General features: G+C 40.3%; 31 protein-coding genes, 1 long non-coding RNA gene and 1 pseudogene across 86 annotated transcripts; 21 read left to right on the top strand and 12 right to left on the bottom strand.

The window, feature by feature from the left end:
- The first annotated feature begins 10,677 nt into the window (after positions 1-10,677).
- LOC108106241 lies at positions 10,678-11,538 on the top strand (annotated as a pseudogene).
- Positions 11,539-12,208: 670 nt separating this feature from the next.
- Positions 12,209-13,292, bottom strand: LOC108106743 (peroxiredoxin-6-like). The gene is made up of 4 exons (XM_017213980.2): positions 13,078-13,292; positions 12,640-13,014; positions 12,502-12,577; positions 12,209-12,440 (listed from the first exon to the last, which is right to left on the bottom strand). The coding sequence occupies exons 1-4, from the start codon at positions 13,158-13,160 to the stop codon at positions 12,312-12,314; spliced, it is 663 nt and encodes a 220-aa protein (XP_017069469.1). The 5' UTR covers positions 13,161-13,292; the 3' UTR covers positions 12,209-12,311.
- Positions 13,293-21,537: 8,245 nt separating this feature from the next.
- On the top strand, positions 21,538-115,274 carry LOC108106474 (potassium channel subfamily T member 2). 6 transcript variants are annotated; one of them, XM_017213550.2, is made up of 29 exons: positions 40,600-40,667; positions 47,338-47,949; positions 96,851-96,930; positions 97,364-97,463; positions 97,531-97,729; positions 97,794-97,868; positions 97,927-98,010; positions 98,069-98,163; positions 98,227-98,410; positions 99,945-100,208; positions 100,297-100,475; positions 100,636-100,776; positions 101,828-101,977; positions 102,080-102,339; positions 103,321-103,626; positions 105,087-105,392; positions 105,586-105,736; positions 106,160-106,714; positions 107,375-107,480; positions 107,543-107,758; positions 107,814-107,977; positions 108,047-108,158; positions 108,232-108,417; positions 108,482-108,688; positions 110,916-111,092; positions 111,517-111,722; positions 111,851-112,208; positions 113,089-113,277; positions 113,331-115,274. In XM_017213550.2, exons 2-29 carry the CDS (start codon positions 47,669-47,671, stop codon positions 113,616-113,618), a joined length of 5,619 nt encoding a protein of 1,872 aa, XP_017069039.1. In that variant the 5' UTR covers positions 40,600-40,667; positions 47,338-47,668; the 3' UTR covers positions 113,619-115,274. The 6 variants fall into 6 exon arrangements, with proteins under 6 accessions (XP_017069041.1, XP_017069040.1, XP_017069038.1 ...); XM_017213547.2 differs by lacking the exon at positions 106,160-106,714 and having other exon boundaries at positions 40,607-40,667; positions 108,482-108,613; XM_017213552.2 differs by lacking the exons at positions 40,600-40,667; positions 47,338-47,949; positions 103,321-103,626; positions 106,160-106,714 and adding an exon at positions 21,538-21,891 and having other exon boundaries at positions 111,851-112,087; positions 112,163-112,208.
- On the top strand, positions 22,797-23,321 carry LOC108106212. The gene is made up of 2 exons (XM_017213136.2): positions 22,797-22,814; positions 22,869-23,321. The coding sequence occupies exons 1-2, from the start codon at positions 22,797-22,799 to the stop codon at positions 23,319-23,321; spliced, it is 471 nt and encodes a 156-aa protein (XP_017068625.2).
- On the top strand, positions 23,485-24,090 carry LOC108106213. Its single transcript, XM_017213137.1, has 2 exons — positions 23,485-23,559; positions 23,614-24,090. The coding sequence occupies exons 1-2, from the start codon at positions 23,485-23,487 to the stop codon at positions 24,088-24,090; spliced, it is 552 nt and encodes a 183-aa protein (XP_017068626.1).
- Positions 24,391-25,126, top strand: LOC108106214. Its single transcript, XM_017213139.1, has 2 exons — positions 24,391-24,462; positions 24,524-25,126. The coding sequence occupies exons 1-2, from the start codon at positions 24,391-24,393 to the stop codon at positions 24,995-24,997; spliced, it is 546 nt and encodes a 181-aa protein (XP_017068628.1). The 3' UTR covers positions 24,998-25,126.
- Positions 25,148-25,762, top strand: LOC108106478. Its single transcript, XM_017213556.1, is given in 1 exon segment — positions 25,148-25,762. A coding segment is annotated over 1 exon segment (615 nt).
- On the top strand, positions 26,198-26,692 carry LOC108106215 (the record flags this gene model as incomplete). The annotated part of the gene is made up of 1 exon (XM_017213140.1): positions 26,198-26,692. A coding segment is annotated over one exon (495 nt), but the record flags the coding sequence as incomplete, so codon positions are not given.
- Positions 27,042-27,549, top strand: LOC108106479. Its single transcript, XM_017213557.1, has one exon. The coding sequence runs from the start codon at positions 27,079-27,081 to the stop codon at positions 27,547-27,549; it is 471 nt and encodes a 156-aa protein (XP_017069046.1). The 5' UTR covers positions 27,042-27,078.
- LOC108106216 lies at positions 56,822-60,917 on the top strand. The gene is made up of 3 exons (XM_017213141.2): positions 56,822-58,585; positions 59,653-60,800; positions 60,914-60,917. The coding sequence occupies exons 1-3, from the start codon at positions 56,822-56,824 to the stop codon at positions 60,915-60,917; spliced, it is 2,916 nt and encodes a 971-aa protein (XP_017068630.2).
- LOC108106477 lies at positions 73,586-75,213 on the bottom strand. Its single transcript, XM_017213555.1, is given in 2 exon segments — positions 73,586-73,744; positions 73,949-75,213. Coding segments are annotated over 2 exon segments (1,086 nt in total). The 5' UTR covers positions 74,876-75,213.
- On the bottom strand, positions 75,826-76,907 carry LOC108106486. Its single transcript, XM_041819892.1, has one exon. The coding sequence runs from the start codon at positions 76,738-76,740 to the stop codon at positions 76,375-76,377; it is 366 nt and encodes a 121-aa protein (XP_041675826.1). The 5' UTR covers positions 76,741-76,907; the 3' UTR covers positions 75,826-76,374.
- LOC108106485 (uncharacterized protein DDB_G0286423) lies at positions 79,728-80,432 on the top strand. Its single transcript, XM_017213563.2, has 2 exons — positions 79,728-80,140; positions 80,201-80,432. The coding sequence occupies exon 1, from the start codon at positions 79,845-79,847 to the stop codon at positions 80,064-80,066; it is 222 nt and encodes a 73-aa protein (XP_017069052.1). The 5' UTR covers positions 79,728-79,844; the 3' UTR covers positions 80,067-80,140; positions 80,201-80,432.
- On the top strand, positions 80,857-81,344 carry LOC108106484. Of its 2 annotated transcripts, none has more exons than XM_017213562.2 (2): positions 80,857-81,173; positions 81,226-81,341. In XM_017213562.2, exon 1 carries the CDS (start codon positions 80,960-80,962, stop codon positions 81,095-81,097), a length of 138 nt encoding a protein of 45 aa, XP_017069051.1. In that variant the 5' UTR covers positions 80,857-80,959; the 3' UTR covers positions 81,098-81,173; positions 81,226-81,341. The 2 variants fall into 2 exon arrangements, with proteins under 2 accessions (XP_017069051.1, XP_017069050.1); XM_017213561.2 differs by having other exon boundaries at positions 80,858-81,173; positions 81,229-81,344.
- On the top strand, positions 81,441-81,951 carry LOC108106482. Its single transcript, XM_017213560.2, has one exon. It carries the CDS (start codon positions 81,441-81,443, stop codon positions 81,642-81,644), a length of 204 nt encoding a protein of 67 aa, XP_017069049.1. The 3' UTR covers positions 81,645-81,951.
- On the bottom strand, positions 82,332-83,251 carry LOC108106480 (beta-mannosyltransferase 4). Its single transcript, XM_017213558.2, has 2 exons — positions 82,624-83,251; positions 82,332-82,561 (listed from the first exon to the last, which is right to left on the bottom strand). The coding sequence occupies exon 1, from the start codon at positions 83,112-83,114 to the stop codon at positions 82,746-82,748; it is 369 nt and encodes a 122-aa protein (XP_017069047.1). The 5' UTR covers positions 83,115-83,251; the 3' UTR covers positions 82,332-82,561; positions 82,624-82,745.
- LOC108106487 lies at positions 83,555-84,985 on the top strand. Of its 2 annotated transcripts, XR_001772398.2 has the most exons (5): positions 83,555-83,688; positions 83,747-83,867; positions 83,935-84,510; positions 84,575-84,745; positions 84,803-84,985. It is a non-coding gene; the product is annotated as an uncharacterized LOC108106487 (long non-coding RNA). The 2 variants fall into 2 exon arrangements; XR_001772397.2 differs by having other exon boundaries at positions 83,935-84,745.
- Positions 115,275-115,385: 111 nt separating the features above from the next.
- Positions 115,386-123,022, bottom strand: LOC108106476 (nidogen). Its single transcript, XM_017213554.2, has 12 exons — positions 122,387-123,022; positions 120,220-120,699; positions 119,393-120,154; positions 118,654-119,337; positions 118,241-118,511; positions 118,028-118,173; positions 117,553-117,962; positions 117,266-117,423; positions 116,470-116,724; positions 116,239-116,413; positions 115,889-116,173; positions 115,386-115,829 (listed from the first exon to the last, which is right to left on the bottom strand). Exons 1-12 carry the CDS (start codon positions 122,615-122,617, stop codon positions 115,574-115,576), a joined length of 4,113 nt encoding a protein of 1,370 aa, XP_017069043.1. The 5' UTR covers positions 122,618-123,022; the 3' UTR covers positions 115,386-115,573.
- On the top strand, positions 116,756-117,258 carry LOC108106481. Its single transcript, XM_017213559.1, has 2 exons — positions 116,756-116,850; positions 116,911-117,258. The coding sequence occupies exon 2, from the start codon at positions 116,913-116,915 to the stop codon at positions 117,216-117,218; it is 306 nt and encodes a 101-aa protein (XP_017069048.1). The 5' UTR covers positions 116,756-116,850; positions 116,911-116,912; the 3' UTR covers positions 117,219-117,258.
- Positions 123,023-124,113: 1,091 nt separating the features above from the next.
- On the top strand, positions 124,114-125,604 carry LOC108106263. The gene is made up of 4 exons (XM_017213229.1): positions 124,114-124,836; positions 124,926-125,039; positions 125,091-125,247; positions 125,302-125,604. Exons 1-4 carry the CDS (start codon positions 124,705-124,707, stop codon positions 125,511-125,513), a joined length of 615 nt encoding a protein of 204 aa, XP_017068718.1. The 5' UTR covers positions 124,114-124,704; the 3' UTR covers positions 125,514-125,604.
- LOC108106262 (cell growth-regulating nucleolar protein) lies at positions 125,537-126,576 on the bottom strand. Its single transcript, XM_017213228.2, has one exon. It carries the CDS (start codon positions 126,447-126,449, stop codon positions 125,601-125,603), a length of 849 nt encoding a protein of 282 aa, XP_017068717.1. The 5' UTR covers positions 126,450-126,576; the 3' UTR covers positions 125,537-125,600.
- A 250-nt stretch (positions 126,577-126,826) lies between these two features.
- Positions 126,827-129,600, top strand: LOC108106525 (ribonuclease Z, mitochondrial). Its single transcript, XM_017213651.1, has 2 exons — positions 126,827-128,170; positions 128,231-129,600. Exons 1-2 carry the CDS (start codon positions 126,946-126,948, stop codon positions 129,304-129,306), a joined length of 2,301 nt encoding a protein of 766 aa, XP_017069140.1. The 5' UTR covers positions 126,827-126,945; the 3' UTR covers positions 129,307-129,600.
- Positions 129,601-168,354, bottom strand: LOC108106523 (sorbin and SH3 domain-containing protein 1). Of its 32 annotated transcripts, XM_041819886.1 has the most exons (19): positions 148,867-149,021; positions 148,601-148,669; positions 143,783-144,160; positions 143,241-143,339; positions 142,912-143,051; positions 142,753-142,825; positions 142,508-142,540; positions 141,918-142,071; positions 141,735-141,855; positions 141,362-141,394; positions 140,878-140,930; positions 140,637-140,815; positions 136,433-140,260; positions 136,105-136,203; positions 131,573-131,906; positions 131,408-131,522; positions 130,877-131,083; positions 130,581-130,813; positions 129,601-130,519 (listed from the first exon to the last, which is right to left on the bottom strand). In XM_041819886.1, the coding sequence occupies exons 1-19, from the start codon at positions 148,874-148,876 to the stop codon at positions 130,351-130,353; spliced, it is 6,327 nt and encodes a 2,108-aa protein (XP_041675820.1). In that variant the 5' UTR covers positions 148,877-149,021; the 3' UTR covers positions 129,601-130,350. The 32 variants fall into 32 exon arrangements, with proteins under 32 accessions (XP_041675820.1, XP_041675809.1, XP_041675822.1 ...); XM_041819875.1 differs by lacking the exons at positions 143,241-143,339; positions 143,783-144,160; positions 148,601-148,669; positions 148,867-149,021 and adding exons at positions 149,610-149,819; positions 152,181-154,910; positions 155,205-158,266; XM_041819888.1 differs by lacking the exon at positions 136,433-140,260 and having other exon boundaries at positions 131,573-131,879; positions 148,867-149,011.
- Positions 168,137-172,377, bottom strand: LOC108104874. Of its 2 annotated transcripts, none has more exons than XM_017211203.2 (4): positions 172,140-172,377; positions 169,719-169,881; positions 169,254-169,560; positions 168,137-169,198 (listed from the first exon to the last, which is right to left on the bottom strand). In XM_017211203.2, exons 1-4 carry the CDS (start codon positions 172,239-172,241, stop codon positions 168,376-168,378), a joined length of 1,395 nt encoding a protein of 464 aa, XP_017066692.1. In that variant the 5' UTR covers positions 172,242-172,377; the 3' UTR covers positions 168,137-168,375. The 2 variants fall into 2 exon arrangements, with proteins under 2 accessions (XP_017066692.1, XP_017066691.1); XM_017211202.1 differs by lacking the exon at positions 172,140-172,377 and adding an exon at positions 169,960-171,166.
- A 4,097-nt stretch (positions 172,378-176,474) lies between these two features.
- LOC108104883 (keratin, type I cytoskeletal 9) lies at positions 176,475-181,010 on the bottom strand. 6 transcript variants are annotated; one of them, XM_017211210.2, is made up of 5 exons: positions 180,816-181,010; positions 178,120-178,606; positions 177,927-178,038; positions 177,127-177,546; positions 176,475-176,899 (listed from the first exon to the last, which is right to left on the bottom strand). In XM_017211210.2, exons 1-5 carry the CDS (start codon positions 180,831-180,833, stop codon positions 176,686-176,688), a joined length of 1,251 nt encoding a protein of 416 aa, XP_017066699.1. In that variant the 5' UTR covers positions 180,834-181,010; the 3' UTR covers positions 176,475-176,685. The 6 variants fall into 6 exon arrangements, with proteins under 6 accessions (XP_017066699.1, XP_017066700.1, XP_017066704.1 ...); XM_017211211.2 differs by having other exon boundaries at positions 177,969-178,038; XM_017211212.2 differs by having other exon boundaries at positions 176,774-176,925.
- Positions 181,011-182,152: 1,142 nt separating this feature from the next.
- Positions 182,153-188,515, bottom strand: LOC108104828 (chondroitin sulfate N-acetylgalactosaminyltransferase 1). Its single transcript, XM_017211124.2, has 5 exons — positions 188,405-188,515; positions 183,677-184,740; positions 183,485-183,621; positions 183,115-183,417; positions 182,153-183,055 (listed from the first exon to the last, which is right to left on the bottom strand). The coding sequence occupies exons 2-5, from the start codon at positions 184,713-184,715 to the stop codon at positions 182,912-182,914; spliced, it is 1,623 nt and encodes a 540-aa protein (XP_017066613.1). The 5' UTR covers positions 184,716-184,740; positions 188,405-188,515; the 3' UTR covers positions 182,153-182,911.
- On the top strand, positions 185,229-188,411 carry LOC108104832 (synaptobrevin). 3 transcript variants are annotated; one of them, XR_001772319.2, is made up of 5 exons: positions 185,229-185,365; positions 185,667-185,723; positions 186,508-186,845; positions 187,154-187,381; positions 188,020-188,411. XR_001772319.2 is itself a non-coding variant. In XM_017211129.2 (4 exons), exons 2-4 carry the CDS (start codon positions 185,677-185,679, stop codon positions 188,088-188,090), a joined length of 456 nt encoding a protein of 151 aa, XP_017066618.1. In that variant the 5' UTR covers positions 185,229-185,365; positions 185,667-185,676; the 3' UTR covers positions 188,091-188,411. The 3 variants fall into 3 exon arrangements, 2 of the variants coding, with proteins under 2 accessions (XP_017066618.1, XP_017066620.1); XM_017211129.2 differs by lacking the exon at positions 187,154-187,381; XM_017211131.2 differs by lacking the exon at positions 187,154-187,381 and having other exon boundaries at positions 185,230-185,365; positions 186,580-186,845.
- Positions 188,516-188,697: 182 nt separating the features above from the next.
- Positions 188,698-189,977, bottom strand: LOC108104830. Of its 2 annotated transcripts, none has more exons than XM_017211127.2 (6): positions 189,870-189,977; positions 189,599-189,790; positions 189,396-189,546; positions 189,197-189,343; positions 189,009-189,146; positions 188,698-188,916 (listed from the first exon to the last, which is right to left on the bottom strand). In XM_017211127.2, exons 2-6 carry the CDS (start codon positions 189,706-189,708, stop codon positions 188,698-188,700), a joined length of 765 nt encoding a protein of 254 aa, XP_017066616.1. In that variant the 5' UTR covers positions 189,709-189,790; positions 189,870-189,977. The 2 variants fall into 2 exon arrangements, with proteins under 2 accessions (XP_017066616.1, XP_017066617.1); XM_017211128.2 differs by having other exon boundaries at positions 189,599-189,765; positions 189,870-189,951.
- A 340-nt stretch (positions 189,978-190,317) lies between these two features.
- LOC108104829 lies at positions 190,318-191,445 on the top strand. 2 transcript variants are annotated; one of them, XM_017211125.1, is made up of 5 exons: positions 190,318-190,468; positions 190,523-190,667; positions 190,724-190,849; positions 190,903-191,052; positions 191,110-191,445. In XM_017211125.1, the coding sequence occupies exons 1-5, from the start codon at positions 190,341-190,343 to the stop codon at positions 191,401-191,403; spliced, it is 843 nt and encodes a 280-aa protein (XP_017066614.1). In that variant the 5' UTR covers positions 190,318-190,340; the 3' UTR covers positions 191,404-191,445. The 2 variants fall into 2 exon arrangements, with proteins under 2 accessions (XP_017066614.1, XP_017066615.1); XM_017211126.1 differs by lacking the exon at positions 190,318-190,468 and having other exon boundaries at positions 190,579-190,667; positions 190,743-190,849.
- Positions 191,446-191,452: 7 nt separating this feature from the next.
- Positions 191,453-200,374, bottom strand: LOC108104827 (histidine decarboxylase). Of its 5 annotated transcripts, none has more exons than XM_017211121.2 (9): positions 198,728-200,374; positions 196,050-196,307; positions 195,036-195,614; positions 194,706-194,815; positions 194,503-194,556; positions 193,676-194,369; positions 193,123-193,268; positions 192,838-193,066; positions 191,453-192,666 (listed from the first exon to the last, which is right to left on the bottom strand). In XM_017211121.2, exons 2-9 carry the CDS (start codon positions 196,075-196,077, stop codon positions 191,954-191,956), a joined length of 2,553 nt encoding a protein of 850 aa, XP_017066610.1. In that variant the 5' UTR covers positions 196,078-196,307; positions 198,728-200,374; the 3' UTR covers positions 191,453-191,953. The 5 variants fall into 5 exon arrangements, with proteins under 5 accessions (XP_017066610.1, XP_017066606.1, XP_017066605.1 ...); XM_017211117.2 differs by lacking the exon at positions 198,728-200,374 and adding an exon at positions 197,293-197,328; XM_017211116.2 differs by lacking the exon at positions 198,728-200,374 and adding an exon at positions 196,541-196,554.
- A 983-nt stretch (positions 200,375-201,357) lies between these two features.
- Positions 201,358-204,137, top strand: LOC108104800 (putative uncharacterized protein DDB_G0282129). Its single transcript, XM_017211073.2, has one exon. The coding sequence runs from the start codon at positions 203,164-203,166 to the stop codon at positions 203,509-203,511; it is 348 nt and encodes a 115-aa protein (XP_017066562.1). The 5' UTR covers positions 201,358-203,163; the 3' UTR covers positions 203,512-204,137.
- LOC108104799 (probable nuclear hormone receptor HR3) lies at positions 204,089-232,527 on the top strand. 3 transcript variants are annotated; one of them, XM_017211071.2, is made up of 9 exons: positions 204,089-205,431; positions 228,029-228,256; positions 228,427-228,595; positions 228,790-228,953; positions 229,018-229,121; positions 229,185-229,331; positions 229,392-229,635; positions 229,694-229,844; positions 229,931-232,527. In XM_017211071.2, the coding sequence occupies exons 1-9, from the start codon at positions 204,675-204,677 to the stop codon at positions 230,049-230,051; spliced, it is 2,085 nt and encodes a 694-aa protein (XP_017066560.1). In that variant the 5' UTR covers positions 204,089-204,674; the 3' UTR covers positions 230,052-232,527. The 3 variants fall into 3 exon arrangements, with proteins under 3 accessions (XP_017066560.1, XP_017066559.1, XP_017066561.1); XM_017211070.2 differs by having other exon boundaries at positions 204,090-205,431; positions 228,784-228,953; XM_017211072.2 differs by lacking the exon at positions 204,089-205,431 and adding an exon at positions 214,798-215,147 and having other exon boundaries at positions 228,784-228,953.
- LOC121530571 (GATA zinc finger domain-containing protein 15) lies at positions 213,686-214,700 on the top strand. Its single transcript, XM_041819920.1, has one exon. It carries the CDS (start codon positions 213,784-213,786, stop codon positions 214,150-214,152), a length of 369 nt encoding a protein of 122 aa, XP_041675854.1. The 5' UTR covers positions 213,686-213,783; the 3' UTR covers positions 214,153-214,700.
- Positions 232,528-240,400: the final 7,873 nt, after the last annotated feature.

Genomic DNA, 240,400 nt, shown 5'->3' with positions numbered 1-240,400 from the left:
AGCACCTGAAAAGGTGCGAAAATGCAAAGCTTTTCCTTTTGTTTTCTGCCCGTGTTTCGCACTTTTCCTGGGGCTTCCGTTTGACGCTGCTGTTGTGGTCGCTGCCACAATATTTACGGCACTCTCGAGTGCCTTTATTTCCGCATGAATCATTCCCAGTTTCAGTTCAGACCCCAGGTTCCCGCTCCACAGCCTGCCCACAACGCGTATAAATTCTTGGCTTTCTTTTCCTTTTGCAGTTGCTACACTGCAAAGAAAAACGTTACAGTCGGTCAAAGGACAGGTGTTAAAGAACTTCCTTCTATTTCAAAATCTGGGTTGTTGTTAATCGATCTAAATTTTAAGCAATAAGTCTTAAAGAAAGAGAAGTATTATTGAACCCGTAAGATTGTAACTACCCCAATATTTTTCCCAGTGTCATAGATGTACTTTGGCTTTTTCATGCTGTCTGCCTGTCGGATTTTTTATGAGCTCGCCCCATGTCGACAGGACCATCATAGACATTTTTTCGGGCCGTCCATTCTGGAATGAAATTCCAGGAATTTTACGGCCGCTTTGCCTGTTGAATATGTCATCAGATGGCGGTGGCAAGGCCTGATCCTGTTCCATCAGCTGCCAGACACAACAGAACAGAACGTAACACCCCGTCGGTAATTATGATAAATGCGTTCTTAATAAACTCCGTTGGTGGGCACGGCTGGCGTTAAAGACCTCAACGGAGTCTCCGACGGGCTTAATGCATTTCCTTTCTTTCCATCATCAACGCATTGTGGCACCTGGACTAATGGCGCTACCTGTCTCCCTGTCTTGGCCATTAGCAGAAAATGCTGTTGCACATTGATCGACCCGACAACGTTGTTTTCCCAGTCCTTAAGGTGGACTTTAGCTGCACATCCCCGGCTGTTCACCAATCCCTCCGAAAGTCTGTCACTCAGTTAGTCAGTATGGCGAAAGCCGTTGGTACGTGTTTATGGCCTGATTGCACTTGGCCCCCCACCACTCACCTGCTGATGTCATTAGTACGGGGAGTTGGGTGTTGAGAGTCAGGAGTGGCATGTGTGACCGAGGGGCGGGACAAGTCGTTACACTTGCTCTTTAGTTGCATTAATGGTTATTCAATCAACGTTTAGCGCAAATTGCCTATTAAAGCTGCCCTGAGCTGCCGCTCCCGCTCCTTTCCCGCTCCATCATGTAAATGTTTGCGTATTATGGCCATGTAATTTGATTAGCTGATAAATGAGGTAACGCTGCCAGCCCACGTGCAAGCAGCAACACCGGGTAATGTGGCCATGTTATGACTAGCTAATAAGGCATTCGCTTATTCCGCAAGTCTGGGATAGTTCCACCGAATTCCCTTAGCATCGTCAAACGATACTGTAGCATACATTTATGGACAACTTAAGTCGCTCTTTGTGCTCGGTCATTGCTGATATTGACGGGACTTGTAGGTATCTGTGTTAAGTAAATGCTTACAGCAACGAGAAAAAGCAATTAAATGATACTTCACCTTGAGCGGTTATATATAGCAGTGATGTTACTCGAAACTCTTTACCAACTGGGGAAGAACTATCTGGTAAATGTATTCTATAGGCAGTTTACATATTCTTTAAAACCAGAAACAAATGAAAATGAAGCCAATTATTACCATATTCCTGAAAGGCTTCCCTGTTAAAATTCTCATAAATTAAACCTAGTTAGTTAGTAAAATCAATCCCAACTACCATAATCCCCAGAAAACAAAGCTCGCGGTGCTCCAATGTTAATATTAAATTAGTAGTAATGACAGTCCCCGTCAATAACCACCATCCCAGCAAATCCCAGCAAATCAAAAGTTAATAGACGCAATGGAGTCTCTGTCATTTGCATTCAACCAAAAACTTGATTATCCGCGCGATTTACGTAGCGCAATTGTGGGCGGACAAGCAGTAAAGGAGGATTCAGAGCAGGAGAAGGCAGAGGGAACGGGCCAACTGTGTGCTTAATGAGCTCAGTGAAATGTGTGCTTAAAATTAACTTTTAGCCAACAAAACTCGTCGTCGTCGCTGCAAATTGTCGTCGTTGTCGTCGCTCGCTTTTGGCAGCTGTTGCTCAGCCAGACATGGTTCATGGCTCATAATTAGGCATTCAATTCGGCAAGCAGCTCCAGCAGCTAGGCTTCATCCGAGCTACCAGAATCGCAGAAGGGTTTCTCGGTTGCCCAGAACACAGGGCTGCTTTAATAATTAAGTCTCTTGAAAATCAAGACATCATGTCGGACAACAAAAGTCCCAGAGCAAACACAAGTAGGGAGGTGGGGAGTTGCCTTGGTAGTGGACGAGAATTTCGCCAGGGGCCTCCTTGGGCATGGCCAACTGGCAAATGTTGTCATCTGCCAGCCAACATCCTGCGAATGCAGTGCCGCTGAGAACATTTCGTGCCAGTAAAAAACTAATTTCTCGCTTTGCTGAGCATAATTTTATGCAATTGTTTTCTGATTCAATTCCAGAGTGAAAAGTGCCCTGGCAGACCCGCATGATGCGTGCCATTTGGCCGAGTGAATTTGCATTTCGGGTTTTGGGTCTCCGGGTGGCGGAAGCAATTGAATGCCAGCAACGTATCAGCAGTGCACAATTAATCGATTTTGGCATGGCTTTCAGTGCGCTTTCATGGGCATCTTGCTGCAATTAAAATTCTTATTATTTGCTGTCAGACGGGCGCCACATGGCGGATGCTTGATGTGCAATTTAGTCGTTAATCGCCTGATAATTGGATTAATTAATGACCAGGCGGTGGAACGCCATCAACAGGGTAAAGCCCAGCTAAACCCCACACCTATCGTGCACCACCACTTGCCACCTTGAGGTGGCAAGTTCAATGGCGTTCACCAGCGAGCCTTAATGGGTTCTTCGACTGGGGTAGAACCCTATCGAATCGTATCGCTTTGGGTGCATTGAACGCCGCAACATCTGCCATATCCGTTGGCATTGGGCAGGCAGCATGGAAAAAACGGAATTGGAAAACCGAAACCAATTTACATTTTGTTTACCTTTTCGCCTGCACACCTCTGTGGCTGCCTTCGACAGCAATGAGCCAGTATCCAGGTGGTTGTACCTGAGGATGGGTCTATGAAGTTGTTTTCAGGCAATAGATCGGCTAGGTAAGCTACTTTAGTATAGTCTACTCCTACAGTCAGTAAAAGAAAAACATTAAACACGAATTTGAGCAACCTTAACTAAGAGTTTGTTTTACTTAATATTACTATATCTTTACCTGTACAGTGATTGAGTTATGTTATCAACTTTGAATGTCATTTGGGCTTAATCCACTTATATCCGCTTTTCTCAAATACTTAAGTTTATGCCAAGCTTTATGTTAGCAATAAGTAATCCTGATTAATAACGTGTTAACTATGGTCCCTCGTATGTATATAATCCTTTTTGGAAATGTAATCTCAATGTAGTCTCTTACTTACTTCAAGTTACAGAGAACTTGATTAACTTGAATTAAATTAAAGTTACAGAAAATTTAAAGTTACCCCAACATAAGAACTTTAGGAATAACCACAACTGCGATTCAAAGAGAGGCAGTGATACAGAGTTATAAAACCTTTTAAGTGACATTAACAGCCCCTTAAAGAACAGAAATTTTCCAAATAAATCATTTTCCTTGCATATTTTTTACAAAGTAATCTTCTGGCTTCTGAAAAATATATTCATTGTACTTCTCTAAGGATGACGTACCTGCTACCCTACCTGTTTAAATATTTTCTAAACGTACTTGTTCCACCGCTAGCTTTCGGCCACCTTTCCTGCGTTTGACTGGCTGGAATTTATCGCTTAACTCGGAAGCTTGGGAATGGAATAGAAAAGGCGTTGAAACTGAGTGTGTAAGTTTTAATTTTATTTTCTCACTTCATTTGGAGGGTTTTGCTTTGGCTCCGCTTTGTTGGCCGACTACAGCACTTTACATACATTTGCATAAGCACTTCGGCAGTTTAAGCAAGCTGTCCGGGCGAGTTAATAAACGGGCTTTGCCCTTCTTGCTTGGCTGATTTCGGACGGAGGTTTCAGGACGTAACAGCTTCACCATTAAAGCCATCTCGTAGATGGTTGAACGTGGCCTGGTGCTTTTCTGGATTCTTTAGGTTTTATGGGACAGGAATCTGATTGCGGATTGCGCCCAGGTGTGACGGCGATGCCTGTCAGGCGGCTGATTATTTGTAGCTTATTGCGCTAATGCGACGTTTATCGCATGAAAATCGCATTAACATCATTTGGGAGACGTTGTTCCCGAACGTCCTTGGGCCTCCCAGCTGCCCCACCGCCAAGGATATTTGATTAGCCAGGGACCCAGCCTATAAACAAATACTGTGCAAATATCGCATTTGGCTGTGCTGTGTGTAGTGTGTGTGGGCTAGGCACTTTGTTTGCTTATTTAATCAAGGCAGGCCAGCGGCCATTAAATGTTCAAATATTGCCCAGGACTGCGAGTTGTTTGTCGACGGCAAATAAGAAGCCTGTCCAAGGTTAACCGGCTAGCAAGTATCTTTGACCCACTGGCAGCTCACTTATTCATAAATACTTTCTTAGTAGTCCGGCAAATAAGTTTGCATTATTTACGCCCCCTCGGAAAAGCTGATCAAGGGCGAAAGTTGCACGGATTTGAAAAGTGAGTGTTTGTGGAAAGAATATGCACAGCTATGTCTTTAATATTTATATTTTAAAGTTCTATAAACCTTTACGGGTTCAAATATTGTTGTAGAAATCATTCATTAACAAGTTCATAAATTTGCAACAATCATTACCTTAAAACATGCTCAGATTTCTGTTTTTATAATAAGAAACTCATTTCAAATCAGATATTTATAACAAAAACAAGAGGAAACGCTATAGTCGAGTGCCGCGACTATAAGATACCCGTTACTGTTTTACACAATTTTAAAATATTAATTTTGCTAGTGGAAATTCAAAAGGCGCCACCTATTGTCAGAGGAAGTATGTTGAGTATGCTTATAGTGACGTCACTGCCCATGTGGAGCCTTATAACCTTAATTTCTTCATAAATAGCGAAATAATGTTCCGATTTGAAAAATCTTTTGTAACTCGATAGATATTAACAGAAAAAAGTTACACAAGGTCAAACAAAGGCATTCATAATAATATTATAGACTCCACAGTTTTCCGCGGTTTGTGGGCGTTAGAGTGGGCGTGGCCGGATGCAACTTCGTGGCAAGTTGCAGACGCATCTCTTAAATACGTGTTCCTAAGCAAAATTGTGTAGCTTTTATAGTTTTCGAGATTTTTGCATTTTTGGTTTTTCGGGTTTTGTGGGCGTTAGAGTGGGCGTGGCGTGATCGGAAAAAAACAATTCGCATTGGGAGCATCATAGAAACATACATGCTTGATCCGAACTTTCTATCTCTTATAGTTACCGAGATATCAGCTTTTCTAGAAAATCCGAAAACCGTCTTTTGAGCCTTGTGGGCGTATGGGTGGGTGTGGCCGGATAGTAGTAGCACTATAAGATGCGCTGTCATCTAAAGATTATACTTTCTGAATTTCAACTTTCCATCTACAATAGTTCCTGAGATTTCAGCAATTTTAGTTTTTTGCGATTTGTGGGCGTTAGAGTGGGCGTGGCAGGATGCGGTAATAAACTTGCGCTGTCCCGGGACCTCAAGAATCTTCATGCTTAATCTCAGATTTGTATCTGCTATAGTTCCTGAGATCTCAGCGTTCATACGGACGGACGGACGGACGGACGGACGGACGGACGGACGGACGGACGGACGGACGGACGGACGGACGGACGGACGGACGGACGGACAGACGGACATGGCTCAATCGACTTCGTTATTGATCCTGATCAAGAATATATATACTTTATAGGGTCGCAAAGCTTCCTTCTATCTGTTACATACTTTTCAACGAATCTAGTATACCCTTTTACTCTACGAGTAACGGGTATAAAAACAGCAGTAACTCGTATTTGTCTAGATTGCCATCACATGTATGTAAAATTACATCGTAAGCTATTCCACTTTATTCGCACACATCCTTGTGTCGATTCTCAGGACATTTGGCAGGCTTTAGCCTCGGTATTAAAGTTTGGCCCCATTTGATTTTGTGGACTTTCAACGGCCGACGGCTTCATTTGCGCCTGGCCTTCGCATTCGTGCCTGGCCCACCGACAGTAATACTAGAACAACAGTGTCGTCTGGCTGGAACGGGAGCAATAATGGAAGTCTGTGCTACGTGCCGCCATCGGAGATAGCGTCCTGTGCGTGCCTCGAGGACCAGAAAAAAAAAAAACTACAGAAACTACAACAATGGGACCCTCTCGAACTGTCGCACTTGATGCGCTTTTGATAACTTGTTTGAGTTTGCTCTGAGCCGCGTGACATCTTTGTTGCTGTCAGCGGCCATGTTGCTATCACGTTGATAAATAGTTTCGCCGGGGAGCGAGTCGTCTTATTGCAGGGCGTTCTCACTACACCTTTCTCGTATTACAACAGCCCTTGAGTCGACTTAAATTAAAAAGCGTCCATCAACAATTTCCCTCAGTGGAGAATGCAAACCGGACTGCGCTGGATTGCCAAAGGCAACCTCGCTTTGAATACACATCTTTTTATTTTCCATCCAGGTGCTCGAATTCTCAGGCTCTGTCTGCCCCGCTAAAAGGGGGAGCTTTAAATTCTGCCCGCATTCAAAAACAAATAAAGCGGAAACATAAAAATTACGCCCCACAACAAGATTTTACACTCACGGTTAAAACCTCATCTTCAGAAATCTAGGGATTTTATTTCAAAGACGTCAAGGCGGAATATTTAAAGAAGTTTCTTCAATTTTAGTATTATTTGTAAAGGTTTTATCACTTATTTTTCAAACTTAAAACATAATCATAACAAGACTTACCTACTTCAGTTTCATAGTTTTTCCATTCAGCACTCCCTATAATAAAGTTTTCTTGAAAATGACAACCTATTTGAGAGATGTGGTAAAGTTTTTTTCCCTTTTTCAAGCCACTAATCCATCTTTATAGCGATTTAATTGGGCAGATTATCCTTATATTTTAGCCAATTGTTGGCAATTGAAGTTAATTTTCGTTGATTTCCGGGTACTTTAATGGCGTATTGGGTGTCAAGTGTATAACGAGCGCCCATCGATGTTTTCGGCGGGGATTTGTCCATAAATAATTCATCGAAACATGTAACAAAAGTGCGTCAAGTGGTGGCACTCACACCAGAGCCCAAGTATTGAATTACATGAGAGGGAGGAGGAGGAGGACGCGTCTGTCGCATTTTGCCAGAGTGGATGTCTATTTTTTATGGCACCCCAGGGAAATGACGTACTATGAATGCCGGTTTAATACACAAAACTTTGACAATATTGTCGAGCAGTTAACACGGATACACATACAATGACACAGACCATATCATACCCCATACCAACATCAGGAGCAACAGACTTGTGGCCAGACAAATGTGCGAATAAAATTGCTATTTTTGTGCCGCTTTCGTCTATTGTTAGCCAAGTTATTCAATCTCTACTCGCACACCCACACACACTTGGCCAGGAACGAATGGCAAATAAATGGTTGGTATATCAACAAATCGATCATTTTTCCGCAGTTAGGCCCAAATCATTGAGTGGCTGGAAGTCCGGCCAAGGGCTCCACCACATTAAGATTTAAAGCAAACAAATGCGGTGTGTATCCTTTGTGGCATGCGTCACTCCGAAAATGGCACACGCAAATAAAGTTAAGGGGCGGAAAAGTGGGGCGGAGAGCCAACCAAATTCATCAAGTGGCAGCCCATTCCGGTTCGTAAGCCATTCGTTTAGGAGGCTTAGTTACTCCAGGCCGTATTGATTTCGGCCATATTTCTTGGCTCCCAAAAGTAGGCAACAGTTGAGAAACAATCTCCTCGCCCATTGATTAATTACCGAACTTTCCTCCGACATTGGCATTTGCATTAGCAGCTCTTAAACTGAAATCAAAACACTCTGACCGACTGCTCAGGAAACAATATTTGTTTATGCGTAATAAATTTGAATAATAGTGATATATTTATGATTTACCATAAAGAATTCTCATCTGATTCTACAATGTATCTTTCAGCTTTACATAAGTTTTTCTTAAATCTAAACCACATAAAGACTTTTTATACTTATATATCAATTGTTTTCAGTGTCTGAGAGATAAATCTAAGACTCTTTTATGGCCTCACTTTCGCCCCTTTGTGTTTTCCTCGAATAAAAGCAGAGTACACAAATAAAATCCTTCGCTTTGCCCTCCTCGAACGGTTTTATTTAAGTTTCGCGCTCATTGTTTTTATTTGCTTTTAATAGGCGGGCGAGGGGTGTGTTTGGTATCCTCCCTTCGGTGGCGACTTTAGTGGCTGCCTGTGTTTGCTTTAACATTGAAAAAGTTTTTTCCACTGCTTTCTTCGCAGGCAGCGGCTCATAAAGCAAACTGGAGACCCACTCTTACTTTTTACTTCACCTGGGGTTTTTCCACCTCCCAAGTGCGAATGGGAGAGACGGAGTGGGAAAAGTCCGCAAAAGTTTTCCCAGCAACAAAAGGTCACTGAACAATTGACAAAGTCGGCGTGCTGTTGTCTCGGGGTTTGCCAAACGCCATTTAAAAAGTTTTACATAATAGTTGGCCCAGGATCTTGGCAAGTACCCTTAAAGGTAGAGATTTCTCCAGCGCCGAAACGATATTATCATCAAAATAAGTTGGATTTACAAGTCTAAAAACGTTGAGATACCTGCTAATCACTGTTCTTTTACAAAATGTCTATCTAAACACCAAGTAAGTAACCTTTTGTAACCTCCTCTGTCAATTTTTAGCTTAATAAATCTTTAGATTTTCTTACAATGAGTCTCTTTAAGATCTTTATCTATCTTTAGATTTCCATTCGTTGAATAGAAGGAAACAATATACCCATTATTCTGTACGAATAAAACATACATATGCAGTGACGACAACCCAAAGGCTTCCTTAGGTGCTCAAATCCAATCAATGAACGTTCAATTAAAAGTTTGCACTGAAGAACACTTCATTCATTAGCCCTAACTCTCCCATAAATGTTCATGAACACGACTTTTTATCGGGGATCCAACCATCGGGTTCCTCAGGTGAGAGTAGGACCACGATGGTTGGATCTGTGTTTATTTTTTTCAGACCTGATGGTAATTCTGAGAGATGCAACAAAACAATGACAGCGGTCCTGTTTTCGGGGGCCACGGAATATACCCCCTTTCTTGACCATTTTTTTGGCAACTCCCCGGGCACTGGATACTGCGTCTGAACCTCGTCACCTCATCATTTTCAAAAAATCTACTCACTTGTTATAACTCATTCAAAATTTTCTTACACAGAACATTAAAACATATAAATAATAACAAAAATAAAAAAAATAATAAATACTAAGATTGCCGAATTTCAAATCTGTCTTGAGCGCACTATTCTACCCGCTCGCTAGAAACCAGGGCTACACCGCGGTTGCGGTGCAACGGAACTAGTTCCCCAGGCCGTTTGGTCTGTTTTGGTTTTTGTACATGTTTATTTTAATTTTGGCAGTCCATAACAAACATTCAATTAGTTTAAGTTTAAAGATTTACGAGCGGATACTTTTGATCTGTAACGCCAGGGAAACTTGGCTAATATTTTATATTGATGGAAATTATTATACAGTTTTACATATTTATATTTCGTTTTTTTTGGATACTTTTTTCGCTGTTTTTATACCATATTGGTATTGGGTAAGATATTTCAAAATTATATTCAAAAATAAAATACGTTCCAATTAGTGTGACCAGTTCATGTTCATTTTCGTTATATTTTAGTGTGTTTCCATAACACTTGGTTCTGCTACGGCCACACCGCACTTTCAGTTCGTGCAACTTTTTGTACGCAAATAAAAACAAACATTCAATTTGATCTTAGCAAATTGATTATTGCAAACGCAGTGCCGTTTCAATTGCAACAGAAATAGCGTTGAAAATGTTGGCGAGTGAGGCGAGAAGTCTAAATGCAGACCTACGAGGTGGACCTGCGCGAACACATGGTTTTGGATGCCCTGATCAAGATTAAGAACGAGATGGATCCTACTCTTACCTTACGTCGTACCTGCCGCTAGGGCACCAACACGCTAGCTTGCATCAGCAAGATCGACATCACTGAAGGTGTATCCTTAGCCCCACATGTACGAGGTGTGTTCAAAAAGTAAGGTGACTCTTCAAATTTCGCGAATTTCAAATTTTTCGATTATCGATTTTTTTGTTTTGTTATATTGGTACACTCTTCCCTAACATCTGTACCAAGTTTCAATGGAACATCCTCTTTTGTTTGGTTGTGAGAGGCGTAAAGTTACAAGTTGTTTTGCGAGCTCGGCGATTTTTTGCTATCGAAAAATATGGATCAAAGGATTTGGATTTTTTGGCCAAAAACAACACCACAATAATGCCTCAGCCACCATATTCACCGGATTTGGCCCCATGTGACTTTTTCTTGTTCCCAAAACTGAAGATAATCGAAAAATTTGAAAAATTTGAAATTTGAAAAGTCACCTTACTTTTTGAACACACCTCGTATAACTTCTAAAAGGTTTCGATAATCGAAAAATTTGAAATTCGCGAAATTTGAAGAGTCACCTTACTTTTTGAACACACCTCGTACATATGTGGTGCGTGATTTGGTTCCGGAAATAAACAACGTTTGGGACTGACCATACCCAACTTCAAGGCCGACACCACCAAGGGACCCATCAGCTTCCACGAATGGCAGGGCAATTCGTAAGTTCCATTTATACTAAGTTTATCATACGATTCTCATTCTATTCTCCCTCTGATCCCCAGGTAGGTGGTGCTCTTCTCTCATCCCGCACTCCGTTGACGCACTCAACTCTCACGTTGACTGGGTAAACGACATCAAGAGCTACTGCCTGGACATTCCCGGGGACTTCCCCTACCCGATCATCGCTGACCCCACTCGGGACCTGGCCGTCAGTCTGGGCATGCTCGACGAGAAGTAAAAGAAGGACCCTAAGGTGGGTAAGACCATCAGAGCTTTGTTTATTATCAGCCCGGATCACAAGGTCCGTCTTTCCATGTTTTACCCCATGTCCACTGGTCGCAATGTCGAGTAAGTACCTCCTTAGAGACTAGCTAGTGATAATTCCTTCTAATGATTCTGTTATCTTACAGTGAGATCTTGAGGACCATCAAGGTGGTGGCCACTCCTGCTAATTGGACTGTAAGTACTTCTACTTACTAAATGCTATTGAATCCCTTAATTGATTGATCTTTCATTATAGCTTGGCACCAAGGTAATGATCCTGCCCACTGTCACCGATGAAGAGGCCCACAAGCCATTCCCCAAGGGATTCGACAAGGTGTCCATGCGATCTGGAGTGAACTACGTGCGCACCACTGAAAACTATTATCTTAAAGTATATCTTTTTTCAACTCGTTTTATCTGCATTTACATATTTACATCATTATCATGCTTTAAAGTACTGCACTATGCTAAAAAATAAAAAATGTTTTTATGAGAGCTTTATGAATTTTATTCTGAAGGCAAGTCAACGCAATAATTGTTGAGTCTCAAAACAAGAGATTAAGATAAGGGCTTTCATGCCTCGTACAAAGTAAAGTAAATTAAAAAGTATATTACAAGTTTAATGCAAATTTTTATCTGCGTAAAAAATTTATTATCTTTACATGCCTACCCATTAACTAAATGACTGAAAAGTGCATTGCATAATAATAATTATTCAGTTACAAGTATTCAATGTGCCTACTAATATAAGAAATTGTATATATTAAAAAAAAAGGGTAAACATATAAATGTAAATGTAATATACGTTATAATTTAGTTTATAATGAGAAGTTATTTCCCCAATTAGAAAATTACAAAACATTACGAATTATTTTCCTCACAAATTAGCCCCAATTGGTTTTCGATTTTCTGACTATAATGATAATGATCTCTATTATTAGGTAGCATGTCTTTAGATTATTAAATTTTTTAGTTTATTAAATGCATTGTTATTATTAAAAAATGTGTTTAATAAGATTTTTATCTATATTATTAACATATAATTTGTTAAAAAAATGCGTTTTTTTCGTGTGCTTCATGCAATAAAGAAAATCTATCACATTTCCTGTCAGTCGCGGATGAGCTAAACTGCTGCTACTGCTTAATAAGGAATGAATTGTGGTCGTTGTTTTTGGGGAAATAATATTTATTATATAATGTTATATACTAATTTATGGCACAAACATAAATGGGGAATTAAAGTTCAAAATAGAAATAGTTTTAAGTGTCTAGTAGTTCTCAGTGGTGCGCACGTAGTTCACTCCAGATGGCATGGAGACCTTGTCGAATCCCTTGGGGAACAGTTTGTGGGCCTCCTCATCGGTGACAGTGGGTAGGATCATAACCTTGGTGCCAGGCTATAATGAATGATCAATCAATTAAGGGATTCAATAGGATTTAGTAAGCAGAAATACTTACAGTCCAGTTAGCAGGAGTGGCCACCACCTTCAAACGATCAGTCAGCTGCAGAGAGTCGATGGTCCTCAAGATCTCACTGAAAGATCATAAAATCATTAGTTGGGATTATCACTAGCCAATCTCTAAAGAGGTACTTACTCAACATTGCGACCAGTGGACATGGGGTAGAACATGGAGAGACGGACCTTGTGATCCGGGCTGATGATGAACAAAGCTCGGATGGTCTTGCCCACCTCAGGGTCCTTTTTCTGCTCCTCGTCGAGCATGCCCAGACTGACGGCCAGGTCCCGAGTGGGATCGGCGATGATTGGGTAGGGGAAGTCCCCGGGAATGTCCAGGCAGTAGCTCTTGATGTCGTTTACCCAGTCAACGTGAGAGTTGAGTGCGTCCACGGAGTGTGCCAGGCACTTGGTGTTCCTCTTGGCGAATTCCGGCTGGTGCACCGCAATCCTGCCCAGTTCGGTTGTGCAAACGGGAGTAAAGTCGGCGGGGTGAGAGAAGAGCACCACCCACCTGGGGATCAGAGGGAGAACAGAATGAGAATCGTATAATAAACTTAGTATAAATGGAACTTACGAATTGCCCTGCCATTCGTGGAAGCTGATGGGTCCCTTTGTGGTGTCGGCCTTGAAGTTAGGTATGGTCTGTCCCAAACGCATCTTGATATATAGTTAGTTTAATAGTTAGTTTAATAGTTGTATATAGTTAGTTTAACACTTTAATAAAACTGGTTAGTTGCTCAGCTGTTGGCTGTTTGTAGCTCGCTCACTTGTTGCTTAATGAATACTGACTGCTAGAGCTAGCTGCCTTTTATACCCAGCTGAATCGGTGCGATCTGCGGGAGCGATAAAGGCAGGGAACGGGCACTACCTTATCGGGAGTGTTCATATATACATATATATAGTATATTCTACGTGAATAGATTAATAAACAATTCTAACCAGTAGAGAGGAACATGTTGTTGATGTTGTGAAAGGGGGCCTCGTGCAAGGCCTCTAAATACATATATGTTTATGACTTGACTGGGGCCTCTGAAAAACTTGTTTGGAACTTTGTGACGAAATGCTTCTAGAAATATTTTACAGAAAAGTACAGTTTGGCTTTTTGTCCAAGTGAATTAAATAATCCTAATATTACGAATTCCTTTAGGACTTGACTCTCAAACAGCTGATCTCCTCCAGCTGATAGCTTTACCGGCTCCAAGCATAAACAGAGAGTCAGAGAGCATTTAATTGTTTGATGGTGTTGGTTGTCAGTGGGGAATCACCAACACAAGCGAAGGTATGAGAACACCGATTGTTGGAAAGTGAGACCGAGAGAGCGCCGAACAGTTAAGTGGTGTTTGTGAGTGCCTGTAAAAAACAAATACTAATAACGATCCTACGGCTCTCCCGTTCACGTATACAAATCGAGCCTCCAAGAGAGAAGAGCGAAAGAATTTGTTCGACTGTGTGGGTGAATCCATGAGAAATTCCCACACATTTGCAGATTTTCTCTCAGTGGGTCACACGAATTGATCGATTTGGTTCGAGAGGTCTGATAAGAAGATCGCTAACTCAAAAACGAAACAGCAGTTCACAAGAATGGATCTTAGCTTGGAATTAGATCTGAAACTTGGATTATTATTAGCAATGGATATGAATATGAGTGTGCAACGTGTTTGAAAGTCATTTAAAGGGGAGTTCTAGCATTGACTGTGGTTTTCAATGTCAGGTACAAGTGCAGTCGCAATTTTCTCTGAAAAATCTTGCTTAATTCAAGGCGGAAAAACATTTGGTTGTACTACACATTTTTGTGGAAATTTTCCATTTGTGGTTGGTTATCACTATCCAGGCTGTTGTTATTTACAAAGTGGTTATTTATGGACAATAGGGACGTAAGAATTGGTGCTGTGAAGAGGGGGAGGCCTCGAACAAGTAAGTTAGAATTGCCAAACAGAGAGTGAAAAGATAGCGGAACAACAGGTAGAAGTATAGAGCGAACCGGGATTAATCGGAGCATCTAGATTATCGATAGGGTCGATGCATTGCAATGCAATCGAATATTTTAAAACTATGGCGCTGTTATCATTATGTGGTCAAATAATTATTACGATTATGATCAAACGGCACAAGCCAACTTCCAAATATTATCAATAAATACTTTAAAGTTGCAAATGATTTAATTATTTTTGTAATGAACATTATAAAAAGCAAGTTTAACTGTAATCGGTTTCCTAAAAGTATGCAATGATTTACTATAGCTATAGTTTTTTTTTTTTTTTTTTTTACTTATATTTACATTTTTATTTCGCCGGAATCGTTCAGGCATTTGAACATAACCGGGCGTTTATCAGGAAATTAGTTATGGTACTATGGGTGTACCTAGAGTATATGTACAAATATTTACAAAACTAAAATAAAACTATTTACAAAATATTACAAGTTTAAGAAATTAAGCGGGATGGCAAGTCGCTGGGGTGGAATCTACTAAGTCTTCTAGTAGATTGCGGGTCGGCAAGCCTGCTAGCCAGAGGATTTGGGTGACCTATTAGCCTGTCCGAGTATCGGCTGCTGTGTTGGTTTAAGAGATCGCCCACGGGAACAAGCCGTAAGTCGTTCTGGATGGCCTGGTTGGTTACGTACCACGGAAGCCCGGAAGCCCGTCTAGCAGCTCGTGCCTGAACTACCCTCAGCCTGTTTAGCTGGTGCTTAGACGCGGTGCCCCAAACTTGTATCGCATACGTCCAGGTTGGCGTGAGAATTGCATTTATTATCAGAACCTTTGTCGAAAGCTGGAGACTTTTCGCGCTCAGGAGCCAATCGAGCTTCTTAAGCTTGCGGTCGCACTTAGCTCTGATTGCCGTGATGTGGGTGTTCCATATGAGCCGCTGGTCTAGGTGTACACCCAAGTAGCACTGCGATGTGGCGTTCCGGATGATGTCACCGTTAAAATTTAAGACGATGTCGATCGTAAGCCTTAGTGTAAATGTTACGCTTGCCGACTTGCTGCAGTTTATGGCTATATTCCATTGCTTGGTCCAGCGCTCCATCGCACGCAGCCAGTCCTGAACTGCAGCCGAAGCCGTCAGCTGAGATATGTGGGACGCAAGCAACGCCGTGTCGTCACCATATGTAGCCAAAAGCATACGGGCGTCTGTAGTGGGCGACGGAACTGGCATGTCACTTGTGTACATGGTGTAAAGAAATGGACCAAGCACACTTCCTTGCGGCACTCCTGCGTGGATGTGAGCCAAGCTGGATCTTGCGTCCCTTACTGCTACTACAAAGGTTCGATCGGCAAGAAAGGACCTCAGGATGACGAAGTAGGGAGCAGGGAGAAGTTCCTTGATTTTATACAGGAGGCCCTCATGCCACACCTTATCAAAGGCTTGTTTGACATCCAGGAAGACGCCTACAGTGTGCAGTTTGTGCTCGAGTCCATGGGTGATGTGATTGACCAGGCGATGGACTTGTTCTGGACAGCCATGAGATTTTCTAAAGCCAAACTGATGTTGGGGTATATGGCCTTCTACTTGAGGTAGTTCTAAAAGACGACTGAGTAAACACCGCTCGAACACTTTCGATAGTGTAGACAATAAACTGATTGGACGGTAGGAATCAATTTGAGTCGGAGGCTTGTTTGGCTTAGGGATCATGATGATCCTGGCTTGCTTCCACTGCCTCGGAAAATGACCCAGGCTCAGCATGGCGTTGAAAATTTTTACCACTGCAAGCACTCCTTTGGGTGGAAGAGCCTTTGCCGCTCGAATATAGCTATAGTAAGATGAATTTGGTTAGGGATAGCATTTTATTTTGTAAGGTTTCCCCATTTTCACATCCCCGACTGTCAACAGAGCTTTCACTTGTAAAAGCTTATGCTTAATGCCAGCTTGCGAACAGCTGATTTTGATAAGCACCGCCTTCGCCCACGCCGCATGTTTTCCTTTCGTTCTTTTGCCTTCGTTCTTCCGCTTTGCATTTGGCTTTGCTTTTGCTTTCGTTTTGGCGCTCCGGTTCAGTTCAAATTTAGCGATGCGCGCGTGCGGTTGCTCAGCGGTCGAAAGAATAACGGTTAACGGTCTTCGAAATTGGATTTTATTTATTTGTCTTATCGCCTCAGTGTTTTTTTTGGGTCTAGGGACTTGACGATTCGGCGTATTCTCACATTCCCAACACATAAGTGCACACCTTTTTCGTCGTGGGTCGGCCGGGAAAAACTTTTTCCGCGTAAACTTTCCCACTTGTTTACCCATGTGGTTCATACGTGCGTGTGTGTGTGCTTGCCAACTAATCCCAACATGTGAGCCTGTGAACAAATCATCTTCAACACTTTATATTCCCACACCTCAAGTGATCTGATCGTTGAATCCAAAAAAGAAAAGTTTCTTGTTGCTCTGACCAGTTGTAATGGTAAATGCACTAACGGCCGTGACGATTTTTCTTTTTCGAAAGGGGGGCGAGGAAAAGTTGCGAACCAACCAACTGTCCTCATAAAATATGCCAAGACATTTACATCGCCAGAACCCAACTGCTTTAAGCCCTCTGGCACCCGCTGGCCATCAAAGTGTTAAAGTGCTATAAAAAAGGTACGAAAAAATACTCCCTCGACGGCCATTGAATAATGCATTCAATTACGAATGTCACCAAAATATATAAAAAAAAACAAACAAAAAAAACAGGAATTTATACACACGTGTTGTTAACATTCATATATTGTCCTGTTTATTTTGCCTGATGTCTGCCTTTTGGACTGACAATTAAAATTTTAAGGGCTCTTTTATAATTCATGCTAAAAGTAATTAAAGGGTTGTTAAAAATGTAAGTAATGCTTATGGTTAGGCAGGCAATTAAGCGTAAGAGTAATGCATTAAAATGTAATTAGGAATTATTAAAAAAAAAGGGAAGGAAATTGAAACATTTTTAAAGTTGCATGCTACATGAAAGGCTTCTTTAATGTCGAAGTTTTAGCTTATAAAATATACAAATTTAAAAATATTTAAAGGTTTTCAGTGAGCAAATTCCTCTTTAAATTATTAACCACAAACATAGGACCCAGATCTACTTTTCATATGAAATATCAAGGAAAGTAAAGTTGGAAGATATTTTCAAAAAAAATCATGAATTCTATTTCACTATTCAGTTATTAGTATATCATTAAAAAATACGATTTTAGGGATATTAAAATCATAAAAGTAATCCTTTAGTTGCTTAGTAATATATCCTTATAAGTATTTCACCTGTAAACCTACTCCGCGAGTCCCTAAAACCAACAAATATAATTAACAGCTTATCCGAGATAATTTTAGGGGCACAAAAGGTGACACAAACAGCGGGGAAATCGCTTTTAAATTGAAAGTCAGCTCAGGGCAACCGAAAACCAAAAAAAAAAGAAAGAAAGAAAAACGTTAGACAGATCAGACCGTCATAAGCCTTAAATATTTATAAAACGATTAAGCAAACTTTTTTGTATTTTATTTCGGGGTTTTTGGAGAAGCACCATTTGCACCCTCTTTGGCTGTACTTGGTTTTTGTATTTTATTTCGTTCAACCAGCACTTCATGAAATGTTAATTTTAATTAAGCGATGCTGCGCAGCTGAGAAAAGAAGTTGGAAAATAAAAACCGGGATTAAGGCGATGGGGAAAATGAAGAAAACAAAAAAAATTACAAACTGGAAAGTATATATGTGAGTGACAATGATGATAAAATAAAAACAAAAAATAAGTAAAAGAAAAACAATAAGTCAGCAGCGGTTGATGATGAGCAGGTGTGTGCGGAAATGCGGATTTCCTTCGTCGGAGAAAAGCGGGTCAAGTTTTTGTTATAAAATATTCCAAGTGTCACAAAAAAAAATAAACCAACGAAAATAATAATAACGAGTGGATGTGAAAAAACGGGGGTGCGGACATACCGCTTGGATGCGGCTTGTTTAGCAGCTCCGGGGTCCTTTAGTTAATACTTGTGCAACAGCAGCAGCAACAACAACAGTTAAAAGTTACAACAACAATAAAAGAAGAACACCAACAACAACTACAAAGACAACTGGTGACGACTTCTTGCGGGACATTGTATAGGCCAAAGAATAATAAAGACTTAGAAAAACAAAGACGGCAAGAAAAGCCTTCCCACCCCGCGCAGTGTTGTTGATGAGAAAGCTGAAAGTACACCTTAGGAAAATATATTTAAAAGAAACTTATTAGGAATTTTCGAGATTTCTTTTTGATTTCTTAAAACTTACAGATCACAAACTAGCCGCTCTTTAACTCTAATTCTGATAGGTTTCCAATTACTAAATCCAATGTTCCTTTTTAACAAGATTTATAGAAATAAAGTAGCTTATTAGTATTAATGTAGTTTAATTTTTTTAAACATTTATTTAAACAAAAAGTATACACAAACTATTTTTGCAAGTGCATAAAAGGAAAGGTTGGGGCCAACTGAACGGGACACGCGAGACCGAAAGGCTTAGTAGCACAGGTCTGGGCAATTATTGTTGATGAATACACCCACACAGACCGATATAAAATAGGGCTTCAGCGAGAACCTCTAACCCCAAACCCCAACCCCTTCTAGCGCACGCAAAGTGTAGCTTTTCTTTTTTGGAAAATAATGGAAAACGTCCGCCAGCCCCTTCCTGTGTGCATGGAAAACAATAATTTGTTATCTGTCCGCTCAGAGATCCTCTCACTGGTTTTTTGGGGGCCTATAAGAGCAGTCTATAAATCACAAAAAACCAAAAAATATATATAGAAATATACTAGCATAGTATATATCCATCTATGCGTAGGCTAGCAAATCGTTTTGTGTGCCGGCAAAAAGATAATTAAGACATTATGGCATATCTTGGCATGGACATATAACAATGGGAAGGCCTCGCTTAATGTGGTGGCATTTCATAAATAATGATTAGAAATTAAATGGGTTTCGTTACGGCGCAGGAAGCAGCTCCATTTACCACCAGAAACAAATTGCGAAACTAACGAGCCAAATGGGAGGAAATCAATATTAGATTAGATTATTTTCTGCTGTTAGTTATTTAAAAACATGTGTGTTTAGTTTGTTAAAATGTTGTTTTAGCAGAGAATTCTATTAATTTAAACTAGTTTGAGGATTAAAATATAGCATTGATAGCTGCTAAAGGCTGAATCAAAGCTTAATGTGGTGGAAATTCTGATTTTCCTTTTCATATATAAAACGGTTATTAATTTTTTATAACTATTTGTTAATGAAAAGTCTATTAGCTTAGTATCTTAATTTTTTATGAAAAAATGTGAATATTTGTTAGATTATTTCATGCCATGCGTATCCACAATAAGTTCATTAAATATTTTTTTTATGCATATTTATTTTATTAATTTAAAAGTTGTTTTTATGTACACAAAGCCTTGAAAATCAAATCATTTATTGATTAATAGACACAGAACACAGCATAATTTCGTTATAATATTTGCTTAGTAGGAAAAAGAGTAGAATAAGGCCAAAACGAATCTCTCCTGAAGATGTCTAGTGTTCCATTAATTTACGCCTGTGCAGACTAAAACTTTAATGCCGACAGAAAACTATAAATCTAATTGGAAAATTAATTTGCCAGCAAGCCGGAGAGCGATGAGGAGGTGGGGCAACTGCACAACCAACGACAGATGCTGTATACAAATTTGTTAATTTCGCCAGAGCGCTAATTTGCTGTAACTAATTAAAAAACACTTTGAGTGAAATATTTGCCAGTCGCATAAATATGCCAAATTGTGAAGAGAGAAGAATACAGAGAACAGAGAAAGAGAGAGAGACCAAATCTAATTAATGTGCGAAACAAACGGGCGGGAAATTTATTTAGAGCTTTTCCGTAAAGCAAAGGACACCTGGCCCCTGATTGTCCGCCCCCCCCACTCCCCACGCACTTCATTTTCATCCTGGCGGCAATAATTGCGTACATTTTTCACAAACAGACAACAACAAGTGGGGCACTTCAAGTACCTTCAAGTGCCGCCAATCTGCGTCCTGTGTGTATGTGTGTATGTTTTGTCCGTCTGAGGCATGATTTGATTCGGCTTTCTGAAGCATTCAGCATCTCTCTATCTATATATATATATATAGACTATATACTACTATATAGTAGAGTTTAGCTATGGGCTAGCTTTGTACCTTTCTCACTCATGTGTCTAACTGTCTGTTTGCTTATCTGTTTGTTTGTTTGTTCGTCCTTGGCGCTTGTTTGCGCGTGTTGTTTGAATTGAATTTGTTGCCCTTTGACGTGAATTGGATTGCTGACAGCTGGGATTTATGGGCCAAGCTGGAAAGGTTTTCAAAATGGCAAATCAATGCGGTCAAATCGCAAATGTGCAATAGAAATTACTTGCTATTTTTAAGTAGTAATGAAGAAGGGTTTCTTTTCGATTATTTTGGATGGCTTGGTAATCAAATTGTTGTTGGTTTAAGGTGTTGGTACAAATTACTTTAAAAGGATAAGATACAGTGAAATAGTTTAGTGTGCCTAAAAGTATGCTTTGAAAAATATGAATTAATTTTCCTTTGAGCTTTTAGCCTCCCAATTTAAGCACTTTTATAGATTGCTTTAAACCTTTTAATATACCTCTGACACGAATATAAATAGATATAATATTCAAGTAAAGGCACTTGTATTGTACTTTCCTTTATTGATTTTCATGTATTTCCATTTTCTGTGCATATTTCCAGTGTCATGTCCAAACTGAGATCGATACACCTGCACGCACCTGTCGCGCGACTGTTGTAATGCTAATAAATTCTCGGGTGCCATTGGTTTAATTAAAGAACCGTCAGAGCCGGACTCGCGCGGAGGGTCCTCAACGAGCCTGAAGTGGTGGACCAAGGACGGTAGGGCAAAGGTAAAGGGGGCATTGTTCGACCAGAAGGACACTCGCCAATCTGTGGACGCGCCTACGTTCGCCGCGGCCCAATCGGGCCACTGGCGGCTATCTGCTGACGGGCACAAGTGCGCCGCGTGACGATGAGTTCGTCGCAGGACGACGGAATCTCCAGGATCAGGGCAAGGATAAGGAGCAGCAGCAGCAGCAGCAGCAGCTGGGACGGCGGGGTTACGCAGCTGCCGATGAGTGTTTAATTAATGTGACGGACTTTAGTGATATTCATTTAAGTGACGGTGCTGGCGAGGCAGTGACCAAGACCATCACCGAGTTGAGAGTGCCGACTATAACGACCACAAACATCAGTAACAGCCACAGCAATAGCAACACGAACAACACTAGCAACAGCAACAGCAACAGCAGCAACATCAACAGCAACAGCAGCAACATCAACGGCAACAACAACAACAACAACAACAACAGCAACATGTCGCGCCTTATACAACCAAGATATCGCTTTCGGGATCTACTATTGGGCGATTTCTCATTCAACGATGACGGCGAAAGGTAAGTGAATTTTTGTCCATTACTTTGACATTGCGCATACGCCCCATTGGCCATTGCAGGAGTTACTATGCCAGCCAAAAATAGATTCCTAATTACACTCACCAACTGCAATTGGCAAAATGATTTTCTCCATGCTTAACTGGCGATCGATTAATCGATTTTCCCTACTCGATTGGATGGGGATAACGTGGATGTCCTGTCTTGTGAATTATTTACGTGAAGGTTTAAGCTCATTGCACTAATCGAAGTTCAAGAAAAAAAGGACAAGCGGTTGACACTTAAACAGGGGACAGGGGAATACTTGAAAAGGTCGAATAATTAACAGGGGAATGCTAGGAATAAAGATTTTTAATTACTTTCAGGAGTATATATATGTCATAAAATGGTAAATTCAATTTTAAAAATTGAAAGAAAAACAGTTCTAGTTTCATGAATAACACAATCACTGGCAGCGCTGTCACTTTTTTAACCTGTGTAGTTCCCCCTTCATGCAATTGTTTTACCAAAAAAAAATCGAGTATCTCACATGAGAACCTGTCTAAAAAGGAGAACCCCTAAAACCAATCAATATCCGCAGCTCTTGCCATTCTGTTTGAGTGCCAATTCAGTGCCACGAAAATTACAAAAATCCGAAAGTGGATTCACCGCAAAAGGAGTGGTTGCGAATAATTTGATTTAGCTTTTGTTTGATTTAATCCGTTAAAACAAAAAGCGAAAAACCATATCGCTATTTTACATACTCAGTGCTTTAATGAAATGATTGCGCTAATTGTTATGGGTTTTTAAACATTTATTTTTGTCAAACTGCGTTCCCCCAAAAACTAAGTTAATTTAGTTTTATTTCAATGATTGACCAGAGCATAGCTACTATATTTTTTGTGGGTCTTTGCCTGATTCCATTCGGAATGAATGCAAAAGAAAAGGTGGGTGCTATATTGGAAACCTTTAAAAAGTGAAAATTAAACATTTTTTTCAAGGAACACAAAGCAAAGGCCGTGTATTTAGGCATTGAACTATCCTACAACAAAACATATGTGGAATATTTCGGAATAGCTCCTGAAGATACGCATTTGCTAATGATTAACTCAACGAAAGTGGTGAAAAGTGTGTTCTTGGAGAGTCGCATTAGCAATATGGAAACCAATAGGACCATATATAATGTGAAAAACATAGCAATTTGTAGTTTCCTCAACAATCGATTGATGTCCAAATTGTATTCGGCGATTTATGATCAGTTTGTGGGCAATTCCAGTATCTTCAAGTGTCCAATTCAGCCTGGTGTATATTACCTGAGAAACGATGTGAGGGAACTTGATGTGCCTATGTTTCATCCACCTGGCAAGTTCAGTTTGACTGTACGAATCAAGGAATTAAAGGACGGACCTGTAGTTTTGCAAATTTTCTGGAAATATCGAGTTTTGCGTATATAAGTTATTGGAATTTAAATATACCAACAAATAAATTTTCCATTTCGGAACTAATATCAAACACGTTCCCCATTAATTCAGCTTTTAAATGTCACAATTATTAAACCATTAATGGGCTGAAGATCAAACTATGGTGGAAAATGCTTTTTGTTTGCTTAGTCTAAAAATGGTTTTCCACTTTGATGGATGTTTGTGGGCCATCCTGTGGATGGTGGCATTGGTTTCTGCAGCCAATCAGGAGGTAGTTATATGATATAATAACCAAAAGTATTTAACTTACTTGCATAACCCACAGCAGCCACCGGTTTTCAGGCGTGGAGGTTCTAATTTCATCATGGAATCCCTAGTTACCACTTGTGATAACAATTTTGTGGATTATTTTCGTAAAGTTCCGAATACAGTGGATATCTACACCTTCCGAGTGGTTAAGCTGGCTTCCAGATTTACCATCGATATAGCTGTAAGAGTCCTGAAAACCAAGAGAGTGATGTACAGGGTGAATAACCTAGATGGCTGTGAATTCCTAATGAATCCTCTGATGAATCGAGTTTTTGGATCTGTTTACAAAAGGCTAATCGTGAATGGGACTTTCTTTAGCTGTCCGATTAAGCCGGGTGTGTATTATCTAAGGAACGAGGGATCTGTGGCCATGTTGCCTAGTTTTCATCCACCTGGAAGATATCAAATCACCATGAGAGTAAGGATGCATGAGAGTCGTGCTCCCTTTGTGATGGAGATGCTGTGGATTTATAATGTTGTTCGTATTAAGTAAAGTTTGTTAATTAGTGTCAATTTTCTATAAAGAAGATAAATATTCTTGGCTTGACTTCTAATATAAAAAGTGTCTGTTTCATTATGATCCTAAATTTTGACCTTTTTCTCTCCTTTAAATTATTCTAAAACTTCATAAACAGACATTTAACCTGAAATCTAAATCACTGTGTCATCATGTATTTTTCCGATTCCTTTATTAAGTAATCTTCCACATGAATGATTGGGTTTGTGGTCAATTAATAGCTCATCAGTCGAAAGGTGGTCGGGAAAATGAAAACATTTAGCCAGTACTGGCTAAATGGCTTACAGCAGTGGTCTGGTTATCTCTCTTTGCCTGTTTTGCATACTGTCTGCCCTAGCAAAACGAGAGGTATGCAATGTTTTTATATACTAGCTAAATTTAAATTACATTGCTAAAGAAATTCCCACAGCTAAATGTTGTTAGAAAAGGCAATACAGAGTTCATCCTTGATTCCATAGAGACAAGAAGTGATCATGAGTTTGTGGAGTACTTTGAAAAGGTGCCAGACTCCAAGGTTCTTTACACTTACCGAGTGGTTAAGTTGACTTCTGCCTTTACTATTAATATTGTGATTAAAGCGCTAAAATCCCTGAGAATCATGTACAAAGTGGAGAACCTTAAGGGCTGCGAGTTTCTTAACAATCCCTGGATATACAAATTGTTTGGCGAAGCCTACAAGAATCTGGTGGTAAATGGCAGTTACCTTAAGTGCCCCATCAAGCCGAAGATTTACTTTCTAAAAGCCATGGGTGTTATGTACATGATTCCAAGAGTCAATCTACCTGGAAGATTTCAGCTGACAATGCATTTGAAAACACCAGAAAGTAGAAAGCCCTTCGTTATGGAAATGGTTTTAAAGTATACCATTGTGCGTATAAAATGAAGAGTTATTTGTTTATATTTGAGTTATTTAATGACATAATAAGTTATTTTTAAAGTAAATGTTTGTAAATGATAAAACGTTTAGTCAATTAAAAGCTCATCGGTTGAGTTTTGGTTTTGGAAATGAAGTCATAAAGTCATTTGTGATTCCATGGCTTTCAGTGATGGTTCTCTTTTTTACCTCTGGCTGTTTATTATTTTGCCTGCAACAGCTAAAGAGAAGGTAATTGAAGTTTTAAGCTAACTAAACTATTTATTTTAAATAAAATTTATAATAAATTTTATCTCACAGCCTATGGTCTTCCATAAGGGCAACATAGAGTTTATCCTAGATTCCCTGGAAACAAATTGCGATCACGATTATGTGGAGTATTTTCATAAGGTGCCCAACTCAAAGTTGTTATACACTTTTCGAGTGGTTAAATTAGCACCTGCTTTCACCATTGATATCATAGTTAAAGTGCTGAAAACACAGAGAATATTTTATAAGATGGAAAACATTCAGGGCTGCGACTTCCTTAACAATCCTCTACTTTTCAAGGCCTTTGACAAAATCTACCAGCAGCTGGTGGTCAATGGCAGCTACTTCAAGTGTCCCATCAAGCCGAAAGTGTATTACCTTAAAAACGAGGGCACAGTGTCATTGTTTCCCGGCATTCATCCACCTGGACGCTTTCAGCTAACGACAAGGATTAAAATGGCAGAAAGTCGACAGCCATTTGTGATGGAAATGTTGTGGAAATATAGAATTGTTCGTATTAAATAAAGTGATTTGGGTTTAGTGGACTATTTAAACAGTGTCTTAAATGCCATTCAGTTTGCTAATTGAAATGACAAAGAGAGAAGTTCATATGATGTTTAAACTGTCAGGCAAACTCTTTCATAAATTTACTTACTTAATGCCTTTGCTTTACAGTCCAAAAAGTTAACGTTTAATTTCCTTAAATTTCAAGCCTGTAAAATGTATAAATGTTTTTGAGTAAATGCTATTAAGTAATTTTCCACCTGAATGATTGGGTTTGTGGTCAATTAATAGCTCATCAGTCGAATTGTGGTTGAAAAAATGTAACCATTTGGTCAGTTGTGGCTTCATGGCGTTCAGTGGCTGTTCTTTTTATACTTTCTGGCTGTTCTGCTTACTCTTTGCAGTGGCAAAAGAAGAGGTTTTTACCATTTCCATATTAAAAAGTAATTTTTAATTAAATATTTACTTTTTCCCCAGCCAGTTGTTTTTCGAAAGGGAAACATAAATATTATTTTTGAATCCCTGGCAACTGATTGCGATCACGAATATGTGGATTACTTTTATAAGGTTCCCAATTCGAGCTATCTTTATACCTTTCGGGTGGTAAAGCAAGTCTCTGTCTTTACGATTGATGTCATCATCAAAATGGTAAAATCGAAAACCATTTTCTATAAGGCAGAAAACATAAAGGGCTGTGATTTTCTCAACAATCCTTTGCTCTTCAAGTTATTCGGTGAAAGTTACAAGCATTTGGTGGTCAATGGAAGTTTCTTCAAGTGTCCCATACAGCCGAAGGTTTACTATTTGAAATATGAGGCTGCGAAGACAGTCGTTCCCCGTATTCATCCGCCTGGTCACTTTCAGGTTTCAATGAGGGTTAAAGTGGCAGAAAGTTCGCATCCTTATGTTATGGAAATGTTGTGGAAATATAAGATTCGTCATATCAAATAAAGAAATGCAAAATTTTTAATGTATTTAAATTGTTTATTTGCTTTTTGGAATTTCAGGTGTTAGTAAGTGAGGCATATCTCTGCGTTTTTAACTGCCAAAAGCATTAATTTCCTTTTAGTTTTTTGTTCAACTTTACTGTCTTAATTACTGTATCAGGTAATCTCTCATCAATGACTGTATTTAAGGTCAATTAATAGCCCATCATTTGATTTGCGAAAGAGAAAAATAAAACCATTTGGTCAGTTTTGGCTTAATGGCTTTCCGCGCTTGTTGTCTGTTTCCCTGTTGGCTGTTTTGCATACTTGCTGTAGCAGCTAAAGATGAGGTATAGAGGAGTAAATAACCTTAAAAACATAAACTAAGTACTTGAATTCACTTCACAGCCAATGATTTTCCATAAGGGCAACATTGAGTTCATCCTAGAGTCCCTGGAAACAAGCTGCGACCATGATTATGTGGAGTATTTCCGCAAGGTGCCCAACTCAAAGTTGCTCTATACTTTTCGAGTGGTTAAGTTGGCATCTGCTTTCACCATCGATATCAATGTGAAAGTGATTAAAACCCAGAGGGTTTTCTACAAGATGGAAAACATTAAGGGCTGTGAGTTTCTTAATAACCCACTGTTGTTCAAAATGTTTGGCGAGGTCTACAATCACCTGGTGGTCAATGGCAGCTACTTTAAGTGCCCCATTAAGCCGAAGGTTTACTATCTGAAGAATGAGGGTACGGTGTCTATAATTCCAAGTATTCATCCACCTGGACGCTTTCAGCTGTCGATGCGTGTGAAAATGGCGGAAAGTCGTCGGCCGTTCGTTATGGAAATGTTGTGGAAGTATAAAATTGTGCGCATCAAATAAAGACATTTGCATTTCGGGGTTGGTGTGCAAATTGCTAAAGTTGCTCATACGCCGTGTAGTTAGCAGTCATTACTTCATAAGTTCCGGCTATGACGGAAGTTGCTCCAACGACGTGTAGTTCGCACACGTTGCTCATACGCAACGTGGTTGGCACTCACTCCCAAAGGAGCCATAAGGTGCGAGATGTGTGTTTGTGTGTGTGTGTTTTTCCGCTTCGGCACTCACAAAATCATAATTCGCTGGCAATGCCTTCTTTGCATTTAATGTAGCGTAAACATTTTAATTTTTTATAAGCCCAACCAGCCATCGAGCCCAACTACCATTGCCAATTTTGCTTTTGGCTTGGGCTCTCTTCCCTGCTCAGCTGACTGCGACGTGCGCAAGTGGCCGTGGCTGTTGCCTTTATAATGCCACGTAGTGGGCCCAAAACCACTTGGCCCCTGGCTCAGGGCCCAGTCAGCCGGCGGGGGCTGCTGTTCACTGTGTCACGGATGCCTGCACGTCCTGGTTGGCCAGGATTCCCTACCTGAAATCGGTTATAAACGGTTTAGCAAGCTCCAGCGGTTGTTGGATTGTTCCCCAATGCTCCGGAGGTTATTATGTATATGCGATGGTGATCCTGTGAGCTCATCCCTAAGAGCTTTTGGCAAAAAGGTTTGCCATGTGTGTACTTTTATTTACTGGTTTTAGACACGTCTCGATGACGGATTCAATTTTAGATTTTTATTAACTTTTTGAGAACTCTTGTCCTTTACTCACTATATAGTTAGGGCATTCCATTGTTGTTAACTTCTTTTAGGCCATACTAAATTCTTAATGTCCCCTTAAAGAATTTCGTTTTAGGTCTTGGCTTAAAGGCTTTCTCGCACTGTGTACGAGGATACCTTTTCGGGGAAAACCCTTTTTTTTATGTGAAATATTTAATAAGTACGCGGAAATTAGGCTTTTGTTTTGTTGAACGTTGACGACAGCATTGCGAGATCATGATTTATGGGTCCTTAAATGCAACACTTTTATGGCCTAATCCCTCCTTCAAGCCAGGGTCCGGAGTACGGACCCAAGAATATTTAATTGCCCCGCCAAATGGCTGTGGAATTCGTGATTTTAATGGCCACACGTTCGAGGCGAGCAAGTTGGCAATTTGTTGGTTCTCGTTAACAGATGAAATTGTCCGCATTCTGGGGGACAAATATAACATTTCCGACCTGTCGCTAATAAAGGTCAAAGTTCAGGCCATTTGAGCTTATCCTCTACAATCCACCTTGGCTTCATTAGCAAACCAAAATTTCTTGGCTATAACTTGAACTTGAAATGTTTTGGAAAATCCTTACACAATTTTTCACTGCGTAACATGAGAGGAAAATGTTCAATTAAGCCAACTGCGGCTTTGTTTACCTTTTCTGCCAAAGCAAAAAAAAAAAAAAGGGTTTTCCGCCCAAAAGACTTTCTCATTATATCTAAGTGGGGAAATGCCCAAAACAAGACCAAGAAAAGCCCACAACAAGTTTAAGATAAAAAGTAGGGAAAAGGAAAATTAAGGGTAGAAGAATTTTCCTTTTTTTTTCCAGCTGCGTAATGGCAAATAACTTGTTTTTCGCACGTTTAACACAATTTTTCAGCAAGAAAGAAAGAACCTGTGCACCTGATAGTTGGGCCCCTGACTTGACTTAGCTTTTCCGCAACTAAAGTGCAGCTTTGGCCTTCATGAAAATACTTCAGCGTATCCATTAGTGCTGATTATGCTGCTTACCAAAAGGGGGTATATATACATTCTTACACTCTTGAATATATATCGTATATCACAATGGACGGCAGTACTCATAGTGACGAAGTGTGAGGTAATACAGGGTGGCCCATGTATTGTTTGCATTTTCAACTATCAATAATTTTGACTTTGCTATTTCGAATGTCATTGTCTATGTATCAGATATGTAGTAGATGGTTCGCGGTTTACGAAATGGTTAAGTTTATGATCGAAGAAAATTGTAATTTGAGTAGTGACGAAAGTTATTTTAAAAAAAAAACAAAAAATGTAACCACAAACTAGCTTTCTTTACACTTTTTTATTTACCTAATTGGATATGAAATCTTTTCAATGTTAAAGGTGCATTCGTCACTACTTTTCACATCCTTCAGTGTTAGTTTTTGTTTGATATATACCGGGATATATACCCAAGAAAAGTCTGCTGGCCTGTTTGTGAAATACAATTTCTGACATTTTCCATTTACATTCGTACATCTTTCGGACACATTCCTTACGTGAGCCGACCCACTTGTGTGGTTTACCATAATAACTTATGTAAATCGCTTCCTTCTCAGAGCGTTTTTCCATTTTCCACTAACATTCAACTGCAGTGCTGCCTGCAAATTATTATTATTCTACATGGTACTTAGTGATAAACAAGGGAATGTGGTTTTGGTTTCATTAGAGGAACTATTTTCCATGTTTAAAGTTTATCATTGCAAAGAACATTTTAGAATGCATGTTAATATTGCTATTTAGACCAATTTTAGCTGCATTCAAATGCTTTTTAATATTACCAAAAATGTGTTTTATTTTATCTTTCATATAAATACAGGATAAAGTCTAGTCCTAACACCTAGCACCCTACAATCTTCGTTCATATTTTGCGGCTCCCCCTTTATGACAAGTTGGACAGGTGCTGGTTTCCCTTCACATATCCTCCTCTGCATAACCCAAACCGACCCGACGTTAATCCTCGACTAGCTCCTGTTGGTGATGGCTGAGGAGAAGGTCGTTCAGAAGCCGGCTGGCTGCCTTAATCCATACGACTATAATTATAATAGCATTGTGTATAACGCACCCACAGGCTGTTGCCATTGCGCGCTCAATAATGGATATGTCTGGGACTGCAGGAACATGCCGCAGCCGAGGGTCCTTCGAGGTTCTCCTGACGTATTAATGTTTGCAAAATGATGTGCATTATGCATTAGGTTCTATATTTAGGCCCCTTGCTGTTCCGCTATTAAGACTAGGGGAGATTGTTTTCACCTGAAGGATAGTAAAGTGATTTAGTCCATTGAATAAATATTCAATTTTGCTTAGTGATTTCCGGCTGGAAAGTTTACAGCTTAGATAGCGGATTATCATTTAACATTTAAATAGTTTAAAGTTACAGGAAATTAAAGTGCTATCCCTTAGGCAATCTTTTAAGCTGTTCATTTTACTTTAAGTAGATTTTTCCGCCATAAAATTAGTTTTATAAATACAATTTTAGCTTACAAAGCGGCTATTCTGAATGCTACCGTTGCTATTCTCCAACTTTAGCAACGTCATTGACTATTTTTACACTTGGCAACAATAAAAAGCCGAGAAAACTAAGCGAAAGAAAGGCCGCATTTCAGGTGAGCTGAACCGGCATGAACCCTAACATTTTTGCAACGGGCCGAAGGGCAAAAGAGCAATATAAACAGCGTTTGTGTTCATCAATGAATGAACAGACTCGTAAATAAATAATTATGTGTTCCACAACTATGGCCCAGGATCGATGGAGGTCAGCCATGGCAACAAAAAAAAAACCAAAGTTGAACAATTGCGATGGACGCCAAAGTGCAGCCGTTTTATTACCACTTTTGTCCCGTGAAAGCAAAGACCTCCAGCGAATGTGTGAATGTTTGGATGGGTTTTGGAGGGGGCGCTGGGGGGGTATGGTGCTGATTCAAGGAGTTCTACCTACCCAAAGGAAAAGTTCCAAAATCAATCAACGTGCGAAAAAGGCAATTTGTGGCTACCAGTGAAAGGCAAAGCATCAGAAGCCACTGAACGGGGCTCTGCTTGAGTTTAAAGAGTTTGTTTTATGAAGGAAGAAGACTTAAATACTCTTAAAAAATATTTATAAAAATTATTTACAAAGGATATATGTTTTTTTAATAATTATTATAAATATATAAGATGTTTGATATTTTATTTAATTATTTTAAATATTTTTAAGAGCTTTTAAAGGAGAGGAATATTGATTTTAAGTTTTTTAATGATTTTAAAGTAGATAATGAGTTGGCATTCGAGTTTAGATAATTTATCATTATTAATTAATGTAAAAAATGTATTTATTTTTAAGGATTTTAAAATATATTCTAAAAAATATTTAATATTATTTTTAAGTCTTCCAAAAAACATTTTGTTATCTAAACTTACTAACTTATTTATTATCAAACTCAAAACCAAAACTTACTTTTTAAAGTGTTGCCAAAATCTCCATGGCCCTGACGTCATTGAGGGTATGGTCATGCCAGAAAATTCTATTATAAGTAAAGTTTCCTTGCTGCTTCCTGTGCGATGTATCAGTGTGTTTGTGTGTGTGTATAAAGGTGTTTGTGTCTGGCCCTTGACTGTGTGTGTGTGGGTGTTTTTTTTGTGTGTTGACAACTTTTTTTTTTTGTATACCGGCAAATGTGGCGTAAAACATGAGCACCGCTTGACTTTTTGGGATTTGTCCAGGACCTCATCCAGTTTTCCTTTCTTTTTTTTTTGGCCCGCTTTTCTTTTCCTGGGAAAATAAATATTTTAGCTCGCCTGTTGGTCAATGATGCATTTAATAGCGTTCGCTTGGCCAGATTCTGGCTTTTTTGGATTTCCACGCTGTTTACCTGTGACAACGAACAATAAAGAATTTTTCAATTTCCTGCCAAAATAAGTCATTGTGTGGGTGGAATATATATGTATATTCAATCTCAGGCAGGACCTCAGCTAATGTTTAAATTTAATTAGCAAAAAGTACATGCATGACTGCGACTGATGACAGACTGACGACAACTCACGACGTTTTCTTTTTTTTTGGCAATCACGTGGGCTAAAGTAAAACCCAGAATAAAAAACCAGGAATAAGTTATGCAGACCAGGAGAGATCCACAAAAGCGGATATCCTTTTGGGATGGAATCGTATTGAAACGGGGACCGAATCGAGTCTAGCCAAGTGGAAGTGAAGGATACTGCCGACCGGCTGACTGAATCCTACGGACTGATTGTCGGATTGAATCAGGACTCGGGCCAGCAGACAGGACAATCCTGAAGGCCTTAAACCGATTTCAGCTGCCTCCAATTTATGCAAATTTTAAAGGGATTTCGCAGCTAACTCTGCCATTTTGCAGGCAATTGGCCTGACAGGCTGCGGAAAACAATAGGATGCCAGCGAATCGGAAAAATGTTTATTATATACAACGCACCTGATGCGTTATTAATTTTCTCAATTTTCTGGATTTTCTGGATTGCCAACAATAAAATGTATAAAAAGTTAAATGTTTTGTTTTCTTTAAAGGAATGTGAGTTTTTAGGGAAAATATTTTTGATTTTGTTTATTTTTGTTTATCTCTAAAAATGGAAATGTGATGTGGTTTTATTTTTGTGATTTTGGTTAACCAAAGATAATCCCATTGCAAATCTACATTATTTATTCTGCCCACCAGAAACTTTATTGATTTTCTAAATTCGCTTTTAATTTGGAGGGGAAATAAAATGAGAGTTAGTTTATTGCTTTTAATTTTTGGTTTAAACCAATTTTCTGGTTTTCATTATTTATTAACAAAGGGGATTTGTATGTTTCTATTGGCTAGGCAGTTAGGCTTTGGATTGCTGGTTTCAATTGTGCTTTAGGATTAGATGAAAGTCCAAAGAATAAAATCAATTTTTGTTAATTTAATTTAAGTTTTTAGTAGTTGAATTTTCTGTTAAGCTGTCAGAATGCCCAGCCATTAGGATGTCATAAGCAGTTCATCAAGAAGCAGAAGGAAAGGCAGGAAAACAGCCTTTTGCCTTTGAAGGGTCATTAAGACATAAGCTAATTAAGACTAATTAAGAACTAGCTAAGAGCTGATTTAAATAATAATTTAGAATGAGTTAGTTTAGGGAAAGATTTTCGTTTTAAACCTCGAAGTGATCTTTAAATCAAATCATTCCTTGGTAAAAGAACATTCTTTGTTAGCCCTCTAAAAGCCATGTTGGAAAATCAGGCTCTAATTACTTGGCCAAACAAAAGCGAAAAGCGAATGTTCTGTTCGCAGCTCATTTGCGGCAAATTGAAGGCATCGTTGTCTGGCCTCCAAACCTCAAAGAGTTTCAATTGTCTTCGAGTTCCTTCCACTTCGGCAATTAAAATTAAATGAAACGTTTTGGGTTTCGAAGGGAAAGCAAACCGAGAAAGCAATTGCATTTGCTATGATTTGGTGATAATGAGTGTGGGAAATTAAAGGAAATTTAACTTGATTTGTATAAATTAAATTGAACAAAAAGTTGGGTAAAGAGAGGAAATGTTAGTTATTCCTTAGAAGGTTAGACAAAAACCTAGCTAAAAGGGAAGAGAAGTTCATTTCAGGCCTCTGTATTACCATAGACTTAAATATTTTCCTTTTAATTACTTAGTTTTCCTAACCAAAAGTAAGTTTATGGCTCTTTTTTTTTGCATTTCCTCACATGAATATATATTTTCCCTCAATGGGGGGCAATAAAAGTGCTACCAAAATAGCCATGGAAAGTGAAAGCAAACATTTGGTCAGCCAGGAAAAGTGTTGGACAAAATCGACGGCGAAGGTGAAAGCAGAGGAAAAAAAAGCAGTAAAGTAAATAAAGAAGAGTTTTCCTTCGTTTTCCTTGATATATGTTCGTTGTTCTTGTTGGTGTTGTTGTTGTTGTTGTTGTTGTACACTTGTGACAAAGTGCACTGCGGAACAACGGGTTTATTTACACTCTGACCCTACTCCCTCTCGCTCTTGCTCTCACTCTCCCTCCCAAGGGAGGCGGCGTTGACAGTGGGCGTAGCTGATGGTACACAGCGAGAAAAAAAGAAGAAACATGGTGATTTCAACTCGACGTCTGTCCTTTACTTTCAGGTCAATACAGACAACACAGGTAAACGAACGTCTAGGACAGCCTTTGGTCCATTGCTCCTTGGCTGACCTCTTGACTGCCCCTTACCATATCAGTTTTCTTTTAGCTTTCATTCATTTTCCAATCTGCCACCCCCCACTCTTCTGCAATTTCCTAATGGACCACCGTTTTAAGTTTCAACAACAAGACACAAAAATGCATTGTCAGTCGAACAGTCAGTGCGAAACCCAAAACATTTCCAAATGGAAACAAGAGCAGTCCAAGGACCTCTAACTTCTCTTTTCTTCGGAAGGTTGACATTTGAAAAAGCCACGCCCCCCACTGGAAGGTATCCCCCGAGATGCCTGACCATGGCATATCCATGGCTGACTCATACATCAATTACTGTCCAACCAAATGGCGTTCAATTAGCCCTCAAGCGGGCCTGCCACTTGCTCCCCCAAAGCCAAGCAAGGATCTCAGGGCCCCTGCGTTGAGTCTTATTCAAAATTCAACAAGGCAGGCTATGGTAGAGGTACAGTGAAGACACGAAATGGGTTGCAGCTAGAAAGATTCTCTCTCTTAAAGTCTCTAGAAGAAAGATCAAGCTTTTTCTGACATAACTTCAAGGCATACACCTTTAAGCTTTCTACTTAATAATTAAAACCTATGGCTTGTTCATCACCAATTCCAGATCACGTAAGCCTATCCTTCAATAAATATAATATTGTTCACTGTAACTGCCTTTTGCTGTAACTTGGTGTGTCTTTTAACCAACTTCCAGGCACGTTTCGTTCTTGCATAATTGAACAAGCTGAGCTGGCTGGGGGTATCCTTCTTCTTGCCATTTCCTAACTTTGCGATTCCTTTTTATTTTGGTTTCAGTTTCAGTTTGGCCTTAACTGGCCAGGATTCACAGATCACGAAGTCTGGGCGTGTGGGAATGTGGTTGGCGGCGCTGTTTTTTTTCGGATTTGCAGGAAGCTTGAGTTAATTGATCTGACAAGAAATGCGCCATGTTTGGAGGGGGCAGGCCTGGACTGAATTCAAACTAAATTCGATATGTCAATCAAAAATAAAATTTGTTACCAAAAATACGTCCCAAAAGTCGGCAGAGACACACACATAAGTGAAAACAAATATTGACAGTCACAGCGGGCAAACAACAAAAATTTTCAGCTGACGTTTTCCTTTTTTTGTTTTTTTTTTTTGATAGCAATTGTCGCGACTCGCGGAAAAACTGCCATGGCTTGTCAAAAAAAAGAGAGAGAGAAAGAGAGAGAGAGAGGAAAAACTGAGTATAATAAAAAAGGAAAATACGTGAAATGTTACATAATTTATGCCAGCAGTTCCTCTTATATTTTTTTTCATATTTTTTTTTATCCTTAGTATCAGTATTTTCAGTGGCTGGCAGTGCCTCTCGCACGACTCGCATAAATATGCAATTTAGTTTAGGCATTTGAATATTTCCTTCTACTTCCTTGCCGACGCGCCGCACTGCCTTTCAATCTTTTGATGAGCCCGTCGAGTTGGCAGCAGCTGCGTTTCTCGCATTTTCCAGCGATTTTCCAACGATATTTCCACGTCCTGCGATTCATTGGCAAAGCCGACACTAATGAAAAAAGCCAAATCATGTCGAGTGCCGCAGCGCAATGTTCGAAGCGATTTCGAGAAATAATTCAGACTTCCGCTTGCTAGTTGGGTTTTACTTTTGAAGGTAGTTTTAAGCTTAAAATCAAATATTTATTTTAATAGTTTATAAGGTTATAAGTGGTAGGGCAATGTTCTGAATTTTTGGGAAACGAAAGTGGATAGAAGATTATGAGGCTAACCTTTTGTTAGTACAGAAAATGAGTTTTAGCATATCATAGCTTGATATCTCCTTTGTCCATCTATTTATACATTTTTTTCGTCTGATTAATATGGGCTTTTTATCTGCAATCAAATTAGTAAAATTGTTTTACACCTTCCTTTGTCTAACCTTTAACAAATTACTGTTTTCATTAATCAGTTTCAGAAATAATAATAGAATTTCCCAGCTTTGGGGCTGCGTGATTAGGGGCATGCCATATTAATTACCAGAAAAATAAATAATAAAAATAGGATACGTAGCCCCTATCATGATTTCCATGTAATTCTTAAAGCCTCTTATTTAAGTCTTGAACAAATTTCATTAAATTCTCCAAGCACTTACTACTTTCCATGAACTGAAAAGGATTTAAGAGAAAAACTTACAACTTTTGCTTAGAAACTTTCTGGCCATAAATTATTCGCTTTGTATTGGTTCTCGCTTTTGACTAATTTTTTATTTACACCAAACTTTGCGTGCTAATAAATAAGTAAATACAAATACACTCCTCTCAAAATGCTGCCTACTCTTAAAGTTTTTCTTTTTCGAAAAGCAAAAAGCAAAAATATATGCGTGTTAGGCTTCCCCTTGAAAATCGTGTCAGATCTGAATACGAATATGTATCTGCTAATATATACATATATAGCAATTTGCATGTTTGTGAAATTTAAATAGACAGTAGAAAGCAGAAAGAGAAAGTTACAGGCACAACCTGACATCTGAATGAAATGCAATCTCAGCCTGAAGTCCCCAGAGGTGGAGAAAGCCTTTCTATTGCAATTCATCTTTGCAGCCTGTCTAAAGTTTCTCATTTCGTATATGACTCTTAGGGGGCTATAAATATCACAAACATTTTTTTGTTGACATTTATATAGATTTTTTAGACATATATTTTTTATATTTCTTTATGGCACAGCGTGCCAATTTATTTATATTAATGTCCCAAGTGATTTCGGTTGCCCATATCAACAGGGTCATATCTGAGCTCCAGAGCTGAGTGTGGGAGAGACTTTGGCCTTAGATATGATCTGTTTGTGGGTTTTTGCTTTGGGTTTTCCTTTTCAATTTTAATAAAGTGATTTGTAAAGTAAGACAAATGGTAAGTGGTGGGTAATAGATTGAATTTGTTTATGAGAATGTTTTGTGAAGGAAAAGTACTTTGCTTACATTCGAGCTGCTGGAAAGTAAATAATTTGAAAAGATTCTTTAAAACATGTTAAGATATTCTTTATACCTCCTAAAATCTCTTATAAAGGGTATCAATGTAGTCCTTAGAATACAGCTGCCTGTCAAGAATGTTTTGCTATGTTTTTTACATTCCTTTGGCTCCTTTTTGGCCTGTTCCTGAGCGATGTCTTGTCTGAGCCAGCCATCTCCATTCCATTTGCTTTGTATTTGTACAGAAAACTGTTGAAATATTTTTGCATCATTGCCTGGCTGGCTATCTTTCCGGTCAGCTTTCTTTCTCATCTCCTCTAAAAGAATTTTTCTGTTCTTTTTCCCAATGGCTTGTGACTGACAGTCAAGGGAACCGCAAACTAAATGATAGGCTTCTACTTATTTTCCTTTTTATATTTTAGTTACGAACATCTTGCATTGCCAAAGAATGTGGCATGTAAATTCGTTTTGACATTTTAATTACGCTGGCACCAAAGAGCGAGGGCGAAGTGTGAGGCCTATGTAGGGACATAAGTGCGTACGTGCTAACTTGGCTGACACATTAATGCATTCCGGCAAGATTAAGCAATCAGAGAGCTCTTGAACTCTGGCATAATTGGAGCAACCTGACAGGCGGGCGAGCTGCCATCGTTGTAGGTGCCATGAGTTGGCTAAAGCACTCAATTTGGGCCATCAGAGCTAGTGGCCTGGTTCAGTTTTCCTCTTCTCCCTCAACTTGACTCTAATTTAGCGACGAGCGCAAGTTACCCACCAAAGTTCCTTTTCGTTTCGTATCTTAACATTCTAATTTACTTTTATATTATGTTGTGTTGATTGCATTTTGCCAGGCTCTGCGGATCCATTACAGGATGTGCGTTTTCCCTCCAACTCCTCTGGCATATCTTCGTTTTTGCCCTTATCACACAATGATTTTTGCTGCCAACGACAAATTGCCGGAAATTGACAACAAATTTCCATCGCACACAGGCATACTCATATGGTGGCGGAGTGGAGGCAACCCATAAGATGTCCATTTACTAATTCTTGGGTCTAGTGTTTGTTGAGGTTTCTTCTTCTCTTGGCCTGCTCCTTGGCATATCAATGGGCTGGGCTGCAAATATTGACCGGAATGTGTAATCGAGTCAGGCAAAGAGGGACAACTTTGAACTTTGTCAAACCCTTTGAAAGGTTTTTACAGCCCCTAAAAGCATATAATGCCAACTATTTTAGATATGAATTGGGTTAAATTCAATTTAGTTCAAAGGGGTTAAGTTGATGTTCTACAATGACCCCTAAAGCAATTGAAAAATTTGCATAATTTGCAAGTTTTGATTAAAGGCGTTAAGGTTTAAATATGAATTTTTGGGAAATTAGCTTCTTTCTTAAAGATTTTTTGGTTAATTAAGATTTAGAGACTTAGACTTAGAGATGTAGACTAAGGTAACAGAACTTCTTCTTATTATAATAAATCTTAACCCATTTCAAAGCATATATCACAGAATCAAAAACTAGCAAACCCTTCTTAAGCCCTAATAGGGCTTGCCTATAGTTTAAACTACCATATCCCTTTCACCCGCTTTAAAGCTGGCTTATATTGAATATTTAAGCAGATTCTAATGCATTTTCAATAGTTAACTGGCTGCAGCTGAAGTTTTGGGGATTTGCATATAGAATGAAGGATTCCAGCAGAAGCGCCCACATCCATTCACTCAACCGCTGTCAGTTGCACTTTTGTTTTAGTCCATAGACCTTGGTCTATACATGTGTATGAACATATATCTATATATTAGTAGGATGGGCGGCATAGAATTCGGGTTCATCAATCACTTATGGAAATCAATACGTTTTCCATTATTCTCGGTACCAAAGTGCGGGGGCCAAACCTATTGTTATTTGATGTTTTTGAATTCCCAAATGAATTGATGACAGGCTCGGTGGTTTCTCTTCACCTTAATATTAGCCTTTCCTTTCTTTTTAGTATGATTGGAAGTGTTTAAATATCTCAATTTTCTATGCTTACTTAACCACTATATGTGGTTAGATGAAACGTGATCGAAATATAAAAATAGTGTAAAACACCGCGGGGGATTTCCACGAATATTGAATGGAAATCACTAACAGTTCCTAACTCAACAGACTTTGTACAGCGCAGGTTTCTGGGGTTCCCAACTTTTCCCATAGATGGTGCTTTATCGTTTTGTCTCTCATTTGTGTAGACTTTTGCTTTGCCTTTTTCATCTGACGTCATAAGGCCGTAACTGACGTCACAGAAAAGCTTCAATGTTTACACGCAACGCAATGGAATGGAATGGCTATATCCGTGTTCCATTTCCGCATGTCTCTTTGGCGCCAAATTTCTTGTTGGCCATTCTGTTTTGTTGCTGTCCTTCTACTGGGTTACGGGACCACAAGCCAGTAACTCTCTTTCAGCCGGAGAGCAGTGCTCTTACGGTTCTTTTTTTTTTGTTATATAACACGTGTTTTGGCCAGGCGTTAGGGCCTCAGAAGGCAATGGCACTGATAAAAATCAAGGATTATGTTAAGATATATTTAGTATTTAATTTAAATTAATATAAATAAGTTATCTACGTAAAATAATAAACTTTAGAACTTTAAAATGATCTCTAATCTTCTGTTTTTTTATTTTAAAATTAATTTTAAACAAATTTTATTTAATTATTTATGTTCTTAGGCTTATTTTGGTGGTCATTCCATTAATGAGGGACCTTTTTATACGATTTCAGTTTAGTTTCTAGTTGTATTAATGCCTTAACCTTCCTTTTATTTGTGTTAATGATAAGAAACTTAAAAATCGAATAACACTATTATAATATATTGCTGAACTAAGAAAATAACCTCCAATTAATCAGTCCAATAATCACCAAACCAGAAACTTTACAAGAATATTCCATCTAAACCATTTGATTTACTTAACAACGTCAATATTTATTATGCAAATTCCACCAGTTGACAACTCTAGTTAACTGCGTCCAGCATTCACGACTGTTTAAGAGCGACAGACATGTGAAAGAGCAGTGATGAAGAGCATGAACTCGAAGGACCAAGAAGAAACCAATGCACGCACACACACAGAGGAACACTCGGTGGGCTCGGTACTGCTCCTGGTGGTGCGTGACTTTGGACGCCTGCTGGCGGAGCCAGTTACAAAAAGATTGGTAGCAGTGCCTCAGTTCGTTTGTGCTGCCAGTTGGATGCAGAACGCTTCGACGACCGAACGATATAGTAGATATAATGTAGATATATCCCTAGAATCAAGCTGAATATAGGCGGGTATGGTGTGTGCTGTGCGACTGTGTCACCTTCGCGAATTAATCAAAGTGTATTTGAACGGCATTAACATGCTTGCGGTTGTGCTGGTTGAGCCAGTCCATCAAGGCCACCGCCCACGTGTCAGCCGGATTTGTTGTGTTAATTAGCGAAAAAATGTCAGGCCAACAAAAAAAAATGAAGATAAAAAAAAATAATATATATATATAAAGTAAAACAACGACAAGTTATTGTGTGTCCTTGGGCTCAAGGGAAAGTAATGATAATGTATGAGTACATGGTGAAATAAAAAGCGAAATTAATTTTGAGAAAAACTGTCGAAAAAATGTGCAAAATACTGAACGAGAAGTTGGAGAATTCCTTTGAGTGCGTGCCTGAAAAACGAGAACTTTGTAGCACACTTTTGTGCGCAGCGTTTGAAGAAACTTCACGTTCGAAATCGATCCGCCCCGTTGTCCCTTGGCCTTTTCTTTTTGGTTTCTCCTCTGTTTTTAACGTGTCCAACGCCCAGCGAACTATTTTGAAGTGAACATTTTTATTTTTACATGAAAAACTATGCTGTCTTGTTTGCTTATGTGAAAGGCCCCTGCAGGTATTTGGCCGTTGTTTGTTGCTGCCTTGGATTCGCCTTGACACATTTCGTTTTTGGCCATTGCAAATTGCTTCATACTAACGGCACATGGGATGCTGCAGTTTATTTTGCTTATCTGTTTTTTTTTTTACCCAACAATATTTCTTGCCACGCCCACGCCCGTCATACCAACACAACCAGAGATTGTTGTCAGTTCGTGGCTGAAATTTTCAATTAGGTTTTATGACACATTTCGTCGCACGCTGCCATCGATGCAGTTACTTCTCCACGCCCGCCCTCACACCCATTTTGTTGAAATTGGCCAAGCAGCACAAATTTGCATACCAATTAAGTTTATTATATATTTACTTTAAGTTTCATTAAGCCAGTCGGCGATGCGAGGCCCCAATTTTGTGGTTTGTTTTTTTGGTAAAATGGCAAAACCTGAAAACAAAGTTTAATTAGGTTGCCAAAGGTCAGGGGAGTAATAGAAGTATTTAGAAACTTTTTTAATTTAACTTGCTGGGTTTAAAAACTAAACAAACTAATAAAATTAAACAATAAATAATTCTTCCTTTTAAAAATAATACTAAATATAAACTGATGACTTTTTACTTTTTCAATATTTTACAAAATTAAGAAGAAATTAAACTTATTTTACTTTGATTTATTTAAAATAAAACGTAAATAAAGGCAATGTTGGATTGTAAATTTTTGTGATAAATATAAATTATCAAAGCATAGGGTTACCATTTAAATAAAGTTTAGTTTCCCAACCGAAAGTTCGATTAAGAAAACAATTTAATAAGATTTATTCACTGATTTACGGAGCCTTCAAGCTCAGGTTTCTATTTATTTTCCTTTGAATTCATCCTGGCCTAATAATATAATCAAATTAAAATATAATACATTTTCAAACTTATTTATGTGGCTGACAATAAAATCAGCTTCGGCCATAAATTATCCAGAATTTTCGTTTGGCGAATAAAATAAGGCAAAAGTGTAACCAAATCGAAAAGCCACAAAACCTAAAATAATAATGAACATAAAAATAACATAAAAAATAACGCAAACACATATTGGCTTTACCCAAGAAAGAGGAGGCTATAAAAGTGAGGGTCGTAAAGGCAAGCCGTACACATGGCGTATGAGTTATATTTTGCATTTAATTTCTTAACTCATTTTCCTGAGGCTGCAGCGGCCATAATCAAAAGAACAGAAAGATGTGAGAGGGGTTGAAAGAGGATACTCAGTTCAGTGACTGGGTAAGCTGGGCCAAAATACCTTAAAAAGCTAAAAGTGAAAGCTTAACAAAATTGAGAAAAACCACAGGAAAAAAAAAAACGGCCAACAAGGAGAAAGGGAATGCGGCACAAACTTTTGTGGCTACGTGGCTGGGACTTTTGGTTAACCTCCCAGGGGGCGTGGCACGACGGAAACGGGATGTAACAGGCTAGGCTAATCCCTGTCTAACGCCCCAGTGTAAGGGGTGTGGAGAAAGGTCTTTGGCAAAAGGCTGGCAAAAGGTCGAGTTAATCTACGGTTATGCCACACTGCAAATTGTGCCGCCCCAGAAGGAGAAAACAAAAGGCCGGATAGGTTGAAATATCTTTGGGATAGAACTTTTGCATAGTTATTGTATGAAATATATATGTATATAGCTGTGCAAATCAGCCATTGCCCTGCATTCCAAATGAATAACTTTGCTAGGCCATAGCCAAAGTATTAGTTTTCCTTTCTACCTATATTTTAACCAGTTTCTAGGTTTTTCTTCTTTTGGGATTAATTAAAGTTGGTCGGCGGCCACTTGTTATCCTGATGATAATTTTCCTTTGGCCTTCAAACATTTAGATTGATGGTTTTTTCATTCACTTGGCACTTTGTCAATTCCTCAGTGGATGACATTGTCAGGCTCCCCACTCGTCGTATAATTGACTAATGAGCCAAAGTTCAGGGTTCAGTAGATGTTTTTGTGGCATTAGATGACATTTTGGCATTGCCGGACATTAAGCCATGTAATGAAAACTTGTGCTTTGTGCTTGTTTTTTGGTAAAACAAACATCGGCGATAAGCTTGCTAATTTTATTGGCCATTTAAAGTGTCAGTTTTGCAAAAATGTCAGAAGGGATATGGAAGCTTATGTTAATTTGAAATTATGTTTTGGTTTGCATTTTTTAGACTTTTATTTAATATTCATAATGGCTTTAATCAGGCTTACATAAACAGGAATCAAGTCTTTTGAATTCAAATTTAAATTTCTATATTTCCGATTCAGAAATTTAGCTTTTCCTCTTCTCTTTTATTTAACCTAATCCAGCTCACATATTTAAATGCCTTTTCTTGGTTTAACTTATTATTCCGAAGGCAAAGCTTGTCCCAAACAAGAAAACATATAATCCAATCTGTTTCTGGGAAAACATTTCAACTTTTGCCTTAACTTCTGCCCAAAGCATTTGCGGTTGACATTTGTTGTGGCCGCCCCGCAAAAAATCTTAATGCTTATTTTTATCTGATAAGTGATGACGGTTGCGGAAGACAAAAAATTGCTTGAGTGGCCAGACTGACTCGATTTCTGGTTGTTTGTTTGAGCTAAATGTATTACACAGACAACTTATCACGCTGTATTAACTCATACTATATGTTTAGATATATATATAAATATCCACAATCTGGACACACGCCCACTCGGCAGGGGACATCGTTTGTTTGTACATTATTTGTCCGTTAGATTGTGGAGATATATTTTCTCGGCGACTCCACACTACACATTTTTCACATTTTGTTTTTGTGTGCGGCTGGCAGTTAAGTGATTTTGGCAGCCATTTCAACTTCCCGTTTTCCCTTAACATACCTATTATGCAAGAATTTTCTTAGAAAAATTGGATTCTACTTTAAGATTAAAGAAATTGAATTATCTATGAGCTTGAATGTCAGTTTTGGTTAGCAACTTGAGTATACAAATGCTCATCCAGTTGTGAAAGTTCATTCACAACTTTCTCCTTATGCTGGCCAGAAAGTTTTCCCTTGAATATGCCATATCAATATGCGAATGGTTGCCTCAAAAACCCGTTAAGTCTTTGCTAAAGAATATCTTTTCCAATCGAAGAACAAACTTGTTTGACTTGCTAATTTTAAGCATTTTTTTTTTTTAAGACAGGTGTGAAAACAGCTAGAATGTGTGTGGGGTTGCTGGCTAACTTTTCCACTCATATCGAGATGCAAACAGAGAAGACGGCAAGACAAAGTCGAAATAAAAATTCAATTTCCACGACCACAAAAAGTTTAAACTTTTCTCTGCAGCCACAAATCAATTTTCAACTTGGCCGAGGAAAACGCCAAAAAAAAAAAGGAAAATGGAAAAAAAAAGAAAAAAAAAAGCTGGTCTATGGATGTGAGCCAAAAAATTAGGGAAAAGTGTAGAGATAGAAAGCAAAATAAATTGCAATCTAAGGAAAATGGATGAAAAGCTGGATGATGAAAGAAATTAAAGAAGCTTTGGGATAGTGAAATGTGTGTCTCTAAAGAATAAATCACTCCTAAATGTGGTAGAAGAAAGATGTTTATGAAATGAATAAAAGCAAAGAAAATCAAACTCTTTAAATCGGATTTAAGAAATAGTTATTTTTAAAACCAAAAAAAAGTAAGATAAGTTTCTTAGTTTCCCAAACTTAACAATGAAAACAAACTGTCTTTATTACAAAATCAAAAATTATTCTATAAATACGTAATAGACTTGCCATGCTTTTGTACTTCCATGTGACCCTCTTTCCTGAACCATTTGAATGGCAAAAAAGGTCATGCTTTTGTACAGAAATTGAGTTCAAAGCACAGCTGATGAGGGTAAGATACTGCTGACAACTTTTGACCATTTTTCTAGGAGGGGAAACATTTATTTCACATGCAAATAGGGCTGATGGTTTACAGTAAACGAGAAGATCACACACAAGCTCGTCTTAGGGAGAATGTCAACTAAGGATAATCCGCACTTGAAAAGAGGTAACACCTCAGCTTTAAAGGATTTTTGTACTTTAACTGGTTGGTTGCACAGATGTCGGCATATAGTATAAACATATATCATATGGGCTTATGTCTGGGCTTTATTTTGTTTTTGTATGTTTTCCCCATTTAATTTATGGGCCAACACATGCTAGGCTAACACATTTTTTATTGTGCTCGCTACCCAAACAGCCTCTTACTAACAATTCCCGCATGTTTACAGAAGTTCTGTTTGTCAGCCATTTTGAAAGACATTTCCTTTTTTTTTTTTCGCCCCAAACAATAAATGTTCTCTGCGGTGATATAAAACGGAAGGAACTATTGTCACATGTTTTACTTTCTCATTTCTCGGACTCGTTTTTCCCCCTGTTTTCCGATGTTCGGGGTGAAAAAGTTCATTAATTGATAAGGCGGCAACTTTGCTCATGTGCGTCCGGATATCAACCAAGGGAATTGTTCCTGAGGTCAGCGCCAGTTAATAAAGGCCAAAGCCTATTTTCAGATATATATTATGTATGTGCATATATATTGGTATGCTGGAATATCAGGTTTCACAAACTGTTAGGATGATGGGCATTTAGGTTTAATTAGGGCTTAGTAAGTTTGTTTAATGGGACTTTGACAGACTTTTTAAATGTTTTATAAATAGCTTGTATTAGTTTTTTGAATTAATTGTAATACCAGAGATGGCAAAATAGAGCTCTGGTGATTTGCAATCCTTTAAAAATTTAACGGAAGGTATAAAAGGGAAAATAAACATATATAAGAGCATACTTTTAGGCACTTTTTGTTTAAGGAGCTAAATCCATAGAATAAAATTATTACCTGCTTAATAAAAAGAACAAACCACAGCTACAAAATAAATTATTCAACCTAGATTTACTCATTTCTCCTAGTTCTGAACATAAATAACTTCCTTTTATCGATGGAGTGGAATTTCCACGTTTTTATTATCCTTTAGTTTTTGGCTGGCACCCAAAAAGTATGCTACACACAAAATACATTTGTAATCATGACCTTGCCAAGTGTCGCACAAATATTTCTTTCAAGGAAAAAAATCCTATCCCCTCGATATCGCTTGACTCTAGGCCATTTAATGTCTTAGTTATGTGAAACTTTTGGCCAGCAAGTTGCGTGCACCATTTAAGTTTGTTCTTTTTTGCTTTAGAGGAAGTGGGCGTGGCTTCAGTTTAGCACTCTTTACATTGGTTAATTGTGGCAATTAGTTGGCCAAGTTATTGTGTAGCATGCAAATTGGCCTTGGGGGGGCTTTTCAACACAACACTTTTCGGCCAGAAAGACTTTAAACAACTTTTCTGGCCACAGAAAGCATAAAACTCAAGTAGTCGAAAAGAGCACAATAAAATGTTTGTTTATATAGCATAAAATGGGCGTAAACATAATTTTGCAGTAAAAGTAAAACGGCTGCGACCCTTCCAGGGAGTGTCCCCAAAATGAAAAAGTGAGCAAAAACAAATTTTAATTCCGTTCATTCGTTCTCGTTCGCGTCATCTGGCAAAAATGCAGCTTTCTGTTTTTCGGGCTGTGCGTGGGTGTGTCTCCTTGTAAAATTTATTTTTCATTATGCTGATGAGAAACGCTACCCGCCACGCCCCGAGCTCATTTGAGCTTGAAAAGGGTCTGCTGACTGACTTGTTTTGGAAAACAAAATGAAAAATTTGATTAATTACTAAATTTGCAGATAGTAAGTAGAATGAAAGCAAGAAGAATTTTCATTCAGTAACAGGAATTATTTAAAGAAGTTGAAAAGTTTATTCATTTGGTTAAACTTATTTATTATAATTTTTACCCATCATTAAAACTTAAATCTTAAACCTTTAAAGAAACCCAAAAAAGAAAACTTTGATATTTCGCTGGTCCAACCCCACAAAAAAACATTTCAAAGATCACTCTTAGAGATTTTTCAAGGATTTTGATTGATTGAAAAGCTGCCTGATTGATCGTCTTGGTATTTGAACCTTAAACTTTGCAAATTTTTGCGTGCTGCATGTCTGCTGCAGTCAATTAACCAAACAGCTCACACTAGCTGTGAGATAGAGGAAAGGTCGTTGGGGTCAGCAATTTATCAATGTCACTTAGTTCCAGAAAATAGCGATGTGGCTAAAGACGAGAGCGACGGGATCGAACGATAGAGAGCAAGTGAAAGAGACAGTCAATTGTTTGGGCTGATTGTGCTTAATGAAGTGTCGGATATGTCATGAGCATAGACAATAAGCAAGCCTTCACAGTCTGCAGATTGTATTCGGTGCAGATGCATCTATAAGATACAAAAATATGATTGTGCTAAAGAAAGTGAAAAAGTGCAAATAAAATGTTCAAGTGAAAATGTAGGCCTGTTCAAAATAACAAAACCTATAAGACCTAGGTCAGAAGAATCGTAAACATATCCGGAAAATCGCCATCCGTGCCGAAGGAAATGAGCCAGAACCTTCAAGTGAGCTACACCGCTTTGGGCATGTCGGACGATAATCAAACCTGCAGCTATTCGATGCCCTCGATGGCATCGCCCACCCACAATCATCGCCTGCAGCGCAATGTCAACTTCAACGAGGACCTCAACGACCTGGCCGGCTATCCTCCGCAGCAGCTGCCCCCCGCCCCGGCGGTCCGACGTTTCTCCAAGTCCATTTTCCAGCGACCGCGCTCCATGTCCGTTTGGAGTGACATCAGTCGCAGCAGTATGCGTCTGGATGAAAGGTGAGTGACGTCTCGAGTTTGGACTTTTGGGGGTTTAGAGTTGCGGTGCTCTCTCTTGGGTAGCACATTCGGTACACTGGGGAAAATAATCCAACAAATAGTCTTAAGTCGAGGAATCACGTAGACTGGGGAATATAAGCCTTCAAATCGCCTTAAGGCTTAAAGAAAAAAACAAACAAGAAAGCGAATTCGGCTAGCCGAAGTTTGTTTAACTTTGTTGATTTATTTTATCATGAAAATTGTTGCTTTTAGCCAGATCATCGTTTAATACTTAATAAAGTCCAAGGAAAATATATCATTTTATACAAAAATGAATATAAATCATGAATATGGTTAAAAGATTTTTGATTTTTTCAGTTTTTTATCAAGCAAGTTCTATGTCTATCTTTAAACTTCCAGAAACCTTCGTCTATATTCCTTAAGGATACTTATTCTAGGGTTACTAATCAACACGTTTACTTAAGTCACTGAGTTAATAGGTAATCTTGATTAAGGAATAAGCTATAATTCTTCTTAAATTGTCTTAAAAAGGCATAATCTTTAATCTTTTTTCCTCTAAAATAATGCTTAAATTTGAAAATGGTTTCTTAAGTAAAACCTTAACCCCTCAACTAAGTTTATTTATAGTTTGTATTTAACAAAACTGATATGTCTCTAATGTTTTCTCTGTGTGAACGAGAACGAGAGGCTCAAAAGCAATTTGCGACATGTGGCTATGTCGACAGTGGCTGGTGTTGTTTTGGCTTGGCCTTCCTTCAGGCGAATTTATGTGTTTTTTTCTGTATTCTTAGGCTGATTGCGTGCGTTGAAATCTACATAAATATTTGCTTTTAGCGATGGTTAAGGCCTGACAAAGGGGAATATTCCCTGAGCGTTTTGCTATATGGCTACGTGACACAGAAAGGAGTGTTATAAGCCCCATCTGATTACAGCTTATCTATCAAGGAGGCAAAATCGATTCAATGTAGTCATTGATTTTGGGAGATATGGTTTTTAAGTGTGATAACTAGGCTGTGTGTGTGATAAAAGTTGATTAAGTTGATTAGTTAAAAGATTTTTTAAGTTAAATAAATCAAGAAATTGAAAGTATATCATAATTTGGCCAGTCCAAGAAAGATCTTTAGGTAGATTTTGCTCAAAAAAGATGTCTTTCTTCTACACCAATTACATAATCTTTGGCATTACATCTAATTTTCCTAGGAATAACAAATTAATTTCTATAAACAGATTGGTGTGAAACACAAATATTATTCTACTTCTCCTAAGTGCCCTTTAAGCTCAATGCCAAATGAATTTTTTATTATCACAGATTTAAGCTCATTAAATCGTGCTGTTCCATGTTTGCACATTTCATCTAAGCACATAATTTATGCATAATTGTTTTCCATAAATCTCGCAAATATACGCAAATTAAATTCGAACACCATGTGCCATGGCCATTAAAGTCCGCTCTTGAATATATATATATATATATAAAGTCGTAGATATATAAAGTCTGAGAATCGCTTGAATCAACTTTGACACCCACGCAGAATCGTTTATGCTTGGAAGGACCGCCTCGAGGTCGGTTTAATTTAGTTTTAGCACTTTGACTTTTATTATCCTGTTAGCCAGTGCTAGCTGTGATTATTGTGTCTGCTCCCTCCTTCCCTTCGAAATTCAGCCATAATGGGATTTAGATATGGGTGTGGAAATGAGTTAGGCTCTCTCTGGAGTGCTAATTTGTAATGAATGAAAAGAAAGATAAAGATACTTTCCAACTTCAGACTTAAAGATGATTATATCTCGGTTAATAAATGAAATTCATTCAACAATTGCTTAAATTTTGTGTGGCCCACATTTATTTGATATTCAATGCTGCTCAAGTTTGGCCAGCAGGATGTGGCACGTAGTTGGCAGCCGGAAATTTGCCTCAGAAATTTTTGAATGAAATATGAGTGCCGGTAATGGTATGAGGCAGCCACTCATTCAGGCCAACAATTCAAGGGGACTCCCTGAGTTAGCTGTGTGCAAACTTTTGCGGCTTTTCGCCTGCAGCTCAGCCAATTTACGTCGGTGTTTGCCAATTAGTGTAAATAACTCAATTATGCTCAGTCCTTCTTTCTTTTTGGTGTGTATAGCATATCGACACCTCATCTTGATTGGTGATTACACGACTGAGTGTCAGACAATTGGCTTGTCGGTAAAGTCAAACCCTGCTGCATGCCCTAAGGTAAGACCAGTTATAACCATTAATTAAGTTCAATCTCACAATGGTCTCTATCCTATTTAATGTCTAAGAGGGAGTAATTGAAATGAATGATTATCGCAGAGCTAAAGTGAAATGGGGTAGAAGTGCTGGTTAGATAGAGTTTAATGTCTCTTTAACGGTGTTTCGTGGCTGAGATCTCAACTATGGCCAAGATTCTTTTGTATCGTTTAAGCCATTTTATTGCTATAAGCACATACCGTTTTACCTCTACACAACAACAACAACTAAGAATATCCTTCAACAATGGTCCATAAAAGTCGAGACTGAAACGCCACCAGCACAAGCTCATATATCAAGAGCTATTGAAGAACATTAAGAGCTTTAGTTTCTAGCCACACCCACTAAGGGTTAGCAAGCACTGAGAGAAATGTTTATGAAATTTTAAATGGTTATTGTTTACTGGCTTTGTTAGTCAAGTCATTGTCGGCTTTGGGATGACCTTCGTTTCTTATTCAGGTCCTTCTAACTTTTAACAAATCTGTCAGGGTTTTTAACTTACTTAAAAATTCTCATTAAAATCTAAACCTTAATCAAATATATTTATGAATTATGTTAATTACATACTAATAAGTTTTTTCTCTCAGTATCAAATTCATTGTGCTTACAATACATAAATTGTTCTCCTTTCTTTCTTCTTTCCAGGTGAGTGAAAGTGTCTAAATTAACGTAAGATTTTCTCGTTTTGACTGCGGTAAGTAGAAGTAATAAGATATGTTTGTTGGCGTGTGTGTAGGAGGAAAATGAACTTTATCATGTGAAAAACTTGGCTGCTTGTTTTTGTGTGAGAAGCACAAGAAGTTGCTACCTGACAAGCGTCCTATTAATAATGTTTTATCTGGGAAAGAACACCTTTGTTTTGTTATTTCTTGGCGAATTCCTCAAAGGAATTTGTGAAATTTGCAAATGACTTCTCGCATTCCGTTGAGTGGTCTTTGCTTTTGTCGGCCACATTTTCATTTTTACCCCTCACCACAAACTCAGTCATAAAACAATCATAAAAAAAAATGCCGCAAATCATCATGGGGGAAGAACGAGTCACCCGCCACCCTGCAGGTGTATATATCTTTTCCCGCTCGCATCCTGTGCGAGCATTTCGCGTATGCCTGCCATGCGTCGTGTGTTATTTTCTAATGTTTTCGCATTGTTTATGTTATGTTTATGCCCTGCCTCGTGTGCGTGCCTCCTAATTGTGTTTTACGTGCCAGTTGGATACCCAGCATATGGCCAGAATGGCATATATGGTGTCAATCTGGATGTATGTGGCAGATTCTGGGTTATCTTTGTATGTCTGTCTGATATGTTACGATTCGTTGGCAATTAGCAAACGGGTTTTATCTACTCAGTTGGTGGGCTTTCAGTCCCTTTGGCATTTTGTTTTTCCACATGAAATTTGCGGGATTTTCTGTGGAAAGCTGTATGATATGGCAGTGAATTTATTGGTAGTGATGGGCTTTAATCACTCTTCCAATCACTTCACCAAAGTAGACTAACCCAGAGTAAAGGTTTAACTTTCTTCGCTCTTAAAGACCATAGAACGTGCTAAGCTAACCCACTTTATTGCTGATGAATTTTGCGACGAATATGAATAATATACTCGATTTCGCAGTTCATAAGATTATAAGCAGACAAATTCCTTTGCCCTGGATTTATGAACTTGGCAATTCACAAAAAAAACTACTTTCGCATTGCGTTTGCTCTGCAAGCAAACTCAATAAATCGAGAGCGCGTTGCCTTGCTCAACAACTTAATAGGATTTTCCAAGCACATTCCTTCGGCAAACCCCTTCACATCTTGATTCCTGGTTAAGCGCAATTCGCGCTATTCATAACCACAAGGATAAAACCATTCAGTAGAAATGTTCCTTAGATGGTTAAAGTGCTTTGTAGCATACTTTCCGGCGGGCGTCATTGCGCACATTACGTATACGCCCGGGTTGCGTCATAAGGTTTCATTAAAAAATTGATGCAACAAGTCTTTATATTAATGGGAAGTTTAAGCATCGCCTAGATTTTTCCAAATTAAATTTCCACATTTAGACCCGTGCGTGTGTTAAATTCATTAATCTAGAAATCAACAGGAAGCCAAAGGAAAGAAAGAAAGAAGCGTAGCAACATTAACGGCCACAACAATTTGCTTTCACTGAAATTGCCAATTAGGCAAGCGGGCAGTTGCAAATGCAGCACCAGTGAAGGCCAACGGAGGTCAACCTGGGGACGAGTAGGTCAGGAAAATGGTAGAAAAAAGGGCCAGGCAAAAGGCCAGCGAAAATGTCAGTTACCATGAATGCGATTTGTGCCTAAGGAATGTCCGCTCCTGGAAGTTGGCGATGAGTCGCACATGTTTTCCTTTGATTTTCCCTTTCCCTTCTTATTCCACCTCCTCTCATTTTCTCTCTCTTTTAATTCTTTCACTCTCTTGAACAATGTGATGAAAGTTTCTCTTCCTTTGGTTTCTACCACGTGTTCGTGCTGCTTATGCTTTCAGCTTGTTATTCGCAGTACAAGCTTAAAGGACAGAGAGGCAAAATGTATAGAAAGGGATGGAGAAAAAGTGAAAATCAGAGAGGGAAAGCTGTGCATAAAATGAGAGATAAAAAGAGCTTCCATTACAAATCCTTTCTTAGTCAAAGGATACTGCCAGTGCTCTTCTTTTAATGGATATAGCTTTCATTGAGTTTAGTTTTACAAAGCTTATTTTGGAGACTTTTACATTCCCTAAAGGAACAACAGATGGCGCTTTGGTGAATGTTATAGAATTTAATAGTCTAAAATCCAAAGGTTTATTTTTTATTTCTTAACTAGCACCTCATCCATCATTGACAACAAATAAGTTATAACACCTAATTGATATTGATAAAGGTAAAATTTACCAAAGATTGACTTACCAATTAAGGATATTTTCTTCCTTCCTGATTATTATTCATAGCAGTTAAATTGCTCGATAAATTACCTGTACATAAATATGTCCGCATAATGATGATTATATCAACTACAGACAGCAATTGAAATTGGCCGTGCGAACACTCAGCCATGGCATTCATCTCATTCCTCTCATTGAATAACATCCTTTGGCCAGGACAACTACGATTAAGATGCAAAGTGAATATTAGTATGTTAACACACTTTTGCCCCCTGTCACCAGAACCACTTTCCACTTGACTTGACTGGAGGCAGCTGCCATGTTTTGTTGTCCCATTCTGGCTACTTGAATGTCCCTGTCCCGCTGTCCTTTGGTCTCTTTGGGCCTCCTTGGGATCCTTTCGTTCCGGCCAACTGTTTGGCTTGAGTGGCCATCCAGCTGCGTGCCCCTGTGTCTGGCATTCGTAATGAAATTCAGGCTAAGGAATGCCTGGGCCAACATTGAACGTCTTGTGTGTTTGCCTGACTTTGGTTGGAATTGATTTATTGGCTCAGCTGGGGCTAAGAACCAAATATCTATTTGTTTTTTTCCGCATTCCTTAATATCACTTACCTAAATATGATTTAGTGTCAGCGGGTAGGTAGTACAGGTGAAGTGATGGATAAATAGTAACATTTAAGGAACTATTTTGGACAAGATGTTTTCTCAGTTTAGCATTGAGAGAAAGATGTAGTTGAGACGGAGATTCCTTTGTTTTTGATTTAATTGGAGGGAATTACTAATCAGTTTAAGTACCTTAAGTTATTAACTTGACATAAATAGGTAATAAACTTTTTAGTATTTTTCAAAATGTTTTTAGAAGAGATTTAAATATTTGCAAATAATATTAGCCCCTTCTGAGCTCTTGGCATTTATGGCTTGTTATTTGCTTTTCTGCGGCTTAATGCTCAGTTTGAGGCGCCACAAGCTCATTGCGGTTGCCACTCACCTGTTGCTGCCGGGCGTGAATTTAATTATAGCTCCATAAGTGATTTGTGGTGAGCCACAAAAGCTGAAACTCGAATCTCCAACTGAGTTGGGTGACGAATCGCAGTGAACTGACACTGTGTTAGCCATAAACAAGCGTTAATTGCACTCTGAGGTTGCACGGCTGTCTATCTTTATTTCTATTTCTATTTCTAATTCCATTTCCCCCGACAAGTGCGAGTTATGTGTGGGAATTTGGCTAGAAAATAAAACAAAAAAAGAATACCAAAACCTAACTTAACATGGCCCAATTGCGGGTTGCTCTGTTATCTAACTTAACAGTGAAGCTTTGAGCTTTTCTCTAGCTGAGAAATTTCTATGGCTGTAACAGCAGCATGTTAAAGAGATCGGAAATGGGAAAAAATGTATGTTAGTCGGTCGGCCTTGTCGGCTTTCCGCATTCGGTGTTCAGTTTGTTTTTATACTTTGCACATGAAACATGTGATTTCCCTCGAACGCTCGCCGACGAAGCCAGAGTTTTCTTTAGAGTTTTCCCCTCGCTAACCAAGTCGCAAGTGCGAGCAAGAGAGCGAGTGTTCGTGAGTGCGTTCGTGAGTTTCGTTCAAAAGTTCGTGTCGTGTCGATGACATTTCCCTTAAAAGCAAGATTTTCCAAGTAACGGAAATCGCCGGAGTACTAATTAAAATTGCATCTGCCTGTATGGGCAGTTCTAAATTTTGTTAGTCATAGAGATTTAGTAAATAGTTCTAATTAAATCGACAAAAAAAAACTCTGCCATAAATCTTAGTCAAACTAACTAGCTGTGTTATTTTCCACATGGCCTCATAAATTCACAATAATCAATAAGACGAATATAATAAATCACCAAGTTCAAGTTAAATATTTAATTTAATACAAGTGGCTATAAAAAAAAAGAAAGAAAAGTAAGGAAAATTCCATGAGAATTTGTTTCGCTGTCTACAGAAATCTATGTGCATAAATAAATGAGGCTGTGACCAGCCAGTTGACCCGTGGGCCATAATTTATCGTGGGGCATCCACCTGAGGACAAACCCAAGTTGCCGAAAGTTTTCGCCGTGAATTTATTGCCAATGCCGCGCTCGCGCAATCCATGTTTGTCCTTTGGGCCTCGTTCACGGCCAGCAAAAAGTAATAGCGGAGCCTTAATAAAAATCTTCAGACACAATACGAAATCATAAACACCATACACCACATACCCCTATAACCCCTATATACACCATAATACTATAACCAACATTGGGCCCGGAGAAATGCCAAAGGTACGTTGGTCGGAACATCGTTACATTCCAGTATATCCGCTGTCGACTCAAGTGTGCAATCGAAAGTGGAATCCACATCCACATCCGTATCCGTATCCGCCTTTCGCATTTGGATAAAACGGAATGGAACTGTTGTCCTTACCAATTCTTGCTTTCCCTTCCAGTTTGTTTGCTCTACGTGGGTAATTTTTTATATCAATAAAAGTTTATCTCTAGGTACCCTCTAAACACACACCAAAGTAGTTTGGTTTTTTATTTATTTATCTGGGCTTGGTCGCGCATTCAGGAATCTTCAAAGTGATGGGGAACGTTTTCGAATGGTGAAATAAAAATAAAGTGGTTTCTATGGGGAAAGGAACTTAAATGCTTAAACAAGTTCGATAATCTTTAAAATGTTGCTAAACGACCAACATAGGTTTGTCTATCTATGATAAAGATATAATTCCCTAACAATACTCCCAATTTAACTTCTATAATTGCTTGGCAAACAAACAATGAACTTCAGCTTAAACCTTTGCCTTTAAATTTCTACCAAACACAACACTTCCTAATTGCCCTGCTAACTAGTTTTGGCTTAAAACTTATAATTAGATAAAAGGAATTCATATCAAGATAAGCTTGTTTAAAAATATTGCGTGCTTGTGACCTTTTAGCCAAAAAGTAAGAGAAAAACCAAAACCCAAACTGAGAGCTGATACCCTTAACCCCTTTTGGATTCCTACCCTTTACCCACTCTTTTGCGGTTTTGTACTGAGGTTTGTTGTTTCTGTTTGTTGCTTTGTTGCATTTGACATTATGCGCATTAAATGCGCTTGAAATGCTCCACTTCCTCCGGCTGCCATTCGCTGCTCCTCTCTCCATCCTTTAACAAACACAAACTGACACTGACAACGATAAGAGGTCGAGGAGGAGGTACAGGAGCAAGGGCAGGAGCAGCCGGAAGTGTCGGTAAGGCGACAGAAGAGCCAGGAGCCAGGAGCCAGAAGACAGGAGCTAGGAAGCTGGTAGCCTGGAATCGGAGGAGCCTGAAGACAGCGGCAGACAGCTGCCAAAGCGCTTTGTAAATTATGTCGTTGAGGGGCTTCAGCTCGAGTGGGTTTTATGGGGAAAGTAACCAAAACCGGAATAAAGGCACTAACCGTATGGCAGGACATATCTGTATAAACATGTGTGTGTGTGTGTGTTTCGAAAGTTTTTGGGGGGCGGGGGGTACAATGGGCTCTGGCTTTAATTAAATATGTACAAACCTGGTGGTTGCCGCGGCGTAAAAGTAATTTGAATTTAATATTCATGCTAATTTTAATATGAAAACGCAGTTCGCGGATTACGTTGCGTATACGTAATGCTTAGCCTTTGCCTGATTGCCGGTTTGCAGAGCACTTTAGATGGGGCTTAGATTTAAATGACATTAGTGTGGAGGCGTATACAAATATGAATTTAAAAGTGAAACAAACCTCTGGCAAAAGCATCAGTTGAGTTTCAAAGCGCCATAAGAAATGAGGGAAGTTCAACTTTTAATTTTGTTTCTGGCCAGTGGAATGGCTTACTCTTTGGAACATCTTAAATTCTTTAAAGATTTCTTGAATGCAGTGGAAAAGGAACGATCTATATCATCTCTTCTTCTAATGCAAAGTGAAGTTCAGGGGAAGGATATTCTGCAAGGACTTTATCCCATATCCTGGCCTATCATACGTCTAGATGGAACTCAGAAAATTGAGTTGGTTGACCATTACAACAAGGAGTTCTTGGCCTTGGTCTATATGGGTTCCCAAGATGATATATTGCTACTCTCCGCACTGGCAGCCAACTTCAATCATATGAGAGAAGCCAGGATAGTGATTTGGTTGGATCTTAATCCCTCTAAGAAGTTCCTCGCGGACATTGCAAGTCAGGCAGATAAGCATAAGTTCTTAAATCTCTTGGTAATAGAAAAGACACTAACCACTCGACGTTTTTATCCATTTCCTCAGCCAAAGTTCGAAGTGATTGAAAATCTTCTTGAAGAAAAGAAAATATTTCCCGTTCTTTGGCACAACTTTAAGGGAAAATTAGCTCTGACATTGCCCGACTTAGTCCCACCACGAAGTTTCTACGCGAAAGATTCTAAAACAGGTCGAGAGAAAAGATCTGGCTTAGTTTATAAAATGTTTGACAATTTTGCACAAAGGCGCAATATTACGTTGAAACTACAAGATTTCTTGAATAAATCGGTGACCCAAGAAGAAATCATTGAGAGGACAATTAGCGATGAGATAGATCTGCCAATGACCGGGCAGTTGATAAACTTTAGACATCCAAATGGTAGCAGAATACAACCTCTGTTGGGGATGACAGCCCTTACGATTGCAGTGCCTTGCGGCAAAGAGTTGTCAATGCTGGAAGGATTCTTAGTAGCCTATGGATTTGCATCGACTATATTTCTGTTAGGATCCTACATTCTGTTGAGCATCATGGATGTTCTACTTCGAATACTAAGCAATCGAGTCAAACGACATTCAAATCGTTTTGGATACCTGAATATGTTACTGAATCTTCGTGTTCTTCGTTGTATTCTCAACATGTCGATACCTTTGGGTAATCGCCTTCGATCTGTAGTCGGTCAGTTTACCATAGTAATGAGTTTCGCGGGCTTAATGTTATCCTGCATTGTTGGAGCCCAAATCAGTACTCTGCTTACCATGAGTCCCCAATACCAACATATTAGGACCTTTGAAGAGTTAAGGGAAAGTAACATAACCGTTGTATTCAATCGTCTCAATTACGACACCATCAAATTGGAGATGGATCCAGAGTTTCTGCAAAAGTTTATGCCGAATATCTGGATTGTGAGAAGCCTGGAACAAATGAAGATGATAACTGACTTGAATACGAGCTTTGCCTATCAGACATATGCATACCAACAGGATCCTTTTACGATGCTGCAAAGCCACTCTAAACGAAAGGTTCTGTGTAGGTCTCGAAAATTGGATCTGGTCAGTGGTTTGGCCTATTCCGCTGTCCTAGAACAGAACTCAATTTATGCTTTGGCCTTGCAGGATTACACAGATTGGGTTTGGGCTACCGGGTTGTTCAATTACTGGTTCGGTGAAGCTATGCGCGATTTCATGTATACATTTAGCAATATCAGTTATGATAAATTACCCATTGTGAGTGGTTATGAAGCCCTGAATCTACAGGATTATAAGGCCTGTTGGCAAGTACTCGTAGGGGGTTTTACTCTAGCTATTTGTGTCTTCATCGTAGAGCTACTGGTGGGAAGGGTAAGAGGAGGGATGAGGATTGTGGTTATCTAAGAAAGAAAGTAGATAATAAACCCATTTACACGACTATACTAGTTGAAACGCTTTTAGAAAAAGTTTATTAAAAACAACTTAACAAAGCTAGCAAAGTTGCAACATTAAAACTATAAATTAACTAAAATGCCTTTAACATTTTCCTTAAATATGAAAATTTGAGAAATAGGGAAAGTAAATGTCAGTATGTCACCTATTTATTAATGTAAAATATTCTTACAAATAATTATAATAAATGTAAACACGATTAGAAGAACATAAACTATTCCCAACTATTGCTTAATAATCTTAATAAATGCATAAAAAAAACAACAAAAATCTGGATTATTTTAAATCAAAAAAAGGAGCAAAAGAAGTCACTAAATATATTTTTATAGGGATGATCAGTTAGTGATGTCAGTAGGGCATGAGGGCGTACCAAAGTATTAATTTTCTTATAAGATCTCAGATATTACGTATACGTAACGCTTGGTTTGATTATGGGCTTTCAGAGCACTTTAGATGGGTGTAGATGTAAACTCTATTAGCTTCAAGATATAAGGATATGAATTTAAAAGCAAACCCAATGCTTGCTAGCTATTCCAGTCGAAAACCAAAAATCCTAAAGACATGAGGGAGTTAAAAATAATAATTTGGTTTATAGTCAGTGGAATGGCGTTCTCTATGAAAGAAAGTCTATTCCTGAAGGATTTTCTAGAAGCTGTGGACAAAGAAAGATCGATTTCAACTCTTCTGGTAATGCAAAGGAAAGTCCAGAGGAGGGATATTCTTCAAGGGCTTTATCCTTTGCCCTGGCCTATAATGCGTCTAGATGAAACTCAAACATGGAAACTCAAGAGGATATAGTGCTACTTTCCTCACTGGCTGCCAACTTTAATCATATGAGAGAGGCTAGAATTATGATTTGGATAGAGCTGAATCCTTCTAAGAAGTTCCGCTCGAGAATTGCAAATCACGCAGATAAGCACAAATTTCTTAATCTTTTAATAATCGAAAAGAGTTTGCAAATTTCACGATTTTATCCATTTTCCCAGCCAAGAATCAATGTTATTGAGCAACCCAAAGAAGAAAGAGAACTTTTCCCCGTTCTCTGGCGTAATTTTATGGGCAAAACAGCTGTGACAATACCCGACCTGGTGCCACCCCGAAGTTTCTTCTTGATAGATCCAAAAACTGGTCAAAAAAGACATGGTGGCTATATGCATAAAATCATTACAAGTTTTGCGAAAACCTACAATATCACATTGGAAATGAAGATGCCCATAAACGAAAGTGTATCCCAAGTGGATATTATTGAAAAGACAATTAAAGGAGAGATAGATCTGCCGTTGACAGCACATTTGGTCAATATGAGGCATCCAAACGAGAGCAGAAAAGATTCCTTTCTGGGCATTACCACCTTGTCCATCTTAGTGCCTTGTGGCGAGGAAATGACGGTTTATGAACGGTTGTATCTAGTCTACGGACTTACAACGGTCATAACAATGATTCTATCTTACATCTTAATGAGCATTATAGATGTTCTATTTGGAATCTTATGCGACCGAATCAAAAGAAATCCAAGCCGTTTTAAGGTTCTAAATGTGATTTTCAACCTGCGGGTACTGGCCTGCATTCTTTCCATGTCGATTCCCAAGGGAAATAGACTTAGATCCGTTCTGGGACAGTTAACTGTAGTTATGAGCTTTACAGGCTTGCTGTGGGCCTCCATTTTGGCTGCTCAGACTAGCACTCTCCTGACTATGAGTCCGCAATACCGACACTCCATGAACTTTCGAGAGTTACGGAAAAGTAACATTACCGTGGTTTTTAACCGCCTCAACTACATGCTTATCAAACGTCAGATGGAGCCGGAGTTTTTTAAAACGTTTTTACCAAATATTTGGATTGTTAAAAGTCAAGAGCAAATGAATATGATTACCTCCTTGAATACCAGCTATGCTTATCATACTTTCACCTATAAAAAGGATCCATCGACGATGATCCAAAGGCATTCCCGTCGCAAGGCCTTGTGTAGGGCACCAGAATTGGATATGGTCAGTGGACTTACACACTCCGCTGTTCTGGAACAGAATTCTGTATATGCCTTGGCTCTGCGGGAGTTTACATTTCAGGCTTGGAGTACAGGACTTTCACAGCATTGGCTTGACGAGGCGATTATGGAAATGAAGTCTTCGACAAGGTATACTCAGTTGCCCTTTACAACCGGTTTTAAGGCCATGAACTTGCCGGATTACAGAGGCAATTGGCAAATATTAATCGTGGGTTTAACCTTAGCTTGTTGTGTTTTTGCAGCTGAAGTAAGTTTGGGGTATTTGAAAAGGAAGAAGTAGAAAGAAGATTTACTTGAGCTAAAACTTAACCCACATACAAAGTTGGTAACACGAAACCATTCTCTTAACCACATAATCTTATTACATTTAATGAAGTATCCCAAACCTTTTTTGATGTTTACTCACTCATTTGTAACCCTATAATTGCACTGTCTAATGACTTGAATAAACGATTTAAACGTGAGTTCAAGGTAACTTGCATCATTCCGCCGGCTTTGACTATCTGGAAGGCATCATCAATGACAATAAAAACTCAGTCATAAAAGGGGGGCACAAATGACATATGTGACGATATGCCGGGCATTTATGATGCCGACCAGAAGGGTCCCCAGCCAAGAGGTTATGACAGTTAATGCCGACATGTCCGTTGGCCAGATTGAGTGTGGGAACCAAGGATAAAGTCGACATATGTAGCCTGGATAGGGAATTTCAACCTTGACCTCAACTGAATTCTGGCCCCAATACCTGGGAGTTTTGGACAATTAATTAATGCATAATAAATGTGTATGATACGATTGATGGTATTGATGATGAGTCGGGCGTGTCTGACTGTTGGTCAAGTGCAATTAGTGATAGAATGGATCGAAATGGAGACAAACACACTCCAAAATCAATCGATTGACGTCAGTGGACGAAAATTGGGCTAAAGAAAAACAATGTGTAAGGTGACACAATCCCCACAAAGGATACATACAAACGATATGCTGAGGGGAGGGCCACAGGACGTATGCGTCACGTGAACTGTCGTAAGCCTCGGAAGGGGTTTAAGTTCTCAACTTACGCGCAGCCTTTATGCCCGACTTAACGGGTAAAAAACCAAAAGCAAGAGAACGAGAACGAAATCCCGCAGCTAAAGTTACGATTGTTCTCTTTGCCATTTTATCATTTAATTAAAATTTAAATTGTAACAGCTAGCGGAAAAATCAGTGGAAATCTGCCAACGAAAACCAAACTTTTCACATATATTTTTCAGTATATAAAGAACCTCTTTGGCTCTCCACTGAATGTGAATTATTTATATCGCATACAATTTGAATTTCTGGTATTTGCATTTGTCAGATTGTTATTTGCTGATTGACATGGTGCGAGGAGGTGAGTTTCCAGCCTGATTGGACTACCTTTCTCCCAAGGGAAATGCCACAGCGAAATGGACGCCTCGCATGTCAATCTTCATTCGACAGTAAAAAAAAGTGTTGAAAGGCACTAGTTAAAGGTTATGGCATCATTAGCATGAAAATCCATATATATGGATTAACTTTTTATTAGAGCTAAAAATCCATTGAGAATTACATTCAATTAGGCCCATGGCCAATTTCACAATGCAATGCAAAAATAATTAAACCAACGCTAAATTGCATTCACATTCGCATTTGCCATTTGTATTCATGTTTGTCGGTTAATTTGCTGTCAAAATATGCCAGAGCAGCAGAAGTGTCTGGGTCAGGTCACTTAACCGCATTAAAACCGCCTGCCAGGCAGTTGGCCAAAAATTCATTTCATGTAGGAATGCACTTTAAAAGGCACTAACAGAAAATCTTGTTGTTTATTTTCGATTTTCTAGTAAATAAATTAAAATAAAATTTAATTATATTAAAAAGGGGAAAACAGGAAGGCGTGGGAAAACGTATATAAAATATTGAAAATAACAAGTGTTAGGTATTTTTTAGTTATTTTTTTATAAAGAGAATCTGCCTTTATTTACCAAAGGTTTTTCCAGCTGATAACTTAGTTAGCTTTCAAAATAAGAGAGAGAGACAGAGAGGGGAATTATAAAGCAGATTTCCCCTTGATTTTTCTATTAGTGTGGAAAGGAAAAGCCAAACAGACTGGCAAGAATCTGAAGGGAAAGGACCTCTTTGGGTTGAGTGTGAAAAGTAAAGAGCCTGGGGCCAGCCGTTGTTTCTGCAAACTGTTCTCTTCTAGCACCGAGCTAGGAAAAAGTTCTGTTTAAGTCAAATATTGGCCTGACACAGTCCCTGGCTCCGCCTCAACCGCCTTCGTCCTTTTTTGCCAGGGATATTAAGCGAGAAACGGCAACAGGACAATGCAGATGCAATAAAAAAAAGGAGGAAGTATATAATCGTTGGAAAAAAAGAGAGAGGGAAGAGAATAATAAAGCTGAATGAGTTTCAGTCATTTTGAGGGCAAGTTTAAAGAGTCAAGACAAGGGGAGGTATGGCTGGTATTCATCAATTATCCAAGAGTAGAATGCAATTGAAATTTTTGTAAAAGAGGACGGATCAGGATTTTTATTATGCTTTATACTTAAACGCCACATTTTCCACGCCTCCAATAGCTAAGGGAAATCGTAAATTCACAGCTGACAGCTTTTCCAGGCGAAGGAACGGGAACAGGAGTCGGCTTATGTCAGGCCTGGCTAAGTGCATGACAATCACAGATAGTTGGTTCGCTGGAGAGGGGCAGGGAAATGTCCTGTTTCGACCCGGGTTCGCTGTTGTTGTTGTTCTTGTTCTTGTTGTTGTTGCTGCAACAAAGAACCAAATAAACAAAACAACAAACGGACAGACAAACAAAACCGTTCGACATATTGCAGCCGACGGAACAAGAGACAGTTTGATGGACAGCCTGTCAACGGGCCAGTCGGTTCATATTTTACTATATAGCATATAGTAGTATGACTTTCGGATTAACGGTTTACAACAATTCGATTTTATGCCAAAAACTCCGATAGACAGTGTTGAAAGAAAGACTGTAATTGCTTTTCTTAGTTTTTCATTTTAGTGATTGGTTTTGGGTTTGTTTCTGTTTTTTGGAGAGATGTTAAGGGGATATATATTTTAACTTTATCTTTCAGATATTTATAGTTATCTAAGGGTGGAAAGGGTAAAGGATTTAGTGTTTTAAAAAGTGAAATTATTTTTCTATATTTTTTATAATTTGGTACACCAGAATCTAGCTCTTACAAGGAAAAGTTTTGTCTTTTGATATCTAACAGAAGGCATGTCTTCTTTATATTAAGCACAAAATGATGACAAAGTCAGCTATAAATCTACAAAATATGTTCCTGTATCTTTGGTTACCGAAAAATTATTGATTGCAGGTCAAGCTGTGACAGCTTGGAAGGTGCATTATCATGTAAATTAATTGCATTGCCCGGCGAAGCATATATTAAGATGGCCACTGTCCCTGTCACTGACACCGCACTTCGATTAAATCAACACATTGATTTAATTAAATTTCAACCGTTTTACGAACTGAAGATACTCCCGTTACCCGTTTTCTGTTTTTTTTAACCCCTTTCCTCTCCTTTTCACCCCTTTTTTTTTTATTCTGAGCTGCGCGGTTGTTTTCGATGCGTTTGGTAGTTCAATTAAAAATGCCATCGATATGGGCAACTGAATAATTTATGCAGAGGAGCCGCCAAGCACTCTTCATCTCTCAGAGCGAAGCTCTTAAAAATATATATATATATATAAACCCCTTTATTGTTCAGTTTGGTTAAAGCCGCAGAGAAGGATGTGGCTTGGTAAATGCGTTTTTAAATATTTAAATTCTGTTAAATAATCAACTTCTGCCATGCAAAAGGAAGTTCTTAACGTAAGCAGTTCGCTTTAAATGAGTTTTAAGCCTAGTTAGTGCTACTAATTTCATAATACTCCACCTTGTTAAGACAACAAAGAGCTCTATTAGAAGTCCTAACTGAAACTCTTCCATCTCCAAACCCCTTTCAAATGCTCGTCAAGTCTTTTAATTAAAAAATAAAAAACAGGGAGAGAGTGTGAGAGAAAGCGCGACAAACTGCTTACAAGAAGCCATGGCAGCTCTACACATGCAATCCTAAGCCGCTTAATTTATTTACCCAAGCCGAAAAACATGCTTGAGCCGTCTTAGCAGTTTGGCGCCGCCACCTAAATTTGGCTTAAATGCTCCGAGCCACATGTTGACAGCGTAGATATAGGCCGAGAGTTTCAGCCCGAGGCCTTTGGCTCGTGACAATAATTTATTTTTTTTTTTTTTTGTAATTTATGCATGAATAATTAGGCGCCACCAGAGTTTCAGTCTGTCGTGATTCACACGGACTTTAGGCCCAGAAAAGGAGGATTTTTACTGTACAAATACAGTTTACTCACATTATGCAGTGAAACGCGTGAGTTAAGTGGGTTTTTTCTAAATTTATTTAGGAATTTATAGTTAAAAATAAATATCAGAAAACTTATTTAAAAAGATAGCCAAAAGTCCTTGAAAATAAAGTGGATTTACACCGAAGTTCCTTACAGACAAACTACCTTAAGTTCATCATTTATTTAAGACAATTTTTCCAGAGAATGTATTCCAAGTTTTTCACAACTATTTTTCTTGTAAATTTCGCTCTTTATTTGTTTGACACGTGCAGCGATGAAATTTTATATTTAGACAGGGAGGGCAAACTTTTGGGCCACATAATGACTGTTGACAATTGCCAATAAAGGGGGAGTGAGTAGGGGAACCAACTCCAAGGACCCTTAAGTAATATTTTAGGCCTCGCTAAGTGCGATGAGTTTGCCATTTTATTGTATGAACAGCAACAGGCTGGCCAAATGTACACTGCAAGAAATCACTGAAAATAACTAAGAAAGGCTTAGGTAAAAATGAGTTAACTTAGAACTTAAGAACTTTATTAATATTCTTGCAGTGCAGGATATGTTTTATTAGCAGAAACAGCAGGACATCCCAGCCCACCAAATGAATTACCTTTCTCCAGCTTTTTCCCTTTCCCTTTCCCTTTCCCATCACAAAACAAAGGCAAATGTATTTTGCTTGTATGAAGAAGGGACAGAAGGAACTTTCATTATGGCCGTAAATACCAAAAACCAGGGGTGGCCCACAGAGGGGGAGAACGGTTAGTGTTTGCTTAGCGACTAAAGGCGGACATTCATTCATTTATTCCTTCACTCTTGGCCAACGCAAATTGATTGTTTACTTAATTTCATCATCGATTTTGTCGCTCGGAAAGTTTTTAATCAACACAAGCCGTAGACGGTAATTCATTGATCATAATCATCATTATTGTTATCATCATCGTCATCATGCAAATTGGCAAAAATTAATAACAATTATAATTTACAAGCAAAAGGCATTTTGCGGCCCAGCTCCTGTGGTCACAGCTGCTCCTGTGACGTACATTTTCCACTCTCTCTCCTCATTTTCTCTTTTCCCCCAAAAATAGGTTAATTATTAATTTTAGCTCGGAACTTTGAGTTTTCACTTCAGTCTTTAGCCAACTGGTAAATCATACGCTGCGTTGGCTATGAAGTGGCGGAGGTGGAGTGAGTTTGTAATTTGTAATTGGAAAGGTTTGTTAATTGGCCTTCGGTACAGTGAATGCCCAGCTGAGGGTTCATCTAATTAGCCGGCAATAATTTGAAGGTCTTCGCGTAAAGCCAGGGAATATTAAATGGAAACTGCAAATTCTGATTAAATAAAATTTCAATACCTTTAAGCGGGCTTAGATGGAGTGTCTTTGGGTTTAATATTTAATGGAAATTAATGATAGAGAGGCTTGGCTGTGGAAGTTTTCTTTCGGCTAAGATGAATTTGATGACAGGAAAAATGAAATAAAATCCTTTGTTTGAAAGAAAGGTGGAAAATATCAACTCTAGCTATCAAAAATGCTTTACTAAACAAAGTTAAATTCTATTAAATTGTTTTTAAACCATTTTCTTATATAAATAATTCGACTTTTAACTAAAGAATTCCCTAGATAAATATCTAAACTACATTTGACTGGCATGTTTTTAAACCAAAAGCCTTCCTATACCAATATTGTGAAACTTTTTTGTCCAAAATTACTGCTCTCTCACATTGATTGTGGCTCTCACGTGGATAATGCTAACTGACAGGTGGATAATTGAGACAGAAAAGCAAGATAAATAAGTAAAAAAGAGAGAAGGCATGTGAAAGCTTTTAAGTGACAATTATGTGGCCGTCTCTGACCTGATCCGAATTGACGGGCACAAAACTTTTGCATTAAATATTGCGGGCAGACTGAGCGCAAATTAATATTAATTGCTAGCGTTACGTTTTCGCGCAGTCAGACAAAAAAAAGCAAACAAATAATATAAAAATTAATTGAATTTATTACGAAAGCGAGGATTGTGTCTAACCTGGAGGGGAAATTTAATTCGCCGCTGATTGAATTTAGCACTTTCTTGGAATTCACAAAGGCAGCTAGGGGTAAGAGAGGGATAAGGCTAAGGATAAGGCTAAGGATAAAGCATATTTTATTAATAACCCAGGCATTGCGGATGATTTTTTATGCATTCCGAGGAATATTCAAATTGCGTAATAATAATGAGCCTCAGTTCTCTGGGGGAAGTGGAAAACTCAACGAATTCGCAGGACAAAATTCAAATTGCAATTCGTTTTCCTGTTTTCACTTTCCCCATATCCTTCTCTCCCTCTCTCTGTGTGTTTCTGTGTATTTTCCAGTTGGTCATAAATTCGTATTCAATATTTAATGAGCTGAATGTTTCTGCGCTCACAGGAAGTGGTGGCAGCGGCAGTGGGAGTGGCAGTGCCTCTGAGTGCGACCTTTAATGCATGCCTTTAAATTGTTTATGGTGGCATATGAGTAATGTGCGCAACGCATTTGCCAGGTGATGTGTGGCAAATGCACTTGCCAGCGGCCAAATCAGCCATAAAACCCGCTCATACCTGTCACGGCCACATTACTCGTCTGGCTTTTGTCCAAAAATTGTTGGCCTTCTCCCCTCTTTTGCTGCCCGTGTCACATTAGCCAACTCATTTGGGCTGCATGTCGAGTGCATCAAGTCACTCAACTGGAGTGCTGTAGGGCACATTTCCACGAGACAGGCGGGCAGAGCTTTTCTCTTCATTTTTGACGCTTAAATGTGTTGCAGTTAAAGGTGTTGCAGGATCTCCCTGCTGGTTTTCTTTTTCGCACGTTTAATTTAAGTAAGTACACCTTTGGAGCGCCTGTAAGTACGAGTGACTGCTCTTCATTGGCCTGCTACTCGTCCAGAGGAAATCAATGAAAATACTGCATAACTTCATTTGTCCCTTTGCCTTTTGAAGTGGCACATTCAAGGGGGCACGTACCGACAACACAGCGGAATCGAACCGAACAGAGCGCACACAAAGCGATTTCTCAATTTAAAGTCATTTTGCGTTTTCCCAACGAACGTTCTGGGCAAGTGCTCCCTGTCCTGTACCCTGTACTGCCATATTTGCAGTACATACTGCATCCTTATACTGGCAAAAAGGACCCTTTGCTCTATACCCCATGGGTGACACATTTTTACCGTTGCCAGGCAACGCATTGCATTTTTATTCAGGGATAAGTCGCACCCAACGCCACACCATCTTGTTTGCTAATCGCCCGACTGCAGCAGGGTTTTGTCCTCCGTTGTCCTGTTACGCTTGGTTTCGTTAGATATTCCCGTGGAGTCTCGAATTTCAGCAGCAGGCGAAATGGGTTTCGATTGGATTTGACAAACGTATGCAAAGTGGGCAAGATGTGGCAACAACAGCAGCATTGGCAAAGTGCTGTGAAAGTATTTGGGTTAGACACTCTCCTTTAGCTGTAATCGTATATCGCCATGGGAAGCTGTAGTTGCTGGAGTTTGTCAATGGGAAAATCAAACATCAAACATTGGAAAACTAACACTTTGACAAAGTAGCAAAGAAGATGAGAAGCTCAGCAGGGGATACATTTTCAAGCAGCCCCAGCAAGTGTGTTTATTTATAAGCTTGTGGTTGACAAAAGGATATATTATGGCAGAACTTTCTTTGGCTTTAAGCAATTTGCTTAGAAATCTCGTCTAACTTTTCTTATTTAAAAAAAAACTTCATTTCTAATTAATGAACAACACGGAAAGCCTATTATCTTTTCATTCTGTATTTAACGAAAGTCACATTGACTTGGAAAGGGAAAAAACTTGTTGCTCGGGGGATCCATTTAAATGAAAACTTTCCGACAAGCTGGCAAAGAAATTCAAATCGAATCGATATCCCTCTACGTCCTCTTCTCGCACATATTAATTAAAGTTTGTTAATGCATTGCCATGGCGAATGGCGAGTAAAAGTTACAACGAAAATTGAAAACTTTTCTCGCAATTGAAAGTTGTTTAAACATTCATAAGCTTTCCATTTTCCCTGTCCCGCCCCAGGGGTAAAAGGGCTGCCCCCAGTGCGGTGGCAACTCGTATAAAAGTAACTAAACTAAACGCAACTGGAGCTAAATGGCCCTGTTGCGAAACGGTCAGTCGGCACTTAGCTAGTGCCAGGCCAATTATGAGTCAAGTCAAAGGATGAAAAAAGGACGAAAAGGGGCAGCAGACAGCAGGCAGCAGGCAATCAATAAGGCCTTCTTCTCGCAGGGGTCCAGCTCCGTCAGTTAATGTGCTCAATTGAGTGCCGAAAATTGCGTAACCCAAAAGCGTGAAATGCCAGGCAGTCAGTCAACACAATGCATAAGCATTTTGGCCAACTTAACACCATCCTGGTCGGTCGCATTGTTGCAATGGCTGCGGTGTGCTGTGGTGCTTTAATTACTCGAGACGCACTGGCTCTGGCTTTGGCTTTGGCTCTGGCTCTGGCACTGGCTCTGGCTCCTTTGTGTATTTGGCCGTCAGGAGGCAGGTCGGAGGACGCAGGACCCCAGCAAACGTGGCAGCAATTAAAGTAAGTGGCGCCATTCTCCTTTCACGCTGCCGTGGCCATTTCTTTTTGGCCGACAAGTGCTCCGTCCTGCCCCGCCAGCATTAATTTCCGCTGACAAACACCCTCAGCATAGTTTCCACTTCTTGGTGAGATTTTTCATAATTGCCACCATCTCAAGAAGCCAAGTTTTTATTATTTATTTTGCTGCTTTCTTAGCATAATTTTGTGTGATCACAAGGAGTTTTTTCTCTTTAAATTTAAGTTAAAACAAAAAGAGCATAGCCGAAGTCGTTGTGTGAGCTTTTTTGGCGTATTTTTTATCCCAAGGGCTGGTTGGGCTTGTGATTAATGAGCTCAGCCTTTGCAGCTCTGAAAATAGTGTCACAATTTATGGGTCAAAAGCTAAGTAAAGCCAGGGATTTGTTTGCGGGAAAGTCAGTGAACAAAATTTAAGCAATGAACTTAAGAACTCAGATACCTGAGTTGAAAAGTTCTTAATAAATCAAATAACTTTGAAAACATTAAATTAAGTTCAAGTCTAAGGACTCCCAAATTTAAATCACTTTGAAGCCACAACTTTTGCCTACTCATTTAATCCAATTAGACTCACTTCATTGGCATTTCCTTGAGTTTGAAAAGAAAAGAAATATTCAAAGTTAAAACCAAGTCTATAATTACTCACAGCAAGGCAAACACATCCATAGAGACAAATATGTGTCATTTGCCAGAATAATGTTGTGTAATTTTTGAGTTCTGTTTGGAAAATTGCCCACCCTCTGTGCGTGCGTGTTTGGTGTGAAAATGCCAACACGGCAAGAACAAATTTCCGATTTTCGAGGACCAAAGAACAACAACGATGCCAACTACCAGAGAAAACAATGGAAATGGGAAAATAAATTGAAATGAAATGATTTCTCTGTGGCTTCTACGACGACACTGGTTCTTGCTCCCTTGTCGGCTTTCAACTGGTGCTTTTGGTCCTTCTAGTCCTTAGCTCCCATGTCCTTTGCCAGGCATCTCCGTTTGGCATTTTGATCTTTAAAAATTGCTTTGAACTTTTGGCATAAAAAATCGTAGCCAGATAGCTGAAGTGAAGAGCAGAAGCCCCGAGATAAACTTGTACGTTCATGGCTGATGGGAAAAGTTCCTTGGCCTGGATGGGATGGAAGAGGGGGGATGGGTTATAGTGGTCCAAGTCAAAAAGTTTGCCATATATACCGAATGTGTGTAAACTGACGAGGCAGCAGAAGCAGCTGTGTGTGTGTGTTGGCCATAAATTCAATTTCCAAAATGGGGACAAAGCAAAGTCTCATGTTGCATGTGTGCAAAATGACTTTATGTCGCGTTTTTGTCACTTGCAACTGCAACAAAACTAATAATCGAAGAAATTTCGTTACCTTTTACATAGCCCTGGAAGGGTGACCACCTGGCGTATGAGCAATTTTCAGTGTAGCAACATATTGATTTTCGTTTTGGTATTGGTTGGAGGTTGGGCTGGCTGTTTCTATATTTAGGCAGCTTACTAAACGGTCGTTAGCAGGAGATTAAGGGGGTTGTCACTCTGGTCAAAATGAATTAATTAAACATATTATGTATAGCGTTTAGTTTGGATATCTTTCCCGGGCACTCATCTTTGGCTCATAGCCTGCAGCTTTCAACTTCTTACTGATAGAATGGTTAAATTTAATCAGCATTGAGTTTTTGCAGAATTAAATTATTGTGGCTGCAACCCAAGGGGAGAAATAGAAAAAATAGAAAATGGCGAGTGGCAAGTGGCAAGTGGCTGGGGCTAAGTGGCACAAAAGATGGCAAAATTGCTGCCTGGCACGCATTTGAACTTAAGAAATGGCCGCCATTCGACTCGACTCGACTCTTCTTCTCTCAACGGGTGTCCTTTCTTGGTTTCTACGGCTACTCCTGCTGCTCAACTGGCTCCTCTGCTCCTTTTATCCTTTTATTATTTGCAAAATATCATGGCCATAATTTCGTTTTGGCAAGCAAATGTTTCTGTTTCGCTACCAGCACACTTGAGTCGATAGTTCTTTTGCCTTTCTCTTCTCCCCTCCGCAGCATCCATTTGTATTACTCTTTTTCCTCTAGCACGAACGGAGAAAACAATAAATATCAACAGGAGACCAAGGAAAGCAGCTTTAAGTATACAGATTATCAACCAGCAACTGACCAAAATACCTATAACTTAACTTTACTAATAATAAAGAAATACCTAAAAATCCAACTGAGCGGACCAAAAAAAAACGCGGATATCCAACATAGCTGCAAAATAAAATCAATGTGAGACTTGTGCTTGTTAACTGAACACAGACCAAACCCTATCGATTATACGGTTATGAACTAGGAACATGTATAATTACCTTTAACTTTAAGTGTAAATATGACCAGAATGGAATACAAACTTGGTAAAAGCTTTAAATTAGTTAAATAAGAGCAAGAAAAAGAAAAACGTGGCAAAACCAAACTCGAATTTTGCTGTCAATTCTCGTGTGTAAAGTGTAACTGAACGTGTAAACTGTAGACTGTGCTATAAACCTATTTATATACAGATATATATATATCTCTGAACTAACCCTATATACAATATATTATTGTGGAGTAAAAAAGAAAAGCATTTAGTTTGGTTTAACAATATAACTAAATAAATAACGCTTTCAGGTAACTAACAGCTAAAACACATTAACAATCCTTTCCTGGGAGCTTTCTTCTTGCTGTGCTTTTGTAGATCTTTCTAACTATCAGTCTATCAGTGTTCCTTATGCATTTATATGTGTGACTCTCTTAGCTGTATCTGTATCTGTGTCTATGTCCTTGCCTGCGTGTCCATGAGTTCCTAGCACAATATATATCCTGCCATCCTGCTAGAGTTCATTCAGCAAGATGAGCAACGGCAGCAACTTTGACCAAACGCCATCTAGTGGTAGCAACAGCAACGATAACAACAATGACAACAATAACAACAACAATAACAATAATAACCACAACTGCAGCCGTTTAACTAGCATTCGTAACTACAAGTTAGCTAATTGGTTTCCACAAGTAAGTTTTGTTTATCCTTTGATTTTTCACCATCACCTTCGCTTTTCATTTCTCACTCGTATTTGTGCTTTTCACAATTTTCCAACCGCAACTCAGTAGTTGGTTTTCATTCATGGCAAATCAAATTAAAATGTTGCCAACACATATATACAAAACACAAACACACATACAAAGACATGAAAGCAATACACCTGCACAAAGTCAAGAACAGAGTCCATTGTTGTCACCGGATGTTGGCGGGAAATACCCTGGAATGGGTTATTAGATTTGATGAGGGAAATCATAAGGAAAAACAAGGTGGAATGGAAACATTTTTAATAATAGAATAGGAAGCTGAGTTATGCAACATTCAAATTTTAATTAAATTAAATGTTTGTAATAATTGAAAGTTTACCTTTCGTTTTTGATATGAGTTTACAAGGTTTATGGTTTGTTTTTCGTTTTTGAAAGTGAAAGCTTCTACAATATATAGACTATACAAGAATAATGGTGAACTCCTTTAGTCAAGTCACAAAATTGTTAGATTTCCTACAGATTAACACCATCAGAAAGGTTTGAAAAACCTTGAGCTCTTCATAGGATACTCTAACATTCGTTATTTTTCCAGTTTACCTACTTTCTAAGCCCACCATTGTACTAGCTTAGCCAATCCTACACCTCATCATCATCATCATCTTAACCATTACCGAAAACCAATCGTCATCCTGCACAGTTCCTTTGGCTTGTGGCTTTGGATTTGGATGCATTGTCGTTGATTTTTTCCATTTTTCCATTATATATTTACTGAATACATATATGTAAATGTTTGTATTGGTTCAAGTTTGTATTGCATGTGCCTTGTGCCTTGGTTTTTGTGCTTTGTGCTTGCCGAGTCCAGACAAACTCTTGTGCCAGAATATATATATATAATAAACTCTTAGAAATGAAGGATTTGCTTTGAGTTTTAGCCCCCAAAGGTGGTCTAAGACTTCAGTTTGTTGTAGTCGCCTTGCAGCCAGCAGATTGTGTACAGCGTTGACTTGGCTATAAGCGACAGAGTCAGCTTTCAGTCCAAGGTAAACACGTTGAGTAAGACGACCCGTTTGGGATGTAGGGCCAGCTTCAAGGTGAACATGGAGAGCTGAAATTTGAGTTCAAAAAGGAAGTTTTTAGACTGTTGTAATGGGAATAGAACTTGCTTAGAAAGGAACTTCAGTGGCCAACGAAAATTTCTATATTTATTTCAAAGAACAAAAACCTTAAGCAGGATTTTCATTCTCTAAGAGTTAAATTTTCTTTAACTTAAGTTTTATTATTAATTTTAAAACCCTAATCTCTTACTTACCAACTTATCCAAGCGGTTTGTCTCCCTTAAAATGCGCCATGTCTCCACCCTAAAAATGCTGACACATTCGGCTATGTCAGATCCTACAAACAAGTTAATGGCATCCAAAATATAGCTGATCACCACAAACATTCTCATAGGTAGGCTCAGGTCGAGGGTTTTTGGGGCGGCTACCATTTGGTATATCTCATAGCCATAGGTGATTTGAAACCAACTCTTGCAGGCCAAAACACACACCGAAACATGACCGTACTCATTGTTTAAAAGGTCGCACAGCTTAAGAAGTTTTGAGTAGAGTTTAAGGCTGTGCTGCATCTTCTGTAAGCGATTTCTCTGCCTCGATCTGGTTAAAATTTCTGTCATTTCATCATTTAACAACTTTTGAAGGCGAGAAATTTGCCAAAGCAGGCAGTAAAAACCAAGAACAGCTCCTAAAAGCATATTGTAGACCAACCAGTAAGATAACACATTCACGTAAATCAGTGAGGGCAGCAGTCTCTTCAGGTAAATGGGATAAACTAGATGAATCCGTAAAAGGGTTATAGTACAAAAGATAGTTTTCATGTAAAATCTCAACTTCAGAAATGATCCACTTGGTTTTCCAGTGAAATATTTCAACTCCAATCGAATCAAACCATTAACCAACTTCCTTACACCTTGACTGCTCTGCCAGCACATATGCATACAGCAGGCTGATGTACCACACATCGTTAAAATAGACACACTTAGTCGTATATTATCGGTGGTATTATAAAACATACGTCCCAGAGCCAAAATGCAAAGTATATGGTGAAAAAGGCAATATATTTTCAACTTGAAGCTGCTCTTAAACACACTGCTCTTTGAGTGAAAATAGTAAGTATTTAGCCCATTGAGAGCCGTAAACTTTGTGAGAAAACTATATAATTGCACTTTAGTTGGCCCCATCTTGCTAACTGGTAAACTGCATTTGTCTCCTGGCACATTTTATAGGCCTTCAAAGGCAGCAGGTCAGGCCAATTAGTAGGCCTGTATTTATAGTTTTGCCATTCATCACATGGGACAGCGGTAAATGGGTCATTAGGGAGTCGTTAGTTGGCGTTGAAAAATTGTTCTCACATTATCGGCCATTTTACACAGGACATGGTTGTAATCAATTAAGGGACATCAAAGTCATGGTTTATTCACTAAAAAACATTGTCGACAAGGTTTTCTCCCTTGATCAAAGTGAATTAAAAGTACTTTGTAATTTAAAGTTGAAATGAAAATACCTTCTGCCATGGCATACAAAAGATGAAAAGCCAAGGAGAGATATGATATTCAATATGGATAAATCAAATACAGAATGGTAGTGGCCGAGAAAGCCCAATAACGTCATTGATAAAGCCCTTTTGTGTGTGTGTGGTAAACTATAATAAAAGTATGAAATAAAGGTCCTCGGGGCCACTCTTCGGATGCTTCAGCCATCATAACCTCCTGCTGTTGGGCAATCAATACTGCTTTTTAATGAAGAAATAAAAGTGGAATGTCCACTTGTGTTGTTCGGACAGTGTCGTAAAAATTGTCTACATTTTTATTACATATCTTGGGGGTGGTACCAAGTCAGGGAGCCATGCCAAAGACCGTGAAAAGATTGTCTGCCATCTGTCTATGGGTTCTTTTTTGCTTCTTCCCTATATATATATATATATATATATTCAAGGATATCTCCCACTCACCAGGCTAATGGTCTCCAGGTCTAAGGACACGCACCAGCGCCTAAACGCGTGCTGAACTGGAAAATATTCTCTTTTGTGGTTGGGAAAACCACCTAAGCCTCCACCTCTCGAAAAATTTCACCAGCGACAAGTGTTTATTTTGGCATTTCGCAGGGGTTCCTTTTTTTGGTTTTTTCTTTTCTTTTTTTCTTTTTTTTTTGTGCCTGGTCAGCGGTTGACAACGCACTCAACCCGATAGAAGTGCCTGGCCGAGCTGAATCCCTGGGCTTGGTGGGGAGGTAGTCCCTTTGTTGGCCTAATGATTATTGCTTTCCCTTCGCAGTTGAGTGTGTCGGTTCCTGTATCGGCATATTGTTCGTTTTTGCAAAAATATAGCACATTGTTCGCCTTTGCCCTTCGTTTTTGTTACGATGATTTTCAATGGACGTGAAAATACTTTTTATGGGAAAGAAAACTGAAGCCTGCCCTCGACTTCATGGGGATTTTATGTTATTTAAATGATTTGCTAATTTGGTAGAGCTTATGGTTTCCGCACTAAAAAAGCTTCATAAATCCTAATTAGGAGGCTCTTGGAAGTTGATGTGAATGTTCTGAAAGATAAATAATATATGAAAGGTGAGGTGTTATATAAAAAGGTGAGGTTTGATATCAGCATTTAGTTTATATAATTGTTAAAGAATTCAAGTTAAAGATGATTTTAGTATGAATTAACCTTCAGGAGATCAAACTTTATTCGCATATCTCTTTCATTTCATATCTTCTTGGCCTTCTAGTTCTTCTAGGCCTTCTAGTTTCTCTCGTAGAGGCTAGATCAGAGCTAGTCGATGTCGCATACTGAACCGTTGTGGTCCTAATTTCAACCTTTGTTGTTCTACAAGTTGTGAGTGTTGGCTTTGGTGTTGTCAGTGTTGGTTTAACTATTGGTACAGGTTTTGGTGGAGGTCTTGGTCTAGATCTAAGGCAATTCCTCTCGCATTGATATTTCGAGTAACCATTACGGCAATGAAGAGCCTCCACGCATCTGCCCTTTCGAAGGACCCATAAAGGACGTAAAGGTTCGCACATCACACGTTGTCTGATTAAAACCACACCCATAGTACAGAGTTCTTAAATAAGGAGAAATTTATGATTTTAATTTAGTGGAATTTCCATCTTACCAGGAATTTTTCTAACAGATTGCCCATTAATTAGAAAACTAAAACTAAAACTTAACAAAATCACAACTGCAGTGGTTTTCATGCTGTGGCTGACTAAGTCAGAAAGACTATATATACTTTTATTTTAAGCATTAAATTTTAATTTGTTAAGCTTTTAAATAATATGTAATGGTCTTTATTACATAGTTAAATTATTAATTGGATTTGGCATGGAAATTTTATTTTATTTTTACAGGCAGCTAAAATGTTTGTTTCCAAGTTTGTGGGGTTTGTTAATGGTTGGTTTTAATTCTAATTTGCCTTGTCAAATGGGCAAATAAGCAGTGTGAATTGGTATTTATACTAATAGGGGTAGCATTATAGGAGAATAAATGAGGATAATTAGTCATTTATGAAGAGGAACTTAGTTTTCTTGCGGTCTTCCATTCTGTAATTTGCTTTAAGGACATGACAAATGTTTGGGATTACATGAGCAGCTGGTCTGGGTTGTAGATATTTCTTTAGATTTCTTTACGTTTAGTTTTCAATTTAAATGTCCTTTAAATACATTCCTCTGCCATGAACCAAATCAAGGACAGCTAATGATAATGCAGAGACTTCGTTTCCATTCCAGTTCATCGCCGTCTCCTTCAGCATTTTATTTTCTTTTAGCTTTTATAATTAAGTTTCCCGAACGCAATCATTTAGAGTGTTTGGAGTATTGGGGCAGACGGCGCGACAATGCCTTCAGACCGAAATACAAAATTTATGCAAATTTCGATTAATTTATTTTTGACACAAGCGGCTGCTCATTAAGGCGGGAATTCGCTAGCTAATTGAACGGAAATCATGAGCTGATGACAAGGGAATCAGTGGTATATATAGTATCTAAATCAGTGGAAAACCAGTTGATGATTGCAGTCGATCAATCAATCAATCAATTTGCCAAACAAACAAATTTTTTGCCTTTGGCCTTGTGCATAAGGAATATCAAAGTAATGAGAGCTGCAGCTTTAAATTCCTTGGAAATCGGGGCTTACCCACAGAACTTCCGCCATTTCCTGCCCTTTTCGAGGACATTGTGTTTTGTGTTGCCTTTTCGTAGGGACAGGACATCTCGCCCCTCCAGAATGCGGTTCATATTTCAATTTCCGGAATGGAAGGAGCATTTCAGCTTTTTAGCTTTGAGTCCTTCTCAGTTTTGCGGACAGTTGCCAGTTTGTTGCTGCCTTGTAAAGTTTTCTGTTTTTTTTCTACATTTTATACTTTTTTTTTTTTTTGCTTCTTCCATTTGTTGTTCAAAAATTCCATTTCACTTGAAATTTGATTGATACCACGGAAGTTGGTTTGTGCCCTCGAGCGTATGGCTCTCTATTTGATTTAGTTTTGCCATTAGTTTGCTTTTGTAATCTTGGGATTGCTGGGATTAAGTGTGGTTAGAACTTAAGCTGTTCGAGTAAAATGCCGAGGAGTGTGACTTAATAATTAATTTGTTTCGCTTGTTTGTTGATCCCTTTGGTTATGGTTTAGATTAATTGTGTTTTTCTTGCTACTTACTGAGCCAAATTGGGATATTTATTGAAATATTTTAAAACTTTTTTAACAGAACAAAGGGTTTATTAAGACTGATGGTAAAAATTCTGTTATTTATTTTCCTTTTTCAACTCTTTTTAAATAATTTAACATTTTATTTATGCTATTGCATGTTATTTGTGTGCCTTTTGTGTAAAGTTTACCATTATAGAAAGCTCCCTAAAAGCAACACACAACTCACAAAAACTCTTAAAAACAAACCATAAATTTTATCTGTAAATTCGTTGTGCTTTTACCATATTCTTCATAATAACTCACGCTTTTGGCTGACAATGAAAACTCAAATCGAACAACAACCAATATGAAATTATTAAAAAAACGTATAAAAAATTAAAAAAACAATTCGAAATTCCTGAAAAACAAAAAAAATATCCAACAAATTGTGCACAATAACGCGGCGAAATTCAACGGCGAAACTGAAAAAAAATAAAACCAAAAAATTGCAATTGAAATTATTTCTGCAATCAACTCGTCATAACATCTGCCACACCCACAAACCAACCTACCAACACTCACCACCCGCAGAATGTCAATGTTCTTCTTTCGATTGCATAACCTGCAGCGCGCCGAGGAAAATAAGCGCAAGAAGCGCGTGGAGCAGCAGCGTCAGCAGCAGCGCCAAAGGCGTGGGGCCAAGGTCTTTAAGTGTGTCAGTGACTCCACTGGCCACCTGACCCTGGCCCCCTCACGCCTCTTCGAACGGACGCCCATGAGTCCGTCGGACAGTCTGGACGAGATCGCGCTGCAGATCCCCAGGTGAGTGGGGAGTACAGGGAAAACTAGTTGAAGGGGTGAAATCTGAGTCACTCTTAAAAGAGTTGATGGGTAATCTTAAGCTACTGCTTTCTATAACTTATTTTGAAGTTTCCTAAGAAAAAGGTAAAAGTAAATCTAAGTAACTTTATTAGAAATAAATTTCTTAGCATTTTTATTAACTACAACCATGCGTGCTAAAAATTCCTGCATAGATTTCTCTTCTCGAGTGTCTAAAAAGTGTTTAGAAAAACAACAAAAAAAGGGTTGACCAGGTATTTCAAAAAAGGGAAACAATGAAGGGATTCCATGGCTAACCTCACCTTTTCGGTTTTCTCTGCTGCTGAGTGACATCGAAGCACTTTCGCAAACTTGGGGACGCTCTCGCTTGTGTGGTTTGGTTTTGGTGTAAATAAGCCAAATGCGATTTTGCAAGTCACTTTAGGAAAATGTGGTCATGTCAAGGGAGTCTTAAAACTTAACAACAAAAGAAACTGCATTTCTATACTACAAAATATCGAAACTTTTTCAATCTTTTGAAATTTTAAATAATGAAATAGCAACCAAAGACACGCCATCGAAGTAGGCTTAGTTAGTCTTTCATATTCTTCGTTATCTTTCAGAACAAAATTTTTAATATTAATTTTAAATTTTAAGTCGTCCAAATTTGTTCTTATATTCCAAACCAGAGGAGCTATTTTATTTTTATTCCCTGAAATGCGAATGCTATGCGATAGACTTTCTGCCTTGACTGCTGGAGCTATGGTCGGCGTTTGGTATGCTAAGAACTTCCCCTGTGAAAAGTCCAAAGACCAGGACAAGTCCAAGGATAAGGGCAAAGACAAGGGCAAGGACAAGGAGAAAGAGAAGGACAAGGGGAAGGAGAAGAAGGACCAGGATAAGAGCAAAGACAAGGGAAACGAGAAAGGCAAGGAGTAGGGATAAGAATATATAGCTAAACTGGATGGAATTAATGCTCCATTTAGCCGAAAAAAAAAAAAACGATACGATACGTATGTGCAAGTTCTCTTATCTAGATTTCTTCCTCTAGTTACTCGTAAACTTTCTAATAGTTATGGCCAAAATTCAAATGTAGACGACGCAATCGGCATGAAGAGGCAAAGTGTAAGGTGAAATATGACCACTAAAAGGAAACTATCGTCTTATATATTAACTGACGAGCCTCTTTCAAGAGCTTTGAGCGATGTTTTTATTACATTTCCATCCAGTTGATTAACTTTGCTGAGATTCTTATTTATTTGGCATTTTAATAAAGATGGGTATCGTACCAAAAAAAAAAGTGTATTTAAACTTCATTTTTTTTCAATTTCGGGTATTTAAGCGGCCAAGAGCAGAAGTCACATTTATTTCCCTTTAGTCCTGTGTCGGGCATCTCCCCAACCGAATCACATTTTAGCAAATCATGTCCTTTGTAGCATGTGGAGCCTTTGTATTCCTGCATGCACGACACAAATACGAGCCAATTTCAATGAGCGCTGCCAAACGGAGGTGGTGTAATGGTGTTTTAATTTCGCATTTTCACAGCCCTGGGACACACGTAATCCCAGCTAATTAAATTGCCCTTTGTAATCTTACAGTTAATTAAGTGTCGAGCCGAAAGCCCAGAGAACCAATAATTTAAATTGTATAGAAGAAAGTGCTGGCAAAGCTGGCTGTGAATTTTTGGGTTAATGTACTTTGGATTTTTGTGCTGACATTTTTCAGTTATCCGTTTTGGACGCAGCAGTAGACATCAATGAATTAGAAAATTTTCAAAATTGTACAAAATTTGTTAGTTGCCTCAACAGAAATATCCTTTAGCTACCACCGACATGCATTTAATGTGCGAGCGACTGTCTTCGATTTTTGCGGGTGTCTTAGTGGGTTTGTGGTACGCAAAAACCTTTCCGGATGACGCTAAGGACAAGGGCGGCAAGGACAAGGGCAAGGACAAGGACAAGAAGAAGTAGGAGTGAAATTGGAGGAGGAAACGCCAAATATATTTACCTTACTAACCCGAAACCACTGCAGAAATCAGCAATTTAGGTGGGTAAGACTCATAAAAATATTAAGCCCTTAGCTGATGTCCTTGATCTAGTAGGTGAGCTGAAAACTTCAAGTCATTTCGACGGCCTGTCAAACCGGTTGGCCTGACATAGCTCAGTAACTATTCGGCTTCACATCTAGTATATCAAAATTTTTCGATTTGCACAAAATTCTTTTTTCCTTTTGATTTTAAATCAACAAAATCAGCAAGCCAGCCATTTAAGTTTCGGTCTAAATTCTGGCAAATCCTGACGAGCTTTTTGAGCCATGCCCTGTTGCAAGCGTACCGAGGTCCGGAGGGTATGCCGGCCCATGCCGTCGCTCTTGGCCAGGCTTAACTGTACCCCATGCAATCGCGTCCTGTTCTTCATGATCGGAGTAGGACTGGGCGTACTGTTCGTGCGGAACAAGGACGAGGGCAACAACAAGTCGGGCAGCAAGAAGAAGGACGATGGCAAGGGCAAGAAGTAGGAGATGATGGAGCCTCAACAAGATTCATAGCCTGAACCGATAAGCAGCTACCTGAAACTATATTCCACGATTTATCCAAGCCACTTGAAACCGGACGTTAACCAGCAAAGATGAAATGCCATTCGATAAGTTTGTCCGCCGAAGAATTGTAGAATACGAAATTTTTCAGTCGATAAATTTATCTATGGAGCAATTTGTCAATCGAACAACTGCCATACTACTGCCAACAATTCCATACGGATTTCTTCGATTGATCTATTCTCTATTCCTGTTGAAAGAATATTTATAAATTCAATGCTGTACAAGATATTGCTATCTGAAGTTCTTCCGATTCAATTTGGGTTCGTAATTAAAGCCTGTTGGGCGGCGCTTTTCAAATTATTTTTCTGGGTTTTTTGGTTAGCCTTTTCGCCGAGATTAAGGAGTGGCAGTGGGTCTCTTTCAATGCCCTTAGTTCTCACATATCAGGGGTCTTACAAAGTTACTCTTTAATATAGGAGCTAAAAAGTAGGCAACATTTTCTTATCTAAATACATTCAACCCAATACGATTGCAATCGTATATAAATATGTTGCATACTATTAGGCAGGGTGGAAACAAAATGCTCTTAAAAGGGATTATTTTCTAAATAGATAAAAGTTGTAAGAACATGATTAATAAAAGCGATTTAATGCACGAATTGGTGGGTAAATTTAAATGAAGTTTTATTTAAATGCCAAAGAACTTCAATCCTGGTAGTACAACTTTAGTTGGAAATTCCACATGTTGGTACGGCCCATTCGGTATTATTGAATTTTAGAATTTAACCTTAGTTTTATGTTTTAAGACTTCTAAAATTCCTCATATCTGCAAGCACATATGATCATTCAAATTTCCTGTCTCCAGTTGAAATTCCCATCCGATTATATTTTCATGATCTAAAACAAACGAATATATTAAATTAAGAAATTGAATATATTAAAAGGTTCATTAAACTGACCATTAATAATTTTTAAGTTATCGATAAAATGTACTTGAAATTTTGTTATTGTTGAAACGTGGCATACATTTCGGGGCACAGGATCCTGCTCCTGGACATCTCCACTTTGGGATTCATTCGCGTTACTTGCCTTCCTCTTTGCCCTTATCCTTGCCCTTGCCCTTGTTCTCTTTTTCCTTTTTCTCCTTTTCTTTCTTCTCTTTATCCGCCTTCTCTTTGTCCGCCTTTTCCTTCTCCTTCTGCTTCTTTTCTTTCTCCTTTGCCTCCTTCGCCTTCTCCTTGGGGGACTTGTTGGCCTCCTCGGCAGCCTTTTGGGCATCCTTCTTCATTTGATCCCAGTAGAGGCCGATACCCGCCCCGATCACGAAGAAAAAGAATCGGTTGCATGGCACGCAGTTCAATTTCTGCCAGAGGGTGGGAGGCGGACGGCAGGGAGGCGGTGGTGGTGGACAACACCTCGGTGGCGGAGGGCATGCAGGCTTGTCACACATCTTCAACGGATTTCGAGCTTAGATGTCCTGGTAATCTTAGGATCCCTCCAAAAACTTTTAAATTTTACGCCAAAAAAAATAAATCAACAAAATTGATGTTAGCCGAATGGAGAATTTGGAACAGTGAGCTCTCAGTTGCTTTTACATATGAGCTGAGTAACTGATGTTAATGTCATAAACTACTTTCTGAGAAATTATTTTTATCATGCCTAAAATCATTGGAAATATGAAAGTTAAGCCTAACCCACTCAATGAAATGATTTTTCATTGATTTTCATAGATTTTCGAGAATCCATGCTCTTTCAATATTTTTACCTACTAGAATAAAGTAACTGAAACCGTAGAAAAAACATTTCAAGGCTTTACCTAGAAATAAATTTGTGTATAATAATCAAAATCAATCTTTTTCTATCTAAATTTCCTTGCTAGTAATGTCACTTCAAAATACTTTTCCCTAAGCAATTCTAAACATAATAATATTCTTTCCGGCCAAAAACTATGGATAATTCCATTTTTCTAACCTTTGTTGTGGGCTGTATTGTGGGCTACTTAATAGGCAAACATAAATAAAAGGGTAAGAACTTCGATGCGTTTTTCAGTAAGCCTTTCCCGATCTCTCATTCTGTTTTTAGTCTGCTTTCTTAAACAATTTACACACAAACTGACTACTTTTGGAGAAAATGGATATAGATTGGGTGATTACATTTCTGGTTGGCTGTTTGGTGGGATACTTGTTGGCCAAGAATACATAGAGTAAGTGAGGCAGCTCAAACCAAAGTACGCTTGGAATTTGATGTACTGGCTAACATTTCTCTGGCAGCAAGTCAAAAATCTCTCTCACTGGACTTTGATTGGAAGGAAGGTAAACAATATTCTTCAGATCAAAACTTAGAAGTCCATTCTGGTTTCTAGAAATCCTAAGCGAAACAGAAACATGACGCACATTATCTCCTTTGCCTTGGGCGTGATTATTGGAATGATGACCTGCCGGAGGTGCTAGTACTCTAACCTTCTGAACTGGAAATAATCTAAATTAATAAATACAAATTATGTACAACTAAGAGCAAGAAATATAATTTTTATCTTAAGAAAATGTAAACTTTTTGTAGTTTTAATGTATTAAAATAAAAGCCATTTTGTGGATTAAAACTTATCCCATCAGTTGGCCTTACTTAGAAAGTCTTTTTAGTTAATTCAAACCAAATTCGCCTCATAATTGCTGTGAAATTTTCTTAAAAATCATTTTCTTAAGTAGACATGGAGTGGATTATAGTCTTCATCATGGGCTGCATTGTGGGTTTTCTCATATCAAAGAATACCTAAAAGCGATTAAGATAGTTTTGTAGAATACAAAAATTGATAAAATATTTAAATATTACTTTATCACAAAAAGGAGGTCTAGTAGCCCTGGCTTTAGCTTTTATAAAGTTTTCCTCTCATCAAAAACATTTATTCCTTAGTCGACAGTCTAGACGATAAGTACATACCTTACGTATGCTTTAAAAAAATAAACGAAATTTTCCGTAAAAAAATCGGGGAGCTTCGAGTTCTATTTTAAAAAAAATATGCAGCGGTTTATTACATTCATCGTTGGAGGAATCGTTGGTTTTCTCATTGCCAAGAACACTCGTGTAAGTTTCTGTAATTAATTTAGTTCCTTGGTGCTACTAAAGATAATCTGTATTTAGTAAACATGGCTTATGTTATCTGCTTTGGAATGGGCATGGTTTTTGGCATGTTCGTGTGCCGACGCTGCGAACCCTGATTGAGAAGAATCTATCAAACCTAATCAAACCTTAGACCTACAGAAATTCAAGATCCCAAGATAAACTTTTAATATGAACTCCCAATAAAACCCTCCTGAAAAAATATGTTTATTTGTATTATTATTTATCAAGTTTAATGGATGAAATTTTTCTCTTTTACAGGTAATTAACAACAATCCCTTGTCAGTTTAACATAAATTATGAATCGTAAGTAGACATCTACCATACATGAACTATTTTTTTAAGGAATATATTCTTAAAAATATTAACTTAAAACGATATATATTTTCAAAGAAAACTTACCAGGGATTAAAGCCGATTGCATTTATGACTTTTGGGAAAGTTTTGCCACCTTTCCGTTTTAATGGCTGGAAAAACAAAGGCATCCGCAATAAATACACACGTCAGGACCTGAGTTGGGTAAAAGTTGGGAAAACTTAAAGGAAAGGCGAAAACTTTTCACTTCCTCTATCTTTTCGGTGAGGCTACGCAAAGGTGGGGAGTTAACTCAAACTTTAAGGGAAACCAATTTGCCATTTCATGTGTGGGTGGGAGGGAGTTGAGATATCCTTTCTGACCACCTCCACCTGGCCATTCATTATGATTGATTATTGCGCAAATCCAGGGATAGACATGTGTGTATGTGTTCGACGTCGTCAGCCGCACAAAACGTTTAACAAATGAGAAGACAGACGACCTCCTGACACACAAATGAACTCGTTCGCCATTTCAATCAGTCTTTGGTCCTGGCCCTAACCCCCACTATAACCTCACAAAGATCGAGCCGCAGCATCCGCATAAATAAATATTTTATGAACTCGGCACCAGTTCTCCATCCGGATCCATTTCCAGTTGGGTAAGGCTCGAGTGCGTCGCTGTGCATAACTTAGGGTCGGGAATGTTTGTGGCAAGTCTTATCTGCGAAGCAAACAAAGGTTGAGTCCTTCTCTCTACCTCCGCACCCCCTGTTTTCCCACGATTTCCCCTCGGTTTTTCATCTGCGGTTTAGGTAATTGGTTAAGGTGGCGCTCACAAGATTGACTCGCCTACCAAATGAAACGGTTGCCTTCTAGAATGATTGATGCCCCTTGCCGGGATGTGGGTTCCTCCCATTCGATCCAAAGGTTAAATTGCTTGGCCGTGCGGTTCAGCAGGGGACTTGGATTTATAAGCCAGGCCAACAGGTGGAGCAGCTCAAGGGCCTCTCGCCTGGCCTTCAAATGGGAGACACCCTTTGCCACTTTTACTGATTGGGGTTAACTCTCTGTCCCTCTACCCTTTCTCAAGGATTTATTCTGGCATTCCGCTTGCTAATTTGTCAATAAAAAGTTTTAATTGAATTTTTTGGCTCACATGCTTGGCAGTTTTAATTTATGCAGTTTTCTAGTTAACAGTTGATATTTGAATTTCGATTGAGCTATGAGAAAAGCTAATGTTAATAGAAAGCTTTCCTAACAGTCAGTTTTCCTGTTCTCCTTAAGCTTTTTGCTTTCTCTCTCTCTCTCTCTCGGGGGGAACAGCTCTCTCTTTTTGGGAGAAAAAATGTAAACAATAACGGTTGCCGGCATGTCAGCTGTTTGGCGCCTTTCGAACCCACCACTATGGTGAGTTCCCGCATTTCCGTTTCGCCTTGCGAGTCTGCGCCACTTCCTTTTGCCGAGTGAAGGCCTTCGGTAGGATTTCAGTCCTTATCTTAGTGCCGAGGCGAGCGTATCTAAAACTGCCGCTTCAACGTGTCCAACGCGCTCTTTTTTCAAATCGTAAAGTTTGAAAATGAATTTCAAATCGAATTTTAAACGAGGGAATGCAAACTAGTTTAGAATTAATAGAATATTATAATAATAGAAAAGTTCTTTGTCAAAGAAAACAAAAGTGATTTGAAAAGTAAACATAAAAGTGGTACTGCTAATTTCAAAAATATTATTAATAATTATTAAAAATTAAATACCATCAAAATAAAGCCGTTTAACATAATGTAATAATAATAAATTTATGTGATTTAATAAAACTAACTAAGCTTTAGTTTAAATCCAATAAATAATTAGATGGACTTAAAATAAAATATTATAAATATTTATCAGCAAACTTAAATTTTAAGTTAGCAAATTCTTACAGTGCCAGTCGAAATACAAATAAAAGTTTATAAAATAATAACTTAAAATTATCCATAAATTAAACAATATTTTTAACCAAAACTTAAAATTTTAAATCAAACCAAATAATAATTAAGCCTAAACATCAAACCAAACAAAAATTCGTATAAAAGAAAAATTTAAATAAATTGAATTTAAATTGAAATTAAAAATTCCCGAAAGTCAAAGCAAATTACGCAGCTTTAAGCCAGACACTTTTGTGTAATTAGCCAAGTTAATGCTCTACCTAATCAGGCGCTGTTGGCTGTTGGGGATTATGAACTGGTCCTGCTGCTGGCAGCGTCAGCCATTTGGATGTCATTGGAAATTTGCGGCAATTGAGCTAGAAGTCTCAAGCCAAGCCAATCATCTTGGCAAGAGAAAGTTTTTGACAAACTTTCTACAAGTCGAAATCATTTATGATAACTTGACACGCGCCACATGTTGCGAGCGACTGACTTAGTCAAATGGGGAAGATTAATTGGATTCGATATTAGTAGTAATCAAAGTGGAGATGGTGGTGGGAGGCCGTTTGGCCAAGAAGCCGGAGAAGAGGATTTTAATTAGCAGACGATGGCGTAGTGTTGACAAGTCTAACGTCTGGGCTGGCTTGGTTGGCCATGTAATTGAGTTATTCGCCTGGATTTTAGCCATTTTTATCATTTTATTATTATTATTATTATTAAATGGCTGCTGCGACAACAAGCTGTTAATGGCAGTCCATAAAATGGCATTCCTCTCTCTCTGTATGGGTGTTCATGTTGTGGTATCTGTGTAAGTGGGTGAGTGGGTGTATAAGCCTAAGCGGCGTTCTGATTGTTTTAATGGCTACTTGAACGGAAATTAACTGACAGCTGCAGATAAACGAAAAATACCCACTCAACGTTTACCGCACAATCTTAAAGCTCCATCGATTACCAAAAGAAAAATGAATCCAAAAACGATTGCATTGGGGCATGATAAATGCGTAGCGACTTTGAGTTTCGCACTTTTCCAAATATTTGCACATTCAAATGTCAAATAAGCTAATTTGGCCCATAACTCCCAACCTGCCTCTGGCTCTGTGAATTTCCATGTATGATAAACAGAAATGGCAACCAATTTGTTCTCAAACAGCAAGAACAAATGCAAATTGCTTTTCGGCACGAAGAATATATGAAAATTATGAAATATGTGCGACATTTCTATTTGCATACATTTGGCCAAGAAAATGCTAGACGGTTGAGTTAAAAGCCAGAAAAAGAAAACACAAGAATGAGGAGTTCCAGCGAAACTGGTAAACAAAAGTCAATTTGGGGCCAAAAGGTCGTAGATGTTTTCCATAATAAAAGGGGCCACTAATTGAAAATGTATTTCAGGCGTTCAAGTTAATGATTTAATTAAGTTCTTAAAGTCATATTTAATGAGTTCTACCTAACACACTTCTTTGTGTTTATTTTAAGAACTTTCTTCTTTCTTTTTTACCAAAACTTTTCCAATATTTATGAACCTAAAACAATAATTTTCCCTCTGAAAGTTTGTCTTCGTAATGGCTAATCTAGCCACTGATTCACTTTATTTTCCACACACTTATGACTTCATTTTCGCAGTAGTAGTTCATCAGGACTTACTTAAGCCCCAAGACTTCACCTTTTGGCCAACGTTTCTTTTAATGCGCTTTCCTTTCGTTCCTTTTAACCTGCCCATCAACACACACACTCACACACACGCACAGACCACAAAAGAGGGATCAAGTGAAATGTTAAAAAGAGGAGTGGAAAAACAACATGCTAAACGCTTTGTAATACGCTTTTGTTTGGCCCAAGAGCCATTAAGCTGGCCAAGTGATAAATTCGTTCTGCCTACTCAAGTTTTTTTGCGCCTTTGCTGCTGCAGAGAGAGAAAAACTGTAGGATTTGGGCTTGAGTTCCTCTATAGAACTTTCTTTTACTAGTTTCTATATATTTATTGACTTTAATAGATTTTGTATTAAGAATTTTTCAAATATCTACTGAAAAAGTCAGTAAAGTTCATTAGTTTTTAGAAAATTCGTGGGTTAAGGTTTCTCCCAGTGCATGGCCATGCTGGTCTGGCCTGCCTGAGAAAAGGTCGCGTGCGGTTTTGGCCAAGTTTAGAGCATTGATTTATGAACGGGCTGCTGGTGCGGACATTAGCCTTTCTTCTTGGCCAGGAATGTCCTGCGGCTGTTGGTTTCTCTTTGTTGTTTGCTTGTTGCATGTAATGACGTCATTAGGGACAAATTGCCACCCATTTAGCGGCAATCGATTGCTTCCGCACGATTAAATATGCTAAGCTGAAAGTGAAGGGGAAAGAAGCAACAGTTTGTCTGCTCGTCTTCATAGCTCTACTTCCTTCCTTGTCCTCGTCCTTCCTTCCCCCCTTGGATTTTCTCCTAGTTTTCTTTTTGTTGTCTTTTCTGCTATGACATGTCGTGCCCCGCTGGTTGACGCCTACTTTTTTAAACTGTTGCGCATTTTTGTTGGCCGACAGCCAAGGCGTGCCGCTGTCTACTGTTCAAAGTCCTTCCCCTTCCTCTTTATTGTGTCTATATCACATTCATTCTCCCCGCCCTTCGCTTTCGCTTTCCCGTGTTTTGATGGCGCGTGCCAACTTTCACTCGAAATGGCGAAGAACACGCAATGGGAAAAAACAGCAGGAGCTGGAAAACTAAAGTAGTCATCAACAAGTTGTGGAAAATATAGCGGAAAAACATGGCAGTTTTTATGTCGGAAAAGTTGTACCCTTTGCTTTTCCATGGAAAGACATAAAAAAGTATCAGTTTTGGGAAATTTTATTTTTAGGAATGAAAGGCTAGCTTCTGAGTATATGTATTTTTTAGCCTTATAATATACAATTTTGTGGCAAACTAAAGAAAACTTTTAGTAAACAAATATAACCCATAAATATACCCTTTCAAAGGGATAAGTAAAATTGGCCCAGCTTGGTTATTTGAAAACCGTGAATGGCTCGATCGCGTGGGAAATGGCAATATGTTGCTGATGCCTCCAAACATGGCCAATTTGTAAGGCTAATTTGGGCAAAAGCGAATGCAACTTAGGTCTGCTCCGGTGAGCAGATGCTAAGAGCACATCAAAGCCATTTCCCATTTTCATTTCCAGGCCGATGGAATGTGCAGCATTTAGAGGCAAATTCGGGATACATTTGATCCTATCATATTTTTGGGGGGGTGAAGGATTTTGTGTGCAATCAAGATTCAAAACCATTAAAAGGCGACCTTCACTCAATTTAAGCGATTCAGACATCAAGTTTATTATGCTGCACATAAAGCCAGGACATAAACTGCCAGCAGAAATCATAAAAAGCAATGGTAGTGAAGGGAGTACGAGGTCAGGGATTCGTAGAACGGGGGACGGGGGACTCAGAATGAGCACCAAAAGAGTTCATGAACTGTGACGTCTTTGGACTTCCGTAGGAACAGCGGGCAAACTGCCAGCAAAGGTCACCGGATTACCAATTTCTATTCGCTTGGCTCACCAAAATGAATAAAGATATTTTCAGTATGCAAATGCTGCCCCACCAGCAGCATCAGCGAAACAAAGCCAAACTCTGTCTGGACAATGAAACAATGAAAACCTCTATGGGGCTCTATGAAAATATTTAAATTTTATGCAGCCAAATTGATTTGTTTTGTGAGCTGCTGCCAGTTCAACGCTCCTCGGGTTTTCTTTCTTTTTTTCCTCTCTAACTCCTTAAAGGACTAGCAAGTGTTAATGCAAATGTTTGCATATATTTAGGCAACACACACGATTATACGATTGGTGGAGCCTTTTCGGTCCCTCTGTCTGCCTTCAAGGATATTTGGGGCACGACAGACTGCTCCAATCTGAGCAATCGATAAACCTAATGAGCTGTGACACAGACGAGCAGACGGAGTGTCGTCGTCGCGGGGCTTTTGTTTTAAAATTAACCCTCATGCGGCAACCCAAAAATAAACGCGAGCAGGAAAACTCAAAGTACTTCCTTGATGGGGAGAAAAATCAGTAACATAACGAAAAATTGCTCATAAATGAATAAATTATTTCCTCTTGTTCGATTTTTGTATGTATTTTAAGAAGGGGAAAAGGAAATACTTTTATGAGCTTTTGTTTTAAAAGAACTTCTCTGATTTCTATTTATAAACTTTTTTAAGCAACTCACCTTAACTTTTTGAATAGAAAAATCTTAATAAATTATTCAATGAAGAACCATAATAGAAGGGAAAAATATAAAATATATTAATAACAATTTTTCGCTGTACATTTACGACAGACTAGTTCCAACCCCAGAAATTTGGTTACGGGAAATTATTTTCGGGTTGCTTCAAATTATATAGTTGAGGCGATATTTCTGTAGCTTGTTTCGCACCCTTTAAGACCAGAAATTGGGTTACTTGTTCCCCCGAGACTCATACCGTTTGGGCCTTGAATTTGAGCCTCCATAAAAAGGTGTTAGTCGCGGGACAGGCCAATTACCGTAATTGTGGGGACCACGAAAAAAAAAAAAAAAAAAACGCCACATCACACAGGCATTACGAGCAGATACTTGGCCCTAAGAGGGCGTATACTTGATGTACGCGACACAGACAGAGGCGGCACGCACAGGATTTCCAATGAAAGCACTTCGATTAATCACTTCGAAGGACTAAATAATTCAGAGCAAGCCATTGCCATGCAAATTGCATTTGGAGACAGAATGAATAAAAGAATAAATGCATTCGATAGCAGGAGAAGTGAATCAATCAGGTCTCTCGCGCTAGCTAAAAAGTGCAAGCAGTTCACAAAGTTCAAAGTTCAAACGAGAATGTCAAAGAACGGGATAAGAATTTCTTTGAGATTTTCTCTCAGAGATTTTTTAATTGAAGTCCCAGCAGCACCCAAAGCCATAAAGCAAGGTGGCAGATGGTTTAAGGTCAGACCACGGGTAATTTAAATTGCAAATAGCAAAAAGGCTAAGAGGGAAAACGCTTTAAGGAAAAGATAGATTTATCAAAGCGGAATGAGTACCGCAAGAAAGTCCTTTCTATCCATTGATAGACGCTACTTGGCCTTGTCATTTATCAATGTGTCACTTAGCGAGAGTTCTCAGGTCACGTCTAATGATTTGGCTTTGTGTCTGTCAGCGAAAGTTAAAGTCAATAAATTTCCTTTACTCTTCTGATTTGGCTTGCCCAAATCAGTCACTCTTTTTGGGATATTCAACAGTCTGTGACTTCCGTAACGACAGATTTAACAGATTTCCTATCCCGCAGTGAACATGAATTTGCAATTAAAAAGCAATCAAAATGAACAAAGCCATTGAAAACCACGGAGAACCTTAAATAATGTATGAATTTACAATTGAATTTCGGGATTAACAACAAGCAAATTCCCGTCAATTCATGCATTTTAATTAATTGCGTAAATTGAAAATGGAAGCTGAAAATAATGTAAACAGAAAGAAAAGGGGAGCGGAGACCTTTAAGTGAAAAGTAGTAATGCCATGTCAAATAATAAAAAGTGTAAAAAATAAAAAAAAAAACAAGGCTTAATGACAAAATGAGGGCACAATGTCGGCTCTATCAGCCACATCCATTTCCTACGCCGGTGCCATTTCTGCTTTTCAAGGCTATGGCCGTTAGGGCAATAAATTTATTAAATGGCCAAAGAACACACACACAATGGGCGGACGGGCAACAGCACCCACATGGCCGGCAACAAAAAAATCATGTTAAACAAGCTATAAATAAGTGTGTGTGCCAACGTATGCATGTGTATGTGTACATGCGTTCTGTCCTCAATTGCGTGTTCAAACAACAAAATTAATTGCCCAGCCAGGGCAATCAATTTTGATTAAAGTTGAAGTAGAACTTCAAGCTAGTAGAGTGCTGGCATTAAAGTGTGATATTCTCTTTTAGAGAAACAAAAACTAAAGGGTCCAGAGTTAAATCCATAACCAAACTATCCATACATATCAGTATAACCATCCAGAGTTCGCAAAATGCAAGGCAATTTGACAAAGTGATCGAAACGTGAAATTAAATAAAGTGCTTCGAGCCGCGGTCATTCGAGCCAATGGATCATCTATTATGCAATATGGCGGGCAACAGTCGCAATTCGTCCTACAATTGTCTCTCCTCGTGGGACTCCTATGATCGAATACCCAGGTAAGCGTCCGACATTGCGTATACGCCGCTTGGTTCTCGAATATCTCGTATACGCCGCGTATACTCCATAACTCAATTCGAAATTCGATTTGGGCCATTAACAGGTCAAAGCAGTGGCAAGGCGTCAATTCATAATCAAATCAGGTCTCAACTAAAAGCCTACACTGACAGAAAAGTAGTGTTTCCAAAGTGTTTCTGCTGCCTTCTTTTTATATTATTTACTACTACTTTTCTTTCAGTGTAAATAACTTACTGGAAACAGGAAATTCTCAAGGCATTTGAGTAGCTTTTTCACAGAAATATTTCCTTATAAATATTTCAGCAAACAAAAGACAGGATTGCATTGGAAATGCCAAATGAGTGCCGGAAGCTTGTCAAGCAAAATGCATTCTCATCTTGAGTAATTTCTCAAATTCCGCCCACTCAGCTTCCTTCCCCGCTGAGCTGCTGTCATCGGCACACAAACACACCGAGACACACACATAAATAAGTGTACATCCCTGGCTAAGAGCTCTTAGGTTTTTATGAGCGGCAATCAATGCAGCAGCGCTTCCTTAATGGACACTTTAGCAGAGCTATAGAGATACCTCATCAGAGCAGCAATAAACATGCAGGAACCGAGAACAAACAAAAACAGTCTATAATACCGAATTTCTCTTGAACCCGCCCAAGGATGCAATTTGTAGCTACCTGAAACCACGCATGGGCTTGAATGGTGTCCTTTGTCCGCCAATCCTTTGTGTTGGCCAGACCCAAAAAAAAAAGCAAAAAGCGCTGTTGTGCTAGGCATTTTCGTAGCTCTCCTTTGTGGCCTTTGATTTGCTTGGCTTCGCCTTCGTCTTCCTTTTTTTCCCTAGCGCAATTTCATCAAGGAGTTGTAATCAAATCTCGACACGAACACAGAAACCGGAGCCTACCACGCACACGAAATTAAATCAAATTTTCTTTAAAAAGCTCACCAAATCAAAAATCAATAAAGGTAAAACAATCTAAGCACATCCAGCCGCGGGCTGCCCATTTGCCCATTTGCCATTTTAGCCAGCTTTAAACTCAATATCTGTGGATAATCAAATGATGGCACAACAAAAACACATTAACGTGCAATTTGTCAGCCCGGCTCATCTCTGGCCAAGGTAGTTCCCACAGACCGAGACCATGGTAGAGCTTGAAGAGCAGCAGAAGAAAGGAATCAATTTAAGACCAAGTTTTGGGGGTTACTTTAAAAGTTCATAACTTTGCGGGGTTCACGAACAGAACATCACATAGGAAAAATGTGAAATCCTGCGGGTATAAAACCAATTATTCGAGGCTAGAAAGTTCAACCAAAAAATATGCAAAATGGTATTATTTAAACTTGCCAAAATGTAAGCATAAAAAGATGCAAAACTGTGGAAATTTTAGAAAACGAAGTTTCCTTGAAAAAACATTCCCCTAAAAATGGGTTGGCAAATAAACTTCATAATTTTTTAGTTTATTTTAAAGCAGTTAAAACAGCAATCACCTGTAAATATTTAAAGCCAACCATTAAATTAAAGTGTCAAATAAATAAACAATAAATCCTACAAAGTTCTCGACAACAGCGTTGATTTTATATTTAGGACATCGATTTAAATAATCCTTAATTTTCAAACCTGACAACTTTTCCGTTATTTCCAATTCAGTGGCTAACCCGCAGCTTTTACTTTCAAAGTGAATTTTCAACAGAAATTTTTTACCACCTGCAGCTCTCTTTGCTGGCATTTTCACAATTATTTTTGTTTATTGGAAAATTTGCAATCAAATTCAATGCAAATATTTTGTAGTTTTGATTACGATTCAGCTTGGATAAATGAAAATACGAAATTCATTTGAAATATATGCAAAGCTCTCTGTGTGCCAAACTAAAGACATAAAGCAGAAAGAAAATGGCTAACAAGTGACAAGTGATTGGAGGACCCCTTCTTGGCCAGAACTTATGGCCATCTGGGCAAAACGATTGTGCCGCGTTCAATGGCCGGAAAAAAAGTGAGAGAGGAATGAACTTGCCGCCACAAACCGCACAGAAGTGCGAAACATCCTTCGGGGGCAGGTCAGAGTTGATTGTATGCAGTGGCACGTTGGTGCTTCTGGCCGGGTCATAACTGATTCTTGGTCACTTGGTTGCTATGTGTGTGAGATGATGACTGCGATGGTTTGGGCCAGCAAGCTCGTTAATTTCACCACGCACTCATCCAGTCATCGTCCTTGGCCCTCGAATGGCCCCTAAGGTGCCATTTCTGAGTCAACACCGCTGCCGGGAGCCTCACTTGACTTGAACTATTCTTACAGTGTTTTTCTGTAGTCTCCACTACGGCTGCAAGTGCATTAACCCCGTACCATGAATATTCTGAACTGAAATCTACCCGAAATGAGCTGCGACAGAAAGCTGCCCAAAAAAACAAAGGACAAGCAAGAAGGTGGCAAGCAGTTAATTGAATCTCGCCTGGGTTTCCTTTGTGCTCCGGGCTTTTAAAGCTACTCCTTTAATTACTTGAACCCGAAACGGATTTTCAACTGTAGTGCGGCCAATGTCTCTGTGCAGTCAAGTGCAAAAAGATCCCACAAAAATGTTTGCTCAACACTTATGATGTGCCTGGACTGGAATACTCAGACTGTGAGACGCCAAATGCAAAACTCGAGCAGCACATAAAAATATATTCTATATACACCGAGTATAGTATATAGCAAGGAGAATTGTAGAAAAAAGCTTAAGCTTAAGACCCATATTTCGTTGCTCATACGCCATGTGTGCCCGAGTGGTTAAAACTCGTTATACACTTAAGGCAGCAGTGTTGCAGCTGCAGTCAAGGGTTATCAAATATAAAGAATAAGAAGAAGTTCAGAGAAAGAACTCAAAGAGTCGAAGAGGGCATGCCCTATAACTAAAATAACTTTCTTATTTATAACTTTGATTACAAATGACTACAAAATAAGAGATTTTCCTTTGATCTAATTCTCTAGAACATCAATGCTTATGCCCCGGGCACAGACAGATAGTCATTGATGAAAAACCCCATTCACCCAGTGCATTATCTCAGGGAAAAGCCCTTTGCAGACACCATTCGTCCTTGAGCTATTTGGGAGGGCAAAGGGGTGGACAAGACAGTCACGTGTGTGCAGGGCTGCCATGTGCCCAGCTCCAGCTCCAGCTTTTCCTTGCCACCAACTGTCGCTCTCGGTGCCTTTCAAGATACTTAGCTGCACGCACTAACTATGGACTTACACAAAAAGAAAATTATATTATTGATTTTAATTTTTTATAGAAATACACTTAAAGTTTGTTATAGTTGATTAAGTAATTGAATTATTTAAGAAATGATTTAAGATGTTGCAAAAATAATGCTTATTCTAAGGCAATTCCCATGCTAACTGGTTTAAACTTCTTTTGTAAAACTAAACTTACCATTTTCCCTCTGTTTCTCATCAACGAACCTTCTTTCTCAATGTAAAGTAATAAGTTATAGGGAAGTGTGCAGCCAGCTGCGTCACTTAATGTGATAAGTAAGCGCATCAATTGTCAAGTGCAGCAAGTGGCGCCACGGAAACGAGGGGAATTCGATTGTCGGGGATAAAGGCGTGATGTTGTACAAGGGTCCTCGGCAAAGGCTTTTGTTCGACAACTCAATTTAGAAGCTCAATCATCAGTGTTCCCCTTCTTTTCTTCTCGTTCCTTTGCAGAGTTCGTGTGGAGTACTATGTGAACGAAAACACATTTAAAGAAAGACTGCAACTCTATTTCATTAAGAATCAGCGTTCAAGTAAGTAATCAACAGCCAAGTATTGTCTTTGAATTAACCAAAATACTCGACTTAATTACAACAATCAACAAGGTAGTATTTAATTGAATTTGATTAGTGGCGGGATGTTCGGGAAACTGAAGTATATATCGATGTATCCTGCCAGGATAAAAGCACACACACACACACACACAAGTTTACATACACAGACAGACGAACGAATGACATTACAAAAGCGAATTCGATAATCTTGGGTAAATATTGATTTGGAAAGGAAATAATTGAACAGGTAAACAGGTCTCGATTGAGAGGGGGAGTTTGTTATTTTCGGGGCCAAAAGGTAAAACCCACTGGACAAACATTCCCAGACAGTGTAATTCACTCAACTGACCCAAATTCTAACGCATTTGCTATTTACTTCTACCCTCCCCCCCTCCAAAAAAAAAAACGAAAGGCCTGCGCATACGAATCGCCGATTTATTCCTTAAGTTACTGTCGTGTGTTCTCTACATAATACGTGTGATATTGGATAAAAATCCAACATTTATAACATGGTGAGTGAGTTATGGGACAGGCAGCTCTTCAATAAATAATTAAATATGAAAATTTCATAAATAAAAGCTATGGCTGCGAAGTGGGCAATAAGACGGAGTTCATCATCTCGGCCAAACTGACGGAGGAGGAGTTCCAGGAGAATCCCATCATCAACTGGGACGCCATACTCTGGGTGAATCGGCCAACTGTGCTCTGGGTCCTGCAGCTGCTTCTAGCCATGGTGTCGCTAACGCAATCCTTGGTTCTCACATATCTAGGCTATAAGGTATATCAATAACTTTTAGAACTAGAACTTACCTTAACATTAACATTTGTAAACCAAATTACAGGGCAACATCTGGCAGCAGATACTCTCATTTCACTTTATACTAGAATTAGTAACGACAATACCCTTCGCACTCACAGTAGGTTTTAATCTTTGAATTCTAAAATCAGTCATATTACTAGGGCTTATCATTATAGATTGTTCATCCTCCACTGCGGAATCTCTTCATTCCCATTTTCCTCAACTGCTGGCTGGCCAAAAGATCGCTGGAGAATATGTTTGTAAGTAAAAATCCCAACTTTATCCTAGTTTCCGACTTAATATCCTGTTTATCATTAGAATGACCTCCATCGGGCCATGCAAAAGTCTCAGTCAGCTCTCTCCCAACAGTTGACCATACTATCAGCCACATTGCTGTGTTTAGTCTTCACGAGGTAATTGGCTCCCTTAATCCAATGAATTTAATCTACATAAATATCAATCTATATATCTTTCAGCGTTTGTGGTATCCAGCACTTTCAGCGCGCTGGCCATCGACATTTGAATCTCTTTCAGAGCACTTACTATGTGGTTGTGACCTTCTCCACGGTGGGCTATGGTGACTTTGTCCCGGACATTTGGCCATCGCAGCTCTATATGGTCATCATGATTTGTGTCGCCCTCATTGTGCTGCCCACGCAGGTGAGCTTAACGAGGCATCTAGTAGCTCCAGGATAGGGCATTACCCAAAGTCAAATAGTTCCGTTTAGAAGCTATCTTATAGCCAGGCAAAAAAGCCACATCAAATATTTATGCTTCATAAGCCGGGACCAAGCCTTATCCCCATTCATCATCTGCATTCTAGTTGGGGTGAGGTTTCTGGGTGGGAGACTTTGGTCATCAATCGATATTAATAAATAGAGGGGCTGCTGTCGATGGAAATTGTTCACCATTTGCTCGCCTCACTGTCTGTCCGTGACCCCAACCCATAGCCAGACTGACTGACTGACTGCCATGTTCAACAATTTGCAAACAATTGTTTTATCAACAAAAACAAACGCTGAACAGGCAGCAGCAGCAGGACTAGAGATTCTATGGAGAAATGCGAGCTGGAATAAATCTGAAAATGGGAATATGGAGAAGTGAACACTCTTTAAGTTGTCTTAAAATGATAGATAGATAGATAGATAGATAGATAGATAGATAGATAGATAGATAGATAGATAGATAGATAGATAGATAGATAGATTAATACAAAAACCCAAAACTATTCCTGAACATTTACCAAGCCAACATAGTCCTGCATAGTCTCAGCTATTGGAAGAGTATAAAAATACGACTTACCCATTGGTGACTTGGCCAAACAGCAAACAACAAGAGCATCCATCAAAACAGTTTTTCTACCTTTTTTCTAGCATAGTTTCGTCTAGTGGAATGGGTTTTGTTCACCCCAGCACTAAAAGTTCCAAGTGCATGTCAATATGCTGCACAATTTATGACTTTCTGGGCACCGCCCCTCGCCTCTATAAAAACAACAAGTTGCATGCCTTTTTGAACAAAATGTTGCAAAAATCCATGGAAGGTGCTGGCACTTAAATTTAATTGAACTTATTCAATTCTAGCAATTCAATTTCCTCCAGAGAGGCTTTCAATATTCTCTACACAGAGAAAAACTAAACAAGTTCGTCTTCTATAAGTAATAATTTAAAAGGTTATTAAGGAAAATCCATTATATAGTCAAATTTTTCAACGGTGTAGCATTTTATGGTGCGAAAAAGTTTAAGGTGAGGTATTATTTCAATCTTTTAAGAGCAACATTTCTCATCCTATGCTTAAGTTTTATGAGAACATTAAGCTGGCAAGTAGCAAGGTCATGGTAACCTTTGAAAAACTGTACATAAAAATATTTTTATATGAGCTTGATTCCCAAACTCCAGTTTAGTTTTGATGGGTTCGGTAAACAGGCGTTATAGGGCCTGGGGTTAAACGGACTTTAATATCAACATTAAACCTAACCATGGAATGAGTAAAATGATAAGGAAGATTCGGGAAGTCGATTCAATGTAAGTCTGGCCATAAAAATAGTACAACGTGGGCGTATCTATAATGCGATCCTAAGAGTAAGGAAAGTAGTACCTATCAGAGCTTAATGTCAAAATCTAACGATTAAAAGATAATGGTTTTCCGATATGATTGATGATTTAGTTGGCTAATAAATTACTCCTGTCCCATGCAGTTCGAGCAGCTGGCCTTCACGTGGATGGAGCGCCAAAAGCTGGGCGGCAGCTATAGTTCACATCGCGCTCAAAGTGAGAAGCATGTGGTGGTGTGCTCCACCACCCTGCATGCGGACACCATCATGGATTTCCTCAACGAGTTCTACGCCCACCCGCTGCTGCAGGACTTCTATGTGGTTCTGCTCAGTCCCATGGAGCTGGACACGACGATGCGGATGATCCTGCAGGTGCCCATTTGGGCGCAACGCGTCATCTACATTCAGGTACATTTGGTCCTTAATCCGGCTTAGTTATACACAAGTAACTGACTCAATGGGGGCACCAAAAAAAAAAACACCCACGCAATTGCAGGGATCCTGTCTGAAGGATGGTGACTTGGCACGCGCTAGAATGAACGAGGCGGAGGCTTGCTTTATCCTGGCTGCCAGAAATTATGCGGACAAAACGGCCGCCGATGAGCACACCATCCTACGTTCCTGGGCTGTCAAGGATTTTGCACCGAATGTACCGCAGTATGTGCAGATTTTCAGGTGAGTTAACAGCACATTCTGCTACTTCTGCGATGTCCATATCATTTTCACGAATAATGCGATTTTCCTTGTTTTTTTTCGACATTTGCAAATGCCAAATGCGACGCAACCAATCGCACATCCTACGGAAATTCCATTTCGCATTTCCGCCATTCCGCAGACCTGAGCACAAGCTGCATGTGAAGTTCGCGGAGCACGTGGTCTGCGAGGACGAGTTCAAGTACGCCCTGTTGGCCAACAACTGCACCTGTCCCGGCGCCAGTACATTGGTCACCCTGCTGCTCCACACATCCCGCGGACAGTACGTATACGCATGGTTGTACTGCTGGCGCAGGACATGCAAAAAATTCTCTATCCGCTTTGCGTCATCGGCTCGCTTGGATGCGTCACGTCACCGGCGGAGTCGGTGGTCAGGTCACAGCCGCTTGATTGCTCATTCAGACGTTTTTCCCCGGGCCCTTTATGTACATTTATATTCAGTGTAGTATATAGGTTTTTTTTTTGCGGCCCAGCTAATTTAGTTTAAGTTAGTGTGGGTGGTTAAATGCAAAAGCTAGATGGCAAAGCCATGATTCAGTGCTTACTTTTTGCTTATTGAAAGTTTTTTTTCATGCCGCATATTCCCCAAGTTATGGGTTGAAGGAGTAGGTTTATAGGAAAAATCACAAAACTAGATATAAAAAGAAAAACTGTATCATAAAGCGATAAAAAGTTGTAGTTAAATTGCTAAAAATAACACAAATACTAAAGTAAAAGCTTAAAATAACTTAAGGCTGTAACTTGGTGCTTAAATCATAGCATACTTATTGGCTGCATCATATTATTTTTCATACCTTAAGCCGAGCAGCTGTATCACCTTTAAAATGGAAACAAATTAATATAAACTTTAATAAGCTAGTAAAGAAAACCTGAAATAGCTAAAAACTTCATTTAGATTTAACGAGTAAACCGCAAGCAAATGAGATATTTTGCCTCCTTATATCTCTCGCACTTACATGACAGGAATTCAATTTAAAATTCCAGTTTTAATTAAAAGCATTTTGTGACATGCCAAAGTAAAACAAAAAAACTTTGCTCGCCTTTGGCAAGTGTGAAAATTAGCAGAGCGAGGAGGTCGAGTTCAGGTAGAAGTGGTTTCCCGCGAAACCTTCAATTAAATGCGGCTTTCAGTTGTAGTTTCCGTGAGCTGTGGTCGTGTGGCATGAAAAGCCGGTTTAATCAGATGTCAGCGAATTGCTAATTGGGACACCAACTGAGCCGTGACTCATGAATTTCACATGAGCCTAACCTAAGTCACATCTCTATAAGTTCATATATCCCAAATACATATCGATCCTTTAAATTATCTACAGGGAGGGCCAGCAGAGTCCAGAGGAATGGCATCGACTGTACGGCAAGTGCTCCGGGAACGAGATCTACCACATTGTCCTAGGCGACAGTCGATTCTTTGGCGAGTACGAGGGCAAGAGCTTCACCTACGCCAGTTTCCATTCGCATCGCAAGTAAGTGGTTAACCCCTAAGGCATCGGAATGGAGAATTCTCCACAATTCACAGCCGGAATTCGTGCTAAACTCCATCCAATTCCCATTCCAATTCTATACAGATATGGTGTGGCCCTGGTGGGCGTGCGTCCGGCGGAGCTGCCGGAATTCTACGAGGAGACCATTCTGTTGAATCCGGGACCCAGGCACATTATGAAAAAGGATGACACGTGCTATTACATGAGCATCACCAAAGAGGAGAATTCCGCCTTTGTCGTTAATCAAAATCAAACATCGGACCCGACGGCAGCTGGCAAAGATGGGGGCGGGTCTGGAGGCGGTCCCTCCTCGTCCGTCTCCACCCACCCCGCTGCTGCAACTGGTGGGTAGACCCTCTCCCTAAGACCTTGAGTGTATGATTGTGTGTGTGTGTGTGTGAGGTTCAACCATTTAAAATTCAAGCGAATGAATGAACAAAACTACTATACTATATATATCCATTTACATACAAACATAAATATGATATATATATATGAATTATGAGCTTTCCTTATTTAGCAACAAGTTCTTGCTCTGTCTCTCTCTCTCTCTTTCTCTTCTCTTATTACATTTATCCAATAATCCTTATTTTTGAGGCTGAGTTAAAAGTTTTCCTTTGTCGTTTCCACCCGACTTTTCAGTTTGTTTGGTTTGTCTGAATGAAAAGAAAACGCTTTAAGTGTGTGTTTTGCGAGCGAGTCTGCCTCGAATTAACGTTAATCATAATATTCGCCTGGCCCGATTTTAATTTTGATTTTGTGTTCGTGAAACTTTCCACTTTAATCATTTCGTATGGGTTTCAATTTGTTAATTAATATATTCCTACGAGGGAGTTACTTAGCGGCTTTGTTACTTTAACAAAATGTATATCAAAATTAATACAACATTTGAGAATTGATGTTTAAGAACACGCTTATAGGTTCTAGAGGCAATGTCCTTTAGGTGAACTTAGATCTCACTTAGGATTGGATAATTTTAGGTTAGATTATGTCTATAACCCCACACACACACAAACACACGCTAGTTTTACAACCAGACATATTAACATACATATACTCGAACTCCTATATCATTAGAAACCAAATGTAGGTTCAGTTTTCGTTTTCGCTTTCAATCAAATGTGGTAGATAATAGATTTAACACCAGAACTCTTGCACATTTGATTGAACTCGGAAATAGTAAACATGGGTTAAGGGGAAACCTCCACAAAGTCTCCACACATGTAGTCCACATAAACACTCATTTGATCGTTAAATGTAATGTATGAATGTCGCCTAAGTACAACAATATAAGTAAACTACTACATCATCAACTATGACAACAGCCAATCCAACAATAACAACAACAACAGTACAAGCAACAATAACAACAACAACAACAATTAGCACCACCTTCACATCATCAACATTACTATCAGCATCAACAACAACAGCAACAATAAATGCAACCTCAACCGCCGCAGCCGCACCACCACCAGTGCCGTCTGTTTGTGTGCGTGTGCCCCACAGTCCCAGTTACGATAGTGGTGGTGGCACCACCGGCACCACCCACTTGCAACCGTATCCGTATCCGCAATCGCATCCGCCAATGCAAACACCAGACAGTGGCGAGTTTGCATCACTATTTGTGCGTGAGTGTGACACCAGAAATACCAAAACCCCAAGCGAAAGTAATACAAACAAAAAATAAAAATAAATAAATATAAAAACCTGCAAGTCAAGAAAAAAAAACCCGCATCTTTGGAATACAAAACATTTTCTTAAAAAAATGAAGCAAATCACAAATATTTCGTTCACGTTCTTTGCCTAACTCTATCACTCACCTAAAAAATTAAACCAATTCAGCGTTCCCACACATCCAAGCTATATCTTCCGCCATTGCTCTCTTGCTGTCTCGATTTTGGAGCTTGAGCTGCCTTTAAAGCCCCAGCCCCATATAACTCACATTCTCCGCTACCCATGTCAGAACACATTTCCGCCGCCATCAAAACCCGTTTCTGCATTCCTTCTTCTCACATACACACGAGTAATATAAAAACCCAAACATGAACACTAGGGTGGACCAAGAAACAGAAAAAAACTAAGGTTTAAGTTTTTTGTACAAATCTTTTAAATAATATTTTTTAATAATATTATATAATATAACAATAATAATAATATTGATAATTTCTATTTATCAAAAATATTCTAGCTTGATATTTTTAACACCATGAAAACTTGCACATAATCTTTTTGTAAATATTATTTGTTAAAAATCATAAGAAATAAATGTTAAAAATATTTTTATAACATTAAAAGTTTATAAAATTGTACTACCAAGGTCCACCCTAATGACCACACCTAACCTAGCCTTGCCCTTTTTCCTTTATTCTTCTTTTGCCACTCTATGCAAAACTATTTTTGTTGTTTGCTTCATTTTTTACTTGCCTTCTTCTACTTTTTCTTGCTCACGTTTCGTAGTTGTCTTTTTGCTCAAACATCACTTTTTCAACTTCCGCCCATCATTTTCTTCTTCCGCCTGTCTTTGCATTTCGTTCTGTTTGTCTTGGTATTTGTGTTGGTACATATCTGTGTGTGTGAGCATGAGTTTTGTATGTCTAGAAATGGCTGTAAATAATATATCCACCTCACGCAACAATTCGTGTAAATTAGCTTCATAGAAATAGTTTAGCTTGTTGTGCGTTCAAATTAAGAGCCTTTCCCCCCAATCCTGTAGCTAAACCCCTTTTATCAACTCCGTCCTGACGTCCCTGTAATTAAGTAACCAAAAACTATTGGCAGAAAGGGAAAGACAACATTTTGGCCAAGTTGCACCTTAATCACTTTGCCGAAAGTTTCCCGGCCAGTGCAAGCTTGTCGAGGACTTTTAACGAGTTGTTTTCCCCAGGTTTGTCTTGTAGATTCTCCTCCCCCAACTTTGCCTTTTTTACTGCCCTTTTTTCTCTATCACCTTTTATTTTGTCGCTCAGCTGAAATTAGTGGACATTTTAGCCTGTATAGCAAGCGCCAAAGTAGCTGTAATTAGAATGGATATTGATCGGCAAGTTGGACCGAGACTAATTGCACTTTCCGCTGCTCTCTCCCCATCCAGCCAGCGATAATCCGACGGCTGTGATAATCTCGGACTCCAGGCAGAACCTCAAGGACACTACGGTGACCCAGACGGCGGCGACGATAACCACAACGACCCTGCCGCCTCCATCCCAGACAATGGGATCCCCGAGCATGGCCGGTGGTTCGGGTGGTGGTGGAGGCCTTGGCTTGGGTAGTGCCCACAGTATGGGCACATCGCTCAGTATCACACCAGCCACACTGACCACCACGGGCAATCACCTAGACGTGCCCTTTGCCAACAATCCCAACCTGCTCAGTCCGGATGTGCTCAACCAGCGGAGGGGTAAGTTAACTTTATATTCATTAGCCAGGATTATTAGCAGTTTGAGCTTAATAGATTCACGTAAAATTCTCATCAACTTTAACTAACGAAAAGGGGTTCCACTTTAGGATATCTTAAACTATTATTTACGACTAATCGACTAGAAATCCTTTTTTATGGAAATTTCACTTCAAATTACCGCTTCTCTGCCCAGGTAGTAGACGTCCCTCGATCCTGCCCGTGCCCGATATGTTCACCTCCTCCTCGTTCAGCATCGCTGGCAATGACGATGGTGAGGAGGGGGACGAGAGTGATGATGAGATCGATGACGAGATGCCCTGGCGTTCGCCATCCGAGAAGATTGCGTAAGTATCGCCCCTCTAATCGGATCCCTAAGAATCCCTCTTTTTGTCACTATTCCGAGGCACCGTATCCACCCTTCCCAGTGTAGTGTCTCTATCTACATAGAGTTTAACCCTCAGATTGTACCACGTATGTGTATCACTAACTATACTTTTTAGCTAAACAAATTTTCCACGAGAAACTAACATTGAACATGAATCTGTGTACATAGACCATGCTAGTCTGATTTCTGCAATCCAAAACGATCGAAGTTCTGCATTAGTGAATTTCTGTACCAACTCGATCGCTAAGGATTGTGAGACCTAACTGAATGTAAATTGTATATGTTGTATTTAAGCACTAGACACTAGACCCCCCTTCCCTATTTGTAACCACAATCCTTATGAACACATCAAACTAAACGAAAATCGAAAACTTCGCCTCAGCTGCTTGGGCGGGCATTTTCCCCAATCGCGAACCTATTCGCTCATCATGAGCTCCTCGGAGGATTCGTATCAGCGCGGTTGCAGCTTCTGCAATGCCACTGCTTCCGCTTCCACGGCTGCTGTTGCTGCTGCTCCACCAGCTGGCGATGATGTTTATCCTGGTGATTCGCCAGGTGAATCCGTAACTAATGCTGATTCGGTTGACTTTGCCACCGCACTGCCATCCGAGGAGTATCTGCCCCAGTTGCGCAGGCGTGTCATGAAAAAGAGCTACAGCTGCGACAGTGAGTGCCGTTCAGTGCCTGGAATGGGAATGGGCATGGGTTTGGGTCTGGGTGGTGGAGCCTTGGCCAGATTGGCGGCACGAAGGCGACAATTGCAACGATGTTGCTCCTGCAGTTGCTCCACCACCACAACAACAACAACAACAGCACCGGCGGTGGCAGCAACAACAGCAGCAATGGCAGCAGGAAGTGGGGCAACGGCATTCACGTCGAGCAGTTCCGTAGAGACACGTCGAACGGTGCGTCCGGTTTGGGTCTACGACTACTCCTGGTAAGTCTGACTGATTGGAGGTGAGCGGGAAACTATGTGGGTGGGAAAGGACATTCTGCGGACACACGCCATTTGTTGAAGAGTTCTTGTCTCGTTGTTGCTGTTCGTTCGTTGTTGTTGCTTTTGTTTGCCTGCCGCAGGACATCTTTTAATGACGCCGCCGTTTACCTTGGACCAACTGAGGAAGAACTCGAGATTCCATGCTGTTCGCCAGGTGGCTGTTTGTCGTGACACTTGGTTGCTCTTGGTGCATCTGTGCATCTGTGCATCTCATCTGCATTTGCTTCTGCTTGTTCCTTGGCTTTGTTTTTGTTTTTCGGCTTCAATTGTGTATTCATTTCTAAAGAGCTCGCCGGGAGCGATAAAGTTTCGTCGAAGGAGCAGAACTGCAGGGTTTTCCGGAAATCACACACTTTAAGTTTCACCATTTTGTTAATTCGTAGTGAATGCTTTGGATCTGCTCGTAGTTTGCATATTTCCCCCCAGAAACACCCAACACAATTTCCCAACTCGTAGCTAAATCTTTTGAGTCCCAGCACAATCTGCTTGTTTCCCCACTCGTAAACATCACCGCCACCACCCACCACCTTGATAACCTGCAGCCCAACCGACTTGTCCACTGGGAGGTCACGTCTAACCAAGAATCGTCTGCCATTCCAGCATCGTCAAGGGTTTTCCGCCCGTGTCACCCTTCATTGGCGTGAGTCCTACGCTGTGTTACCTGCTCAAAGAGAAGAAGCCCCTCTGCTGTCTGCAGTTGGCTCAGGTTAGACATTTACACGACCCGCCTGGCCATTTCATTAGGTTTAAAACCAATCTCTTTCGTAGGTCTGCGAGCACTGTAGCTATCGGAATGCCAAGGAGTATCAGTGGCAAAACAAGACCATCATCCTGGCCGCGGATTATGCCTCCAATGGCATATACAACTTCATCATCCCGCTGAGAGCTCATTTCCGATCGAAAACCTCGTTGAACCCCATCATACTGCTCCTGGAGAGAAGGCCAGATGTGGCCTTCCTAGATGCCCTCTCATACTTTCCTTTGGTAGGTTTATATTACTTTCTTCTAGATGGAAGATGTTGATTTCTCTGTGTGCTAGGTCTACTGGATGCTGGGCTCAATCGACTGTCTGGACGATCTGCTGAGAGCTGGCATCACTTTAGCTGAAAGTGTGGTGGTGGTCAACAAGGAGCTTTCCAACTCAGCTGAAGAAGATTCCCTCTCCGACTGCAACACCATTGTAGCCGTTCAGAATATGTTTAAGTAAGTGAAAGGATTGCTAGAAAAACTGTAGACTTGAAAGTAAATCTTAATCCTTAAATCTCTTTCCAGATTCTTTCCCAGCATCAAGAGCATCACCGAGCTGTCCCAAAGTTCCAACATGAGATTCATGCAGTTCCGGGCCCACGACAAGTATGCCCTTCATCTCAGCAAAATGGAGAAGGTCGGTAGCGCGTTGGCCCCACGCCCATCCTTTCAGCTGACATTTGGTTAATTTGCCGCTCACTTAATTGCAGCGCGAGAAGGAGCGCGGGTCGCACATCTCCTACATGTTCCGGCTGCCGTTCGCCGCAGGAGCCGTGTTCAGTGCCTCCATGTTGGACACCCTGTTGTACCAGGCCTTCGTGAAGGACTATGTGATTACCTTTGTGCGGTTACTGCTGGGCATTGACCAGGCCCCAGGCAGTGGATTTCTGACCTCGGTGAGTGCTAATCAGGAGATGGAAGGCTAAAACAAGTCTCAACTTTATCCCGTTTATCCCACAGATGCGCATCACCAAGGACGACATGTGGATACGCACATACGGAAGACTTTATCAGAAGCTGTGCTCGACCACCTGCGAAATACCGATTGGTATTTACCGCACGCAGGACACTTCGAATGCGGACACGTCTCATGTGAGTAACTCGCCGGTCGAGAGATGGGGACCCTTCTCGGCCTTCAGCAGGCATTGTGTGCGGTTGCGTCCATCGGTGAGTCCAAGGGTAAACAAACAATAGCAAATCTCAAGATCCCAAAGATCAAGCTTCAAAATCGCGCACCCAATTGGGTACGACTCTGCAGGACACTCAAGAGACATCTACTCGTATTTCTAACCCAACTAACACAGCTCACTCACTCACTCGCCCACACTTAGCCTGACTATATATCTCTCTATCTCTCTCTGTTTCTCTATGTCTAACTCTATCTTCCTAGCTCTACTCTAACTATAGCCTTTTACTTGTCTCTTGCTCACTTATTCGTATCTCGAGCTGCGATTAGGTACACACACCGAAACACAGCGAAAAAGCAAATTAAACCGGAAAAATTATCAATTTTTAACTTTAGTTGCCAATTAACAAATTGAGTTCCCCCAGATGAAGATGAGGCCTAATCGAAATTCTGTTTTGTTCTGTTCGGTTTTTTGATTTGAACTATCCCTAAGTTGGTTTTATAGTTTTTGTTTTATCAATCACACGCTTACGCTTTACTACTAACTGCATTGAGTCTCAAGTCTGTTCATCATACGAAGTTTTGCATATTTACCTCGAATATTGTTAAGTGCATACGTTAACCTGTAATCCTCTCTCGCTCTCTGTCTCTCTTTCTATACATATACTTAATTATATATATCCAAGTATATATAATCCCATTCAATTTCTATACGTAAATGACCAAATTGGTAAAGATATAGATTTGCTCCCTTTAAAGTAAACTTTCCTACATATCTAAAATATATATATATATTATCAATAAAAAAGCATAGCGTGCTGATTTCGATTCCGATTACGACTCCCACTCCCATTGCAGTTGCGGTTCAGATTGTCCCACCTCATTTTGTTTACTTTATCAGTATCAGTAGCTCTGACCTTGCTGCAATCGGATTGCAGGACTAACACACATATATCCAAATCGCCCGTTTCGTTTTTGAATTAAGTTTCGCCGTCACAGCATCAACTCGTCATTCGTTAGGCAAACAGATCAGACAGTCAGAACCACATTAGCCAGCATTCTGTGAGCATATTAGATCAGGTCAATGAAATTACTCATACACATTACACATACGCCCCGTTGTACAAATTAAACAATTGATTTGCGTTTGTATTGGACCTGACGCACACGCACGCAGTGAGTTCCCCAAAGCGAAAAGAAAAAAAAACAAAATGAAAATGAAAACAAAATAAAAAACAATCCACACTTCATACAATCTCATATGCCTGCCCCATTAGCCTGGCCTCCAATTCGTTGTGTGTAACTGTGTGTAGTCTAGTCGTAGTTGTTGTCCTTGGGAGTGGGTAGTGGTAGCTCCAATCCAGTTCCCTTTGGTCCTAATTGCGTGACCTGTTGGCTGCTGCATGTTTGGCTTTTCCGGCTTTTTCATTTGATTTCGGTTTATGTTTTGTTTCTGGTTCCTTTTCCGTTTCCGTTGCAGTTTGATGTTTGCATGCCGCCTTTTAATTAGCTGATTGCATTTGTTTACTGTGCCAGGCCTTGCAGTTCTGATTTTCTCTAACCCATTTTCTCTGGCATAGAAACTCCACCAATTACTCAAAGTTTGTGTCCCAGCCTTGACGCTCACGCTGATTGCTCATTAAAAATGCTTGCTCGATTTCAAAAATCAATAAGAGTCAGCCGCGTCAACGAAGGGAAAACAATTTTGGGTTAATTGGCAAACACAAAAAGAGAAAAAAAAACAAATTAATTTAATTAGACTAGAACAACCTCAGAAAGTAGATGAAAAGTATTCCCAAAAGTCGCAAACTTTGTTTTTACCCAATTCCCAGAGTTGGAAAACAAAACGCCTAACGCTTGCCCAGCACCTTCTTTCCTAGAGTTTAAAAAACGTTTTTGGTTTGAGAAACTTTTTGCTTTCTGGCTTCTTAAATCAATGAATCGCGTGTTTTAATTTCCTTTAAATTCTATAATTTCACCGTTAGCGGAAGGGGGAAACGAACTTTTGCGTGTTTCCTTTCCACGGCATGCCTAAACAACCTAAATGTTAACAATTTTGCTAAGGCCACAATTCAATCACCAAACCATACACACACACATATACTCTCTCTCACACACACACACATGCATATACTGGAACACTGAAAGCAGTGAAAGCAATTTGCCATTTCAATTAAAAACCAATTAAATATGTAAATCATTTTGTGTTTAACCGAACTCATCGAACTCGAATTTGCATACACCAAACAAATCATGGGCATGCCTCAGTACGACGAGGAGACCGGCACGCCCGACTCGACGAAGGACTCCACGGAAATGCTGCGCGGGGTCACCTATCGTCCGCCGGGGTCGGCAACAGGTGGCGCCAGCAGCTTCCGGCCTCAAACGCAGCGTCAGCGGTCGGTCAACTGCCTGGGCGGTTGCTCGGAGCGCAAGGGATCATCCGTAAGTAACTCTCCACACGATAGCATTCTTCATTTTCCACCAAGCGACTGATTTTCCATGCGTTGAAGGTTTGGGTTTATGAGTAAAGTTTGGGTAGGTCCCCAGGTAGGTCCGTCTTGATTCCATTCTGGCTTCTGCAGCATGATGTTCTTTGTATGGTAGCATGATTCACTGCAACTAAAACAACTAAACCAGCAAGCGACGATGAAGCCCATCGGTCAGTCAACGCTCCATCCGTCTGCATTTCAGCACAACAATGACACTCACTCAGGATCAGATAGCATATATACTACAGGCCAGCTTGGGTTCAATTTCTATTAACTTTTGGTTACCAAAATTGAAGTTAGAACCCTAACTGGCCTGAATCTCTGTGTTAATCATACACCTAAAGGCTTTGTGCTAAGAAACTACCCAACTATTTTAGTATTCCATCAACCTGGCCGACGAGGCGAGGGACAACCATGCTCAGCAGATCGAGCGCGCCGAGATCGCGAATCTAGTAAGAAGTCGTATGGAGTCTCTGAATCTGCCGACCATCGACTACGATGATGTGAGCGAAAAGCGCAACCACCTGTCCTATGTGATAATCAACCCGAGCTGTGATCTCAAACTGGAGGAGGGCGATCTCATGTGAGTTAAAATCTACTTAAGCTTACACAGAAAATCAGCCTTAACTTATAACATTAATCTTAAAATAGCAATACAGGCTCTTGTTTATCAGTTAACATATTCCTACATGCTGTACCTTATTTCCTTAGATACCTGGTGAGGCCTTCACCGTTCTCGGCGCAAAAGACCTTCGAGCGACACAACTCGCGCCGCAAATCGAACATCTCGTTCTGCTCGAACATTAACCTGGGTGCCACGTGCGGTCCCCAGATGCCGCAGATGAACATGAACATGGCCAACACCGCCGTCGGGGCTGGATCGCGTCGAGGATCCGGCATCGCCGGCTTGAACCCCATGCAAATGCAAAGCGTTCAGACGTTGGCCGGGTATGGATCATCCTCGCAACGCTGTAGCCCCCCGATGCAGCAAATTAAATCGAATTCTCTTTCTCTACCCGACAGTCCGACGGTGGTTGGCAATCAGCGTGGACGGAGTAACTCATTGCGGGTTGGCTATTATTCCTATTACACCCACACACACACACCGAACACACACCACCCTATTTCCCTCTCTCTCTCTATATATTTGTTTGTTTGATTTGATACGATTCACGTTGGTTTGTTCGATTTTTGTTCAACAACACCAAGAACACATAATGATGTAGTTTTATGGTGCGATTACTAAATATCCCAAAACAAAAACTTAAATAATCAAAATCAAATCGCAGTATAAACCTAATCTTCCAATCTCTAAATTGAGCTCCTTACTGAGTCTCAAGAAACACCACAAACTTCCTTAACACTTTAGTCTAAGCTTGGTTTTATTGTTGAGTTCTTAACAAATTGGCTAAAAACAAACGAATGTGTTCACCCCGTTGCCTTTGCCCTTTCTGGGGGCAAAGCATTTGCACTTTTAACACTGAGCATCAAAATTCTGGGTACACGTTTCAAAGCCGCAGAACACCCCACCAAAAAACAGCACGGCAGCCATACTGCAACTGCAACAATCAACAGCAGCAACCGCAAGAACAACTGCAACAATCAACAACAACAATAAATCATAGTCATAGTTCGCACTCAAGAGAGGATAATCACTAAGTCAAGGAACTCATGAAATAATACGTTTCATCCCAGAGTCCGAATCAAAACAGATAAATATTACAGCCCCACCATCGAGCCGCATTTCGAGTTGAAGTTCATGTGTTTCTTCTTAATGTGTTCGTTTATTTCTTTGAGTAACTGTAATCTTAACTGCAACTATAGCCAATTTGTATGTGTAAACGTAATTGAGTTTTGTTGGTATCATAATGTATCGGTTTTGGGCTTACTAACCCCACTAATGGCCGCCACTCTTGGTGGATATTTCCCCATGCTTGCTCCTCTTGCAGATCGACAACGATATCCTGCTCCGTCGATCCTCGTCCCTGCGACAGGGCCTTCCCAGCGTCGGCGTCAGCCACGGCCGGAGAAAGTCGTCGCTGGAGGAGATCGGCATAAGTCACTTCACTACCCTCATGCAGGCAACGAACCATAGCAATCCCATTAAGATATCCCTAAACGGTAGCATTGGCATGGAGGTGGGTGCTATTATGATATTTGTAATCACCCAGGAGACTAACTTCTCTCCCAGAACCAAATCTCCTTGCAGGTAACGCCGCCCGAGGAGCCCACACCCATGTTGGGTGTTCCTTGTGTGGTTGGCGGAGGCGGTGGTGGTGGCATCAATCCATCTGGAGCAGGTTCCTCCACCGGTGGCATGCTAGGCGGCGGCTCCTCATTGGCCATTAATACTGCTGACCTAGGACCCGGACCAAGTACTTCTTCAGGGGCAAGTGGATCACTGCAGCCACAGGATTCGCTGGGACAGCAGTCATCTCAAGTGTCATCGCCACAACATTTGCAGGGAACGATCGTATGATACAACCTGATGTGGGGGCGCCGACTCCGCTCCTCCATGTCGAAAAACAAGTGGATATAGAACACGGCCAGCACACACAGACACACCCGTAGAGATAAGTTCTAGGCAGAGCGAAAGTATTAGGAACCCAACCAACTAAACCCACCCACCCCAAAAAGGCTGTCTGTGGTGTGTGTTCCCGGTGAATAGTAATCCATTTCGAGTCCCATTAAGTTAGTATCGTAAGTTCAATTGTTCACTAGGGAGTGGCGCGTGCTTATCAGTTTTTCCCTAGGGATTATATAGATCTATATATAATATATATATTGTATATTGCATATTTTGCAATTAGTTTTAAGCTATGAATATGTCGGCTTTGCACAAAGAAAGCCGCGGCAAATTGTGTTTTGGGAACAACAAATGTAGTTAAACTATTGGTTAGGTGGGACGATGATTTAGCAAACTGTAAAACTGTATATATCTGATGCCTAGTTCTAAGCATATCCCCGAGGAGCAGCCAGACATAGCAAACTATCAAATAGATCAGGCTTAAATGCTAGAAACCATGTAAATACCTTAGGTATGACCATTTAATTGGGCTTCAGCTCGGTTTAGCTTCCCCTTACCATTGGGAGGAACTTCCCCGTGACCCACATAAACCCCATATAGATACATATATGAAGGTGCTATCAATGTCTTGTACTATACACACACACACACACTCAAACTCAGATCCACAACTACTAGTAATGTTTTACACAATTATAGGAAAGTTAGAAGGCGATAAACAAGCCAAGAAAGTGAAATGGTTTTCATAACATAAATTGGAACGGGCTTTGGTATACTCTAATGCTTTACAAAAAAAAAAAACAACAACAAATATGTATACATACATATATATATAAAACAAGGAAATCAAAGAATTTGTATATAAACTATATATGTAAGAACCAAAAATGCATTCAAAAGTAAAACAAAACGAAAAACAAACTATTAGAACCTAATGAAAGAAACTTAATTCGAAAAACAACAGAATCTAGAATCTAGAATCTAGAATCTAGAGCTAGAGTTTAGATTTAACTAATTAAGGCTAGTTTGGACCGAGGATCGAATATCGGCAACTGTACCAAATTCAATGAGCTATATGAACCAGCGTTCGCGGCTAACACAACCTTGTAGCATAGTGTCAGGCGACGCACATACCAAGTCCCTCTCAAACTCAATTCGATCCCAGCTATATAGGCTCCTTAGAAAGTAGCTAATGCAAACAATGTACCTACACAACAACATAACACATACCATATACCATAAAAAAAAAAAAAAAAAAACCAAAAAAAAAAACACATCAACACTCACTTAAAAATGTTAGTTAATGCACTTATGGCAGTTTTATAAGAAAATTTTAGTCAACGATGACGATGATGAAATGCATTCCAGTGTCTCGAGAGAATAACTAGTTAAGCTTATGCCTAGCACCCCAGAAACCTATTTATATAGATCTGTACGAGTATACTGCTGTAACTGTATAACTGCAACCACATAAGCCACATAGATCAAATCGATGTCTCAATGTACAAAAGTAGTTAACTAAACCGCAAATGGGCATTGGCTGCAGCATTAGAGATACATTTAGTGCGGACTAGGGTATAAACTTGCTGTAATATTTATCGGCGCCCATGCTCTTTAAGGCATGCCGAACAGAACTCACAATAAACTCAAACTATAGTTGGAAATAATTGATTAGCATTTATGATTATCGATGATATTTTCTAAGGGTAAGCAATTAAATTCTGTCTAAGGCTTGTTTCTCTTTATTAATTGTTGTTCTTTGAAATGGCACACAGGCACTCCTAGTTAGTTAATTAAATTTAGTTTAGTTTACCTCGATACCCTTACGTTACGCTTTGGTTAACTTGCTTTTTCTGTTTGATTGTATACGTATCGAAAAATAATTTCAGTTTGCATTAAACATAGACTTAGTTGCCAGGCGCTGGCACAGTGCATTCTGTGGAGGCGCTGGTGCACTTGCAGCTCTTGCCGGACGGAGCCTGTCGATTCACTAGGCAGATCCGTGAGTCCGTGCATCCACCGTTGTTGATCTGGCAAGCACTTTGGTATTGCGGGCAGTTCTGCTCTACGACCGTCATGCCGTACATCTTGTGGCTGCCGAAGAAGGGCGGCTGAATGGGCTGCTGTCGCGTTCCCATGCTGTCGACAATCTCCACTTTTTTGCTAATATTAAAGATATATCATTAAGTAAAATCTCCAAAGAAGAAGATCCTTAGACTTACGTGGTCCAATCCGTCCAGTAGAACTGATCGTGGGTAAAGGTGATACCGAAGGGATAGGACAACTCGTTGGAGATTGTACGAATCTGGCGATTCTGTGGGTCAATGCACTCCACCTTCTTGGTACCCGCATCCGCGTAGCACACCTCACCGGAGTTATCGAGCACCACCAGAGAGTTGGGCAGGGTTACAGAATCCTTACCCAGCAAAAGCTCGCGACCAGTTCCATCCAAGTTAGAAGTCTCGATCTTGGGCGATGAGCGGTCCCAATCTGACCAGTATAGTTTTCTGTCAGAGAAAAAAGATACATTAGAAAATGTTTTAAAATGTTTAAGGATATGCAGAGAACTTACTCTCTGTAGGCATCCACAGCTATGCCACGTGGGTTAACCAGCTGCTTATTAATGATCACTGTCCGCAACGAGGAATCGTCCAGGCTGGCCACCTCAATGGTGTCCTTTGCTGAATCTGCCCAGTAAAGTCGACGTGAGATCACATCAATGGCAATGCCCTCAGGAGAAATGATATCTACAGAGAACAAACAGTTTAGAAGTTGCTTTCTGGCAAATACATTTTGATCCTACCAGTATCGATGAATGTACGCAGATCAGAGCCGTCGTACTTGGCGCTTACGATCTTCTTGGTAGAAATATCACCCCAGTAGACTCGACCTTCGACACAATCCTTGTCCAGACCAATGGCCATCTGGGCCACTGAAATGGGTCGCACATTGCGACCATTAAGTGGAACCCGAGCGATCATAACGCCTTGGCTAACTATCAGGAAGTCGGAGTCGTGCTGCTGGCGCTCATGGCACAGAGATCCATTACCATAGAAACCTGAAAAAGATAGGAATTTGAAACTCAGTGTCATACGTAGCACTCTCAGCTTTATAATTCTTTCCTAGGCCTTCGTTTTGTCTAACTAAATCTTAACATCTAAATTTTCCGTTTCTTGCTAAGTCGGTAAGTTACCCCTTTAATAGCATTTTTTGGCAACTAATATATCTCCTTTGTTTAATAAAGGTATGCTTCACACGCAAAAGCTGCTGACAAAGATGTGGCCCCGAACTGTCGGTAAACTTAAAATGAAATGCCGCTCCTTTAATCGGCAAAACTTTAGCCCGAGGATTGCCGATGAGCCGGGTAAGCGCCCTACACACTTTCAGTCCATGCGCGAATTCTTTATGCATCCGCTGACCTGGGATCGCAACAATGGCTACTTCAATGTAGTTCTGGCTTTGTCGATTTTTGGATTTTGTTTCTTTAACTCGTGCGCCCCATGCGAACAGCGGAGAGGTGGCCCTGAAGAGCGTCCAAGCCGACCACAATGATTCCGGGATTAAGGCCACCTATCAATCGGTAATAAGCAGGAGCTTACCTTGATTGCAGACGCAGACCAGTCCTGAGTTGGTTGAATGGCACTTTGCATTCATGTCGCACAGCGTTGGGTTGTTTAAGCAGTTTTGCTCCTCAATGCACACGTATCCATCGCCGTTGAATCCAGCAATGCACTGGCACTCGTAGTTAGCCGGATCCCTGAAAAAAAAGGAAAAACATTTAAATTAGTAACTTGTTAGGATAATCTGTTAGAATGGGGACCTTGAACTAGCTTATCAACAATTTAAGTAATAGAGAAAGCTGGAATACAGATTATAAGGCACTTACTCTGTGGGCTCGCAGGTTGCATGGATGCCGCAGTTATTAAGGACGTGGCAGGATAGAGGTTTACTGGTGCATCCTGTTATGGCGTCACCCTGGTATCCTTCGACGCAATCGCAAAACGGAACGCCCTGCACAGAGTCCAACTTGCAGATAGCATTTAATCCACAGAAGACGCTGCCGCATCGGCCCACCGGTACACAATGGTCACTAACGTCCCGCTCGAAGTCCGGCTTGCAGCGGCACACGCCATCGTCGCAGATGGCATTATCACCACATTGTTCGGCGGATTGGCACTCGTCCGCCAATTGACAGCGGAAGCCGTCGCCTTCATAGCCAGCGAGGCACTGGCATTCCGATCGGCCCAAGGGCTCGTTAAAAATGCAGTCGGCATGAACGTCGCAAATCTCGGGTCTCTAAAAAAGTGCCATAGTTTCTTCAATAGAGATTTGAGAGGTTAAAGCCTATGCAGCCAACTTACGATTGCACAGGACTCGTCGCTAATTGGCTCGCAGTTGTATCCATCACCTCGGAATCCAGGCTGGCAGGTGCAAATGTGACGAAGTTCGTGGCCAAACCAATTACAGGTGGCATTGATATGACAGTTTTCATCCACATCACAAGGAACTGTCAGGTATAAAGATCGTTAAAGATATTTTATAAACATAGACTATTATTTTTAAAACATTCTTACTCAGATCAGAATTCCTTTCCGGATCATACTCTTGGACGTAGGTGCAGTGCTGGCCATTCTCGGCTAATTCGTATCCATAGGGGCATTGGCATTCGCCTAAAGCATCGCACATTGGCGCTACATCGTGCCTCTCAAGAATCAAAGGCTCGCAACTTCCGTTCTCCCAAACTTCGCCGTTTGCACAGATGTTTGTGCAGCTATAACCGTCACCATCGAATCCTTCGTGGCAGGTGCAGCGTCCTTTGTAGCAGTCAGCATCCTTTGAGCAGCGCTGGACAAAAATTATAATTATGATGGTTAAAAAACAAACTATGAAAAACAAAATACCTAGCATACTTTTAAGCGTACAAATTATAAAATGACAAAAAGCCGGACTGCCTTTTTTAACTTTTAAATTTTTTTAGTTTACTTACGTAACACTCGTCTGGCTGTTGTGAAACCTGCTCCCCAGGATATTCCGGATGCGGGTATTGCTCGCGTTCTCGGTCCTGCTCAGCTTGCCGCTGTCGTTCGCGTTCCCTTTCCAGTTCCTCTTCCCTTTCCCGCTCCTGATCGCGCTCCTGTTCGTGCTCCTGATTCTGATCCTGATCTTGTCCCGGATAAGGATTGGGATTGGTAGTTTCATCTTGCACCACAACCGCTGGTGGATATTCAATATTGTCAGCAGTGCTGTTGGCTAGGCAACGGTAGCCATTGCCCTCGAAACCTTCTGTACAGTAACAGTTGAATCCGCCCTCCATGTTAACACAGATAGCGTTCTCATCGCAGACATGAGTACCCGCTGCACACTCGTCGATATCTAGGCAGACCTCTACGCCACGCTCATCCAACTGAGCCGCATAACCATTGTAGCAATCGCACCTATACGTGTCCTCATAAGGTACGCACACGGAAAATTCCACACAGTTGGCGGTACCATCATTGCAGGCGTTTGACTCGGCGGTAACGCCTACCTTGCTCATGGCTCCAATTCGCAGAGCCTGGTCACGATCCACATAGTCCAGAGCCACCTTGGAGATCTTCTGCACCACTTTGGTGGCACTCGGATCCGGCTCATCATCCCGCAGGCAGTTGTTGAACAAAATCCTTTGCTCCACCTGCAATACATACAAATAGGAATCATCCTTTCAAGAAACAAGTTATTGAACTTACCTGAAGTCCAAGCACCCGCTGTTCTCCCTCAACATTAAGGTTTAGCAACTGCACAGACTTAAGTTCTCCAGGCCTTTCGAAAGTATACTCCTCCACATAGTCTGGGAGAAGTAGGACGGAATCAGCTGGCACGTTGGGAACTTCACCATAAAGCTCGATCTTCACGGACAGCTGATCCCAGTAGTTGAGACCCTCAAATGTCTGATTCACATGAAGACTCTCTCCAGAATCGAATTGCAAACGAGATACATGGGTGTAGACACCACCGGTCAGTTGGTATCCATTGGGCACTCCACCCACCGACTTGGCGAACAACCATGGCACAGTGGTCAACAGTGGAAGGGCCAATCGAAGTTGGGCGCCCACTTCAGGGCCTAGAGGATTGATGGTGGTGTATGTACGACCTTCGCTGGTCACCACATACGACTGCAGCTTGGCTTCCTCATTCACGGGCTGCTTGTTCAGCTCTCCGCTCAGAGTTCCTGTCACTCGGATGGGTTGATCATTGGCCAGACAAGACTTTCCATTGCCATAGAATCCGGACTCGCAGACGCAGCAATATCCTTCGGACTTGTCAAAACAGTCGGCTTTTTCGTGGCACTGATGGGCATTGGCCTGGCAACTCTGGGCCAAGGCAGGTGACTCCGTACGGGATTCGTAATTGTCGGGACTCCTCACGTTCTGTTCAGGGTCAATAGGAGCAACATCGAACAACCAGACTCCGGGAACGCCCAGGTTAGTGCTCTCGCTCAGAAAACGGGCCTGAAAATGTGAAAGTTACTTTCTGTTAAAGCTACTGAAGATAAAAGAGCAGCCAATATACTTACATTTGCTGATCCCGAACCGTTCAATGTGAAGTATCGTCCATCTTCAGCCACGAATCCTGCCTGGGCGCGAATGTCGGGCAGACCTAATCCAGCTGTCTCACCCTGGAGCCAGTTAAGACCGCCGTTCGGGTATATGAACTGCACAAAGGTCTGATCTTCGTTGGCAATCAGTGCCACCTGGAAGGTGTTCAGACGGTCCGTCTTGGAGTCAAAGTAACCAACTTTGTTCCATGTGGCCACGATCAATTGACTTGCCAAAAATTTCGAATGATTATCGAAGGCGTAAGCCACCAAACTAGATGCTTTGTCAAGGATATTTTGATCCTTGGTCTCAAACAGAGAGATCGATGTGCCCTCATCGCTGAACGAGGTATCCACATTTGAGTAAAAGGCTGCTATCGAAGCATATTCCAGCGGAAAGGGCTGGTTCAGGTACTCAGGGAACTCCGAGTTGAAAGTCAGGATACCATTGGTGTTGATCTGGGAAATTGAGAATCCAATTGTGAGAAAAATTCAAGGCTTTAAGATATACATTTTTCTACGTGTATGGGAACAAGGAAGTTATAGTTCGGATCGTTTGAAGTGGAAATACTTAGCCTCCATATGGCGTGGCAATTAGTGCGCCCCGTGAAGTGCTAACGGGCCACTTAACTCCTAATGGGCATTCTTCTGGCGGAAACAAAACAACAACAAACCATTAACAAGGCGGCAAATGATCTGACGAAGGGATATGCCCTCGAGATACATAGATATTAAGTGAAATTCTACTGCGCCTCCTAATTGAGTCCTCGGCCGACATCCGCCAAACTATGCATCTAAAATTAGATGCATCTCCAGCGATGCAACAGGCGCAACCTGAATAAACAACCAGGAATTGGAGCACAGGTGTTCGAGAAATGCCTTTCTTGTGGGTTGCCGATAGGCCGCAACATAAATCATGCCACTGGTGTCTGGCACCACGGGGTCCATTCGTCTCGGCGGGAGAACACCGCATGTCTTGAAATTCCGGCAGCTTGGCAGGTGATTTGTACGGATTCCTAACTCCACATGGATAATGCCCGAGCCGCACTAGATGCCAAATTGAGGTTGGGAAAGCAAACATCAAATACTTCTTTGCTGCATGCCCCCTTTTGAACACTTGAATTATTCCAGATTGTTTATTAAATAAAAACTGCAACATATATATCTAAATTTATCTGATAAATCTATGTTTATACTTAAATTTATATATATTATTGTTTGTATTCAATGAAGAACATAGAAAACAAGTATTTGCATTCTTATCTGTCATATGTCACTCCAGAATTTCTTGAGAATTCTGCATTTTCTTACGAAAAAACTCATCGGAGCTAAAAAATGTAGTATGTTCTATAACTGGACTGGGGTTATTCACACGCTATTGTGGATTGACGAATCTATTTATATGCCAGCGTTATGGTTTCGACACCAATTTGACCCAAGAGCTTTGGAGCTGGCGATAGGCTTCTGTGATCTTTTCGACCATTCCGTCAAGGAATTTCAATAAAATTTATGGATTTCTATGGCCAAAGTGCCCATTCCGGCCCGTTCCGATTCTATGCCGCGTGCTATTTCTCTACGTCAGACACATAAATTTAGTTAATTAACTAACAAAATGCAGAGCAGATTAAAAAAAAAGCGTTCAAAAATAGGCGACACTCGCAGAAGACTCTCAATTCGGAGAACTCATAACTTTGGCTGCCAAGTGCCGAAACCACTCAGATACTTGGATGCTCAGAACTCTGGCAACTGGCACTTGGCCAAGGCGGCAAAGCGACATCAATGGGTTGGGTTTTTGGTTGGTCTTGGACCACCCTCAAGTGGCTGCGGATTGTAGCATGAGGATTGGGAAATCGATGTCCGACGACGACGACCTGTCATGTTTTGCCGAAAATTAATGTCGCCTATAAATACACGGGACACAACAAAGCAGTGCCCACACACAGAAATAGAAAACAAAATTGTAAGTAGTCTAGAAACTATTGAACCGCTTTGTATTTGCATATTGATTGACTCTTATCGACTCGAGTCGAGCTTATCATCTCGTTATCACCCAGCTAGCTGCAAAAATTCATTCAGTGCACAATCTGCGAGATACTTTGTAGCCGAATCGAACTCTGGATTTATTAAAGGGGGGTATATTACTCACAAATATCTGTTCGTACTGCTCCCCATAGAAGTGAATGGGCTGCTCCAGTTTCAGTTCGAGCGTCTCGTCATTGCCCTTGGGCAAATACTGAATGCTGCCCAAGGAACCTTCGGGGAACTCGTAGAAATCCGAGGATCTGAAACTATCCAGATAGTGCTCGAACTGACCGTTGACCAGGATCAACGAGCTTAGTAGCAGGCACACGATAAATTTACTGCCGATATTCGGCATTATGGCGGGATATTATAGCTCCTTTCTGGATTATATATATATATGTATTTATTTTTTTGACTTTGACACGCGAGGATTTCACAATTTTGCCAGAGGCATTTTCACACTAGACACAAAACTGAATTCCTCAAAACACTTTTGCTTTCGCCTCAAGTTTGATCCAAAAATATAGGCGGTTTATAAATAAAATGTGGCACTATCTATTCGACGTGTATCTATAGAGAGGTGTATGGCGTGTGTATAGTTTGACAGTTTTTTGGAACTGTCGCTCCAAGTGGCGGCCCAGCTCCTCTGCTTTTTGATTTTATAATTTTCTTCTTGCTTTTCTTTTGCTTCCTGAGCACGGGAGCAAGAAGAACCGAACGAACCGCACGCCTTGCCAACAGATTCTCGACTGATTGGCCATCGTCTCCTCAGTGGATTCTCCTCGACTCGGTGCTCATCCGTCCGTTACACTCGAGTATCTGTGTGTGTAAACTGCTAGATGGTGTGTGTGTGTGTGTCTGTGGTGAGTGCCGGAAAGCGAGAGTTTCCCTGGAGGCCGCCGAATAGGATCCACAAACTGCAGTCAAAGCCAAATGCTTTTTGATTATGACAATTCTTTATTGATGTTTACCATCAACAAGCGATGGTTACTTAATTACTGAAGGGATAAAATAATAAATAATAATAGTTAGTAATCACTAAAATAGTGGCATATGTAAACTGGGAAAAATTCTAATTAATTCGGAAAAACTGGTAATATTCGGATTCATGCTGCTCGAAAATAATATACCAGAAGACTTGTTAATAGGGAATTCTATAAAACCAAAATATGACTTACATTCTATACATTCTTCTAAAGAATTTATTTTTTAATACAAGGGTTAGTGGTCTGTAAACATATGGTCACCTCTCTTATTAGAATCTATTTTCTAGACGCTGAAATGTAGGCCTGGCTTTCCTAATACTAACTGATGCAACTTACTAGTTTCGGGCGTTCTAATTCCAGGGAACTGAACTTGAGGCGGGCACGTGCCGCTCTATTGCTCTTGCCCCCCAAAATTCCCTAAAGCATGCCACCATGAAGCGCCGTACAGGAAGGGAGGAGCGGATACCTTCCCTACAGACACAACCAAGTCCACACGCATATCCACACCCATACCTCAAGTCTAGTCCCCATTCCAAGACTTTTTCAGCAGTGGTGCCAAGTTGGATTTTGCTATAAAATTTTAAGCAAACAACAAATATTTTTTTTTTTATTTTTATTGAACACTTAAAAAATGTCTGTGTTTGGAGAAACTAAAAAATCCATTTTTATACACTTTAAAGTCGAACACAAAAAAAACTAAGTTTAAAAATTTGTTAACATATTTTTTGCATATTTAAATTATTTGAAATTTATATCCAAATCCAGACATCTCTGCTCCACTACACTCCCTTTCCTAAGGCGGGGTGTGTGCGAGTCGAAAATAAACAAATGGTAAACTTCTGAGGCAGCGACGTAACGTCTGCGCCCTGACTGATGATGATCGGGTGCTGGCTGGTAGGGGGAGGAGAAGGAGTAGGAGGAGGTGTAGGAACTGGAACCCAAGATGCAACTGGAACCAATGACGGTGGATGGGGGAACGGCAGCAGTTGGACTATTTATGATGTATTTCTCGGTTAATTAGTTGCAGCTGAACACAGCGGAATGGGTGTGGGAATGGAATTGGAATCGGGATATGGATAGGGAATGCTTCCGCATGCATTTGCTAGACATCATCTTCAGCCGACCAGAAGACCAAAAGAAAGTGCGTGGCTTAGGGCTCTGGGTAATTTTTGCTATATTTGGATATTGCGCCGCTTGATCGGTGATGGATGCCTGCGCCTTTTCATCATTTATCTTCGAGTGCAGCGGGCTAATGGAACTGCAGTGCGTTCCAGGAACTGGAGCGGAACAATGACGACGGCGACGACGACGGACAGACGGTTCAGCCAATTTCGGGTGGTATAATTATAAACGTAAATTAAGCCCAAAATTAAAAGCCATCAAATGTTATGCAAAATTAAACTTTCGAAGCGATTACTCAGTTATAAAAGCCCCTGACTTATGGATTGAGCTGCCCATGGCATTGCGCATAATGTGGCCCGAAGAACTAAAAGCATTTCTTCTGCTCTCCCTGACCGTTTGGGTAATGGGTAGAGTCATTACACTGGATCTTGACGAGGATTGCGAACTGAATGCTGTTGATACAATGGTAAGGAGATCAGCATCTATGAGTAGGACATGTAAATCTAACAACTTACAACTCCATGTTAATAAGTAAATGAAAACTCTTCTTCGCAGCACGATTTCTGCTGCGACTTGCACGACGAAAGTTCGCAATTCACCGACTGCCAAATGAAATGGCACGAAAAGATTCAGTATGAGACGGATGAGGAGGAGCAGACGTATATGTTTGTGAGTTTAGTTGAGGAGGATCAACAAATATCCAACTAATTGTTTAATCAGTGCACCGCAGAGTGCAGTTTCAACAATACAGAGTTCTTAGGCAGGGATCGCCGTTCACTGAACTTGGTGGAGGTAAGAGAACATTTGGAAAACGATCTGGTCCACGATGAGGATGTGAAGCTTCTCTATGACACCTACGTGAAGTGCGATAGACATGGTGCGTACAAATTCCAGGAAAAAATGCTAGAGCTAACATGACTGCCTATTCTAGCGCTCGCCCTTTTGCCGCACAAGGGAGTCAAGCAGCTGGGCAAACGCCTCTCCCAGCACGGCTGTCATCCATACCCCGGCTTGGTTCTCGAGTGCGTGGCCAATGAGATGATCCTCCACTGTCCCGCCAAGCGGTTCCATCAAACAGCCCAGTGCGAGGAGACCCGCAATCATCTGAAGCAATGTATGCAGTACCTAAAGTACAAGTTCTAAACTTGGATTAAAACAAAGAGCACTTGCAGCTTACACTTTTATTGTCCTTCGCTATAAATTAATTATGACTAAAGCTTAAATGCTTAACTAGCTAGCGACCTTGACCAGATCACCATCGACCTGCAGTGAGTCGGCGAGCTTGAGTTGCTTATCGAAGCGTTTTTGGAACTTCTTGGCCTGCTTTTCGCTCAAATCTTCGACGGAGAGATGCTTGGCATACTTCTTAAGCAATTTCTTGCGTAGTTTTTCAAGGAAAATACCATCGGGTTGCTTGGTGACAATCTTGGTAAGCTGGGCAGGCCAATCAAAGTCGCTGGAGACACCATTGGCGGACTCCTCGGTAGCCGCATCCTCGGTTGGCTCCAGTTTTGATTTCTTTTTGGGCGGTGCCTCCTCCTCCTCGGCATCCTCCTTCTGCTGCTTTTGCAGTGCCGCCACCTTTTCTGCCTTGATCCTGGCCAGCTCCGCCTGTTTTGCATCTTTCATTTTGTTCAGCTCCTTCTCGAGGATGTCCCATACTTGACTGGCCTGCCGGTGAGGCATCCTCATGCAATTGCCCACAAAGTTTTCGAATTTGGCCTTCTTCCGTGGAACATTGTCGACGCTTTGGAGTTTCACGAAAGCTGATCTTACATCCGAAGATAGTTTGTATTCGCTGTTATCGAGAATCGCTCGTATAATGTCCATCCAGCTCTCTTGCTTTTGGGCATTCTTGTTCCGCGGTTCCTTGGTTGCAAATCCCTGACTTTGGCTGGCATACTTCTGGGCCTCCGAGATGCATTTAGTGTGTGCTACGTACTCCTGTCCGTAAAAGTCCTTCAGGCAGTCCATGCAGGACACATTTATGTCTTTGCCACGACAGCGTGTCTGGTAGTGTTTCTCCACCGCCGGCTTCTTTGCCGACTCGCCACAGATGTTGCATGTGAAGAATACCATGGTGTCTCAGTAGTTGATATCTTAGGCTCTGGGGAATCCTTAGAATTTTTGAAAATATCGTTTTAATTTAACGCCGGCAGAGGCCAAACAAAACGCACGTGGGCATAAATGAGACCGTACAGGTGCACGTCGAAAATACCACGATCTCAGTGTTGGTGAACAGTTTGAGTGTGCACACACTATAAAACAAATCAATTTAAATTAAACGTCTTATATGTTTAGATTGAATGCTAAAAAATATGTTTACTTTAATTCTACATTAAATAATATTAAACAGAAGGGACATTAATGTTAATATATTAATTTAAATTGGTTGAAAATGTGTCTTCGATATATCGCAGCCGCAGGGCCATCACTAATAGCAACAGCTGTTCGAAGGCAAGACACACGTTGCGGCTGCTGATGAAATTTACGTGAATGATTTCGATGAAATTCCCAGCGCTCCCCGTCAATTAAAGTTAACCAACCAATCATTATAGACGTCGACGAAATACGAATGTATTTAGTGAAATCAGCGGGGTCGCCAATCATTAGAACTCTGCGAACGCTCACGACGAGTAATGCGATGGCGGCCACAATTGCTTCGGCCAAAGATCCCTTAACAGGGCCTCGCTATGAGCGGGAACCCAACGTACTAAAGAAAAAGCTAGCCTCCGTAGTGCCTGGAACTGTGAATCTGCAAGTCTTGGGCTCCGGAGCCAATGGAGCACCTGCTGCTGTTTATTTGTTTACGGATCAGGCGCGTTATTTGTTTAACTGTGGCGAGGGAACCCAGAGATTGGCTCATGAGCACAAAACGCGGCTCTCTCGGTTGGAGCAGATCTTTCTTACACAAAACACATGGGCATCCTGTGGAGGATTGCCTGGTCTAACACTAACCATTCAGGATGCCGGAGTACGAGATCTGGGTCTTCACGGGCCACCACATCTTGGTGCTATGTTGCAATCTATGCGACGCTTTGTGGTGCTGAAGAACCTGCAAGTTCGTCCAATAGATTGCTCAGAGGGCGCCTGTTTTGAGGATTCCATCCTAAAGGTAGACTATCTGCCGTTGATTAGCTCACAAGATCCAGAGAAAATTGTGATAAACTACATTTGTCAACTGAAACCTCGTGCTGGTGCCTTAAATCTGGTAAAATGTGTGGAGCAGGGCGTGCCGCCAGGACCTCTTCTTGGGCAGCTTAAGAATGGAAAGGATATTACCTTACCCGATGGGAAAGTGGTCCGATCAGCTGACGTTACTGAGGCCAGTGAAACTGCTCTCTCATTTGTTTTTCTGGATGTGCCCACTGAGGATTATTTACCTGGATTGTTGGCACACAGCAAAAGGCTCAAGAAATTGGGCGAAGAGAAGCTCACTGAAGTGGCCCTGGTGGTTCACTTTACGCCTTACAACATGACCTTAATACAAGAGTACAAAGATTTCGTCAAAGAGAACTTTTCGCCTGGTACCCAGCACATCTATTTAAGCTCTCCCCTTAACCAGTTTTCTGGATATGCTGCTGCCCATCGCATCCAACACCAATTGCATCAACTAGCTCCACAGGTGTTTCCACTCCTGGGCGAGCAGTTACCTTGCCAGAGTCAGAGTTTAAGTGTCAACCTTAAGAAAACGAAGCTGGACGAAACCGATAATGACGAAAAAGAGAAAACAAAAGCCGACGATGACGATCAACAGGGTGTGGTAGCCATGACAAGCTTTCACTTGAGGCCAAGAAAGGGTAAGTACTTTTTTATCAATTATATTTTTTCATTATTATAACTTCAATGCTCTTCCGAAGGTCTGGATCGCACTCTGGAGTCCAAGCTCACGCCCGAAGAGTACGTTAAGGAGACCCATGCTGTGCCTGGATTTCTAGAACTCTTGGCCAAATACAAAGAAGATTATAGTTTCCCTGACAACGCAGCCGAGAGCTTCCCGAAGATCATTTTCCTGGGCACTGGCTCCTGCATTCCTAATAAGACGCGCAACGTAAGTTCAATTCTTTTGAAGACGGCACTTGATGCCTATGTGTTGTTGGACTGTGGAGAGGGTACTTACGGCCAGATTGTTCGACTCTATGGGCGTGACCAGGGGCAGCAGATTCTTCGACAGCTGCAGGCGATTTATGTGTCACATTTGCACGCCGATCACCACATAGGATTGATGGGTCTGCTCCGAGAAAGGAGGCAACTGGAACCCAAAGCAGATCCACTCATTCTATTGGCTCCTCGTCAAATAGAACCCTGGCTAGAGTTTTACAATCGGCAAATAGAAACTATTGAGGATGCCTATACTCTAGTCGGAAACGGTGACCTGCTGGCTAGTCCCCTCACCGGCGAGAAAGTTGATCCCCTAGGAATCGCATCCATATCCACCTGCCTGGTAAGGCATTGCCCCAACTCCTTCGGAATAAGCCTTACTCTGGCAGCTAAGCACAAAGAGGAGCCTGTAAAGATAACTTACAGCGGTGACACAATGCCCTGTCAGGATTTGATTGATTTGGGTCGTGACTCTACTGTTCTTATCCACGAGGCTACAATGGAAGACGATCTGGAAGAGGAGGCGCGATTGAAGACGCACAGCACCGTTTCGCAGGCTATTCAGCAGGGTCGTAATATGAACGCTCGTCACACGATTCTCACCCACTTTTCGCAGCGTTACGCCAAATGCCCGCGATTACCCAGTGACGAAGATATGCAACGGGTGGCTATAGCCTTTGACAACATGGAAGTGACTCTTGAGGATCTGCAGCATTACCATAAGCTCTACCCTGCCTTGCTAGCCATGTACGCCGAATATACAGAAGAATTGGAGCAGCGAGCGGTGAAACGAGAGCTGAAACAGGAGCGAAAGCGTAAATTGGCAGAAACGTGATCGCTGGCTGGTGGAGGATGAGTTCCAAGAGGTACTGTTAAACTAATGTTAGTCATAAATAGTATTTATTAAAAAGGAAAGGTTAGCCTTGGACCCTTAAAATGAATCAAATGCAAAGCAAGAATATATCGATTTTATATTTGAAAGTTAATCAGTGCATTTATGCGATATTTGCTTATAAATGGTTGTAATTTGGTTTGTTTAAAGAGAGTGACTCTAAGTACTCATTAGATTGTTGTAATGAATTACATATTCAATTCCCCTTCAAATCCAATAAACAACAAACAATCCTCATTGTTTTTTAGTTTCTTCTTTATTTACTAAATACGCTTGCAACAGTGTCTGTGTAATAAACGCTTTTTGTAATGATTTTAAAATGGTTTTTGTTGGTTTGGACTCGACAATATCATCATAAATAATATTAATAATTATCAATAATAATTATCCACTTTGCCGACTCAACAAGGGATCTTCGTACATTTTTAAAATATTTTTTTTTGTAATTTTATAGTCATTTAAATTTCAACTTTAAGGCACTTTAGTTCAACGGTCTCCACTTCATCTTTTTTTGTAATTGATTTTCTTTTTTTTGGAAATTAGCTGTGACTAGTTAAAATTAGTAGGTAAACGACAAAGTATATATATGTATGATCTTAATTTAGGTCCTTCGATATTTGGTGTGTGTGTGTCTGTGTGTGTTTGAGTGAACGGGGGGTGTCGGAGTGGGGAGAGGTGGAGGGGACAACTTCTGGTTAATATTTGCATCTCATAAATAAACGTAATTCCAACATTGATATAATTAATGATCTGTTTAAAAATAAATAAATAGCTTTAAATTACGGCAAAACGAAAGCAGCAGAATTAGCGGGATAAGAATTATTCAACAACAACATAAAATAATCCAGTAAAACCAAGTCAGAATTAATAATAGAACTGCCTTCGCCCCGGCCACGCTGATTCCTCCTCATATTAGACTACAAATTCATTAAGATTAGAGACGAACGTTGATCCGGGGTCAGGATCATATCGATCGATCGATCTCCTCTAGGCCCGTTCCACGTAGTTGCCGGGGAATGTGCCGAAGCAGCCGGTCCTCTGTGAGGTGCCCACGAACCATCCGTCGTCGCACTTCTCTAGCACATGGACCACATCTCCCTCGAGCAGTTCCAGTTCGTCGGAGTTCTGGGGCCGGTACTTGTACAGGGCGCGGTAACTAAATTATTTTTCAGATTAACCATTTTTGAAAAGGATCAGTTGCCATTTAGATAACTTACGCCAATGGCTCGGAACTGGTGTCCACGTGGAGGGCGTCCGTCTTGTGTAGTGTCCGCGTTTCCTTGAGGATTCCATTCGGTGGCTGGGCTCCATTTTGTGTGAGCGTATTGAACTCATTGTTGATGTTTGTGCGCAGCACATCGAGATTGGGCCGCAGATTAGTGGTGCTCTGTGTGGTGATCACGGTCGTTGTCCTGGCCGCAATATCCTCAGCACCAATATCAGTTAGTACCTTTCGTAAGAAACAGGGTTAGTTACAAAATTGATTTGGATTTCGTTAGCTTTATAAACTCACCTCCACGTAAGAGCATGGGAAGATGCCCTTCCTGTTGGCAATCTTGCCCTCGAACCAGTTTCCATCCACTCGGCGTGTCAGAGTAACCAATTCGCCCTTGTTCAAGGAGAGCTCGATTCCGGATTGGGCTTGGAAGTTGTATTTGGCACGGGCCTGACCCTCCGATGGCCGTTTCGATGGGGTACGGGCGCCATCTCGACTGACGATCTGGAATTGGTATAAGCGATATGTTAATTTATGATATAGAAGAGTTTGTGCTGATGGAAGGAGTCAGATCCTAACATGAGAAGAAAATTACTCATTTTTTCTTTAATAGAATTGTCATAGAAAATAGAAAACAAAACTTGAATCATTTATGTGTTAGGCTTTCTGGGAAAAACGAATAACCATATTCATGAAGAACATGAACACTCATTTACAAAGCATAACAGGAAATGGTTGGCTGAGTGTCTCAAAAATATTTTCTTTATGAATAATTATGTTTATGTTAAAGATTTTAGTTTATAATTATTATGAAAGTATATATCTAACCTCAACATAACTGGCTGGAAGCAGTCCAATCATGGCATTGTGCTCGCCCTCATACCAATTGGCATCGATTTGCCTCCTGATGTAGATGGTGTCGCCCTTTCGGAAGGATAGTTCCCTGAAAAGGTCCTGTTAATCAGCTTCCCAAATATAATTATAAGTACATACTTTGAGCTCTGTCCTTGGAAGTTAAAGAGAGCCCGGGCCACCGTCTTGGGTCCCACCAGCGACTTGAGGGTCACGTCCGTGGGGAAGTCATCGTAACGATTGAGGGCGATAGGCGACTTCTGCGACGGCGTAAAGTTGTCCGTGTGGCGGCGCGAGTTCATGTCCTGCAGCTCCTGTAGATACTTGCGGCGGCGCTCTTCGTGGTATAGCTTCTGCATATGCTCCGCTTGGCGAATGGCTAGTTCCTCCTCCGGCACGTTCTGGCGCTGTTCATGCCTGATCGGGGTCTTGAAGTGGATGTTCACGTCTGTGGCATAGTAACGATTGGGAGACTCTGTTCAGATGAGATGTACAAAGCGGCAAGATGGGGTTTTCAGGCTCAAGCTTAAGCGATGCGTTTTTGGCTGTGTTGGTTCTCTTAGGTAATCTTTCAATCTATAGTAACTTGAGTTATTTTGTATCTTCAAGCACTCTTTGACATTTAACTTAAGATTAATAATCCCTTTTCCTTTAGTGTACTTGATATTTACCCTAGAAATAACAAACTGTTGTCGCCAGCGTTGTTGTCTCTGAGTCGTAAGGCGATCTAACCGCAAATCGTCGTTATTGCTAACGCTTCTGTTACGAAACACTGGCTTATCTGAGAGTCGGGTGCGGCGTACATATCTGTCTGCCAATTGGTAGGCAAATAAACAGCCACCACATGAGACACCACTCCACCGCCACCCCCAACCCCATCGACCAGTGTAAAGTGGCATTCCACAATCTCAAATTGAATTAAGCAGCTCTCTCAAACGGAGAATGAGCACTGCAATTGAAGTTAATGCTCGTTAGCTTAACAATCGGATAATTGGGCTTTAAGGGAGGGAACTATAACTCAACTCCCAGCTATTTAGAGCTTTGCTAAGCCAACTGACCTCAAGATAAGACTGTTTCTTATTAGCATGCGAATCTCTCGGAGTTACTTATCGTTCTAAAGTGCCCCGGATTCCATTCGGTTCAATTGATGCCTGATGCATGGCGGAATTGCGCAGCAGCTGGTCAACTGATTAAGATGGGAATATATAACTTCAACATCTATTGACCTGATTTCAGGAAAAATCTCAAGGGGAAAACCTCGAAAGGTTGGGGGGTAGATGGAAGTGGTTGGCGGTGGTTGGGGCTGTCATGGCAGCTGCACAAATATTTTCACGGCAAATAAACCATGAGTCGCAAAGCTTTGTCTTCGAACAACAACAATTAACAACAGCTTTGTACGTGCTGTTTACGCCGAGTGAAGAAATGAAAAAGAGGTTTAATTGACACTCGGGGGATTGGGATTTTCACTTTCACTGATTCGCTGCGGCATATTTTCGCCAGCGTTTGAAAGTGCTGCTTGCACAGGGAAAAAATTCGTAGGGCTATCAATTTGATAGTGTTATCTTTTCTTTTATAAAGACTATCAAGGTAAACTCTATTTCTAGCACATTCCTTTTTAGCTTTAGTTATAACTATTATCATAAATTGTTGGACGTAATCATAAAATGTTGAGGTCAATTAAAGTATCTTTAAGATATGTTTCTTCATGATGAGCTACATATAAGTTTATAAGCTGAAGTCTAGAATATTTTCCCGGAAACTTGAAACTTTGATCATTAAGATGAATAGTGAAAACAGGGCTTGCCTGTTAATGCCCTATTAAGAACACTTTGTTTATTAGTTTTTCTCCCTGTATGGAAAGCGTTGCCTATATTCATCTTTCTCTGAGACACAAACACACACAGCTACACTTAGACTTTTCAAGGCTTTTCCTTGCATTTTCACGCTCAATTAAGTTTTTAAACGGTTTTCTTTACTGTTTTCTTCGGTGAGCACACATTAGTCACAACAATCAATCAGAATCAGAATCGAAATCGAAGGCTATGGCAATTTTCTGATAAAGCTGAGGAGAATCGGCGAACAACAACAAAACAACGCTTCGCGCTTCACTTGAGCCAGAGAAAGAGAAGGGCAGAAGGGGTGTAGAAAGAGAGAGGCTATAATAGCCGACTTTACCGTAGCACGCGTTGCGCTCAACTGAAACCGAAATCGAAATTGAATGGGGGCCCCAAGGCGGCTAAGCAATATGGAGAAAAAAGAGAGGGAGATAGGTGAAGGAGAGATGAGAGAGAGAGGGAAGACCAGAAGACGAAGCTTCGCGACGACGACGTCAAAGAGATTTCGACTCTCTGCCGGGTGAGTAATTCCCCAGAGATAGCGGCATTCGTATTACTACAAGTTCCGTTTTTTTTTTCTGGCGGCGCCGCCTCACGTTTAATTGTTGTTATTGTTGTTGGTGGTGGGGGAACAGTGGGGTGTGTGAATTGCTTATTGGCGGCACAGTGGCTCGAAGCGGTTAAATAATGCTCTCTTTATGACGAACTGAATGACAGAGAAAAACATTCGATCTCGGAAACGGATTACCAGGGGATGTCTCAAACATTTTCAAAACTTTTTAAAAATAAAACCACTCTTATTTTCAAACACGTCTAGTTATCTTTTTTTTCAAAAAGATTCTGCAAGACCTGAAGAATTAGCTTACGAAACATAACACAAACTCACATTCTTTGGATAATTATCTAAAATATTGATCTTATCGTTCTCTAAATTTAAATCATATCGCAATGACTTTTTAATCTTCTTTAATCAAATCTACAAAACTTCCCACAGTTTTTTCTTCATCTTGATCATAGTAAAATAAAAGCTTTTCCTCGCATCTACTGATACAGCTTCAAGCTTTTATCAACAACTTTGGGATTGGGATGTGAGCATAGAGCTGGGCCCAAAGCTGGACTCTCTTTTAGCCACTCTCTTCAGCAATCTGAGGCGAGCCAGGTGATAACGAGTTTTTACCTTTTTGCAAAAGAAAAACCGTGAGAAAGTGCAAAACAGGAAGGTCGCTTAGTCAAATGAGAAAGTGCAAAGCGAATGGTTCGAAAGGTGGGAGCCGAAAAAAGGGGGTTCAATCGATCGCTTGACTTTCTTTTATCTCACTGGGGGTCTATCAAAACGAAATTAGTGGTTGGGTTATTAGTTCAAAAAGTTTTAAAATTACTAAAAAATATTTTGAAAGTAGCCCAAAAGTGTTTCTTATCTTGGGAAAATTAATTCTTCACAGCCTTAACATTCTAAATGGACCCAAACATATCCTAATAATAATACTAACTGCTTGGTAACTGATGTTGCAGCCTTAGATATTTTTGCTGCTGCTGCTGTTGCAAAAGCTGCTGATGTCGTTGCTGCTGTTGCTGCAATTGCTGTTGCTGCTGCCAAAGAATTAGTGGCATGGAAGCTCCAATGGCACGTTGATTGGCCAGATAGGCCTGTCTTTGGCTGGGCTGTGGCGTGTGGGGCAGACCGACCACGTGGTAGCCTGCTGCACCTGGAACACCCTGATAGTTCGAGGGGGAAGGTGGCCTCAGGGGTGCAGATCTTTCGTAATCATATCCTCGGCGATGTATCCAAAGGATTTTTCCACAATTTGGTATATCGCAACCATTGTTATTGCTGCTCCCACTGACTGTGACGTTGCTGGAGTTACGGATATTGCTGTCAGCTCCACTGCTTTGTGGTCTTTGCCAGGGATTTTCATTAATCTCCGGGCTGCGCCACAAGCTTTGCGATTGCGGAAATCGTTCATCCTCCAACTCCAAGTCATTGCAGCTGCGATGCAACTTCTGCCGCCAGTGGACCGCCTTGCTCTTTGAATAACTGGACGATTGGCTGCGATGGGGCGCCAGGGTTTGATGGATCATATTGCCGCAGTTGCATAAGACATTTAATTGGGAATTATTCCGAGCGCAACCCGAAAGACACGTTTTTTTGGCACGGAAAAGTGAAACTGACTAACGGCCGCGACAGGTATGTTCCCGAGTTTGTTTTGTTGACGGCATCGTCTTGGCCATGGCAACGCAAACGAACTGCAGGCCGGCAAGGTGAGCCACCCCACAGCTGAAGCGGCAACAAAAACAAAAACGAACAACAGCAGCGGTTCCACCACCCGACGAGGCGGACAGGTGGGTGGTGGTTCAGTGCTATGGCCAGGTGAGCTAAGCAGGTCAGGCCCGTCCGCGTGGCCGGCATTCTCATTGGAGATATCGATTAATTTGGTCAACTGAGGCACGGCGCGCCTTCAAAGCGAAATTGCACCAATTGCGGAAATTACCCGTCGTTGCGGTAGTAAAAATGCTTTTAGCAAAGGTCAACGAATGACACTGGCTAGGAAAGCGATAGTAAAGGATATTAAAAGGTCCTGGCTATGGTTTTAGCTATCAGCTTACTAAACTTAATCCACTAACCAACTTTTATGGTGTGTTAACTTGGCTTATGGTATTTAATTTTATATCTTTTTTAAATAATCAGATTGTTACTTCTTAAATTTAAATTTTAAGTACTTTTTATGGAAAAATATTTAAAAAGTTACTAAAGTATAGATATGTTCCTAACTTTTTAGTAAGGCTTTAAGGCGGCGGTTATAGGAAAAACCAGAGAACACCTCCATCTTCGTCACTCACCTGATCCGTCGACGGTGTCAGTGTTGTACGGGAAATCGTAGGAGGAAAGACCCTTGACTGGTGGCTGGGGAGGAATGGGGGGCGCGTTCGGGTCGAGATCTGCGCCAACGATTAAGACGAGTAAAGGGATAATTTCGAATAGTTAGGACCAATGAGGAAAAACCCAAAAGCAGCAGCTAGCTCTACGAGATCTACGTCGCAGATTCTACGAGATCAGGCAACCAACGAAGCATAGTCTATAAGGATGGTGAAGAGTTGCCCTGGCCTCGTCTTCCCACCCATGAAGATCCCTAATCACTGCCCCCCTGAAAGTTGTAATTTTAATCACCTTTAAAAGTCACCATGGCCGTCTTCTTGAGGCGCTCCAAAGTTCCATTCTCCTTGGGTTTTTGATTACCATTCTCTGCTCCATCGGGCACATATCGAGCTTTGGGACGATGTTTGTTGGGATCAAATTTCTGGTTGGCAAATATATCCTTCATGCAACTTGTTAGCCGGGAGCTCAGTTGGTGGTTCTGCGATCTGGCCGGTCGAGGTGGTGATGTGGAACTGGCACGTACCACACGTTGTGGCTTCTTGGGCAAGTCCTTGGGTTTCGATGGTTCCGGGTGCTTGTGAGCGACCCAGTCGGCACTCAGGTGCGGCGATATGTCATGGACATCACGCATATCCGGATGAGAAGTGGACAAGTAGCTCTGGGTCTGCGGTTCTGGTGATTCATAGCGCATCCTCAACCGTTCGAAACAGTGACTGTTGCTGCTCACGCTCCTCGTGGGACTCGATCGAATGGGAGTGGATAACTCCCTCTTTAGGGCCGCCGTCTTACTGATGATATTAATATGGGGCATTAGTCTATCCTGGGCGCTCCTCAGGCGCCTTCGTCCTCGTTCCGGTGACGGTGTGGCTGCCCTTGACTCAAATTTGTGGGTTAAACGCGGCACATCCTCCTTCGACACCGTCTCCGTAACGGTGTCCGGGGCGTCTTTGGATCCCGCATTTATTTCGGGATCGCTGCGCGCCCTCCGCAGCGAGCTAAGCCCAAAAAAATCACGCCGCTCATTGGATGGCTCCCGGGATTGTTCTCCGGATTGTTGGATACTCTCGAAATGCTGACGCATCTTCCTCACCTCGCCGGTGTAGACTCGTTGCAAATAAGAGCTAGAGCAGGCGGAAGCCTGGGATTGAGGCGATAAACTACGCGAACGGTAGTAGGAGTCCGAGTAGAGCTCAAGACTGCCGTCTCCTTGATCCGGTGATCCGTTCCCAAAGCTGATAAGCTCGGTATCGTCGGGCGGACGCTCGGGCGGGCTGTGCAAGTGAAAATTTACCCGGGCCGCAGGACGCTCTCCAAAAACTCCGCTCAAATCGGTCAGTGAGTTGCTCAACTCCTCGTGATGATGGAGTTGCCGGGCTCGCTGACGTTCCTGCATATTTTGATTGATGAGACGCATTACCTCAGCCTCATCTGGCGAGGAATCTTCGCGAGCGTGGTAAATGGTCTTAGGTGGCTCATCGAACTGACGATCTTCGAAATATTGTATCTTATGGCTTATATCTTCAGCTGGCTCGCGTGTTTCCACTTTGGATTCAATCTTTGATGATGCCTTGATCTTGACCTCTTGACTTGGTGTTGGTTTTGGCCTAGGTGGCACATCTGGCGGTTTCGAAAGAGTTAACTCTGCATTCTTGGCGGCAATGGCTCCACGAGTTTGCCTGGCCACCACCACGGGCGATTGACTGCGAGTGGCGCGAGGCAGAGTCTGATTGGCCTGCTGTTCGTCCCTTTTACGTTGAACTGGTCCCAGTAGCTGATCCTTGGAGATGGTCGAGTTGCATCGTACCTTCAGACCATTTGGTCTGGAGCCCTTCTCTACGGTGACCACATACTGCTCTTCGACAGCAGGCACCTGACGATTTCCTGAGTAAATCTCATTCAGCTGCTGAGTGATTTTCTTGATCTGATCCTTGGACAAAGTACTAACTAAATCGTTGTCCAAGTGGCGTTCCATCTCCGGCTCAGCGGTGGTCTGGTGCTCCAGACTGCTGGCCAAATCAGCCACTGTGTTGCGTCTCCAATGGCGATGAACTGGCTCCGATTGCAGCTGCTGTTGCTGCCTGAGAAGATTCAACTGCTCGAAGTTATCGCGCAGATCCTCCACAGACTTCTTCTTGGCAATCAGCGATTGGTCCGCCTCATGACGCCACTTGATGGAGTCCACGTCCTTGGAACGAAAGTGCAAATCGCGCTGTTTCTGATCATCTTGTAGCTTGCCTACCAAATATTGAAGCTCCTTTTCGGCTCGTTCATGGAGTCGGACACGACGCCATTCATCAAAGTCTAGGAGTTCGGCATCTTTCCTCAAAGGATGGAAACTGCTAGACGAGGTGGCTCTCTCCAGTTGGCCAACTCGTTCCAGAGTGCTGTAAAACCGATTCAGCTCAGTGAAACGCTCGCAATTGTTGCGATACCGACAGCTGGGGCTATGCCGCTCCAAGTGGGTCAAAGAAGTGGCGCTGTGTGCTAACTCCCCGCATTGGTAGAGTCCATTGGCAGGAGCTGGAGTAGCCCTCCTACGTTCATCTGCGCTACTTAGACTACTGGCCCTGGCCAAGGACTGTTCCTTATCCTTGGAACGCAAACTATCGATGCGTCGACGAGAGGGAGAACGCACTTCTCGGCTGATTTGAGGAACCCTAACCTCTCGAGTGGGCGAAAAGCGACGTTCCTGGCTTAGCAGCGGCGATTGAGGACGAGCAATGTCCGTTACGATCACCTGTTTCGGAGGACGTTGCTCCTTGCCCTCGTATTTCCAGACAAGGTCCTCGATGCAGGGTTGCTGAATCGTTTGGCTAGCATAATCGCACACATCCTCTGGGCAGAACTTGTACTCCTGCGGCAAGGACATGGCCTGCTTGGCATTGTACTCGTTCCAAAAGTTGGTCTTCTCCCTCACCGATTCGCTGTAGGAGTGGATAGTAACCGGTGGTGATGGCTTGGTAGCTGTTTTTCCAGACTGACGTTTCCTTGGCACGTGACCTTCGCTACGACTATTCTGGAGTGGAACCAGTGCTTTTGATAATGATCCTCTGGATTTACCCACATATGTCTTAGGTGGTGCAATGGGCACAAACTCCTGACGCACCATCGAGTCAATGGAGAATGTGGAGTTACTTCTCGGCAGACTGTCATTGGATCCGTTCTTGGCCTGACCTTTTCCTGCCTTCGAGGAAGACTTCCTTAGCGAACGAGTTCCACAATCCAAAAGCGTCTGAGGTCGCACTTGGGGGAAGCACATAGTTTGCCTCGTGGTGGTGCTCACTGTAGTCTGACGAAGTCTTGGCAAGGACTTGCTACGCGAAGTGGCATACGAACGCACGGCCTCCCTCACTTCTTGTGGGGATTTCAAGGAGGGATCCCTTAGTATATTAGTACTAGCCTCAAAGTTGGTGCGATTAGCTGGCAGGGTATTCTCCAATCGCTTCTTCTCCTCGGCAAAGCTTCTCTCTTTAGAGATGCTTCTGCCAAAGGCCACAGGACTCCGACTGGAGTGGCGAAGGGCTAGAAGACGAGCCGGGCGTCTACTAGGACTCGAAGATCGTAAACGGGACTGCTGCTGCTGCTGCTGAACGCGTCGAGTGAGTCGGGTCTCCTTGGTGGCCGTTAAAGTTTGCAGAAGAGTGGACACCGCACCAGCAGACTTCGATCGACAAATTGGTTCACGACGGGAGCAGCTCGAGGTGGCTACCTTCCTAAGGGTAATGGTGGATACCCCAGGCGCATTACCATTCGGTGGCTGGAAGCACTGCTCATGGCGGGACTTCGAGGCGGAACTCAGGACCCTCACGGTGCTCTTCGTGCAACTGGATTTGCGGTGGGGCGGCCTCGGAGGTGGATCATCCTGTTGCGACACTTGCTGCTTCTTGCTCAACGGAATGAACGAGGGCAGATTCTTCGACAGCTGCGAGAACATCTTCGCCGGTTTCTTCTCCCTTCTCTTGGTCAAAGTTTGAGGCGGCGGCGGTGGTGGAGGTGGCGGCGGAGGTGGTGGCGTTGGTGGTTTTTTCAAGGGCTCCTCCTCTTCTAGCTCCTTCGTGCTCACACGAATCTTTGTGAGCGTGGGAGTGATCTGTATGAATTCGAACTCCTCCACAATTTCTTGGGAAAGGCAATAAACCGGTTGTAAAATTAGCCAGCGGCTTCTGTTGTTTTTATTTGGTGGTGCCTGTGACAGTGCCATAAACGATGGTGCTATTTTGGATTTTCTTTTTGGTGGTGCCCGCCTCCTTGTGGGCGGATAAATACAACTTTAGGGTGAGCAGTGATGGTGGGTGAGGGGGATAAAACCAGGGCAACAGGTGGCAAAGAGTTTACAGTCTTACATAGTTTAAGTGTACGATAGATAGACCTTGGAACCAACACCGTTTGCAGAATTAGTGAGTAGAATAGCCCAGCGACTTAAAACTAAGTTAGTTATTAGATTAAAGCTACGTGGAAAAAACTAGCCCAAAAATAATGAGAGATGGGAACTCACCACGGGGCTTCTCGGGTGCTGGTTTGCGGAAGCCTAGCAGTGGAGGTTCTCCGCCTGCCTGGAGACTCTTGTAGGCCTGTTTTTGTTCAACGGGGCTAAGGGGACTGCTAACGGGTACCTCTTTCTTGCGGAAGACCAGGTTCGAATCGCTAGTATAGCCGGATTCCTTGGCCAAAGCTCTGGGAATGAAGATTATATTTAGAATACATTTTAAAGTTGGAGATTAATCATTCCCGCTTACCTGGACAAGTTACCTTCGGTGTACAAAGGCGATAGTTTTGATTGTTCTAGATTCTATCAAAGGGAAAAAGAAAGAATGATAAATCAGAAAATGGTATTGTAAAAAGAATGCATTTGATTGAGTGGCTTCTATTAGTAGTTCTGGTGCCTTTTTTGCAATGATTCCTGCCTCTCTTTCTCAATATCCCTGACAGGCCGATGGATGTCCTGTCCAGGGAAACTTACTCCGATGCCGTCGAAATCATCGACGAACTCTATGATAATACGCGGGATGCGTGTATGCTCCCTAAGCCACTTTGCGAACGATTATGGATCAGGCATTTTGGCAGGCGATAAATGGTAGGCAAGGAAAGATACAACAGTAAGCAGATATAGTTGGGAAAAGTTTAGTTCACGTTAGAAAACGGAAAACGATCTCGAGTAACTGAATCGGAATAATAAACTAAACTAAAACTAAAAACTAGATAATATAGTAGAGATCATACCCCGTTAAAGATGTCCATCACTTCGTCCCACCACTAGAATTGTGAATAGAATAATTGCTGTGAGTTAGAATATTTGAGGCGATCTGAATGGACTGATTGTGGATGGTGAATGTGAATGCGGCATGACTATGGACCCGATTAGGGCTTGGTGGGTATTATCATGGCGTTGTGAAGGAGCAGGGGCAATAAGCTAATATTGGTGCCGAGGATTAGGCTAATGATGTGGTTTCATTAAGCTAATGCCACTGATTGCTTCGCATGGGTTAAAAGTGATGGTGGTGAAGTGGTTTGAACCAAAATGATGAGCATTTCGGTCATACTAATGATACGTTTGAGTGGATGTTTCTTTGAGAGTAAAGTGTTAAGTACTTACCTCCTTCTTTTCCTTTTCGGAAACAGATGAATGACCTGTCGTATAGTTCTCAATGCGACCTGGCTGATTTTTATACGAGTTCTGGGCTGATTTTATGGGATTTGGCATAGTACCATACAACCTTGAGATTAAGGGGTATTTGTTTAGTACAAAATCATTATTATTAAGTAATCAAGAACTCACTTCTCGTCGTGGCTGAGGTTGCGCACATTGACAGCCGATGAGACGGACTGCACGCGGTGCGGATTCTGGGTGCGGTACCTCACCGTAGAGTAGTCGGAATCGTAGTTGGGTTCTGGCTCTGAGACGTAGCCGTTGCTCTTGTACGACGGACGGGCTAATCGGATATATAATTACACATTAGTAAGGCTAACTACTAACTAGAATCAGCATTAAGCAGTTTCACAAGCTCTACTTTATCATTATTATTACTTTGTCTTGGTGGTGTACTGGCAGACATGATATCAGCGTTGTTTTGTGGTTTTGCGTTGGGTGAGTTAGGCCTTAGATTAGGTTAGTCTTGAAATTTAGTAGAAGCTTCCAAATAATCAATGAGCTAGACACGGGAACATGAGAAAAATCATATGTAGGTAAACCAAATAATACAGCATGCATGTAAACAAAAGACTAAAACCAAAATAGAATGAGGATCGCTCTATTTTTTAGAGGCTACAAGGCACTACACCCTGTCTACGAATATGTACAGGCAAAAGCGGGTAACTAAAAGGGAAAAGCTACTAGGGGATAGCATAGTTTATAGATCAAAGAATCACCTCTGGGACACTTGTAGCGAATCACGAAATCATCTTTAGGCGAAAGCGAATGGAGAAATGAGAAACAAGAGTTTTTGTAGAGACCAAAAAATGATAAGTCCAGAGATCAAATAACAGACTGAAGCATTAGAGGGATTGGGAAATGGAGATAATTTTGGGAACTGGGAATGAGCTGGGATGTAGGAATGGTGTTCTAAGGAATTTCGTAATGCTTCAGACCAATGGGAAAAGTAAGGGTCATTTACCGCCGTTCTTCTGCTTGTGAATCGTCTGATACAGACGCTTGTACCACTCATGCTGATGCGGCTCCTGGACCTCCTGCATTTGGATAAGGATAAGGAACAATACTCGTATCAAAAAGGTCTCACTTCGAGTTCAAAAACCCCCTGTTATGTCCCAGTTACCGATCTGAGGATGATGGGCATTCCATCGTTGGTCACCGGACCGATTCCTTCGTACTGCCTTCGACCTAACTGTGCCATTTTCCGGGGACGATCGCTTCCCGTCTCCGGTTCGCTCATATACTCGTGCTTGACTTTGTAGACTGGAAACCGCAGATGTAGTTTTTTGTTAGTTCTTGGAGGTTCTTTTGGGTTGGCTGGGGGGTCATGTGTTAAGGTCTTAAGGGTTAAACGGAGAACACAAACATCACAGCTACACATTCAGAGTGTTGTGCGTCGACATGAGCTCGCTTCACCTGGTCACTTGCCCTACCCATTACGACTATACTTACTGACTTCATTGGGCCTGTAGACTGGGCGACTGGCGTCGGACAGTTGACGCCGCAAGAACGGCCTCTGCAAGTCCGAGTTGGAAGAAGAGCGTTCGAATGCTTTTCAGGGCGATAAACGATAGTGAATCGTTAGAGAAATCAAGAGAAGTTTTTAGGAGAGAAAAATGGTTTCCAAAAGGAGGGGGAGACAAAGAGAGTTTACGACAGGAAATTCGACTTGGCAATATCCAAAACTCAAAGGTCAGTCAGCTATAGGTATATATTATAGATACGAATACCATTTGTGTACCAAAATATCATTAGGTAATTGATATTGGGAGATACCAAAATAGAATACAAATTATATTACGTGAACCATAAAATGGTATGGTTTTTGGGATGGTAAAATTAGGTATGAAAAACTTGCATTCAGTAGAAAATACCTTAAAGATTATATATTAAGAACTTATTAAATTTTGATTTCTTTGAGTATTGGATAAAAGAGAGAAGAATCTGATTGAAAACTAATAATCAAAGGAAGCTTGGAAGCATGGATATAATACTTCTGATCTTATCGGAGACACTGGCACTGGGCGCCACGGGACCAAAGTGTCCAGAGCAGTCGGTTTCGGCGTAGTCCGAGTTGGAATTCACGGAGTTAAGGGAAGGCGGGGCGGGTGGCAATTGAGGACCTTCTCCGTTTTCCGTATATGACCAAGGTGGGATCGTAGTCGTCGTCGTCTTCTGTTGTTGGGCCGTATAGCGACGTGGCAGAGTTGGTGATTCAAAATGAACGGGACGGAACTCTTTGCGTCCGCTAAGCACTGGCGATGGTTGCGGCGTCCAAACTGGCAGCGAGGGCGGTGGCGGTGGCGGGGGTGTGGCTGAGGTGGCGCCCGATTGATTTATTTCACTGCTGGAACCGTAAGGTGTCCACACGCCTGTCGAATGTTTCAGAAGATGAGCATATATGTGGGCGGTGGTCTTTGGGGTGTCTTTCATGTGCCTGATGACATTTTCAGGGGCGCCGGCGAGTTCAGAGATTGAGTTTCCCGCCCCATCGCGACATTTACACTTGTCAACAAATTTATGCTAGCTGGCTATGCTTAAACCGCAGATCTCCTCGAAAATAGCTTTTTTGGGCAGTCAACAAACCGAGCGAAGACAAATTGACAAACAAACACAGCGACGTGGAACAGCCATAATTAATACGACGGCGACCGAGGAAGCCGCCATTTGGCAGCCATTCAAAATTTGGCCAACACACATAGCCGCACAAACACAAACACACATACATACAGGGACGCACACTGACGCTTCTCTCACACGTATGCAATGAGTCATCGCATTTGGCGCATGTTTAGCATTCACAAAAAGCACACACAGCCAGAGGAATAGTATAAATTTATATTCCCGTACCGTTAAAGAACTGGGCGAGGTGAGCTATAAGGGTTCTGTTTTAGCCTATAACCTTTGCTATCTAGCCATTATAAAAGTGTATCAAAATTAATGAAAAACTGTCTATTATAAGAACTGATATTATCCATAAAAACATTTTTAAATATGCAAATCTCTTTGAACTTGAAAAGTATTTTTCTTTATCTATTTTGTTTATAAGCAGATGATATCCTTTGATTAAGACATTAATTAGGGAAAGTCACATCGTCTAAAATCTTTAAAGGAAATGCAAATTCACCTCGATTTGGCTACACACCAAAACCTTCCATTAGATTTATGAGTACAATTTCATCTCATACATTTCTTAGCTAATCATCCATTTTGATCAGCAGTTAAGCAATTTAAATCGTAGATAAACAATTGCTAATCTTCAGCATAATGAGTGTAAATTGCCTACAATTGCGACTCTTCTTCTGTGAGGATAATCTCGTTACTTGTCAACTTACCCACGCAATGTCTGTGCAGCTTTGCATTGGGTCTAGCCAAAATCTTTCATTCTACAGATTTATTTGCCACCTGTAAAAAAACAAAAACCACAAACACCCCGAGATCACAGATACATTTACCGATTCCGATACAGATACAGATACAGATACGAGATAGAGATGCCCTAGGCGCATTGCCTTCGAGACATTGACACGTATTTGGGGCCGAGGAGCAAAAGTGCTGCCTCTAAATTCGTTAGCGGATTTCACATAAGGGGATGGGTAGTGGCAGTGGTAGAAACTGTTAGGGGTAGTGGTGGTGTAGGTGGTGCTGATGCTGGTGTTTCTTATGTGGGCGCGCTGACGTCTTTATTCAATCAGCACTTAATTGAATTATACAATCGAATCAAAAGGAAATTTCTCCTTGCAAATGTCAATCAAACTCGCACACACCGATATCCTCTGAGTCACTCAGATTAGTCGCTTAAATCTGAGGGATTTACCTAAGGAGATAGATACTCTTATGGACCGATACGATATGCGGATACGAATACGGATGGGCCACCGGTTTCTAGAGCGATAGGCTGATTGAGTTGCTGACTCCGCGCACGGCTCGAGGCGAACTGAATTTTGCGTGACTCGCCAGCGTCGAGCAGAGCTAAAAGCCCGGGAATGGGGATGGATTCGGAATCGGAATCGGATTCAGATTCAGATTCGGAATGGGAATGGGAATGGCTATGGGCAGGGAAAAAACAAAAGCCAAACACACCCAGTTTTTGGCTACGGTTGCTCCTCCTCCTCCTCCTCTACCTCTTCCTTCTCCTTTGCCTTATCGTCACAATCCCCAAATAGCAGATCAATTACCATACTATACTGGCTGCTCCGTGCTCGATCAACCGGAGACAGGGGAACCTCGAGGGGAAAACGCCAATTATGCGTGCAATGCGAAATGGAACGGAAGTGTGTGCGGCGGAGTACAGTGAAGCAGCTACAAAAGTCACAAACAAACAACAAACAAAAAGGAAAAAACATCAAAACAACTCTTCGGCAAAGCCAGACAAAAAGCAAACCCAAAACAAAACAAAAAATAAATGAAAGAAAATAAAAAGCCAAACACAAAGCCAACTCGATTGGTTTGGCTTGACTTGGCTTGGCACTTCCGGTGGCCACTGACACTACTGCTGCTGTTGCTGCTGCTGTTGCTGCTGCTGCTGCTGCTTTAGAACAAATCAGACGGAAAATTCGAAAATTCGCTTGGAAAAATGTTAATAGTGGCACTTGAGAGCGCGACACACCCGCTAAAGGAGCGCCCGCAGTCGAGCAGAAGCCGCATTTCGCTGGCTTTCGTTGTTCGAGGCAATTCATTTCAAATTTATCGATTTGCGAACAAGAAAACGTTGGAAAAACAACAGAAATGGGGACTCCACAGAGAAAAAATCGATCTTAAAAGAGGATCTTGAAGTGGAATATTCATATTAATATTATGTCTTATGAACCCATCTCGTTATCCCAAGAATATTATAGATTTCAATTTAATCAGAACAAAATTAATAAACAAATCCTAGAATCAAGTCAAACACTTTTCTCACAGTGCAGCTGCTATGAGGGAACCATTTAATTTTAACTCGGGATAGTTTGTAAAATGTTTTTCCAATAGCGGAACCCATATGCTCACTGTGGCCTTGTAAATTTCACACAAAAGGTGATGGAGAAAATAGTTCGGGAGGAATGGCTGGTTGGGGGGATCTGGGCAACCTGTCACAGACTGGGAAAAACGGGAGTTGGGATCGGGAGTTCCCAGTCAAAGTGCGACCTGTCAATCGGAAATAGGAATGAGAATGAGAATGGAAATGGGTGCGGCTTTGGCTGTGGCAAATTAAGAGCATTTCCTGAGTTGATTTATGTGGAATTTAGGGGGAGTACGTCTGCGTGTGGCTCGTGGATAAGGCGGGAACTCCTCCATTTACGGGTTATTTATGGACTGCATATTTGCGGTTCAATCGGAACTGATTGGAAAATCTCTAATTGGAAGTCACATAATGGACCACCAAATTATAAGATTTAAAAAGTGCAGTGAACATTTTAGAGGGTAAGTTATTGTGTTTATAAGAAGGGAAGGGATCTTAGGAATTCTGTAAAGTTGGTGTTTGGTTTTTGTTATCTTTACCCCTTGAAATTCTTAGCTTCTGTTATCAAAAACCGAATACTATTTACCTATAAACAGAAACAAAATGAAAAGAAAATCACAACCCAATAGATTCTCAAAAAACAATTTGATTATAAACCCAAAACTTATAATCCAATTCCAGCCACTTTGTGCACAATCTGTATATTTATTCATCTGCCCACCTATTGACTCACGAATTCCTTTCCGATCGCTGTTATTAAGATCTCTTTTCCACGGATTGATAATCCCAGCGATGGCAACGTCATCAAACTAAATTAAATCGCCATTCTCCAAGCAGCAGGCAGCTAAGGCAAAGGAATCGTTTCGTTCAAGTTCAACTGAATTTATACCGAACTATAAATTATTTTCACTCACTAAAAGTCTTAAAATTTATATTTTCCATTCTTTGGCATGGGCAAAAAAAAAAAGAGAAGAACGAAAAAAAAATAAAAACAAAAACAACCAAAGGGGAAAATGTTAAAAATAACAACATACAAATTAATGCTTTAAATAAATGTGTAGGAGATCGAAATTTCCAAAGCATAGATAATGCCATCAGATGACGCCAATCAAGGAATGAAAGTTTTGATGGATTTGCTTACGCCCCCGTAAATCCTCAAAGGGGTTTTATGGCCCACGGCACGGATTCTGGTGAATGGAAAATCCAATGGACTTGGCCAAAACAACAACAACACCAAATGGATCGTGATGGCGACATGGCAGAGTACTCTCTCCTCGCCGTGTTGATCTTATTTAGCTGGCATTTTTATTGGAGACTGTAAAAGGCGGCATCCGCGTGGGCGTCTAACACGAATAGCGAACAACAATTGAGAACATTGCAAATATTGTAATAAATATTCAGCATTTTCTCCCTCGAATTTTACGTCATTTCGTATATTTAGCAATGGCGCACCTCGTTTCCAGTTTGGATTTTCCAAAAACGTTTGTTTTTTTCCCTAAATCATGTGGAAATTTTTGGTCTGTGCACAATTAACATGAACTAATGTGAAATATTTAAAATAAACAATCGCAATCTGCCAAAGGCAAAATCAAGTTCAGTCCAATAGAAAAAAAAGAAGACGAAATGAAAGAGCTAACACACCAAAAAAAAAAATGATCTATAAATACGAGCAATAAATTTGGAAATGAATAAGTCGAAAGGTGGAAAGTTGACTGGGACTGGGAAATCGCGTCGAAAGAGCCACTCAACTCGTAGTCTGCCAGCGAAATCATCAAAGACGACCCACTGAAAACGTCATGTTGGCAAATTTGTCACACTTGTCGTAGGTGCATCCGCGGGATGCAAAACACATCCGCCAGATTGAATTTACCTGAGCCTGGTGGCGCGCGCGCCTTGAATTTGGGTGCAAACATCGCGCTGCCCGTGCTTTGTGTGTGCTCTGCAAAAATCAAATTGCAAATGGGCCAAAAAAAAGGCGATCTTAATCGGGAATAATAATCAACACTGAATTACACTTCACTTCGGGTGCAGCTCGTGCATCTTTGTATCTTTTCTCGATCTTTTCACTGAGAAAGTGGCAGCTAGTTTTTGGGGAAGCACAGAGAAACAAATATGAATACAAAACACTCAACTAACCCTGCCCCATTTGTGCTGCCGAAAAATATAGAAGCGACTTCTTTTTTTTTGATTTCCAAATTCCGAGTTCGGACTTTTCTATATTTTTCTATTTTCTGACGCGCCTTCGCGTTGCTCACACGACTTTAACACGACGACGACTACGAAACGGTTGAATTTTCGGGCAGGTTGCTTGGACTTTCGGTTTGCTAAGATCCCAGCCGAAAAAAATCTCAATTTGTGTGCGAGCGCAAGACAACAAATTTGTTGAACGTTCTCGTTCTCAGATGAAAAATTCGTATTTTTTTTCCTTTTCGCCCCCTTAGTATAAACAACAGTTTTTTTTATGCTTTCGTAAACAGAGACAGGAGAGGAAGCCAAAAGAAAGAGCGATCTTCAGGGAGTGAAAACGAGAGATCTTCGACTCAAGTGGGTCATAAATTATGGACACAGTTCAGATAAAGATAAATATATGTATATATAGAGAGATATGGGTAAATATATGCTCGAGTGTGGCAAGTGACCAAGGAGAAGCCTTCACGTCGTATACGCAATGTGCTGAAACAAAACATGTGAATTTCGTTGCATACTTTCAGGCAGCCAAACGAAATTCACTATGTATAAAGTGGATTTAGGGCTAAAAATAAACTTAACATAATTAAACATATACAGTCAAGGGGTTAGACAATTAGACAGCAGGGGCATGGATCGAAAGTGGGAGAGTGGGATGAGGGTAGACGTTCTGGGGTTTCTTTCTGACACACCATTCGCGTAGAGAAAGCCCTTGGCCAGCTGCAGTTCGTTGTCGATCTCCTTGAGGAGATCACTTTCCGACCAGCTGCGTCGCTGCATTTGCTGCTGCAGCTGCTGGGCATTGAGGAGGAAGCGCGTCTGCTTGTGTGGGCGTGGTCGCAGCCGGACACCCATTCCCGCCGCCGCTGTTGTATTTGGCTCCTCAGATGCAGTGGCTCTGTCTGAACGATAGCATTCGGTTAGATCTTCGCCATCTAGCGGAGTCTGTATTTCGCCCCCGTCCCTGTTCCAATTTCAGCATGCATATTCGCTAGTACACAGAGAAAAAATTTAGCCAACATTGGCAACTAAATTTGGATTCTTCCATTGGTGTTATTTACTGGATTCTGTTTAATATTAAAAGTTTTGTAAAAATTTGTTCAGTTTTAAATGCAAAGATCATGTTAAAATATGATTAATATCTGTTTAACAAAAATAAGTTGCAGTTTAATAACAGAACATTTTAACCTTAGCAAAAATTAAATAAATGAAAAATCATTTTGAAACAATTTCTTGGAAGTTTTTTAGGTTTTTAAAATAACATAATAATATTCAAAGTATATATGAAAACGTTAAATAGTTTTTCTACATTATGAAAAGTTCAAAACAACTATTTTTCTCTGTGTAGACGCTCTAGCTCAATTGCCCCCGATTCCGTAATTCTGTATTAAACAAACGGATCGTCTGTCGGACTGCACTTTGTGTCCATGCAATTGAATGGAATTAATTTAAAATTTCCGCTTAATCGCAATTTCGCTTGTCTTTTCCTTACTTCTCGTTTCTTGAGCTTGATTGCGAATCTTAGGGGGCATATAAGTCGTCTTTGAGGAGGGTGGAATGGGTCACTTTGCGATGCCGCGGAAGGGATAAGCCGATTTCAGCCCTCGAGCATTTGAGCAAAGAGCCTTAAGCGTAAGCCAGCAAATTACAAAGCCAAGCGATTTATTATCTTAGTTTAAGCTTAAGATTAGGCGAATAAAGAAGGTGGGTACGAGAAATATCAGACAGTTTTAAATACTTTTAATGATATATTTTAAGTTATAAACTGATTATGATTCTTTCATTAGTAAAATTTTCTTGAAAGGTAAAAGTATTTGTTTAGGTTTTCTCGATTAAAATCTTGATTGTTGTATACAAAATCGAAACATTTCCCAAAATGATGAGTCGAACGTTTATAGATCTTGCATATATTTCCTAAACATTTTGTTTACGGCTGTCTGATATTTCGCAACCGCACAGTCTGCAGATATCTGTACACTACACACGAATATGGATTAGTTTTGTTTTTGTTTTTCAAGCACATCGTCTCTCTCTTTTTGGACACATCAGACACACACACAGAACTAGAAGGAAACGCATGCGGAATATATATATATATATACAACAAATATAGAAATGAATGCAACGAAAATACTCAAATCAAGTAAACAATTTTTGGTTAATCAAATAATTTCGTTTATTAAACATTAACAACACTAAACATAATTTTCGGTTTCGTTTTATTGCTATTGCTATTAAGATTATTTTCAATGTTTTTTAAACATTTAACAAAGTTTCACAAACGCAATTTGGACAAATTTTAAAGTGTTTTTTTTTTTATTATTTAACATGAGCTGAGTGTTGGGGATGCTGCATGCAGCTGCTTGAGGGGAAAGGTGGGAGGTATTTGGGGACTTGGCTTGGGGTCAGGGGTTAAAGCATTCGGTTTGTGGTTCAGGATGGCCCTAAAAAGTGTTCGAGGCTGAGTGCTCGAAGTTTCGCCAGTACTTGTCGAACTCTTCGAAGATTTTCGATCGGAAGGGCGAGCTGGCAAAAAACTCGTTCATATTAGCACTGATTTTTCCCGGCTGGGGATCGCTGGAGCGATCTATCTGGTGGATTATGGTGTTCCTTGGTTCGGATTCTGTGGCCTCGTCTGTATGGAGGAAGTAGGAGGAATTCGCGCACAATGAACAATCAGAAGAGAGAGTGAGAGATATACAAAAGAGAGAGATGGGACAACACCAAATAGCTACGGTATGCAGGTGAGTGTGTGAGCGAGATGGCCAAAAACCCGATAAAGGAAAACTTTCAACTTGATATTAACAGATGGAAATTTTTGGTATGGCTTTCTGAGTAACTTCATATTGATACCTTTTAAGATCAAGTTTCTAAAGTGATCGTAAAAATATAGTAAAATGTGTGTGTGGTGGGGAGGGGGGTTATGAATTAACTGAACTTGTTCCAGGCGGTCAGCAGGGATAAGCCCACCAACAAAGCGGTGCCCAAGATGCCGCCAGCGGTGCTGGATGAAGGATTCAATGGTTCAGTGGGTTGGGGTAGTAGTGCAGAGGATTGTACTAGGGATGGGATAGAGGATGGGGAAGAGGAGGAACCTGGTGCTGAGGATGAACCACAACCGGGATTGGAGACGGAGTCAGGCGATGAGCTGTGGTTACTGGTTAGTTCCAGGGGGATGTTATGACTCACGAGCCGCGCCGTTTGCGAGCGTTCGCGATAGAGTCGGCCGCTCTTTGCCCCGGAAATCTTGCCGGGAAACTCACCCTGGACGGAAGGCGGCAGCCTGGAAACCTTGTATGTCTTCACGATGCTCGTCTTCTTGGTGGCACTGCTATGCGAATTGTCGGTGGCCTCTTCCCTTCGCTCCTGCTCCTCGTGTCGCTCCATTTGGGCACCATCCGGCAACTGCTCGCTTGTCGAGAACTTGGCAAACTCCCTCAGGTGACGAGGTAATTGTCGCAGATTAGCCTCCGCCTGGCCCTCAAGTATGCGCACTGGTGCCGTTTCCACATCCGATTCTGGCTGGGATTGGGCAGCCGGCTGTGGCTGGGATTCCGCTCCACTCTCCCAATCACTGTCCGCTGGCATAGCCAACTTGTGTCGCCGCTCTTTCACTCGATCCAAGAACTCATCGCTTATGGTTGCCCTATCGACGTTCGAGTGATCCTGCTCATCCTCAATCTTGGATATGCGTATGATCTTGTGCTGGCGCCGTTCCTCCCGCTCCGCCACCTTGTTCATCCACTCCTCAGCCATTTGCTGCCGGAAGACTTCATCTTCACTCAGGGTGGGTAGTTTGGCGGCGGGCCTGTAGCTCTCCCTCCTCTGAGGAGCCGGCAAAACCGGTGCTCTTTGCATTTCCTCCATTAGGCGACGGCGTTCCTGCTGCAATCGTTCCACCTCAAACTTGAGCTCCTCCTCCTTGGATAGTATGTACTTCAGCTGCTGTTCATGCAGTTCCCTCGGCAGAGAGGATCTCCTCTGCTGGCGGTCATAGGCGGGTGGTGGCACTTGCTGCTGCTGCACTGGTGCAACCGGTGCCGGACTCACACCTCTTCGCGAGGTGGTGCTAATGTACCTGGGATTGGGATCCCTCTCAATCATGGAGTAACAACTGCCGTAATGAGGACGCTGTTGCTGTTGCGCCTGATTCAGCATAGGGGCATGGGTTCTTCTTCCTCCGTAGGCATTGAAGGTATCATAGCTATACTGACTGGAGCTGCTCAGATCATTGGTGCTGGCAGAGAGTCGGGGAGCCCGAATGCCATGTGGTGCCCGCTGATTCTGACGCTGATAGCAAATCTCCACCTCTCTGGCAAAGGGTCGAGCTATATTCTCAGAATAACCCAAGTCGCTGGCATACCTCGACCAGTCATCTTGAGCCGTTGGGTAGTTATAGTGACCCACTGTGGTGTGTGGACGTGGTGGCTGTTCATTCAGATTGCACAGGGATTCGGCTCGTCGAGAACGTGGCTCCACTTCAATGGGAATCTCATGGGTATGTGGTGAGGTGGCCTCCATTTGTCTCGGTACCGAAGACATACGCTCCTGCCGTGACTTAGCAGATCGCTCTATTTCCTTTTCCAACTCCTGCATGTGTGCGTGTCTCCTTTGCTTTAGCTCATCGAGTTTTGGATGACCTGCCGCTGAGGATCGGGTGAAGCCACTGAGATCGTACAGGGAAGCGGACTTCTCCCGCCTTTCACGGGTCGTTTGCAGTTCAGCGTGCATCTGCTGCGATAGCCTATCAAAGTCCTTAAACACGCGATCTTGATCCAGCCCATTCTGCTGCTGCTGTTCCCGCTGATCTCCAAAAGCTTCAGCAGCGGCCTTGGCACGCTGCCGAAATTCCTCATACGTACCGTTGCCGCTACCGTTCTCTTTCGATGGCTGGCTATTTTTGGGCGCCACGTCTCCATCAATGAAAGTGTTACCGTTTAATTTCGTTGCTGACATAATTGGCGGCGGGGGGATGGGCGGAACGGGTTGTTCTTTCGGTGGATCTCCTTGTTCCTTCTTTTCGTGACTGGAACTGCTTACATCGTAGATGACTTGACCATTCTCCACACGCTTCTTGGACTCATAGCTACTCGTTTCGATATTGGAATAACGTTTTGTCTGACTCACAGGCTGTTGATGGCTGGGGAATTCGATGTTGGAGAAACGCTTGCGCTGCTCCTCGAAAATATCGCCCTTGTGCTGTGGGAACATCCTGGCCAGTTCACTTTCCATGCTGTCCAGCGTGGGAAACTTAGCGGTGGGGCTGGACATGGTCTCTGTGGTGGTGTTGTTGCTGGTGATGGTGCTGCTGCTCTGGCGGTGCTCTGCCGACTGCTGCTCACCAAGATCAGCTGCTCGCCTTGGTTTATTTTCAAGCGATGACGATTCGCCTGATTCTGCGATCTTCTGCTTTTGTTCGCTTGCGTCATCTCTCTTGGCGTTTTCATGAGCGGTCGCCTTGGCCGCCGTTTCGGCGCTCTTTTGCGGTACGGGTGGCGGGGGAACGGGGGGCGCCGTCGGCGAGAGGCTCTTGCGCAACTCGCGCATCATGGCCGCCGTCTTGAGCATCTCGCTCTGCTGCTGCTGATGATCCTGCTCGAGAACCTCAGCCTTGGACAGCTCATGGTAGCCCCGACGCTCCACGAACTTCTGATGGGCATCCAGTAGGTCATCTGGTTGGGTTTGGGCATCAACCAGTTCCCTTTGACCGGGTGAAAGGCAAACCAAAAGCTGAGGATCGGATTGGGTAGGCAAACCTAGCCAGGCGGAGGATGACTTGCTCTCGCTGGCGTTTAACTGCAGCTCCTTGATGTGCGGCAACTGGGGCATGGGATAGGGCATCTTGTTTTGGTTTTGATCAGCAATATTCTGGGCCACACTGGCTAACTCCTCGAGCACCTGTTCGCCATAGGGCATAGAAGCCAACTGCTCGGTGCACAGCAGACGCAGTTTCTTTATGGCATCCGTATCGGTATCGGCATCCAAATCTGGAACTGAAAGCTCTGGCTCTGATTGGGGAGTGGGTGGTGCGGGTATTGGTGGTGGTGCAGGCTTTTGTCTGAGTGGCGGTGTGGGTGGCTGGGCAGTGGGTGGCGGTGGGGGACTGGCCAAATTGATGGCCGTGCATTGGCTGTGGGTGGTGCTGTCGGAGCAGTGGGAGTCATTCGACTCCTGCCGCTTCAGCTGCAAGGGTGTCAAGTGGAACGTGGAGGACTCGGGACTGTAAAGCGGTACAGAGGCAGGGGGCGGGGGTACGGGCGGCGGCGACGGCGAACGCGGCACTTCACCTTGCTCATCCTGTTCGCGCCGCGTCATTTCTATCAACTCGCGCACTTTGTCCATGTTGCGAACGAACTCCTCGCGCGTGGCCGCTAGCGGCGATGCTGCCCCGAAACTAATCGTCGATCCACCAGATACATTTGTATCTTTTGCTAATTGTTCGCGATCGGCAGACGTGGGCGTGGGCGTCGGCGTCGGCGTTGCCGCGCTCAGCAGCGAAGAAAGCGAACTAGTATGCGTTGGGTTAACATTAACAGGTGTGCTCTCACGGCTCTCCTCGGCCTCTCTTTCCGTCTCCGTTTCCGTTTCCGGTTCCGTCTCACTCCTGTCTAGTGTCGTAGTGCTTGTGCTGCTCATTTCATCATCCGGCCGTAGAATCAACCGAGTCGCGTCTGTATCCAAATCCACAAGAGCCCTCTCCGCCAAGGCGGCCGCCTGCTCCAGCTCCATTTCCATGAGGTCAGAGACACTACTCGAGGCCGAGGAGCTGAGGTACACTAGCTCCGCATCTTCAGATTGAGGGGATAAGGTGCTCTGAAGGCGGGTGCAGCTTTCCAGATCGGGTGACTCTTCCAGTAGCTTGGTTTCCAATTTAAGAGGCGACGGTGCCTCCTCTCGTCTCTTATGCCTGCGACTGAAGTCCAACTGACTCCTGGGAAAGGTCTCATTTAGCTTGGGTGTGCGTGTCCCCGCCTGATCGCTTCCCATAGAGGAGGTGGAGGAGTTCCTGAAACTGGTTGCCTCGCCATTCTCCTCCAGGATGCTGTCCAGATAGCGGGGATTAAGCATCTGCGGCAGGAAGTGCGACTCCAGAGCGTTCCGTTTCTGGGCGCGCTTCTGGCGCAGCTGCTCTTGCTGCTCCACTCGGCTGCTGGACGGCACCTGCTGATCCGACGGAGATCGCTCTGGGCCCAAGGCTACCGATCCCTCTGATTCCGAGTCCGCTTCACAGACAAGCGGCGATTGTAGGGAATTAAACTCCCCAGAGCTGCAATCGCTGTTGAGCTCCAGCTCCTGGATTTGCACATCGCGGGAAAAACGAGAAAACTGACCACCACTTGACACGTTCTTTGGTGACTCCACTAAATAGCGAGGTGGTGGAGACAAGGTTCCAGCTAGGGAACCGGATGTAGTGCTAATCTCCTCGAAGGTGGGCTTACCTTTTCGCGCCCGCTCTTCTTCGTTGGTTTCCATGTGTATCTGGTGGATAATAATCTTTGAGGTGGGATGTTTTGGGGGTAACTGCTGGGGAAAAGGATCATGAATTGGGATCTCTAAGGATTTCAAAGCATTCTCGATTTGTTGCTGTTGGACACTGTCCAATAAGGACTCCTTTTGCTGCTTCACTTCGTGTTGCTGCTGTTGTGCGATTTCTACCTTCTTTTCCTCAGGTACCTCTAGACTTTGTGCAACGGCAACATGTTGCAGCTGTGCTTCCTTTGATTCCTGTTGCTGTTGTGCTGCAAGCTCCTGAGCTTTAATTTCAATGTCTTCTGGTTTTTGATGATTTTTGACCACAGCAATATGTTGCTGATGTGCGTTTTCCACAAATTCCATTGCCTTTTGAAGTTGCAACACATATTGCTCAGGTTCTTTTGGCTCATGTTGCTGCTGTGGTGGCTCCTCTTCAAGCACTTTCTCCTGTGAGTGATCCACTTCATCTGGCTTTGGAGAGGCCAGACTATCTTCTTGTATTTCATTAGCTTCTAGATTTTCTTCAACTGCAACATGTTGCTGCTGTGCGTCTTCTGAAATCTGACTAGTTTCTGGTAGTTGCTCCTTCTCTTGGGATGTCTTGATATCCAGCTGCTGCTCCTTTGATTCCTCAATTTCCAAGTGTTGCTCTTTGGTTTCCACAACCTTGGGTTGCTCTTGAGCTTCAGATTTGCCATTTGCCTTGTCCTCTTCCCTGACAATTCGATGAACTATAACCTTGGCTTGCCGCGGGCTGCCGGGCGGCCTTCGTATAATTGTGGGTGGTGGACGCACCTGCTCATCAGCTTGTCCATTAGCTGCCTGCTTATCGGTCTTTTCCTTGCGGTGTTTTGAGTTTTTGGCACCCATTTCTGCGTCTAAATCAAAATCTTCTTCTTTTTGGATGACTGTTGCTGGTTCCTTGGATATTTTTTCGTTTTCTTCGCTTTTCTCAAGAGTGTTCGTCACCTTTTTGCTGTTTTCCGTTGGCCCATTTGAAACGCTGCCAGAATTTCCATTATCATCTATGGATGAAGAAGATGTTGCTACTGCGATCTGAGAATCCTGCTGCTCCAGCTCCTGCTCCTCCCGCTCCTCTGCCCCTTCAACCTGCTGCTGCTGCTGTTGACTGTTTTGGTTTGGGTTTTGATTTTGATTTTGGTTTCGATTGCGTTTATTGCGATTGCGATTGCGATTACGATTGCGGTTATTGGGCATCGTCTACGGCACTTTCGCTCGATCTGAACTAATGCAGTTTATTCAATATATATGAGAGAGATATATGTGTGTGTGTCTGTAAGTGCTTTGTGTTTCGTGTTTCTTAATCAGCCAGTATCTACAGTACAACTAAGTTTTGTTTCGTTTTTCGATGTCGTTTATTTCTAGTTCCCTCTGTGTGTGTCACTCGTCGCCAGAAACTCAACCAGAACTGAACGGAGAACCGAGAACCGGCGGCATTCTGCTCACGACGACAGCCGGCAAAAAAAGCGGAGGGAAAAAAATCGAAATGAAAAAATAAAAAAGAGCACTACGAGCGGAAAATCATATAAAAACAGCGACGTCGCAGTCGCTGCTGGCGTCCTCTGCCGCCCCGCCTACCGCCCACCGCCTGGCACGCGTCCGAAATCGTTATGCTTTCAGGTTTATTTTTCGCTGCCGAGATCGCGCCTTTGTCTCCGAATTTGCCTCAAATTGTTTTGGCCAAATTGAATTGCGTTTTGAATACTGAACTTTCGCTCTCGTTTTTTTTTTTAGGGGTATGTTCGTTTTTTAACTGGGGAAAATGCGGTAAATTAGTTTTTTAAAATAAATTTTTTAAGATCGCGTTTCCCGTTCCTCGTGGCGCTGGCGACCGACGGACAAGGAATGGGCCATGGGTCTTCCACGATCTCAGCCGGGAGCCAGCTCCCCAGTCTCCCACTCACACACTTTCACACACAACCCAAATCGGATGCACAGTGGCAAGTATTTGAAAATATACACACAGAAAAGAAAAATCGGGGAATTCATAATGATGCTCATTTTGTTAAATACATACAGAGAAAAGAGAGAGAGAGAGTGCTTGGGAGAAATGTGCAAAACCAAAACAGAATCAGAATGCAGGGTATTCCAAAGACATCATAAAAAGTAACCAAGAGACCGAAAGAACAACAATATGACTTCTAGGTCAATGCAATTTCCACAAGCCAAACAAACTCTTAAACTCAAATGAAAAGAAACGAATCGTACGTTTCGAAAATATATATTTGGCGCATCCATAAATATTAGAAAATGTTTTTGGAACACGTACATAATTTGTTTGTGGAATTTAAGCTAAAACATATATGTTCTCGAAAATATATTTCTCAAAAATGTCACAAACACATTTTTGTCTTGAATTTCAGTTGATAAATGCTTAAGAATGAAGGATGTAAGATATTAAGGGAGAATAAATTATTTAGAGGTCATCTAAGATACAGAAAAACTATCTAAATTCTTTAATAATTTAAACATTTTGATTTGAGGAAAAACCTGCCTTGCAATATGCCCAAAAAGATCTAATGCAGGGCATTGAAGAAGAGAACTCAATACGGAAATAGTTTGCCACAGTTCGAGTTTGTCTATATCTTCTCGCGGATATATATACGTGTGTATATAGCCTGTGCTGGCTGTGTATCTATATACAACTTATGGCATTTTCAAGATATTTTTCGTGCGTAATTTCTTTGATTTTTGTGGTCACAAGTCTCTGCTCTCGGTGTACTCTTGAATAATTGAAGAAGCATATATATATATATATATATATAGCTCTCGGATGTATCATCCTAGTGGGCCATGCGGTTAGTAGTATTCCGCTTTTATTTTTAAAGGTACTTAATGGCTTTCAATTTCTCTTGTTCTGTCTGGCCTGCAGCCCCATCATCATCATCATCTTGTCCATTATAACTTCCTCCTACCAGAACTCATTCGAACTGAAGTTGATTTCTGTGGGTCTGTCAGGTGCCAGACGACCCAGACACGTGATGTGGTTGGGGAAGGGGATCTTGGCCCGAGCATTATGCAATTTCTGTACAGTGTGACAGACCCACTGGGTTACCAATTAGGAACCACTAAAACGATCATTTCCCCTACAGCACAGAACATCAACTTAATATGTTTTGCCTTCAATTGGCTGCGGTTTCCGTTTGGATTTCGTTTGGGCCCCGTTAAGTTGGCCGAATGAATGACGTATGTACATCTAAATAGCCGCTATCTATGGAACCTTTGTAGTGGCTTCTATTTTTCTGTATGTCTTGCCCCGTAATATCAACAAATGCGAAATTGATTTCTTTGCTCCTCGTTTTTATTTGCTGTAGAACAGCGCACATTTTAGTTATCTTTTCTGGGCTATCGCTGATAAATTTTGCATTTTTTGATAAAGAACATGGGGGCCAAGCTATGGTTGGGGGCTCAACGAAGTGAGGTGATGTTTGCTTCTTGGAAATTGAATACAGATGGGTTTCTTATAGTTCAACAATCATAGATGGGTCATCAAAAGAAGTCTTTCATTAAGATTTAGTTCATCAAGTTAGCATGACAGAAGATATATGATTTGCTTTTCGCTTGGGAAATTCTTTGGTGATTACAAAGTAATTCAAAGTTCTGGAAGAGATTGTTATGGTTTCTTGCTTGTTTTTATTAAAAATCAAGAAAGTTACAATGATAAGATCTTTAATATGTCCAAACATAAATCACTTTTTTGATTAAAAAGGGACCAGATCATAAACTTGAAAGTTACTTTGAAATTTCAGTTAAGAATTTCTTGAGTTATCACTTAATGAGTTGTAAAATCTGTTGAACACATTCTATATCCACTTTAATCATATATCTTCTAACACTTGAAAGTCACAAACATCATTAAGTTTATTAGTTTTCCTCTCTAAGTTTTCCTTTCACTGTGATCTTTGCAATGTTTAACCTTAGCCACACTTTCCATTCACTCAGCATTTACTATTTATTTGTCATTTTTATTTTTTCAGGGTATTTCGAGTGTGTTTGGCTGCCTGCCGATTTGTTGGCTTTGCACTTATGTTGTTTGGTGTACTTATGGGGTATGGGGGGTATGGGTTCGATATACGTTCTCTGAGATACAAATACAGATACAGATACACTCGTCGGCTTTGTTGTTATTGCTGCTAATTAGCATAGATTTTTGAGAGTCTTGGTGCTGTCATGTTTACGCTTTGCTTATTTATTTGGGCAGCGTCGAGCGTTTTGTTCTCCCATAACGAGCTGAGCACATGTCTGTTCTCCTCTCTCTCTATCTCTCTCTTCCTACTTATTGTTTGTTTGCCTTTTACACAACACACCGACTCACACATACAGTTTAAGAAAACACAAACAATGTGCTTAGTAAATTAATTTATGAATCGCCCCAAGAAGAACATCGAACCCACTCTGACGTCACGTTCTTACAATTTAATTCCCAATTAATTGCAAATCGTCGGCATCGGCATCGGCGAAAAAGCGTTGCATCAAAGGCCGCGTACGTGAGCCAACTGAATTGCAAAGTGCGGCAAAGAGACAGCCACAAAAGAGCCGCCTGCCCCACTGTCTCCGTTGTACAGTGGGCCTTATTCTGTTATCTTAGCGGCATATTCTAAAATCGTATAATGATCTCAGTGCCTCGCATCCAAGTGTTAAACTTGGCGCGTAATTGCCAACGTTTTTCTTTTCGCTAATAACAGTAGTTGTGGCTTTGCCATGGCCCAAAACAAACCTATCAACTTTGCCCTATTGCGTCAGTTTTTCTTTTTGCAGGTTTTCCCAAACGCTTTTTTCCTCCCTCCGAATTTTCCTTTAGCCGAAGTTAGCACATACACACACACACACACTTACACAGAGAGAGTAAGAGTGAAGTATAAAGAAAAACTAAACAAAAAACACAAAGTATATACAAACACACACACTGTGGGCTATTTTTAAAGGGCGAAATCAATCGGCGAGTCTCGAAAAACCACAACTGGGCTAAAAATCACTACAATTCCGGAACCGACTATGTAGTGCAGTGTAATTTCCGATGGCTATAACTATGTATATAGCTCTCGCTCGATCGACACACAACGTCAAAGTCGAAGTTCTAGTGCCAAACTGAAGCCGAAGCTCCAAAAAGCTCCCCCGAACACCTGGAAATAGGTAGCTGGCCGGCCGGCTATACAAAGCAGATAAGTTTCTGACGAAGGCTTTGCTGATTGTCGCCCATCTCGCTCTTCCGTTCCTCAAGCCCTCTCGTTCACGCACTGGAATCGATTGCAAATCGGTTTCCGACAGCTACTAATTTGCTGAGCGCTTGGTATCGGACATTAGAAATGTTTTGGCACTGCGCCAATCTGTTGACAGCTGGAAGCAGCTTTCGATTTCTGGAATAAACAGACGGGGTGGAGGAGGGTGAAGGGGCATGGGGGCTTGACTTACTGAGGAGCAATTAGGAGTGCCTTGGCTGCCATGAAATCATAAGCAAAATATAAACTTGATTAGATGGGAAAGTTAAGGTTAAACGGGTTAAACCAGCCACTTTCGAGGCGATGCAAATCTTTAAATGTTAATTGTAGTATCTAAGGGGTAAGCTTTGTTTTGTTAGGTTTCCGGCAAGTTCTTTAAATTTTACATTTGTGTACATTTCTCTTGATTGTCTGGCAGTGCTGGAATTCTTTTAACCCATTTCGACTATTTAATACAAATATTTGGAATTTCAAAGTCAGATAAACAAGAATATTATAAGCAATGTGGGAATAAAATCGAAATAGTAAATTTCATAAGACATTTATATGTTTATTCAACTTAAGAATGGAATAAAAATTGGAAATAGAAATTTCTAGTGGCGGTAATGTATGTTTTTATTGCATACTTTTTGGAGTCGTCTAAAATTTACCACATAATTTTGGACTTCAATTTTTGAGATTTAAACTAAACATATTTCACGTTTATTTACTTAAACAATATTAAAAGAATCCAATTCGTTTACTTTTAACTTGTTTTTATCACTGCCCTTTTCACTAGTCACTTATAATCACTGATTTTTCTAGATTTATGAGCTAATCATTATCACATTTTCCACTGTCCCGCAATCAACGATTTGCCTTTGTTTTGGCATTATGTTAACTTATCGTACAACATAGACCGACACAAATCAAAGAGCGATAAGAATGAAGTTTTTGCACAGTAAACTTGAAATGTTTATCAATATTTATTCAAGCATTTGCTTAATGATTTATTTTAGAACCTGAACCGGAGAGCAGCGAACAAATTATATAACCGTAACGCATGCAAAACTGGACACGAGATATTCTGAAGTCATCTCTTGGCAAATAACAAAAATCACGTTAATTGCATTGTTAAAATTTCCGTTTTGTGTTGCCTTGCGAGATACTGAATCACAATTCAATACTGAAATTCGGTTTTGTTTGCCATTTGCACACAATATTCTGGCCCAAAAGCCAGTCGGCTGCGTCAGCTGAGCGGCGGCAAAACGACTTTATGGACTTTATAGCCACAAACTGGCTGGCGAAATTATCATAATGAAATAATGGTCAAGCGACACAATGGTCAAGCGGTTTTTGGAAAGGTTCGGTGGGGGTCGAACTGCGGGGGCGCTACCAAAAAATAAAATCTGACGCCATTAGCAGGTTGCTTTAAGTAAAGCTTTTGGAGGTAAACTTTAGACTAAACTAGCCGAAAATGGGAACAGAAATGGAGAGGCGGCTTTTAGTCGTTTTATGTCTTCAAAGGCTTAGTTAGCTATTTTATGGCATTTCATTATTCCTCTTGATTTTCACAGGTAACTTATCACCTAACACAAAAGTGTTTTAGTGGGGTTTTTAAAAATAAAAGTTCTATCAGCCGTTGAAAATATTTGTTGATGTCATCTGGTTTGTTTTTGAAAATATGTTTTTTTGTTTTCCTAAATTAATAAATCATCGTTAATAAATGTCTTGAAATTTGTCATCATAAAAAATATTAAAGAACGAATAAATCAAGGTATTTATGTTTTTAATTAAAAAACATTAAATAGTTCACCCAAAACTATGCTGCAAAATTAGTTTAAAACTGAACTTCTATAAGCAGAGCAAAGTGAAGTGTGACCTACATTTTCATTATCAATAAAAAGTAAATGTTTAATATATTTAATATAATATAATATTTAACTATATGCTTCTACTAATATTTAATTGAACTACCGCACGTATACACCTATAAGCTCTTCATGAATGGCTTAAAAAAGAAAAGCTATTAATTGAATAATTTTATCCAGACACCTCAGCTCAATTTGAAGCCGGATACCCGAAAAATACAGAAACCCTCCGGCAATCGATCGCAATCACTCATTTATACTTCATGGCTAATTAATGTGACAAAAGCCATTAAAATTGATGCCCGACAAACAAATTGAGTAGCTACCACAAAAGAGGAGGTGAACCGCTCCCGGGTAATTTTCCCTAGGTAACCAAAAACCGCAGCAACTTCACTTTGAGCTGGATCAAAGGGTCGCTAAATTTTTGATTGAGGCGTATTCCCCGTGCCAATAACCGCACTTGATTGAGTCACCGTCGAATGTTGACAATAATTTTGATAAATTGTGTACAAATTATAAATGAGTTGTCTTGGGACAAAGAACAGCTGCTAGTTCAAAAATTTAGGCGGGGCTTTTAACTAGGTCGCCTTTCTTCTATAATCGATTGTAGTAAACAAAGAACTTGTCACTTTAAAAGGTTCTCGGTAATACATATTGATTTCAGTTTTCATATATACTCGCACAGTAGGGAAAAGTACTTAAGGAGGTATTTCCGTTCTTTATGGGAAATATAATGTACGCGTAAAGTGGTTGTAAAACTATTTAAACTTTTTAATGGGCTTACAGATGTGAGTAAGGGTATTCTTTGCCAGCCTAAATAATATTTTTTAATAGATTTTCTAGTTCACAATCAGACGCTCTCCTTCTCGCTCTTTTAGTGTCTTTTTTTTATCGCTTTTAGCAATTGACAATAACTTTTTGTTTGTGTGTTTTATTTGCCAGGCCGAAAAGCACACAAAAACCAAAAGCACACACAAGGGGTAATAACAAAAAATTTTGACTTTTCGCCAGCTGAGGCTTATCAAAAATAATTGTGTGTGTTGTCGTGAAGCGGTAAACAAAAGCAGAATAAATAATAGTACATAGACGGTGTTCGCTATTTGCCTTGGCTTTCTTTCGGTTCAGCGATAGAAGAATTCGGAATAGAAAATTATAATTAATCGTCAACGAGCTCGGGGAGTGCCGGTTCGCCAATTGAATTATAAATTCCACTCCGCTGACCCACTGGGGGCGAAATTCAATTTTTATAAATATAATTTCACTATTAAATTAAATCCAAATTCCGGGACATACACGTATATAGATATATAATATATTCCCGGCTTCATTTGCATGCACAACACGGGCACACAGAGAAAAAAACACAACACTAACATCCGGTCATTAGCGACTTAATTGAACTATGACCAACGGAGGAAAAAGGGTTGCACTGTATAATTTAAAACAAATTAAAATCACATATATGTATATGCACAGACTGATCTATATATGGCTGGATATATCTATATAGCTTGTGCCATTTTCGGGGTATTATTATCAACAGACGCACAGGCAATGATTAACCCAAATTTGGTCTGCATTTGCCTATCAGCTGAATTTTAAATTGGTAACCGATAATCAGAAACTGTTCGATTGATTTAAATACGTAATGAAGCCAAGAAGGTATGACACCTTAACTGCCAACACTGGGTCAATAGCGTCTTGGCCAACTGACACGGAAAAAGGGCGCCAAACTCAAGCTCTGAACGGATTTTTTTTGAATGGTAAGAATGTTGAGAATACGTCTAATTCGAGTAACTCACTTTGTTTGGCCTGATTTTATAACCGTTATTTTTATGCTTTCTGCACCAACGGTAGCTTTAAAGTTAATACATTTCACGCGACCGTTTGAAATGTTTACGGTTTGTCTTTATTTTTTTTTTGGCACTGAACTTGACTGATCGCCCGCAAAAGCTAGCGAAAAATATATAGATTTTCGCTCGCGACAACTTGACTTGGCAGAACTTCTGTAGTAACTAAACCGCTTGGGGAATACGGTATCGTATCGTATAACACCAACACACTGGCACCGAAGGCAAAAAGCACGCCAGCAGCAGCACCAGGCAGAGCAAAAGCAGAGCTAAAACAGCGCAGCAGCAGAAAAGCAGAGAGCAAAAGTCGCCTGTTGATTAGTGACTTGTTGCTGCCTCTGTCGCAGTCGCTGCTTCTGCCTCTGCTAACGGCAACGTTGAGTGGTGGGTGAGGACTGGTCGCTATTTGCATTGGTAGTTGTAGTTGTAGCCGGCTTAGAGCCGTGACTTGTTGATGTTTTGCCATGCCGATACCCAGTAATCATACGCCCCGTGGGTATTTTAGTGGAACTGCGCGAAACAAAGAAATTCATTCATAATATCATAATGACTTTAAAGCGACTTTGATCTTAAAGTGTTTTTGATACTTAAAGGGGGAGGTTCAAAGTAAATAACCTAAAACAAGATTAATTTTCCGATTATCAATGTTAAAAACTGAATAATATTTAAATCAAATAAAAAACAAATAAAGGCAGATGAACTCAATTTCTTAAATATTTTAAATTGTTATTTAAAAATTTATTTCCCAACTTTCCCGCAAAATCATTCCAGGGTATCTAAACTTCCGTACAAACCAGTTCTCTCTCATTCTCTGTAACTTTGTCGTCGTTACTCCCCCGATTTGCGTTCTGCGTTCGGCGGGCACGAACCACAGATCCGATATTTTTCAAATTTGTATGCATAAATTCACACACAAATGCACAACGAGGGTCGGGGGGTCAGTAGTTTAAATAGAGACAGAGGCAGGGGTGGGGACAGCCGAACAGGAAAGGGGGATCAGGGAGGACAGAGAGGCCTGGCCAGCAAACAGAACAAAAGAATCCAATCATTGTCAGTGCATTGTGCCGCAGCATGTGCGCATCTGGTTTAGGGCAGCAGCAGCAGCAGAAGCTGGGACTTCAACTGGAATCGGAACTGGGACTCGTATGGATGGGGCTATATCACTCACACTATAGTTACTGGTCGACAGGCACAGACATCTGTCTGGAGTGGAGGCAGTCGATGAATGACGATGACGACATAGCGGGTGGCATTGGAAATGCTCATAGGGAGGATATGAAGTTATCAGATGGAAGTATTACTTTACCGATATAAGAGTAAGAACTTAAATAATAAACTTATTAAACTTAATCCAGGGTATAGCTCTGAATGTTTTCTAACTTTCCTTAACCAATTAATAACTTATGAATCGCCTCTCGCATTTATTATGACTTTTATTTGGTTTTTACTTTTTTGCCGGCTTAGGCGGTGACCACTCGTTGCGCACCCTCCCGTTAAGCTGGGGCTGTCCCTCCCCCAAAAATTCCCTGATTCCCGACAGCCCCCTTCCCTGATAGTTCCCCTCTCCAGCCTGTCATACTTCGGCGTAAACACATAATGCCAGCGTCATTGTCATCGGCGCGTCGTCAAGCTCCAACAGATGGACGGAGCCGCTGTCAAAGGGGTGGGGGGAAATAGTGGAGAGGGGACTGGGACTGGAAATGGGGTGCATTAAAAAAGGGGGAGGGTCCCTAAAAGGGGTTCGCTTTGAAATGGTTCGGCGTGCACTGTTAGTTATTATTATTTTTCCAATACCATTGGCAAAGCGAGAGCCGTTCTCTGCTCAGTTCTTTTCCCACTAAACCGTTTATGGTCTTGTTTTCGTTTATGCAGGGCCATGTTTTATGATCAGAGAAAATCAACTTATGGGTAAAGTAATTAGCAACTCTCGTACTCCTTAAGTGCTTTCTAAGTGAGCGATGAGAAGAGTTATTGTTTATAATTATAATTTTCTCAGTAAATTCCATCATGTTCTCATGGTAAAGTCTTATTGATTTCCTTAAGTTTTCTTCTCAATTTCTGAATAACAAACCTTATAAATATTTTTATCAAAACAAGCTAATCTTTCAACATTTTTAACTGATTACGCATATTTAAAGTGTTTTTATCGTTGGAGAAACGTTTTCAATCTCAGGGGTGCCCTTCAAAATTTCCATATACAGCCTCTATTTTGGTTTCTAAAAGTGTGTGATTGCTTGGCTGTGATAAAATGTCCCAAGGGGATATTTGTCATGAATTAGAATTTGAATGGCTGACCCGATTTCTATGGTATTAGCAATTAGGGGAGGAAATGTTTCTGAATAGTTGTTTATGAGCTGAACTATACTAAAACAATTTAGTAATTTAGCGATAGTGCCGTACTAATTTAATTATGTTACACAGTTTTAGTTAGTAAAGGCAATCAGGATGCGGTTGACTATGGGAGTGGAGTACTGCATGTAATAAAACACACCCCCTAGGGCTTACCTGTTGTTCCATTTTCGACCACCTGACGGCTTTCGTAGGGGGTTCCGCACTTCCGGCAAGTTTTCCCTTGACTCCCAGTACTGAAAGTGGAAAAGGGGGAGAGAATTCTCACCTTCGAGTAGAGAACCTACCGAACTGCTCACCTGCTCAGGGCCAAAATCAAAGGACCACGCTCCCGCTGAGCCTGGAGCACTTGGAGCAGTTGGGCGTCGTTCAGCGGGACATCCTTCAGGCGCATAGATGACTAATGGTTTTGGGGTGGGATGTTATGGGGATAAAAATGGAAACCAAACACTTTGGATTACATCACAAATCACTTAAAGCACGATTTATTACGACATAACACTTAGATGGGAACAGCTAGGACTTATTCTAATTTGTCGTACACTCTTGGCCACTTTTGGTGCCGGAATCGGTGGCTCCTTGCTTCTACGCAGCGAGCAGAATTTCAGCATGTCGACGGACTGAGGCCACGAAAACAACTGACCCGAGAGATCTCTGGTTTTTTTAGGGGGCGTTTGTCGAACCACAGATCAGAGGCTACACCAGATCGCAGACGCCGCGGTTTAGAAAAACCTCGAGGCACGTGTTGTCTACTCGATCGAAAAGCAGGGAACCAAATCTCCTTGCCGTATAGTCCACGATTAGCACCATCTTGCAGTTGATGCACTTGTCCCGATAGTGAAACAGTAATCCCACTGTAGGATGCACTACATGATCGGCGTAGCCGGGTGCCGATCGATAAACCTGGTGGTTGCCCATCTCCACAATGGCCCTGGCGTTCACCACCACCTTACTCCTAATATAAGCAGGTAACACCTCCAGAGTTCTCCGCACTTTAGATTGAGTATAGAGTAACCTATTTAGGACATGGCTGGGGGCATTGAAGGTGTCGTTACTGTCCCGCCGGTGGAAGAAGACGTTGCGAAAGACGAAGCCCGCCGTGCGGCCCTCGTCGCACTGACGTAGATAATCTGCTAGAGTGTTGTGCTTCAGCGGCATCATCACCTCGTCCAGATCCACTACAGCAGCATACCGGAAGTTGTCCACCACATTTGCCCGGTACACACAATCGTTGAATTGCGCGACTATTCCGGCATAATGTAGATCCTGTAGATGTGCTTGGACATTCCACTCGAAGACATCGGCCAAACCAATCCTTTGGTAGTGCTCCAGAACACGACGCACGTCCTCACTGGCCTCCACATAATAGAAGTAGAAATGAGTGGCGCCTTGCAGGCGGTACATCTCTACGAATTCCACCAGTCGGAGGACATTTGAGTAGTTCTCCTGCAAAGGTCCCACGCACACGGAGATCGTGGGACGGGATCGACCGAACAGGTTTGTCATATTGCGGGGATAACTGGGGAAAAGGACTTTTAAATATATCCTCCTACTGAAAAGTATGATAAACTCACCTGATCTGAACAAAGGTGGGACTTAGATGACTCAGTCGGTTGGAGGCATAAGCCAAGGCCACCGCCTGAGGAAGCCGCATGGGAGCACGGCGGGTGGCGTGCAGCGGACACATGACGCTCCACGCTGCAAAGGTATTGTTATGGACATCATGCATGGCCCCCGCCTCCTCAGCCACAATCTCTTGGCTAGTGAAGTCCGAGAAACGCACAATGCAGTTCACAGAGGAGTCGCGCAGACGCTCTGGCAAAATTGCGAAGACACGCAGCGATCCTATGGTCATCTGCTCTTCATCCAGACGGACGTTTGCTATTGGAAGTAATGAAATTGAACTTTAATCTCTGAAGAATTAGGTCACCAAACTTGACCCCTTTATAATAAAAAGCATACAGTGGCGTGTCAAGAAGTGCCCAGCTATATCTCATGAAATATTCTAAACTTTCCTCGCCCCCTTAAACTAATCTCACCTATAATATCCGTCCTGGCATCGAAGTACGCCGAGTATATTTCATGTCTAAGCGAGGTATTCCCTATCCTGCGCCAACTGTTGCTGTAGTCCCAATGTGGATTGGGTCTCTCGAAGATCATCTGGCGCTGCGCTTTAGCCAGGTCCTCTCGCAGTCGCTCGTTCTACAAGTAGAGAGTTCACGAAAAGGATGAGTAAAAAGATCGCTGAAAGATGGACGAAAGGTAATCCGCCACACTCACAAGGCTCGAGCGCATGGAGATGTAGACCAGGACGAGCATAGCGCTGGCCACCAGGGCAGATAGCGCGAAGTACACATGCTGGAAGCGGTTCTCCTGGGTGGCCAGCATTTCTCGAGTGGGTGGAAGAGAAACAGCGCTCGGGACACCGCTCCACAGGAATCGCCGACGGCAACTAAAACTGTTTATTTATTTTCTAGCTGGCCGTCGTCGTCGGCGTTGTAGTTGACGGCGACCGAGAAGCCGATGTCTTTGGCGTGGTCGGGTCTTCTGATTCTCGGACTTGGGGTCTCCGTCTCTGTCTCCAGTCAACCCAAGCGGCTCCTGTTGCTTATTTGCTTAGCGCTCTTGATGGCCGGCCATCGATTAGCGATAGCACGAGTGTGGTTGTTGCTGCTGCTTTTCTGTGGGGGCGTCCCTTCAGTGTCATCACCATCGACTGCCAACGTCGCCGCCCGTCCTCGGCATTCTTTGGCTACTACCACCTCACCACCTTCTACTTCTCCCTCTCAACCACTGACCGAACCAAGCCACAAGTTCACTTGGCGCCCCACAATACGCAAATAATTATGGCTCACACACACTGCCAGAAAATGTGTATAACTTGGCCTGATAATGCGATAAATAATGTTGTTTTAATCCCAGCAGTCCAACCTAAAACATCTCTCATTTAAAATAGATCTCTAAATTGTGTATATCGCTTTTGATGTGCAAAAATAACAATATCAAAGGCGTTTGCTAAATTTATTATAAAATATGGTTTTTATAATAAGGAAGACTAAAAGAATGCTAATAAAAAATTAAATATATCTCTGTGTCTATTGTTTATGCTCGTTTTTATAGTTTACTATTGGGAGGAAAACCTTCTAACTTGAGTTAAGAATAACTTGTTTTTGATATTTAAAGGTATTTAACTTAAAATAATCTTGTACTTCTGTCATTTATCTTCACGACCTTTAAAGTAAGTTTGTTTAATATTCGATGGCATGAAATTTTCAAAACATTATTTCTATTTTATTCCTTTTTAATAGATTTTGTTTGGTTTTTCACTAAATATTCCTTCGTCTAGGACGATATATCACAGTTTAAACCCCCTTTTCCAACGATTTTTTTGCATTTCTACAAATTTTCCCGCCGTGCACTAACGAGGAGGTGGGGAAAATAGCGAACTTTCCCGCTTTTCTCCAGGACGCGTATGCAACAAGTTAATCAACGCACGCCTCGCATCAAACTGGCGCCTCAGTCCACAAGCGCTGTCATCAAATGGCGGCACTCGGCGGCAGCGCAGCAGCTGCGCAGTTGGCAGAGCTTTGTGGGCCTTGTAAAAGTACTCCATGCCCCCAAAAGTGGGTGGTGGGTGCTTGCTAGGATTGTAGATGGTGAATGGTCGTGAACGGGGGACTTAATAAATTGTACGCTTGTCTCCCGATTGGAGTGTCCATGTCCATGTCTGCCAGCTTCGAGTGAGTCAGCGTCGCTTTTCCATGCTATTTTTAAGTTAATACGGCCAACATCCTCCACTTTTATTATTGAGAATGAAAATATATCAATTATACATAGCCACATGCCAGCGCCGGCACACATAGACGCGCTTTTCTTTTATTCGGACACATGTTTATGTATAATTGCCGCATTTAATACATTCGTCTTGGGCATGGGGAATCGAAAGTGAACGAAGGCGTTGACCACTTGATGCTTCGGTTAATATTATTTTGGCACAGTGGGATAAAAACGATCTATTAAGGTTTATTACTAAAATCTTAATAGATTCCGAAGATGGTTTCTTGCTTTTAAGCATGTTTTTAGAAACTAATTTAATCAAAGTTTATGACTTTATTCTTTAAAGACTACGTAAAGTTGTAGTCTTCTGGTTATAGTTTCAAATGTTAACAGAAAGTTGAAGAGTCAACCATATAAAGATAATAATTTTATTGCCCCTAAAACCCAACACTCGTCGCACTGTCCATTCAACTATATAAGATATATATTTATATTTTGTTTTTCCTTCACAGCATTTTCTCATAGAAACAAATCATTTGCCAAGGCATTTCTTTCATTTTCATGCTAGCCAAAGCGAAATATTAATAATTATTCAAACCATTAAGTACTTAAAGGAGGTCCGGTTGTGTTTTTAACAGAGCCTATTTGTAGCTAATAGAATGCAGCCAATTTGTCACACTCACTTGTAGGAATTTATAACCGACGAGAAGGAAAACATACACTAAAAAGACCAAAAAGCAGAAATGCGTCACCCTTGGACGCTGCCAGAAGGAAATTCGACGCATTTTCCTCCAAAAATGCCGGAAAATCACGGACACCCAACTCTAAACGAAGCGAAGTGAAACTAAACTGAAGATAGTTCACTCGCCTGCCGAATACCAATTCCCCAGTTTTTATCAGCTCAGTTTCATTGATAAGAATTGCTATCGCCGAAATTGATACGCACCTACATATATGTGCCGCTCAGGTAGAAAATGCTCTCGCGTAGTTTTTTGGAGAGTTTTATGGAGGTAAATAAACAGTCTACTTCTCTTTTACTAAGCATATTTGTAGATAAGAGTGTCTAGAGGAAATCAAACAAGACAATTAGTCTAAGTAAGTATTTGTTTTAGTTAGTGTATTGGTCATCACTTTGTAGGGTTTAAAAATAGAATAGAAGTTTGATGTCTTGACCAACTTTTGGAAGGAAATTGTAATCTGCTTTAAGTTAGTTATGGAATTATAAGCTAGAAATAATAAGAGTTTATCCTGAAGTGCATTTCTGTTAAGGGTATTCTTAAACATCTTTCAGAGTCAATAAAATATCTTCAGAACGGCAGAAAGCGTATACCCCAAAATTGATACTTAAACCAATTAAGTACTTAAAAATCTCCCACCCATCCTTTTCGAAGGACCCTCATTGCAGCTGCACCTTTAGCTCATCCTCAACCCGCATCCTACTGCCAGTAGTCAAATCATGTCCAATTGATGATCCCACAAGAGTCCTAAATGAAATTAAATGCAACCAGCATAACCGAGCTACCAGTAGCTAGCAAAATGACACAGGAGCTGGTTCATAAAAAAAACCACCCCAATGTAGATACCCCTACCCCATTTTCAAATCCAAATCCAAGTGCTTTGTTATCAGTTTCTTGAGAAAACAACTGGGTGAACACCTTTCACGGGGAGATTTTCGCCATAAACAGGACCAAAAGAAACCCCCAGGAGCGTGAGAAAGCGTACGAGAGAAATCTTGACTAATTACTATGCACTCAACTGGTAGCCCTCCTAGTAGATCACTTCGGTTCCCACAAAAGCAAAGTCGTTCAAGATCTGGGGGTGACTTAACCCCCGGTAACCCTCCACCAAGCATGGCAATCGGAGTCCCAAACCGATCTCGGGGACACTGCTGAAATACCAGCATAAAAATGAAATAAACATTTTCAATTCAATTCATTCCTTGAGTCTAACCCTCGGTTTTTATTATTGTTATGGCCCAACGGCACGCACCCGGTTCTTGGTTCCCAGTATCCGAGAGTAGTAACCCCTTCCATTATTTTTCCATTTCCCCCTCTGTGGCACGCCTGCGTCATGCGAAAGTATTTCCAAGCAGTTAACGCTGGTGGTGGATTTTCCGCACAGTATAAAAGACCGATCCGATCGGCATTACAGCACAGTTCAGTGCAGAGTTCCAACGAGTTAACACATCGGTCTTCAAGATCGCTGAGCCGCCACCGTTTTGGTGTGGCGGCCTTAGCTGTTAATTGAAAGTTGTCAATAGTGGTTAATTAATAACAATTTAAACATATCTTCAAACAGTTGAAACACTCTAAGGAAATCTGTAAGTATTAAGCCAGTGAAAGTCTCTGTAACAGAAACTACAACAGCTTGTTTTCCTTTCACAGGAATACGAAAATAAACAACAATTCAAGCAGACAACAATAGTTTAGCAGTTTATCGCCTAAACGTATTTAAAGTATACTTCCGGTTAAAAAAATATTATGATAATAGCACCAGGAAATATAACGCTTAGACTCAACAAGTTCCTGCTCAAAAAGAACTGAGTCAACGAAAAAATCAATAGTACTTCCGGCATTTCTGAAAAAATATAACAAATATTTGTATTTGGCAAAACTTGAAAAAAACAGAAATTTGGTGTTAAAACTGGCGGTTCTATTAATCCAAAGAAGAAGAAGCTAGTTACACCCAATAAATACCTTATAAATATTGATTTAAAAACAAATTTCAGATAAAAAATTGCCAAGAAATTATCAAAAAAAAATTCGACCAGAAAAGAGCATATCAGAGCTGAAGCTACAATCAACAAGTTGAAATCATTAACTCCATACTCACCAGATACACACACTCATATATAGAAAACAAGGATCTGGAAAATGTTTAGATCCAAATAGGAACAGAAATTCGATGGGAATATTTCTAAAACAGCAGCTATAAACCCTGTAAAATGTTAACTAAAATCTGCCCTACCAAAAAAGTTATATCCAAAAACAAGGATTGGATTTTCAAAGGCGATTCATCATGATCAAAAACTCACAACCAACAAAAGAACAAATCTTCCGAAATCGTTTACACATAAGTTCTTCAGATTTAAAGAGCAACTTTAGTTAAAAATTTATTTGTGCCTTTTTAGTTTTCTATTTTTTTTTTAATTTTTGTTAATGTTTTTTGTTAAACCAATTTGAAAGCTATAAATTTGTTGGTCTAACAATATCCTTGATAAAGGTTTCCATTTAAGAATAATTCTATTGCAAAGAAAAAGAAGTATTAGGAAAGTTTTCTCAATGAATATTGCCAATAGCAAGCGTGTTTTTGTTGCAAAATAATTGTTTATTACATGAGGTTCCCCGAGCTGTGCCTTTATTTTCTTAATATTTTCATCATTTTATTTAAATTTCTTCACATGTTCCAAATTATTATTTTAAAAAACTTCTTAATTTCTTTTTTGTTTTACTGATTATTTTTCGGTTTTATATTATTCTCGTTTTGTGATTTTTTCGGTTACAAATTTTGGATTTGGTAAGTGTCTTACTTTTATTATTTTTACTTTTTTATTTTATTTATGTATATATAATTTCAATTAAATTTATGCTTATTAATATGTTTTTAAAACCTTAATAATTTAATAAAATTATTTTCACTTAATTTCTTTTGTATAAAATCTTAAAAGGTTTTTATTTAACTATTTGTTTAATTATGCATTTTTTTTAATTATTTGACAAATCGACAGAAAACTATTTATCTTTATTATAAAATTTTGATTTCAATATTATTTTTAGAATAATTTCGGTTTCAAGTATAAAAGAATTCGTATTTATTTTATTCGGTTTTAACCTATTTTAATAATTTTGCAATTTTTTTTTAATTGTAATAAATTTTGATTTTTAAATATGTTCTTTTTGCAAACTCAGTTTTTTTAATTTGTGTGTTAATAGTTTTTAAAGAATTTATTGTTCTGTATTTTTCTTTAGTTTTTTAACGAATTAAGTTATTTTCTTGATTTTTAAAAAGCATTTCCTATTTTTTATATCAAATCTTTAAAAATTTTTTTACTTTAATAAATTACATATTTTCTATACCTCAATTTTGGTACTTATTATTTTCATTTGAATTTAATTTATTTATATTTTATTTCGTTTTCATATATTTTTTGCTAATTTTAGATTATTTTTAACTAGTTTATTTATGTTTAGTATCCATTTTATATTTACTAGATCATTTAGTTTTCTTTTTTCCTTATTTTATTTTGTATTGTTTTATTGTTTTATTGTGTTATTTATTTCTAAAACATTCTCTTTAGTATATACATATTTTATTATGCCATTTTAAAATATTTATTGTTTTCCTTATTTTTATTGTTTATAAATGTTTTATTTTTTAATTATTATTATTATTTTTTTTTTTTTTTAATTTATTATATTTGTTACTTTGTAAAAATAAGTTTTTGTATGTTTTTTTACTTGGTTTTATTTCAAACTTTTTATATTTTATTCAATATTAAGTAGTTTTAAAATTTTGCTCTATCATTATTTGATTATTATTTTACTAAGATTTTTTCTTATAATTTCATTTTTAAATCGGTTATCCATTTTTATTATTTTTGATTATATTTTTTTGGTCCATTTATTCGTTTTTCCATTTGTAAGTTTATCATTGGATTGGTTTTTAATTTAAAAACTTTTTATTTGTTTAGTTTTTTTTTTAATATATAATATTATTTTTTATTTTAATTTTGTTTTTTTTTTTTTTTTTATCCTTTGTTTTTAAATATTTAAATATTATATTTTTTAGTTATTTTTTTCTACTATATCACTATTATAAGTTTATTATTTTTATAAATTTGATTTGCTTTGGTTTCTTAATCAGGCTCTGGGTCTCTCAGGAAGATAGTTTATTAAAATAATAAAAGGAAATGTATTACCTCTTAGTTAAGCATTTAAAACTTGAAAAATAAAGTGAACTGTACTTCCAAATAAAAAATATTCTTTGTTTTTATTATCCTAAAAAAAAGGAGAGAAAACTTCTTGAGGATCTTTGAAAATTGTTTATTTGAGCAAAGCTGTGCCACACATAAATAGTTTCTTTGGAGACTTAGCTTACGAATTACACATAAATACGGACGGTAGGTTACACTAAGCCCTGCTACGCCCACTGGTCGGCGTCATCTCTCCCGCTGCCGCTGCACTGTATCTGTTCCTGGATTTGGATTTGGATCTGTGTACCCTTTTCCAGTTACTGCTGCTCAGCTGTGCCGGAACTTCCCTCGGCGGCTGTCTGGGCAGCTGGGATGGGCATGCTCTGACCACCGGCACCACCACCACCACCAATACTTCCACCATTTGCGGCGGCATTCGCCGTATTTCCTGTTCCATCCGATGGAGTGTCCGCGTCCCGTTCGAGCAGATAGCTAACGCCTAGAGGACGTGGTCGGCTACCATAGGAAGAGCTATAAGGGGCGACAAGAGGGCAAGCCTATCTTAATGCCGTGACCGAATCCGGAATCGATTCCGTGCCGAAAGTAACTGTGGGTGCACTCAGTGGGAAAGAAATAGCCTTCAATTTTGGAATGTTTACTTTACTTTTTACCAAAACTTTTCTCAAATTCAAGGCTCTTTTATTTCTCTGAATGCACTGATGTTGCTGTTGCAGGGGGCAGCACCCACTGCAACTTACCTCTGTGCATCCCGCTCCCTGTCCCGTTCCCGTTCCCGATCCCGACTGCCACCGCTGCCGCTTGAGCCGCTGTTGCTGCTACTGCTGCTGCTGCTGCTCCCTCCAGAGCCACTACTGCTCCCACTACTGCCTCCGACCTTATCCTGATCTCCCAGATATGTCCAACTGCCCGGACCACCATCCGATCCCATTACATTGGTATGGCCACCTACACGGGAACTATCACTGCCAATGGCCGGGGAGGTGACCTTGGAGCCGCCGGCATAAGGACAATTACCGGAGATGCGGCCGCAGGGTGAACTCATCGAAGAGGAGGAGGGTCGCGAGTAGGAATAGCCATATCCTCGATTCCTATCGCTGTCATCATCATCGCCGGCAAAGTAATAGCCACGTCCGGAGTTATCGAAACCGGATTGACCCCTAATCCAAGCGAAGTTGTTGGGCCAAACGGAAGCGGAAGCGGTAGTCGAGTGGGAGTCAACGGGGCGGATGCGGGATTTATTTTTCGGGCAGAAAATAGTTAGTGCAGTTTGCAGATTTTTGAAGTGCATTACGGAATTTGTATTTTAGATTGTTATGGCCAGCCGTGGAACATCCGCAGTGTTGTTGTGGTGTGGTGTATTGTTCATTTTGTTGTTGTTGTTGTACATGATGTTGGTGTGGTTATTGTTGTTTGCGTGTTGTTGTTGTTGTATGAAAGTAGAAAGTAAAAACAAGAACTCAGAGATAGAAAGCCAGAGATATAGGGATAGCGGACAACATGGATATACATTGATATATACAAAAGAGGGCGACGATACCTGTAGGTTTCATCCCAAGGACGATAGTTGCGAAAATCATACCTGGAGTAGTAGCGATCGTACGGATCGTAGCGATCATAGCCGCCGGACCTCGAGCGATCGTAGTATCGGTCTGAAAAAGATAAAGGATTTTTATTTAAAATTGGAATATCTTGTTAGTTATAAACTCTTAAAAAATTCTATCTAAACATACCTCTGGAAGACCCCTCGCTATACCGATCACCTCCGTAGTACCGATCCCTGTTGTCATATCCATATCCTCTTTCCCTATCATAAGATCCTCCATAGCCAGATCCCCTTCTGTAATCATCATAGCCACGTCCCTCGTAACGATCATAAGTCCTTGGTGAATAGCGATCCTCATAGTAACGAGATCGATCGTAGTACCTGTCGTAGTCCCTATCCCTGCTGCTGCTGCGGTCATCATAGCCGGAGTAATACCAGGCACTGCCGCGCATATCATCGCCCGTTCGACTGGAGTATCCACTGTAGTACCGATCCCTATCCCTATCCTCGTAGCATCTCACGCAACGCGACTGACGACTCTTGCCTCGCAGCACGGAGTCAAGGATTCCCACACTTGCAGTGGCTAGCTGTTGATCCTTGGAGTCCACACTGGAACGAGCCTCAGGTCCTGTCACTGCTGCCTGGACACAGACTAGCAGGGTCAGGCAGGATAGCTATGAAAGGAGTAAATAAGTATGTTTTTAGGTAAATTAAATATATTTTTAGGGATATTTTTTAATAATGTTTATGGATTATGGCTTATGTACTTAAAGTGCTGCGTGAGTTTCCAAGACATATCATAGTTATGTCTTTCCTATGATCCTAGGAATGATGTAAGTGGTTGTGATTTAATGTTTATACTTTTTTTAAGTAATATAAGCATTTAAAAAACAATGTTTATTCATAAAAACCCTTAAATATATGACCAATAATATTTGTGATGCATTTCTACTTTATGGATTTATCAAAAAGTTAGTCATAAGAAAATTTGCGGTTATAAAAAGTACAAAACAAATTCGAATATATATTATAGTATTGACTAATGTATAATTATAAACATAAAATAAGGCCTAAGTTCTAATAGTTTCTCTGCTCTACTTCTAAAGCCACCGATAAGATCCTTCAAAGCACTCAATTAAACAAATATCACCCTTACCTCAAATAGTACAAAAGCGATCGGGAGCATGATGGCCATTAGTTGATTGGCTTTAATTGCCGCTGAGTGCCTGGCCTATCGCAATCGCCTGAGCCGGGGAATCAACCAGCCAATACATATCTCACGGTTCAGCTGCCAACTGGGCCAAAATTCTCCAAAGCTGCTATGAAACAGCCTCCGAGCTTAATTGAGGAGTGAGGCACAAAGCCAAAAGCCAAAGGCACCCTCCGCCCACAGATGAACACCACCGGTAAAATGGACGACACAGAGCACCGTGTGGCCAGTCGGCGTGAAATATGATCAGCTCCCACTAAAAGTGATTATGCAATGGTTTTTAGGCCAGGCATGGCTAGAAGTGATCGCACCACGCAAGTACTTTTGGGGTTGGCCACATAGCATTGACATCATTTCCAGGCCCAACTCATGGCTGTATGAATCAGAGTTTTTTGGCATCGGAATTGGAATTGGAATCATAACTCTAGTGGCATATGTTAAAGCCAGAGAATAGCCAGCGCGGAGCAGAGTTAATCATGGAAAATATTTTGCTAGCTGGCCGCCACGCTTTGTTAGCCAAGCATCAGGAACAACTTCCGGTCAGGCCGATGGTGGTGTTGGCTTTGGCGTGGAATGGGATTGGATCGGATCAACGTGACTTGTCACTGACTCTGGCCAACTTCATTAGAATAATTATATTTCGAGCGAGTACCGAAAGTTAATTCTGTATATGAATGTGGCAAATTGCCGGTCGTTGGCATCGAAAAATCTATGAATGGAGGCTCTATTAGATTTTTAGTTTTTCCATAAGCAGAAAATTTACATAACATAATGGTAATATTTCGGTGGTTGCATAATGTGTTCTACAAATGTTATATAACAAGATTTCGGGGTCAGTTTTGTTAGAGAAATTCCACGAGTAAACAAAGTTTGGTTGAAAGGGAGGATGTCAGTGCTTTCAAGACGGAATTCCCTTGCTCGACATTTACTATGTGGAGAACAAGAAATCTTTTCTGAAAAGAAAACAACAATTGTCTAAAACTGATTTATGTTCCCTTCTTCAAAACAGTATTTAAAAGATCTGAGGGTAGTTTATTGTTATGAAACAGAAATGAAATATGGTGCACGCTCAGGGATTTGAAAACTACCAAGGGTGTTATTCTTTAGATTTGGTTCATTGTAGCGATCAATATGAAAATGTTATGTTTAATTAAATGTTAAATATGTGAATTTAAGTGTTAAATGTAAACTATGTTAAACAAATTTAATAGTTATTTAATGGGAAATTATCTTATAGTGAGGGAAATTACTTTTCATGTATTTTAAAAATTCCGTCTTTGGCTTATAAAATGGGAAATTATTTAAAATAAAATCCATAAAAGATCCTTCGTATTTAAATAAACTAAGTAAACTTTTTTAGATTCTTCATGAATACTTTAAAAATTATTAGTGATTTATGAAAAACTGGAATAACCAGAGAAATCGTTCTGAAGCATAGTCCAGTTTTATCTTAATGAGAAATCCTATAAAAGTTTGACTTAAAGAATTTTGCCGTTAATGCTCCTTTTTAGTTTCTTTAAGTACGAAAGTTATAGAAATATTTTTACATATAATATTACATATTTTTTATATATTTATACATTTAACCACAAATATTTTTTAATATTTTTAAAATAATTAATTTAAGTACATTTCCCATTTCTTGTGCAAAACTCCATGACCTCCGAACTCACCAACATAATAGCACGCATGGTGACCCCACTTCACTTGCTTCCACCAAATCAATCACAAATTTAGCACCTGGCACACGTTGTGCCTTTTCCAATTTTGAGCGGGTTTAAACCGAAGATATCCTTTTCACACTTGTATCACAACGAGCCAAAGCTTCTCGAACTGGCGTCAGACCGCGAATGATCTGGCCGGAACGAATGGCTCCGTATTTATTTGAACTCCAACCCGAGCTTGGGTTCTGCCCAGAGCCGAGAGCACTGAACCGCGATCCCAGGCCCCCGGATCATCGTGGCTATTAGAGGTGGTTTTTTTGGGCTTTTGGTAGTGGTTGCTGCTGATGGCTGTGGTTCGCTGGCATTCGTGGCTAAGGTGTTGGCACCTGGCTGAGTCTTTTTTTGTGTGTTGGGATGGGTCGCCGATTTGTCACTTCGCCTGCTCCGACACCTTGGGGCGGGCTGTGGCTCTCGTTTCATGGTCAGTTTGGCTTTCGGAGAATGACAGGGAGGATGTGCCCGAAAAACGCCTTGATTGTCTCATCGAGAAACGGGCTAATTATGCGTCTGTTGCGTAATGCCTCAGAGAACACTCCTGTGAAATTATCGCAGATTATTTTGACTTCTTGGGTAGTGATTCACAGGGTGTTGAGTCTTATACTCAGCATGAGACTAGCATTTCCACTTTAAAATGAAACAAAACGCCTTTTCAGCGCTTGCATAATCCACGACCGTGACCATGAAAAGACTTTCCACCTGAAGACGTCCCAAATGAAGAAATTTTCTTCGGGGTCTATCAAAGACTTTAAATACTCTTTGAGGAAAATTCAAGATAAGGGGAGAAAATATTCTACAAATTCTACTTTAACTTTCCTTTCCTTTGCGTTTATTCATCAATAACGATCTTAGTTTGGATTTCTGTAAATTAAAGGCATATTTTTTCAGAATCTTCTTTCTGCTTTATGAATTTAATATGCTTTTTAATGTCCTGCTTGTTAAATTCGTTCCATTTTTCAAGCATTTAAGCTAAATATGTACCTATTTAAGCTGTTAAATTGACTTTAAATAATTTAGAAGTAAATATTCCAACATAATCAGTTCTAGAAACAACATAACTAGTTAGAAGTTGAACATCCAACAGCGGATCATCTCCAAAATCAGGTAAATGTAAAAGGATTTCCGCTATCAAAGCATGACAAATTACCTTGCCAAAGAGATACACCACGTCATGGTGTGGGGATATAGTCGAGATCTAGCAGGTGGCGCCATGGATCAACTTCTTGGTATGCATGCTCAGTGAACCCCAGGCAAAGGTCGTTGGCATCGTCCATCAAAAAGCATAGACCAACATAAAAAAAACAACAACCAGGCGACAAGTTTAATTAAACGATTTAATTTAGTTTTTTACAAAGCGCGCAACAGTCTGGCAGATTTGTTAGGCTCAGTTTGAGATACAGATTCGATATGGTACTCGTAAATATATATATGTATGTATATCTTTTTCTTGGGCTTTGGAGATTGCATCTAGTTTGCTTCATGGAAGAACAATTTGTGATGTGTGTGTGTGGGTGTGTTTAGAGTGTGTGTAGAGTGTGTCTCTTTCGAGGACGCAACAAGATCAACAATTAAGCTAATTCAACGATTCTGCTAAATACGAGTTATTGTCTCAAGTTGTACATACTTCATAGCCTACAAGTATGAGTGTTAGCATGTGTGAAATAATGGCAGTGCACGTAATGGTTAAGTTATGATTAACTTAAGAGGGCTAACTAAAAGCTGGTTTTAAAAGAATTTTATCTAACTTAGATTAGAAAAGTTAAATAAGAAGTAAATATCACAAATATGTTTGTTATCCATCTAAAACCATGCATTTTTACCTATTAATAAGTAATACTTTACTGATCGAAGTTTTATCAAATGAAATGAACTAAAATTTGTATCCAATGGGTTGATGACAGAACTATGAATTTAAGAAATAAACATAGTACAGTAGTAACTCCTTAATATTTAAACTATATCACTGCAATCCTTTTCACACACACTTGAAATTCCTTCTTAAGATAGAAAAGCCAAGCGATTAGAGATACATCAAGTATAGTCGAGTATCACGATAGCATTTTGGCAGCACTAGCAGCGGCTATATCATCCCGGAAAGCCAGGAATCCAAGTTGAGCATGAGAGGCCTCGTTCAAAGCCCTCGATCTAATGCAAGCGCGGTACTGATCGGCAGTCAACGAACTAGAACATATCTGTTAGATAAAAAAGTATTTTATTAAATCATAGATATGACAAAAATGTAGAGTAATACCTTTGTGTGCCATCTATGGAAGATTCCCGGATCTGTGGCTCTGATGATCTTAATCTTCGAGCGAACATACTTTCGGTATAGCATCACATCCTCACCGCCCCAGCCTATGATCTCCTCCTCGTCAAAACCCCGCACCTGCAGGAAGTTCGAGCGGTACTGGCAAGTCATGCCATAGCCAAAGTCCCGCCAGAAACCAGTATCCCTAGAGATCACCAGCTGCTCCTCTTCAGCGGGCAAGGGTTTGCCCTGCAGCGAGTATACCACATGGGGATTATACAGGCTGAATACCACTGGGTAGTAGACCTTTTTAAGGGGGTTTTTTATTTCTTTAAATTGTTACTTTTGTATCTCTAATAGTAGATCCTTTTACCTTCTTTCCTGGAGCAGCATTCCAACGGCAACGCTCCAGAAATCTTGTAGTGAACATTATGTCTACATCGCACATGAAGAGCAGAACGTCCTCGCCTGCAGGTTGGATGTGCTCCGCTCCCAGTCTTAAAGCTTTGGCTAAATACAACATATCAATGATTAACTAAAATTAATTAGAACTAGAACCACCTACCCCTGCTAAAAGTCTCATTGAGTGCCAGAAACTGTGTCCTTTGAGATCTTCCAGCCAGCCTCTTAGCCTGCGCCAATCCACTGGTTCCAAAGTATACCACTATGAGCTCCAATCGCTGATCCTCGAGTTTGGCGAACATCTGTAGGAAACTGCGAAAGCTATGCAGACGTCCAGCCAAGGGTAGTATCACATGAATCACAGGTGGACTGTGACTTGGCTGGGAACTACCATTATCCACATTAAAGGATAACTCCGACAGTTGGACAGTTTGGAGGGGAGCAAAGGGTCGCATGACCAGGGCTCTCCTTACAGGACTCGCCTGGTGCTTTACACTTTGGAAATACAGCTCATACTGAGTGCCTGTGGTGGGTTCATTGCGATATATACCCTCGATAAAATCATCCAGGGTGTACTTGATCACATCCGAGGGGTAACCTCCGGCAGAACCAGATCCCTTTGCTCGTATCCTGGCTGAATGGTTTCGATTGAGGCTTTCCAAAGCTTTGTTTACCGACTCGATGAGATCACGTCTTCGATAACCTATGGGTTTCTCCACCACCCGCTTACCCAGTCCCAAATCAATGGGATACACCCTGGTGAAGGTGAAGTGATTGTAGGGTATCAGCTCGTACTCATTATTCAGCGGCAGCCCATGGAGAATTTCTGCGGCTCCCACTTGCTTCCGGATATAGCTACTACAATCGTAATGGTGACCCAGTGGAGCAGTTGGTGGACCCACTGTGGTCTCTTGCAACTGAAGACTACCATTGGATTGCTTTCCTGAACTTCGATTATTCTGCAGAAATATAATTTGAGCTCGTAGAGTCAAGACTTCCTGTTTTAGCCGCTCTATCTCAGCATCCCTTTCACTTAAGGCGTAGCTAAATCCACTGGATTCGCTGGGATTATTGGGCTGGGTTTCCTTATCCGTCAGTTCATCGAATCCACATTTTGTGAGGACCACAATGGAGGCGGCTGTTACCAAGGCGAACAGCACCAGCAGTCGCAGCAGCAATTTCGACACCACCGAGTTATGCATTTTCCATAGTTTCACGGTTTTTTACCTGTAAATTAAACAATTCGAAAAACCGTTAATAATATATCGGTGGTTCTACCCTCATCATAACGATCAAAATAAAAAAACATTTTACAGTCATAAGAAACTAGTGACGAAATCGCTTACATTGAGGAGATTTCTACATAAGACTAATAATTATACACACTATTTCTACATAAGTCTAATAATTATACACGCAATTTACACGATATTTACATTTCTTGGCATCCTCATTATGCGGTTCGAGTCTTTGCATATTGAAGGCTTAGTGTATTTTTTTTCTGATATTTCGAAACGATCATTTAATTTTATCCAATAAAATAGTTCAATGATTTAAATTTAAAATTGTAAAACCTAAACTAATTTAATGCTTGCCTATGTTTTATTTTCCTTAAATATTAATTAAAATACACTTGTATATAAAATACAAAATTTTAATTTAGCATTTTTGTGAAAAACATCGATAGTATCGAATAAAGATTAACTTAAGTGCCAGCACTAGCAATTCAACGGTCACACTGATCACAAGCTGATATTTATAAAAAAGAATTTGTACTATTAAAAAGGAAGGCCGTAAGTTTTCCGTGGAAACCCCTAAATAAACAGCAGTATTCTACAGGCACATTGTCAAGGTGAGTGCCCGGGTGGTGGTGGTGGGTGGTTGGGGAATGATTTCCAGGTCATGTAAACAGGGTTTGTTGGCAATCCGGCATGCAACAAGTTATTTTTTCGCTTCGACGGTGATGGCATTTCTCTAAATCTGAGTGATTCATAGGCCGAATAGATAAGGCGTGTGTGCTGCGTTTTGTTTTCTTTTTGCTAATTTTTTTTTGATTTGTAATCTCCATACTTTTTGGGTGTGTGTAAATATGACATTCTGTTAAATAAAACATTGATTAACGGGTTATTTTTGATTCATTTTCTTCCCTCCAGCAACTTTATAATGGAGAACAACGAAGCCCCCTCCCCCTCTGGATCCAACAACAACGAGTAAGTGGTGGAAATCCATCGAATCAGCAGGCTCAGCGCACAAAAGCAAGGAAAATCTAGCCAAGTGACGTCATATTACTCAATGGAGCAAAAAGAAAACCGGAAATAGGGTCTTTAGGGTCAGCTGTTAGACTTTGGAATAACTTGGATGTCATAGTATTTATGTAGTAGCAACATCAGTAGTTAGATCTTAATTGAACTATCTAATAACTATCTGGTTCAGCTGAGATAGTTTAGTTAGACTTCGACCTTTAAGAATATCTTAATTTAATGATCGTACATAGCTTTTTGTAAGTTGGAAAAAATATATTTTAAAAGTATTCAAATTGAATTATCTTGAGAAACAGAACTATTGTATTACTTTAAAGCTGATTACTAAAGAATGTTTCAGAGAATTAAGCGAGTGACTGTTGACTAATCATGAAATTTAACGAAACTTTAGATTTTGAAGTTTGATTAGCCTTTTTAGTCTTTTTCTTAGGAATTTCAAACATAGGCTCAGCATATCTCACAGATCTTTGTAAAAAAAGAAAGAAAGAAGCTGTTTAAAGTATATCCGTCACTAAAGTTAATTTGTATAGCCACACAAAGACTGGCCTCCATGTATCGCAAGCAATAATGATAATGCCTTATCTGACATTTCGTTTTATACTGACTGAAGTGTATATATAGATGATATATGTCCTTTGATACTCTTGCTTTTGTGCTCTGCTGCTAAATGACATATATCTGCTGCTCTTCAAAAGTGTAAGCATCCTCCACAAACACACATAATATTGTACAGTTTTCCCATACTTCCGCCGCCGCCGAACTCGAATGACAATCACTACAATCAATATGGGGACCATAAAATCAGCAACAACAATGCCGCCCAGAAGAAACTGCAGCAGACCCAGGCCAAGGTGGATGAGGTGGTCGGGATTATGAGGGTAAACGTAGAGAAGGTCCTGGAGCGAGACCAAAAGCTATCGGAACTTGGCGAGCGGGCGGATCAGCTGGAGCAGGGAGCATCTCAGTTTGAACAGCAGGCCGGCAAGCTGAAGCGCAAGCAATGGTGGGCCAATATGAAAATGATGATCATCCTAGGCGTCATAGCCGTTGTGCTGCTCATCATTGTCCTGGGTAAGTTTTCCCCATCGCTTTTCAAACGCTTCTTCTTTGGCTTTCTGGGGCTTCTTGGTTGCGGTTTTTCGTCTTTCTCGATCAGGCTAAAGATCAGTAGTGTAGCTAGGTGACTGGTTTGGTTTTGGTATTTGTCATATCTATAACAAGCAAGTCGACGCCCTGCAAACGCCCTAATCTTGCTCAACCTGTGGTTTCGGCTTTCTAGCTAACTAATCCATGTGGCCCAAACAGCTAACTAATCCAATAACAGATACTCGTACTCGTACTGATGACAACCCCTTGTGAATTTCTGTTTTTTCTTGCAGTGTCGCTTTTCAATTGATACAATTTAACTCTCACACAAACACAGAAAAACAAAAGCAAAGCCAACAAAAAATCAAAAAGCAATTCCGTTTACCATACAGCAAAGTTAAGGTTCAATTTAATCATTACATACGTTTATATACGTATACCCGGCTCCTACTATATACACTTTAAATTGTATATTATATTTTATAAAACGTCTTAAGCTAAGCAACTCTAAAACTCCAAAGGTAATATGTGTTCTTGTGTCTGTCCTTAGTGTTAATTATCATGTTATTTGTTTAGTTTATACTTTAGACTCGTTTAGTGTGTGAAGATTAGAACCACAATGTGTACGTGTGTAGACTGTAAAGTATTTCGCTATGGTGATGTAGTTTGGTTTTTGAAAGTGTGAAAAACTATAGACAAGAGAGAGGGTATAAACAGCACTATTGATAGTGAAATCTTTGGTTGGCAACATAAGAAAATTGTTCTACGCAAATCGATCTCTAAAAGGTATAACTGATCCTCCTGAAAAGTCAAAATTATTTGATGGTTTTATTTTAAAATAAGCCTTATAAGCTTGTTGATAGGAATTTTATGTAAAAGTCACGTCTAGTCGAAAATTGAAATGGAAAATGAGAAGGTAACAGCCAAGTCTGCCTTATTGATGATGGAAATTTCATAGTGTTGAATCACTCTATTGCCTTATTTCTTTTTATACGTTTAGAATTTGATTGATAGAGATTATTATGTTTCATATACTTTGAAACAGGAAATGTATCTTCAAAGTTTGATTAGGAACTTTTGCGAGAAAACTTGTTGAGTTTTCTATAAACCTAGTTCAACCATCTAACTAATAACATATGTGCTTTCCATTTCTCCATAGCGTCCGTTTGGCCATCTAGCAGCGACAGTAGCAGTGGCAGTAAGGCAGTCACCCAAGCACCGCCGCACTAAAGGCCTTCAAGGGATTGAGGTAAACGCACGGATACGAAATGGAAAAGGACCAAACAACTACATATGGGACGAAAACCTTTCTGGTCTTTTCGCGCAAACAGAGAGAGAGAGAGAGAGGAGAGATGAAGTAAATCAAAAAGGATAACTTACTAAAATTTCGTCTATCATATATATTTAACCAGAATGTAATTATTAAAACTTAATGTTAAACGTAACACTTTTACGTATTGTGTAGCCGAGACCGGAGGTCCCATTTAAATGTGTAATGCATATGTAAAATTATATATACGTCATAAATACATCATGCCACCTACACTTTAACCAGTCCATAGAAGTCCGCCGTAGTTTTATGAAAACTTTTCACAGACAAAGCCATTTATTTACATTCAGCGACGATGGTTAAATTGCGCGTGCCAAGAAATTAGTTATCGATTTTCCGGCAAACCGAATCGAATCGAGACGACTGGAGTCGCGCCAACCAGACAAACAGGCCCCATCGACATCAAGACACTGAGTAACCATGTCGCAACGATGGATGAGGAGACCTCGTCGTCTAGCGTAAACATTCCGTCCCAGCTGTTCCGATAGTCCGCGCATGCGTTCCCATTCAATTGGCGGTTTCTCGATAAAATAGGATTTTAAAAACTCCCCGTACGTCCGCGTCCCATTCCATTAGCTCCATAAAAGATGCCATCGTCGCCACGTATCCCATATAAAGCGCAAAGAAGTTGAGGTAATACAACTGACCGATCAGTATATAGTCCCCTTTCGAATGCCAATGATAGAAGTTTGGTCTTCGTATCGAGGCGGCAAAAATTAAGACGAACTGTGGAGGGCAAGGCATGGATCATTAGCTCTTACTCTTTGGATCGTTATAAAAGTCAGTGTGTCATTAAATTAAATTTCCTTATTACTTACCACATTTGAGATTAAGGTGTACGTCAGCAGAGTGGGAAACTCTATGGCAACACGCTTCATCTCGGCGCACACTATGATTCCGAAACAGGTGAGCACAAATACCCTTTCACTCCAAAGGATCACCTTGTGGCGGCTGGTCTAAGGTACGAGATTTAAGCGAAGGCGAACCCAAGGGATTCCTCACTTACGAATAGTCCTCTTTGATATTTGGCTGACTTGTTTCCGAATATGATACTAATTATCATCACGATGATGGTCAGGATGACTCCAATAATGAGGCATATGTAGGAGGCTCGTTTGGCGGGCTTCATGATCGACAAGGTGTTAACCTCGTACTAGAGATATGCTATTTAGTGAAAATACAAGGAAAAAGGAACATCCACTCACCGTCCAGACGCCCGCCAATACGCGCACCCACATGGGTTTCTTAACGATTATATGGTAGAAGAATCCGTATAGCTGGATGGACAGGAAGCTGATGAGGAACTGAAGCAGACTGAGGTAGTAGTGTTCCGCCAGAAAGTCTTTAAATGGCTTGCTAGGAAATATATAATTTTGATTGCCGATGTCTAATGGATCTTACTACTCACATCTCCATGGCCACTGTAACCTGAATATGTCCGATGACGAGCATAATAATAGTCACCCTGTATGTGGGCACTACAAAACTACGGTTCGGTGGGGCAGATTCACGCAACATATGTAGAGACGCTCTAGGTCTGGGACTATATCTGGAGTGGCTTGATTCGATTCACATCTAAATTTATGAAGAAAACATCAAACTATCAGAAAAATAAATGCCAACTGTTCTGACCGCCATCGTGGGATCGCGACAAGTCGCAATCTATGGATAATGCATACCTTTCAGATGATTTTGTGGTCTAAAGGGTCCCTGGCGGCATGTGAAAGACGTGCAAAACTATTACGATATGGCGGATCCAGAACTTTGTGTGACTGACTAACTGCCATTTTGCATTTTGTACAATTTAAGTAAAAAATATCTAAAAATCATTTCTAGAAAGTCTTGGATATCTATGTTCCTATAAATAATAACTTTATCCTTTTACTATGTTTAGGTTTTAGGAAAATCTTATTGAAAATAAAAAAAATGGCTAAAAAAAGTCCTTGAGCATCGTTTTCTATATCTGGATAGATGCCTTATAGATAATCCTAGCAGCCAGTATGTGAACTTAAAGAAAATAAGGTGGTTTCTTCCTCGGATCTCCATTACATATCAGAGTGGCCTTGACCTTTCCATTAAGTTTGATCTTATTTGTTGTTAGTTTCTGTCTACATTGCTCCGACACAGCCCGGGCCACGCCCACATCAGCCATGGAGGACCGCCGGCAGAGAATGCGGGCATATCGGCGGGCCCGTCGGAAGTTTGCCTGCATTGTCTATATGGTGACCATAGCCTGGATGGTTTTGGCCCTATTGCAATGGCTACTTGTCAGCATAATGTGAGTTGGGAGGATATTAAAGATCTTCTGAGATAATCTTCCTTGCCGTTTCAGCACTGACATAGGCATGGCCTTTACCAACTTTTACTGGATTAGTGTCATTTTCTTTGCCGTGGCCATGATAATGGTCACGTTGTTCATATTCTTCGAGAAGATCCGCTTCATCGTTGGCCTTAACTGGTTGATCACCGTGCTGATAGTGAGTATCCTGCGAAGAGGTTCTGCCTGATCTTCCAATTCGAAACCATCGACTAGGTGGAGTTTGTGATTATAGGTATTTTTGCTCTGGTGGCCCGATCTCTTTGGCCGGATATGTTGATGTGGTTTTTCATCTGCATGCTGCTGATCTTCCTTTTTGTGATGCTGGGATCCATAATACCAGTAAGGATTCGATTAGCTTTTGCTACTGATTCTACTTTAAATATATTCCTTAGCATGACCTTACATTGGATGTCGTAATTCTGTTTGTGATAGCCTTTATTTTCCTGATCGTCACCATCTTCTTTGTCATGATGCACATTCTGATAGCCATGCCGTACTCCTTCATGATCTTCCAGATCTTCATCAGCGTGATTGTGCTATTGGTAAGGGAAGCAGCTAATCTTTAAGATCCATTTAGCTAATCTTTGATTCTCCCAAAGTTCGTGATGTACCATGCTCAGACCATCAATGGTGGACGCTTTGCCGAGATGCGACTCAACGATCATCTGCTGGCCTCGCTCATCCTCTTCCACGACTTCATCATCCTATACCTACTGACTTTCTATGCTCAGATTGTCTACCGTTTCGCCTCGAGGAACTCGAAACCTAATTCAACTGTTTATGAGTTATGGAATGCGACGACCCCGTATGACTTAGATAATATTATCATAGAAGACTATGACGAATCCACCGAAGGAGGCTCCCGCGATGAAGCCCTATCGCCTGGTGGTTAGGCATCCTGAAAATCAACAAATAGTAATAAAAAAATATTCGAACTTTGGTTGTGTTTAACTGGAACCTTGAAACTTTAATCACACTGACATTAATTAAACATTTGGATATATGTAAGCTGTTAAGTTTTGAAATTTGTTTGGTTTTCGGTTTTGTCTAGATCAGAACTATTCGACTACTAATCAGTTATCTTACATTAGGATATAGATATGGGCATGCAGATTATATAGGTATAACGTACGGCTCAACATTGATTGGAACTACGATTGATTGATCGCATTATTGATTGATTGCACAGCAGCGTTGGATGATTCGCCCTTCTCCCCAATCACACTTATGTACAATGTTAGATGTTAGATAAGTAATAGTTGCGTGTTAACCAGAAGTAAAACTTAGAATAATAGAAATATGGACTTTTATAGCTTACTTTGAAATTAATAATTCGAATTTTTTCGATTAAATTTAAATAATCCAAAGAGAGCTCTAAATATTTTGGACCTAATATTCTTAATAAAAATAAAAACTAAAAATAAGGATATTTTAAACCTAATACTAGAGTGACTCCATCGATGAGGTGGCCGAGCAAACGGTGGCGTCTGAGTCGCTATTCGGTTCCCGCTGCCCCTCCCCAATTCCATGAGCGGAGAGCATCGGTTGCGAGGAGGGTGAAGCAAAGGACAACAGCAGTGGAGTCACCAGTTCATCGAGACTGCTCAGGGGCGTGGGTGTAGGCGTGGCACCGCCACTGAGACTGCTGCTCTCCGTCGAAGAGTTGTTACCCAGAGATTGGGACTGCGAGGAGTAGCGTTCTAGCAGCAGCTGGCTGAACGTCTTGGCCGGCCAGTCCGGATCCTCCGGCGTTTCCCTGGTGGGCGTGGTCAGGGGCGTGGGCAGGCGAAAGATGCTGCTGCTAAAAGAGGCACTACTCTGGGCAAGACTCTCCAGAGGCTCCAGAAACCGCCTGCCATGGTAAACGTTGCAGGTGGTGACGGGGGTCAGGAGGCTATCCACGGACGCGGTGACATCACGAATGGGCAGGGGTGTGGGAATAGGGATCGATTGTGGGCCTTGATTGGACATTCCGCACAGGGCAATGGGACGAAATTGGTTGGCTGGCGGGGAGTGGGAGTGGGAGGGGGAGTAGGTTAAGGAGTGGCTTAGGGAATGGGATGTGGAGCTGCAACTGCGACTGGCAGTGGACAGGGAGTGGGCGTGGTCGGGAGTGGGTATATTATTGGTCCTGCACAGTGACAGCAATTCAGTTTCTAAAAATGGAAAGGAAGTAACTTAAAGGATTAGAAAGAACTTCCAAGATCTTAACCAATGATGCCACCTTAATGGGCATCACTAGTCTGATTTATCCAAGGGGATTCCCAAAAGCAAGCTAGCACTAGCGATATATCTAAAAGGTCGACTACACTACCTGGGCTTCATACCTTCCGGCGACTCCTCGTTGTCCTCCTGTATGCTGACCTGCACCTCAGTGTTTCCCTGGGCTGTGGAAGTGGTGCGACCATAGGAATTAGTAGAACCAGTCCGAGTTGCACCACTGCCGGCGTCCAGAGTCGTTTGCACCACTACGTCCATGTGCGAGTCCAATGAGAACTGTTTGCCAGACATGAGGATGCCACGCACACGTCGCCGCATTGATGGGGATTCCTGGTGCTGGAAGATCGTAAGTCCAGCCCTTGTTTTTTTTTAAGTAATCCTTATAGACTTACCGCTATCCGAACTCCAGCATAGGTTTTGGCCAGGAACTCATCCGCATCGAATATTGCAGCAAAGGAACCGTTGACAACCTTCGGAGAAAGTGGAGAATTCGAGAGCAGCAGACTCGAGCCGAAGGCTTCGTTCTTCTCCTTGGTTTCTGCGGGGTAACAAAATTGGAATTTTTAAAGATATAGCGTGTTCTGAAGATATATAAACTACATTCTGTACATCTCTGGAGATAGTTTTGAGCTGCTTCTCTGAGTTATTTGAGTTACAAAAGGAAATCCCATTTAGATCTTCTTTAGCTTCCCCTCCCTTGCAACTCTCACGATCTTATCAAAACGAATATATTTATAAATAAATATAAACAAAATTATAAATCAAAAATGCTAAAAATACACACAAAATACATAGCTTAATTAAAGCAACGATTTCGGGCGGATCGGGGTGCATCAACAAACTGAAAACATAAACAGGAACGGAAACAGAAAACAGGAAACAGGAACGGTAACGGGAACAAAAACGTAAGTAGTCGCTACTGAAGACGGTAAGATTTGCGTTTACCCTTGAGATAGACGCGGTTCGAGATTGTGATGTTCATCTCCTCCAGCACAATGGATGCCACCTGTCGGATCTCCATCCAATCCTTGACGATATCATCAAGGGTCGTGTGCGTCGAGGTGATGGTAAACCGGATGACATACTGTCCCTTCAGCGAGGAAGGGATACAGTGAAGATTCCCTCTATGGTTTAGCCTCTTCAGCAGCTTCTCGGTGATCTCATTATCGCCACGAATCCGAAAGACCACCAATCCCAGATGCCTTTTGGCTGGCAACTCAAATCGGTGATCGGCCAGGACGAGAGCCTCAAATTTCTGGGCCAGACGAACTCCCTCCCGTATGTGACGTTGTAGGCCTTTAATCCCGTAAGATCGCAAAACGAACCACACCTTCAGTGCCCGAAAGCGGCGACTCAGCGGAATCTGCCAGTGCATAAAGTCCACTGCCACCCCGGAATTCTCGTGCTGCAGATACAGTGGCTCCACATTGAAGGTCCTGTGAACGGCAGTGCTATCGCGCACCCACAATGCCGTGGCATCAAAATGCACCATCAGCCACTTGGAGGGATTGAAGGCAATCGAGTCCGCCCGCTCTATGCCGCGCAACCAGGTGCGAAACTCCGGGCAGATGAAGGCGCTGCCGGCATACGCCGCATCCACATGAAGCCACAGGTGGTGCTCCGCGCATACCACGCCGATCTGGGGGAAAGTTTTTAATATTAGTTTATTATGCTAAGAAATACATATTGTTAACATTTTAAATATCTTTTGACTTCAATAAACTGAAGTGCCTTTTCTATTTTTCTTCATAATTATTCCCAAAAGCACCCACCTCCTCCAGGTTGTCGAAGCTGCAGCTGCCGGTGGTGCCGAGCGTGGCGCAGACCTAAAAATAAACCACCGCAGGACACTTAAATGCTGACATGTATTAATTGGCTCCAGTGGGAGTCGCGATTCTGAAGTTCTCCATTCAAGAATCAGGAATCAGCTGGCTGCGAAAGGCGGGCCAATTAATTTTGACAGACTGCCACTCACCCAGAAGGGGACCAGGCCCTGCTTAATGTCATCCTCGATGGCCTCGCGCAACAGTTTGCCGCGCATCGCCAGGTCCTCATCCGCCTCGATGTATCGCATCCTCACGAGTCCTGCGGACAAAGAAAAAAGGAGTGGGCGAGTGGCTTAAACCATAAGCGGCTTAAACAATAAAGTAAGCTTTGGTCGAGTGGGCCGACCAAATGATATTGCGGTGTTACGAAAATGCGTCAACAGTTTGCTAACTTCGTTAAAAATAAGTTAACTAAAAATGAGACTAAATTACCCTGCACTGAAAATCTAAAAATACTCAAACTAACACATAAAACCCACCAATTAGCGCTGCCTTCTCTACACTAGAGTGCGCCTGATCGGAGCAGTAGGCCACCAGCCTGGCATTGATTTCTGCATCCTGATAGCCAGGATGCCGTTCATGGAATCGCTGGATTGCCCGAGTCCTTCCAGCCAGCAGGCAAACAAGGGTAGCCTCACTGGCCGTCGTCTGCAACACACCGCCGCCCTGACTCTGCGAACTCAAATGGAGGAAGGCATCTGGCAGGCCGATCATCTTTCCCAACCAGTTCATCACAATGATCTCCAGTTCAGTGCAGGCCGGTGAACTGGCCCAGGTGAAGCCCAGGCAATTAATGGCATCCGCCAACATGTCACCCAGCAGAGATGGCATCGAGTTGAGGGCCGGAAAGTAGGCATGCATATGTGGCGATTGCCAGTGGGTTATTCCGGGCATCACAATCCGCTCCACATCCGAGAATATCTTTGGCCAAGGTTCCCCTTCGATGGGAGCTGATTCCGGCAGTAGCTGACGCATATAACCAGGACTTACATCCGGAAAAACACGACGTTCTCGTATGTTCTCCAGATAGTCTGCGATATAGTCGACCATCTCTTTGCCTAAAATAAAGCAATGGGTTTATAAAAAGATAGGATTTAGCTTCTTTATACTTTTACATTTAAAATTTTTTCTAATGTAAAATCACCTATTTCTTTAACACTTTCTAAACCATTAAAATAATTATCAAAAAAATGGTATTTAAAATATGAATCAAAAGTATAAAAAACAAATAAATATATTAATAATTTGTGTTTTTAAAACAACCCCCCATGTGAGCTTTAGAATTGATTTGAAAATATGTTACTAGTTAGCTGGGATTTGTCTCTGTGTCTGGGAATTCAATTATGGGCCATCAAACGAAGACAAACGGCCAGAACAAATCCGCCTTGGGCCAATCAAATATACGCCCCATTGGATTGGATTTCCATCCGGTATATAAGAGAGTATATATGCCGCTGTGCATTTTATGGCCTAGATTTGGCCAATAGACTCACCCCTTTGGCGGTATTCCTTGAAGTCCATCGTGCAATCGCTTTGGCTAAATCCTTTTTGCTGACGTAAATAATAATACTCTGCAATTGTCGCACGCAATCAGGGTTTTCCTTTACGAAATTTATCAGCTAGCTTCTCTCGTTTCGCAAATGAATTTGGCCTAATCCTATTTGAACTTCTCGCTAGGCCAGCTCCATTTTTCGGGGGAAAAACTTGGGCTAAATTGAAATGGCAAATGTGGAACGTCAACCGTCTGACCGCTGGTGAAAAACAGGGAAAAACAAATGGAGAACAAATATAATGGAATGGAAACTTGGGCACTTCCGATATTGTGGGGCTTCTTTTTGGTGATGGCTGGAAATGGAAATGAAAAGAACAGAAGAAAAGAAAGCGCTTGTGGAAAGGCGATGAGAAAAGCTACCAGCTGTGAAAATACAAGGGTGGACCTCGGCTACCACTGGAAGCGTTTGGACACACACGTGGGGGGATTTACCTAATTTGCGGCGGTGCAATAATATTTATCCTAAAACTAGGGATTTTGGGATGACGCCCTGCTTTTATAGACCTGGCCGGAACCAATTAGATTTCCATTCAATTCGGTTTGGGGGATGTGTGTTGGCAAGTTGTCGGTACATGAACTTCCCTAATTGCCCATCCCTCACGGCATGCGATATGAGGGGTATATTAGAGGGGCAATAACTGCACTTGGATCGCAGCTGATCCCCAACAAAATTCCGTTTAAATTGGAAAGTGCCCCTCTAATTGTTTATGCTTGCTAGCTGGCTGGCTGGCTGGCTGGCTGGCATAGGTTGATTATATTTTAAATACCGCAAATTAACTATATCTCTCGATCTGCAGCGCGTGCATCGGTCTAGTATAGTATAGGTATACCCATTCTCCAACTGCATTTTGTCATGCATTTAAAATGAAGAGAACATGAACTTGAATTCATCGATGGAAATGTCGGGCAATCAAAATGAAATGTTTGCCATTTCACAAAAAAAAATAGCTGAGAGTAAAACTCCAAACATTGTCGTAGATAATTGGGTCAGGGAATTTCGAAAAATGTTAACATTAATTTTGAACTATCATACAAAATTCAAGATAGCCGCTATGTTTTAATATTGTTTATAAATCATTTACTAAAAATGTATTCATCTGATAAAATATAATAATTACTTTGTTGTTGTATTTTTAACAACACTTTTAACAGTTTTATGAGATAAAATAAAACTATTTCATTACCAATTTAAGCACAATCACTAAATATTTGACTTTACCACGCACAGGACTCGAATCAAAGTCGAACTGAATGGAATTGTAGTCCAACAGGACCTATTTATACCCGGAAACTGTTGCTTTTCGGCTGGCAAAACGAAGGGCATTGGGCCAAATGAAATTGCCATTAAACAGCAGGATGGCTATTTTCCTAATATGAGTGTCGACAACAATAAGCTTAGGGAAAAGCGTGGGTGTAGCTGCTATTCTCTGGATACACTTCCTAAGAATAAAGATTTTCCTAAAATTTTATTAATTTTCTTTGTTAGTTACAGCATCTAAAAAGTAAGAAAAAGAGTATTGAGTTCAGATATTAAGTTACTAGAAATAGATGACATATAAAAGGTATTAAATCTTCCAGATATTCCATCTCTTTGTTCCGAATATTCCCCATCAAGGAGAAAGAGTGCATAAAACGGCAACAGGCGGTTGTGAAACAAAGGACATCGATAACAAAGCAGGACCAGCAGCAGCAGCAGCGAGAGAGGGAGAAAAAGAACGGGGACAAAGAGCAACAGCCAATGGGAAGAGATGTCCTTCGCTAGGGAAACAAATCCACTGACCAATGGCAGGCCAGCAAACGCTAAACGGGATCAACAGGCTGTCAGCTGAATACCTCCCTCACTTCCTAAATAATACGCTTGTGGGCTTACTGATAAACATCCCATCTGGCCGGATTAAAACGAAGTTCCCCAGGGAAAACACAGACCAACATGACTCTCACAGGAAGGCATAAAAAACCGAAAAATGCTCGATGCTTATGTTAACTGGAAGCCCATCTTAAAACGCCCAAAAATTACAAAAAAAAAAAAAAAAAGAAGCAAATCAGTCCCCCTCCTTCCTTTGCTCGTTACACACTTGTTACAAGGGAATGGGACAGAAGACACAAAAGAGAAGAAAGAAAGAAAGAAAGATAGAAAGAAAGAAAGAGAGAGGGAGAGAGCATGAGGTCAATGAGCTTTGTACTCGTCTCGAGACTCAGAAAATTTCGACAAAATACCGCTACATTGAATGGCTTTTGCACGTCGAATGAATTTGTATCTGTATCTGTAGTTGTATCTTCAACATGTATCTGTAACTGTTTGCTGTATCTGTATCCGTGAGTGTGTATTACCAAATATTGAGCAATAAGAATAAGAATTTCGGTTTCTTTTGGTCATGAGACGAGACAGTTACAAAGCGGCTTTTGTTCCGCACTCTCTCTCTCTCTCTCTTTCTCTTTCTTTTTTTTTGTTCTTTTTTAAATCGACGGCTAAAAATACACATTTTGTAAGCTTTTTCATTTAGCTGTAAGCAACAGATAAATTCGTTTCAAAACTGCATGTGCATACAAAAACGCCAATAAATGATAATATCTCATTTCTCTTTGTCTTTTTTTCGCTCTTTAGTTTTAAGTGCTTACCTGTTGCGCTCTTAAAACGATCGCCTTGCTTTCTCTCTCTTCGTGCTTTCTTTACACTCTCTCTTCCGCTCTCGCTGCCTCTTTCTCTCTCGCTCTGGGTTTTTTCGTGTGTTTTGATTCCTTCATTCTTGAGCGCTAAGAACGTTCGTTGACCTCGGAGAGTTGGGGCCTCCGCTTAGCGGTACTTCTCAACCTGTTTTGCCCCCCGCTCTCTCTCTCACACACTCTCTGACTCCCGCTCTCTCCAGCGCTTATGTATGAGTGAGTCAGCAAGTGTGTGCATGTTTGCCGTAGAAGTCTTCCTGTTTGCTCAGCGATTAAAGGTGCAACTGAGCGAACTGCGATCCAATGACGGGCCCCAAAGATACACAGATACTCGCTTACTCGATACAACGTCACGGGTTTCGGGTAACTGACTTTTTCGATTGAAAAGCACTACGTGTACTCAGAATAGCCGTCGAACTTTCGGACTTTTGGGCATCCCAATCTCTGATGAAATGCACGCATGACTCGGATGGCATGTGGATGTCTTAAAAGTCAATTTACAGTCAAACTTCTATACATGAAACTTATTTTTTGATGCTAATATAAGGTTGTCTTATGGTTTGAGGTTTCTTAGATCCTAAGATCAATGTAAGATTTTAACTATTACTTAATAATGATAAACAAAATACAACTTATGATTCAAGGTCACCAAACTCATATATCAACAATATAATAAAGATTATTAAGATTAATATTCTCTTATATAGATATAGCTTTTAGCTTAGTTAAGACACATGAAAACCAGCTTGTTGAAAAATCCTTCTTGGGAAAGCTGGACTGTATCTTTTTCGGTTACTGCTTGGATATTTTTGGGCAGTGATCACGCATTTAATTAGCAGGAATTGTGGTGAGCGCCCCCTTTTGCAGGTGTGTTGGTGGGCACACGTGTGCGTGTGTTGAGGTGGGAACTTCTTGCAGCTCCTTTCTCCTTTCTCAACGGCAGCTTCTGTTTCTGTTTTTTTTTTTTTTTTGTTTGCGATTTGCTTGTTTTTCCGCACACACAGGTTCCCGCCAGAGGATGATGATTCCAGCGATTCCATCGCCCAATGAAGAGGAACCCCATAATGATGAACCCCGCGATCGTGATCATCGGATGCAACGGGTCTTCGACTCGGTCTCTGGCCATTTAGTGTTCAATCGTTTGTCCCCACGTCCAGTCCAGTCCAGTCCGGATTCTGGGCTCTCTTCTTCGGTTTGGTTAGCTACCAATCACGATTACGCTCACTCTCCTTCCTTATCCATTCCGTTCCACTTCGGCCGGCATCATCATCACCTTCGCCGGCTAATTTAACCGTTTGAAAACTGTTTGATACGATACGATACCGTCTCAGCCAGACTCGAACTAATTCGCGAATTTTACGATCATGATCTGGCCAAGTGATGAGTTCAAAACCTTGACATTGATCCGAGCATTAGAAGTGAGTGAATGAATGTCCATATCCATTGATGATAACTAAGAACCCGGATAACATGCCCAGCACCATCAGAGGTTAGTAGGGGTTCTTATATTAACTAATACTAGGGTTTGATGTGCTAAAAGAGGATTGATAGCTTAAGTCTTTGTAATACTAATATTATTAATACTGCTAGCCTTTCTATTAAACAGATTTTATTATTAGTTTTGCATTTTGATGTAAATATTTAGTAGATTAATTAAAGATATTTTTTATAAAGATTCTATAAATATGAATAATAAAAGCTTATTATACTTAATATTTTTTTGTTTATTTGCATTTCGTTCAATGCGTCAGCTATGCGTCAGAAATCTGAAAGTCTCAAAGACAAAAAAGGAAACAAAAGAAATATATATGTTACTTAAGTCAATAATAATATAATACGATGATATAACTTTCTTAACGATTCATCATTTCTGAATTAAAAGATTTTTGTATACAAATAAATTTAGGTTTTAAGCTTCTTTCAATAATCAAATCTTATTATGGGTTATTATTGATTAATAGAAGTTTTCTCCAAAATAATATCTCAATAAACTTATTACAAAATACGAAGGTCTTTGAATCTCAAAAGTTAAGTTAAGTTTGCAACGTTAGAAAACCAAGTTTCACCGTCAATCAAAATAGTTCTGGTGATATTACGCCTCAGAGATTAGCCTTGCCTGGCTAAAACCCACTAATGGAATCATTAAGCTAGCTAACTAAAAACTAAAACAAAGGCAAAAAAAAAAAAGAATAAAAAAACCTAATTGATTATAAAAGGCAACGGCTTTCAATAGCCGCAAATAAATGGATGGGATATGCAGTCAAGCTGCAAGACATGCAATGCTGCTGGATTTCCGATTCTAGCCAAAAGATTTTACCACATCTTCAAGGCAGCAATGGCAGCAGAACAACAGTAATGGCCGGGCCAACTGTTGCCTCATCGACAGTGGGGCTGCAATAAACCAGTTGGAAGTCGCAGCTAATCTTGCAACACAGTTGCGCAACAAAGAATCCGAGCCAACGGTACTAACGTGTTTCTGCCGCTGCTGCTGCTGGTTCTGCTGCTGCCATTGTGGTTCAGTTCAGTTCGGTTTGGTTTGGTTCTTTTTCTGTTTTCTGTTCTGTTCTTTTATTTTCTTTTATTTTCTTTTCTTGGCAAGACAAGCTCTCTGAGCCAGTTGCGTGTAACAGGTTTTTCCTCTTGAATAACTGGGACTTTCTTACGGGACTTTTTTCGGAGAGTTTCTGCACAGAAAACAGGTTAGAATCGGCACAGACTTGCAATAGATGAGGCAACAGCAAATATATCGCCACAAGAAGTTTACAACGGTGAGGCACACATTTTCCACGTTCACGTTAGAACCAACGGTGTTTCTTTTTTTTTTTTTTTTTTGCTTCTTTTAGCCAAGTTTAGCTGCAAGTTGCTGGCAGAACCACTAACCAGTTAGCTCTTTCTTGATTGTTGTTGCGCAAGCAGCAGCGGCTGTGGCAGTGGCAGCTGAAAAGCAGCGCAAAATAAATCTAACATGATTTAAGCAACGGAAAAACATGAAATATTAATGCCGATGGTTGACTCTTGGCTCCCAATTCGAATCCATAGTAACGGTGGTCGCTTGGTCTTGCCTTCATATCGGCCCCTCCTCTCTATATATACTTCTATATATCTCTTGGCCCTAGACTCTTAACTAATGATGGTTCAAATACGATCTGTTAGGCTGGAGCCCAGTTAGGCGATTAGTCCAAATTTGCTCTGACTATTGGGCAATGAACGAGTTGTTCTCCCTTTTTTTAGGCAGTCACTTGGGGGTCATTGTGGTCATAGCTGTTCTTGGTTTTGTTTTTACTGGATTTCTGTTGCCTTTTTTTGGCTGCAGGGGACTTTAATTACCGAAATTAGAAACTGGAACTGGAAGATTCTATTGAACTTTATTTATTGGGCATTTTTAGATAAAGGAAATGACATTTGTTCTAAGGTTCTTACTATCTAAGCTAATGTTTTTCACAATTATTAGATTAATCTGTTCTGAAAGGCAACAAAGTTCAGTTTAAAATTCAGAATGAACTTTAAAAGAAAGTCCCTCAATATTTATTTAAAGTCTTGAGCTAACTTTAAGACTCATTCAAAATCTCCCGCCCTTTGGTTTTCCCACCACGAGCATGCAGAAATTTCCCGTGACGCTTTTCCACCACAACGGGGAATTTCCCTAGCCCTCAGCCACACCCTCCGCACTCCCCCGTTCACAAAGCAGACCGTAAGGGTGGAAAAGCTGCGCAACAACGTTCGCCTGTGCTCGTTTTCCTTCGTGTTGTGTCTTCCAGTTTTTCCTGGCTATGCACTTGGCATTATGCCTACTAACCCTATTTTCGCAGCAGTTCGCAGCGAGTCCCATTTTTCAACTTGCATGCGGATACACACACTCACACACACACACATACATCTGGATTTTCCCAGAAAACTAAGGCGCAACCCCCACGAAACGGAAAGTTTGTGCAGCGGCAGAACGAACTGTGTGTTTGTGGCACTCGAATTTGGGACACATTCCTGTAAAGGACGCAGCTCCGGTCAGCTGCTACTCAAAATCGTAAAAAAAAGGAGTCACACATAAAAAACGCGCGCGGTGCATTTAGCTTTTGGCTTCTGAAAGTGAAACAACAAAAAATAAAAAACAGTGTTAAATAACCAACAGCTCACGCTAGTGAAATAAACTAAATAGTGTAGAAAATAATTGAAAAACTTAAGGGTTAAAAATCTTGGCTTAAAGGAAAAGGGAAAGCTGGAAGATTTCTGCCAACATATTTGCCAAATATTGATCTGCAAGTGTGCCGCTGAAAAATCGATTATTAAAGCCACTTTCCACACACAACCAGCTGGTGGTTGTTGTTGCCGAGGATGAAGGTGGTGATTGCCGATGTGGTGGTGATGGTGGTGGTTGCATAGGGTTGCGTGCCGCAATGTGGGAAATCAACAGCAACATTGCTGCCACATCCACATCCAGATCCAGAGGCACACTTCCAACTGTTTTGACGTGGTCGAGTTCCAATGGCGCTGGTACAACCGAATGCTGCAGCGCAGCCTTGCAGCCATCCAGCGGCGACGCGTTGCATGTGCAGCACCAGCAGCAGCAACAGCAACAGCAACAGCAGGAACATCAACAGCAGCAACAGCAGCAGCAGCAACAGCAGCAACAACAGCAGCAGCAGGATACGAAAACGAGGATGACAACGACCACAGGCAAACGAGGAGGACACAGATACAGAAACAGGCACAGTCATCAAAACACAGCAACAATTGCTGCATAATCTATAATAAAAATAAACTAAATTAAACAAAAAACCCTTAAAGAAAGACTAAGTAATCACAAACAACTAGAAACGCAAAAGCATTAAACTGAAACGGAAACTCAAACTCAAACTCAAACTCTAGGCATCGCACAAAGTTACGTTAAGTATACGACGCGTATTTCCAGCTGCAAAACGAACCAAAAACGAACCGAACGAAACGAAACGCACAGGTGCATCTGTAGACCCCACTACGCCCCTGAAAAAAATCCCCCTTTCCCCTTACCCCCTCTTCATTCAAATCTCACCTCCTCACTGGGGTATCTACACCAATTGACAAGCAATCGGAGGCAATGCAACAAAATGAATGAACTTGTTTAGTCAACAATTTTTTAAGTGCACTTTCGTAAGGCTGATTTTGAATTTATTTCGATGTTGTGCTTCTACACCTCAAAAAAGTATAAATAAAAGTTTAAAAACAAAAATCAAATAAAAAACAAAGAAGAAAATACAAGCAATGAACCAAGTGAAAGTGTGAGTGTTTTAGTGTTTTAAGAGCAGAAAAGCGGAAAAGCTTTTGGATATTTGAGAGTCTTTGTGAAGAAACGGCCGCCACAACGGATAGGCCCAGAGATCTCCTGCTGATACAGCAGGCCAAGCCCGCCGGCGGCAACAAATCCTCGAGCGGCGGACCAACGTACATCGGTACCGATGCCGCAACGGCAGCGGCGGTTGCCAATCTGCGCAGCAAGGTGCCCTCCATCTCGATAATCCCGCTGCCCGTCTCCACCACCATTGTGGTGCGAAGTGGTGGCGCTGCTTCTGGAACTGCCACTGGTGGTAATGGCAATGGTGGTGGTAGTGGTGCACCTTCAGCCTTGCCCCAGTTGATCCAATCGGGAAGGAGTGTGTCCGTTTCCACCAAGTCAACGGGTACTTCGCCACCTTTAGCCTTCATTTCGGAAGGTTCTGGATTATCAACTACATCGGGTGCCCCCGCCTTGGCTCCATTGCCACGCCCTCAGCAACAGCATCAATACCAGCAGACCGACAAATGCACCGTCCTCAAACTGGACGTACTGAAGCCGCAGACCGGCGTGGCAACAAATTCCAGCTCTAGTACCTACCTGCAAATCGAACAGCAACTCAGCGAACTGGAGGCCGCCGACGAGGAGGAGGAGAACATGGCCAGTTTGTTGGGCAGTGCGCCGCCCGCTCAAATCCTGGCCAATCAGCCAATTATCGTCAAGATTGAGCCAACGCAATCTTTTCATCTGGTGGATGAAGGTGATACCAGGGTGTTGAGTTTACCCCTCAGTGATGCGGATAAGCTGGGTGCCAGTTGGATAGATCTGAAGGATATAGCTGGCCTACAGGCGGGCGGAGGAGCCACCTTGCTGGACGTTTGCTTTGAGCAGGCCAACGAGGAGGGCACTATCATAGGCACTGTGCAATCGGACATGGACACCGATCTGGAGGCTGAACTGGAGGCGAAGGGTGAGCTAGAGGATGAGACTGAACCAGAGCCACCGGCACCCAAAAGATTGGCCACCAGTAGGACCTTACAATCGCGGCCACAACAGCAGCAGCAGCAACAGCAGCAGCAGCAGGTTAAATTCCTATCGGATCCTCCGGCCTTGGCACGTTCCAGCAGCTTCAGCAGTCTCAGTAGCTTCAGTAGCATCAGCAATATCAGCTCCGTTTGCAAAAACATGGCCAGCAATACCAGCAACACCAGTCAAGACAGCAACCTGAAGCGATCCAAGGAGCGAACGCCACCGCCAATGCCACCGTTAACGGCACAGAAACCCGCTGCAACATCAACAGCCACATCAGCAACATCGGCGACATCGGCAGCCTCTGGAAATGCAACAGCAACATTGTCTAGGGACAACAGCAGAGAGCACAGCAACAGCAGCAGCAGCAATGGAGCCATGACAGGTAATTCCATTGGAAATATATTAAAAATATATTCAAATAGTTAATGCTTTTTTAAACACAAAATCTTAAGTTAATTTGAAACCTTAACCAAAACATAAATCATCAGCCATTAGAGAGGCTTTAAGATTGATATTTTTACCCCATCTAACATTGATGTTTCTTGAAATTGAACATAAAACAAACATCAATGTTTTTCCATCATCAGTCTTGAGTGATTGTGGCTAATATTTGAAAGATCTTAAGTCAAGGATTCCTCGAATGATGAGTTCACACTCCATAAAACTCAGCAAGAATTCCACTTGTTGCAAATGCAAAAGAACAACAGTCGGCTAACCACAGTGAGCACTCACCCAGAGCGACCACTGACGATCAGCGATGGTTCAGATAATCGCACATATATCCCCGCTATAACCGCTCCCCTTAAGAATCCAAGCTATGCAAATGAACGCTCGCTCATTGCGCAAGCATCCCAGGCAGCGGCAATTAACAGGCTGACACATCAGCAACACATCAACGACAGCGGCAACACCAAGACAACAGCAACTGCAACAACAGGTGTACTGGGTAAAGTGTATAGTGTACACACCCCATGCTAAAAAGAATTTCAATTTACAAGCCTCGATTTATTGGCTATTCACCTTTGTGTGGCTGCAGCAGTAACAACAACACAGCAGTAACACCAACAGCAGCAACAGCAACACCAAACAGCTACGGGCATGTGTCCCACTTTCCATAGTCAACAAACAGCAGCAGCAACAAAAACATGTTTTGACATACTAAATAAGCCGCTGCTAGCCTGACTAGCTTTTGGCCAAGTCTAGATGGTGTTCTTTATCATTAGGTTCTGTTAGCTGACTTTTTTTCTTCTTCTTTTTTTTGCTATTCTCCCTGCCTCGGCATATTCGCTTTACTGCTGTTGCGGCACAGCAGCGGCAGCACCAAGAACTCAACCAACAACACCAACACCGTTCTTCTGCTTGGCTCCTCATATTTTTACCGTAGCACGAACCTTAGCGGTAAAAACGTCAACTACAAACTATACAGTTAACTGAATGAAGTCTCCAACGGAGCAAGCGGGACAGACTGAGAGCGAAACTCAAGCCTAAGAGTAACTGGCTAGAACAGAATTAACTTTTATACACTGAAAGAAAAAGGTGAAAATGAATATATTATATATATGCCTATATTTTGGTTTTTACGTTTAAACTTTCAGTGTATTGTTAAGAGATCTCCCTGGAACACCATTAAGAAGCAGATCTTAAGATTCCAAAATATTACATTAAATTCAAAAGTAAACCTTAACTTTTCACAGTGCATTTAGTCAACCAAAGAACGGTATAAGGGCTAAGGGGGGCGTGTAAGCTGAAAAATTGATTTGGCAGCGCCTCGGGCCAGCGAGTTGATTCTGCTCCCTCGACTCGGTTCACTTGATGACTACAAATGAGTGTCAGGCACTGACACGACTTCTCATGCAGAAGCCCCACAGTTTCGGCCAAGATTGATCTATATTTTATAGTTTCTGTTGATATCTTTGCGCTGTGGGCCAACAGTATATCCACATGAGCATGGCTCATTAGCAGGCTAAGGGGCGGTGGCCGAAAATGTCGGATTTTCTGGTCTCATGATTGATGATCAACGGCGATGAATCGTTACCTAATTGCTGTACCCACTAGAACAAGAACGGGATTGCAAAGAACAGATCATTCGATTTGTTTTCTGATTTTATGCTTTCACAATTACAGAAGCTAAATGATGGATCAATAGGATTGAGATAAATTCCTTTACGATTAACCAACTTTTAAGATTCATTTTGTATCTATAAATCTGGTAAAGATAGAGATACATTGGCTTTTTCTCCTTTTTAATTTTATAAATAAGATACTAAATATTTTTGCGTTAAAGTTATGATTAATTATCTTCCTTGAAATTTCGAGGGAATTTTAAAATTATGGATTGGTAATGTACCAAGACGTCACGTGAAATTTTCAAATCGTTTTGAAAAAAAACTCGTTTATGGCGGTTTAACAGACTATCTATATATATTCACAAGCGGATTTGACAATGATTAGCCCACATAATGGTAGTTGGCAAAAAAAATGTAAAACTGAAAAAAAACATAAAGGTTTTCTTCATCGAAAACCTTTCTGCAGATGAGACGACCCTGAACGTGGTCGATGGACTTTGCAAGTCCGCCAGTTGTTGTCGCCGTCGGATCGAAGATGTCGCAATCGGTTTTGGGGATTACGAGATATATATCTTCGCCATTTGGGACTCACACTATCACTTTTTGGCGGCTGGTTTATTGTTGTAATTTCCCATATGAATCGGATCGCAGTCAGGTTCATTATAATTTGGTTGGACAACGCTTTGCATTTCATGCATGAATCTTGGGCTTATTGGCTGGTGGATCGTCTGGACCTGGTTCCGTGGCTATTAGCCAGGTCAGCGCCGCATGGGATTTCGTCTCCAATCGAGCGTGGCGAAGTTTCATTATCATATTTTCGATTTTGCCAAACTTCATAGGTATTTCGTAACCATCTCATCTCTTTCTCATCTATGCAAAAACCAAATTATGCTCCGCAGTCATGTTTTTTTTTTTCTCAACATTTTGTATTTGCAAAGATGCAAAGTTAATGACTCTAGTATCGACGTCGTCAACGAAGATACATAAATTAACGTTAAACGAAATATTAATTTATAACTTAAGCGAAGTTTGTTTCTCCTGTTTTTTTTGCGTTTTCAACATTTTACATGGAAACTTACTTTTTTATTTTGAGTTATTTTTTGTGGGTTTGCTTTTCATTTTGGCAAACTTCGAAAGCAAATTGCCAAATGGTTTAAACTAATTTTAACATTTTTAATTGGCCAGCAAACTCCGTGTGCAGTTCACCTTGACTGTTCGGTGATTTTTTTTTGATTTTTTGCATTTTTTGCACACGTAATGGCTTGAATATTTATAAAATCTATAAAATATATTCATAAAAATTTATATCTTTCGGATTCAACCCAGTTTATTGGTTGAATTATTTAAGAACCCCGGATCTTATAAAACACTAATAACGTTATAATAAACAAATCTCTTTATTAATACTTAATATGTTTGATCTTACAAAAACTGTTTTAATTCCAATTTAAGAATTTCTTTACATCATAAATTTTTGATTTCATTTATTATTTATTTTATTAATATTTATGAAAAAACGTTTTGTGATATTGTCATGTTCTCTACCATTAAATGCCACAATATGTTGCCTACCTCATGGCGCACTTTATTATTAAGAAAAATTTATCTTATTTGCGAGGATTATAGAGTAATAGAGTACATCACACTTAAAAAATTTGTTAGTATGATTCGTATATTATTTATTCCATTTAATCAAACTGTCATATGTTCCCCAAATTAAATCTAGAAAACTTATAATCACCACCATTTAAGAACCCAACAGCCAAAAGCCAATTCAATCATTAAAATCGTGTTGACAGGACTCGAGCGGTATAATTTAGGGCCAATTTCCACTTCCGGGCCGAATAAGGCATTTGAAACAATTGGCCAAGTCGCCCGTTGAAAAGTAAGAAGTGCAATTAAATTGTTGGCAACACTGCAGTGCACACATTTTGGCCTAAAAAGCAATTGACCTGCTAATTGAAGGAAGCGCCAAAAAGCTCCCGTTCTCTCTTCTCCAGCCAAAGAGAAACTATAAAGAGCGAGTCACCCTCGAGAGAGTGAGCCCCCGCGATAACAGCTGATTATGGGCTCTTTTGCTGGCAAGCGGTTGCCATAGCGAAGGAACGGCACAAAGCGGACGAGGTAAAAGTGGGTGGGGTGACGGACGTGGGAAGGGGAGCAGGGGCCGTTGGGGCAGCGAACTGAAGAAGTCATCGGCACAGAGACACATATACCCACTTCTCTCTCTTGAGCGTTTGCTCTCTCTGGCTCTCTGGGTTTCTCTCTTTTGTGGAGCCCTCTGCTGGCGCATTGCGGTGCTGCTGCCGCGCTGCCAACGTCGCTGCTGCCGCACGACGACAACGAACAGTCGATAACATTTTGCGGCACTCTTCAGCTACACTCCGTATTGAGCGTTTCGCGGCGGCGGGTTACGATGCGTGGCGCGTTGTATCTTTATTATTAATTATTTGTTGTTGTTGTTTATACTCTGTACCGTTTTCATTTCCCAACGCTCGTGTGTGCGTTCGTCCGTGCGTCGTGCGTGTGTATGTGTGTGTGTGCATTTGCCTATGCGTTTTGCCCCCCAAAAATCCCCCTCAACAAAACGCCTCACCACCCCCCATCACTCTGCTCCGAAAATATATAAAATAAAAAAAATTTACTACAAAAATCCCAAAAAGGCAAAACTATGAAACGCGAGTGTGTGACAGTGTAATGGAAAATTATTAATACAACAAGTAAAGATATAGCCTTGCAACATGCGGCGGCAGATGAAGTTTGTTCGGTTTCAGATCAAAACAAAATCATAGGATACGCCTATATATATCGCTATATACAGTACCAGTCAATCAATCAATATCGTGTGCATTCAAATTCCACATCGTGCCTAAAAACTGCAACTGCAATTGCGCGCCCTCTTTCTCCGCAAATATAAAAAAAATATTACAAAATAGCAAACGGAAACGGAAGTGCCAGTGACGTAATACTCCCTACAACAATAACAACAACAACAACAAACCCAGGAGAATCCCTCCCACAACCTCCCTTTCAAGATTGTGCAACAAAAACAAAGCCAATTTCCGTGTATGTGTACGATCAATATGTGCCCAAATGTGTGTGTGTGTGTGTGTTAGCCACAAGGATATAATTAAAATATTATTAAAAAGAAAATGAAAAGCCATCAGGAAAATCCCTCATCGCAACACGGCGAAATCAGCCCGCAAATTGGATAATTTATTGGAATAATCTATTTTGCCACTAATTGGATAGCTAAACCGCCAGTTTTCGGATATATCACACGATCGGGAATTTAATGATTGGGAAACAGAAATTTATGACATCGTTTAGGCTCGTTTGTTTTTATACACAAAATTTGTTTCTACTTTCTGTTTCGGGGTGTTTATTAAGTACACGTGTCTAATATTTGAATAACTAAATGCAAATTGATCAAACTTAATTGAACAGTTTGAAATTTTCTAGGCTTTTGGTTTGGATAGTTAACCTAGGAAAGCTAGATTTTGTAATATGAGATATTAAGACAGTTCTTTTTTATTTTTAAAATGGGAATCTTATAGTTCATTTACCTCGATTTATCTAAGAATGAGTACTATGTTGTATTAGGGAATTTATTGGTCGTCTTTTCACTTTTTGAAACATTTTTCTATATAAAATGAACAACTTTTTGAGACTAACAAACTTTTTCTTCAAAGATCTTTTTGAGATTCCATTCTTTTTAATCCGAAATAAGTAGACAAGGAACTTAAGATAAATGTTCTCTAGCTTCAATCTCTCTTCTTTTGATAAATGTTTTTTCTTTAATATTTCCAAAACATTTTAATGATATATTCTTATATATTCTTAAACTTAAAGTAATATTTTAATCCTATGATTCACTGAAGGGAAAACTGATGATGATAATTAGTATATTTAGCCAACAATGACTCCTTCCTTTGACCAAATAGCTTGCACATACCATATGGAAAATACAGTTCCCCCAATTAACAACCCCTTTTTGGAGCAACTATGGACCAAACTGTCAGTTGAAAGCTTTTCGCAATTTTTCATAGGGTTCCCAGTATTAGTTAGCTTCTGAGTCCATTGTCTTTGGCGTTCTTCACCATCCTCCATAAAGAGAGATCTTAGGAACCCGAATCTCTAAGTACAAAGCATGAGATGAGATGAGATGCTTTGCTTGCAATGCCCTTTTCTTGTCCACACACATACAATTTTCTGGCCCCTTTTGTTACCGCTGCAGTTTCCCTACTGTCTGTGTCCATTGTGGCAACTTATGATTATCAACAATTGTTATTGTTGTCGTTAGAAGCAGTTTAGAGGCGGCAGTACGAGTACTTGCACCGACTTTTCAGTTCAGGCGAGTTCAGAGCAGAGCAAAGTCGGTCGTCGCCAGCACCACCCACTCAGCGCCTCCTTTTCTGTCGCCTCTGCTGCTGATGTTGCTGCTTCTTCTTGTGCTTCTCCTGCCTTTTTAGTCGACTGTTTGCATTACCGTTAGTGGAACAACATTGCTAAGCACACACACACATACACATACGTTAGCGCACTCCATGTGTCGCCCCATAAGTGTGCCACCCCAGCAACAACAACAACTCTGGCTACACGCAGAGAAATCTGCAGTCTTAGAGATGTCCTTTTTGGGATGCTAAGATAAAATGATATAATTGGTGTAGTTTCTTTGCTATGAAAACTTTCCTTATTTTGACTATTAAAATAGATTTTTTATTGTTTTTTAATCTCAACAAATAAAGGTGATTGGTTCTTTAACCTTTATGAGATTTAAAGATCTTAAAGATAGGTATTTGATAGAATTGTGAAATTTCAAGAAAGATTATCAAAATGCTGAGCATTTTATTTAACTTTTCTGACCGTGTAGAAGCGGAAAACAGCCTAAGCAGAAGTCCCAGGCGGAAAAGTGGGGGCAGCGGCATGGCCCACCCATAGGTCATTGGTCTTTTTCGTCGGCGTCAACGTACTGCGACGGCAGCAGCAGCAGCAACAGCAATAACAACCCAGCAACAGCAACAGTAAAAGCTGCGCTGCAACTGCGAAGCCAGCAGCGCTGCCTTGTAAACTTTGTCGTCTGCTTTGCTGTCGCTCTGTTGCTGTTGTAACTGTAACCGCCTTCGGCTTCGACCGACCCCCTCTCTCTTCCCTTTTCACCAACGCTGTCGTTCTCTCTTTCTTTCTCTCTCGCTCTGCTTCATCATCGGCTTGACCGGCTCGTTAGCTTTAGTACCGTTAGTAAGTTCGTTGTCGCTGCGAGAGAATTTTTCATTTCCACTGTGCGACTATTCATTTTCATTTTCCTTTCAGCGTTTTTCTTTGCGTTTTGTCTATATGTAAATTTCTCTCTTTCTCTCTCGCTCGCTCTATCTTCATGCGCCTGCTGTCTCTTTCTGTTTCTGAGCTGGCACAATTTCAGTGTTGTTGCTGTCGCTTTGGTGACGTATTTTATATGTCTGCCAGAGGCTTCCGCATGGCCACCCAAAAGCCACCCCCAAACCACCAACAAAGTGATTACAAGCCTTCCCCCACCCACCTCCAAAAACTAGAAAGAAAAGAGAGGGAGAGGGAGAGAGAAAAGTAAAAATGTTTTTATATTCATTGGGTTTGCCGGCTCGTTTGTCGCTCGTTTTTCCTCTGTATGAGTGTGTGTGTGTGTGTTTGAGCTTTGGGTCATAGAACTTTTTTCTATGTTTACCCATACTAACACACATACAGGAACACACCCACTATGCTTGGCGACGAGATTTATGCACTGCATTTCACAGTTTTTCCCCATTAGAAGAGCACTCCCCACCACCTCCAACGCCACCGAAAAACCCCATCGTCTGTCTGGGCACCCTTAAATCCCATTTCTCTATCGATTTTCCATGTCCACGTCCATATAGTCATCAGCAGCCAAGGGGAGTTGCCAACCGAAAAAAAAGGGAGAGCTAGGGGTTATATGTTTTGTGGTTTGGGGTTCGGCACAGTTCCTGAGTTCCTGGAGTTAATATATAGGAATGGAAAGGGTTATTGTGGTTCCGATGTTAAATAATTCTAATAGCACCCTTATCCTAATTGCTCTCGTTCTGATATTATATCATTAGATCCTTCAGCTTCCTTTCTGTAATGCGATGAGGATATATAAAATGGTTTTGTCTTGTTTGGTCTGAGAAAATATGTTACGTAGCACTTCCGGGTTGTAGTTCCTATTTGCTTTCCCCAAAAGAAGGATGTCATCTCTTTCTCTCCAAATTATCTACTGAAGGCTATCAAGTTCTAACTTTTAAACCTTTCCAAAGACTTGACAGATTCGTTTTAACTATAAACTAAAGACAAACCTTAAGACACACACACACACACATTTGGGCACTCATCGATCTATCAATCTTTGATAATCAATCAATCGAAGATCTTGCAATTTTATATAACAAAAATGTATACCCCCACCTTGCAGACATCATTCCCGTGCAATATGCTGAATGCCATGATTTGGCCATGGCTGACAGTGCGTAGCAAAAGTATTTACATAACTGGCCAAACCATTTTGTACATCAAAGTGTTCAGGCTGAGGGCCTGAATCGAAGATATATATATGTATATATATTGAAAGAAGTAAAAAAACAGATGAACGTTTCCAAGGCAGCGACAGTTCGAATCGATGAGAAACAGATTGCGCCTAAATGTCTTCCGGAATTAATTGTCGTGAAATTTTCGTATTTTTGGAAATTTTGATTTGGAATCAAGCAAAACAGAGAAATCGACAAAACAATGAGCATAGCAACAACAACAGCAGCAGCAGCAATAACAATAAAGAAACCAGCAGCAGCAGCAACAGCAACAACAACAGCAACAAGCAACACAATAAAAATCACAGTAACCGTAGAAGCAGCAGCAGCAGCAGCAGCAACAGCAACAGCAACAACACAGTGAAAGTGATAAAGCAGCAGCAGCAACAACAACTGCCCAAAGCAACCCAAAAAAACAAAAACTACAATAGCAATAACAATAGCAGCAACAGCAACAATCTGCACATACTGCAAAAGGGTTAAAGTTTGGTCGTTCGATCTAAAATAGATATTATCAAATCATAGAAAATTGCTTTAAATAAACGATAAAGTTAGATAACTAAACAAGTTAAATACATACGCGAACAAGTGTCTTATTAAAAAATAGTTTAATAAACAAAAATAATTAAGCGGCAGCAACAACATATATAACATCAGATCCAAACAACATCAACAATTTAGTACCTACAGGCCTGACAACGTTAGATCATTATATACATACATATAGATATATAGCAATATACAAAACAAATATATATACATATAAATATATATATATATATATCGATTGGCAAGCCCCCTCACACATCGCCCCCCAGCCCCCCGTCTCACAAACAACAACAAAAACAAAAAAAAAAAAAAACACCCACACACACTGTGATAGTTCTTGATTCACACTGAAAACGCGAAAAGCGCTGAAAATTCATTCATAAAAGCATCTACGGACAAGCATCTAAAAAACACACAAAAAAAAATATTAAACTTAAAGACCAAGTGCAATAAGACGATTGGCTAATACAATTGGAACCGAAGGGCAGCTATATAAAGTATATATATCTATATATTAAATACTGTATACAACGTTTTACATATTTACAAAACAAAACAAAACAAAAAAACCGAAAAGAAACTAAGCGAAATTCGAAATTCATTCAACTGCAAAGAGCAGATTGATTGCGTATACGCCGCGTATGGCCGTCTGTTCGAGTGCCCGTGTTCATCAGCGGTTGCATCAACTGATACCAAGTGTACATAACTATAACTATAACTATTTCACCAATCAACTGCAGCGGCAACAACAGCAAACGTTACAAACGTCACCAAAGCTTCGCATTTCCCATTAATAATTATGTATACGCAACGTATGTTTGACATGTGGAGCAGCGTCACTTCGAAACTGGAAGCACACGCAAACAATCTCGGTCAAAGCAACGTCCAATCGCCAACGGGACAAAACAACTCCAGCGGCTCCATCAAAGGTAAAGCAATCCTCATTTACATCAAAGTTGGTCCTTAATTAAGTTGGAAAATATTCTGTAATGAAAGGGGGAATTGCAACCTTTAGCAAAGGGGTTTTCTAGCTTTGTAAAAATGTAATAAAAAGAAAATATAAGAAATATAATGAGTTTTAAATAGTATTCATTATAAGGAAACTGAGTTTTGAACCTAAAACTAAACTAAAAGTTTACTAAGTTTAAGATTGTAAAAATATTATAGGATGTACGAAAATTAAAGGGTTTATGCTTGAAGATTAAAGGTTCTTATAAGAAGGATCAACTTTTTAAAGCAACAAAGTGCATATACACTATTATGCAACATTATGAACTCTCATTATCGTAAGCCACAGTCTAGACTTTACAAAACACATAAAAGTTAGTTCCGCTTTCATAAATATTATATAAACTATTTGCCTGAGTAAACTCAATACTTTTGAGTCCTTCAGGAAGTCTTTTCATATTATTTCTTAAATATTCCCAAGACAACAAGTGAAGTAAGCGACAAGTGTGAACTTTCAATCCACTAAAAAGTTGCAAGAGAATTGCACAAAAAAACTGCAAGAAAACAAAATAAAGTATAAATTTAATGAAATCCAGTTAAGTTGCTGGTTTTATGTGGCAGAGCGGAGTCAGTCAGTCAGTCAGTCAGGCAGTGAGTAAGTCAGTCAGTTGGTCCCGAAATGAGTTGCTGCTCTTTTTGTATTTTTATATTTTCGTTGTCTTGGCAGTGAAAGTCACTTGGGTTTCTCAACGAACAGCAACAACAGCAACAACAACAACATTATTTAAAGGGAAATCCATGAAATTCGTAAATGAAGAAAGACAGCCAAATGAATATTACGAAACAAACTTGCGTGTGTTTGCATTTGTTTGTGAGCGGTTTGTTGCCTTTTTGCATTGACAATTCAACTAATTTGAAAAAATGGCAATCGAAGAACAGGAAAGAGACGACTGCAAAACCCTTTCTTCGCTGCTGCCAGATACAGATACAATGTTATAAAGATACAAATTGTATATGTAACTCAGGCACCGGCTGGCATCATAAAAAGCGTACAGCAGGAGATCATAATAAAATAAAATGGAAAAAAAAGAAACTTGCGAATTAAAATTCGCGCGCCAGTCATAAAAATATATATGTATAGATATATATGTTATCTATATATATAGGTATATGCCATATTGTAATGCCAACAAAGTTTCAACAAGCCATATAAATATATTGTAGATGTATGAATTACAATTTTCGGTTTGACGGTGTTAGTTAATTAGCTCTTTGCTTTGTATTTCTTTTACAGTTATTGGCTAGATTTGTATTTTTGGCTCTTAACAATTGACTTGATTGTATTTTGGGTAGTTTTTATTTGACGTTAAAAAAGAAACTTTGGTGGGTAACATTTTAAAGGAATATGTAAAGATTGAAAAGGTTTTAAATGAAACATTTATGTCAGGATAATAATCTATAATTTAACAAGTCGATTGCTTAATGCAGAGCCAAAAATGTACAATAAGAGATTATTAAAAAGAAGTTAAGAAAATGATTTAACTAAATGAACTTTCTAGAGCATTAATCACTCCTCCCCAGGACTTAAACTTTAGCAAGCCTAACTAATTTAATTCCTATTTAATTGGAGTGCTTTGACCCCTTAGCAGGTCATCGGGGAATGCAATTAGGGTTTGAGTCGGGGAACAGCGAGGATATTATTTCTAACATAAATCTTAATCGCGGGCAGCAATCTAACCCCGGGTTTTTCGAAGTTGCGTGTAAGTAATTAAGCCAGCTGCATGGGTGGCGAAGAGGGGGGTGCCGTTTCTTGACTTCGGTCACTGTTACTTTTGGCATGCAATTTGCCTTTATGACTTCCGCAAACTCAACTTTTTTATTATTGAAATTTTCACTTTTTCGCTGCTGCTACTGCGTTTTTTTTTTTTGGTTTGCCTTTCTTTCTGGTGAAACAGATAGAAACGTAGGCAAAGTGAAAGAAAGAAAGAAATTTTGCGGCGTAAACAGAAAGCGGCCAAAAACGAAATTTTAAAAAGCGAAAGAGTTGACAACATTGGCCCTTACCAAGGCGAAAGAAAGAGATAGATACAGAGAAGTGGTAAAGTAAAGAAAAAATTAAAGAAAAATATTCAAAAAAGCCAGACCGAAAAAGTTTTGTTAAAGTGAAATGCTGCTGTTGCTTCGGCTGATTGTGTAGTCCGCTCACAAACACACACGCAACAAATAAAACAAAAAGAAATGCACGTGTGTGTGTGTGTGTGTGTGTGGAAAAAAGCGGACCCATGCAGGCCATCCAAGCCCAAACCGGCACCTCCCCCTTTCCCCCCAAAACGCCCCAGCGAGATAGTGCGAACGCCCGTTTAACACTCGAAACAAACGAAAAACCAAAAACTATGAAGCTACAAAATTTCTGACAGCTTGAGAAAGTGTGCGTGCGAGCAGGGGCGTAGAAGGGGATTGATACGGTTGAAATATAAAACAATTTAACCTTATTAAGAAATCTTTATGCTTATTGAATTTTAAAGTAAACAAAATGAAAACCGTAAAAACTTTTAAATTCATTTTTTACAAGATTTTTAATACATTTTTAAATATTGTAAATGATGATACTAAAAAATATATTTCCTGAGTAAATATTTTATTTAAATTAAAACTTGTTTAATATAAAACTCTTATTTTGATCTAATGAGCCCCCTTTAAAAGCCCCCCTGGCTAGCGCCCCTGTGCATGAGTAGTTCCTTTCTGTGTGTCTGTGCGAGAAGCGCCAAAGCACACACATCTACACAGACATACAACATTCACACATCCACAATCATCATCGCCAGCGTCAACATAGTAAAAGTCTAAAATCGAGGAAAAAATTATTTTCGGCGGTCATTCAACTCGCACGCACGCACACTTACGCACTTTTCTGATAGAGCAAATGGGGGAGAGAGAGGCGCTGATTGGGAGAGCGGGAGAGAGTGCGTGAGAGCGAGGCGTTCGTTGACTGTTATGCGGGAGCGTGCGTTGACGTCGGCATCAGCAGCGACGCTGGCAGCGCAGCCCACGCCACGCATATTACAACATCAAAAAACCAACAAAAACAACATAATATAAAATGAAAAAAAAAAAAACACAACAAACAATGGGCAATACTTTCTATGGCTTTTTCCACTTCTCCCCCATTTCTATTTCTCTTTTCAAACAAACTAAAATTATTATTTATGCAGTCAAAGTTTTTGGAGCCATAAAAGCGAATGAGTGAAAAAGAAAGAATAAGAGAGAGAGAGAGAGTGAATGAGAGAGCAAGGGAAATTCTTTGTTTGACAATTATTGCGTGAATTTCCACGATTACGGCTTCTATCGCTCATGTAAATGCCGTATTAATTGCCCATCGTAGAAAAGTCGCCGAACTTTTGACTTCCTTTCTGGGCGGCCGTTAACTTCTTCGATTGAGCACAAACGATAAAAGCTTATAAATAGGATTTTTACTAGCTTAAAGATCAGTTGGTGAGGAGTTAGTATTAAAGATGTGGGAAAAGTGATTGGAAAAATTGTAAAAAATACTTATTTAGCTTAAAAAGTAATAAAATGTATAAAATAGTTAAGAAAAATCTCTATTTTAATTATTATGATAACAAAACTATATAAACAGTGCTAAAAATAGATAAGCTATAAAGAATCCGTTGATAACAGACTGAGAACATTATGTAGATATAGATGTAAAGAGAACCGATAAAAACAAAGATTGTTTACTAAACAATTTTGTATTTAAAATAATCAAAAATCAATTAAATTTTCAGTTACATAATCTTCAAAAATGTTTATAGCGCTAAAACTGTTTTTTTATAAGCCTTGATAAAGAAATATATGATAAAATGAAATTTATATCGCACGCATGTTGATAATAAACACTTTGCGACCCTCATTGTTTAAATAAATAGCAATAAAAGTCTTTATATATCAATATTTCCAATTATTTACAAACCCCTTTTAAGTTAACTTCCCAATCTCTTCAAGATTTCCATCTGGCAAACAAAAGCTACAGGAGCTGCTGGTCATAGAAATTCCTGGCGAAAATTCCCATTTTTTGACAGATGTTTGTAATGAATATGGCGGCACTTAAATACACAAAATTCGACGAGCATGTTCAGGCATCTTAACATTTCGAAAAAAAAGAAAAGAAAAAAAAACCTAAATTTGGCATGGAATTCCCCATCGATTCCCACCCTCTATATATCCATTTAGAATCCGTATGTGGAGCATGCAAATATTTTGAAATATTTTGGTCTGTCTGCTGGAAGCAAATAGAGTAATATGTTCTTTTTCCCTGCTCGTTGTTATTGTTGTTTTCCCCTTGCCAAAAGTTCATTCGCTTATGTCCTAGAAAAAAAAAATGCAGAAACCACATATTTTTATTTACTCTGATAATTTATGGAAACTTACAAGAACAAGAGTGTGGCCAAAGGAAACCAAAACAAGCAAATAGATGACTAAACAGGCGATGAGTTCAACGACCTCTTTGGGGCAACATAATCTCTAGAGATAGTGACAACGAAACACCATAAAGACAAACCAACCCATCGAAATGTCTGGGAATTATCAATCGATTTACTAGAAGATATAGCATATTAAAGTTCGGCTTCTAATCATTTTATCTAAAGACGAATGATTGTTAAATATTTTATTTTTGGACTATGATCAAGGGACAGAGATGTAGCTAACGCTATCACTTTGTCTTTGTCTAGCACTCCTTTAGACTATTGTTGTATATAAGTAAGGCAGAAATACACTTTTTTTTTACATATATATATAAACGAGATAAGCTTAACCACAGAATGTGTGTCATAAGGCCACCGCAACTTCAATGCTATATACCAAAGCTATAGACAAGAAATCAAAATAGAATACTAGACTTGAGTGGCGAATGGTGACTAGAAAGTTCTATAGTTATATTATCGGTGATAGTGGCGTGTAACAAGGATTTGCAAGGACTAGATAAAGATGGAAAGGGTTTTCCCTAACTTCAGGGAAACGATTTACCAATTCTGGAAAAAACTTATTTTGACAAGAAATTGTTAGATATTTATGGAAATTTCTGATTTTATCTAGAAATATTTCCAAATTTTCTTTAAAATAATGTTTCTTATATTTTCTTAGCTGAAAAATCACATTAAATTCAATTCACATTAAATTTCTTGTTATATTTGTTTTTCCCACTTTCATTCTCTCTACAACCATCTCTCAAACTAATTTAATGCTCAGCATTATTAGGTTAATTGCAGTTTTTCGAATGTGACAACATGCACTGTGCATCACGAGAGAATATATAATGAACATCCGTTCAATAAAGTGTGTGGTTTCGGAAAAAAAAGGAAAATCTAATAACCAAAATGACAAACGTTTTCATTATGTTATTCAGTGGTAGAAAAAAATACAACAAATTAAATGATATTATTCTAGTAATTATAAAGCAGACATCAAATGCGATGCATGAGTGGGCCCCAGTCCCCCTCCCCCCCACCTACCTAACGAATGCAACAGCCCCCAGAAAAAACCTCTCCTCCCACCCTCCCCTTAACCATTAACCCACAGCTGCGTATCTTATCTATGCAACTCTTCGCATAGTTTAACGTTTTGTGCGTGAGTTTGTCACGAAAATACATATACGAGGTATATATCTAGGGGTGTACTATATATATATATTCGTGATTACTTGCCAGTGTATGTATATACGTATATATACATATATATATATATAGGCAGCAAATAAAAGATTGCATGTGCCCCACAATGCAGACACAAACAGATTCACAGACATTGCATTTGAGTCGCGTCGCCAAATGAATAGACAAATACATGTATATATATATATATATGCACACGAAACGCATACAATTGCAAAAGCAGCTCCAAGCACACAAACACACACACAGATACAAAGTCTAATACACACACACTTAGACAGAATGCAACGCCAACATTTGTGGAGGCAAAGCGCGCCAACAAAATGCGAAAAACTGGGACAAAGTTGAACAGACGAGCCAAGGACGGATATTAGTGCGACGCGGCGCGAACAGTTGCATGATGAAACGGAAGGGGGCAGGGTGTTGGTTTCGGTTGTAAGGGGGCCAAAAAAGGGGGAGGGAGCGCGGTGAAGTTGGCAGCGAAAAGTGGAAAAACAAAATGAATGTTGTTGCTGGTCCAACAACACAATGCACAGTGGATGTACATTGGGCTAATGGAATATGCAACTTTACTTTGGGGGCGGCCTAATATTTTAGAAAATTTATTAAATATAAATTTAAAATTATGAAAGTTTAGAGAAAGAAGGGTAGATTTTGGCTTAAACAAAAGCTAGTTAAGCTAGTTCTAAAAATTCAATAAAATTTGGAAGTTTTAAAGAAAATATTTAGTAATTTTTAATTCACATTTAACGCTTAATAGCAGAGCCAGTTTTTAGACAACTTAAGCAATCAACTTATAAACAGTAACTATAGTACTTAAGATATATATATATATATTTTAGAGACAGCAGCTTTTTGGTTAGATTTAATTATACATTTGCCAGCTCAAGGCGAGTGCTCACTGTGCCTGCAGTATAGTTTTCAACTTTACAGAAAATTTTTGTTGTTTGTTGATTACAATTTGCATGACGCCAGCGGCAGTACAGCCAACAGGGCGGATAGAAGCACTTTATCTCTATACCTCTCTCTCGCTCTCTCTCTCTCTCACACACACTTTCTGGCACCCTCTCGCTTGCTCCTTGGGGTTTTTCTTCTGCCTTTTTTTTCAGTAGCAAACTGCAATCGTTGTTGTTAATTTTGCAGACATTTCAGTCAAAATCAACAAAAAAAAAAAAAAAAAAATAAAAAACAAATTTTAATTAATGGTGGAAAAACGAGTTTGCCTGGTTTCCATCAACCCAAACGACCACTATGAATGGATTTTCCTCAAGAACTCTTTTCCCTCCTCCTCCCCACACTTACAAATACTAAGACAGATTGCATTTTTTGTATACAAATGTATATATATGCGATTTGTGTGACTGTCTTGGTCTGGCTCAACTTGAAAATTCTTGTTTTGGCCAAATTGCAAACTGCAAGCTGCTTGTTGTTGAGTTCTTTTTTTTTTTTTTTTTTTTTTGTTGATGCTTTAGTCAAAACACTTAAATACCATAAATAATTGGCTACTTAAGTGCATTTGTTGCGCAAAAATTGAAAGAAGAAAAACAATCAGAAACCCAAGAAGTCAGTTTACAAGCTTTGTGTGTGGCTTTTGAGGTTTTCAAGGTATTTTCCATGTGTTTTTCTAGTTTTTTCTATTTATTTTTTCCGTTGAGTTTCATTTATGCTGCAGTGTAGCTGGTGCATTCGAAGTGTGCATAAATAATGCCACAGGCCTACTTTTTATGCTATGGTATTTGTTTTTTCTTTTTTTTTGGGTTTGGGTTGGGGTATATACTCGCACGTCGATGTCAAGCACATAAATATGCATTTACCCATACGAAAAACTCCTGGCTGGGACCATTGTTCAGGGATTTTTCAAAGCGATTTCAACGCTAAATGTTGTTTTCCTCAGCAATCAGTCAGATTTGAAAACTTGTTTACATTCTGTGAGGCATATAAGTAAAGTCTTTAAATGGATTTTCAGCTTTAGAGTAACTTAATTGAATGTTGTGACGTTTTAATCAGTTTAGCATTTGAATTAAAAGACTATAAAGAGTATAAGGAATTTTAAAAGTAGACTTCGTCATTAATAGTGACGCTGTTTACTGTTTATTAGCAGGTCTGCGAATATCTCTTAAATATTGATTTGCTACAAAGATTAACTTATATATAAAACATATTTTAACCTTATATTTTGTGTCTCACATCAGGGACATAATGATCTTAGGAAGTTAGCTTAAGATTCTTCTGCGCTTAGTGTATTTCAAATATTCCACAAAGCAAACTTTAAGTCAAATTATATATAGACTAGCAAATAATTTTACTAAACGCAACAAATAATTGCCTATAAATCTAATTCGACACTTTACAGGGAAATTTTCCACAATCACCGTGAATCATTTCGAAGAAAACTAGTAAATTTCAGCCGCTCTCTCTTCCAATTTGAATAAATATATATATATATATATAAAATATTAGCCAATTGTTCTCCCCAGCGAACATCACGTGAAGTGGCGTATACGTGATGTTTGGGAAACAATATAATAAATTGCGCATACGTCATGTATCCCGCAAACTGACTAATTGTTCTGAACGAATTTTTATATATACATATATCCCCATCGATACTTTGTGTGAAACTCATATAGAAAGCGATTGGATTACGAGGAGAAAATTACATCATTTGGTGAAAATGCTTAGCATTTCATTAAATCGACTAAAAATGGCAAATTCTTCCGCTGTTTCAGCCTCCTCATTTTTTCTTTTTTTTGTATTTCGTGGGTCAATAAACTTGTGGGCCCAGTCAAAAATTTGTATATGAGAAATTCTTTTGTTGGCAACAAAAGAACGAACGCGTCACGTACGCGGGCAGTGGAAGGGAGATGGCAATAGGGAAAAGACAGAGAGAAAGAGCCAGCGAGTGCGAAATGTAAACATTACAAAAATGCCAAGCCAACGTCTTCATCATGTGGCCAAAAAAAGAACAAGCGAACCGTTAGCCAAACTTTATAGCCATCTTATGTTATGTCTAAATGTGTATATATTTCGTGATGAATGAATTTTTGAACCTTACGAAATTCTAACGGCATTCTACGAACTTTTTTTTTTCTGGTTGGTTAACAAATATGCAAAGGGAAAATAACAACAATAAGCTGACTGAAAAGAAAGCGACAAATTACGTAGCCAGCATGCTAATGCTAATGCTAATGCTATTTCTTCTCTAACGGCATTTCGCACAGCCGGCTAAAAATGACCCCCCTCTGAGCCTCTCTACTCCTCTCTCCTGCTCCGCTCCTCCTTTTATTTTTTTTTTACCTTTTTTGTGAAAGCTGAAAACCAGTTTTCTATTAGCATTTGGCTTGGCGGCAAAAGAATGAAACACGACAGAGAAGAGTACAAATATATGGGAAGAGAGCTTGGTGCTCTCTTGGGCTCTCTCTTTTGGCCACAAGGCAGTCGGCTGGTGCATTGACCCCACAGCTCGCTGACCCACTTACGAAGCTGCTTTTTTGCCTCTGCGAATGCGAGTTGCGAATTGCGAATTGCCGACGACGCTGCCAGCTCGTGCCTCAGTCAACGTCGCTGTCGCTGCCGCGTCATCGTCGGCGTTTTCAACGAACGAACAACTTGTGCAATAGTCGCAGCAGCAGCAACTGCAGGAGCAGCAACAACAGCAATCGCAGTCGCAGCAACGTTGACTGCGCTGCCACATGGGCAACTCAAAATTGACTGTGCTTTGTACTCTCTGCTGAGGAACAGTGGTTCTGTGTTGGAAAAAAGTGTAATGCATTTTATAGAGATTTAAAAATAAGAATTAAAAGATTTAAAATATATTCATATTAAATTTAGATTATTATTTTTATAAAAAGCTTTCACTGGCCTTTTAAGAAGCATTGCCTACCTTTTGGCGCGTATGATGATTTCTAACTCTTTCTTTTAATAATTTATAATATAATAATAATACATTTTTTAACAGCACATTGCTTACATTTTGTCACACTGTTCATGAGGTATTATGTGTGTGTTATTTTTTATATCATTGCTTTAGTTTCTGGCGTTGTTATTGTTATTTTATTTGACTTTGCCGTTCGCCGCAGTGCCAAAAAGTGCAATTCATATGCATCAGCCCCACTCCTTCCGCTCTTGCGACCGGCTCCCCCTGTCCACTATTCCGCCCGATCTCCCGGGTTTTTACATATATATATATATGTGTGCATTTTCGTTAGCACATGTCGCTGCATATTAATTTTCGTATGCAAGTGTGCACACATTCATGTGCGAATGCTTTTTATACTTTTTACACTTTTTACTTCTTGGCGAACTGCATTTTTTGCGGGCATGCATTCGCAATAAAGAAGAACATATTAATTTTGACTTCTGGTTATTGCTGCAACCAGCAAAAGCAAAAAAAAAGAGCAAGCCCGCCGGGCGTCGCAAATAAATTGCATATGCAAAATATTTGGGCGGTTTTCTCTCGCAGTTTTTATCCAACGTTGGCCATTCAGAATTTTATTTATTAAGCCGCTTTTTTTTTTTTTTGGTTGGCAATTAATTTTCTTTCACGTTATAAATATAGGCGTTGCAAACTTGTTGGTTGATTAACCACAAAATGCAGTTTTCTTTCGTTGACTAACTACAACTTGTTTTCATTTCTGTTTTTTCTTTCTTGTAACCGACAACGGTGCGTGTTCGTGATGATGTGGAATTACCTAATAATTGAATGGATGCGTTTTCATTGAGCAAAAATGCATTTCGTGCCAGTCGTAAAAAAAATCTTACATCTTAATTATACATTCGCAATTTAATTAAAAAACATTATCGTAACTCTTTGGGCATTTATTTATTCATGTTTACTTACACTAAATTCAGCTTTTTATTCCTGGCTTTTACCTCTGATAAGCAAACAATTTCACCCAATATTTGCGTTCGTTTCAAGAAAAGTATGTCATAAATTTTTGTTTTCTCGTTGTCAAAGTACACAACGCAAAAAATGCCAAATAAGACAATAAAATGTATTTCATGACACACTTTTCCGCAACGCGTATTAAGTAAATATTTGTCCGTGCTATTTGTTAACACAAATGAGGGCGAAAATGTGCGTAGGTTTAAAGTTAATTACCCAAAGGTGTCGTGTTACCATGTAAGTTTGAGCCAGACATTTTGGAGTTCTAATAATAGGATGAGGTTAGATCAACAAACAATCGCTTTTGCACTACAATTTGTATTATTTTTATATTTTATTAACCTTTACTTTTAACCAAAAACTTATTTTTAAAGTCAATTTTCAAGTCAAAACTCAAAATTTGTGAAAAGGAAGAGTAGTTCCAACTTTAAAAAGAAAACATGTGTAAGTGCTATCGCTTGACTTATCGATTTCCTGAGTTGCATACAAATGAGTGGGAATCGCCTGGAAAGTTTGAAGCTTTTACCTGTCATAACGGTAAATGTGCCTTCTCTCTCTCTCTTTGTCGCTCTCTAGTGCATTTTACCCTCAACTTATGCGACTTATCTGTCTGAAGACCCATAAACACGCACATTCCGGTACTTCAGATAAAGATTTATGTGTGTGTTTTTTCGGGGGAAAGGCCTTACAAATACTGCATTTGCCGTGCAAGTATTTCGAGTATTTCGTAATGCCCGAGAACGATAAAAAAGTTTAAGCTGCCTTAAGTGAGCCAAACCCCCTCTTAAAACCCTCTTTAAAAAAAACCCATCCTTTTCACCGATGACGACACACATTCTAGCATAATTAAATATCTGTCTGCTTGCTCAATTGCATCGACAGAGAGTTGCACGCTCTTAGACGCTTAAGAGTAACTGCTTAAAGAGAGTGCGGTTAGCAAAGAGTACGTCAAGCAGAGAACTTTCTTTTCGATTTTGTTTTTGTTTTCTTTTTCTTTGCTCACCGAGAATGCTGCTGTGTGTGCCTGCCTCTGTATGAGATACTGCCGTGTGGAAAAAGTTCATTGACACTTGAAAAACATTCAGTCACTCACTTACACAGCGACAGTCTGGTTACTCACTCACTCACTCACTCATCATCTGTCACACATTTCTCCGATCCGATACAACAACAAAAACAAAAAAGCAACAACAACAAACGGCAACGCTTGGCACATTTTTCAAGCTACGCTTGTGTTGGTGTTGCTTTCTGTTGTGTTTTGATTGTGCTCCCCTTCTCTGCTAACATCGACGTAGCTGCCAGCGTCGCTGCCACTGCGGATGCTGCTGTTGCTGTTGCTGCGTCGGCATTTTTTGTGATTGTGTGCGTTCGGTTCAGCGCGCATCTTTCATCCTCGTGGGTAAATACAAATACAAATAAGCAAGGCAAAGCGCCTAGATTACACAATACCGCCGCCAGACGAGACCAATCTGCCCGCTTGCGTTCTCTCCCTCGCTCCACCACTCTCTCGCTCTCTCTCTTTCGCTCTCTTGCACTGGCTTTAAAGTCCTACACTAAGCTACAAGAGTTTAAGGTGTAGAAGATGAATTTCTCGACCTTATCATAAAAGTTTAATTAATATTTTACTAAAAATTGTAATTTTTATCCAAAAACCAAAGATTACAAAAAGTTCTTAAATATAAGCAAAAAAATAAAAACTGAAAACACTCGAGGCCAGTGTAAATTGCGGCAGATTTTAATTCTCTCCGTGAACCAGTTCTCAGCGATGAGATGGTGCACTGCTGTTGATCAGGAAATTGCATCACCGCTGAAAGGATTGCGGATTGCAAGGGAAACCCGAACAGCTGTCGCACTATCTGCCCCCTCCCCTCGCAGCCAAGACCATCCCTCTCTTCTACACCATGCAATGGTATATGGTATATTCTTTATTGTCTGGGCAGACAAGTGGCTTAAGGTACCGCCTGCATTGTGCTGCATGGATAATACATTACAATATTGCGCAATAGTTCTCCGGGGTCGAAGTGGCTTTGTCTGAACTCCGACAATGGATGGATCATAGGCTGGCATCGGGAAATCCATTGATTGTAATTGCGGGGCGTTTACAATTGGAAATTACTTAAGGCCTCCAACTTTAAGATATTAAGGGGAGATCTGTCTGGGGTTACTTCATCGATAAATTTGCCAATGCGGTTTTGAGTTATTTAAAAAATATATTAATATTAGTAATTAATACACACTCGTACATCTTACCTTTAATAAATATTTAATATATTTTACTAATAAATATTTCCCCATCTTATTTTTACAGCTCAAATTGAGATAATTCCATGCAAAGTCTGCGGCGACAAGTCATCCGGCGTGCACTACGGCGTGATCACCTGCGAGGGCTGCAAGGGATTCTTTCGAAGGTCGCAGAGCTCCGTGGTCAACTACCAGTGTCCGCGCAACAAGCAATGTGTGGTGGACCGTGTTAATCGCAACCGATGTCAATATTGTAGACTGCAAAAGTGCCTAAAACTGGGAATGAGTCGTGATGGTCTGTAAAAAGTGTAAAACAAAGCAGCCATAGAAATTTTTTAGGGAAAATAATAATTTTTAGATCTATTATTAAATTATGATTTCCCTAATTTTTCTCTGGCTGCGATCAAAAACCGCTATGCATTAATCTGTAATAATCCCACCCCCTTGACCACACCCCCTTTACAGCTGTAAAGTTCGGCAGGATGTCCAAGAAACAGCGCGAGAAGGTCGAGGACGAGGTGCGCTTCCATAAGGCCCAGATGAGGGCCCAAAGTGATGCGGCACCCGATAGCTCCGTTTATGATACACAGACGCCCTCTAGCAGCGATCAGCTGCATCACAACAACTATAATAGGTGCAGTATGACCGATATGAGAATGACCCACCATATTGATCTGTTTGTGATCCCCTTGACCCTCTGAACCTTTTTTTTTTAACCCACCTGATGACCTCGCTCTTTATCTCCCTCCTTTTATCTGCTCTTCTCTTCCCTATCTACCAACACTGACCATCCCGACCCGTAATGCCCTTCTTGTCACTCAGCTACAGCGGCGGCTATTCGAACAACGAGGTGGGCTACGGCAGCCCCTACGGATATTCGGCATCCGTAACGCCCCAGCAGACCATGCAGTACGACATCTCGGCGGACTATGTGGACAGCACCACCTACGAGCCGCGCAGTACAATAATCGATCCCGAATTTATTAGTCACGGTGAGTTAAGGGTTAAATCTTAAGTTGATTTAATTTAACATTTTTGATCTATATATCTATCCAGCGGATGGCGATATCAACGATGTGCTGATCAAGACTCTGGCGGAGGCGCATGCCAACACAAATACCAAACTGGAAGCTGTGCACGACATGTTCCGAAAGCAGCCGGTGAGTATATATCAAAATGCCTAAAAGTATGCCATTTTAAATTCATCATTTCTTACTGTTCAGGATGTGTCGCGCATTCTCTACTACAAGAATCTTGGCCAAGAGGAACTCTGGCTGGACTGCGCCGAGAAGCTTACACAAATGATACAGAACATAATCGAATTTGCTAAGCTAATACCGGGATTCATGCGCCTGAGTCAGGATGATCAGGTAAAAATCGAAATCTTTTTTATTACTAAGAAAGTATAATAATAATTTTACTTTCCTTAGATATTATTGCTGAAGACGGGCTCCTTTGAGCTGGCGATTGTTCGCATGTCCAGACTGCTAGATCTCTCACAGAACGCGGTACTCTACGGCGATGTTATGCTGCCCCAGGAAGCGTTCTACACATCCGACTCGGAGGAGATGCGTCTGGTGTCGCGCATCTTCCAAACGGCCAAGTCGATAGCCGAACTCAAACTGACTGAAACCGAACTGGCGCTGTATCAGAGCTTAGTGTTGCTCTGGCCAGGTGAGAGTTTGGTTTAAATCTTTTATGATTTTTGTATTTAATAATAATTTCCTTATAGAACGCAATGGAGTGCGTGGTAATACGGAAATACAGAGGCTTTTCAATCTGAGCATGAATGCGATTCGGCAGGAGCTGGAAACGAATCATGCGCCGCTCAAGGGCGATGTCACCGTGCTGGACACACTGCTGAATAACATACCCAATTTCCGGTAAAGATTTAACTACTTTGTCAAGAATTTTATCCAATTTAACATAAACCCCAATAATAACAATACATTTTCTTATCATTTTCCAGCGATATTTCCATTTTGCACATGGAATCGCTGAGCAAGTTCAAGCTGCAGCACCCGAACGTCGTTTTTCCGGCGCTGTACAAGGAGCTGTTCTCGATAGATTCACAGCAGGACCTGACATAACAAGAGCAGCAGCCGTTCCTGGAGACGACCGCGGGCGAGGATGTTGCCGAGGATGCGGCTGCCGCCGGATGTGTCTTGCCGCCGGTGGCGCCCCCTGCCGGGCAGCAGCAGCCACCACGGCTGCTCGAGGACTGAGGGCCGCTGAATGTGGCAACAATAATTATTTGAGTAAAAACTGCAAACTGCACCGCGAGCAGGCAGCAGTTACAGAAAAACTTTATCATGATTTAAGCTAGCATACAACCAAGGATGTGATCCTCGCCAAGGACTCACTTAAAAACAAAAAAAACAAACAGAAAGTAAAAGAAAACACAGAACTCTATCTATATATACATATATATATTATATATGACAGAGCGGATGACACGTAAAAGGGAAGGGAAAATATTTCAAAAATATTGTTAACTCAGTTAAGACTTTTGCTTCGTAGAGAACCGAAACCGAAACCGTAAACGAAAACGAAACTGAAACCGAAACCGATTGCATTTCGAGCAAGGGGCATCAAACTCTGATTTTCGAGGTTATATTTGTATATGTAACTCTCCCTACTCTCTCTCTCTCTCTCTTTCTCTCTCTCATATCTCCAGACCCGAGCAAATCAGATCGACTAAGTACTTAAAACCATGCGAAATTCTCTACACAGCCTGAAAAGCCTTTAGTCTACCCCATTAAAAACATATTCAGTTCGGTTAAATGTTAATATCCCCCCTATATATATTATATATCCCGATTCCGAACCCGCCTAGGTTGTCTTTGCCTTACGTTGTAACTAAAATTAGTATGTGTATTATATATACAGCGGATGTATATGTATAACTATGTCTTATCGGTTATATGCCTAACAACAATTATTTCTTTGTAAACAAACAAAAATCGAATATCTCGGAAAATGTGTTCTTATAATTATATTGATTAATGCAATTACAATATATTTACAATTTACCGTTACGTTTTTACATTTTACATAAGACGAATGATGATGATGATCATGATGATGAAAGCAAACAGATGTTTAAGGCTTAGGAAGAAAAAAACAAAACATGAAATATATAAGAACGATGAGGAGAAGTAGCAGTTAAAACGTGAGCGAGAAATCGAAAGAAAACCAGAAAATTTCAAGCAAGCACATAAAAGTATGCAATATTTTGTTTAAAAACAACTTTTTATTAGTTTCTTAAATATAACATAATTACGTACATACACACACGTATATATAGGGCTATATATATCTATATATATATACATATATATATATATACATGATAGACAAATCCCAATCCGGTTCCAAGGTTTAGTAAAAAAAAAAAAAGAATAAAGTGAAATAAAATGAAAAACAAAACAAACTTTTGATATGAAATCCTACGCATAATTACAAACTTTTATTGTTTCTAAGACTTAAACTTAAACAAAATAAATGAAAACCAAAACAGACTGACGGACGGACCCCGACAGCATGCCACGCCCCCCCATCCCCCATCCCTTCCTTCGCAGATCCTGGCAGAAATTATTAAGAAAACGGAAAAAATCTTGAAAAATTAAATTAATAAAGACAAGCAACAAACGGCAACTTTTTTGGTTGATACATTTAAATATTTACAATTAAATAACTGACTGACTATACAAAGACGTTACACACTCACACACACACATATACACAAACACCCATTACACACACACACACACACATGCTTACATTATATAAATTAGTTAAACTTAGAGTAAATGAAACAAAAACAACAACAAACACATTGGATAGTAGGTGATAATTGGTGTGTCTTAAACAAAACCCAACCCCCTTTCCCCCATGCCCCCGCCCACTTGCTTATTACCCCTAAAAACACCCCCTAAAAAACACATTTTTACTAAATTTAAAGCTTAATCAAAACATTTTTTCGGTAAATATTCAAGAGGAAATTTCAGCAGGCAGGCATAAATATTAATTAACATTAATTATAGCAAGGAAAATTATAAATAAAATGTATACAACAAAAACTAAAAAAAAAAATCAAATAAATTACATTTTGCAAATTCCACAAAAAAAAAACAACAAACAACAAAAATTATTTTGCAAATTCTCTGAAAATCCTTTCCCCAACAAAACCAGGCGAGAAATATTTACACTAGCTAACATAGAACTGGGACGAGGACATCAATATTTCAATTGAAACAAAAACAACAAGAACTATGTTAATATAATCAATCGATTTGGACATATTTAAGTTCGACATTTTTGGCCTTACAAGAAAGATAAAAAAACAAAAAGAAAGAAACCTAAAGTACTTTATATATATACAAACCATATATACAATATAGAGAATACAAAACTAGTTTTAATTTATACAAAGCAAGGGAGCAGCTTTCAAACTCAAAACACAAGTATATCCCCAAGGAAAAAACAAAAAAACAAAAACTTTGTTAAAAAATTACCCATAATAAAGAAATTCATTAAATAAACAGACGACACAAAGTTAATCTATATAATATAAATTTTTGTGAAGTTAAGTTGGTTCTGAGCGCGGTCGGATGGCAAACAACATGAATGTGTATCTTCAAATGATATATATGTATTGTTAAATTTGTATGCTAAGTTTTTAGTGAGAGAGAAAGGGTTAAATTTTTAAAAAGAAAAACAAAAAAAAAGATTAACAAATGATTGCGAACTCGACAAGGTGTAAAATGAGTAAATTTAAATTTAAATTTAGCATATATACGGCATAAATATTATGTTACGATATTTACATTTATATAAAACGGAAAACAAAAAACAAAACAACAACAAACCGACAAAAATCAGAAGTCCCATAAATAAAAAATAAAAAAAAGAAGGAAAAGGGAATTCTGAATCTAAAAAAAAATAACACAAACCGAAAGAAAAAAAAAGGTAAACAATTAATTATACAAAAACCAAAAAAAAAAAAAAAAGAAGAAAACTTATAAAGAAGAGAAGGCAAATTATATATATTATATATATGATTAAGTAGCTTTAGGCCGACTGTTGCACATAAACATACACCTCACACAGACACACACATAAACACTCACACACATTCACACACTTGCTAATAGGAAAAGCTGCGAATGACAGTTACAAATGATCAATCGCAAAAATGGAGCTTTCATACACACATTTACATAAAATCATTCTTTTTTTACGGTGCACGAAAAAAGCAATACGACAGAGAAGCTGAGGGAAGGAGAAGTACAGTGGAGATTGACTTGAAAGGTTTAAGTTTGATGATAAACTGCTTTATTGATTTCTTTTTAATTTTTGTTTAGAAAATGGTTAACTTTTTATTATTAATCCTAAACTAAGCTTACTTCCGGCAACTACTTTGTCTTAACCAACCTATAGCCACTGTACGACTTAAATGTTCCAAACTTATTTTCAACGACCTTTATGGCTTTCCTTGACCATACAACACGGCGTATGAGTAACATCGCTTGCTCTGCAAATTTGTTTCTAATTTTTTTGTTGCGTTTTATTTATATTTCAGCGAGCTAGACTCGTAGCATGTTTAATTTCAAACAATACTATTCAGTTTTTTAATGCCAGGGCACGAACATAAATAAAACTGAAATCAACAGATAAACCGATATATTATTTGTGTATGTAGATCGGTTGTAAACAAATATATATATATATACATATATATATGAACAAAAAAAGAAGGTGGAGGCACACGAATGTTGCATAAACCGACAAAAAACAAACACAAAGTAAACATCAGCTATCAGACAGGAGTCAAAGATATGTTGCCACGTGCATGGAAATGAAGAGAGGAAATCATTTTTTATATACTATCAAACACACACACATACTATCAAACACACACACACATACTATCACACACACAAACACTATCACTAACACTCTCAAACACACTCATGTAGCTTTAGTTTACTAGGTGAATTCGTTTTTATATATTTGTAAATTGTTTTTAGGTAAATCGAATTATATATACACGCATATATATATATATATGAATCTCGATACATATACACGCATATATATATATATATATATGGAAAAGATTATATATATTATGTCATACTGCATTATGATTATTACGATTATTATGATTCAACACAACACAGAAACCAGATAACAAAACAAATAACAGAAAAGTAAAGGCCAGGCATCAAAATGGTGAAACCAAGAAAATCCCAGAATATCCGAGAAAATTGCAATGGAAAAGCAAGCGTTTAAGCCGCAGTTGAAGATGCAGAGATCGGGCGAAAAGACACAACAGCAGAAATAATTCAATTCATTCTTAACAATAAAATGTAATCTGAATTATACAAAAACGAAACAAAAACAAAACAAAAACAAAAAACAACAGCAAACCAAAAGAGAAAACAAAAGAAAATCATAAAGAAAACATTTTGAAAAGCGTTTACTTACTTGGGGAAATCTCAAATGGATCATCCAGAGACGGGGGGTCAGGGGCAAAAGACTCAATTTAATGGCCTTTTATTATGACGATTTTTCAATTAAAAATTTTATTAATTGGCCAACGGGGCATTGTTCGATTTTGCATTTATAATCCACATTAATAAAACGTCAATCAATTCGTATGGGAAGTGCAGTCGTTTTCCAGCGAAGACCGGAAATGTCCCGAGATATTCGCACGGAAGTGGAACAAGGGGGCTACTTATCAACCGACTTAAGCTTACGGGAAACCAACAATGAGTCAGTTGATGCATTTGTGGCAGGTGTATTATTACAGCGGCTTATTTTTGATTTCATTTCTTTTAGCTTATTAAAAGTTTACAAACAAAAAATTCACAGAAATCTGGAAGGATTGCCAAGGTAAGGCATTGAAAATATCTACAAATGGTAAGCAATATTTTCCATACTTTATCTAAGCTTTAGGGTCATAAATTAGTCTAAACCAGACTTACAGCCATATTTATAACTGTTTTGAGCAGCTAATGATTCAAATTAAGCAATTCTATCACTATCCGCCTGATTTCGAATATTAAAAATTTTGGTCATTTTTCGCATTTTTGATAAGGGGTTACATCGTCTTTTTTTCCGAAAATTGGCGAAAATTTGACATTTTAAGGTGTGAACACAGTTTTATTAGAAATGTTATTACGAGTTCAACGAGATATTACATTCCATATTCCGACTATTTTTGACAAAGTTATGGTAACAATTCTGACATTTTTTAAGGACAAATCAGGATAACAATTTTATGGCAATATTAACGATATTTTCCCTTGGATTTTAAGCCATAATTTAGCCCAAACAAGACTTAGAGCTAAAAGGAAAACAGTTTTGAGTAGCTAACGACCAATATAAACTACCCATATCATTGTATTGGCTGATTGAGGAAATTAAATTTTTAGCCATTTTTCGCATTTTCGATAAGGGGTTACATCGTCTTTTTTTCCGAAAAATGGCCATAATTTCACATTTTAAGGTGTGAACACAGTTTTATTAGAAATTTAAATACGAGTTCAACGAGATATGACATTCCATAATCCGACCATTTTTGACAAAAATATGGTAACAATTCTGACATTTTTTAAAGTACAAATCAGGATAACGATTTTATGACAATATTAACGACATTTTTTCTTAGATTTTGAGCTATAAATTAGCCAAAACAAGACTTAGATCTATAAGGAAAACAGTTTTGAGCAGCTAATGGCCAAAATAAACTACCCATGTCATTGTATTAGCTGATTTAAGAAAATAAATTTTTAGCCATTTTTCGCATTTTCGATAAGGGGTTACATCGTCTTTTTTTCCGAAAAATGGCCATAATTTCACATTTTAAGGTGTGAACACAGTTTTATTAGAAATTTAATTACGAGCTCAACGAGATATGACATTTTATATTCCGACAATATTTGGCAGAGTTATAGTAACGATTCTGACCGTTTTGGCAACAAATTAGGATAACGATTTTTGAGCATTTTTGGTCTTACTTTTCCAGGATTTTAAGCTATAAGTTAGTCAAAACAAAAGGTACAGCAAATATAATAACTTTTTTGTGCAGCTAATAACCAAAAGAAACGATTACTTTCATTTATATCTATATTTCGTATAAATATGTAAAGGTTTTTCTGCCCTATAATACATAACTCAAACCCAAACCTCTACCCTAGACATTGACTTACAAGTGACTATGCTCGTAAAACAAACAGAGAATCATTGTACAGGAATGAGAACACAAATGCCCATGTTATTTAGGTCGATTGCAGTCAAGTGTATGCGATCATGAGGGCTAACAACCCGCTGGGCAGGCTAAAATGTCACCAGAAGGCCGAAACATTGCGGTTTATGGACGGAGAATGTAAGCTGGATTTCTGCTAAGTTCAGCAAACTTTTGTGCCAATCCGAAATGCTCAATCGTCTAACTTGCTTTTGATGGCCATAAATTAATGCACCTCCCCTATAGCCCAAGAATCTACCACTCGGTGAGGCCATAAAAACGTGCTGCATACAAAAGTCGAAGAGAGAATCTTGTATGTTGCCTTTTCAATACGCAATAACTGTATGGCAACAACCACAACGACACCTGCGTGCCCCGTTAAAGGCAAATCCATGTTTTAGCCAAAGTAAAACTTTGTGCTTCACTAACACACACCCATATACACATGCATATATATATACACACACGTTCGCTTGTGGTCAGAACTAGATTTATGGCCACTTGCTTACATACATACATACATGTAGCCATTCTGATTTCTGTGGCAAGGTCACATTTGATGATGTCAGCAGGGCGAATAGTTTTCCATGCAACAAATACTCCTAAGTTTATCGTTAAATCTTAGCAATTGATTCATCGGCAGCTGGGATAGAGAGTTTCAAGGACTTCAATTCAAGGATTTGCTGATGGTGCTGGGATAGAGGATTTCATTTGGTTACTTTATGGAAATCAGATTAGCTTAGGTGGAGGTTGAAGAATGGAGAAGATAATGAATTTGTTGTTTAAAAATGAAAATTAAAAATGTAGATTTAAAGTAATAAGAAGTTTATATATTGATGAGCCAGCCAGTCATTGAGCCTAATCACCTGTGGAACAATGTCCTTTAGCCATACTTAGACAAACTTGATTTCTCAGTCTTATCTTTATAGGTATACACAGAAAATGTTGCTCTACAATTTATCATTTTTAAAGAATACAATAGTAGTAAAAAAATATTTAAAACATTAAAAACATCAACTAAATAAAATGTATGAAAGCATTTTTTCTTTTTAAAATATTTATATTACCTTTTACTCTTGACTTTTCAATTTGAGATTTCAGAGTTTAATCTCAAAACTAGCATTTACTTTACAAATTACAGGTTTGTTTTTAACCTAACTTTAGTTCAGTAACAACTAAAATTAACAAGACAGTTTATTATAATGTCTTCACATTTCCTTTAACAATCTTAAGATAAATTTCACTACAATATGGTTAGTCATAACATAATGTCTAACATTACTCATTGCAGTAAAAGGATGATAAATATCAAGCCATTGATTGCTCAATCGAAGTCAGCAAAATATATATTATTTAACCATAAACCAATTTAAAAGAAAAACCATTATGCAAACTGTTTAACCACCCAAAACAACTTAAACAAAAATTCGGTTACAAGTCTAACAAATTCCACAAATATACTAAAGTTAATTAGTGATTAAAGCTACTTACTAGCTAAGCTACATAATACAAATCCAAACTGGTATTGCTTTGATTAAGGAAAAGCGTGTGAAAAGCGTTATATCAGCAGGCCTTCCTTCTTTCAAATAACCGAAACGGGATTCGGGGTTTTTGGCCAAATTGAAGCTTAATCCCAAATCGAACTCTTTAATATGGTCATCAATTACAAATGGGTAAATGAAGCGGGAAACTCTGGCGGCTAGCAATTGGCGGCAGGCGTATGCAAATGCATAATGCATACACAAATTTTCACTTTGTTTTCCTTTTTTTTATTTCGATTTCCCTCCAAACCATGTTTTTTATTTCATTTTTTACATTTTCAACTTTGGTTTGGCCGTGCAATTTTAACGCGCTTCCGTCAATTAAACTTACGAGGCGTAACTGGCAAACTGGAAAATTGTGTCACATATACTAAAAGGCAGCCCGAAAGTCCACCCACCGGAATGATGGCTATGGTGATGTTGCACATGAATGTTGCATGTTGCATACATACGCATATGCGGCGATGATCGACATAGTTAAGTGAAAATTTATTGCTAAAGGAAATGGCTGGCGGACGGTGAGACAACGGCCTGATGTATCGGTTTCCGAGGCTTTGGCTTTTCGGTTGGATAATCCTTGCCAGGCTTGCAGGCAGCCAGTCAGTCGGGCTGAAAGGCTTGTTGGCCATATTCCGCAGTGAAAGGCCGTAAGCACAACAGGTTAAGCAAATTTGGCATTGCCGCCACTTTCGTTTGCATTGGCTGAATCGCCGCTGGCCATCTCCAATATTAATCTTTCGAGCAAAGTGGTAAATGTGCTACCCCTGGCCTTGTTACAGATTTTTTGAGTATGTTAAATTTTAATTTTGAAAGAGTTAATGTGTTTTTTAAGATATATTACAGTATTTTAACACATAATTAATTGAATATTTACTTTAAGGATTTTTTAAAGATTAACAAAAAATGAATATTTAAGGGGAATCTGTGGATGGTTTCGTCAAGAAACCTCTTTGAAGGCAGAGGGTAGGCGTCTTTTAAGATTAAAATATTTTTTTAAAAACATATATTGTTTAATTGAAATGTTTAAACTTTATTTACTATAAAAAACATTATTATAAATTTTTAGAAAATATTCCTTTATGCTAAAACTTAGTTTTCTTCGCACAACAAAATCTTGTTAAGCATATTTTTTAAACTATTTTCACTACTCTCTAAACACAATTTTTTATTAATAGAAAAGACTTTTCATTTGCTGTTGCCACCAACCACGCAAATGTGGTGCTAATGACCCCATGTTGGCCAAATCACCGCACCGAATCGAGCCACTTTGTATGCAATTAATTTTGACACTTTTTCGCAATTGCGCGATCATGATGGAAAAGTGGCCCCCGAACCGGTCAAATGGCTCGATCAAATTTCTCGCTTTTTTTTTCATATGATTATATCATCAAAGATGTGTGTCCGTTAATTGCCCAACTTCTGGCCATTGGAGGAACAGCCACAGCGTGGAGAAAACTTTCCTAGCCAAAGCGAAACAATTGCAGACCAATAAGTGGCCATGGTACATATCATAGTTATATCATGTCAGCCGGAACAGTGCCAGAAAAGCTGAAACTAGTTGGATGAGCCAGCCCGTCTCCAGCGAGGCGAAGACAATGACCAAGTGTCGTGCCGGTCTGGATTTGTCATTGTTATGCAATAGTTGCCAGCTTGCCAGCGAAAAACAAGTTGATTAGCTGGTCGAAATGGTAGAAATGGTCGAAATGGAGCGCTTCCTGCATTACATTCATGGCTATGGCTATGGCTATGACTCCACGAAACTCCAACGCTCTGGCCCAGCGGCCAGAATGGCCAATCAAATGGATTGCCATTGCGGTGCACATTTAAATTGCTATCAAATGCAGGTCGACGCGGGTGCAGCTGCACTGAAAGAAATTGGCTTTAAATGTGTTTTCAAATATCAAATAAGTAGAGCTTACAAGCATCACAATTTTAAGAGGATTTTTAGCTGTAACTCAGTCAAAATTAAACCTAGAGCCAAAAGGAAGGAAGTTTTGTGCAGCTAATGATGAAAATAAAGGACCCATATCATTGAATTGGCTGATTTAAGAAAATAAATTTTAAGCCATTTTTCGCATTTTTGTCTTTTTTTCTGAAAAATGGCCAAATTTTACATTTCAAGGTGTGAACACAGTTTTATTAGAAATTTAATTACGAATTCAACAAGATATGACATTTTATATTCCGACAATATTTGGCAGAGTTATGGTAACAATTCTGACATTTTTTAAGGGCAAATCAGGATAGCGATTTTATGGCAATATTAACGACATTTTTCCTTAGATTATAAGCCATAATTTAGTCAAAACAAGACTTAGAGCTAAAAGGAAAACAGTTTTGAGCAGCTAACGACCAAAATAAACTACCCATATCATTGTATTGGCTGATTTAAGAAAATAAATTTTTAGCCATTTTTCGCATTTTCGATAAGGGGTTACATCGTCTTTTTTTCGAAAAATGTGCAAAATTTGACATTTTAAGGTGTGAACACAGTTTTATTAGAAATTTAAATACAAGCTCAACGATATATGACATTCCATATTCCGAACATATTTTTCATTTTTATAGACAAAATCCTGAGCTTATTTGGCAGATAATAGCATAACGATGTTTGAGCAATTTTTGCAATATTTTTTCTAATACC

Source organism: Drosophila eugracilis, unplaced genomic scaffold (assembly GCF_018153835.1).
Source record: "Drosophila eugracilis isolate 14026-0451.02 unplaced genomic scaffold, ASM1815383v1 contig_1765, whole genome shotgun sequence".
Lineage (NCBI taxonomy): Eukaryota > Metazoa > Arthropoda > Insecta > Diptera > Drosophilidae > Drosophila > Drosophila eugracilis.
Note: the sequence above shows the minus strand (reverse complement) of the source record. Positions and strands in the feature narration are given on the sequence as shown.

Bases quoted from the DNA above. Each gene is read 5' to 3' on its own strand.
- LOC108106743 (XM_017213980.2), bottom strand. From the start codon at position 13,160: ATGCGTTTGGGACAGACCATACCTAACTTCAAGGCCGACACCACAAAG. The intron at 13,015-13,077 runs GTAAGTTCCATT...TCTGATCCCCAG, and splicing joins CACGAATGGCAGGGCAATTC to GTGGGTGGTGCTCTTCTCTC. The intron at 12,441-12,501 runs GTAAGTATTTCT...CATTCATTATAG, and splicing joins CCACTCCTGCTAACTGGACT to CCTGGCACCAAGGTTATGAT.
- LOC108106213 (XM_017213137.1), top strand. From the start codon at position 23,485: ATGGTTTTCCACTTTGATGGATGTTTGTGGGCCATCCTGTGGATGGTG. The intron at 23,560-23,613 runs GTAGTTATATGA...CATAACCCACAG, and splicing joins TTTCTGCAGCCAATCAGGAG to CAGCCACCGGTTTTCAGGCG.
- LOC108106214 (XM_017213139.1), top strand. From the start codon at position 24,391: ATGGCTTACAGCAGTGGTCTGGTTATCTCTCTTTGCCTGTTTTGCATA. The intron at 24,463-24,523 runs GTATGCAATGTT...AAATTCCCACAG, and splicing joins CTGCCCTAGCAAAACGAGAG to CTAAATGTTGTTAGAAAAGG.
- LOC108106479 (XM_017213557.1), top strand. From the start codon at position 27,079: ATGATTTTCCATAAGGGCAACATTGAGTTCATCCTAGAGTCCCTGGAA.
- LOC108106474 (XM_017213550.2), top strand. From the start codon at position 47,669: ATGAGCCAGAACCTTCAAGTGAGCTACACCGCTTTGGGCATGTCGGAC. The intron at 102,340-103,320 runs GTGGGTAGACCC...CTATGACAACAG, and splicing joins CCACCCCGCTGCTGCAACTG to CCAATCCAACAATAACAACA. The intron at 112,209-113,088 runs GTTGGCTATTAT...CTCCTCTTGCAG, and splicing joins GACGGAGTAACTCATTGCGG to ATCGACAACGATATCCTGCT.
- LOC108106216 (XM_017213141.2), top strand. From the start codon at position 56,822: ATGAGGGAAGTTCAACTTTTAATTTTGTTTCTGGCCAGTGGAATGGCT. The intron at 58,586-59,652 runs GTAAGAGGAGGG...CCATTTTCCCAG, and splicing joins TAGAGCTACTGGTGGGAAGG to CCAAGAATCAATGTTATTGA.
- LOC108106486 (XM_041819892.1), bottom strand. From the start codon at position 76,740: ATGGGTGTGGTTTTAATCAGACAACGTGTGATGTGCGAACCTTTACGT.
- LOC108106485 (XM_017213563.2), top strand. From the start codon at position 79,845: ATGCGAATGCTATGCGATAGACTTTCTGCCTTGACTGCTGGAGCTATG.
- LOC108106484 (XM_017213561.2), top strand. From the start codon at position 80,960: ATGCATTTAATGTGCGAGCGACTGTCTTCGATTTTTGCGGGTGTCTTA.
- LOC108106482 (XM_017213560.2), top strand. From the start codon at position 81,441: ATGCCCTGTTGCAAGCGTACCGAGGTCCGGAGGGTATGCCGGCCCATG.
- LOC108106480 (XM_017213558.2), bottom strand. From the start codon at position 83,114: ATGTGTGACAAGCCTGCATGCCCTCCGCCACCGAGGTGTTGTCCACCA.
- LOC108106481 (XM_017213559.1), top strand. From the start codon at position 116,913: ATGCTTCACACGCAAAAGCTGCTGACAAAGATGTGGCCCCGAACTGTC.
- LOC108106476 (XM_017213554.2), bottom strand. From the start codon at position 122,617: ATGCCGAATATCGGCAGTAAATTTATCGTGTGCCTGCTACTAAGCTCG. The intron at 120,700-122,386 runs GTGAGTAATATA...TCAATTTCCCAG, and splicing joins AGCAGTACGAACAGATATTT to ATCAACACCAATGGTATCCT. The intron at 119,338-119,392 runs GTAAGTTCAATA...TATGTATTGCAG, and splicing joins AGCGGGTGCTTGGACTTCAG to GTGGAGCAAAGGATTTTGTT.
- LOC108106263 (XM_017213229.1), top strand. From the start codon at position 124,705: ATGGCATTGCGCATAATGTGGCCCGAAGAACTAAAAGCATTTCTTCTG. The intron at 124,837-124,925 runs GTAAGGAGATCA...TCTTCTTCGCAG, and splicing joins TGAATGCTGTTGATACAATG to CACGATTTCTGCTGCGACTT. The intron at 125,040-125,090 runs GTGAGTTTAGTT...TTGTTTAATCAG, and splicing joins AGGAGCAGACGTATATGTTT to TGCACCGCAGAGTGCAGTTT.
- LOC108106262 (XM_017213228.2), bottom strand. From the start codon at position 126,449: ATGGTATTCTTCACATGCAACATCTGTGGCGAGTCGGCAAAGAAGCCG.
- LOC108106525 (XM_017213651.1), top strand. From the start codon at position 126,946: ATGTATTTAGTGAAATCAGCGGGGTCGCCAATCATTAGAACTCTGCGA. The intron at 128,171-128,230 runs GTAAGTACTTTT...GCTCTTCCGAAG, and splicing joins TCACTTGAGGCCAAGAAAGG to GTCTGGATCGCACTCTGGAG.
- LOC108106523 (XM_041819866.1), bottom strand. From the start codon at position 157,608: ATGCCCAATAACCGCAATCGTAATCGCAATCGCAATCGCAATAAACGC. The intron at 141,856-141,917 runs GTGAGTTCTTGA...CTTAATCTCAAG, and splicing joins AACCTCAGCCACGACGAGAA to GTTGTATGGTACTATGCCAA. The intron at 130,520-130,580 runs GTAAGTTATCTA...AAAATAATTTAG, and splicing joins ACCAGTTCCGAGCCATTGGC to TTACCGCGCCCTGTACAAGT.
- LOC108104874 (XM_017211202.1), bottom strand. From the start codon at position 170,067: ATGCTGGCCACCCAGGAGAACCGCTTCCAGCATGTGTACTTCGCGCTA. The intron at 169,882-169,959 runs GTGAGTGTGGCG...CTCTACTTGTAG, and splicing joins TCTCCATGCGCTCGAGCCTT to AACGAGCGACTGCGAGAGGA. The intron at 169,199-169,253 runs GTGAGTTTATCA...CCTTTTCCCCAG, and splicing joins CCCACCTTTGTTCAGATCAG to TTATCCCCGCAATATGACAA.
- LOC108104883 (XM_017211210.2), bottom strand. The intron at 178,039-178,119 runs GTATGTTTAGAT...TATCTTTTTCAG, and splicing joins TAGCGAGGGGTCTTCCAGAG to ACCGATACTACGATCGCTCG. The intron at 176,900-177,126 runs GTAAGTTGCAGT...CGCCCCTTATAG, and splicing joins AGGGAGCGGGATGCACAGAG to CTCTTCCTATGGTAGCCGAC.
- LOC108104828 (XM_017211124.2), bottom strand. From the start codon at position 184,715: ATGCATAACTCGGTGGTGTCGAAATTGCTGCTGCGACTGCTGGTGCTG. The intron at 183,622-183,676 runs GTAGGTGGTTCT...TGTTGTATTTAG, and splicing joins CAATGAGACTTTTAGCAGGG to CCAAAGCTTTAAGACTGGGA. The intron at 183,418-183,484 runs GTAAAAGGATCT...CCCCTTAAAAAG, and splicing joins ATGCTGCTCCAGGAAAGAAG to GTCTACTACCCAGTGGTATT.
- LOC108104832 (XM_017211129.2), top strand. From the start codon at position 185,677: ATGGAGAACAACGAAGCCCCCTCCCCCTCTGGATCCAACAACAACGA. The intron at 185,724-186,507 runs GTAAGTGGTGGA...AATATTGTACAG, and splicing joins TCTGGATCCAACAACAACGA to TTTTCCCATACTTCCGCCGC. The intron at 186,846-188,019 runs GTAAGTTTTCCC...ATTTCTCCATAG, and splicing joins GCTGCTCATCATTGTCCTGG to CGTCCGTTTGGCCATCTAGC.
- LOC108104830 (XM_017211127.2), bottom strand. From the start codon at position 189,708: ATGTTGCGTGAATCTGCCCCACCGAACCGTAGTTTTGTAGTGCCCACA. The intron at 189,344-189,395 runs GTGAGTGGATGT...GCATATCTCTAG, and splicing joins TATTGGCGGGCGTCTGGACG to TACGAGGTTAACACCTTGTC. The intron at 189,147-189,196 runs GTAAGTGAGGAA...CTCGTACCTTAG, and splicing joins AATATCAAAGAGGACTATTC to ACCAGCCGCCACAAGGTGAT.
- LOC108104829 (XM_017211125.1), top strand. From the start codon at position 190,341: ATGGAGGACCGCCGGCAGAGAATGCGGGCATATCGGCGGGCCCGTCGG. The intron at 190,469-190,522 runs GTGAGTTGGGAG...TTGCCGTTTCAG, and splicing joins TGGCTACTTGTCAGCATAAT to CACTGACATAGGCATGGCCT. The intron at 190,850-190,902 runs GTAAGGATTCGA...TATATTCCTTAG, and splicing joins TGCTGGGATCCATAATACCA to CATGACCTTACATTGGATGT.
- LOC108104827 (XM_017211121.2), bottom strand. From the start codon at position 196,077: ATGGACTTCAAGGAATACCGCCAAAGGG. The intron at 194,816-195,035 runs GTGGGTTTTATG...CTTTGTCCGCAG, and splicing joins AGAGAAGGCAGCGCTAATTG to GACTCGTGAGGATGCGATAC. The intron at 193,067-193,122 runs GTAAGTCTATAA...ACGATCTTCCAG, and splicing joins ATGCTGGAGTTCGGATAGCG to CACCAGGAATCCCCATCAAT.
- LOC108104800 (XM_017211073.2), top strand. From the start codon at position 203,164: ATGTGGGAAATCAACAGCAACATTGCTGCCACATCCACATCCAGATCC.
- LOC108104799 (XM_017211070.2), top strand. From the start codon at position 204,675: ATGGCCAGTTTGTTGGGCAGTGCGCCGCCCGCTCAAATCCTGGCCAAT. The intron at 229,122-229,184 runs GTGAGTATATAT...CTTACTGTTCAG, and splicing joins ACATGTTCCGAAAGCAGCCG to GATGTGTCGCGCATTCTCTA. The intron at 229,845-229,930 runs GTAAAGATTTAA...ATCATTTTCCAG, and splicing joins AATAACATACCCAATTTCCG to CGATATTTCCATTTTGCACA.
- LOC121530571 (XM_041819920.1), top strand. From the start codon at position 213,784: ATGTCTTCCGGAATTAATTGTCGTGAAATTTTCGTATTTTTGGAAATT.